Source organism: Bufo gargarizans, chromosome 1 (assembly GCF_014858855.1).
Source record: "Bufo gargarizans isolate SCDJY-AF-19 chromosome 1, ASM1485885v1, whole genome shotgun sequence".
Classification (NCBI taxonomy): Eukaryota; Metazoa; Chordata; class Amphibia; order Anura; family Bufonidae; genus Bufo; species Bufo gargarizans.
Window position 1 is genome coordinate 198,693,155 of NC_058080.1, and position 288,358 is coordinate 198,981,512.

Genomic DNA, 288,358 nt, shown 5'->3' on the forward strand with positions numbered 1-288,358 from the left:
ACTGTAAATGCAACGGGCGGCCTCCCCCTAGGGCCCTCTATATCTAAAACACGTCCCGGATGTAGGAATGCCGAGTGGTATAGTGTGACCTAAAATGTCTCTCTAAGGCCTCTTTCACACGGGCGTTGCGGGAAAAGGGGCGGGTGTGTTGCGGGAACATGCATGATTTTTCCGCGCGAGTGCAAAACATTGTAATGCGTTTTGCACGCGCGTGAGAAAAATCGGCATGTTTGGTACCCAAACCCGAACTTCTTCACAGAAGTTCGGGCTTGGGATCAGTGTTCTGTAGATTGTATTATTTTCCCTTATAACATGGTTATAAGGCAAAATAATAGCATTCTGAATACAGAATGCATAGTACAATAGCGCTGGAGGGGTTAAAAAAATAAATAAAAATAATTAAACTCACCTTAATCCACTTGATCAAGCAGCCCGGCTTCTCTTCTGTCTTCTTATTTGCTGTGTGCAGGAAAAGGACCTGTGGTGACGTCACTCCGGTCATTACATGGTCCGTCACATGATCTTTTACCATGGTGATGGATCATGTGATGACTGGAGTGACGTCACCACAGGTCCTTTTCCTGCACACAGCAAATAAGAAGACAGAAGAGATGAAGGCTGCGCCATCAAGTGGATTAGGGGAGCAAAATTATGTTTTTGTTTAACCACTCCAGCGCTATTGTACTATGCATTATGTATTCAGAATGCTATTATTTTCCATTATAACCATGTTATAAGGGAAAATAATAATGATCAGGTCTCCATCCCAATCGTCTCCTAGCAACCGTGCGTGAAAAATCGCACCACATCCGCACTTGCTTGCGGATGCTTGCGATTTTCACGCAGCCCCATTCACTTCTATGGGGCATGCGTTGCGTGAAAAACGCACAAAATAGAGCTTGCTGCGATTTTCACGCGACGCACAAGTGATGCGTGAAAATCATTGCTCATGTGAACAGCCCCATAGAAATGAATGGGTCCTGATTCAGTGCGGGTGCAATGTGTTTAACTCACGCATCACACCCGCGCGGAATACTCGCCCGTGTGAAAGGGGCCTATGTGTGTCACAGTGCTCCTAATTGGATATGGCTGGACCCCAGGCTTTGGCTCCGAAGCAATAAATAGGAGGAATAATTGAGGGATAAGAGAATAACTTGAGTCCAGACCTTGTATGTAGTTGAACAGCAGCTTTACTTAAATAAACGTTCATCAGAAACTTCTTCAAGCTTTGACTTGGTCCCAGCAGGCTTTAGTATTAAACTGGCAGGCTTATTCAATAACTCTGCTTGCTTTCTCTCTCTCTGCTGTACTGACAGGCTTGCTTAATATACTGTTACATATGTATGCTGTACTTGTCTCTTTGGTCTGACTTATGGTTATGCCAGGGGACTTTCCTCCTGGCTCCTGAGCTTAAGGTGCTCTGGCTGGTGTGGGCACGTCCATCAGAGACGTGCCCACTGCACACCTGTCCCCTAGCAGGGTGTAAGCTAGATTATACTAGAAACTGGTCCCCACCCGTCCTGCAGGAAGTGGGACTTTCACACCTCTCAACAAGGGGGGGGGGGGGGTTAGAATAGAATGGTAAGTTCCATTCTATCTAAGTATAGCTCTGCCGTGTTTGCTGCCACCTGCTGGTGTGAACATAACAGTTGCAAACAGATTAGAAATGCACATTGTGGAGGACCTGGAAAGACATACATAAGATGACATTATATTAGCCCATTAGAGATAGTGGTAACTAGTGATGGACTAACATCAGCCGGGACATTTTGTGAATGCGCTTGCACGGTCAAATGTTAGCGAGCCACACGTTCGCAGTGGGTCCCATTCACTTTAATGGCAGGTGAACCTGAAAAACCTTCAGGTCATATTTGCATTCACCATATACTTACTAGAAGTGCACAAATAGTCCTACAACATGGACAGTGACATACCAGAGGGAGATCAATGGCAACAAGTCCCACAAAAAATATGTATTTTAATCAGGGGTCATTTTTATGCGTCTTAAAGGGAAACTTTCAAAAAAGTGGATAACAATTTTACTGCAGGCCAGTGGAGTACAGTCCCCAAACATTAGGCATTCACCGGACAGAAAAAAACAAACAAGTGATTATGTGGCTGGAGGTACATTAGACGGTCAGCGGATAATAATTTTACTGCAGGCCAGTGGACTACAGGCCCCAAACATTAGGGATTCACTGGACAGAAAAGAACAAGTGATTATGTGGCTGAAGGTATATTAGACGGTCAGTGGATAACAATTTTACTGTAGGCCAATAGAGTACAGGCCCACAAACATTAGGCTCTTTCCGGACAGAAAAGAACAAGTGATTATGTGGCTGGAGGTATATAAGACGGTCACTGTTTAACAATTTTACTGTAGGCCAGTGGAGTACAGGCCCCAAAAATTAGGCATTCATCTGACAGAAAAGAACAAGTGATTATGAGGCTGGAGGTATATTAGACTGTCAGTGGATAACAATTTTACTGCAGGCCAGTGGAGTACAGGCCCCAAGAATTAGGCATTCACCTGACAGAAAAGGCTTTTTATGCCGCTGTATATACATACAGCCAGGTCCATAAATATTGGGACATAGACACAATTCTAACATTTTTGGCTCTATACACCACTACATGGGATTTAAAATGAAACAAACAAGATGTGCTTTAACTGCAGACTGTCAGCTTTAATTTGAGGTTATTTACATCCAAATCAGGTGAACGGTGTAGGAATTACAACAGTTTGCATATGTGCCTCCCACGTGTTAAGGAACCAAAAGTAATGGGACAGAATAATAATTATAAATCAAACTGTCACTTTTTAATACTTGGTTACAAATCATTTACAGTCAATTACAGCCTGAAGTCTGGAACACGTAGACATCGCCAGATGTTGGGTCTCATCCCTGGTGATGCTCTGCCAGGCCCCTACTGCAACTGTCTTCAGTTCCTGCTTGTTCTTGGGGCATTTTCCCTTCAGTTTTGTCTTCAGCAAGTGAAATGCATTCTCAATCGGATTCAGGTCAGGTGATTGACATGGCCATTGTATAACATTCCACTTCTTTCCCTTAAAAAAACTCTTTGGTTGCTTTTGCAGTATGCTTTAGGTCATTGTCCATCTGTGAAGCGTTGTCCAATGAGTTCTGAAGCATTTGGCTGAATATGAGCACATAATATTGCCCGAAACACTTCAGAATTCATCCTGCTGCTTTTGTCAGCAGTCACATCATCAATAAATACAAGAGAACCAGTTCCATTGGCAGCCATACATGCCCACGCCATGACACTACCACCACCATGCTTCACTGATGAGGTGGCATGCTTAGGATCATGAGCAGTTCCTTTCCTTCTCCATACTCTTCTCTTCCCATCACTCTATTACAAGTTGATCTTGGTCTCATCTGTCCATAGGATGTTGTTCCAGAACTGTGAAGGCTTTTTTAGATGTTGTTTGGCAAGCTGTAATCTGGCCTTCCTGTTTTTGAGGCTCACCAATGGTTTACATCTTGCGGTGAACCCTCTGTATTCACTCTGGTGAAAGCTTCTCTTGATTGTTGACTTTGACACACATACACTTACCTCCTGGAGAGTGTTCTTGATCTGGCCAACTGTTGTGAAGGGTGTTTTCTTCACCAGGGAAAGAATTCTTCAGTCATCCACCACAGTTGTTTTCCGTGGTCTTCCGGGTCTTTTGGTGTTGCTGAGCTCACCGGTGTGTTCCTTCTTTTTAAGAATGTTTTAAACAGTTGTTTTGACCACGCCTAATGTTTTTGCTATCTCTCTGATGGGTTTGTTTTGTATTTTCAGCCCAATAATGGCTTGCTTCACTGATAGTGACAGCTCTATGGATCTCATCTTGAGAGTTGACAGCAACAGATTCCAAATGCAACTAGCGCACTTTAAATTAACTCTGGACCTTTTATCTGCTCATTGTAATTGGGATAATGAGGGAATAACACACACCTGGCCATGGAACAGCTGAGATGCCAATTGTCCCATTACTTTTGGTTCCTTAACAAGTGGGAGGCACTTATGCGAACTGTTGTAATTCCTACACCGTTCACCTGATTTGGATGTAAATACCCTCAAATTAAAGCTGACAGTCTGCAGTTAAAGTATATCTTGTTCGTTTCATTTCAAATTCATTGTGGCAGTGTATAGAGCCAAAAATGTTACAATTGTGTCTATGTCCCAATATTTATGGACCTGACTGTAAGTCAAGGACCATTCTTTGTTTTGGTTCATGGCGGATATGTGTGGGCTGGCATAAGGAATTTCAATTACACGTGGTCAAGCATATCCAAGGTGGAGTTCCAGCACGTCAGGCTGTCACAAATCAGAAGTTTGACAGGCAGATGGTGTCAGCGCTGAGCAGCAGCAAGGCGAGCCATGGCCGTGTAAGATCTTCTAAAATGGCCAGATAATTTCTTGGCCTGCCGCAAGACGTCCTGGACCCCAGGGTATTTGACAATGAATCGCTGCACGACTAAGTTCAGGACGTGTGACATGCATGGTCATTTTGCCCTGTTTCAGCGAGCTCAGCAGATTGCCAATGTTGTCGCACACCACTTTACCAACTGTCAAATTGAGCTGGGTTAGCCACTGATCGGCCTGTGACCGCAGAGCTGAAAGCAATGCAGGACCAGTGTGACTCTAAAACTACATAAGATTTTCAGTGTTAAAAGTTCTATAGTCCTAAAAGTAGATAACAAAATCAAACACGTGAGTAAAAAATATTATACTTGATCAATTATTTATTGAGGAAATTGATCAACTATCACATGTTTGTGACTGGCAAAACTTTGTGAACCTTTAGGATTAGCAGATAATTTGAAAGTGAAGTTAGGTGTTTTCAATTAATGTGATAACAAGCTGGTGTGAGTTACCTGTTTTAGTAAAGAACAGGGATCTTTTAACATCTGCTCTTGACAACATGTTTGTGGAAGTGTACAAACAAAGAACATTTCTGAGGATCTCAGAAGAAGAGTTGTTGATGCTCATTAACATGAAAAGGTTACAAAATCATCACTAAAAGATTGGATCCCACCAATCTGCAGTCATATTGTGTCCAAGTGGAGTAAATTCAAGACCACTATTACCCTTCCCAGGAATGGTCAACCAACAAAGAGCATGCCAAGTGGAAGGTGTGCAATAGTAAGTGAGGGCATATGAAACCCAAGGTAACCTCTAAGTAACTAAATGCTTTTCTCATATTAGCTAATGTTCATGATTTCACCATCAGGATGACAACGAAAAACAAGGGTTTTCATGGCAGGACTGCAAGGAGAAAGCCACTGCTCTCAAAAAATGAACATTGCTGCCTGTATGCAGTTTGCTAAAAATCGCCTAGACAAGCCAAGGCTATTGGAACAGTTTGTGGATGAGAATAAAATAGAATGTGTTGGTTTATATGAGAAGTGTTATGTTTTAGAAGTGTTAAGCTTGGAGAAAGGAAAACACTACATTGCAGCATAAAAACCTCACCCTTTCTGTGTAGCACAGTGGTGGTACTATGATGGTTTGAACCTGTTTTGCTGCATCCCAGCCAGAACAGCTTGCCATCATTGATGGAAAAATTAATTTTGAACTATACCAGAAAATTCTAAAGGTAAATGTTGGGGGATCTGTCTATGAGCTGAAACTCAAGAGGGTCATGCAGCAAGACAGCAACCCTAAGTACATACAGTAAGCTGTTCTACCAAAGAATTGTTGAAAAAGAATACAAGTTCTGGAATGGGCAAGTCAAAATCCTGACCCTAATCCAACACTAATGCTGAAGCAAGCAGCTTATGGGAGGTAACCCTCTAACATAATTGAGATATTTTATACAGAGGAATGAGATAAAATTCCTCCAAGCCGATGTGTAAGACTAATTAGCAAAGGGGATCACACCAGTTACTGAAAGCAGAGGTTCATATACTTTTGACACTCAACACCTTGAAATTGGATTACTTTCCTCAATAAATAAATGACCAAGTCTAATATTTTTATTAATTTGCTTGTTATGGTTATCTACTTTTATGATGTGAGAATATTAGATGTAGTTTATGGTCAAGTTTATGCAGAAATGGAGACAATTCTGAATGATTCACAAACTGTACCCATATTTTGCAGATCTGCAGTTTGTGGACCAAAATACGGACATGGCCATGAATTGATTCTAGCAGTTTGTGATTCAGTCCGAACGTCTCAAAAGGTCCAGGCAAACCCGTGTTCAGAAAGAGAGAGCACTAAAGACATATCTTACTTGCTAGATGAACATTACATACAGGACTATACAGCACTACATTGTCTGTCAATACAAAAGTTTTTTACCTTATGTAATGACCATTTTCACTTTATGCATTGCTGTATAGGGTTGATTGAAGTGCTGAAAATGTGCTCTTAACTCAAATTTCTTAACTCATTGCGTTATCTTGAGACAAAAGCCATTGAAAAGCAATTGAAGGCATTTGCTTAACTCATTTAGTTTAGATAACAGGTCTCATAAATCATAAGTGTTAACTCTACTACATTCGTAAGTTATGGCTGTAGGAATTATGTAGTAGGTACTTAGTAGTTATCTCATTAGATAGTAAATAACTGAACAAGACTTTCTTTTTTTTAAAAGGAGGCTAAATTTTTAGCAAAAATATTTTTGAGGATTCGAGTTTCATGGTACAGTAATTTATATAAAAAGTTGTAACATTGTGTGGAAGACCTGTCCAAGTTCCTATCCCCATTTCATAGGGGAGAGCATTTAACAAGATTACAGGTCCTTCTAAAAAAATTAACATATTGTGATAAAGTTCATTATTTTCTGTAATGTACTGATAAACATTAGACTTTCATATATTTTAGATTCATTACACACCAACTGAAGTAGTTCAAGCCTTTTATTGTTTTAATATTGATGATTTCGGCATACAGCTCATGAAAACCCAAAATTCCTATCTAAAAAAATTAGCATATCATGAAAAGGTTCTCTAAACGAGCTATTAACCTAATCATCTGAATCAACTAATTAACTCTAAACACCTGCAAAAGATTCCTGAGGCTTTTAAAAACTCCCAGCCTGGTTCATTACTCAAAACCGCAATCATGGGTAAGACTGCCGACCTGACTGCTGTCCAGAAGGCCATCATTGACACCCTCAAGCAAGAGGGTAAGACACAGAAAGAAATTTCTGAACGAATAAGCTGTTCCCAGAGTGCTGTATCAAGGCACCTCAGTGGGAAGTCTGTGGGAAGGAAAAAGTGTGGCAGAAAACGCTGCACAACGAGAAGAGGTGACCGGACCCTGAGGAAGATTGTGGAGAAGGACCGATTCCAGACCAGTGCAGTGGACTGAGTCTGGAGTAGAAACATCCAGAGCCACCGTGTACAGGCGTGTGCAGGAAATGGGCTACAGGTGCCGCATTCCCCAGGTCAAGCCACTTTTGAACCAGAAGCGCCTGACCTGGGCTACAGAGAAGCAGCACTGGACTGTTGCTCAGTGGTCCAAAGTACTTTTTTCGGATGAAAGCAAATTTTGCATGTCATTCGGAAATCAAGGTGCCAGAGTCTGGAGGAAGACTGGGGAGAGGGAAATGCCAAAATGCCTGAAGTCCAGTGTCAAGTACCCACAGTCAGTGATGGTCTGGGGTGCCATGTCAGCTGCTGGTGTTGGTCTACTGTGTTTTATCAAGGGCAGGGTCAATGCAGCTAGCTATCAGGAGATTTTGGAGCACTTCATGCTTCCATCTGCTGAAAAGCTTTATGGAGATGAAGATTTCATTTTTCAGCACGACCTGGCACCTGCTCACAGTGCCAAAACCACTGGTAAATGGTTTACTGACCATGGTATTACTGTGCTCAATTGGCCTGCCAACTCTCCTGACCTGAACCCCATAGAGAATCTGTGGGATATTGGGAAGAGAAAGTTGAGAGACGCAAGACCCAACACTCTGGATGAGCTTAAGGCCGCTATCGAAGCATCCTGGGCCTCCATAACACCTCAGCAGTGCCACAGGCTGATTGCCTCCATGCCATGCCGCATTGAAGCAGTCATTTCTGCAAAAGGATTCCCGACCAAGTATTGAGTGCATAACTGAACATAATTATTTGAAGGTTGACTTTTTTTGTATTAAAAACACTTTTCTTTTATTGGTCGGATGAAATATGCTAATTTTTTGAGATAGGAAATTTGGGTTTTCATGAGCTGTATGCCAAAATCATCAATATTAAAACAATAAAAGGCTTGAACTACTTCAGTTGGTGTGTAATGAATCTAAAATATATGAAAGTCTAATGTTTATCAGTACATTACAGAAAATAATGAACTTTATCACAATATGCAATTTTTTTTAGAAGGACCTGTAGTTTCCATTAACTGCAGTGGGAGTTATGGAAACAGATGAGCACTGGCTGATTGGCCGTTTTCATTATTCCTACAGTGGATTATCCCAATTTCACCCATAAAAGACTAAGATAGAGCAACCCTTTTAAGATGTTTATATATTAAACTACAGCTACACTACGATAATCTTGCATAGTTTAAAATTAGAACTGTCCCAGACTGCCATCTTTAGATACCTCACTTTATTCTTTCTGGAATTCTGCCACCAGCCATTAGCTTCTATCAAGACTTTCTGCCTTCAACTACATTATGTTCATATAAAATTGATATACAGATATGCATCAGATGTTCAAGATGTGCAAATAATACATTCACAATGACTAAACTGAGCAAAGTGCTGCTTTTCAAATATGACTCTCCCAGGTCAAAGCCAAAGTCTGGCCAAACTGGTTGAGGAAACTGTTCTTGCCAAATCGTCTCTTATAGTACCAGGGAGGGAGTACCAGGGAGGGACCTTGGAAAAAAATCTCTTGCAGCTGGTAAAAATGAAGGGTTCCTTCAGCTATACCTGGACCTATTAGAACCTGCATGTACAGAAGTGTCTACATTTACCTTCGCTCATCTCTGGTTAGAGAGTCCAATTTCTCATAAAACAAATTCAACATAATATCAGTTTTTTGGGGGGGGCAACAGGTATATCACATCAGTTGCAATTGGTTATTCCAATAGAGTTTGTCCCTCTATATAGCTGCGGTATTGCAGCAGATCCGCACACAACTGCTGCACAATACAAATGCACTATAATATACTTTCTATGTTAGAAAGTATAAGTATATCACACCCCTCAGTATATCACCCCTATCAATAGCACACCTATACCAGTCCTTAAAAGGACTTTTGTGGCCCTATTAGCTAGTGTTTAGTGTCCCTAACAGTCTGTCCCTGCTCCACAAAGCAACTTCTCCCTACACTGGCAAAACACAGAATGTAAAATGGCTGCCAGATCGGGTTCTGTTATATGGTGGGGGTGTGTCCATGTGCTGAAATGTCTTGCTGTCCTATCCCACCTGATGGATGTGTCATGGGTTAAAGTTCAGCGCAATGCCAAAGAATATGGTGCATGTGAATATTGCCACATGTTCGGCACATCGCGAACAAGCAAAACAAATTCAACATAATATCACAACATGCTACTGAAACACTAGACAACTCACAACACAACCGCCGGGAAGCTGAACATTGGCATAGGATAGACATCTCTTGACACAATATTGCAATATCATGTTTGTTTGTTTTCTTTTGTCTTTTAAAAGCTAGTCCTCTCTTACTACACTTCTTGGGATACACTGAGCCAAGATTAAATAGAAGGAATAACACTTTCTATACTTTTGTGTGTGCATGTGCACTGTTTAAAGTGTAACATTACATTATTATTGTCCCCTAATAGCAGCCATGATCGGCACCCCCCTGCGCCTCATGGGGGATTGCATAGAGCCATGGAGGTTTACTAATTCAATGTTAGTACATCATAGATGGCCTTTCCCTGAAGTCGATTTCCTTTAGACCATATTCCATAATGATTTCAAAAAGGTTTACTTCCACGGCTCCTACCCCAGTACAAAAGCAATGAAAATATACAGTATTTTCTTCTTTTATGCTTGATAAAGTAGGATTCTGTGCTTCTATTAACCTCATTTCTAGCTGATACAGCTTTTGTTTATAAACCCAGACATTAAAATGCAATATAAATGCGTAGGCACAGACATGGGTAACATTCTCTCTTGTCAATTAAGAGCTCTGATCCAATCTATTCTTGTATATTCTCTGAAATTAAGAAGATTGTAATCCGTTGTAACCCTGTAACTGAAAGGGTTAAATTGTATTGGCCAACATTGTTTGTTCTTGCTAACTCAACTGGCATACGTAACAGTTTACATGTCCCGAGTAGCTGATCAACTCATTTAAAGATTACTGCCGCTATCGGAAAGAATGCTTTGCATTGCAAATGTGCCACTTTCCCTTTTAGCCTGTAATTATGCAGCTGATAATAAATGAGACCTCTCTGGTCATATGCTCCGCTTCATGTATTGATTCAGGACGATTCATGCTTATTTGTAAATGAACCTAATAACTGTGTGCCACACAACCATTTAAATAATTCTTTAGTAAGCCCCAGATAAGGCTGAACATGTACGTAGGGTTTAATGTGACATTCAAGCCACAAAAACAGATTTGCTAGGAAATGATATAGTTGACCTTTCCACAATCAGAAGAATATTAATGTCAGCAGTTCTTGATTCCAAGGGACAATCCCAGTTTATCAAGATTTCTCCAGGGAAAACTTTATGCCTGGTTTTCAATGCTGACTGACTGCTCAGTAGAGAAGCTCTATTGTTTCATAGAGTAAATGCCTTGCTGAAGTATATAATGAATATGAATATCTACTGATCTGGATCAATGATGATGAAGGCCACTAGGCAAAGATTATCCTATACCTGTGATGTCGAACCATTTAGAGGCCGAGTGCCCAAACTGCAACCCAAAACCCACTTATTTATTGTAAAGTACCTACACAGCCATTTAACCTGAATACTATAGTTCAATATAGTATATATTCCATGTACTTTATCATTTAGCTATTAAAGCCTGCCAACATTCAGTGCCCTGCCTGTGCTGTTCATAGTGCGCCCTGCGCTGATGAATGGCAGGAAAAGTCTAAGGCATATTGGTACACCATAGACTTTTTTCACAGTGCGGGTGCCCACAGAGAGGGCTCTGAGTGCCGCCTTTGGCACCCGTGCCATAGGTTCACCATCACTGTCCTATACCATACTGTGCTTGTTCTAGCTCCCTACATAAGCATCAGAATTTGGGTTCCCATTATTGTGCATTATTATTATATCCTGCCCTTCTTTGTTACATGTTGGCAGCTTATACAATACATTGGCAGCGGATGGCTGAAACTTCAATGTTTGTTGTTGGGAGTATCTATGAAGTTGTGGAGGGCGCACTGAATAGAGGAGCACACAAAGTGGTGAAGCATTCTGGACAATTACCTCTTAAATTATAAAACAAAGTTTTGAAAGTATATGCTTCGCTAGAAATGCAAAAATATGTTAGTTAAAGGGGTATTCCTATGCATTACAAAAGCCCTCACCTCACCTATTCTTACCTCACTGATTCTCTGTTGGTGCCATTCCAACTAGACCAAGTCCACTCTGCACTCTGTTCTCAACATGGAAGGAAACATCTAGGAATGCTGCTTAGTCAATCACTGGCTGAGGCGGGCATTTCTGGAGCCAGTGATTGATTGAGCAGCATTCTCAGCCATTTCCTGCAGTGTCAAAACTAGTGTTGGGCGCTAATATTCGAATTGCGAATATTGGCACTTCAAGAATTTGCAAACATTTAGAATATAGTGATATATTCGTAATTTAGAATGTTCTAGTTTTTTGGGGGGGATCAGTAACCTGCTTCTTGCTTGTGGGCCAATGAGAAGGCTGTAATGTGTTTGTCAGAGCTTAGCAACATCACTAGCAACCAATAGGAAAGTTTCCTACCCCTTACTATATAAGAACCTCCCCAGCAGGCATTTTCTATAGTTTTTTTTAAAAAAAAGTTCTGAGATAGAGACAGCAGTGTCATTGCTGTGCTCTGTGCTTCCACATTACAGTAGATTGATAGATAGTGGGAGATAGTCAGTGTAGGTTATATCCTGATATAGTGTAGCTGTTGCAATGCGGTGTGTCCATACATACATGCAGACCTGCTAAAATGCGAAATTTGCATCTTAGTGCCGATAAGCGCAATCACAAATATATTGGAGCGCTCTAACTGCATATAAAGCCATTTTTTAATGTTCTGCCATGCCAGCCATTTTATCCAGTCTCGGGAAACTTCTAGCAGCTTGGAAAATGTAGCAAAAGTGATGCACACCTGTATTTTGCGCGCATTATGTGAATATTAAATTGCCTATTTTTCACAATACAAAAGCTGGAAGTGGAGAGCAGCAGGGATGGGTACAGTTGGAACAGCAGTAGCAAGGAACCGGTTAGGTGAGTATAAGCTCCTTTATTTTTAATCCTTTGCTGTCTGTGGAACAGTTTTTATTTTGTGCTGGAATACTTCTTGAAGAACCTACACTATATCAATGTTAGACAAGATAGATGAGGTATAAACACTTTTTAAGGTACTCATACATCTTTAATAGCTGTAATAACCCTTATTCAGCTGACAGGTATTCCTCCTAACTCCACAATACATGTTTGATTTAGATGAGCATGCATGTGTTTTCTATAACAATTGAGAAGAAAGCTGCTGCTGGACACCTCCGGTGGCAGCTTATCTCCTGCCACAAAAGGATCTGTCATCATAAATAAATTTAAGTTGCCCAGTTCTATCCTCAAACCGAATTTTTCAAGAGTCGGAAGTCCTCATATATATTATCAGCTAACTATAGTTTAACATGTATGGATAGAGACCCTTGGAGATTTAGCATATAGAGGCAAATGCAGATATTATCAGCACTCTGGGTTCTTCAAGCAATGTGTCAGCGTTTGGATAAGTTATGTGAGTGCAAGGATAATTTGGTGGACTCCAAATAAAAGCATACTGAAAACAAGCTAACAAATTCATCACTGGAAAATAAAACTATAACAACTTCATTTATAACTTGTTAAGAACTCAAACTGGCAGGCATGGATGAGCTTTGAGCAAAGCTCTTGCTCATACCTAACTGGAATTTTTCTTAAAGGGATTCTGTCACCAGTTTTTGACCCCCACATTCAAAAATATGGTTATGTGCATGGTGCCCTTGTGATTCCTAATGTGGTCTTATAAGCTAAATCTGTAGGCTCATTTAGTGTAAAAAACGTTTTATCTAACCTGTCATTCATCAGATTAAGGTGCCCAGGAGGACGCTCATGTCTCCAAGATGCCGCTCGCCGCCGCAGTTCGTGCCCAGCTCCTCCTTTGCTTTCTGAAGCGATGCGCCCAGCTCCTCCTTTGCTTTCTGAAGCGATGTGCCCAGCTTCTCCTTTGCTTTCTGAAGCGATGTGCCCAGCTCCTCCTTTGCTTTCTGAAGCGATGTGCCCAGCTCCTCCTTTGCTTTCTGAAGCGATGTGCCCAGCTCCTCCTTTGCAGTCCTGCTCCAACTGTCTTCAATCTGCCCAAGGGGCGGCGTTTCACCTCTCTTGCGCCCAGTCAGCCTCCCCCAACTGCCGCTTTGAAGCGCCGCCCAGCTCATGAATATTCAGTTTGCTGGGCGGCTTCTGCGGTCACCGCTCTGAACAGTGCCCTGCGCATGCGCCGGATCTTGTGAAGTCGGGGACAGTAAGCGCCGCCCAGCAAAGTGAATATTGATGAGCTGGGCGCGCTTACTGTATCGGACTTCACAAGATCCGGCGCATGCGCCGGGCACTGTTCAGCGCAGCCTTCAGAGCGGGGACCGCAGAAGCCGCCCAGCAAACTGAATATTGATGAGCTGGGCGGCGCTTACTGTCCCCGACTTCACAAGATCCGGCGCATGCGCAGGGCACTGTTCAGCGCTTCAGAGCGGGGACCGCAGAAGCCGCCCAGCAAACTGAATATTCATGAGCTGGGCGGCGCTTCAAAGCGGCAGTTGGGGGAGGCTGGCTGGGCGCAAGAGAGGTGAAACGCCGCCCCTTGGGCAGATTGAAGACCGTTGGAGCAGGACTGCAAAGGAGGAGCTGGGCACATCGCTTCAGAAAGCAAAGGAGGAGCTGGGCACATCGCTTCAGAAAGCAAAGGAGGAGCTGGGCACGAACGGCGGCGGCGGGCGGCATCTTGGAGACATGAGCATCCCCCTGGGCACCTTAATCTGATGAATGACAGGTTAGATAAAACGTTTTTTACACTAAATGAGCCTACAGATTTAGCTTATAAGACCACATTAGGAATCACAAGGGCACCATGCACATAACTATATTTTTGAATGTGGGGGTCAAAAACTGGTGACAGAATCCCTTTAAATAAAGGTGTATAGTTTTATTCTGCCAGTGATGGATTCCAATTGTTTCTGCAGGGTTTTTAGTAACTTATCTATAGATTTGTTTCTACACTCATGACCCTCATAGTGAAAGCAGGATGGCATCCTTGTACCTAGTGTAGGCCACTGATTGACTTTACATCCCTTCAGCATTTATGGCTTGTAGACTCTACTGAAAATTTTACAATAAAAGTCACCAGTTTTAAGCTACGTTCCTTAATCCATTGGGATTCATGGCATTGATGGTGTCTGCCATTGTGATGAGCACACTCCTGATTAGACAATGCCATCATTGCCATGGAGCCCAATGGTTTAAGGAACCTAGCACTGGTGACTTCTAGAATGTGTCCCTGAAATGTATCCAAACCATTAAGGGAAATCTGATACAACCACACTGGATACAGGGTCCAATGTTCTATCTTGCAGTGTATGATTCAGTGTCACGTAGCATCACATAGACTTCAGCACTGAGATACTATTCTCCTTATTATATAATTCTGCAGGCAACTCTCTTTAATTACTTCATATAAAAAGAGCACCTCAATCCTTATCTAAGACAAGACACTGTACAGATTCAATGTTTGCTTTATATCTGATGAACTGATACACAGTATCACTAGTCAAAAAGACAAGTGTAGCAAAAAAGGGCTCAAATTAAAATGTGGAAATGGATCATTAACTAATGTGGTTCACTATAGTTGCTACCTACGTGAGATATATTTTCATGCTGAAAAACCTACATTCGGTGTCTCATATTCAAGTGGTAGGCGTGCGGTTCGAAAAGCATTTCAATGTGTAGGTGGAGGTTACTTATTTAGAGGAAGGGGTACACAGATAATTACAATCCTTTCATACAAGGTGCCACTTTTCTTTTTTTATTTCCCTGAGTGTTATTGCATAAACAAAAAACAATTAAAGCATCATTACAAAAAGCGCAAAGACACTGAAATATACCGATGATGACTTAAAAGCAGTGTAATCTACAAGCAGCGTTATCTAGAGCAGGAGAAGCTGAGCAGTTAGTTTTGTGGGAAAAGATTCAATAAAATGTCTGTTCTTTCTGAGCTCAAGATGGCTGATTTGTATGATGTGTATACATAGCATAGAGACTTAAATGTATAAATTACAAGTTTTGATTTGGATAGCACAGTTATACAGATGGCACTGATCCCATATAAATCAGTGAAAAAATGCCCATAGTAAAGTATATATAGAAGCCAAATGATGGATGTGTACATACACTCATAATAAGTAGGATTCAGCGAACTCGAACTGCAAAGTTCGGGTTCATACCGAACTTTGGGAGTTCGGGTACACGGACCCGAACCAGGACTTTTTCACTGAAGTTCAGGTTAGGTTTTCGGTTGATTTTATTATTTTCCATTATAACATGGTTATAACGGAAAATAATAGCATTCTTAAGACAGAATGTTAAATAAAATGGCCATTGAGGGGTTAAAAAAACCAAAAAAACTCACCACATCCATTTGATCGCTTGGAGAGTGCAGTGACGTCATCACCTTCACCTGCTGAATGAAGATAGAAGGACCTGCGGTGGCGTCACAGCACTCACCACGTGGTCCTTTTACAGTTCCTTTAATCCCTCACTGGCCATTTTATTTAGCATTCTGTTTTAAGAATTATATTATTTTCCAATATAACCATGTAGTAACGGAAAATAATAAAGTGAAGTTCGGGTCCCTATTGACTTTAATGGGATCTGGGTTTGGGTTCAAGTTCGGGTCAAGTTCGGGTCCAGAACCCGAACTTTGACCTAAGGTTGGGCTGAACCCAGCGAACCCAAACTTCCACGGGTTTGCTCATCCCTACTAATAAGGTCATAAATGTCTTAAAAGTAGGAAAATAAGGTCAGGTACTGCAGACATTTACTCTTATGATACAATATTGCAAAATCATGTTTCCACACACGGGTCTCCTCATCACACACATATTAGAACATTTTATGCCACAAGGAAAGGTAAGGAAGGATTATATGGCCTTTATTCAGCAATTTTGCAAGCATCAAAGGTTTAAGTTGCTTTTTTTTAAAACATGAAAATGATAAGTGTCATTAGCTGCACTTTGTTGTTCAATTCTTATTCATGCTACAACTTGATTAACTTTACCTGAAAATTTTTGGAACCATCTTGGCTTCTTGTCCCAGATGACAAACAGGTAGTAAGCAGGAACACCAGTCAAGGTAATGGCAAAACCGATACCTGTGTTTATGGGGTCTGAGTATAGTGATAAAGTGACCATAAACAAACAGGTAAAGGAAAATAATGCTGGTATAAAGATTGGCACCTGGAAAGAGCAATAATAAATATATAAATATAAAATTACCTGTGCATTGCCTTCTATATGCACAATTCCATTTATCATATATTAAAATATATTACCACTTATGTATGGGGCATAATAGGGGAGATTTATCAATCTGGTGTAAAGTAAAACTGGCATAGTTGCTCATAGCAACCAATCAAATTTCACCTTTCATTTTTGACAGCTCCTTTGGAAAATGAAAGGTGGAATCTGATTGGTTGTTTTGGGCAACTAAGCCAGTTCTACTTTACACCTGTTTGATAAATCTCCCAAACTGGGTCTCATTTATGATCCATCCACTTTTTCTTCTTTGTCAATACATGAGGCCATAAAAAATTTCCAGACTGGGGTGCCTAAGGCCCACCAGTAAAATTTATTCTGGGGGGACTACTGTACAACTACATGGAAATATTATCTGTCTTCCGTTTGCAAATCCCTGTACTAGCACACATTTATTTTCTGTAGTAGCACGCTGTCTAGCTTGTTCTGGACACCACATCTGTGCACATACAAGCTATCTCCACTACCCGATGCATTTATAATAATAAACTGGGTAGGTAAAGAGTCATGGACACACAGGCGGTTAAGATGTTGTACAGTTATTATCTGTATCTAGTTCAGTCTGCATACTGTGCCATGTGCCACTTGTGCAAGGGTTGGGGGGTTAGGAACCTGTCCTTTCTCAGGGGCCCAACAGGGGATTCACCTCTTCCCTTGTGGGAAAGTCCAAGCCTGTATAAAAATAGAGCTTTTGAGGCTTTCAAATTATGTTGACAATTGTATTCACATACTACTTTATCTCCACTCTCAACCATGTTATAAGCTTTTTTTTTATGGTCACGTCATAGGCAACTAAAAAGAATGAAAATCATGCCATTAACAAGCCCGAAAAGCACATAAAATAAAGTGTAGTGTGAGTTGGAAGCTAAAGCCAAGTAAATATAATTCAAAATAATTCTAGCATAAATAAGCATGGCTTCTGGTAAACTAAGGTGGCATGCTTTTGAAATATTAGCTGAGGGTATCATTATTCAAAAGCACGATTTGAAACACGGACATACCACAACAAAAACTTACAAGAGAATATGCTAATATGGTACTTTCAACCATCTTACGCTAGAACATTTTATGACCCAGCAACGGGCATAAATCATTAAAAAAATATAAAATATTCATAAATAAAGCCTACTGCTCCTTACTTATAAAGAAGTATAAAAAAAATATTCAGTTTATTTTAAAGTCAGAACCAAACACTCTATGATACAAAAACAAACTTTACAGAGCCGTTTCCTAAGAGCGGTTAGCCATGTTGTCTATGGCAGTTACAAATACAGAAGCTGTATATTAGTTGGTGATACACAATCGTCTTCAATAACCCCTGACACTGAAGGCTTCTGTGCGGCGTATCAAGATTAATGTCCGTCAGACACAGAGGTGAGTGTACCTTGAAAGGGCGATGCATCTCAGGTCGTTTGTATCGTAGATAAATGAGTCCAACAACAACCAGACCAATAAACAGCCACCTAGCAAAGCTGAGGAAATTCAGGAGGCTGTAGATATCCCCAGTGAACAGCATCACCATTGTTAGTGGATACTGCAAAAGAAGAGGTTATTTTTACAGAATCAATACGCTCTAGTAGAAAGATTATCCACATCCATGCATTTATAAAAATGTGTATCTAGAAATCAGCCTTGGCTGATAACCAGCATGTTCCCCTTTAGTTATTATCTTAGGATATCATTTACTGATTAACACAAAATGTGAACTTGCCTGGAAAAATCTGTTCTTGCCAAATTAAAGATGTGTTTCAATCAGCTTTCTCCATCTGTATTTGTAAGTCAAAACCCATATCTGGTCCAAAACATATGGAAAAAACTAGAATGGAAATACAGCTTTTTTTTCTCTTTCATGTTTTTAAAACAGTATATGGACCAAAATGCTATAGTGTGATAGTGGCCTTAGGCTGTGTTCAGACACTACAGATTATGGGGGTCATTTATCAAACTAGTGTACTGGCTTTGGAAAATAAAAGGATGAATCTGATTGGTTGCTATGGGCAGCTAAGTCAGTTCTACTTTACACCAGTTTGATCAATGACCCCCTATATGGGCAGATCTGTTCTTTTTTTTTTAATTAGAAGCATGCTGTTCACCTCTTAGGTTCTCCTTGTTTCTGGAAAACTGAATCTGTTTGTCTATGGCTACCAATAGATAACTAAATTATGTAAACATTACATTCATTGACACTGGGTCTTTCTACAACATGGCATAAAAGTGCTTACTTGCTGCCAAATAAAAAGGCTCTCAGAGAGTACTTTTGGGTAGTGTACCTTATGGTGAGAGAACACTAACTGCTAGACATGCCTTATTTGACATATCTGCCACCATACAATATAGTCTTGATAAAGAGCAGCATGTTATAGGGACAAAAATTAGCCCAAATGGAAAATTTGTATATTCTGAAGTTTGTCTAATATCAGTATAATAATAGCAAAGTTTGTCTAATATCAGCTAAAAAATAATACAGTGGACAAAAAGTTCTAAGAAGAGTGCTTCATCAACCCCCCTCCCCCCCATCCTTCTCCAGGCAACTTATGGACACCATGTATCTGGACTAGTACAGCAGACCTCCCCTATAATGCACCACTTGAACAGGACATATCTACTTTATATTCCCCCAAATTCCACTTATTCTGAAGAATAAAAGAGGAATTAAAATAGTATTTGCCAAATGTAAATCAATTTTATGTGAAGCTAATAGAGTCTGTGGTGGATTATGATATAACTAAAGACTTTTACAATGTGTTTCACAATTCATGGGGCTGAAAAGTTGATGTTCATTTTTTTCCAATTTGTTGTAACTAGTGGTTAGTAACAGGAAATAGTTAACAAGCAAGATGTCGTAGTTTTCATTAGCATCATACTCAAGGACTACTAAGGAGTATAACGATACTCCAGTAGCATCATACTCCAGTCCTACTGAGGAGGGGCAGCAGGATGATTATGATGGACCATCAATGCAATCCTATATTGTTCCTATAACTGTATTTCAGAATCAATCATTTTAAGATATAGAACTAAACCTAGAAGGGAAGCTTATTTATAGATGTAGCAGTGCTGAATTTGCTATTTAATGCTTTATGTGTGCACCTTGGCAAGTCTCAGTTCATTTTGGGGCTTACTTCTTAGGTCACATGTCTAATTGAAAACTATTGTCTGTTCTTAAGTCCAGATAGTAGAATTTTAGTAAAAAGACACAGAAAAACACACAATAGCTATAAAAAATGCTATGTATTTACAACGCTACTAAATGCTTGTGTGCATATATTAAATTGGGGAATTACATGTTATGGGACTTAGAAGAATTACTTGTGGTCGTATTGTAGACCACAGATTGCACATGATGCTATCATGATGATTTGTGTCAAAAGACAAGCCATCCACTAATGATTGCCTTCAAGATTTCATCCAATACATTAAGCTGATGTCGCAGAGCTGTTGTCAGTTGATCACCTACTGCTATGTTTGTGTCACATATTAGATGGGGAACATTTATGGATGGATTTTACGTTACTATTATAGCCTGTAATATATTCATCATTTGTTTGTTAGCCAATTTGTAAAAGTAACATATAGGTTAATGAAGGATCACAGGCTGGGCAGACATTAAGTTTTATCTATTTGATCAATAGCAAGCAGTGATCCAATCTAGTGCATTAGCCTGTCTGTGCTCGGGCAGAGATAGCCTTAAAACCTGACCTTTCCTGGTCCCAGAGTAGTGAAGATGAGAAGCACTCAGCTCTGGAAATAAAACCTGTCCAGATACTATAATAACAATGAAAGATGAGAAGCAATATATATATCTGTACACAGGCCAGCAGAGCCATGCAGCTGTTCATTCAGCACCACACCACTATGGAATCATGTTCATGATAGATCAACCATGGCAATTTCTTATATGGAAACCTGTAGACAGCTCAAAATGAAGAATTTTCCCAAATTAACCGATCTACAAAATACAGTCCAAAATCCTTGTCTTCCATGAAGGAGACATAGACAGACAGACAGGTAGATAGATAGATAGATAGATAGATAGATAGATAGATAGAAGCAGATAGATAGATAGAAGCAGATAGATAGATAGAAGCAGATAGATAGATAGAGCTAGATACTAGAATGATTGATATTAAAGAGATTAAAGATACATTTCTGGAAATATATTTATTAATAATGATCTTATTGTTCCACTCGTACAGTAAATGTGGCATGTCTCTACATACTCTGACAGTACTCCAGCACTATCAATAGGATCAGACTCAAAGAGACTATCAGCAAGGGGAACAGTAAGGGCTCATTCACACAACCGTATGAACGAGTTCTCATCTATTCTGCAATTTTGCATAATGGGTGCAGACCCATTCATTTAAATGGGCAAAAAATATAGAGCATGTCCTATTGTTGTCCGCAATCGCAGACAAGAGTAGGCATTTTCTATATAGCGCCGGCCATGTGCTTTCCACTATATACGGAGCACACACGGCCGGTATCCATGTTTTGCGGATCCACAATTTGCGGACCGCAAAACATGTCTCGTTCATGTGAATGAGCCCTAAAGGAGGATATACAGGTACAGATTCTCTGATTATCGGGAACGAATGCTTGTTCCCATCAATCTGCCCCTGTAAAGTTGCCATCAATCACCTGATCAAGTGAACAAGTGAAACGTTTGTTAATCAGGTGATCTTGTCATTTGTGCAGACACCTAAAGTATTGTTTCTGGACAGTAGGTCCTGCTGTCTAAACTGGGATCTGCTGCCCAGAAACAATGATTCTGTATGAGGATGAGGGATAGCAATAGCGTAAACAGTGTAAATCCAGTGTTTCTCCCCCACTGAATGAGCAGCACACTGTTGGGGAGGAATGCTTCCTTCGCGACAATCTGCTGCTCATTACACCATGTAAATGTAGCTTAACACTCAGTTGTCAAGTAATCCATATACCGGTATTTACAGGAAGCATAGCAGTGGAATGACAAGAAAAGATACTCCCATATTGTTATTTTATAAGGAAATATGAGTATTTGCTAAATCAGACAAGTCAAGGTGCAGACATATCCTCTGATTGCATAAACATAGGCATATGGGAAAGACATGCAAATAGTGTTTCCGCCGACAAACAGGGCAGATTCTGCTAATTTGCATGTCTTTTCCATATGCCCATGTTTATGTGAGTTTACATGACAAAACAGAATAGAAAGGTTATTGAATATAAATGTTAGGACGATTAGAAAACTAAACATTTTCATGCAGCCCTCCTAAGCAGTGAGAGAAGAGAGCTGGCATCCCCCCAAAAAATAAAAAATGACCATTTTTGTCACCCTAATGATAATGATCTAGGTGCACAGGTCCCCAAAGCCATCCAACAAAAGTCAAGCAACTTTGAGGCTCACTGGCTCTCAAGTCTGTGTGGATAGAGAGCTAGTTTTGAATGTCTCATAGTGCACAAGGCTGCCATTGTAAGGTATGCTGACTGGACCCGTCTCATGGATAGGTTGTTGGCTTGCACATACCCGGATTTTGGCATATAGCCTTTGTGTGATTGTTTGTTATAGGTAATAAAATTGTGCACATAATACATGCATATTACATTGGCGATTTTTGCAATCTCAAATTTGTGAATTTATGGAGAATATTCAGCTAAAAATTAGCAAAATATCATAAATTCTAATATTGCCTATAACGCTCATCACTAGTGGGAAGCTGTAAAAAAAAATTCAAAGGCGGTGGAATTGGAAGAAAAAATCTGCCACAGTTCAAGGGAAAAAAAAAAGAATTGCCCATTTAGATTTTTTCCTGTTATTGTATTCACCGTATGGGATAAATACATTTATATTTTAATAGGGAATTTGGGGATGTGGCAGTGCTAATGATATTTACATTATTTTTATTGGCTTTTTTATTAACAAATGACTTGGTCATAATTGATCACAGCATCTGAGACGCTAAGGCTGGGTTCACACCTGAGCGTATTCAATAAGCGCTTTTTATAGGCATTTTTATCAGGCGTTTTTGAGGTGTATTTTGGGGTGTTTTTGTATTTTGGAAACGCGCGTAGTACCCGCGTTTGTGTGATTAACCACAGAGGCATTCAATGAACCTGCTGTAAAACGCTCAGGTGTGAACTAAGCGTAAATGTCTGCGATTGGCATTATCGACAATCATAGACTTTAAGAGGACCTTTCATCAGTTTTGGCATAGGCTAATTATGCTGTTACCTTGTAGGGCAGACCCCACTGATGCCATGGGTGTTTTTTTTTCAACCCCCCCACTGTTCGTCTGCTGTGGTCCCCCGATATTTTAGTGCGCTGTATTGTAATGAGCTGTAACTTCGCAAGATTCCTTATCCCTGGCTGTGAGCGGTCTGCTCTGATTGGATCGCGCTCACAGCCAGGGAGAAGGAGACACCCACAGCAGAAGACTGTATCTCCACCCCGTTGCGAAGTTACAGCTCATTACAATACAGCGCGCCAAAATAACGGGGGACCACAGCGGACGAACGGGGTGGGGGAGGGTTTGAAAAACAAAAATATGGCATCAGTAGGGACCGCCCTGATGAAAGGTCCTTTTTAGTGTCTTTAATGGAAACAGCAGAAACCCAGCGGCTCCTGATCTGCTCCAGAATGGGCGCCACCTTTAAAGTGCTGACATCTGCCATACATGTATGGCAGGTGTCCTGAAGAGGTTAAATGGATATTGGTTGTTCAAACAAAATAAGGCAATCCTCACAACATGGACTTATATTAGGAGATATATATTAAATATGATATATTTGTAGTATATATGCAGAAGATACATAATTTTATTGTAGCTTATATATTAGGCTACTTTCACACTGCCGTTTCTGAGTCCGCTTGTGAGGTCCGTTCAGGGTTCTCACAAGCAGCCCAAAACTGATCAGTTCAGCCCCAATGCATTCTGAATGGATAACATGCGTTTGGTCTCCGTTCCGCTTTTGAGACGGACACTAAAATGCAGCTTGCAGCGTTTTGGTGCCCGCCTGACAATGCAGAGCCAAACGGACCCGTCCTGACGTACAATGTAAGTTAATGGGGACAGATCCGTTTTCACTGACGCAATATGGTGCAATTGAAAACAGATCCGTCCCCCATTGACTTTCAATGTTAGTCAAGACGGATCCGTTTTTGTTTTAATGAATAATGCAAACCGATCAGTTATGAACAGATACAAGCATTTGCATTATTGGTGCGGATCTGTCTGTGCAGATACAAGACGGGTCCGCACCGAACGCAGGTGTGAAAGTAGCCCAATATGTAAGGCAGTGCAGCTGTTTCAAATGTTGTTTGCTTTCAACAAAACACTTGTGCCTTTGACAACTCAAGGTCAAAACTATAACAATTTGGAGAACCAACACTGTCATTTTTCTAAACTGTTTTAAAACTACAGAAAAAGTCTAATCCACAGATTTTCTCATTTCAAGGTAGACTTATGGGTATATGTGCGTACGCTGCACACTCAATAGGCTTAGCTTGTCTCCTGATAGCATGTACTTCAGATGTGCCTTAATCCATCCTCAAGGAATGCATGAATTATTTCTTATATATGAAGCAGATTATTAAATGGTTATATGATTGTCACTCTGGATTTGACAGCGCTGTAATGTAGATCACACTTGTTATTTTTTAACACTTGAAGCAAAGCTGAATATAAATTCCATTGCTCTATAAAAGCACTCCTGGAGAGGAGATGGAGTGCTAACCCTTGTCCTACACAATCCTAGGTGGTATGATGTTGTCTTTGCAAACATTTACTGAATTTCATGATCTTTGTTGTGAAGTAAAATATGAGCTCAATTGTTTCTTCCATCATACTGAATTATTGTTATTACAATTTTTTTTTATTATTACTTTGCATTTTGCCTATCTTTGTTATCAAATGTGAAAATAGACTGTGCAAAAATAGACACGAGATGCAATACACATATTACCTAACGGGACCAGCATAAGTACATGGCCTTCTATATATCTTGCTACAGTAAATATTTATATATATATATTAATATTTTGTTATAGAGATGATCCTATAGGTATTCGAGTGCAAATGCTTTGGGCATCTTGTAGAAATGAGGGTTTTATTACTTGCATCATTTAAAGTGCCTTCATCGATTTTCTTTCTTAATAAACATTAAGAGTGATGTATAACAATCTGATATCTTCCTTTTTCTAATTTTCTGTACATAAGGCCCAAATATGGACCACAGGCAAAATACACACGAGATGTTCTTTGATGTCTATGGGAGAGTTTTCTAGATATACCTTGTGACCTGTGTCAAGGGAAGAGTGCAACTATCACCTATTATGAATGGTGAAATCCTGTGTGGAAAGAAATCTGGCATCAAAAATGTATAGCAACTAGAGTTGAGCGAACACCTGGATGTTCGGGTTCGAGAAGTTCGGCCGAACATCCCGGAAATGTTCGGGTTCGGGATCCGAACCCGATCCGAACTTCGTCCCGAACCCGAACCCCATTGAAGTCAATGGGGACCCGAACTTTTCGGCACTAAAACGGCTGTAAAACAGCCCAGGAAAGGGCTAGAGGGCTGCAAAAGGCAGCAACATGTAGGTAAATCCCCTGCAAACAAATGTGGATAGGGAAATTAATTAAAATAAAAATTAAATAAATAAAAATTAACCAAAATCAATTGGAGAGAGGTTCCATAGCAGAGAATCTGGCTTCCCGTCACCCACCACTGGAACAGTCCATTCTCAGATATTTAGGCCCCGGCACCCAGGCAGAGGAGAGAGGTCCCGTAACAGACAATCTGGCTTCATGTCAGCAGAGAATCAGTCTTCATGTCATAGCAGAGAATCAGGCTTCACGTCACCCACCACTGTAAGAGTCAATTTTCATAAATTTAGGCCCAGCACCCAGGCAGAGGAGAGAGGTCCCGTAACAGAGGATCTGGCTTCATGTCAGCAGAGAATCAGTCTGCATGTCATAGCAGAGAATCAGGCTTCACGTCAGCCACCACTGCAACAGTCCATTGTCATAAATTTAGGCCCAGCACCCAGGCAGAGGAGAGAGGTCCCGTAACAGAGGATCTGGCTTCATGTCAGCAGAGAATCAGTCTGCATGTCATAGCAGAGAATCAGGCTTCACGTCAGCCACCACTGCAACAGTCCATTGTCATAAATTTAGGCCCAGCACCCAGGCAGAGGAGAGAGGTCCCGTAACAGACAATCTGGCTTCATGTCAGCAGAGAATTAGTCTGCATGTCATAGCAGAGAATGAGGCTTCACGTCAGCCACCACTGCAACAGTCCATTGGCATATATTTAGGCCTAGCACACAGGCAGAGGAGAGAGGTCCCGTAACAGACAATCTGGCTTCATGTCAGCAGAGAATCAGTCTGCATGTCATAGCAGAGAATGAGGCTTCACGTCACCCACCACTGCAACAGTCCATTGGCATATATTTAGGCCTAGCACACAGGCAGAGCAGAGAGGTCCCGTAACAGACAATCTGGCTTCATGACAGCAGAGAATCAGTCTGCATGTCATAGCAGAGAATGAGGCTTCACGTCACCCACCACTGCAACAGTCCATTGGCATATATTTAGGCCTAGCACACAGGCAGAGCAGAGAGGTCCCGTAACAGACAATCTGGCTTCATGTCAGCAGAGAATCAGTCTGCATGTCATAGCAGAGAATGAGGCTTCACGTCACCCACCACTGCAACAGTCCATTGGCATATATTTAGGCCTAGCACACAGGCAGAGCAGAGAGGTCCCGTAACAGACAATCTGGCTTCATGACAGCAGAGAATCAGTCTGCATGTCATAGCAGAGAATGAGGCTTCACGTCACCCACCACTGCAACAGTCCATTGGCATATATTTAGGCCTAGCACACAGGCAGAGCAGAGAGGTCCCGTAACAGACAATCTGGCTTCATGTCAGCAGAGAATCAGTCTGCATGTCATAGCAGAGAATGAGGCTTCACGTCACCCACCACTGCAACAGTCCATTGGCATATATTTAGGCCTAGCACACAGGCAGAGCAGAGAGGTCCCGTAACAGACGATCTGGCTTCATGTCAGCAGAGAATCAGTCTGCATGTCATAGCAGAGAATGAGGCTTCACGTCACCCACCACTGCAACAGTCCATTGGCATATATTTAGGCCTAGCACACAGGCAGAGCAGAGAGGTCCCGTAACAGACAATCTGGCTTCATGTCAGCAGAGAATCAGTCTGCATGTCATAGCAGAGAATGAGGCTTCACGTCACCCACCACTGCAACAGTCCATTGGCATATATTTAGGCCCAGCACCCAGGCAGAGGAGAGAGGTCCCGTAACAGACAATCTGGCTTCATGTCAGCAGAGAATTAGTCTGCATGTCATAGCAGAGAATCAGGCTTCATGTCAGCCACCACTGCAACAGTCCATTGGCATATATTTAGGCCTAGCACACAGGCAGAGGAGAGGTTCATTCAACTTTGGGTAGCCTCGCAATATAATGGTAAAATGAAAATAAAAATAGGATTGAATGAGGAAGTGCCCTGGAGTCCAATAATATATGGTTATGGGGAGGTAGTTAATGTCTAATCTGGACAAGGGACGGACAGGTCCTGTGGGATCCATGCCTGGTTCATTTTTATGAACGTCAGCTTGTCCACATTGGCTGTAGACAGGCGGCTGCGTTTGTCTGTAATGACGCCCCCTGCCGTGCTGAATACACGTTCAGACAAAACGCTGGCTGCCGGGCAGGCCAGCACCTCCAAGGCATAAAAGGCTAGCTCTGGCCACGTGGACAATTTAGAGACCCAGAAGTTGAATGGGGCCGAACCATCAGTCAGTACGTGGAGGGGTGTGCACACGTACTGTTCCACCATGTTAGTGAAATGTTGCCTCCTGCTAACACGTTGCGTATCAGGTGGTGGTGCAGTTAGCTGTGGCGTGTTGACAAAAGTTTTCCACATCTCTGCCATGCTAACCCTGCCCTCAGAGGAGCTGGCCGTGACACAGCTGCCTTGGCGACCTCTTGCTCCTCCTCTGCCTTGGCCTTGGGCTTCCACTTGTTCCCCTGTGACATTTGGGAATGCTCTCAGTAGCGCGTCTACCAACGTGCGCTTGTACTCGCGCATCTTCCTATCACGCTCCAGTGCAGGAAGTAAGGTGGGCACATTGTCTTTGTAGCGTGGATCCAGCAGGGTGGCAACCCAGTAGTCCGCACAGGTTAAAATGTGGGCAACTCTGCTGTCGTTGCGCAGGCACTGCAGCATGTAGTCGCTCATGTGTGCCAGGCTGCCCAGGGGTAAGGACAAGCTGTCCTCTGTGGGAGGCGTATCGTCATCGTCCTGCCTTTCCCCCCAGCCACGCACCAGTGATGGACCCGAGCTGCGTTGGGTGCCACCCCGCTGTGACCATGCTTCATCCTCATCCTCCTCCACCTCCTCCTCATCCTCGTCCTCCTCGTCCTCCAGTAGTGGGCCCTGGCTGGCCACATTTGTACCTGGCCTCTGCTGTTGCCAAAAACCTCCCTCTGAGTCACTTCGAAGAGACTGGCCTGAAAGTGCTAAAAATGACCCCTCTTCCTCCTCCTCCTCCTCCTCCTCCTGGGCCACCTCCTCTTCCATCATCGCCCTAAGTGTTTTCTCAAGGAGACATAGAAGTGGTATTGTAACGCTGATAACGGTGTCATCGCCACTGGCCATGTTGGTGGAGTACTCGAAACAGCGCAACAGGGCACACAGGTCTCGCATGGAGGCCCAGTCATTGGTGGTGAAGTGGTGCTGTTCTGTAGTGCGACTGACCCGTGCGTGCTGCAGCTGAAACTCCACTATGGCCTGCTGCTGCTCGCACAGTCTGTCCAGCATGTGCAAGGTGGAGTTCCACCTGGTGGGCACGTCGCATATGAGGCGGTGAGCGGGAAGGCCGAAGTTACGCTGTAGCGCAGACAGGCGAGCAGCAGCAGGATGTGAACGCCGGAAGCGCGAACAGACGGCCCGCACTTTATGCAGCAGCTCTGACATGTAGGGGTAGTTGTGAATGAACTTCTGCACCACCAAATTCAGCACATGCGCCAAGCAAGGGATGTGCGTCAAATTGGCTAGTCCCAGACCTGCAACGAGATTTCGCCCATTATCACACACCACCAGGCCGGGCTTGAGGCTCACCGGCAGCAACCACTCGTCGGTCTGTTGTTCAATACCCCGCCACAACTCCTGTGCGGTGTGGGGCCTGTCCCCCAAACATATGAGTTTCAGAATGGCCTGCTGACGTTTACCCCGGGCTGTGCTGAAGTTGGTGGTGAAGGTGTGTGGCTGACTGGATGAGCAGGTGGAAGAAGAGGAGGAGGAAGCCGAGAAGGAGGAGGTGGCAACAGGAGGCAAAGAATGTTGCCCTGCGATCCTTGGCGGCGGAAGGACGTGCGCCAAACAGCTCTCCGCCTGGGACCCAGCTGCCACTACATTTACCCAGTGTGCAGTTAGGGAGATATAGCGTCCCTGGCCGTGCTTACTGGTCCACGTATCTGTGGTTAGGTGGACCTTGCTACAGATGGCGTTGCGCAGTGCACACTTGATTTTATCGGATACTTGGTTGTGCAGGGAAGGCACGGCTCTCTTGGAGAAGTAGTGCCGGCTGGGAACAACATACTGTGGGACAGCAAGCGACATGAGCTGTTTGAAGCTGTCTGTGTCCACCAGCCTAAATGACAGCATTTCATAGGCCAGTAGTTTAGAAATGCTGGCATTCAGGGCCAGGGATCGAGGATGGCTAGGTGGGAATTTACGCTTTCTATCAAATGTTTGTGAGATGGAGAGCTGAACGCTGGCGTGTGACATGGTTGAGACGCTTGGTGACGGAGGTGGTGGTGGTGGTGTTGGTGGTACATCCCCTGTTTGCTGGGCGGCAGGTGCCAACGTTCCTCCAGAGGCGGAGGAAGAGGCCGAGGCGGCAGCAGCAGAATAGGCCGAGGCGGCAGCAGCAGAAGAGGTAGCAGGGGGAGCCTGAGTGACTTCCTTGGTTTTAAGGTGTTTACTCCACTGCAGTTCATGCTTTGCATGCAGGTGCCTGGTCATGCAGGTTGTGCTCAGGTTCAGAACGTTAATGCCTCGCTTCAGGCTCTGATGGCACAGCGTGCAAACCACTCGGGTCTTGTCGTCAGCACATTGTTTGAAGAAGTGCCATGCCAGGGAACTCCTTGAAGCTGCCTTTGGGGTGCTCGGTCCCAGATGGCGGCGGTCAGTAGCAGGCGGAGTCTCTTGGCGGCGGGTGTTCTGCTTTTGCCCACTGCTCCCTCTTTTGCTACGCTGTTGGCTCGGTCTCACCACTGCCTCTTCCTCCGAACTGTGAAAGTCAGTGGCACGACCTTCATTCCATGTGGGGTCTAGGACCTCATCGTCCCCTGCATCGTCTTCCACCCAGTCTTGATCCCTGACCTCCTGTTCAGTCTGCACACTGCAGAAAGACGCAGCAGTTGGCACCTGTGTTTCGTCATCATCAGAGACATGCTGAGGTGGTATTCCCATGTCCTCATCATCAGGAAATATAAGTGGTTGTGCGTCAGTGCATTCTATGTCTTTCACCGCTGGGGAAGGGCTAGGTGGATGCCCTTGGGAAACCCTGCCAGCGGAGTCTTCAAACAGCATAAGAGACTGCTGCATAACTTGAGGCTGAGACAGTTTCCCTGGTATGCATGGGGGTGATGTGACAGACTGATGGGGTTGGTTTTCAGGCGCCATCTGTGCGCTTTCTGCAGAAGACTGGGTGGGAGATAATGTGAACGTGCTGGATCCACTGTCGGCCACCCAATTGACTAATGCCTGTACCTGCTCAGGCCTTACCATCCTTAGAACGGCATTGGGCCCCACCATATATCGCTGTAAATTCTGGCGGCTACTGGGACCTGAGGTAGTTGGTACACTAGGACGTGTGGATGTAGCAGAACGGCCACGTCCTCTCCCAGCACCAGAGGGTCCACTAACACCACCACGACCATGTCCACGTCCGCGTCCCTTACTAGATGTTTTTCTCATTGTTATGGTTCACCACAACAACAAATATATTATTTGGCCCAATGTATTGTATTCAAATTCAGCGGGATATAAATTTGAGGCCTAGTATTTAGGCGCTGGGTGACCGGTATGGATTTAGTGACAGAATTAGACTTGGAAATGCACAGAAGCGTGTGTGTGTGAAGTTATTCTGAATGACCCAATGTGCACCTTGAATATTATATACCCTTTTAGGGATAGATTTCAAATAGCTCTGATATAGCAGAAACCACTAAATTATGAAATTGTTAAATTGGGAATTGTATTTAAACCCAGAACAAAAAATGTGCTTTGACGGACACTAAATAACTTTCCCAGCCACAACAGGACAGCGTTAATGAGAGATTTAGCAGGATATAAATTTGAGGCCTAGTATTTAGGCGCTGGGTGACAGGTATGGGTTTAGTGACAGAATTAGACTTAGAAATACACAGTAGCGGGTGTGTGTGAAGTTATTCTGAATGACCCAATGTGCACCTTGAATATTATATACCCTTTTAGGGATAGATTTCAAATAGCTCTGATATAGCAGAAACCACTAAATTATGAAATTGCTAAATTGGGAATTGTATTTCAACCCAGAACAAAAAATGTGCTTTGACGGACACTAAATAACTTTCCCAGCCACAACAGGACAGCGTTAACGAGAGATTTAGCAGGATATAAATTTGAGGCCTAGTATTTAGGCGCTGGGTGACAGGTATGGGTTTAGTGACAGAATTAGACTTGGAAATACACAGTAGCGGGTGTGTGTGAAGTTATTCTGAATGACCCAATGTGCACCTTGAATATTATATACCCTTTTAGGGATAGATTTCAAATAGCTCTGATATAGCAGAAACCACTAAATTATGAAATTGTTAAATTGGGAATTGTATTTAAACCCAGAACAAAAAATGTGCTTTGACGGACACTAAATAACTTTCCCAGCCACAACAGGACAGCGTTAACGAGAGATTTAGCAGGATATAAATTTGAGGCCTAGTATTTAGGCGCTGGGTGACAGGTATGGGTTTAGTGACAGAATTAGACTTAGAAATACACAGTAGCGGGTGTGTGTGAAGTTATTCTGAATGACCCAATGTGCACCTTGAATATTATATACCCTTTTAGGGATAGATTTCAAATAGCTCTGATATAGCAGAAACCACTAAATTATGAAATTGCTAAATTGGGAATTGTATTTCAACCCAGAACAAAAAATGTGCTTTGACGGACACTAAATAACTTTCCCAGCCACAACAGGACAGCGTTAACGAGAGATTTAGCAGGATATAAATTTGAGGCCTAGTATTTAGGCGCTGGGTGACAGGTATGGGTTTAGTGACAGAATTAGACTTGGAAATACACAGTAGCGGGTGTGTGTGAAGTTATTCTGAATGACCCAATGTGCACCTTGAATATTATATACCCTTTTAGGGATAGATTTCAAATAGCTCTGATATAGCAGAAACCACTAAATTATGAAATTGCTAAATTGGGAATTGTATTTCAACCCAGAACAAAAAATGTGCTTTGACGGACACTAAATAACTTTCCCAGCCACAACAGGACAGCGGTAACGAGAGATTTAGCAGGATATAAATTTGAGGCCTAGTATTTAGGCGCTGGGTGACAGGTATGGGTTTAGTGACAGAATTAGACTTGGAAATACACAGTAGCGGGTGTGTGTGAAGTTATTCTGAATGACCCAATGTGCACCTTGAATATTATATACCCTTTTAGGGATAGATTTCAAATAGCTCTGATATAGCAGGAACCACTAAATTATGAAATTGCTAAATTGGGAATTGTATTTCAACCCAGAACAAAAAATGTGCTTTGACGGACACTAAATAACTTTCCCAGCCACAACAGGACAGCGGTAACGAGAGATTTAGCAGGATATAAATTTGAGGCCTAGTATTTAGGCGCTGGGTGACAGGTATGGGTTTAGTGACAGAATTAGACTTGGAAATACACAGTAGCGGGTGTGTGTGAAGTTATTCTGAATGACCCAATGTGCACCTTGAATATTATATACCCTTTTAGGGATAGATTTCAAATAGCTCTGATATAGCAGGAACCACTAAATTATGAAATTGCTAAATTGGGAATTGTACTTCAACCCAGAACAAAAAATGTGCTTTGACGGACACTAAATAACTTTCCCAGCCACAACAGGACAGCGGTAACGAGAGATTTAGCGGGATATAAATTTGAGGCCTAGTATTTAGGCGCTGGGTGACCGGTATGGATTTAGTGACAGAATTAGACTGGGATATGGCCAAAAAATAACCACACTATTGCTGGTTAAATGCACTTGGTGACGGGCGCAGCTTGCCCCTGATTTAGTATATGGCCAAAAAATGAACAGACTATTGCTGGTTAAATGCACTTGGTGTCACAGCTTGACGCACCACACTACTGAGGGTTAAATGCACTTGGTGTTGGGCGCAGCTTGCCCCTGATGTAGTATATGGCCAAAAAATGAACAGACTATTGCTGGTTAAATGCACTTGGTGTGACAGCTTCACCCTGATGTAGGCTTTAGCCAAAAAACAACCACACTATTGAGGGTTAAATGCACTTGGTCGCAGCTTGGATGCACTTGGTCGCAGCACCGCACAAGACACAAAATGGCCGCCGATCACCCCAGAAAAAAGTGACTGACAAACGGTCTGGGCAGCCTAAAAACAGTGAGTGAGCATTTGAATTTCAGCAGCTCAATGATGCACAGCTGCAGATCGATCGATTAATCAAGTGAAGTCCTTTGGAGGAGTTAATCTGCCTAATCTCGCCCTACTGTCGCATCCGCAACCTCTCCCTACGCTAATCAGAGCAGAGTGACGGGCGGCGCTATGTGACTCCAGCTTAAATAGAGGCTGGGTCACATGGTGCTCTGGCCAATCACAGCCATGCCAATAGTAGGCATGGCTGTGACGGCCTCTTGGGGCAAGTAGTATGACGCTTGTTGATTGGCTGCTTTGCAGCCTTTCAAAAAGCGCCAAGAAAGCGTCACAAAAGCGCCAAGAAAGCGACGAACACCGAACCCGAACCCGGACTTTTACGAAAATGTCCGGGTTCGGGTCCGTGTCACGGACACCGCAAAATTCGGTACGAACCCGAACTATACAGTTCGAGTTCGCTCATCCCTAATAGCAACACATCTCCTTTTTTTTCTAATCAGTTTTTATTTTCTGATTCCAGATTTAGTTTTTATTCTATTTTTCTGAAAGTTATTGTGGGAGCTGCCATCTTGCCTGAGCTGTTCTTAACAGCGTTTACAAAGCATTAAAAAAAATTGCTTTACGGCAGCCACATGGTCAGGAGGGGATTCACTGATTCCTATGGAAAAGTTTTCTAGACATGCTCTGTGCCCTGGGCAGAGGTCATTGTACATGGAAAGAATAGATGAGCTCTGACAATCAGCAATTGTAAATGGTGGATCCTGTCTTATCTATACACAGAGGTGATATCTCCTTGTTAGTGTTGGTTGAGCACCAAAGCGCTCGCGTGCTCTGGTAGAACACATCCCAATGCTTGGGTCCTCTACAGAGCACCCAAGCACAATGGAAGTCAACGGGAGAACCCGAGCATTAAACCAGGCACCCCCTGACCTGAAGAGGGGAGGGTGTCAGGACTTTAGTTCAGCCTGGATATAGCTATATATTGAGTAAGAGCAGGGACTCCTAATCCCTGCTCTTACTCAATATATAGCTATATCCATATATGGAGTCAATGCTAGATGACACCCCAGTGTATTTAAATCTTATTTAGCCTCTATTTCTGAAAAGTTTCTGGTGGGATTCAAACTCACAACTTTCTACATTACAGCCAAAAAACTTCACCACTACACTATAGAGCTGCATGACCAGTTATTTTAAAAATAGGAGAAATCTGCTGTACAGATGAAACTCTAAAAATTAAAATATTGTGCAAAAGTCCATTATTTCAGTAATGCAAAGGAAATAATTAAAAGGAATTGCATTAATGCAGCTGAAAATTAGAATTTTGTGAAAAGGTTCAATATTCTAGGCTCAAAGTGTCACACTCTAGTCAGATAATGAATCCATACCCCCTGAGAAAAGGATACCTTAAAATTGTGACTTTGGGGTTTCATAAACTGTAAGCCATAATCATCCAAATTATAACAAATAAAGGCTTGAAATATCTCGTTTTGCATGTAATGAGCCTATCTCATATATTAGTTTCACCTTTTAAGTTGCATTTCTGAAATAAATGAACTTTGCCCGATATTCTAATTTTTCGAGTTTCACCTGTATAGGAACACTTACTAGTAATAATATTCCTATACAGCAGAAGTCTCATATTTTTTATTTTATTTTTTTAAGTAACTAGTCATGCAGTTCTATAGTGTAGTGGTTAACATTCTGGGCTGTAATGTAGAAGGTTGTGAGTTTGAATCCCTTTAGAAATAGAGGCTAAATTTAATTTAAACATATATACGTTTTTAGCCATAATATAGTTACATATATTATTATATATTTATAATATATGTAAATACCGTATTTTTTGCTTTATAAGACGCACTTTTTTCCCCCAAAAGAGGGGGGGGGGTGACAGTGCATCTTATAAAATGATGGTTGACTTTTTTTTTTTACAGGGCTGACACTGATATATCGCTGGTCACTATGCTGCACAGCGTGGCCGGCGATACATCAGTTACAGTGCGGGGAGGGAGGAAGGGGCTGGAGGCAACTCACAGCGGGGCCCGGTGCAGTCACTGTATTACACCGGGCCCCGCGCACAGAAGTCTCTTTGTATGTAAAATCTTTCATTAATCCTGAATCAATCGCTCTCCTTTTGATAAACTAGCCTAATCGCCTGCATCAGTACTCACTATGAATGTAGTGTGCGGTCCCTCCAGCGCATGACTTCATCCTGCTCCTGCTTCATTAATGAAGTGGGAGGAGCGTGACTGACTGAGTGATGTCAGTCACACGTCGGCCGGACTGCACGCTGCACTCATAGTGAGTACTGATGCAGGCGATTAGGCTAGTTTATCAAAAGGAGAGCGATTGATTCAGGATTAATGAAACATTTTACATACAAAGAGACTTCTGTGCGCGGGGCCCGGTGTAATACAGTGACTGCACCAGGCCCCGCTTTGAGTTGCCTCCAGCCCCTCCTCCCTCCCAGCACTGTGACTGATGTATCGCCGGCCACACTGTGCAGCAAAGCGGCCGGCGATATATCAGTGTCAGCTAGTTTATCAAAAGGAGAGCGATTGATTCAGGATTAAAGAATAAAGTACTGTAATGCTGTAAAACATAGGGCCATGAGGGGGACCAGCATAAGATGCTATATGTGTGTCACCCACACATATAGCATCTTATGCTGGCCCCCTTCATTGCCCTATGTGTCACAACACACATCCCCCATAACAGTGCATCATTCATAGATCCCACCATAACAGTGCATCATCCACAGATTTCCCCCATAACAGTGTGTCATCCACAGATCCCCCATAACAGTGCATCATCCACAGAGCCCCATAACAGTGCGTCATCCACAGATCCCCCATAACAGTGCGTCATCCACAGATCCCCCATAACAGTGTGTCATCCACAGATCCCCCATAACAGTGTGTCATCCACAGATCCCCCATAACAGTGTGTCATCCACAGATCCCCAATAACAGTGTGTCATCCACAGATCCCCATAACAGTGAGTCATCCACAGATCCCCCATAACAGTGCGTCATCCACAGATCCCCCATAATAGTGCGTCATCCACAGAGCCCCATAACAGTGTAATTCCCAGACCATTAGTTCAAAATCCACCAAAAGCACACCTTTTGGTTCAAATTTTTCTTCTTATTTTCCTCCTCAAAAACCTAGGTGTGTCTTATAACCAGGTGCGTCTTATAAAGCGAAAAATATGGTATATTATGGCTAAAACATCAGTACTAGTTTCCAACATATTATGCATTCATATGTCAGAAGTATGATTATATGCAGTCGAGTCCATAAATATTGGGGCATTAACACAATTGTAACATTTTTGGCTCTATACACCACCCCAATGGATGTGAAATGAAACAAACAAGGTGTGCTTTAACTGCAGACTGTCAGCTTTAATTTTAGGGTATTTACATCCAAATCAGGTGAATGGTGTAGGAATTACAATAGTTTGCATATGTGCCTCCCACTTGTTAAGGGACCAAAAGTAATGGGACAATTAACTTCTCAACTGTTCCATGGCCCGTTGTGTTATTCCCTCATTATCCCAATTACAATGAGCAGATAAAAGGTCCAGAGTTCATTTCAAGTGTGATATTTGCATTTGGAATCTGTTGCTGTCAACTCAAGATGAGATCCAAAGAGTTGGCACTATCAGTGAAGCAAGCCATCATTAGGCTGAAAAAAAAAAAAACATCAGAGAGATAGCAACAACCTTAGGCGTGGCCAAAGGTGAGCTCAGCAACACCAAGAGACCTGGAAGACCACGAAAAACAACTGTGGTGGATGACTGAAGAATTCTTTCCCTGGTGAAGAAAACACCCTTCACAATAGTTGGCCAGATCAAGAACACTCTCCAGAAGGTAGGTGTATGTGTGTCAAAGTCAACAATCAAGAGAAGCCTTCACCAGAGTGAATACAGAGGGTTCACCACAAGATGTAAACCATTGGTGAGCCTCAAAAACAGGAAGGCCAGATTAGAGTTTGCCAAACAACATCTAAAAAAGCCTTCACAGTTCTGGAACAACATCCTATGGACAGATGAGACCAAGATCAACTTGTACCAGAGTGATGGGAAGAGAAGAGTATAAAGAATGAAAGGAACTGCTCATGATACTAAGCATACCACCTCATCAGTGAAGCATGGTGGTGGTAGTGTCATGGTGTGGGCATATATGGCTGCCAATGGAACTGGTTCTCTTGTATTTATTGATGATGTGACTGCTGACAAAAGCAGCAGGATGAATTCTGAAGTGTTTCTGGCAATATTATCTGCTCATATTCAGCCAAATGCTTCAGAACTCATTGGACGGCTCTTCACAGTGCAGATGGACAATGACCCAAAGCATACTGCAAAAGCAACCAAAGAGTTTTTTTAAGGGAAAGAAGTGGAATGTTATGCAATGGCCATGTCAATCACCTGACCTAAATGCGATTGAGCATACATTTCACTTGCTGAAGACAAAACTGAAGGGAAAATGCCCCAAGAACAAGCAGGAACTGAAGACAGTTGCAGTAGAGGCCTGGCAGAGCATCACCAGGGATGAAACCCAGCGTCTGGTGATGTCTATGCGTTCCAGACTTCAGGCTGTAATTGACTGCAAAGGATTTGCAACCAAGTATTAAAAAGTATAAGTTTGATTTATGATTATTATTCTGTCCCATTACTTTTGGTTCCTTAACAAGTGGGAGGCACATATGCAAACTGTTGTAATTCCTACACCGTTCACCTGATTTGGATGCAAATACCCTCAAATTAAAGCTGACAGTCTGCAGTTAAAGCACATCTTGTTTGTGTCATTTCAAATCCATTGTGGTGGTGTATAGAGCCAAAATTGTTAGAATTGTGTCGATGTCTCAATATTTACAGACCTGACTGTGTATGTATATATATATATATATATATATATATATATAGCAGAAAAGGAGATTTGGCGGCACCAGCTATTGGCTCAGGTGCTGGGTCCAAAGGAATATATATATATCATTACACAAAAAAAATATAAAATATATAAATTTTTGACGGGATTTGAACTCACAACCTTCGATGTTACAGCCCAGAAAGTTAACCACTACACTATAGAACTGCAAGTGCAGTTGTGGGGGAAAAAAAATTATATTTATGTTATATACTACTAGTAACTATTCCTATACTGCAGAAGTCTGAATTTTTATTTTAATTAACTGGCCATGTAGCTCTATTATGTAGTGGTTAACATTCTTGGCTGTAATGTAGAAGGTTGTGTAGCAGGCTGTCAGAAACTTTTCAGAAATATAGGCTAAATTAATTACACTGACTCGAGCACACGTAATATTCGGCCGAGCATGTTTGCCCAATAGTACTCATACTCATTCTTGATATTACTTTTAAACCTTTGCCCCTCTAATTTAAAACTATGTCCTCTTGTAGCAGTTTTTCTTCTTTTAAATATTCTCTCCTCTTTTACCTTTTTGATTCCCTTTATGCATTTAAAAGTTTCTATCATATCCCCTCTGTCTCGTCTTTCTTCCAAGCTATACATGTTAAGGTCCTTTAATCTTTCCTGGTAAGTTTTATCCTGCAATCCATGTACCAGTTTAGTAGCTCTTCTCTGAACTCTCTCCAAAGTATCAATATCCTTCTGGAGATATGGTCTCCAGTACTGAGCACAATACTCCAAATGAGGTCTCACTAGTACTCTGTAGAGCGGCATGAGCACCTCCCTCTTTATACTGTTAATGTCTCTCCCTATACACCCAAGCATTCTGCTAGCATTTAATGCTGCTCTATGACATTGTCTGCCTACCTTTAAGTCTTCTGAAATAATGACCCCTAAATCCCTTTCCTCAGATACTAAGGTTAGGACTGTATCACTAATTTTATATTCTGCTTTTGGGTTTTAATGCCCCAGGTGCATTATCTTACACTTATCAACTAGTTATTGGTCTAACATTGGTTTTTGCAGTGTTATTTGGCTAGGGGATACCGTCCATGGTAATCCTGCATTGGTAATGAGATGACTACTGAAAAGTGATTTCTGCAGAGCAGGAGGTGTGACATGGAAAATGAAAAATAACATCACCGAAAATTCAAAAATTGATTTTCTGATGGCCCATTCCATTTAACAGTCCTGCTATGTGCTGCCACATTAACCTATGCATTGCCTTTATTCTGTCATTCAATTGCATAAAACTCCTGGGATAGGGCAGAGAGCACTGATGTGTAGTGTTCTGGAAAGACCACTGATCAGTGATGGTTTCTTCTTTATTTTTTTGGATGGCAGCCGTTCATAAATGTTTATTGTAGTTACAGTTTAAATGAACTGCCAAACAATAACTGAATTTAAAGACGACAATGAAAATTCCCTTAAGAATCTGGATAGACTAAAATGATATTAAAAAGCACAATATGTTATTTGGATTTTTTCCCTCTCTTATCCTAACAATTACACAGCTATGCAAAATCGGATTGTTTATCAGACACTATTGTGAGTTGGGCTTACTTCTATTGAAATGCAGAAAGTGCAATACCAGCGTCTCAGAGCTGAAACCTGAAGCTCCTAATGTAAGGTTGTTTCTTATGTGCCATTACAGTTTACTCGTACAGTATGTCTCATTATGCAACTTCTACCTCTGCACTCCTATACATAAACATAGGCTGGCATGGAAAGGCCACTACTGTTTTGCCAAGAAATCTCAAGTAACAGCTGACCAGAGGAATATTCAGTGATATTGTCACATTTTTAGAAATTTACAAGAATCCTTATGGATATTGATGGCATATCCTCAGTATATGCCATCAATATCAGATTGGAAAAAATATAAAGGGTGGTCCCTTGAGGTGGTGCAGAAGCACCCCCCAGATAACTACTCGTTAATTAGAACTATGTGAAAATAAGGGGTAGTAACGTATTAAAACCTAACTTTTATTAGGATAATTAAAGATCCCTATGAGGGGAGGAAAACCCCTACCAGACAAACAAGACACACAACAATAGGTAACCTGTAGAACAGGTCGCCTGATGGTCAGGTCCACTTTCACGTCTCTGAATGTGGCAGAAGGTGGACAGTGTGACCTATAAACATAAAACAAAAAATGAGACCGTGGCCGTCTCCCATGGTCTATAAACATGCCATAAGGCGAAATAAGGGTGGGTCTTACCGGTGGTGATCGGGGGGACCAATAAGTTCAATACCCAGGAGAAGGTCAATTAATATCAGATTGGCAGGGAGTCTGACACCCATCAACCCCACTGATCAACTGTTACCTCATAGTCTGAGATGGGCACCAGAAATTCACCACTCCATCAAGCTGGGCTGCTCCTATTGAATTTAATGGAGGCAGTCATGTAGCTACCAGCTCTCCCCAATGCAGAATGGACAGATCTTTGTATGTTATGACACCGACTTCTGTCCCTGGGCCTACAAAGTATCAACTGATCGGTGGGGGTCCCAGTTGTTGGACCTCCTCCTGAGGATAGACCATCAATATCAAAATCCTTGACAAGCCCTTTAAAGGGAACCTCTCACTGGGATTTTGTGTATAGAGCTGAGGACATGGGTTGCTAGATGGCTGCTAGCACATCCGCAATACCCAGACTGCGGGCCATGATGTATTTTCTAAACCAGTGCATTTTAATTAATTGGCAAATTACTGATAATTTTGTTGTAACGAAGGAACTTATGTTATTGATAATGGAACAATTTTAGGGATAATTTATGAATATTTTATTCACAGATTCGGATGTTCTATATAATTCAATGCTCTTATTTTGCCATAAAATTTTTAAATTTACACTGCATGGTTTATTTTCCAGTTCTTCCTGCAAGCATATGTTTTTATATCTTGTCCTTTTTGCCTGTAAAACATACTTTTAACCACAGATTCAATTTACTGACTAGTCTTTTTCCATTATAAATGCGTACACTTGTTTGTGTCCTTCATTACAGTGGTGCCTCTGATGAGCCATTGCGAATTCTCAGACGATAGAGCTTTACTTCACTTCCAATTAAGCAAATTTAGGTTTTATTAGTCATACCTCTGTTTCAAAAGACTTCATGTCTAGGAAGGAGCCTGAAATAATCAGTCCCTTTCCATCCATACAATCCCAGGGAACACACACTAATAAGAAGTGATTTACTTTCCTGCCTCTGAGAGTTAAATACCAGGAGCAGATGCACAAATCTGCCAGTGAAACTGATAACAGCATGTTGCTGCATGGCCTTCAAATACAATAAAATAATGGAAAAACGCAAAAGTAATGTTACACTAATGATTTATCATTTTCTTCCTAAGAAATATGGACAAGTTTAGGTCTCCAGAGAACCAAGAAATACTGTTTAAAGGGACAATCAATAACTATTAATAACTCATTGTCGTCAAGCCAAATTAAACTGTATATTTTTAGCAAATTGCGTAAATCCAAGACTTAGAATTTTATACAGACTTTCAGTGGATGTTTCTGCTATTTGCAATTTTTATTTCATTGAATAAAATAAATTATTGGAAAATAAAATCATTTGAGATATTTGATATGTCTTGTTTGCAATGTTTTTAGAGCACCCAGAGAAAACTTAAAGGAACTTGGCAGATTTGTCATTTCTGGGGTAAATAGCTATAGCTACATCCATGTCTGAGGGGTGACTATTGCACCACTAAGTTTTTCCCAATTGCACCACTAAACCTTGCCCCATCAGCCAGTTTAGCTTCATCCCCCATCTAAACACTGCTCTTAGTTTAGCAGTGCAGTCTGAGAAGCTGAAAAGGACCCTCTTCACATCTGAGCCCCTGCACTGCTGAACCAGCTGCACTGGTGGTATGTCCATCCCTCTAGTCATTTCTTTCTGCCTACCTATGGAGGCCACCTCGGGGAACCCTGATCTCTGGGGTCCTAAACATTTGCCATGGTGGTAAAGTCTGCCACTGCACAGGGAGAACAAACAATCTCCATGCAGATATTGTCCTTGGTCAGATCTGAACCTTAGAGTTTCCCTCATAGTTCCAAAATTGTCAACTGAGTAATTTATAAAGTGAATGACAAGAATGCATTTACATATTTCCCTAAACTAAAGACTGCAACATACTGTACATGTATGGGGCATAAAACTTTAAGTAAAATTAAGGAGTTATGAGCTCTTTAAAATAATTTTCTACATCATCAATGAGTCCTAAAGGTCCCTTCAGATGGGACAATTCAGTAGGCAACTGTCGGAAAGAAAGCATTCTTTCACGCAACGCCTGCTCGTCAGTGCAGAGATCTACTCCACAGACTTGTTTCCCAGCATCAGAGACTGTTTAGGCTACTTTCACACTAGCGTTCGATCGGATCCGTTCTGAACGGATCCGATCATAATAATGCAGACGGAGGCTCCGTTCAGAACGGATCCGTCTGCATTATTTTAGCATATAACAGCTAAGTGTGAAAATAGCCTCGTACGGATCCGTCCAGACTTTCAATGTAAAGTCAATGGGGGACGGATCCGCCTGAAGATTGAGCCATATTGTGGCATCTTCAAACGGATCCGTCCCCATTGACTTACATTGTAAGTCTGGATGGATCCGCACGCCTCCGCACGGCCAGGCGGACACCCGAACGCTGCAAGCAGCGTTCAGCTGTCCGCCTGTCCGTGCGGAGGCGAGCGGAGCGGAGGCTGAACGCCGCCAGACTGATGCAGTCTGAGCGGATCCGCTCCATTCAGACTGCATCAGGGCTGGACGGCTGCGTTCGGGTCCGCTCGTGAGCCCCTTCAAACGGAGCTCACGAGCGGACCGACGAACACTAGTGTGAAAGTAGCCTTACACAGCACAATCTTCTGCCAGCAAATTGCGATTTAGGTGCCTACACAAATGGACCAATTACCCGATGAATGGCGGCACCTTTACACCACCAGATAATCGCAAGTGAGCGTTCCTAAGACCGCTTGTTAGAGATCATCTAGAGTGTTCTCTGTCCGTGTAAAGGGCCTTTAAATATAACTACTACTGTGCTGCTACACAGTTAAAATCTATATAGTTTAATTCATTGAACCATTCATATATTCTATATTTGGTTATATGCTCCCATCTAGTGTCCGTTTTTGGTAATGCACTTGTTTTTTCTTGTTCGTGATATCTGACTCATTTCATTTCCTTGCTCCACCCCTTCTTCTGTGTACTTCACTTCCTGTATCTTCATACTGCTCTAGACTATGTACAGGTACACATGTATTCTCATGTACGCTTATGAAAGCATCATCTTTTGACTGCACAATACCAGAATCCATCTGTTCTGCTGTACTCTTATCTGGCTTACAGAATAAAGCAACTTACACGTATAAACTCGTATCACACACTATAGGTAGGTTAGTGGTAGGTCCCATGCTACACTGAGATACCTCTTATATTTTCATCCACACATTATTTCATCTTGTGTAGGATGTTATTGTGGTATATGTGGTTTGCTGCCGGCATCCTCCATTGTATGCATTGTTGCTGGGGATTGCCATTAGCAACGGATCACATGTGGAGGATCCTCTCCCCCGGTTATAAATACGCTACAGTATTTGGTGTTTGAGCATTTCCTCCCAGTTAGGCCACTCAAGCAGAAAACTATCATAGGTGTTATAATATGAAATTGTCACATTGTAGGTGTAGATACTGTATATCATAGATGTCATAATGTCATCGGTGTCATATTACTGATTTTTTAGGTGTACAAGGTATAATATCGGAGGTATAAATCATAGTTGCGAATTCATAGATGTCATATCATAGGCATACACCTCATATCAGAGGTGAATATCATAAATATCATCTATATCATAGATGTCATGTCCCAGGAGCATATCACAGATGTTATAACATAGGTTTATATCACATATACATACATATACTGTATATAATATAGGCATAGCATAGGTGTGCAGTACCCCAAATCTGGGGTTATCTGAAATTATTGTTTTATTGTATATAGTTCTGAATTGTTATGTAGATCGAATGTTTTGGCCATAAATACCAGTAAAGAATATGGTTGGTAAATTGTTAGCAGAAACCACCCAACCTCTATGTAGGAGTGAGCTGGTTCCTATCCTGAGACACAGAGGAAAGGAAGCACACTGCAGAGCTCCTGCAGAACTAAAGTCAGTCTCAAGAAAATACTTGAGAAATCAGACAGCAGAGTGAACAGCTGAATACCTGCATAATAGACACTGCTGTATGGTAAGGGACTAGGGTTTAGTCACCCACACTACTACTAGGCCAGTTAAAACTCAAATCTAGACCTGATAGTGGATATCTACACCCACAAGTGTTAACTTGCAGCCATTCAACCTGCCTCTATACTCTTTTACTGGTGTCGGAAATTGCACTGCTGTTGAATGCACGAAAAGTTGTATGCTACATTTAGTAAAATGAGACTGTTATACGTTCACTGGCCTCATTCTTCAAACTACATTGTCACTGCACCGATTTCCAGGGAGCAATGGCTTGAAAGAGTATACCGTGACACAATACCTTATCAGGGCTACTACCATCACTCCCATCCACTGCACTGGCTCCCCAGGGGATCACTGTACATGTCATAATAGTTTACAGCATAGGTGTTATATGTAGCATAAGTGTATATCATAGCTACCAATTTTGGATTGGTGATACGCTGACAGCATTTTACCTGCTGAATACTGAGTCAGTAGCACAAATTTGGATAAATGACTCTGAGATGAGACATTTCTTCATGTGATCCGCTGATCTTTATGCTGTTCGCTTATAAATATGCTTTTTAGCATCCAGTAAACAGCACAAGCTAATGCACCACAAATCCATTTTGCAAACATTCCTATACTATGCATGAGAAATCCAGTCTACATACACTTATCATAAATATAAACGTGGAGAAGATGCAAAATGAATGTGAATATATTACCACTAATAAATGATCATGATTAAGAGTGCTACATCTAGAAACAGTCAAAGATGTTCTTAGCTTACCAAAACAATGACAGCTGGCAGAGGAGTATGCTTGTGTACATGAATCATAGAAAGGATCTCTGGAAGGTGACCTTCTCGAGAGGCTACATAGAACATTCTGATGGAAAAAACACAGACTTTACAAACAACTATACATTTGTTCAGCTGTTTGATATTTTCTGATAAAATATACTGCAAAGTTTATTTTACACTGAACATGAACTTTACATAATTTAACAATATTTAACATATAGATGGTGCAAGGTTAAAGGCTTGCTTACATGAAGCTATTGCTAAATATCTTTCTGTTAGGTGTTATGTGTAAATGTGCTTAAGGCTGCAACAGCAAAATCCACATGTGGATCACCTCGGTCATACCCTGGGCCATGTCTGCATGTAATTTGAAACAAATGGCAAATATAAGTATGGCCCGGAAAGTATAGGTACAATTTACAATGTACCTCAAAGCGTGCCTCCTAATCGATAGGTATCGTCAAGAACTTCAACTTTCTCTATTACTTTACTTACCTTTAGGTTGGGGCTACACGTTGTGAGACCGCAAGTTTCAGAAAAGTTGCTCAGTAAGTTTAGAGCAGTGATTTGTCTCTAAAAGTACAACCAAATCTCATAAACATTGCAGGTAAGGCTTCATTCAGCCTTTCCGTTCCCCTGCTCGGATTAGGAAAAGGCACATAACTGAGTCAAACGGAGCCTAATGACCACATAGACTATAATGGGGTCCATTATGTCTTTGTTCAGAAGATGATTTCGGAGCAGAGACAAAAGTTGTGCGTGCAGGACTTTTGTCTCCGCTTCAAAATCATCTTCTGAGCAGAAACATAACAGCCTCCATTATAGTCTATGGGGTCCTAAGGGCTCTGTTTGGCTCAGTTATGTGCCTTCTCCGTCCGTTCCGTTCTCCTGCTCCTAAATGGAGCAGTAGAACAGAAAGGCTTAACAGTGAGGTGAACGAAGCCTAAGGGTCCATTCACACGTCCGTAACTGTTTTGAGGTCAGCAAATTGCGGATCCACAAAACACGGACACAAACGCATTTTGTGGACCGCACATGGCCAGCACTATGATAGAAATGCCTTTTCTTGTCCGTGACTGCAGACAAGAATAATACATGTTCTATTTTTTTGCGGGGCCGCGGAGGGAAAGTCCGGATGTGGACAGCACACCGTGTGCGGTCAGCATCTTTTGCGGCTCCATTGAAAATGAATGGGTCCACACCCGTTTTGCAAATTTGCAGAATGGATGTGAACTCATTTTGCGGACGTGTGAATGGACCCTAAGCCACAGTCACATCAGACTTGCATTGTGGTCTATGAGACATGCGTCCTGCGATCAGAAGTCCAACAGTGTTGAGTTTTCTGTGATTGTTGTTTTGTCACTGGGACACTATTGACAATCATTCAATTCAATGTTGCACAACTTTCATGTTGCTTGACACGTCACTGAGCAGCCGCAGCCAAAGGGCAGCCATGCACATTGACAGCTATCTCTTCCGACTCCCCCATACACATACACGTTTAGCTTGGCCTCTCTTTCTGATACAAGACCCCAGATCCCCTGTACATCAATATATTTTGAAGATAAAATGCTGAATAACATAAAGCCACCTCTAGAGGGAGCATGCTGCATTTCAACATGCCAGCTTTTTACTAAACCCAAATGTTCTGATCTCAATCCAGACTGCAGAATAACATTTTTTTTTTATATATTTATTACCTTGAAACAGCAAAAACTCCACCATTCATTGAGCCAAAGCAAGACAATGCAACAAAAATGGGAACAGCCAGGGAGAAGTTTCCCAGGAGACGTTCAGCAAATGTCTGAAAAGAAATGAAACAAAGGAAGTTCACTTTAAAATACATTTATTCTACAAGTGTTTTTTTTTTTTTTTCTTCCCCAGAAAGATGTTTGACAAAGTGAATGTATTCTTTAGATGTGTGTCTATTGGGCCAATAACTATTTAAAATCTTCTTGGGTCAAACAGAAAGACCAACATGTTTTTTCCTCTCAATTATAACCACAATGCTCTGTCTAGTTAACTATATACTTGTCTACACTTAATATGGCAGAGCTGGAATATTTGGGGGATTTATTGAGTTGAGGTCATCTTGATTGTTTTTTCAGTGCAGAGCTAAGTTGTGATGGAAGAGCCATTTGAGAATGAATGCTTGGAAGTTTTTTTTTTTTTATGATATGCAACGTATCACTTTTTTGTACACCAAAAAATGTATTATTTGTATTTACTTTCTAACTGTTGAATTGTCAAAAGATTTTGAAATGTGGTTTCCCATACAATGAACCTACTATGTGGAGGAGGTTAATGAACTATAATCACTAGGCAATTTATTTAAATGAGTTCTATGTATCTCACTGGCTTTGTTTGTTGCTAAATAATTCTGTGTTTCTACATACAATTTAAAGGTCAAGTTTAATAAAATGAACTTACCGTAGCAGCAAAAATGCTGATTTTAAATTCAAATCTTTATATTTTTTTTCAAATCTGTTAGCTTTTTAATGACCAGTTCTGAAAGGGTGTCAATGACCTGAGCCATTATTTTTTATTTTTGCCTCTCTGCATTACAGCAGCCATAATTTTTTAAAAACATTTTTTATTCGCATGGCCGTCTGAGACTTTGTTCTATGTTTGAGAAACAGTATTATTTTTTAAATTGTTTTCTAATACCTATAAATTATGGTGTATACAAGCAAGCCATTTTTTTACTTAGTTTATGTTACACACCAAATTACCTGATAATTAAAATCTTCGGGTTATTACAGTTCTGTGAATACCTGATATGTGTATCTTTTTAATTTCATTTCATTTAATGTGTGCACAATAAAATGTATTTTACAGCAGATAATGGAGACATTTTTTTTTTCTAGTGGGGGGGGGGCGTGAAAATCGCAGCATGCTCCTCTTTGTGCATTTTCAACGCAACGCAGGCCCCATAGAAGTGAATAGGGCTGCGTGAAAATCGCAAGCATCCGCAAGCAAGTGCGGATGCAGTGAGATTTTCACGCACGGTTGCTAGGAGACGATCAGGATGGAGACCCGATCATTATTATTTTCCCTTATAACATGGTTATAAGGGAAAATAATAGCATTCTTAATACAGAATGCTTAGTAAAATAGGGCTGGAGGAGCCACGCAGCCCGGCTTGTCTTCTGTCTTTATCTTTGCTGTGCACAGGAAAAGGACTTGTGGTGATGTCACTACGCTCATCACATGGTCCGTCACATGATCCATCACCATGGTAAAAGATCATATGATGGACCATGTGATGAGCGCAGTGACGTAATCAAGGGTCCTATTCCTCAAGAAGAAGACAAGTGGATTAAGGTGAGTAAATTATTATTATTTTTTTAACCCCTCCAGCCCAATTTTACTAAGCATTCTGTATTAGGAATGCTACACAACACCTAACCCAAACCCAAACTTCTGTGAAGAAGTTCGGGTTTGGGTACCAAACATGCCAATTTTTCTCACGTGAGTGCAAAACCCATTGTAATGTTTTGCACTTGCGCTGAAAAATCTTGCATTTTCCCGCGACGCACCCCGCATCTTATCCAGGCCAAAAACATGACGCCCGTGTAAAGAGGCCTTAAGTGTTTTGAAATCCAACATTCCTGACCTTTAAATCCCGCAGCTGCTGTCAGGTGAGAGTCAGGAGGCCCCATACACATTAGGTAGTCAGCAGACATTACTATGCATGTTGATTACATTGTTTCATTTTTGCTTCCTACCACTGCAACTGCACTGGAGAGGACGAGTTCTTCTGCTGTAATGGCTGTATAGTAGGCCACATTGGTCAAGACGTATCCAACTGTTACGATCGCCATTGATATGCATATTTGCAAGAGGTATGTTTCTGGTGAAGAAAACACAATTATGGCATTAGATTATGACATTAATACAGTTCTAAATCTAACAGCTGGTATCACATATTTAGTACAAGTTAGAAAAGTATAATAATTAAACACTGAATTATTGGGGTTGTCCAACCTATTCTCATAGTAGGGCCATCACTAAATGATTGGCTGGGGTCTGACACCCCAGTCAGGCGCTAGAGCTACAGAGGACCATCAACACTGTAGTGGACAGCACTTGTAAGGCTACTTTCACACTAGCGGCAGGCCGGATCCGACAGGCTGTTCACCCTGTCGGATCCGTCCTGCCGCTATTTTGCCGTGCCGCTGGACCGCTGCTCTGTCCCCGTTGACTATAATGGGGACGGGGGCGTAGCTCCGGCGCAGCACGGCAGTTCGCGGTAAGAGGCTGTCGGACTAAAAAGTCCGATATGCAGTACTTTTAGTTTGGCGGCCTTTCGCCGTGCACTGCTGTGCTGCTCCGGAGCTCCGCCCAGTCCCCATTATAGTCAATGGGGATTGAGCGGCGGCCCGGTGGCATGGCGAAATAGCGGCAGGACGGATCCGACAGGGTGAACAGCCTGTCGGATCCAGCCTGCCGCTAATGTGAAAGTACCCTAACTGATACAATGCTGCACCATTGACTTCAATGGTAGGAGCGCTGTAGTAGTGAGCTCCTTCCTCTACAATGTTGACAGTGATATATAGCTCCAGTGGTGAATTACAGTGATAGAGCTACACCAAACATATGTGGGGTTGAGGGGTGTCAAGCACCTCCCAATCAGCTGGTGATGGCCTATCCTAAGGACAGGCAATTACTTGAAAAAGGCAGGACAACCTCTTTAACACTGTACCTGTTTATTTTAGCCCAAATGAAATTGCATTGCATTGCCTGTTTTATAAAGAGACAATTTCTTCTGAATGTGGTATTTTTTTATTCAACAGCCATAGAAAATGTACTTTTGTAGCAATAACCTCAGGGACATAAAAGCTCTCAATGGTAGAAGAAAGTCATCTTAGTTTACAAATTTGCTGCACAGGGAAGGGTTTATATGGAAAGTAATCTTGATGGACAAAATGACAGCTCCATAGTCCATATTGATAGACCAGGATAATACATGCAAACAGAGGAACATTGCATTGATAAATGTAATGTAAAAAGGCTGTGATCAGCCACACAACTGAGATAACATAGGGGAGTTGTGGTGGTGTAATTGTTTCCCCAGCCATCACCCTCTGTCTAGTCTGAAAAATAGTCTGAAAAAGAGAGTTAAGTGAAATTCTACAATGCTAAAAGTCCATACAGGGAGTCTAGAGAGTTAATTACTCTGTTTGGCTTAAAGGACTTTTAATACTGATGACCTATCCTCAGAATAGGTCATCAGTATGTGATTGGTGGGGGTCGGACTCCTGGCATTGGACTTCTGTCCATTAGATAGCAGCTGTGCTTGGTGTTACAGCTCAGACCCATTCACTGAGACTGAGTTGCGCTTAGGCTATGTGACCAATAATGGGATGTCACTGGCCAAGGAAGAAGCTGCAGTGCTGACAAAGAGCTTCATGACCTCTTCAAACAACAAACTGGAGGAGGTGTCGAGAGGACCCCCCTCCATTAAGATATTAATTACCTATTCTGAGGATAGGTCGTCAGTATTAAGCACTTAGCCAACCCACATTTTTATTTCTAAATTGAGGATAATATTATCTGGGTTTCACACCTATTAGTTTAGACTGATGGTGGCTATATACACCAGAGAAAAGTTGTCTAAATCCTCTGGGATCAACCAACGTCCTCATGAGTATGAAGCCCAGAAAGCAGATGGTGGGGTAACGAAGAATTGGGCATTTCAGATGTCCCCCCGCATCTGCACATGGGTTATTCAGCTTTTCTAATTAAAAACACAAGGAGGCTTGGCTACTTGAAATGTTCATGTATAAATATCAGAAAAATAGATTCAGCAAAATGAGCTTTTTGCCAATAAGTATCGAAGCATCATGGGCATCTTTACCTTTGTTATGATGGTGGATTCTTATGTGTTAGAACATAATGCAATGTCAAGGATGAAATATAGTGTCAAGTCATTTAGAACATTAAGATTTTGCAGTGGCTTTGTTTGTGATAAAGACCCTAGATGGTCTTCATTGACAAACCACAATCTTTGTATTTTGTTAAAATTATTGTTCATTGCTACTAGTGTTGAGCAAAGTGAAACATTCATAGTGGAATTTGGTCCAAAGTTTAAGAAAACTTTGATTCAGAGCAAATTTTTTCACGCTTAGTGGTTTTCCTAAAATGGCAGTTGCACTTGTTACAAAGAGAAAATAAGTATAGAGGAGACAAGCTCGAGAATGCAAGATCACCCATATTGTTGTGCAGCCAGCCAATCCGCAGATAGCTATCCCCTGAGGTGTCATAGCCCTATAAACCGCTCATCCTGCATGGTCTCCGTCAATTTCCTGTGAGCTGAGCATAGAGACGTGGCAAGCGCTCATGCGCTAGGGACAGTGTTGCTGCAAATGATTAATATAAAAATATTGGAGAAGGAGAGTGCAGGGAGACTGCAGGAAGAATGCAGGCAGAGTGCAGGGAGACTTATTCTGCATCAGTTTTATTTATTAATTCCTACATCGGCCATAAACTAAGATATGTAATTAAATACCAATAAGAAGGAATCCTTTATTATTCCACTTCCAGTGTGCCAATCAATACCATCCAGTCTGCTCCACTTAGAGAGGGGGCAGGTCTTAATAATGAACATCCTCATCGATTTGTTGGCTTTACTTCTTCCAAATCATTCATTACAGTCTCTATGTCCTAGGGAAATCAGTAAGATGCAGAGAAAGGAATTGGATGTTCCTGATGACATATTCTCCTCGATATTTGATGATATGGAAAAGGTGAAAAGGGTAGAATAGCAGATGGCAGAAGAAGGGCTCCCACCTGTAGGGAAGGAGAGCGCTGTGGTGGTTGGAGAAGTGGGTACAGCCACTGTTTAAAGGTGCATTAAAGGTGCCACATGGCCATTAACAATGAAGACCGACTATTTAGTGCAACCTTCATTATTAAAGACAGATGTAGGCCACGCGGTTCTTCACCGCAGCATAGCCGCAATCATACAGCAGCATTGCCGATCCATGTGGCCGTATCCTAAGGCAGATTAGACTGGGTATACCTAATTTATAGTGATTCATGACAAATTCATTTGTAACTAATCAGATCTCTTGTCGAACTTTGGGGAAGCTGCTGAATTAAATTTTTCTAAATTAATTGCTGCTATGCAACATTCTGACAGACAGCATTCTGTTTCCCTGTATTTCATTTTACTGCCCTGCTATCCATGTTTTCTACATTTGTTTTCCTGCAGTATAAGTCAACCTCTTATGTACAAGTTATTAAAATATTAAGGTCACAATCTTTTTATTTTTCGTGTGAATGTAATTAATATTCAGAAATGTAATAATGAACCAGTCAGTATCATCACTTTTAAGAGAACTAATTAGCTCAAATAAAGGGAGTCTGGTGAACCTTCAATAAAGGTAAATACTAGTGATGAGCGACAGGGGTCATATTCAAATTTGTGATATTTTGCGAATATTTTGTAGAATATTCTTAGAATATTCGCAAATTCCAATATTTGTTAGGAGTAGTGTTGATTGCGAATTTTCATAATGCAAATTTTTGTAATGCACATTTTTGGAATGAGAATTTTAGTAATGCAAATTTTCGTAATGAGAATCAATGAGATCATGAAAACTATATATCGTGAAAACTATAAAATTGCTATATATTCTTGTTTTACAATATTCCAAATATTCTAAAAAACATTCATTTTTTAGAATATTTGTTTTTTTTTTTTTTTTTAATCTGTACAGTTGTTCCACTTTGGCATACTCCAAATATGAATATGTATGAGGAAAAGTGATGGAAGTAGCTATTGCTCATCCCTGCACAGTGGAGGTGATTGCTGCATGTAAATACAATTATTTACAATTATCGGGAAGGAATGGTTCCTTTCCAATAATTGTTCACTCACCCGACATGTCTAAATGAGCCTTTTCTCTTTACTGCTATTTCTGGAAGAAGAAACAAAATCACCATGGGAACTCCTGGGGGTTAGAATATACCATCGGATCTGAGTTTTCACGATCTCTCTGAATCTCATTACAAAATTTGCATTACGAAAATTTGCATTATGAAAAATCTCATTACGAAAATTCGCAATCAACACTACTCCTAAATTCAAAGATATTGCAGCCTTCTCATTGGCCCACAAGCTAGAAGCAGGGAGTGATCATGTGTACTGATAAAAAAATTTTTTGAATATTCGAAATTACAAATATATATCACTATATTCTAAATATTCGCAAATTCTCGAAGTGCCGATATTCGCAATAAAAATTAGCAATTCGAATATTTGTGATCAACACTAGTAAATTTTGGTGATTTTGTTTCTTCTTCCAGAAATAGCAGTAAAGAGAAAAGACTAATTTAGACATGTCGGGTGAGTGGACAATTATTGGAAAGGAACCATTCCTTCCCGATAATTGTAAATAAATGTATGTACATGCAGCAATCACCTCCACTGTGCAGGGATGAGCAATAGCTACTTCCATCACTTTTCCTCATACATATTCATTGTTTGTGGGCAGCAGATCCTTGTTTACACAGCACAATCTACTGCCCATTTCACCTGATGAACGAGCATTTTGCATGTACATTGGGTGATCTGCAGTACATTTACATTGGCTGATCAGGAATGAGTGTCCATACTAATGTTCATTACCGATAATCGACCCTACAATTGCTCTGTATAAACCTGACTTTAGTCAAACATAGCTTTTTGACCCTTCAGAGACACTATTGGAAGTTGTAAAAAGTAATTCACCTGTCACTACCATGTATGCGTCAAATAATAGAGGCAGTTAAACCAGTTATCTAGTATAAAGACCTTACAATCATCTCTCCATATCTCAGCTTTCTGGACTCCTGAGAGTGTGACAGAAGGAGAAGTAGTGGGGTATTGAGATTAACTGCGGCAAAACCTTAATTTTTGTAGTGTGCCCAGGAAACGTAGGGTTGAGTTAACTGGTAAAAAAATTATCTTTTCGACCCATCAGAGACATACACACACACACAGATTCACCACAAGTTTAAAATCAGTGTCAGAACATTAGAACATGTTAAGGCTACATGCACACGGGCGTATGTGTTTTGCGGTCCGCAAATTCAGTATGTCATCCGTATTTTTTTGCGGATCCATTGTAACAAGAATAGGACATGCTCTATTTATTTATTTTTTGTGGGGCTACGGAACAGACATACTGATGCGGACAGCACACCATGTGCTGTCTGCATTTTTTGCGGACCCATTGAAATGAATAGGTCTGCATCCTATCCGCAAAAAAAAACGGAACGGACACGGAAACAAACAACGTTAGTGTGCATGAGGCCAAAGAGGAATGCTACATTAAGGAGCAAGTGAATGGTCAGTTCTTGAAATGAATGAGTTGGAAGCAGAAAATGTAAAAGCATAAGGATCTGGGTGACTGGGTAACAGGGGTCAAACTGTGATGGCTAGACAACTGGGTCAGATTTTCTCCATGTGATTCCATAAGAGAACTTCATAGGTATTGTAGGGCACACAGTGAAGGCAGGATTGAAGCGCTCACCATGAGGCATCCATACTACAAACAGACAAGACAATCATCAGATCCCCAACAGAACATGAAACCGTTCCAGTCTGCAGCAGTCCAGGTTTCTCATTTACGACATCATTGCAAACATTGTGGAAAGTGGCTGGCTGTCAATGGCAGAACACTTAATAGGCACCATGACACAAAATTTCCTTCTGCTAAATGTCTGGAAATGGTTCGGAGAGACAGGGGTGTTTAAAGAGATTCTGTCACCAGGTTTCACCCCCTCCAGATAAAAATATGGTTATGTTCAGGGAGCTTTAACCATTCCTAATGTGGTCTTATAAATGTAATCTGTAGGCTCATTTGCAAAAAATACGCTATTACTAACCTGTCAGTCATAAAATAAGGTGCCCAAGGGTATGTAAATGGCTCCAAGCTGCCGCCCTCACCTGCTGCCGTTCGTGCCCAGCGCCGCCTCATAATCTTCTGTGACGCCTCCTGCTCTCCCTCTGTAACATGTTGTGAAAGCCTCCTGCTCGCTCTCTCTCCCTCCCCCCTTCCCTCTGTAACATGCTGTGAAAGCCTCCTGCTCTCCCTCCTCCCCTCCTCCCTCTGTAACATCGATGTTACAGAGAGGAGGAGGGGGGGAGGAAGGGAGAGCAGGAGGCTTTCACAGCATGTTACAGAGGGAGGAGGGGGGAGGGGGAGAGAGAGCGAGCAGGAGGCTTTCACAACATGTTACAGAGGGAGAGCAGGAGGCGTCACAGAAGATTATGAGGCGGCGCTGGGCACGAACGGCAGCAGGTGAGGGCGGCAGCTTGGAGCCATTTACATACCCTTGGGCACCTTATTTTTATGACTGACAGGTTAGTAATAGCGTATTTTTTGCAAAATGAGCCTACAGATTACATTTATAAGACCACATTAGGAATGGTTAAAGCTCCCTGAACATAACCATATTTTTATCTGGAGGGGGTGAAACCTGGTGACAGAATCTCTTTAAACACCCCTGTCTCTCCGAACCATTTCCAGACATTTAGCAGAAGGAAATTTTGTGTCATGGTGCCTATTAAGTGTTCTGCCATTGACAGCCAGCCACTTTCCACAATGTTTGCAATGATGTCGTAAATGAGAAACCTGGACTGCTGCAGACTGGAACGGTTTCATGTTCTGTTGGGGATCTGATGATTGTCTTGTCTGTTTGTAGTATGGATGCCTCATGGTGAGCGCTTCAATCCTGCCTTCACTGTGTGCCCTACAATACCTATGAAGTTCTCTTATGGAATCACATGGAGAAAATCTGACCCAGTTGTCTAGCCATCACAGTTTGACCCCTGTTACCCAGTCACCCAGATCCTTATGCTTTTACATTTTTCTGCTTCCAACTCATTCATTTCAAGAACTGACCATTCACTTGCTCCTTAATGTAGCATTCCTCTTTGGCCTCATGCACACTAACGTTGTTTGTTTCCGTGTCCGTTCCGTTTTTTTTTGCGGATAGGATGCAGACCTATTCATTTCAATGGGTCCGCAAAAAATGCAGACAGCACATGGTGTGCTGTCCGCATCAGTATGTCTGTTCCGTAGCCCCACAAAAAATAAATAAATAGAGCATGTCCTATTCTTGTTACAATGGATCCGCAAAAAAATACGGATGACATACTGAATTTGCGGACCGCAAAACACATACGCCCGTGTGCATGTAGCCTTAACATGTTCTAATGTTCTGACACTGATTTTAAACTTGTGGTGAATCTGTGTGTGTGTATGTCTCTGATGGGTCGAAAAGATAATTTTTTTACCAGTTAACTCAACCCTACGTTTCCTGGGCACACTACAAAAAATTAAGGTTTTGCCGCAGTTAATCTCAATACCCACTACTTCTCCTTCTGTCACACTCTCAGGAGTCCAGAAAGCTGAGATATGGAGAGATGATTGTAAGGTCTTTATACTAGATAACTGGTTTAACTGCCTCTATTATTTGACGCATACATGGTAGTGACAGGTGAATTACTTTTTACAACTTCCAATAGTGTCTCTGAAGGGTCAAAAAGCTATGTTTGACTAAAGTCAGGTTTATACAGAGCAATTGTAGGGTCGATTATCGGTAATGAACATTAGTATGGACACTCATTCCTGATCAGCCAATGTAAATGTACTGCAGATCACCCAATGTACATGCAAAATGCTCGTTCATCAGGTGAAATGGGCAGTAGATTGTGCTGTGTAAACAAGGATCTGCTGCCCACAAACAATGAATATGTATGAGGAAAAGTGATGGAAGTAGCTATTGCTCATCCCTGCACAGTGGAGGTGATTGCTGCATGTACATACATTTATTTACAATTATCGGGAAGGAATGGTTCCTTTCCAATAATTGTCCACTCACCCGACATGTCTAAATTAGTCTTTTCTCTTTACTGCTATTTCTGGAAGAAGAAACAAAATCACCAAAATTTACTAGTGTTGATCACAAACATTCGAATTGCTAATTTTTATTGCGAATATCGGCACTTCGAGAATTTGCGAATATTTAGAATATAGTGATATATATTTGTAATTTCGAATATTCAAAAAATTTTTTTATCAGTACACATGATCACTCCCTGCTTCTAGCTTGTGGGCCAATGAGAAGGCTGCAATATCTTTGAATTTAGGAGTAGTGTTGATTGCGAATTTTCGTAATGAGATTTTTCATAATGCAAATTTTCGTAATGCAAATTTTGTAATGAGATTCAGAGAGATCGTGAAAACTCAGATCCGATGGTATATTCTAACCCCCAGGAGTTCCCATGGTGATTTTGTTTCTTCTTCCAGAAATAGCAGTAAAGAGAAAAGGCTCATTTAGACATGTCGGGTGAGTGAACAATTATTGGAAAGGAACCATTCCTTCCCGATAATTGTAAATAATTGTATTTACATGCAGCAATCACCTCCACTGTGCAGGGATGAGCAATAGCTACTTCCATCACTTTTCCTCATACATATTCATATTTGGAGTATGCCAAAGTGGAACAACTGTACAGATTAAAAAAAAAAAAAAAAGACAAATATTCTAAAAAATGAATGTTTTTTAGAATATTTGGAATATTGTAAAACAAGAATTATAGCAATTTTATAGTTTTCACGAATATATAGTTTTCATGATCTCATTGATTCTCATTACGAAAATTGCATTACTAAAATTCTCATTCCAAAAATGTGCATTACAAAAATTTGCATTATGAAAATTCGCAATCAACACTACTCCTAACAAATATTGGAATTTGCGAATATTCTAAGAATATTCTACAAAATATTCGCAAAATATCACAAATTTGAATATGACCCCTGTCGCTCATCACTAGTATTTACCTTTATTGAAGGTTCACCAGACTCCCTTTATTTGAGCTAATTAGTTCTCTTAAAAGTGATGATACTGACTGGTTCATTATTACATTTCTGAATAATTAATTACATTCACACGAAAAATAAAAAGATTGTGACCTTAATATTTTAATAACTTGTACATAATAAAGAGGTTGACTTATACTGCAGGAAAACAAAATGTAGAAAACATGGATAGCAGGGCAGTAAAATGAAATACAGGGAAACAGAATGCTGTCTGTCAGAATGTTGCATAGCAGCAATTAATTTAGAAAAATTTAATTCAGCAGCTTCCCCAAAGTTCGACAAGAGATCTGATTAGTTACAAATGAATTTGTCATGAATCACTATAAATTAGGTATACCCAGTCTAATCTGCCTTAGGATACGGCCACATGGATCGGCAATGCTGCTGTATGATTGCGGCTATGCTGCGGTGAAGAACCGCGTGGCCTACATCTGTCTTTAATAATGAAGGTTGCACTAAATAGTCGGTCTTCATTGTTAATGGCCATGTGGCACCTTTAATGCACCTTTAAACAGTGGCTGTACCCACTTCTCCAACCACCACAGCGCTCTCCTTCCCTACAGGTGGGAGCCCTTCTTCTGCCATCTGCTATTCTACCCTTTTTCACCTTTTCCATATCATCAAATATCGAGGAGAATATGTCATCAGGAACATTCCAATTCCTTTCTCTGCATCTTACTGATTTCCCTAGGACATAGAGACTGTAATGAATGATTTGGAAGAAGTAAAGCCAACAAATCGATGAGGATGTTCATTATTAAGACCTGCCCCCCTCTCTAAGTGGAGCAGACTGGATGGTATTGATTGGCACACTGGAAGTGGAATAATAAGGATTCCTTCTTATTGGTATTTAATTACATATCTTAGTTTATGGCCGATGTAGGAATTAATAAATAAAACTGATTGCAGAATAAGTCTCCCTGCACTCTGCCTGCATTCTTCCTGCAGTCTCCCTGCACTCTCCTTCTCCAATATTTTTATATTAATCATTTGCAGCAACACTGTCCCTAGCGCATGAGCGCTTGCCACTCTCTATGCTCAGCTCACAGGAAATTGACGAGACCATGCAGGATGAGCGGTTTATAGGGCTATGACACCTCAGGGGATAGCTATCTGCGGATTGGCTGGCTGCACAACAATATGGGTGATCTTGCATTCTCGAGCTTGTCTCCTCTATACTTATTTTCTCTTTGTAACAAGTGCAACTGCCATTTTAGGAAAACCACTAAGCTGTGAAAAAATTTGCTCTGAATCAAAGTTTTCTTAAACTTTGGACCAAATTCCACTATGAATGTTCACTTTGCTCACACTAGTAGCAATGAACAATAATTTTAACAAAATACAAAGATTGTGGTTTGTCAATGAAGACCATCTAGGGTCTTTATCACAAACAAAGCCACTGCAAAATCTTAATGTTCTAAATGACTTGACACTATATTTCATCCTTGACATTGCATTATGTTCTAACACATAAGAATCCACCATCATAACAAAGGTAAAGATGCCCATGATGCTTCGATACTTATTGGCAAAAAGCTCATTTTGCTGAATCTATTTTTTCTGATATTTATACATGAACATTTCAAGTAGCCAAGCCTCCTTGTGTTTTTAATTAGAAAAGCTGAATAACCCATGTGCAGATGCGGGGGGACATCTGAAATGCCCAATTCTTCGTTACCCCACCATCTGCTTTCTGGGCTTCATACTCATGAGGACGTTGGTTGATCCCAGAGGATTTAGACAACTTTTCTCTGGTGTATATAGCCACCATCAGTCTAAACTAATAGGTGTGAAACCCAGATAATATTATCCTCAATTTAGAATAAAAATGTGGGTTGGCTAAGTGCTTAATACTGACGACCTATCCTCAGAATAGGTAATTAATATCTTAATGGAGGGGGGTCCTCTCGACACCTCCTCCAGTTTGTTGTTTGAAGAGGTCATGAAGCTCTTTGTCAGCACTGCAGCTTCTTCCTTGGCCAGTGACATCCCATTATTGGTCACATAGCCTAAGCGCAACTCAGTCTCAGTGAATGGGTCTGAGCTGTAACACCAAGCACAGCTGCTATCTAATGGACAGAAGTCCAATGCCAGGAGTCCGACCCCCACCAATCACATACTGATGACCTATTCTGAGGATAGGTCATCAGTATTAAAAGTCCTTTAAGCCAAACAGAGTAATTAACTCTCTAGACTCCCTGTATGGACTTTTAGCATTGTAGAATTTCACTTAACTCTCTTTTTCAGACTATTTTCAGACTAGACAGAGGTGATGGCTGGGAAACAATTACACCACCACAACTCCCCTATGTTATCTCAGTTGTGTGGCTGATCACAGCCTTTTTTACATTACATTTATCAATGCAATGTTCCTCTGTTTGCATGTATTATCCTGGTCTATCAATATGACTATGGAGCTGTCATTTTGTCCATCAAGATTACTTTCCATATAAACCCTTCCCTGTGCAGCAAATTTGTAAACTAAGATGACTTTCTTCTACCATTGAGAGCTTTTATGTCCCTGAGGTTATTGCTACAAAAGTACATTTTCTATGGCTGTTGAATAAAAAAATACCACATTCAGAAGAAATTGTCTCTTTATAAAACAGGCAATGCAATGCAATTTCATTTGGGCTAAAATAAACAGGTACAGTGTTAAAGAGGTTGTCCTGCCTTTTTCAAGTAATTGCCTGTCCTTAGGATAGGCCATCACCAGCTGATTGGGAGGTGCTTGACACCCCTCAACCCCACATATGTTTGGTGTAGCTCTATCACTGTAATTCACCACTGGAGCTATATATCACTGTCAACATTGTAGAGGAAGGAGCTCACTACTACAGCGCTCCTACCATTGAAGTCAATGGGTGCAGCATTGTATCAGTTAGGGTACTTTCACATTAGCGGCAGGCTGGATCCGACAGGCTGTTCACCCTGTCGGATCCGTCCTGCCGCTATTTCGCCATGCCACCGGGCCGCCGCTCAATCCCCATTGACTATAATGGGGACTGGGCGGAGCTCCGGAGCAGCACAGCAGTGCACGGCGAAAGGCCGCCAAACTAAAAGTACTGCATATCGGACTTTTTAGTCCGACAGCCTCTTACCGCGAACTGCCGTGCTGCGCCGGAGCTACGCCCCCGTCCCCATTATAGTCAACGGGGACAGAGCAGCGGTCCAGCGGCACGGCAAAATAGCGGCAGGACGGATCCGACAGGGTGAACAGCCTGTCGGATCCGGCCTGCCGCTAGTGTGAAAGTAGCCTTACAAGTGCTGTCCACTACAGTGTTGATGGTCCTCTGTAGCTCTAGCGCTGACTGGGGTGTCAGACCCCAGCCAATCATTTAGTGATGGCCTACTATGAGAATAGGTTGGACAACCCCAATAATTCAGTGTTTAATTATTATACTTTTCTAACTTGTACTAAATATGTGATACCAGCTGTTAGATTTAGAACTGTATTAATGTCATAATCTAATGCCATAATTGTGTTTTCTTCACCAGAAACATACCTCTTGCAATATGCATATCAATGGCGATCGTAACAGTTGGATACGTCTTGACCAATGTGGCCTACTATACAGCCATTACAGCAGAAGAACTCGTCCTCTCCAGTGCAGTTGCAGTGGTAAGGAAGCAAAAATGAAACAATGTAATCAACATGCATAGTAATGTCTGCTGACTACCTAATGTGTATGGGGCCTCCTGACTCTCACCTGACAGCAGCTGCGGGATTTAAAGGTCAGGAATGTTGGATTTCAAAACACTTAAGGCCTCTTTTACACGGGCGTCATGTTTTTGGCCTGGATAAGATGCGGGTGCGTCGCGGGAAAATGCAAGATTTTTCAGCGCAAGTGCAAAACATTACAATGGGTTTTGCACTCACGTGAGAAAAATTGGCATGTTTGGTACCCAAACCCGAACTTCTTCACAGAAGTTTGGGTTTGGGTTAGGTGTTGTGTAGCATTCCTAATACAGAATGCTTAGTAAAATTGGGCTGGAGGGGTTAAAAAAATAATAATAATTTACTCACCTTAATCCACTTGTCTTCTTCTTTGAGGAATAGGACCCTTGATTACGTCACTGCGCTCATCACATGGTCCATCATATGATCTTTTACCATGGTGATGGATCATGTGACGGACCATGTGATGAGCGTAGTGACATCACCACAAGTCCTTTTCCTGTGCACAGCAAAGATAAAGACAGAAGACAAGCCGGGCTGCGTGGCTCCTCCAGCCCTATTTTACTAAGCATTCTGTATTAAGAATGCTATTATTTTCCCTTATAACCATGTTATAATGGAAAATAATAATGATCGGGTCTCCATCCTGATCGTCTCCTAGCAACCGTGCGTGAAAATCTCACTGCATCCGCACTTGCTTGCGGATGCTTGCGATTTTCACGCAGCCCTATTCACTTCTATGGGGCCTGCGTTGCGTTGAAAATGCACAAAGAGGAGCATGCTGCGATTTTCACGCCCCCCCCCCACTAGAAAAAAAAAATGTCTCCATTATCTGCTGTAAAATACATTTTATTGTGCACACATTAAATGAAATGAAATTAAAAAGATACACATATCAGGTATTCACAGAACTGTAATAACCCGAAGATTTTAATTATCAGGTAATTTGGTGTGTAACATAAACTAAGTAAAAAAATGGCTTGCTTGTATACACCATAATTTATAGGTATTAGAAAACAATTTAAAAAATAATACTGTTTCTCAAACATAGAACAAAGTCTCAGACGGCCATGCGAATAAAAAATGTTTTTAAAAATTATGGCTGCTGTAATGCAGAGAGGCAAAAATAAAAAAATAATGGCTCAGGTCATTGACACCCTTTCAGAACTGGTCATTAAAAAGCTAACAGATTTGAAAAAAATATAAAGATTTGAATTTAAAATCAGCATTTTTGCTGCTACGGTAAGTTCATTTTATTAAACTTGACCTTTAAATTGTATGTAGAAACACAGAATTATTTAGCAACAAACAAAGCCAATGAGATACATAGAACTCATTTAAATAAATTGCCTAGTGATTATAGTTCATTAACCTCCTCCACATAGTAGGTTCATTGTATGGGAAACCACATTTCAAAATCTTTTGACAATTCAACAGTTAGAAAGTAAATACAAATAATACATTTTTTGGTGTACAAAAAAGTGATACGTTGCATATCATAAAAAAAAAAAAACTTCCAAGCATTCATTCTCAAATGGCTCTTCCATCACAACTTAGCTCTGCACTGAAAAAACAATCAAGATGACCTCAACTCAATAAATCCCCCAAATATTCCAGCTCTGCCATATTAAGTGTAGACAAGTATATAGTTAACTAGACAGAGCATTGTGGTTATAATTGAGAGGAAAAAACATGTTGGTCTTTCTGTTTGACCCAAGAAGATTTTAAATAGTTATTGGCCCAATAGACACACATCTAAAGAATACATTCACTTTGTCAAACATCTTTCTGGGGAAGAAAAAAAAAAAAACACTTGTAGAATAAATGTATTTTAAAGTGAACTTCCTTTGTTTCATTTCTTTTCAGACATTTGCTGAACGTCTCCTGGGAAACTTCTCCCTGGCTGTTCCCATTTTTGTTGCATTGTCTTGCTTTGGCTCAATGAATGGTGGAGTTTTTGCTGTTTCAAGGTAATAAATATATAAAAAAAAATGTTATTCTGCAGTCTGGATTGAGATCAGAACATTTGGGTTTAGTAAAAAGCTGGCATGTTGAAATGCAGCATGCTCCCTCTAGAGGTGGCTTTATGTTATTCAGCATTTTATCTTCAAAATATATTGATGTACAGGGGATCTGGGGTCTTGTATCAGAAAGAGAGGCCAAGCTAAACGTGTATGTGTATGGGGGAGTCGGAAGAGATAGCTGTCAATGTGCATGGCTGCCCTTTGGCTGCGGCTGCTCAGTGACGTGTCAAGCAACATGAAAGTTGTGCAACATTGAATTGAATGATTGTCAATAGTGTCCCAGTGACAAAACAACAATCACAGAAAACTCAACACTGTTGGACTTCTGATCGCAGGACGCATGTCTCATAGACCACAATGCAAGTCTGATGTGACTGTGGCTTAGGGTCCATTCACACGTCCGCAAAATGAGTTCACATCCATTCTGCAAATTTGCAAAACGGGTGTGGACCCATTCATTTTCAATGGAGCCGCAAAAGATGCTGGCCGCACACGGTGTGCTGTCCACATCCGGACTTTCCCTCCGCGGCCCCGCAAAAAATAGAACATGTATTATTCTTGTCTGCAGTCACGGACAAGAAAAGGCATTTCTATCATAGTGCTGGCCATGTGCGGTCCACAAAATGCGTTTGTGTCCGTGTTTTGTGGATCCGCAATTTGCTGACCTCAAAACAGTTACGGACGTGTGAATGGACCCTTAGGCTTCGTTCACCTCACTGTTAAGCCTTTCTGTTCTACTGCTCCATTTAGGAGCAGGAGAACGGAACGGACGGAGAAGGCACATAACTGAGCCAAACAGAGCCCTTAGGACCCCATAGACTATAATGGAGGCTGTTATGTTTCTGCTCAGAAGATGATTTTGAAGCGGAGACAAAAGTCCTGCACGCACAACTTTTGTCTCTGCTCCGAAATCATCTTCTGAACAAAGACATAATGGACCCCATTATAGTCTATGTGGTCATTAGGCTCCGTTTGACTCAGTTATGTGCCTTTTCCTAATCCGAGCAGGGGAACGGAAAGGCTGAATGAAGCCTTACCTGCAATGTTTATGAGATTTGGTTGTACTTTTAGAGACAAATCACTGCTCTAAACTTACTGAGCAACTTTTCTGAAACTTGCGGTCTCACAACGTGTAGCCCCAACCTAAAGGTAAGTAAAGTAATAGAGAAAGTTGAAGTTCTTGACGATACCTATCGATTAGGAGGCACGCTTTGAGGTACATTGTAAATTGTACCTATACTTTCCGGGCCATACTTATATTTGCCATTTGTTTCAAATTACATGCAGACATGGCCCAGGGTATGACCGAGGTGATCCACATGTGGATTTTGCTGTTGCAGCCTTAAGCACATTTACACATAACACCTAACAGAAAGATATTTAGCAATAGCTTCATGTAAGCAAGCCTTTAACCTTGCACCATCTATATGTTAAATATTGTTAAATTATGTAAAGTTCATGTTCAGTGTAAAATAAACTTTGCAGTATATTTTATCAGAAAATATCAAACAGCTGAACAAATGTATAGTTGTTTGTAAAGTCTGTGTTTTTTCCATCAGAATGTTCTATGTAGCCTCTCGAGAAGGTCACCTTCCAGAGATCCTTTCTATGATTCATGTACACAAGCATACTCCTCTGCCAGCTGTCATTGTTTTGGTAAGCTAAGAACATCTTTGACTGTTTCTAGATGTAGCACTCTTAATCATGATCATTTATTAGTGGTAATATATTCACATTCATTTTACATTTTCTCCACGTTTATATTTATGATAAGTGTATGTAGACTGGATTTCTCATGCATAGTATAGGAATGTTTGCAAAATGGATTTGTGGTGCATTAGCTTGTGCTGTTTACTGGATGCTAAAAAGCATATTTATAAGCGAACAGCATAAAGATCAGCGGATCACATGAAGAAATGTCTCATCTCAGAGTCATTTATCCAAATTTGTGCTACTGACTCAGTATTCAGCAGGTAAAATGCTGTCAGCGTATCACCAATCCAAAATTGGTAGCTATGATATACACTTATGCTACATATAACACCTATGCTGTAAACTATTATGACATGTACAGTGATCCCCTGGGGAGCCAGTGCAGTGGATGGGAGTGATGGTAGTAGCCCTGATAAGGTATTGTGTCACGGTATACTCTTTCAAGCCATTGCTCCCTGGAAATCGGTGCAGTGACAATGTAGTTTGAAGAATGAGGCCAGTGAACGTATAACAGTCTCATTTTACTAAATGTAGCATACAACTTTTCGTGCATTCAACAGCAGTGCAATTTCCGACACCAGTAAAAGAGTATAGAGGCAGGTTGAATGGCTGCAAGTTAACACTTGTGGGTGTAGATATCCACTATCAGGTCTAGATTTGAGTTTTAACTGGCCTAGTAGTAGTGTGGGTGACTAAACCCTAGTCCCTTACCATACAGCAGTGTCTATTATGCAGGTATTCAGCTGTTCACTCTGCTGTCTGATTTCTCAAGTATTTTCTTGAGACTGACTTTAGTTCTGCAGGAGCTCTGCAGTGTGCTTCCTTTCCTCTGTGTCTCAGGATAGGAACCAGCTCACTCCTACATAGAGGTTGGGTGGTTTCTGCTAACAATTTACCAACCATATTCTTTACTGGTATTTACGGCCAAAACATTCGATCTACATAACAATTCAGAACTATATACAATAAAACAATAATTTCAGATAACCCAGATTTGGGGTACTGCACACCTATGCTATGCCTATATTATATACAGTATATGTATGTATATGTGATATAAACCTATGTTATAACATCTGTGATATGCTCCTGGGACATGACATCTATGATATAGATGATATTTATGATATTCACCTCTGATATGAGGTGTATGCCTATGATATGACATCTATGAATTCGCAACTATGATTTATACCTCCGATATTATACCTTGTACACCTAAAAAATCAGTAATATGACACCGATGACATTATGACATCTATGATATACAGTATCTACACCTACAATGTGACAATTTCATATTATAACACCTATGATAGTTTTCTGCTTGAGTGGCCTAACTGGGAGGAAATGCTCAAACACCAAATACTGTAGCGTATTTATAACCGGGGGAGAGGATCCTCCACATGTGATCCGTTGCTAATGGCAATCCCCAGCAACAATGCATACAATGGAGGATGCCGGCAGCAAACCACATATACCACAATAACATCCTACACAAGATGAAATAATGTGTGGATGAAAATATAAGAGGTATCTCAGTGTAGCATGGGACCTACCACTAACCTACCTATAGTGTGTGATACGAGTTTATACGTGTAAGTTGCTTTATTCTGTAAGCCAGATAAGAGTACAGCAGAACAGATGGATTCTGGTATTGTGCAGTCAAAAGATGATGCTTTCATAAGCGTACATGAGAATACATGTGTACCTGTACATAGTCTAGAGCAGTATGAAGATACAGGAAGTGAAGTACACAGAAGAAGGGGTGGAGCAAGGAAATGAAATGAGTCAGATATCACGAACAAGAAAAAACAAGTGCATTACCAAAAACGGACACTAGATGGGAGCATATAACCAAATATAGAATATATGAATGGTTCAATGAATTAAACTATATAGATTTTAACTGTGTAGCAGCACAGTAGTAGTTATATTTAAAGGCCCTTTACACGGACAGAGAACACTCTAGATGATCTCTAACAAGCGGTCTTAGGAACGCTCACTTGCGATTATCTGGTGGTGTAAAGGTGCCGCCATTCATCGGGTAATTGGTCCATTTGTGTAGGCACCTAAATCGTAATTTGCTGGCAGAAGATTGTGCTGTGTAAGGCTACTTTCACACTAGTGTTCGTCGGTCCGCTCGTGAGCTCCGTTTGAAGGGGCTCACGAGCGGACCCGAACGCAGCCGTCCAGCCCTGATGCAGTCTGAATGGAGCGGATCCGCTCAGACTGCATCAGTCTGGCGGCGTTCAGCCTCCGCTCCGCTCGCCTCCGCACGGACAGGCGGACAGCTGAACGCTGCTTGCAGCGTTCGGGTGTCCGCCTGGCCGTGCGGAGGCGTGCGGATCCATCCAGACTTACAATGTAAGTCAATGGGGACGGATCCGTTTGAAGATGCCACAATATGGCTCAATCTTCAGGCGGATCCGTCCCCCATTGACTTTACATTGAAAGTCTGGACGGATCCGTACGAGGCTATTTTCACACTTAGCTGTTATATGCTAAAATAATGCAGACGGATCCGTTCTGAACGGAGCCTCCGTCTGCATTATTATGATCGGATCCGTTCAGAACGGATCCGATCGAACGCTAGTGTGAAAGTAGCCTAAACAGTCTCTGATGCTGGGAAACAAGTCTGTGGAGTAGATCTCTGCACTGACGAGCAGGCGTTGCGTGAAAGAATGCTTTCTTTCCGACAGTTGCCTACTGAATTGTCCCATCTGAAGGGACCTTTAGGACTCATTGATGATGTAGAAAATTATTTTAAAGAGCTCATAACTCCTTAATTTTACTTAAAGTTTTATGCCCCATACATGTACAGTATGTTGCAGTCTTTAGTTTAGGGAAATATGTAAATGCATTCTTGTCATTCACTTTATAAATTACTCAGTTGACAATTTTGGAACTATGAGGGAAACTCTAAGGTTCAGATCTGACCAAGGACAATATCTGCATGGAGATTGTTTGTTCTCCCTGTGCAGTGGCAGACTTTACCACCATGGCAAATGTTTAGGACCCCAGAGATCAGGGTTCCCCGAGGTGGCCTCCATAGGTAGGCAGAAAGAAATGACTAGAGGGATGGACATACCACCAGTGCAGCTGGTTCAGCAGTGCAGGGGCTCAGATGTGAAGAGGGTCCTTTTCAGCTTCTCAGACTGCACTGCTAAACTAAGAGCAGTGTTTAGATGGGGGATGAAGCTAAACTGGCTGATGGGGCAAGGTTTAGTGGTGCAATTGGGAAAAACTTAGTGGTGCAATAGTCACCCCTCAGACATGGATGTAGCTATAGCTATTTACCCCAGAAATGACAAATCTGCCAAGTTCCTTTAAGTTTTCTCTGGGTGCTCTAAAAACATTGCAAACAAGACATATCAAATATCTCAAATGATTTTATTTTCCAATAATTTATTTTATTCAATGAAATAAAAATTGCAAATAGCAGAAACATCCACTGAAAGTCTGTATAAAATTCTAAGTCTTGGATTTACGCAATTTGCTAAAAATATACAGTTTAATTTGGCTTGACGACAATGAGTTATTAATAGTTATTGATTGTCCCTTTAAACAGTATTTCTTGGTTCTCTGGAGACCTAAACTTGTCCATATTTCTTAGGAAGAAAATGATAAATCATTAGTGTAACATTACTTTTGCGTTTTTCCATTATTTTATTGTATTTGAAGGCCATGCAGCAACATGCTGTTATCAGTTTCACTGGCAGATTTGTGCATCTGCTCCTGGTATTTAACTCTCAGAGGCAGGAAAGTAAATCACTTCTTATTAGTGTGTGTTCCCTGGGATTGTATGGATGGAAAGGGACTGATTATTTCAGGCTCCTTCCTAGACATGAAGTCTTTTGAAACAGAGGTATGACTAATAAAACCTAAATTTGCTTAATTGGAAGTGAAGTAAAGCTCTATCGTCTGAGAATTCGCAATGGCTCATCAGAGGCACCACTGTAATGAAGGACACAAACAAGTGTACGCATTTATAATGGAAAAAGACTAGTCAGTAAATTGAATCTGTGGTTAAAAGTATGTTTTACAGGCAAAAAGGACAAGATATAAAAACATATGCTTGCAGGAAGAACTGGAAAATAAACCATGCAGTGTAAATTTAAAAATTTTATGGCAAAATAAGAGCATTGAATTATATAGAACATCCGAATCTGTGAATAAAATATTCATAAATTATCCCTAAAATTGTTCCATTATCAATAACATAAGTTCCTTCGTTACAACAAAATTATCAGTAATTTGCCAATTAATTAAAATGCACTGGTTTAGAAAATACATCATGGCCCGCAGTCTGGGTATTGCGGATGTGCTAGCAGCCATCTAGCAACCCATGTCCTCAGCTCTATACACAAAATCCCAGTGAGAGGTTCCCTTTAAAGGGCTTGTCAAGGATTTTGATATTGATGGTCTATCCTCAGGAGGAGGTCCAACAACTGGGACCCCCACCGATCAGTTGATACTTTGTAGGCCCAGGGACAGAAGTCGGTGTCATAACATACAAAGATCTGTCCATTCTGCATTGGGGAGAGCTGGTAGCTACATGACTGCCTCCATTAAATTCAATAGGAGCAGCCCAGCTTGATGGAGTGGTGAATTTCTGGTGCCCATCTCAGACTATGAGGTAACAGTTGATCAGTGGGGTTGATGGGTGTCAGACTCCCTGCCAATCTGATATTGATTGACCTTCTCCTGGGTATTGAACTTATTGGTCCCCCCGATCACCACCGGTAAGACCCACCCTTATTTCGCCTTATGGCATGTTTATAGACCATGGGAGACGGCCACGGTCTCATTTTTTGTTTTATGTTTATAGGTCACACTGTCCACCTTCTGCCACATTCAGAGACGTGAAAGTGGACCTGACCATCAGGCGACCTGTTCTACAGGTTACCTATTGTTGTGTGTCTTGTTTGTCTGGTAGGGGTTTTCCTCCCCTCATAGGGATCTTTAATTATCCTAATAAAAGTTAGGTTTTAATACGTTACTACCCCTTATTTTCACATAGTTCTAATTAACGAGTAGTTATCTGGGGGGTGCTTCTGCACCACCTCAAGGGACCACCCTTTATATTTTTTCCAATCTGATATTGATGGCATATACTGAGGATATGCCATCAATATCCATAAGGATTCTTGTAAATTTCTAAAAATGTGACAATATCACTGAATATTCCTCTGGTCAGCTGTTACTTGAGATTTCTTGGCAAAACAGTAGTGGCCTTTCCATGCCAGCCTATGTTTATGTATAGGAGTGCAGAGGTAGAAGTTGCATAATGAGACATACTGTACGAGTAAACTGTAATGGCACATAAGAAACAACCTTACATTAGGAGCTTCAGGTTTCAGCTCTGAGACGCTGGTATTGCACTTTCTGCATTTCAATAGAAGTAAGCCCAACTCACAATAGTGTCTGATAAACAATCCGATTTTGCATAGCTGTGTAATTGTTAGGATAAGAGAGGGAAAAAAATCCAAATAACATATTGTGCTTTTTAATATCATTTTAGTCTATCCAGATTCTTAAGGGAATTTTCATTGTCGTCTTTAAATTCAGTTATTGTTTGGCAGTTCATTTAAACTGTAACTACAATAAACATTTATGAACGGCTGCCATCCAAAAAAATAAAGAAGAAACCATCACTGATCAGTGGTCTTTCCAGAACACTACACATCAGTGCTCTCTGCCCTATCCCAGGAGTTTTATGCAATTGAATGACAGAATAAAGGCAATGCATAGGTTAATGTGGCAGCACATAGCAGGACTGTTAAATGGAATGGGCCATCAGAAAATCAATTTTTGAATTTTCGGTGATGTTATTTTTCATTTTCCATGTCACACCTCCTGCTCTGCAGAAATCACTTTTCAGTAGTCATCTCATTACCAATGCAGGATTACCATGGACGGTATCCCCTAGCCAAATAACACTGCAAAAACCAATGTTAGACCAATAACTAGTTGATAAGTGTAAGATAATGCACCTGTGGCATTAAAACCCAAAAGCAGAATATAAAATTAGTGATACAGTCCTAACCTTAGTATCTGAGGAAAGGGATTTAGGGGTCATTATTTCAGAAGACTTAAAGGTAGGCAGACAATGTCATAGAGCAGCATTAAATGCTAGCAGAATGCTTGGGTGTATAGGGAGAGACATTAACAGTATAAAGAGGGAGGTGCTCATGCCGCTCTACAGAGCACTAGTGAGACCTCATTTGGAGTATTGTGCTCAGTACTGGAGACCATATCTCCAGAAGGATATTGATACTTTGGAGAGAGTTCAGAGAAGAGCTACTAAACTGGTACATGGATTGCAGGATAAAACTTACCAGGAAAGATTAAAGGACCTTAACATGTATAGCTTGGAAGAAAGACGAGACAGAGGGGATATGATAGAAACTTTTAAATGCATAAAGGGAATCAAAAAGGTAAAAGAGGAGAGAATATTTAAAAGAAGAAAAACTGCTACAAGAGGACATAGTTTTAAATTAGAGGGGCAAAGGTTTAAAAGTAATATCAAGAATGAGTATGAGTACTATTGGGCAAACATGCTCGGCCGAATATTACGTGTGCTCGAGTCAGTGTAATTAATTTAGCCTATATTTCTGAAAAGTTTCTGACAGCCTGCTACACAACCTTCTACATTACAGCCAAGAATGTTAACCACTACATAATAGAGCTACATGGCCAGTTAATTAAAATAAAAATTCAGACTTCTGCAGTATAGGAATAGTTACTAGTAGTATATAACATAAATATAATTTTTTTTCCCCCACAACTGCACTTGCAGTTCTATAGTGTAGTGGTTAACTTTCTGGGCTGTAACATCGAAGGTTGTGAGTTCAAATCCCGTCAAAAATTTATATATTTTATATTTTTTTTGTGTAATGATATATATATATATTCCTTTGGACCCAGCACCTGAGCCAATAGCTGGTGCCGCCAAATCTCCTTTTCTGCTATATATATATATATATATATATATATATACATACACAGTCAGGTCTGTAAATATTGAGACATCGACACAATTCTAACAATTTTGGCTCTATACACCACCACAATGGATTTGAAATGACACAAACAAGATGTGCTTTAACTGCAGACTGTCAGCTTTAATTTGAGGGTATTTGCATCCAAATCAGGTGAACGGTGTAGGAATTACAACAGTTTGCATATGTGCCTCCCACTTGTTAAGGAACCAAAAGTAATGGGACAGAATAATAATCATAAATCAAACTTATACTTTTTAATACTTGGTTGCAAATCCTTTGCAGTCAATTACAGCCTGAAGTCTGGAACGCATAGACATCACCAGACGCTGGGTTTCATCCCTGGTGATGCTCTGCCAGGCCTCTACTGCAACTGTCTTCAGTTCCTGCTTGTTCTTGGGGCATTTTCCCTTCAGTTTTGTCTTCAGCAAGTGAAATGTATGCTCAATCGCATTTAGGTCAGGTGATTGACATGGCCATTGCATAACATTCCACTTCTTTCCCTTAAAAAAACTCTTTGGTTGCTTTTGCAGTATGCTTTGGGTCATTGTCCATCTGCACTGTGAAGAGCCGTCCAATGAGTTCTGAAGCATTTGGCTGAATATGAGCAGATAATATTGCCAGAAACACTTCAGAATTCATCCTGCTGCTTTTGTCAGCAGTCACATCATCAATAAATACAAGAGAACCAGTTCCATTGGCAGCCATATATGCCCACACCATGACACTACCACCACCATGCTTCACTGATGAGGTGGTATGCTTAGTATCATGAGCAGTTCCTTTCATTCTTTATACTCTTCTCTTCCCATCACTCTGGTACAAGTTGATCTTGGTCTCATCTGTCCATAGGATGTTGTTCCAGAACTGTGAAGGCTTTTTTAGATGTTGTTTGGCAAACTCTAATCTGGCCTTCCTGTTTTTGAGGCTCACCAATGGTTTACATCTTGTGGTGAACCCTCTGTATTCACTCTGGTGAAGGCTTCTCTTGATTGTTGACTTTGACACACATACACCTACCTTCTGGAGAGTGTTCTTGATCTGGCCAACTATTGTGAAGGGTGTTTTCTTCACCAGGGAAAGAATTCTTCAGTCATCCACCACAGTTGTTTTTCGTGGTCTTCCAGGTCTCTTGGTGTTGCTGAGCTCACCTTTGGCCACGCCTAAGGTTGTTGCTATCTCTCTGATGTTTTTTTTTTTTTTCAGCCTAATGATGGCTTGCTTCACTGATAGTGCCAACTCTTTGGATCTCATCTTGAGTTGACAGCAACAGATTCCAAATGCAAATATCACACTTGAAATGAACTCTGGACCTTTTATCTGCTCATTGTAATTGGGATAATGAGGGAATAACACAACGGGCCATGGAACAGTTGAGAAGTTAATTGTCCCATTACTTTTGGTCCCTTAACAAGTGGGAGGCACATATGCAAACTATTGTAATTCCTACACCATTCACCTGATTTGGATGTAAATACCCTAAAATTAAAGCTGACAGTCTGCAGTTAAAGCACACCTTGTTTGTTTCATTTCACATCCATTGGGGTGGTGTATAGAGCCAAAAATGTTACAATTGTGTTAATGCCCCAATATTTATGGACTCGACTGCATATAATCATACTTCTGACATATGAATGCATAATATGTTGGAAACTAGTACTGATGTTTTAGCCATAATATACCATATTTTTCGCTTTATAAGACGCACCTGGTTATAAGACACACCTAGGTTTTTGAGGAGGAAAATAAGAAGAAAAATTTGAACCAAAAGGTGTGCTTTTGGTGGATTTTGAACTAATGGTCTGGGAATTACACTGTTATGGGGCTCTGTGGATGACGCACTATTATGGGGGATCTGTGGATGACGCACTGTTATGGGGGATCTGTGGATGACTCACTGTTATGGGGATCTGTGGATGACACACTGTTATGGGGATCTGTGGATGACACACTGTTATGGGGGATCTGTGGATGACACACTGTTATGGGGGATCTGTGGATGACACACTGTTATGGGGGATCTGTGGATGACGCACTGTTATGGGGGATCTGTGGATGACGCACTGTTATGGGGCTCTGTGGATGATGCACTGTTATGGGGGATCTGTGGATGACACACTGTTATGGGGGAAATCTGTGGATGATGCACTGTTATGGTGGGATCTATGAATGATGCACTGTTATGGGGGATGTGTGTTGTGACACATAGGGCAATGAAGGGGGCCAGCATAAGATGCTATATGTGTGGGTGACACACATATAGCATCTTATGCTGGTCCCCCTCATGGCCCTATGTTTTACAGCATTACAGTACTTTATTCTTTAATCCTGAATCAATCGCTCTCCTTTTGATAAACTAGCTGACACTGATATATCGCCGGCCGCTTTGCTGCACAGTGTGGCCGGCGATACATCAGTCACAGTGCTGGGAGGGAGGAGGGGCTGGAGGCAACTCAAAGCGGGGCCTGGTGCAGTCACTGTATTACACCGGGCCCCGCGCACAGAAGTCTCTTTGTATGTAAAATGTTTCATTAATCCTGAATCAATCGCTCTCCTTTTGATAAACTAGCCTAATCGCCTGCATCAGTACTCACTATGAGTGCAGCGTGCAGTCCGGCCGACGTGTGACTGACATCACTCAGTCAGTCACGCTCCTCCCACTTCATTAATGAAGCAGGAGCAGGATGAAGTCATGCGCTGGAGGGACCGCACACTACATTCATAGTGAGTACTGATGCAGGCGATTAGGCTAGTTTATCAAAAGGAGAGCGATTGATTCAGGATTAATGAAAGATTTTACATACAAAGAGACTTCTGTGCGCGGGGCCCGGTGTAATACAGTGACTGCACCGGGCCCCGCTGTGAGTTGCCTCCAGCCCCTTCCTCCCTCCCCGCACTGTAACTGATGTATCGCCGGCCACGCTGTGCAGCATAGTGACCAGCGATATATCAGTGTCAGCCCTGTAAAAAAAAAAAGTCAACCATCATTTTATAAGATGCACTGTCACCCCCCCCCCCCCTCTTTTGGGGGAAAAAAGTGCGTCTTATAAAGCAAAAAATACGGTATTTACATATATTATAAATATATAATAATATATGTAACTATATTATGGCTAAAACGTATATGTTTAAATTAAATTTAGCCTCTATTTCTAAAGGGATTCAAACTCACAACCTTCTACATTACAGCCCAGAATGTTAACCACTACACTATAGAACTGCATGACTAGTTACTTAAAAAAATAAAATAAAAAATATGAGACTTCTGCTGTATAGGAATATTATTACTAGTAAGTGTTCCTATACAGGTGAAACTCGAAAAATTAGAATATCGGGCAAAGTTCATTTATTTCAGAAATGCAACTTAAAAGGTGAAACTAATATATGAGATAGGCTCATTACATGCAAAACGAGATATTTCAAGCCTTTATTTGTTATAATTTGGATGATTATGGCTTACAGTTTATGAAACCCCAAAGTCACAATTTTAAGGTATCCTTTTCTCAGGGGGTATGGATTCATTATCTGACTAGAGTGTGACACTTTGAGCCTAGAATATTGAACCTTTTCACAAAATTCTAATTTTCAGCTGCATTAATGCAATTCCTTTTAATTATTTCCTTTGCATTACTGAAATAATGGACTTTTGCACAATATTTAATTTTTAGAGTTTCATCTGTACAGCAGATTTCTCCTATTTTTAAAATAACTGGTCATGCAGCTCTATAGTGTAGTGGTGAAGTTTTTTGGCTGTAATGTAGAAAGTTGTGAGTTTGAATCCCACCAGAAACTTTTCAGAAATAGAGGCTAAATAAGATTTAAATACACTGGGGTGTCATCTAGCATTGACTCCATATATGGATATAGCTATATATTGAGTAAGAGCAGGGATTAGGAGTCCCTGCTCTTACTCAATATATAGCTATATCCAGGCTGAACTAAAGTCCTGACACCCTCCCCTCTTCAGGTCAGGGGGTGCCTGGTTTAATGCTCGGGTTCTCCCGTTGACTTCCATTGTGCTTGGGTGCTCTGTAGAGGACCCAAGCATTGGGATGTGTTCTACCAGAGCACGCGAGCGCTTTGGTGCTCAACCAACACTAACAAGGAGATATCACCTCTGTGTATAGATAAGACAGGATCCACCATTTACAATTGCTGATTGTCAGAGCTCATCTATTCTTTCCATGTACAATGACCTCTGCCCAGGGCACAGAGCATGTCTAGAAAACTTTTCCATAGGAATCAGTGAATCCCCTCCTGACCATGTGGCTGCCGTAAAGCAATTTTTTTTAATGCTTTGTAAACGCTGTTAAGAACAGCTCAGGCAAGATGGCAGCTCCCACAATAACTTTCAGAAAAATAGAATAAAAACTAAATCTGGAATCAGAAAATAAAAACTGATTAGAAAAAAAAGGAGATGTGTTGCTATTAGGGATGAGCGAACTCGAACTGTATAGTTCGGGTTCGTACCGAATTTTGCGGTGTCCGTGACACGGACCCGAACCCGGACATTTTCGTAAAAGTCCGGGTTCGGGTTCGGTGTTCGTCGCTTTCTTGGCGCTTTTGTGACGCTTTCTTGGCGCTTTTTGAAAGGCTGCAAAGCAGCCAATCAACAAGCGTCATACTACTTGCCCCAAGAGGCCGTCACAGCCATGCCTACTATTGGCATGGCTGTGATTGGCCAGAGCACCATGTGACCCAGCCTCTATTTAAGCTGGAGTCACATAGCGCCGCCCGTCACTCTGCTCTGATTAGCGTAGGGAGAGGTTGCGGATGCGACAGTAGGGCGAGATTAGGCAGATTAACTCCTCCAAAGGACTTCACTTGATTAATCGATCGATCTGCAGCTGTGCATCATTGAGCTGCTGAAATTCAAATGCTCACTCACTGTTTTTAGGCTGCCCAGACCGTTTGTCAGTCACTTTTTTCTGGGGTGATCGGCGGCCATTTTGTGTCTTGTGCGGTGCTGCGACCAAGTGCATCCAAGCTGCGACCAAGTGCATTTAACCCTCAATGGTGTGGTTGTTTTTTGGCTAAAGCCTACATCAGGGTGAAGCTGTCACACCAAGTGCATTTAACCAGCAATAGTCTGTTCATTTTTTTGGCCATATACTAAATCAGGGGCAAGCTGCGCCTGTCACCAAGTGCATTTAACCCTCAATGGTGTGGTTGTTTTTTGGCTAAAGCCTACATCAGGGTGAAGCTGTCACACCAAGTGCATTTAACCAGCAATAGTCTGTTCATTTTTTGGCCATATACTACATCAGGGGCAAGCTGCGCCCAACACCAAGTGCATTTAACCCTCAGTAGTGTGGTGCGTCAAGCTGTGACACCAAGTGCATTTAACCAGCAATAGTCTGTTCATTTTTTGGCCATATACTAAATCAGGGGCAAGCTGCGCCCGTCACCAAGTGCATTTAACCAGCAATAGTGTGGTTATTTTTTGGCCATATCCCAGTCTAATTCTGTCACTAAATCCATACCGGTCACCCAGCGCCTAAATACTAGGCCTCAAATTTATATCCCGCTAAATCTCTCGTTACCGCTGTCCTGTTGTGGCTGGGAAAGTTATTTAGTGTCCGTCAAAGCACATTTTTTGTTCTGGGTTGAAGTACAATTCCCAATTTAGCAATTTCATAATTTAGTGGTTCCTGCTATATCAGAGCTATTTGAAATCTATCCCTAAAAGGGTATATAATATTCAAGGTGCACATTGGGTCATTCAGAATAACTTCACACACACCCGCTACTGTGTATTTCCAAGTCTAATTCTGTCACTAAACCCATACCTGTCACCCAGCGCCTAAATACTAGGCCTCAAATTTATATCCTGCTAAATCTCTCGTTACCGCTGTCCTGTTGTGGCTGGGAAAGTTATTTAGTGTCCGTCAAAGCACATTTTTTGTTCTGGGTTGAAATACAATTCCCAATTTAGCAATTTCATAATTTAGTGGTTCCTGCTATATCAGAGCTATTTGAAATCTATCCCTAAAAGGGTATATAATATTCAAGGTGCACATTGGGTCATTCAGAATAACTTCACACACACCCGCTACTGTGTATTTCCAAGTCTAATTCTGTCACTAAACCCATACCTGTCACCCAGCGCCTAAATACTAGGCCTCAAATTTATATCCTGCTAAATCTCTCGTTACCGCTGTCCTGTTGTGGCTGGGAAAGTTATTTAGTGTCCGTCAAAGCACATTTTTTGTTCTGGGTTGAAATACAATTCCCAATTTAGCAATTTCATAATTTAGTGGTTTCTGCTATATCAGAGCTATTTGAAATCTATCCCTAAAAGGGTATATAATATTCAAGGTGCACATTGGGTCATTCAGAATAACTTCACACACACCCGCTACTGTGTATTTCTAAGTCTAATTCTGTCACTAAACCCATACCTGTCACCCAGCGCCTAAATACTAGGCCTCAAATTTATATCCTGCTAAATCTCTCGTTAACGCTGTCCTGTTGTGGCTGGGAAAGTTATTTAGTGTCCGTCAAAGCACATTTTTTGTTCTGGGTTTAAATACAATTCCCAATTTAACAATTTCATAATTTAGTGGTTTCTGCTATATCAGAGCTATTTGAAATCTATCCCTAAAAGGGTATATAATATTCAAGGTGCACATTGGGTCATTCAGAATAACTTCACACACACCCGCTACTGTGTATTTCCAAGTCTAATTCTGTCACTAAACCCATACCTGTCACCCAGCGCCTAAATACTAGGCCTCAAATTTATACCCTGCTAAATCTCTCGTTACCGCTGTCCTGTTGTGGCTGGGAAAGTTATTTAGTGTCCGTCAAAGCACATTTTTTGTTCTGGGTTGAAATACAATTCCCAATTTAGCAATTTCATAATTTAGTGGTTTCTGCTATATCAGAGCTATTTGAAATCTATCCCTAAAAGGGTATATAATATTCAAGGTGCACATTGGGTCATTCAGAATAACTTCACACACACCCGCTACTTTGTATTTCTAAGTCTAATTCTGTCACTAAACCCATACCTGTCACCCAGCGCCTAAATACTAGGCCTCAAATTTATATCCTGCTAAATCTCTCGTTAACGCTGTCCTGTTGTGGCTGGGAAAGTTATTTAGTGTCCGTCAAAGCACATTTTTTGTTCTGGGTTTAAATACAATTCCCAATTTAACAATTTCATAATTTAGTGGTTTCTGCTATATCAGAGCTATTTGAAATCTATCCCTAAAAGGGTATATAATATTCAAGGTGCACATTGGGTCATTCAGAATAACTTCACACACACCCGCTACTGTGTATTTCCAAGTCTAATTCTGTCACTAAACCCATACCTGTCACCCAGCGCCTAAATACTAGGCCTCAAATTTATATCCTGCTAAATCTCTCGTTAACGCTGTCCTGTTGTGGCTGGGAAAGTTATTTAGTGTCCGTCAAAGCACATTTTTTGTTCTGGGTTGAAATACAATTCCCAATTTAGCAATTTCATAATTTAGTGGTTTCTGCTATATCAGAGCTATTTGAAATCTATCCCTAAAAGGGTATATAATATTCAAGGTGCACATTGGGTCATTCAGAATAACTTCACACACACCCGCTACTTTGTATTTCTAAGTCTAATTCTGTCACTAAACCCATACCTGTCACCCAGCGCCTAAATACTAGGCCTCAAATTTATATCCTGCTAAATCTCTCGTTAACGCTGTCCTGTTGTGGCTGGGAAAGTTATTTAGTGTCCGTCAAAGCACATTTTTTGTTCTGGGTTTAAATACAATTCCCAATTTAACAATTTCATAATTTAGTGGTTTCTGCTATATCAGAGCTATTTGAAATCTATCCCTAAAAGGGTATATAATATTCAAGGTGCACATTGGGTCATTCAGAATAACTTCACACACACCCGCTACTGTGTATTTCCAAGTCTAATTCTGTCACTAAACCCATACCTGTCACCCAGCGCCTAAATACTAGGCCTCAAATTTATATCCTGCTAAATCTCTCGTTAACGCTGTCCTGTTGTGGCTGGGAAAGTTATTTAGTGTCCGTCAAAGCACATTTTTTGTTCTGGGTTGAAATACAATTCCCAATTTAGCAATTTCATAATTTAGTGGTTTCTGCTATATCAGAGCTATTTGAAATCTATCCCTAAAAGGGTATATAATATTCAAGGTGCACATTGGGTCATTCAGAATAACTTCACACACACCCGCTACTGTGTATTTCTAAGTCTAATTCTGTCACTAAACCCATACCTGTCACCCAGCGCCTAAATACTAGGCCTCAAATTTATATCCTGCTAAATCTCTCGTTAACGCTGTCCTGTTGTGGCTGGGAAAGTTATTTAGTGTCCGTCAAAGCACATTTTTTGTTCTGGGTTTAAATACAATTCCCAATTTAACAATTTCATAATTTAGTGGTTTCTGCTATATCAGAGCTATTTGAAATCTATCCCTAAAAGGGTATATAATATTCAAGGTGCACATTGGGTCATTCAGAATAACTTCACACACACCCGCTACTGTGTATTTCCAAGTCTAATTCTGTCACTAAACCCATACCTGTCACCCAGCGCCTAAATACTAGGCCTCAAATTTATATCCTGCTAAATCTCTCGTTAACGCTGTCCTGTTGTGGCTGGGAAAGTTATTTAGTGTCCGTCAAAGCACATTTTTTGTTCTGGGTTGAAATACAATTCCCAATTTAGCAATTTCATAATTTAGTGGTTTCTGCTATATCAGAGCTATTTGAAATCTATCCCTAAAAGGGTATATAATATTCAAGGTGCACATTGGGTCATTCAGAATAACTTCACACACACCCGCTACTGTGTATTTCTAAGTCTAATTCTGTCACTAAACCCATACCTGTCACCCAGCGCCTAAATACTAGGCCTCAAATTTATATCCTGCTAAATCTCTCGTTAACGCTGTCCTGTTGTGGCTGGGAAAGTTATTTAGTGTCCGTCAAAGCACATTTTTTGTTCTGGGTTTAAATACAATTCCCAATTTAACAATTTCATAATTTAGTGGTTTCTGCTATATCAGAGCTATTTGAAATCTATCCCTAAAAGGGTATATAATATTCAAGGTGCACATTGGGTCATTCAGAATAACTTCACACACACCCGCTACTGTGTATTTCCAAGTCTAATTCTGTCACTAAACCCATACCTGTCACCCAGCGCCTAAATACTAGGCCTCAAATTTATATCCTGCTAAATCTCTCGTTAACGCTGTCCTGTTGTGGCTGGGAAAGTTATTTAGTGTCCGTCAAAGCACATTTTTTGTTCTGGGTTGAAATACAATTCCCAATTTAGCAATTTCATAATTTAGTGGTTTCTGCTATATCAGAGCTATTTGAAATCTATCCCTAAAAGGGTATATAATATTCAAGGTGCACATTGGGTCATTCAGAATAACTTCACACACACCCGCTACTGTGTATTTCTAAGTCTAATTCTGTCACTAAACCCATACCTGTCACCCAGCGCCTAAATACTAGGCCTCAAATTTATATCCTGCTAAATCTCTCGTTAACGCTGTCCTGTTGTGGCTGGGAAAGTTATTTAGTGTCCGTCAAAGCACATTTTTTGTTCTGGGTTTAAATACAATTCCCAATTTAACAATTTCATAATTTAGTGGTTTCTGCTATATCAGAGCTATTTGAAATCTATCCCTAAAAGGGTATATAATATTCAAGGTGCACATTGGGTCATTCAGAATAACTTCACACACACCCGCTACTGTGTATTTCCAAGTCTAATTCTGTCACTAAACCCATACCTGTCACCCAGCGCCTAAATACTAGGCCTCAAATTTATATCCTGCTAAATCTCTCGTTAACGCTGTCCTGTTGTGGCTGGGAAAGTTATTTAGTGTCCGTCAAAGCACATTTTTTGTTCTGGGTTTAAATACAATTCCCAATTTAACAATTTCATAATTTAGTGGTTTCTGCTATATCAGAGCTATTTGAAATCTATCCCTAAAAGGGTATATAATATTCAAGGTGCACATTGGGTCATTCAGAATAACTTCACACACACACGCTTCTGTGCATTTCCAAGTCTAATTCTGTCACTAAATCCATACCGGTCACCCAGCGCCTAAATACTAGGCCTCAAATTTATATCCCGCTGAATTTGAATACAATACATTGGGCCAAATAATATATTTGTTGTTGTGGTGAACCATAACAATGAGAAAAACATCTAGTAAGGGACGCGGACGTGGACATGGTCGTGGTGGTGTTAGTGGACCCACTGGTGCTGGGAGAGGACGTGGCCGTTCTGCCACATCCACACGTCCTAGTGTACCAACTACCTCAGGTCCCAGTAGCCGCCAGAATTTACAGCGATATATGGTGGGGCCCAATGCCGTTCTAAGGATGGTAAGGCCTGAGCAGGTACAGGCATTAGTCAATTGGGTGGCCGACAGTGGATCCAGCACGTTCACATTATCTCCCACCCAGTCTTCTGCAGAAAGCGCACAGATGGCGCCTGAAAACCAACCCCATCAGTCTGTCACATCACCCCCATGCATACCAGGGAAACTGTCTCAGCCTCAAGTTATGCAGCAGTCTCTTATGCTGTTTGAAGACTCCGCTGGCAGGGTTTCCCAAGGGCATCCACCTAGCCCTTCCCCAGCGGTGAAAGACATAGAATGCACTGACGCACAACCACTTATGTTTCCTGATGATGAGGACATGGGAATACCACCTCAGCATGTCTCTGATGATGACGAAACACAGGTGCCAACTGCTGCGTCTTTCTGCAGTGTGCAGACTGAACAGGAGGTCAGGGATCAAGACTGGGTGGAAGACGATGCAGGGGACGATGAGGTCCTAGACCCCACATGGAATGAAGGTCGTGCCACTGACTTTCACAGTTCGGAGGAAGAGGCAGTGGTGAGACCGAGCCAACAGCGTAGCAAAAGAGGGAGCAGTGGGCAAAAGCAGAACACCCGCCGCCAAGAGACTACGCCTGCTACTGACCGCCGCCATCTGGGACCGAGCACCCCAAAGGCAGCTTCAAGGAGTTCCCTGGCATGGCACTTCTTCAAACAATGTGCTGACGACAAGACCCGAGTGGTTTGCACGCTGTGCCATCAGAGCCTGAAGCGAGGCATTAACGTTCTGAACCTGAGCACAACCTGCATGACCAGGCACCTGCATGCAAAGCATGAACTGCAGTGGAGTAAACACCTTAAAACCAAGGAAGTGACTCAGGCTCCCCCTGCTACCTCTTCTGCTGCTGCCGCCTCGGCCTATTCTGCTGCTGCCGCCTCGGCCTCTTCCTCCGCCTCTGGAGGAACGTTGGCACCTGCCGCCCAGCAAACAGGGGATGTACCACCAACACCACCACCACCACCTCCGTCACCAAGCGTCTCAACCATGTCACACGCCAGCGTTCAGCTCTCCATCTCACAAACATTTGATAGAAAGCGTAAATTCCCACCTAGCCACCCTCGATCCCTGGCCCTGAATGCCAGCATTTCTAAACTACTGGCCTATGAAATGCTGTCATTTAGGCTGGTGGACACAGACAGCTTCAAACAGCTCATGTCGCTTGCTGTCCCACAGTATGTTGTTCCCAGCCGGCACTACTTCTCCAAGAGAGCCGTGCCTTCCCTGCACAACCAAGTATCCGATAAAATCAAGTGTGCACTGCGCAACGCCATCTGTAGCAAGGTCCACCTAACCACAGATACGTGGACCAGTAAGCACGGCCAGGGACGCTATATCTCCCTAACTGCACACTGGGTAAATGTAGTGGCAGCTGGGTCCCAGGCGGAGAGCTGTTTGGCGCACGTCCTTCCGCCGCCAAGGATCGCAGGGCAACATTCTTTGCCTCCTGTTGCCACCTCCTCCTTCTCGGCTTCCTCCTCCTCTTCTTCCACCTGCTCATCCAGTCAGCCACACACCTTCACCACCAACTTCAGCACAGCCCGGGGTAAACGTCAGCAGGCCATTCTGAAACTCATATGTTTGGGGGACAGGCCCCACACCGCACAGGAGTTGTGGCGGGGTATTGAACAACAGACCGACGAGTGGTTGCTGCCGGTGAGCCTCAAGCCCGGCCTGGTGGTGTGTGATAATGGGCGAAATCTCGTTGCAGCTCTGGGACTAGCCAATTTGACGCACATCCCTTGCTTGGCGCATGTGCTGAATTTGGTGGTGCAGAAGTTCATTCACAACTACCCCGACATGTCAGAGCTGCTGCATAAAGTGCGGGCCGTCTGTTCGCGCTTCCGGCGTTCACATCCTGCTGCTGCTCGCCTGTCTGCGCTACAGCGTAACTTCGGCCTTCCCGCTCACCGCCTCATATGCGACGTGCCCACCAGGTGGAACTCCACCTTGCACATGCTGGACAGACTGTGCGAGCAGCAGCAGGCCATAGTGGAGTTTCAGCTGCAGCACGCACGGGTCAGTCGCACTACAGAACAGCACCACTTCACCACCAATGACTGGGCCTCCATGCGAGACCTGTGTGCCCTGTTGCGCTGTTTCGAGTACTCCACCAACATGGCCAGTGGCGATGACACCGTTATCAGCGTTACAATACCACTTCTATGTCTCCTTGAGAAAACACTTAGGGCGATGATGGAAGAGGAGGTGGCCCAGGAGGAGGAGGAGGAGGAAGAGGGGTCATTTTTAGCACTTTCAGGCCAGTCTCTTCGAAGTGACTCAGAGGGAGGTTTTTGGCAACAGCAGAGGCCAGGTACAAATGTGGCCAGCCAGGGCCCACTACTGGAGGACGAGGAGGACGAGGATGAGGAGGAGGTGGAGGAGGATGAGGATGAAGCATGGTCACAGCGGGGTGGCACCCAACGCAGCTCGGGTCCATCACTGGTGCGTGGCTGGGGGGAAAGGCAGGACGATGACGATACGCCTCCCACAGAGGACAGCTTGTCCTTACCCCTGGGCAGCCTGGCACACATGAGCGACTACATGCTGCAGTGCCTGCGCAACGACAGCAGAGTTGCCCACATTTTAACCTGTGCGGACTACTGGGTTGCCACCCTGCTGGATCCACGCTACAAAGACAATGTGCCCACCTTACTTCCTGCACTGGAGCGTGATAGGAAGATGCGCGAGTACAAGCGCACGTTGGTAGACGCGCTACTGAGAGCATTCCCAAATGTCACAGGGGAACAAGTGGAAGCCCAAGGCCAAGGCAGAGGAGGAGCAAGAGGTCGCCAAGGCAGCTGTGTCACGGCCAGCTCCTCTGAGGGCAGGGTTAGCATGGCAGAGATGTGGAAAACTTTTGTCAACACGCCACAGCTAACTGCACCACCACCTGATACGCAACGTGTTAGCAGGAGGCAACATTTCACTAACATGGTGGAACAGTACGTGTGCACACCCCTCCACGTACTGACTGATGGTTCGGCCCTATTCAACTTCTGGGTCTCTAAATTGTCCACGTGGCCAGAGCTAGCCTTTTATGCCTTGGAGGTGCTGGCCTGCCCGGCAGCCAGCGTTTTGTCTGAACGTGTATTCAGCACGGCAGGGGGCGTCATTACAGACAAACGCAGCCGCCTGTCTACAGCCAATGTGGACAAGCTGACGTTCATAAAAATGAACCAGGCATGGATCCCACAGGACCTGTCGGTCCCTTGTCCAGATTAGACATTAACTACCTCCCCATAACCATATATTATTGGACTCCAGGGCACTTCCTCATTCAATCCTATTTTTATTTTCATTTTACCATTATATTGCGAGGCTACCCAAAGTTGAATGAACCTCTCCTCTGCCTGTGTGCTAGGCCTAAATATATGCCAATGGACTGTTGCAGTGGTGGCTGACATGAAGCCTGATTCTCTGCTATGACATGCAGACTAATTCTCTGCTGACATGAAGCCAGATTGTCTGTTACGGGACCTCTCTCCTCTGCCTGGGTGCTGGGCCTAAATATATGCCAATGGACTGTTGCAGTGGTGGGTGACGTGAAGCCTCATTCTCTGCTATGACATGCAGACTGATTCTCTGCTGACATGAAGCCAGATTGTCTGTTACGGGACCTCTCTGCTCTGCCTGTGTGCTAGGCCTAAATATATGCCAATGGACTGTTGCAGTGGTGGGTGACGTGAAGCCTCATTCTCTGCTATGACATGCAGACTGATTCTCTGCTGACATGAAGCCAGATCGTCTGTTACGGGACCTCTCTGCTCTGCCTGTGTGCTAGGCCTAAATATATGCCAATGGACTGTTGCAGTGGTGGGTGACGTGAAGCCTCATTCTCTGCTATGACATGCAGACTGATTCTCTGCTGACATGAAGCCAGATTGTCTGTTACGGGACCTCTCTGCTCTGCCTGTGTGCTAGGCCTAAATATATGCCAATGGACTGTTGCAGTGGTGGGTGACGTGAAGCCTCATTCTCTGCTATGACATGCAGACTGATTCTCTGCTGTCATGAAGCCAGATTGTCTGTTACGGGACCTCTCTGCTCTGCCTGTGTGCTAGGCCTAAATATATGCCAATGGACTGTTGCAGTGGTGGGTGACGTGAAGCCTCATTCTCTGCTATGACATGCAGACTGATTCTCTGCTGACATGAAGCCAGATTGTCTGTTACGGGACCTCTCTGCTCTGCCTGTGTGCTAGGCCTAAATATATGCCAATGGACTGTTGCAGTGGTGGGTGACGTGAAGCCTCATTCTCTGCTATGACATGCAGACTGATTCTCTGCTGTCATGAAGCCAGATTGTCTGTTACGGGACCTCTCTGCTCTGCCTGTGTGCTAGGCCTAAATATATGCCAATGGACTGTTGCAGTGGTGGGTGACGTGAAGCCTCATTCTCTGCTATGACATGCAGACTGATTCTCTGCTGACATGAAGCCAGATTGTCTGTTACGGGACCTCTCTCCTCTGCCTGTGTGCTAGGCCTAAATATATGCCAATGGACTGTTGCAGTGGTGGCTGACGTGAAGCCTCATTCTCTGCTATGACATGCAGACTAATTCTCTGCTGACATGAAGCCAGATTGTCTGTTACGGGACCTCTCTCCTCTGCCTGGGTGCTGGGCCTAAATTTATGACAATGGACTGTTGCAGTGGTGGCTGACGTGAAGCCTGATTCTCTGCTATGACATGCAGACTGATTCTCTGCTGACATGAAGCCAGATCCTCTGTTACGGGACCTCTCTCCTCTGCCTGGGTGCTGGGCCTAAATTTATGACAATGGACTGTTGCAGTGGTGGCTGACGTGAAGCCTGATTCTCTGCTATGACATGCAGACTGATTCTCTGCTGACATGAAGCCAGATCCTCTGTTACGGGACCTCTCTCCTCTGCCTGGGTGCTGGGCCTAAATTTATGAAAATGGACTCTTACAGTGGTGGGTGACGTGAAGCCTGATTCTCTGCTATGACATGAAGACTGATTCTCTGCTGACATGAAGCCAGATTGTCTGTTACGGGACCTCTCTCCTCTGCCTGGGTGCCGGGGCCTAAATATCTGAGAATGGACTGTTCCAGTGGTGGGTGACGGGAAGCCAGATTCTCTGCTATGGAACCTCTCTCCAATTGATTTTGGTTAATTTTTATTTATTTAATTTTTATTTAATTAATTTCCCTATCCACATTTGTTTGCAGGGGATTTACCTACATGTTGCTGCCTTTTGCAGCCCTCTAGCCCTTTCCTGGGCTGTTTTACAGCCGTTTTAGTGCCGAAAAGTTCGGGTCCCCATTGACTTCAATGGGGTTCGGGTTCGGGACGAAGTTCGGATCGGGTTCGGATCCCGAACCCGAACATTTCCGGGATGTTCGGCCGAACTTCTCGAACCCGAACATCCAGGTGTTCGCTCAACTCTAGTTGCTATACATTTTTGATGCCAGATTTCTTTCCACACAGGATTTCACCATTCATAATAGGTGATAGTTGCACTCTTCCCTTGACACAGGTCACAAGGTATATCTAGAAAACTCTCCCATAGACATCAAAGAACATCTCGTGTGTATTTTGCCTGTGGTCCATATTTGGGCCTTATGTACAGAAAATTAGAAAAAGGAAGATATCAGATTGTTATACATCACTCTTAATGTTTATTAAGAAAGAAAATCGATGAAGGCACTTTAAATGATGCAAGTAATAAAACCCTCATTTCTACAAGATGCCCAAAGCATTTGCACTCGAATACCTATAGGATCATCTCTATAACAAAATATTAATATATATATATAAATATTTACTGTAGCAAGATATATAGAAGGCCATGTACTTATGCTGGTCCCGTTAGGTAATATGTGTATTGCATCTCGTGTCTATTTTTGCACAGTCTATTTTCACATTTGATAACAAAGATAGGCAAAATGCAAAGTAATAATAAAAAAAAATTGTAATAACAATAATTCAGTATGATGGAAGAAACAATTGAGCTCATATTTTACTTCACAACAAAGATCATGAAATTCAGTAAATGTTTGCAAAGACAACATCATACCACCTAGGATTGTGTAGGACAAGGGTTAGCACTCCATCTCCTCTCCAGGAGTGCTTTTATGGAGCAATGGAATTTATATTCAGCTTTGCTTCAAGTGTTAAAAAATAACAAGTGTGATCTACATTACAGCGCTGTCAAATCCAGAGTGACAATCATATAACCATTTAATAATCTGCTTCATATATAAGAAATAATTCATGCATTCCTTGAGGATGGATTAAGGCACATCTGAAGTACATGCTATCAGGAGACAAGCTAAGCCTATTGAGTGTGCAGCGTACGCACATATACCCATAAGTCTACCTTGAAATGAGAAAATCTGTGGATTAGACTTTTTCTGTAGTTTTAAAACAGTTTAGAAAAATGACAGTGTTGGTTCTCCAAATTGTTATAGTTTTGACCTTGAGTTGTCAAAGGCACAAGTGTTTTGTTGAAAGCAAACAACATTTGAAACAGCTGCACTGCCTTACATATTGGGCTACTTTCACACCTGCGTTCGGTGCGGACCCGTCTTGTATCTGCACAGACAGATCCGCACCAATAATGCAAATGCTTGTATCTGTTCATAACTGATCGGTTTGCATTATTCATTAAAACAAAAACGGATCCGTCTTGACTAACATTGAAAGTCAATGGGGGACGGATCTGTTTTCAATTGCACCATATTGCGTCAGTGAAAACGGATCTGTCCCCATTAACTTACATTGTACGTCAGGACGGGTCCGTTTGGCTCTGCATTGTCAGGCGGGCACCAAAACGCTGCAAGCTGCATTTTAGTGTCCGTCTCAAAAGCGGAACGGAGACCAAACGCATGTTATCCATTCAGAATGCATTGGGGCTGAACTGATCAGTTTTGGGCTGCTTGTGAGAACCCTGAACGGACCTCACAAGCGGACTCAGAAACGGCAGTGTGAAAGTAGCCTAATATATAAGCTACAATAAAATTATGTATCTTCTGCATATATACTACAAATATATCATATTTAATATATATCTCCTAATATAAGTCCATGTTGTGAGGATTGCCTTATTTTGTTTGAACAACCAATATCCATTTAACCTCTTCAGGACACCTGCCATACATGTATGGCAGATGTCAGCACTTTAAAGGTGGCGCCCATTCTGGAGCAGATCAGGAGCCGCTGGGTTTCTGCTGTTTCCATTAAAGACACTAAAAAGGACCTTTCATCAGGGCGGTCCCTACTGATGCCATATTTTTGTTTTTCAAACCCTCCCCCACCCCGTTCGTCCGCTGTGGTCCCCCGTTATTTTGGCGCGCTGTATTGTAATGAGCTGTAACTTCGCAACGGGGTGGAGATACAGTCTTCTGCTGTGGGTGTCTCCTTCTCCCTGGCTGTGAGCGCGATCCAATCAGAGCAGACCGCTCACAGCCAGGGATAAGGAATCTTGCGAAGTTACAGCTCATTACAATACAGCGCACTAAAATATCGGGGGACCACAGCAGACGAACAGTGGGGGGGTTGAAAAAAAAACACCCATGGCATCAGTGGGGTCTGCCCTACAAGGTAACAGCATAATTAGCCTATGCCAAAACTGATGAAAGGTCCTCTTAAAGTCTATGATTGTCGATAATGCCAATCGCAGACATTTACGCTTAGTTCACACCTGAGCGTTTTACAGCAGGTTCATTGAATGCCTCTGTGGTTAATCACACAAACGCGGGTACTACGCGCGTTTCCAAAATACAAAAACACCCCAAAATACACCTCAAAAACGCCTGATAAAAATGCCTATAAAAAGCGCTTATTGAATACGCTCAGGTGTGAACCCAGCCTTAGCGTCTCAGATGCTGTGATCAATTATGACCAAGTCATTTGTTAATAAAAAAGCCAATAAAAATAATGTAAATATCATTAGCACTGCCACATCCCCAAATTCCCTATTAAAATATAAATGTATTTATCCCATACGGTGAATACAATAACAGGAAAAAATCTAAATGGGCAATTCTTTTTTTTTTCCCTTGAACTGTGGCAGATTTTTTCTTCCAATTCCACCGCCTTTGAATTTTTTTTTACAGCTTCCCACTAGTGATGAGCGTTATAGGCAATATTAGAATTTATGATATTTTGCTAATTTTTAGCTGAATATTCTCCATAAATTCACAAATTTGAGATTGCAAAAATCGCCAATGTAATATGCATGTATTATGTGCACAATTTTATTACCTATAACAAACAATCACACAAAGGCTATATGCCAAAATCCGGGTATGTGCAAGCCAACAACCTATCCATGAGACGGGTCCAGTCAGCATACCTTACAATGGCAGCCTTGTGCACTATGAGACATTCAAAACTAGCTCTCTATCCACACAGACTTGAGAGCCAGTGAGCCTCAAAGTTGCTTGACTTTTGTTGGATGGCTTTGGGGACCTGTGCACCTAGATCATTATCATTAGGGTGACAAAAATGGTCATTTTTTATTTTTTGGGGGGATGCCAGCTCTCTTCTCTCACTGCTTAGGAGGGCTGCATGAAAATGTTTAGTTTTCTAATCGTCCTAACATTTATATTCAATAACCTTTCTATTCTGTTTTGTCATGTAAACTCACATAAACATGGGCATATGGAAAAGACATGCAAATTAGCAGAATCTGCCCTGTTTGTCGGCGGAAACACTATTTGCATGTCTTTCCCATATGCCTATGTTTATGCAATCAGAGGATATGTCTGCACCTTGACTTGTCTGATTTAGCAAATACTCATATTTCCTTATAAAATAACAATATGGGAGTATCTTTTCTTGTCATTCCACTGCTATGCTTCCTGTAAATACCGGTATATGGATTACTTGACAACTGAGTGTTAAGCTACATTTACATGGTGTAATGAGCAGCAGATTGTCGCGAAGGAAGCATTCCTCCCCAACAGTGTGCTGCTCATTCAGTGGGGGAGAAACACTGGATTTACACTGTTTACGCTATTGCTATCCCTCATCCTCATACAGAATCATTGTTTCTGGGCAGCAGATCCCAGTTTAGACAGCAGGACCTACTGTCCAGAAACAATACTTTAGGTGTCTGCACAAATGACAAGATCACCTGATTAACAAACGTTTCACTTGTTCACTTGATCAGGTGATTGATGGCAACTTTACAGGGGCAGATTGATGGGAACAAGCATTCGTTCCCGATAATCAGAGAATCTGTACCTGTATATCCTCCTTTAGGGCTCATTCACATGAACGAGACATGTTTTGCGGTCCGCAAATTGTGGATCCGCAAAACATGGATACCGGCCGTGTGTGCTCCGTATATAGTGGAAAGCACATGGCCGGCGCTATATAGAAAATGCCTACTCTTGTCTGCGATTGCGGACAACAATAGGACATGCTCTATATTTTTTGCCCATTTAAATGAATGGGTCTGCACCCATTATGCAAAATTGCAGAATAGATGAGAACTCGTTCATACGGTTGTGTGAATGAGCCCTTACTGTTCCCCTTGCTGATAGTCTCTTTGAGTCTGATCCTATTGATAGTGCTGGAGTACTGTCAGAGTATGTAGAGACATGCCACATTTACTGTACGAGTGGAACAATAAGATCATTATTAATAAATATATTTCCAGAAATGTATCTTTAATCTCTTTAATATCAATCATTCTAGTATCTAGCTCTATCTATCTATCTATCTATCTATCTATCTGCTTCTATCTATCTATCTATCTGCTTCTATCTATCTATCTATCTGCTTCTATCTATCTATCTATCTAATCTATCTATCTCTTATCTATCTACCTGTCTGTCTGTCTATGTCTCCTTCATGGAAGACAAGAATTTTGGACTGTATTTTGTAGATCGGTTAATTTGGGAAAATTCTTCATTTTGAGCTGTCTACAGGTTTCCATATAAGAAATTGCCATGGTTGATCTATCATGAACATGATTCCATAGTGGTGCGGTGCTGAATGAACAGCTGCATGGCTCTGCTGGCCTGTGTACAGATATATATATTGCTTCTCATCTTTCATTGTTATTATAGTATCTGGACAGGTTTTATTTCCAGAGCTGAGTGCTTCTCATCTTCACTACTCTGGGACCAGGAAAGGTCAGGTTTTAAGGCTATCTCTGCCCGAGCACAGACAGGCTAATGCACTAGATTGGATCACTGCTTGCTATTGATCAAATAGATAAAACTTAATGTCTGCCCAGCCTGTGATCCTTCATTAACCTATATGTTACTTTTACAAATTGGCTAACAAACAAATGATGAATATATTACAGGCTATAAATAGTAACGTAAAATCCATCCATAAATGTTCCCCATCTAATATGTGACACAAACATAGCAGTAGGTGATCAACTGACAACAGCTCTGCGACATCAGCTTAATGTATTGGATGAAATCTTGAAGGCAATCATTAGTGGATGGCTTGTCTTTTGACACAAATCATCATGATAGCATCATGTGCAATCTGTGGTCTACAATACGACCACAAGTAATTCTTCTAAGTCCCATAACATGTAATTCCCCAATTTAATATATGCACACAAGCATTTAGTAGCGTTGTAAATACATAGCATTTTTTATAGCTATTGTGTGTTTTTCTGTGTCTTTTTACTAAAATTCTACTATCTGGACTTAAGAACAGACAATAGTTTTCAATTAGACATGTGACCTAAGAAGTAAGCCCCAAAATGAACTGAGACTTGCCAAGGTGCACACATAAAGCATTAAATAGCAAATTCAGCACTGCTACATCTATAAATAAGCTTCCCTTCTAGGTTTAGTTCTATATCTTAAAATGATTGATTCTGAAATACAGTTATAGGAACAATATAGGATTGCATTGATGGTCCATCATAATCATCCTGCTGCCCCTCCTCAGTAGGACTGGAGTATGATGCTACTGGAGTATCGTTATACTCCTTAGTAGTCCTTGAGTATGATGCTAATGAAAACTACGACATCTTGCTTGTTAACTATTTCCTGTTACTAACCACTAGTTACAACAAATTGGAAAAAAATGAACATCAACTTTTCAGCCCCATGAATTGTGAAACACATTGTAAAAGTCTTTAGTTATATCATAATCCACCACAGACTCTATTAGCTTCACATAAAATTGATTTACATTTGGCAAATACTATTTTAATTCCTCTTTTATTCTTCAGAATAAGTGGAATTTGGGGGAATATAAAGTAGATATGTCCTGTTCAAGTGGTGCATTATAGGGGAGGTCTGCTGTACTAGTCCAGATACATGGTGTCCATAAGTTGCCTGGAGAAGGATGGGGGGGAGGGGGGTTGATGAAGCACTCTTCTTAGAACTTTTTGTCCACTGTATTATTTTTTAGCTGATATTAGACAAACTTTGCTATTATTATACTGATATTAGACAAACTTCAGAATATACAAATTTTCCATTTGGGCTAATTTTTGTCCCTATAACATGCTGCTCTTTATCAAGACTATATTGTATGGTGGCAGATATGTCAAATAAGGCATGTCTAGCAGTTAGTGTTCTCTCACCATAAGGTACACTACCCAAAAGTACTCTCTGAGAGCCTTTTTATTTGGCAGCAAGTAAGCACTTTTATGCCATGTTGTAGAAAGACCCAGTGTCAATGAATGTAATGTTTACATAATTTAGTTATCTATTGGTAGCCATAGACAAACAGATTCAGTTTTCCAGAAACAAGGAGAACCTAAGAGGTGAACAGCATGCTTCTAATTAAAAAAAAAAAGAACAGATCTGCCCATATAGGGGGTCATTGATCAAACTGGTGTAAAGTAGAACTGACTTAGCTGCCCATAGCAACCAATCAGATTCATCCTTTTATTTTCCAAAGCCAGTACACTAGTTTGATAAATGACCCCCATAATCTGTAGTGTCTGAACACAGCCTAAGGCCACTATCACACGATAGCATTTTGGTCCATATACTGTTTTAAAAACATGAAAGAGAAAAAAAAGCTGTATTTCCATTCTAGTTTTTTCTATATGTTTTGGACCAGATATGGGTTTTGACTTACAAATACAGATGGAGAAAGCTGATTGAAACACATCTTTAATTTGGCAAGAACAGATTTTTCCAGGCAAGTTCACATTTTGTGTTAATCAGTAAATGATATCCTAAGATAATAACTAAAGGGGAACATGCTGGTTATCAGCCAAGGCTGATTTCTAGATACACATTTTTATAAATGCATGGATGTGGATAATCTTTCTACTAGAGCGTATTGATTCTGTAAAAATAACCTCTTCTTTTGCAGTATCCACTAACAATGGTGATGCTGTTCACTGGGGATATCTACAGCCTCCTGAATTTCCTCAGCTTTGCTAGGTGGCTGTTTATTGGTCTGGTTGTTGTTGGACTCATTTATCTACGATACAAACGACCTGAGATGCATCGCCCTTTCAAGGTACACTCACCTCTGTGTCTGACGGACATTAATCTTGATACGCCGCACAGAAGCCTTCAGTGTCAGGGGTTATTGAAGACGATTGTGTATCACCAACTAATATACAGCTTCTGTATTTGTAACTGCCATAGACAACATGGCTAACCGCTCTTAGGAAACGGCTCTGTAAAGTTTGTTTTTGTATCATAGAGTGTTTGGTTCTGACTTTAAAATAAACTGAATATTTTTTTTATACTTCTTTATAAGTAAGGAGCAGTAGGCTTTATTTATGAATATTTTATATTTTTTTAATGATTTATGCCCGTTGCTGGGTCATAAAATGTTCTAGCGTAAGATGGTTGAAAGTACCATATTAGCATATTCTCTTGTAAGTTTTTGTTGTGGTATGTCCGTGTTTCAAATCGTGCTTTTGAATAATGATACCCTCAGCTAATATTTCAAAAGCATGCCACCTTAGTTTACCAGAAGCCATGCTTATTTATGCTAGAATTATTTTGAATTATATTTACTTGGCTTTAGCTTCCAACTCACACTACACTTTATTTTATGTGCTTTTCGGGCTTGTTAATGGCATGATTTTCATTCTTTTTAGTTGCCTATGACGTGACCATAAAAAAAAAAGCTTATAACATGGTTGAGAGTGGAGATAAAGTAGTATGTGAATACAATTGTCAACATAATTTGAAAGCCTCAAAAGCTCTATTTTTATACAGGCTTGGACTTTCCCACAAGGGAAGAGGTGAATCCCCTGTTGGGCCCCTGAGAAAGGACAGGTTCCTAACCCCCCAACCCTTGCACAAGTGGCACATGGCACAGTATGCAGACTGAACTAGATACAGATAATAACTGTACAACATCTTAACCGCCTGTGTGTCCATGACTCTTTACCTACCCAGTTTATTATTATAAATGCATCGGGTAGTGGAGATAGCTTGTATGTGCACAGATGTGGTGTCCAGAACAAGCTAGACAGCGTGCTACTACAGAAAATAAATGTGTGCTAGTACAGGGATTTGCAAACGGAAGACAGATAATATTTCCATGTAGTTGTACAGTAGTCCCCCCAGAATAAATTTTACTGGTGGGCCTTAGGCACCCCAGTCTGGAAATTTTTTATGGCCTCATGTATTGACAAAGAAGAAAAAGTGGATGGATCATAAATGAGACCCAGTTTGGGAGATTTATCAAACAGGTGTAAAGTAGAACTGGCTTAGTTGCCCAAAACAACCAATCAGATTCCACCTTTCATTTTCCAAAGGAGCTGTCAAAAATGAAAGGTGAAATTTGATTGGTTGCTATGAGCAACTATGCCAGTTTTACTTTACACCAGATTGATAAATCTCCCCTATTATGCCCCATACATAAGTGGTAATATATTTTAATATATGATAAATGGAATTGTGCATATAGAAGGCAATGCACAGGTAATTTTATATTTATATATTTATTATTGCTCTTTCCAGGTGCCAATCTTTATACCAGCATTATTTTCCTTTACCTGTTTGTTTATGGTCACTTTATCACTATACTCAGACCCCATAAACACAGGTATCGGTTTTGCCATTACCTTGACTGGTGTTCCTGCTTACTACCTGTTTGTCATCTGGGACAAGAAGCCAAGATGGTTCCAAAAATTTTCAGGTAAAGTTAATCAAGTTGTAGCATGAATAAGAATTGAACAACAAAGTGCAGCTAATGACACTTATCATTTTCATGTTTTAAAAAAAAGCAACTTAAACCTTTGATGCTTGCAAAATTGCTGAATAAAGGCCATATAATCCTTCCTTACCTTTCCTTGTGGCATAAAATGTTCTAATATGTGTGTGATGAGGAGACCCGTGTGTGGAAACATGATTTTGCAATATTGTATCATAAGAGTAAATGTCTGCAGTACCTGACCTTATTTTCCTACTTTTAAGACATTTATGACCTTATTAGTAGGGATGAGCAAACCCGTGGAAGTTTGGGTTCGCTGGGTTCAGCCCAACCTTAGGTCAAAGTTCGGGTTCTGGACCCGAACTTGACCCGAACTTGAACCCAAACCCAGATCCCATTAAAGTCAATAGGGACCCGAACTTCACTTTATTATTTTCCGTTACTACATGGTTATATTGGAAAATAATATAATTCTTAAAACAGAATGCTAAATAAAATGGCCAGTGAGGGATTAAAGGAACTGTAAAAGGACCACGTGGTGAGTGCTGTGACGCCACCGCAGGTCCTTCTATCTTCATTCAGCAGGTGAAGGTGATGACGTCACTGCACTCTCCAAGCGATCAAATGGATGTGGTGAGTTTTTTTGGTTTTTTTAACCCCTCAATGGCCATTTTATTTAACATTCTGTCTTAAGAATGCTATTATTTTCCGTTATAACCATGTTATAATGGAAAATAATAAAATCAACCGAAAACCTAACCTGAACTTCAGTGAAAAAGTCCTGGTTCGGGTCCGTGTACCCGAACTCCCAAAGTTCGGTATGAACCCGAACTTTGCAGTTCGAGTTCGCTGAATCCTACTTATTATGAGTGTATGTACACATCCATCATTTGGCTTCTATATATACTTTACTATGGGCATTTTTTCACTGATTTATATGGGATCAGTGCCATCTGTATAACTGTGCTATCCAAATCAAAACTTGTAATTTATACATTTAAGTCTCTATGCTATGTATACACATCATACAAATCAGCCATCTTGAGCTCAGAAAGAACAGACATTTTATTGAATCTTTTCCCACAAAACTAACTGCTCAGCTTCTCCTGCTCTAGATAACGCTGCTTGTAGATTACACTGCTTTTAAGTCATCATCGGTATATTTCAGTGTCTTTGCGCTTTTTGTAATGATGCTTTAATTGTTTTTTGTTTATGCAATAACACTCAGGGAAATAAAAAAAGAAAAGTGGCACCTTGTATGAAAGGATTGTAATTATCTGTGTACCCCTTCCTCTAAATAAGTAACCTCCACCTACACATTGAAATGCTTTTCGAACCGCACGCCTACCACTTGAATATGAGACACCGAATGTAGGTTTTTCAGCATGAAAATATATCTCACGTAGGTAGCAACTATAGTGAACCACATTAGTTAATGATCCATTTCCACATTTTAATTTGAGCCCTTTTTTGCTACACTTGTCTTTTTGACTAGTGATACTGTGTATCAGTTCATCAGATATAAAGCAAACATTGAATCTGTACAGTGTCTTGTCTTAGATAAGGATTGAGGTGCTCTTTTTATATGAAGTAATTAAAGAGAGTTGCCTGCAGAATTATATAATAAGGAGAATAGTATCTCAGTGCTGAAGTCTATGTGATGCTACGTGACACTGAATCATACACTGCAAGATAGAACATTGGACCCTGTATCCAGTGTGGTTGTATCAGATTTCCCTTAATGGTTTGGATACATTTCAGGGACACATTCTAGAAGTCACCAGTGCTAGGTTCCTTAAACCATTGGGCTCCATGGCAATGATGGCATTGTCTAATCAGGAGTGTGCTCATCACAATGGCAGACACCATCAATGCCATGAATCCCAATGGATTAAGGAACGTAGCTTAAAACTGGTGACTTTTATTGTAAAATTTTCAGTAGAGTCTACAAGCCATAAATGCTGAAGGGATGTAAAGTCAATCAGTGGCCTACACTAGGTACAAGGATGCCATCCTGCTTTCACTATGAGGGTCATGAGTGTAGAAACAAATCTATAGATAAGTTACTAAAAACCCTGCAGAAACAATTGGAATCCATCACTGGCAGAATAAAACTATACACCTTTATTTAAAGGGATTCTGTCACCAGTTTTTGACCCCCACATTCAAAAATATAGTTATGTGCATGGTGCCCTTGTGATTCCTAATGTGGTCTTATAAGCTAAATCTGTAGGCTCATTTACTGTAAAAAACGTTTTATCTAACCTGTCATTCATCAGATTAAGGTGCCCAGGGGGATGCTCATGTCTCCAAGATGCCGCCCGCCGCCGCCGTTCGTGCCCAGCTCCTCCTTTGCTTTCTGAAGCGATGTGCCCAGCTCCTCCTTTGCTTTCTGAAGCGATGTGCCCAGCTCCTCCTTTGCAGTCCTGCTCCAACGGTCTTCAATCTGCCCAAGGGGCGGCGTTTCACCTCTCTTGCGCCCAGCCAGCCTCCCCCAACTGCCGCTTTGAAGCGCCGCCCAGCTCATGAATATTCAGTTTGCTGGGCGGCTTCTGCGGTCCCCGCTCTGAAGCGCTGAACAGTGCCCTGCGCATGCGCCGGATCTTGTGAAGTCGGGGACAGTAAGCGCCGCCCAGCTCATCAATATTCAGTTTGCTGGGCGGCTTCTGCGGTCCCCGCTCTGAAGGCTGCGCTGAACAGTGCCCGGCGCATGCGCCGGATCTTGTGAAGTCCGATACAGTAAGCGCGCCCAGCTCATCAATATTCACTTTGCTGGGCGGCGCTTACTGTCCCCGACTTCACAAGATCCGGCGCATGCGCAGGGCACTGTTCAGAGCGGTGACCGCAGAAGCCGCCCAGCAAACTGAATATTCATGAGCTGGGCGGCGCTTCAAAGCGGCAGTTGGGGGAGGCTGACTGGGCGCAAGAGAGGTGAAACGCCGCCCCTTGGGCAGATTGAAGACCGTTGGAGCAGGACTGCAAAGGAGGAGCTGGGCACATCGCTTCAGAAAGCAAAGGAGGAGCTGGGCACATCGCTTCAGAAAGCAAAGGAGGAGCTGGGCACATCGCTTCAGAAAGCAAAGGAGAAGCTGGGCACATCGCTTCAGAAAGCAAAGGAGGAGCTGGGCACGAACTGCGGCGGCGAGCGGCATCTTGGAGACATGAGCGTCCTCCTGGGCACCTTAATCTGATGAATGACAGGTTAGATAAAAGGTTTTTTACACTAAATGAGCCTACAGATTTAGCTTATAAGACCACATTAGGAATCACAAGGGCACCATGCACATAACCATATTTTTGAATGTGGGGGTCAAAAACTGGTGACAGAATCCCTTTAAGAAAAATTCCAGTTAGGTATGAGCAAGAGCTTTGCTCAAAGCTCATCCATGCCTGCCAGTTTGAGTTCTTAACAAGTTATAAATGAAGTTGTTATAGTTTTATTTTCCAGTGATGAATTTGTTAGCTTGTTTTCAGTATGCTTTTATTTGGAGTCCACCAAATTATCCTTGCACTCACATAACTTATCCAAACGCTGACACATTGCTTGAAGAACCCAGAGTGCTGATAATATCTGCATTTGCCTCTATATGCTAAATCTCCAAGGGTCTCTATCCATACATGTTAAACTATAGTTAGCTGATAATATATATGAGGACTTCCGACTCTTGAAAAATTCGGTTTGAGGATAGAACTGGGCAACTTAAATTTATTTATGATGACAGATCCTTTTGTGGCAGGAGATAAGCTGCCACCGGAGGTGTCCAGCAGCAGCTTTCTTCTCAATTGTTATAGAAAACACATGCATGCTCATCTAAATCAAACATGTATTGTGGAGTTAGGAGGAATACCTGTCAGCTGAATAAGGGTTATTACAGCTATTAAAGATGTATGAGTACCTTAAAAAGTGTTTACACCTCATCTATCTTGTCTAACATTGATATAGTGTAGGTTCTTCAAGAAGTATTCCAGCACAAAATAAAAACTGTTCCACAGACAGCAAAGGATTAAAAATAAAGGAGCTTATACTCACCTAACCGGTTCCTTGCTACTGCTGTTCCAACTGTACCCATCCCTGCTGCTCTCCACTTCCAGCTTTTGTATTGTGAAAAATAGGCAATTTAATATTCACATAATGCGCGCAAAATACAGGTGTGCATCACTTTTGCTACATTTTCCAAGCTGCTAGAAGTTTCCCGAGACTGGATAAAATGGCTGGCATGGCAGAACATTAAAAAATGGCTTTATATGCAGTTAGAGCGCTCCAATATATTTGTGATTGCGCTTATCGGCACTAAGATGCAAATTTCGCATTTTAGCAAGTCTGCATGTATGTATGGACACACCGCATTGCAACAGCTACACTATATCAGGATATAACCTACACTGACTATCTCCCACTATCTATCAATCTACTGTAATGTGGAAAGCACAGAGCACAGCAATGACACTGCTGTCTCTATCTCAGAACTTTTTTTAAAAAAAACTATAGAAAATGCCTGCTGGGGAGGTTCTTATATAGTAAGGGGTAGGAAACTTTCCTATTGGTTGCTAGTGATGTTGCTAAGCTCTGACAAACACATTACAGCCTTCTCATTGGCCCACAAGCAAGAAGCAGGTTACTGATCCCCCCCAAAAAACTAGAACATTCTAAATTACGAATATATATCACTATATTCTAAATGTTTGCAAATTCTTGAAGTGCCAATATTCGCAATTCGAATATTAGCGCCCAACACTAGTTTTGACACTGCAGGAAATGGCTGAGAATGCTGCTCAATCAATCACTGGCTCCAGAAATGCCCGCCTCAGCCAGTGATTGACTAAGCAGCATTCCTAGATGTTTCCTTCCATGTTGAGAACAGAGTGCAGAGTGGACTTGGTCTAGTTGGAATGGCACCAACAGAGAATCAGTGAGGTAAGAATAGGTGAGGTGAGGGCTTTTGTAATGCATAGGAATACCCCTTTAACTAACATATTTTTGCATTTCTAGCGAAGCATATACTTTCAAAACTTTGTTTTATAATTTAAGAGGTAATTGTCCAGAATGCTTCACCACTTTGTGTGCTCCTCTATTCAGTGCGCCCTCCACAACTTCATAGATACTCCCAACAACAAACATTGAAGTTTCAGCCATCCGCTGCCAATGTATTGTATAAGCTGCCAACATGTAACAAAGAAGGGCAGGATATAATAATAATGCACAATAATGGGAACCCAAATTCTGATGCTTATGTAGGGAGCTAGAACAAGCACAGTATGGTATAGGACAGTGATGGTGAACCTATGGCACGGGTGCCAAAGGCGGCACTCAGAGCCCTCTCTGTGGGCACCCGCACTGTGAAAAAAGTCTATGGTGTACCAATATGCCTTAGACTTTTCCTGCCATTCATCAGCGCAGGGCGCACTATGAACAGCACAGGCAGGGCACTGAATGTTGGCAGGCTTTAATAGCTAAATGATAAAGTACATGGAATATATACTATATTGAACTATAGTATTCAGGTTAAATGGCTGTGTAGGTACTTTACAATAAATAAGTGGGTTTTGGGTTGCAGTTTGGGCACTCGGCCTCTAAATGGTTCGACATCACAGGTATAGGATAATCTTTGCCTAGTGGCCTTCATCATCATTGATCCAGATCAGTAGATATTCATATTCATTATATACTTCAGCAAGGCATTTACTCTATGAAACAATAGAGCTTCTCTACTGAGCAGTCAGTCAGCATTGAAAACCAGGCATAAAGTTTTCCCTGGAGAAATCTTGATAAACTGGGATTGTCCCTTGGAATCAAGAACTGCTGACATTAATATTCTTCTGATTGTGGAAAGGTCAACTATATCATTTCCTAGCAAATCTGTTTTTGTGGCTTGAATGTCACATTAAACCCTACGTACATGTTCAGCCTTATCTGGGGCTTACTAAAGAATTATTTAAATGGTTGTGTGGCACACAGTTATTAGGTTCATTTACAAATAAGCATGAATCGTCCTAAATCAATACATGAAGCGGAGCATATGACCAGAGAGGTCTCATTTATTATCAGCTGCATAATTACAGGCTAAAAGGGAAAGTGGCACATTTGCAATGCAAAGCATTCTTTCCGATAGCGGCAGTAATCTTTAAATGAGTTGATCAGCTACTCGGGACATGTAAACTGTTACGTATCCCAGTTGAGTTAGCAAGAACAAACAATGTTGGCCAATACAATTTAACCCTTTCAGTTACAGGGTTACAACGGATTACAATCTTCTTAATTTCAGAGAATATACAAGAATAGATTGGATCAGAGCTCTTAATTGACAAGAGAGAATGTTACCCATGTCTGTGCCTACGCATTTATATTGCATTTTAATGTCTGGGTTTATAAACAAAAGCTGTATCAGCTAGAAATGAGGTTAATAGAAGCACAGAATCCTACTTTATCAAGCATAAAAGAAGAAAATACTGTATATTTTCATTGCTTTTGTACTGGGGTAGGAGCCGTAGAAGTAAACCTTTTTGAAATCATTATGGAATATGGTCTAAAGGAAATCGACTTCAGGGAAAGGCCATCTATGATGTACTAACATTGAATTAGTAAACCTCCATGGCTCTATGCAATCCCCCATGAGGCGCAGGGGGGTGCCGATCATGGCTGCTATTAGGGGACAATAATAATGTAATGTTACACTTTAAACAGTGCACATGCACACACAAAAGTATAGAAAGTGTTATTCCTTCTATTTAATCTTGGCTCAGTGTATCCCAAGAAGTGTAGTAAGAGAGGACTAGCTTTTAAAAGACAAAAGAAAACAAACAAACATGATATTGCAATATTGTGTCAAGAGATGTCTATCCTATGCCAATGTTCAGCTTCCCGGCGGTTGTGTTGTGAGTTGTCTAGTGTTTCAGTAGCATGTTGTGATATTATGTTGAATTTGTTTTGCTTGTTCGCGATGTGCCGAACATGTGGCAATATTCACATGCACCATATTCTTTGGCATTGCGCTGAACTTTAACCCATGACACATCCATCAGGTGGGATAGGACAGCAAGACATTTCAGCACATGGACACACCCCCACCATATAACAGAACCCGATCTGGCAGCCATTTTACATTCTGTGTTTTGCCAGTGTAGGGAGAAGTTGCTTTGTGGAGCAGGGACAGACTGTTAGGGACACTAAACACTAGCTAATAGGGCCACAAAAGTCCTTTTAAGGACTGGTATAGGTGTGCTATTGATAGGGGTGATATACTGAGGGGTGTGATATACTTATACTTTCTAACATAGAAAGTATATTATAGTGCATTTGTATTGTGCAGCAGTTGTGTGCGGATCTGCTGCAATACCGCAGCTATATAGAGGGACAAACTCTATTGGAATAACCAATTGCAACTGATGTGATATACCTGTTGCCCCCCCCAAAAAACTGATATTATGTTGAATTTGTTTTATGAGAAATTGGACTCTCTAACCAGAGATGAGCGAAGGTAAATGTAGACACTTCTGTACATGCAGGTTCTAATAGGTCCAGGTATAGCTGAAGGAACCCTTCATTTTTACCAGCTGCAAGAGATTTTTTTCCAAGGTCCCTCCCTGGTACTCCCTCCCTGGTACTATAAGAGACGATTTGGCAAGAACAGTTTCCTCAACCAGTTTGGCCAGACTTTGGCTTTGACCTGGGAGAGTCATATTTGAAAAGCAGCACTTTGCTCAGTTTAGTCATTGTGAATGTATTATTTGCACATCTTGAACATCTGATGCATATCTGTATATCAATTTTATATGAACATAATGTAGTTGAAGGCAGAAAGTCTTGATAGAAGCTAATGGCTGGTGGCAGAATTCCAGAAAGAATAAAGTGAGGTATCTAAAGATGGCAGTCTGGGACAGTTCTAATTTTAAACTATGCAAGATTATCGTAGTGTAGCTGTAGTTTAATATATAAACATCTTAAAAGGGTTGCTCTATCTTAGTCTTTTATGGGTGAAATTGGGATAATCCACTGTAGGAATAATGAAAACGGCCAATCAGCCAGTGCTCATCTGTTTCCATAACTCCCACTGCAGTTAATGGAAACTACAGGTCCTTCTAAAAAAAAATTGCATATTGTGATAAAGTTCATTATTTTCTGTAATGTACTGATAAACATTAGACTTTCATATATTTTAGATTCATTACACACCAACTGAAGTAGTTCAAGCCTTTTATTGTTTTAATATTGATGATTTTGGCATACAGCTCATGAAAACCCAAATTTCCTATCTCAAAAAATTAGCATATTTCATCCGACCAATAAAAGAAAAGTGTTTTTAATACAAAAAAAGTCAACCTTCAAATAATTATGTTCAGTTATGCACTCAATACTTGGTCGGGAATCCTTTTGCAGAAATGACTGCTTCAATGCGGCATGGCATGGAGGCAATCAGCCTGTGGCACTGCTGAGGTGTTATGGAGGCCCAGGATGCTTCGATAGCGGCCTTAAGCTCATCCAGAGTGTTGGGTCTTGCGTCTCTCAACTTTCTCTTCCTAATATCCCACAGATTCTCTATGGGGTTCAGGTCAGGAGAGTTGGCAGGCCAATTGAGCACAGTAATACCATGGTCAGTAAACCATTTACCAGTGGTTTTGGCACTGTGAGCAGGTGCCAGGTCGTGCTGAAAAATGAAATCTTCATCTCCATAAAGCTTTTCAGCAGATGGAAGCATGAAGTGCTCCAAAATCTCCTGATAGCTAGCTGCATTGACCCTGCCCTTGATAAAACACAGTAGACCAACACCAGCAGCTGACATGGCACCCCAGACCATCACTGACTGTGGGTACTTGACACTGGACTTCAGGCATTTTGGCATTTCCCTCTCCCCAGTCTTCCTCCAGACTCTGGCACCTTGATTTCCGAATGACATGCAAAATTTGCTTTCATCCGAAAAAAGTACTTTGGACCACTGAGCAACAGTCCAGTGCTGCTTCTCTGTAGCCCAGGTCAGGCGCTTCTGGTTCAAAAGTGGCTTGACCTGGGGAATGCGGCACCTGTAGCCCATTTCCTGCACACGCCTGTACACGGTGGCTCTGGATGTTTCTACTCCAGACTCAGTCCACTGCACTGGTCTGGAATCGGTCCTTCTCCACAATCTTCCTCAGGGTCCGGTCACCTCTTCTCGTTGTGCAGCGTTTTCTGCCACACTTTTTCCTTCCCACAGACTTCCCACTGAGGTGCCTTGATACAGCACTCTGGGAACAGCTTATTCGTTCAGAAATTTCTTTCTGTGTCTTACCCTCTTGCTTGAGGGTGTCAATGATGGCCTTCTGGACAGCAGTCAGGTCGGCAGTCTTACCCATGATTGCGGTTTTGAGTAATGAACCAGGCTGGGAGTTTTTAAAAGCCTCAGGAATCTTTTGCAGGTGTTTAGAGTTAATTAGTTGATTCAGATGATTAGGTTAATAGCTCGTTTAGAGAACCTTTTCATGATATGCTAATTTTTTTAGATAGGAATTTTGGGTTTTCATGAGCTGTATGCCGAAATCATCAATATTAAAACAATAAAAGGCTTGAACTACTTCAGTTGGTGTGTAATGAATCTAAAATATATGAAAGTCTAATGTTTATCAGTACATTACAGAAAATAATGAACTTTATCACAATATGTTAATTTTTTTAGAAGGACCTGTAATCTTGTTAAATGCTCTCCCCTATGAAATGGGGATAGGAACTTGGACAGGTCTTCCACACAATGTTACAACTTTTTATATAAATTACTGTACCATGAAACTCGAATCCTCAAAAATATTTTTGCTAAAAATTTAGCCTCCTTTTAAAAAAAAGAAAGTCTTGTTCAGTTATTTACTATCTAATGAGATAACTACTAAGTACCTACTACATAATTCCTACAGCCATAACTTACGAATGTAGTAGAGTTAACACTTATGATTTATGAGACCTGTTATCTAAACTAAATGAGTTAAGCAAATGCCTTCAATTGCTTTTCAATGGCTTTTGTCTCAAGATAACGCAATGAGTTAAGAAATTTGAGTTAAGAGCACATTTTCAGCACTTCAATCAACCCTATACAGCAATGCATAAAGTGAAAATGGTCATTACATAAGGTAAAAAACTTTTGTATTGACAGACAATGTAGTGCTGTATAGTCCTGTATGTAATGTTCATCTAGCAAGTAAGATATGTCTTTAGTGCTCTCTCTTTCTGAACACGGGTTTGCCTGGACCTTTTGAGACGTTCGGACTGAATCACAAACTGCTAGAATCAATTCATGGCCATGTCCGTATTTTGGTCCACAAACTGCATATCTGCAAAATATGGGTACAGTTTGTGAATCATTCAGAATTGTCTCCATTTCTGCATAAACTTGACCATAAACTACATCTAATATTCTCACATCATAAAAGTAGATAACCATAACAAGCAAATTAATAAAAATATTAGACTTGGTCATTTATTTATTGAGGAAAGTAATCCAATTTCAAGGTGTTGAGTGTCAAAAGTATATGAACCTCTGCTTTCAGTAACTGGTGTGATCCCCTTTGCTAATTAGTCTTACACATCGGCTTGGAGGAATTTTATCTCATTCCTCTGTATAAAATATCTCAATTATGTTAGAGGGTTACCTCCCATAAGCTGCTTGCTTCAGCATTAGTGTTGGATTAGGGTCAGGATTTTGACTTGCCCATTCCAGAACTTGTATTCTTTTTCAACAATTCTTTGGTAGAACAGCTTACTGTATGTACTTAGGGTTGCTGTCTTGCTGCATGACCCTCTTGAGTTTCAGCTCATAGACAGATCCCCCAACATTTACCTTTAGAATTTTCTGGTATAGTTCAAAATTAATTTTTCCATCAATGATGGCAAGCTGTTCTGGCTGGGATGCAGCAAAACAGGTTCAAACCATCATAGTACCACCACTGTGCTACACAGAAAGGGTGAGGTTTTTATGCTGCAATGTAGTGTTTTCCTTTCTCCAAGCTTAACACTTCTAAAACATAACACTTCTCATATAAACCAACACATTCTATTTTATTCTCATCCACAAACTGTTCCAATAGCCTTGGCTTGTCTAGGCGATTTTTAGCAAACTGCATACAGGCAGCAATGTTCATTTTTTGAGAGCAGTGGCTTTCTCCTTGCAGTCCTGCCATGAAAACCCTTGTTTTTCGTTGTCATCCTGATGGTGAAATCATGAACATTAGCTAATATGAGAAAAGCATTTAGTTACTTAGAGGTTACCTTGGGTTTCATATGCCCTCACTTACTATTGCACACCTTCCACTTGGCATGCTCTTTGTTGGTTGACCATTCCTGGGAAGGGTAATAGTGGTCTTGAATTTACTCCACTTGGACACAATATGACTGCAGATTGGTGGGATCCAATCTTTTAGTGATGATTTTGTAACCTTTTCATGTTAATGAGCATCAACAACTCTTCTTCTGAGATCCTCAGAAATGTTCTTTGTTTGTACACTTCCACAAACATGTTGTCAAGAGCAGATGTTAAAAGATCCCTGTTCTTTACTAAAACAGGTAACTCACACCAGCTTGTTATCACATTAATTGAAAACACCTAACTTCACTTTCAAATTATCTGCTAATCCTAAAGGTTCACAAAGTTTTGCCAGTCACAAACATGTGATAGTTGATCAATTTCCTCAATAAATAATTGATCAAGTATAATATTTTTTACTCACGTGTTTGATTTTGTTATCTTCTTTTAGGACTATAGAACTTTTAACACTGAAAATCTTATGTAGTTTTAGAGTCACACTGGTCCTGCATTGCTTTCAGCTCTGCGGTCACAGGCCGATCAGTGGCTAACCCAGCTCAATTTGACAGTTGGTAAAGTGGTGTGCGACAACATTGGCAATCTGCTGAGCTCGCTGAAACAGGGCAAAATGACCATGCATGTCACACGTCCTGAACTTAGTCGTGCAGCGATTCATTGTCAAATACCCTGGGGTCCAGGACGTCTTGCGGCAGGCCAAGAAATTATCTGGCCATTTTAGAAGATCTTACACGGCCATGGCTCGCCTTGCTGCTGCTCAGCGCTGACACCATCTGCCTGTCAAACTTCTGATTTGTGACAGCCTGACGTGCTGGAACTCCACCTTGGATATGCTTGACCACGTGTAATTGAAATTCCTTATGCCAGCCCACACATATCCGCCATGAACCAAAACAAAGAATGGTCCTTGACTTACAGTCAGGTCCATAAATATTGGGACATAGACACAATTGTAACATTTTTGGCTCTATACACTGCCACAATGAATTTGAAATGAAACGAACAAGATATACTTTAACTGCAGACTGTCAGCTTTAATTTGAGGGTATTTACATCCAAATCAGGTGAACGGTGTAGGAATTACAACAGTTCGCATAAGTGCCTCCCACTTGTTAAGGAACCAAAAGTAATGGGACAATTGGCATCTCAGCTGTTCCATGGCCAGGTGTGTGTTATTCCCTCATTATCCCAATTACAATGAGCAGATAAAAGGTCCAGAGTTAATTTAAAGTGCGCTAGTTGCATTTGGAATCTGTTGCTGTCAACTCTCAAGATGAGATCCATAGAGCTGTCACTATCAGTGAAGCAAGCCATTATTGGGCTGAAAATACAAAACAAACCCATCAGAGAGATAGCAAAAACATTAGGCGTGGTCAAAACAACTGTTTAAAACATTCTTAAAAAGAAGGAACACACCGGTGAGCTCAGCAACACCAAAAGACCCGGAAGACCACGGAAAACAACTGTGGTGGATGACTGAAGAATTCTTTCCCTGGTGAAGAAAACACCCTTCACAACAGTTGGCCAGATCAAGAACACTCTCCAGGAGGTAAGTGTATGTGTGTCAAAGTCAACAATCAAGAGAAGCTTTCACCAGAGTGAATACAGAGGGTTCACCGCAAGATGTAAACCATTGGTGAGCCTCAAAAACAGGAAGGCCAGATTACAGCTTGCCAAACAACATCTAAAAAAGCCTTCACAGTTCTGGAACAACATCCTATGGACAGATGAGACCAAGATCAACTTGTAATAGAGTGATGGGAAGAGAAGAGTATGGAGAAGGAAAGGAACTGCTCATGATCCTAAGCATGCCACCTCATCAGTGAAGCATGGTGGTGGTAGTGTCATGGCGTGGGCATGTATGGCTGCCAATGGAACTGGTTCTCTTGTATTTATTGATGATGTGACTGCTGACAAAAGCAGCAGGATGAATTCTGAAGTGTTTCGGGCAATATTATGTGCTCATATTCAGCCAAATGCTTCAGAACTCATTGGACAACGCTTCACAGATGGACAATGACCTAAAGCATACTGCAAAAGCAACCAAAGAGTTTTTTTAAGGGAAAGAAGTGGAATGTTATACAATGGCCATGTCAATCACCTGACCTGAATCCGATTGAGAATGCATTTCACTTGCTGAAGACAAAACTGAAGGGAAAATGCCCCAAGAACAAGCAGGAACTGAAGACAGTTGCAGTAGGGGCCTGGCAGAGCATCACCAGGGATGAGACCCAACATCTGGCGATGTCTACGTGTTCCAGACTTCAGGCTGTAATTGACTGTAAATGATTTGTAACCAAGTATTAAAAAGTGACAGTTTGATTTATAATTATTATTCTGTCCCATTACTTTTGGTTCCTTAACACGTGGGAGGCACATATGCAAACTGTTGTAATTCCTACACCGTTCACCTGATTTGGATGTAAATAACCTCAAATTAAAGCTGACAGTCTGCAGTTAAAGCACATCTTGTTTGTTTCATTTTAAATCCCATGTAGTGGTGTATAGAGCCAAAAATGTTAGAATTGTGTCTATGTCCCAATATTTATGGACCTGGCTGTATGTATATACAGCGGCATAAAAAGCCTTTTCTGTCAGGTGAATGCCTAATTCTTGGGGCCTGTACTCCACTGGCCTGCAGTAAAATTGTTATCCACTGACAGTCTAATATACCTCCAGCCTCATAATCACTTGTTCTTTTCTGTCAGATGAATGCCTAATTTTTGGGGCCTGTACTCCACTGGCCTACAGTAAAATTGTTAAACAGTGACCGTCTTATATACCTCCAGCCACATAATCACTTGTTCTTTTCTGTCCGGAAAGAGCCTAATGTTTGTGGGCCTGTACTCTATTGGCCTACAGTAAAATTGTTATCCACTGACCGTCTAATATACCTTCAGCCACATAATCACTTGTTCTTTTCTGTCCAGTGAATCCCTAATGTTTGGGGCCTGTAGTCCACTGGCCTGCAGTAAAATTATTATCCGCTGACCGTCTAATGTACCTCCAGCCACATAATCACTTGTTTGTTTTTTTCTGTCCGGTGAATGCCTAATGTTTGGGGACTGTACTCCACTGGCCTGCAGTAAAATTGTTATCCACTTTTTTGAAAGTTTCCCTTTAAGACGCATAAAAATGACCCCTGATTAAAATACATATTTTTTGTGGGACTTGTTGCCATTGATCTCCCTCTGGTATGTCACTGTCCATGTTGTAGGACTATTTGTGCACTTCTAGTAAGTATATGGTGAATGCAAATATGACCTGAAGGTTTTTCAGGTTCACCTGCCATTAAAGTGAATGGGACCCACTGCGAACGTGTGGCTCGCTAACATTTGACCGTGCAAGCGCATTCACAAAATGTCCCGGCTGATGTTAGTCCATCACTAGTTACCACTATCTCTAATGGGCTAATATAATGTCATCTTATGTATGTCTTTCCAGGTCCTCCACAATGTGCATTTCTAATCTGTTTGCAACTGTTATGTTCACACCAGCAGGTGGCAGCAAACACGGCAGAGCTATACTTAGATAGAATGGAACTTACCATTCTATTCTAACCCCCCCCCCCCCCCTTGTTGAGAGGTGTGAAAGTCCCACTTCCTGCAGGACGGGTGGGGACTAGTGATGAGCGGGAGGTGCCATATTCGATTTCGCGATATTTCGCGAATATTCGAATGAATATTCGTGTTATATTCGTCGAAATCGAATATTCGTAATTATTCCAATTATCGCGAATAATATACGATTTTTTTTTTCGCGTATTGCGATTATTTATCTTGATAGTATAAGGCAACGTTCCTATGCTAATTGACTATGGCTAGGCTAATATGTGTATTTTACGAAATTTCGTGATTTGCTCTAACTTCGTCTCTTAGAATATTACGAATATTCTAAAAGACGAAGTTAGAGCAATATTACGAAATTTCGTAAAATACACATATAGATTGTAATTTAGCTAATATACTGCTATAATCCCTTTTTTTGCCTCTAATTTTTTTTTTGCCTCTTCTGAACTTAAGTTTTGTAAAATATGTACACTATTAAAAAATAATACTATAGCAGTATATTAGCTTAAATACAATCTATGTGTATTTTACGAAATTTCGTAATATTGCTCTAACTTCGTCTTTTAGAATATTCGTAATATTCTAAAAGACGAAGTTAGAGCAATATTAAGAACATTTGCAAAAGCCGAAATTGCGATGCGAGTAATATAATACGAAATAATCGCATGAAGATTTCAACTTAGCACTGCTATATTCCATATTCTAGCCTAATATGGAATATAGCTGTGCTAAGTTAGCACTGCTCTATTCCACACTAGGCTAGAATATGGAATATAGCAGTGCTAAGTTGAAATCTTCATGCGATTATTTCGTGTTATATTACTCGCATCGCAACTTGCGAAATTTGCAAATGTTCTTAATATTGCTCTAACTTCGTCTTTTAGAATATTACGAATATTCTAAAAGACGAAGTTAGAGCAATATTACGAAATTTCTAAAAGACGAAGTTAGAGCAATATTACGAAATTTCGTAAAATACACATAGATTGTATTTAAGCTAATATACTGCTATAGTAATATTTTTTAACAGTGTACATATTTTACAAAACTTAAGTTCAGAAGAGGCAAAAAAAATTAGAGGAAAAAAAAAGGGATTATAGCACTATATAAGCTAAATTACAATCTATATGTGTATTTTACGAAATTTCGTAATATTGCTCTAACTTCGTCTTTTAGAATATTCGTAATATTCTAAAAGACGAAGTTAGAGCAATATTAAGAACATTTGCAAATTTCGCAAGTTGCGATGCGAGTAATATAACACGAAATAATCGCATGAAGATTTCAACTTAGCACTGCTATATTCCATATTCTAGCCTAGTGTGGAATAGAGCAGTGCTAACTTAGCACAGCTATATTCCATATTAGGCTAGAATATGGAATATAGCAGTGCTAAGTTGAAATCTTCATGCGATTATTTCGTATTATATTACTCGCATCGCAACTTGCGAAATTTCGTAAAATACACATATAGATTAGATTGTAATTTAGCTAATATGGAATATAGCAGTAAGTTGAAAACGCCACTGACTGGAGCAGCCAGGAAGCCAGGAATCCAAAGGACAGGTAAGAACAACTTTAGAGAAGTGGGAAAGAAAAAAAATATTATAATAAAAAAAAAAATACGAATATTCGAATTCGCGAATATATAGAACGATATTCTAAATATTCGCGAAATCTCGAAATTGCGATATTCGAGAAAAAAATTCGTAATTCGAATATTCGCGCTCAACACTAGTGGGGACCAGTTTCTAGTATAATCTAGCTTACACCCTGCTAGGGGACAGGTGTGCAGTGGGCACGTCTCTGATGGACGTGCCCACACCAGCCAGAGCACCTTAAGCTCAGGAGCCAGGAGGAAAGTCCCCTGGCATAACCATAAGTCAGACCAAAGAGACAAGTACAGCATACATATGTAACAGTATATTAAGCAAGCCTGTCAGTACAGCAGAGAGAGAGAAAGCAAGCAGAGTTATTGAATAAGCCTGCCAGTTTAATACTAAAGCCTGCTGGGACCAAGTCAAAGCTTGAAGAAGTTTCTGATGAACGTTTATTTAAGTAAAGCTGCTGTTCAACTACATACAAGGTCTGGACTCAAGTTATTCTCTTATCCCTCAATTATTCCTCCTATTTATTGCTTCGGAGCCAAAGCCTGGGGTCCAGCCATATCCAATTAGGAGCACTGTGACACACATAGGCCCCTTTCACACGGGCGAGTATTCCGCGCGGGTGTGATGCGTGAGTTAAACACATTGCACCCGCACTGAATCAGGACCCATTCATTTCTATGGGGCTGTTCACATGAGCAATGATTTTCACGCATCACTTGTGCGTCGCGTGAAAATCGCAGCAAGCTCTATTTTGTGCGTTTTTCACGCAACGCATGCCCCATAGAAGTGAATGGGGCTGCGTGAAAATCGCAAGCATCCGCAAGCAAGTGCGGATGTGGTGCGATTTTTCACGCACGGTTGCTAGGAGACGATTGGGATGGAGACCTGATCATTATTATTTTCCCTTATAACATGGTTATAATGGAAAATAATAGCATTCTGAATACATAATGCATAGTACAATAGCGCTGGAGTGGTTAAACAAAAACATAATTTTGCTCCCCTAATCCACTTGATGGCGCAGCCTTCATCTCTTCTGTCTTCTTATTTGCTGTGTGCAGGAAAAGGACCTGTGGTGACGTCACTCCAGTCATCACATGATCCATCACCATGGTAAAAGATCATGTGACGGACCATGTAATGACCGGAGTGACGTCACCACAGGTCCTTTTCCTGCACACAGCAAATAAGAAGACAGAAGAGAAGCCGGGCTGCTTGATCAAGTGGATTAAGGTGAGTTTAATTATTTTTATTTATTTTTTTAACCCCTCCAGCGCTATTGTACTATGCATTCTGTATTCAGAATGCTATTATTTTGCCTTATAACCATGTTATAAGGGAAAATAATACAATCTACAGAACACTGATCCCAAGCCCGAACTTCTGTGAAGAAGTTCGGGTTTGGGTACCAAACATGCCGATTTTTCTCACGCGCGTGCAAAACGCATTACAATGTTTTGCACTCGCGCGGAAAAATCATGCATGTTCCCGCAACACACCCGCCCCTTTTCCCGCAACGCCCGTGTGAAAGAGGCCTTAGAGAGACATTTTAGGTCACACTATACCACTCGGCATTCCTACATCCGGGACGTGTTTTAGATATAGAGGGCCCTAGGGGGAGGCCGCCCGTTGCATTTACAGTGCTTGATATTTGAATGCACATGCTTTTAGACACAGACACAAATTTGTATTGCCAATTTACACCGTATAAAGGATTGAAATAATATTTGACTTAGCATGTCTCCAAGTGGCACATTTAGGGAAAAGTTTTGCTTCGTATCTTAAATCTGCAGTCATTTCTTTGCCATAAACATCATCACAAAGTATCATTAAATATGATTTTAACAACCACTGCAGTCCAAAGCTACGCTGGCACCGGCGATTAACTATAATTAAAACTCATCTAATTAAAATATGTTTTTCTAGCAAGCTGTTCGTTTTATACAGGTCAGAATGCTTTTGAACCCTCTCAGCGAGGGAGGATGGGGCACCTTAAAAGAACAGCTTGCATCTTTTAAGACACTCACTAGCTAAAGTTTTTTTTTTCCTTGCTATTTAATACGCACAAAGTCACAGCCAAAATATGCAGTGTTCCTCAATTCTGCAGCACGTAACACAATGTTCTGCTCATGACTCAGAATTAAATACCAGCAAACACTTAATGTATGCAAAGGAAACCTTGTGTGCCTTGTGTATGTGCTGTATTATGCACTTATCTATATGTGCTCTTCTTGAGTGCAGCTGAGCAGCTCGTATTATGTTTCTCTTCAAAGGCTTGTTCACACAAATATAATAGCTCTATGGGTTCTGCATCATTGACAGAACAGGAGAAGCCTGAGCTAAAAAAAAGAAGAGAACTGTTTGCATCCAATTCACCCAAATGTTATACAGAGATACCATCTATCTAGTTCTTATATGATTTCTTCTTAACACATTGGGGGAGTGTCACGTACCAGGGACCAGACCGGCCCACCTCGTCACGTGACAAGGGTTGCCCAAGCCCTTCAGGCGGATTCACCTCGTGCCCTCTCACTCTATTACGTCCTATGCTGGGCCATAACTTGAGCATAAATTGCCACCTGAAGCCTGCAAGCACACCCACGCACTAACACAAAACTTTCACTGCCACAACCTGTCAGTTCTATGGTCGACAGGACACCCCTGAGTGTTCCACTCGCAAGCAGACACACACACACAATAGATAGTAAGACTGCACACACACTCTTCATGGACATAATAGGTTCTTAAGCTTGCAAGACAAACAATCAAACTTTTAGGTTTAATGTATAAAAATAGACAGTACTTGGTTACAAAAAATGATTAATAAGAGACATACATAAATGGCAAACAATTGTAAAATAAAAAGGAGAAAACAAAGAAAGTTCTAATACTTAACATTTGTGTGGTAAAAGTCCTTTCTTTCCAGGAGATTTGGGCAGAGTAATGGTGCACAAACCAATTTGATTGGATCTCCCACTTTGTGGCATTCAAATATCCCAAGAATCAAATTTTTACGCCTTTCCTCCAGGGGCAGGCCTAAGGGGGATTTTCCCTCCCACCTCTGACCCAGCCCCTCTGGGCCGAGCTTCATTACCCATGCCGCCAGCCCAAGCCTAGGGAACAGGTAAGAAAATATCAAAAAGATAGTTTCCCAGTTGTCCTGGTAAAGATACAGATCCCAGACCTTCTTCATAACCCATATCTCATTGTTCCTAGTCCTATGATATCAAACGAGACATGTCCAGGACGCTCAGAAGATGAGATCCTTATTTTAAGAAGATGAAGGCGAGTTGATATGCCATGTCTGGTGTCCATGTGATGCCCCCATCATACTAGATATGATGAGCTGGGTTTTGGAGATGTAAGCCCCATCCAAGTTATGAAGGATTACAACTTAATGTTCATTCTTTTGTATGAAGCCCCCATGCTGACACACGGCGCCGGAGAGTCTGCTGTCCCTTGTCCTGAGTGTGACCAGCAAACGGGCCCATCCTGGTTAGCATCTCTGTTTTCACAGGTATGAGGCCGACTTCTCGGCACTATATGCAGCCTTAAACCAATTCATCAATGGCTGCTGGCCTGGCAATACAAATACATAAATACATACTGTATATGAATGTGAATCACACTGGACTATGTTACACTATGACATATAAAAACATATAATATCACAGCAAACATTATAACTAGGAATAAGGCGGTCCTTATTCCTGACAGGGAGATTTATCAAAGCTGGTGCAAAGGTAAACTGGCTTAGTTGAACAAAGCAACCAATCAGATTCCACCTTTCATTTTTCAGAAAATTAAAATATCAATCTGATCAACAAAGTCAATTTTCCTTTGCACCACTTTTGATAAAAAAAAAAAAAAAAACCTATGTTAAGACATAGCACAGCTTGTCATTTCACACTCGTTGCTGTCATGAATCCCAAATTTCTACCAGTCAGAAACCTCTGAGGACATTAAAATTGTAGCATTAGCAAGGAGCATGAATACATGAATGGGATTCGACAAGATTGAACCAAAGCAGGGGCATTGCTAGGATCTCAAAAGATTGAACAACTGCATCCCCTTCCCCTGCAAACACTAGGACTGAAGACATTTTACTGTACTTGCTATATAGCAGCACATACCTCTTACATCAAGGGCCTCCCAGGTGACGTCTCCTCTCATGTAGAACTTCTCTGTCATCATCTTCTCGATTCGGTCCAGACAACTTCTCTCAGCCGCCTCGTCTCTGCAGAGTGTGACGTACAGACATCTCGGTGTCACAGGTAGAGTCACAGGAATCAAGATAAAGCGGAGGTGCACCCCCTGAGCTGCCACCCGGTCCCCTGTCCCTGCCTACTTGCACCACCAGACCTAGGTGACAGAGCACAACTGGGCGACAGTCCCTAACCTACTAAGTGCAAGCAGAGAGAAAGAGACAGCAGGGAAGAGGACAGCCACTGAGAAGTTACAATAAGGGGACAAGAGGTAGAACAAAAACTGAAGGTGAGGCGGGTCAACTAGCCGAGGTCAGTCCAGGAGGTCACGTCAGAACAAGGGAAGAGGCAAAGACAAATCCGTAAACAAGCCAAGGTCAAAATCCGAGAGGTAGCGTCAAGGTACAGGGATGCAGGCAGAAGAGGTGTCAAGAGGCGGATCGAGGTTCAATTTCAGAGGTAGCTTAATAACAATAAAGTACACAGCCTATAGGACAAAAATCACAGGCAACCTGTAGCCAGCAGGCCGCCTGTATTTATAGTGGGGAGTGAGGGTCATGTGGCATGGCCAGCATCACATGACTGACAGACAGACAAGTCAAGCACCGAGTGATCAGCTCGGCGCTCAAGGCAGACCTAGGAGCAGGAAGCCTCCCAGCTAGCAAAGCCACCCTGGGAACGAGGCCAAACACAGATCCTCACTCCCGAAGCTAAGCAGCAGGTCTGTGGCTGATGGGAGACCGAGTGCGCCTTCGGCACCCCGTTACACTTAGCTTCCTCACTTTTCTGTACCCCCAAATACTATCCTGAAGAAAAATGAGTCCCCCCCATAGTAACAGTACTCCTCATAGTCCCACAAATAGTAATTCCCTTCTAGAATGCACTCAGTAGTAATACTGCCTCCTACTGGACCCAACAGTGATAATGCTCCACAAGAGTGCCTCCGTTAGTAGAAGAGCCCTCCAGTATAAATAATTCACTCACAGAGCCCCCAGTTGAAATAAGGCCCCCTATTAGTCCCCCAGTGGTAAAAAAAAGCTCTCTACAGACCCCTCAATAGTAATAAGGCCCCATAGTGCTCCTAGTAGAAATAATGCAGATCCCTCCTTTAGAGCCCAGTAGTAATAAGAACGCCTAATGTCCCCTGGATTTAAAATGCCCCCACAGTGCCCCCAGTATTTATACTGCCCCCTACTGTTATAATGCTCGCCCTGAAGCACCCCAAGTATTTATAATGCCCCCTGCAGTGCCCCTTGTAGTTATATCACCTTCTACTATTATAATGCTCGCCCTGAAGCGCCCCAATATTTATAATGCCACCTGCATTGCCCCCTGGAGTTATATTGCTCCGTTTAGTGTCCTCAGAAATAATAATTCCTCAGCTTCTCTGCCATACAGTCCCATGTAAATAACACTATTTCCATCCCTCTGCCATAGAGTCCCATAAAAATACCATCACACCATCTCTCCAGCCCCCTCCAATATGCAGTCCTATGTAAATAACATCCCTCTATATGTACATCCCCCTCCAAAATACAGTCCCATGTAAATAGCATCACACCATCTCTCCTGCCCCTTCCAACATATAGTCCTATGTAAATAACATCACTCCCTCCCCCAGACACCTTCAACATACAGTCCCATGTAAATAAAATCACCCCCTCCCCTGCCACCTCCAACATGCAGTCCCATGTAAATAACATTACCCCTTAACATTCAATCCCATATAAATAATATCACTTTCAAATTTCAGTCCCATGTAATTATCATCACTCCACCTCACTTTCCCATGTAAATAACTTCCCTCCCTTCAGCCCTAACATACAGTCCCAGTTAAATAACTACAACTCCCAACATTGCTCTGATCTCACCTCAGCCTCTTACCAGGGCTTCTCTTCACTGCTGAGCCTTCCTCTCCTGCACTGGTGACATGATGGTGACATCATCCCAGGTCCTTTTCTGCTACTGCATTTAGAACTGATCACATGACCTGTGAGGTGATCACAGGTCCTTCAGCTCCTTCAGTGCATTAGATTCAATTGTATTGCCATCCTGAGGATGGTAATACAGTTATATCTAATAGGCAGGCAGTACATTCGGTGCCTGGGACAAAACATTAGGGGCACAGGCCCCAAATGTTTTGACCTAGCAACGCCCCTGGACCAAAGTATGTTCATGTTTAGTACTTTTGAACCCCTCCTCTATATATATCTATAGTACCCTTTAAACACTAGTTCATATATGGAATTATTCTAAGTGCAAAGGTAAAATGTCATTGTAGCAGATGCTGATTAGCTCTTCTATGTGTGGACACCTTGCTTCAGAGCAGGATGTCTATGTGATGTGTTGAAGTCACTAGTGTTGAGACAAGGGAAGCATTCGAAGCGAAATTCGGTCCGAAGTTTAGAAAAACTTTGATTTGCAACAAGGCCAAATTTCCTTGCGCTTCATAGTAATGAATTAGTTTTTCCTAAAATGGTGGCTGCATGTGCTACAAAGTGAAAGTAAGAAGCTCGGGAATGTGAGATTACCCATAATGCAGCCAGGCAATCTACAAGTAGCCATCCCCTGTAATATCCCACCAGGTCTCTACCATTGTCCTGTGAGCTGAGCACAGGGAGAGACGTGTTAATAGGACAATATTGGAGAGGGAGAGTGCAGGAATAGTGCAGGGAGGGTGCATCACTGTGTGCATTACTATGCACTGCACTGACATTCAGAATTAACCCATCATTTTAGTGATACAGATAGTGTACCTCAGTATTAAATACAGGTGTCATATATCGCCAGTGTCGGACTGGGGTGCCTAGGGCCCACCAGTAAAATTCTAATATTACCTGGTCACACAGCAGCAAGATGCTACCAGATGATTGAATGTGCTGGTCCTTGCAGCAACTTTGAGAAGGTAGGTCCTGGGGAAAATAGGATACTGGCTAGCTTTCCTCTATACCTAGAAGTCACCTCAGCTCTGATCGTGTCTATAGTTAGAGATGAGCAAATCAAAGATGACGAAGTGGAATTCAATTTGAATTTGAGGAAAAATTGATTCACACCAAACCCGAATTTCCTCATGCTACATGGTTACGAATCACATTTTTTCCTAAAATGGCTGCTGCCGTGTTAGGACATGAAGCAAGGAACTCTGGGAATGAGGGATCACCCACAATGCCATGCTTGCAGCCAATCGGCAGACAGCCAGCCCTGTGATGTCACAGCCCAATAAATAAGCCATTTTTACAGTGTACTTAGTGCAGAGAGATGTCAGCAGGCGCTAGGGACATTGGTAGAAAAGACTTTAAAACCTTTATTTTGCTGTATAGAAGTTCAGGGAAAGGATAGGGAGGAATCATTCCACCGTATTGAAGCAGAACAGCCCTTTCTGGCATGCATTAGTGACAAAAAATATATATTATTTGCCGTTCAGCGTGCAGTTATATGTTCTAAAGCCCTTTTGGGCGTGTATTAGTGGCAAAAAAATATATATTTGCCGTTCAGCGGTGTAGTTATATGTTCTAAAGCCTTTTGTGGCGTGTATAAGTGGAAAAAAATTATGGCCTATTTACCATTCAGCAGTGCAGTTATATGTTCTAAAGCCTTTTGTGGCGTGTATAAGTGGAAAAAAATTATGGCCTATTTACCATTCAGCAGTGCAGTTATATGTTCTAAAGCCTTTTGTGGAGTGTATAAGTAGAAAAAAGTAAGGGCCTATTTGCCATTCAAGGGTGCAGTTATATGTTCTAAAGCCCTTTTTTGCATGTATTAGTGGAAAAAATCTATATATTATTTGCCTTTCAGCAGTGCAGTTATACTGTATGTTCTAAAGCCTTTTTTAGCGTATGTTAGTGGCAAAAAAATATATATAAATTTGCCGTTCAGCGGTGCAGTTATATATTCTAAAGCCCTTTTTGTTGTGAATTAGTGACAATATATATATATATATATATATATATATATATATGGAAAGTAAAAAGGCCTTACTAGACATTGTGTGGTGAAGGGAGAAAATTACAGACTTTTTTGTGGTGTTTTAATTACCTTTTTATTTATTTATTTGACCTAATAATATGTCAGATAGAGAAGTGCCAGGCCCTGCACAGGGGAGTGGCAGAGGTTTAAATGTTTCTGGCGCAGGCACAGGTCGCAGCAGAGTAAAGGGGCATGGCAGCAGGAGTCGCAGCAAGAGGCCTGAGCTCTTGGTGTCATCCTGCAGTCGTGTCTTGAACAGCAACCAAGCTGTTCTTGAATGGTTGATTCGGTCATCCACTTTGTCCCAAGTGACATCAGACACCCCCAACCAAGAGTCGGTTGGTTCGTCAAACACAACCCTTTGCTGGCATGGCCCGGAAGCAGGCCCTGTGCCCTCACCTGTCCTCAACCTGCCTCTGTCCGTTTCTGTTCCCTCAGCCAGATAAGTATTATACAGCTCCACTAAAAAGCAAGGACGAGCTACTAGAGGACAGTCAGCAGCTAATGGCCAGCCAAGATGTGGAGGGGACATCCGCCACTTCCTATGAAAGTAGTGATGAGTAGAGTGGCGTGGGAGCTGGTGTTGCGATTGGTCAGGCTCCTTACTCAGAGACCATTGAGGAGGACATCAGTGACGTGAAGACAGTACTCAATGATGATGATGTAGCTGATCGTACTTGGGAGCCGGGTGAATTAGGGGCTTCATCATCATCGGAAGAAGAGGGTGGAAGCTTACCCGTGAGGCAGCGGTGGACCCAGCAAGTCGCTAGCATGGGCAGGAGTCAGCAGGGTGGCAGCAGTGGGCAAGCACTTGGTTTCAGCCAGGAAAGGCTCCACCACCTCACCTGAAGTGAGTTGTCTGTCCTTCCCATCATCTGTTTGTCCTAATGCTCCTGCTCCTCATGAGTCATTCCGTCAGAAATCGATCACAGAAGCGATTAACAAGAGACAAAAGTATGCGTGCACTCATCCAACGGCGCAGAAGCTGAATGTGCTTCTGGCCAAGTTGCTGGTGCTGCAGTCCCTCCCTTTCCATGTAGTTGACTCTGCAAGGTGGAGAGTCTCAACCAGACATTTTTTCAAAAAAGCTGTACCAGCCCTGCACCCGTTTATTGAGCAGAAGATGGGCCAGTCTTTGGGCCGCTCAGTGTCTTTAGAGTTCACGGCAGTGCTGACGTACGGAGATGTAACTGTGGTCAAGGACAATATATGTCATTCACAGTCCACTGGGTAAATGTGTTTTTTTTCCTGGCACACCAGAAACTTGGCCAGGTAATGGCAATGTCACATCCAAGTTGTAATGCTGGGATTTCTGCACCAATTTCTTCCTCTGCCTACTCATCCTCCACCTTGTCCTCACCCTCCTCTCTAGGCTCAGTTCACAGTGGTCCTCCAGAATATCACCTATGCAAAGCTAGGCAGTTCTGCACCTAGTCAGTTTTGGCGAACAGATTCACACCGAGGAGGAACTGTTTGGCGACATCTATAAAGAAATCAAAAACACTGGCTGTCTCTTCGCCAACTGAAGAATAGGAACCATGGTTACTGATAATAGGAAGAAAATTTTGTCTGTGCTTTGTCAGGAAAGGCTGAGCCATGCACCATGCATGGTGCACGTCTGAACCGCATGAGCTATTAAAAATGTCCAGGAAATTGTGCATGCACTTTAGCAACTCTTACTGTGCAAAATATGCCCTCCTTGAGCTAAAAAGCTCTCCACCTGATATGCAACGTTTCCACCTGTTGGAACACCACTCCATATGTTAAACCACCTGTATGAGCAGAGGTAGGCGGTCAACGATTTCTTAATGCTGCAGACGGAAAGGTTTACTCCCTGGTGTAAATTCCATATTAGCCAGTGACAGCTAAAGCTTGACAAGTGCCATTTGCTCAGGCAACTCTATTTGTCAGTTGGCAGAACTACGGTATAATTGATGTCATTCCACTCCTTCATATCCTGGAGGGGATGCTAAGAAATCTGATTGGCAAGGGGACAGAAGACGTGGTGCCTATATATCACCACCTCAGCCCTAAGGAGGATGAACTAGCACAGGAGGAGGATGAGGATGAGGGTGAGGGCACAAATGTTAGGAATTTTATACAGAACTGGGTGGTTTATTTGCCCATGCAACAGGAGAGGAGCAGGAGGAGCAAGAGGAGTTGGGGGTCGACTGCGAAGGTGACCCCGACAGACCATGGCAATATGCAGTACAGATGGAGGCAGGGAGTTGACTACTGGCTATCCCCATTGTTAGACTCTCGCTAGTCAGTTGATCGTAGGCAGCGATCAACTGACTCTTGCTAGTAAGTTGATCACTGCCTACGAGCACCATTGCCCATCCTCAAAAAGGTCAGACTGGGAAGACCCTCTGCACTCACGCTCCACTGCGGGGGTGGGGTGGGGGTGGGCAGCCACCGCTCCATAAGAAGCAACTTGAGTCTGGAGTCTTTGATAAGCAGTTTTCTTCAGCTACCTTTTGAAGCAGCAGCAGCAGTGGGACATGCAGCAGAACCTTAGCCAGCAGGTGGTGGCCTACTTGGACTGCCCCCTGTTACCCATGATTCAAGATCCCCTGGACTGCTGGGCATGCAAACTTGAAGTGTGGCTGCAAGTGGCCGACTTTGCATGGGCATGCTTTTCTGCCTGGCCAGTAGTGTGGCATTTGAGCGAGTGTTCAGTGCAATGGGGAGCATATTTACCCCTAAAACTCACCTTTCCCCCCAAATTATTGAGAGACTAACCTTCATAAAGATGAGTTAGGGGTAGATCAACCTGGATTTCCAGATGTCGGTGCCTGATGCAACAGAATAGATCATTCTGCCACTAATGATGATACTGTAGTGTGCTGCCACACCGGAATATAGTGCAAAATGGGTTTTTACTTCTGGGCATTCTGATGCTGCCACCCACCTGATGCCACCCACCCTCTGCCTCTACTGACATTCCTACAATAGGGCTTCATAAAGTACTGATATGTACATGTTGCATTTTACCAAGGCTATGCATGCCACTGGCCCTTGCTATCACACCACTCTTTTTGGGTTCTGGTACCACTGTGATCTGCCACCATCTTGTACCATATGCCACTTCTGCTTCCTCCCCTACCACTCTGTCAAGGGGCCACTATTGTCACTGTTACTGCCACTGCTGCCACCCTCCTAATTCTGTCATGGGGCCACTATTGTAACTGTTACTGCCATTGCTGCTGTTGCCACCCTCCCCATCTTGTCATAGGGCCACAAGTGTCACTGTTACTGCCACTGTGGCTGCCACCCTTCCCACTCTATCAGGGGGCCACTGTCTGTAGTTCAGCAGTCTCCTATGCCCTGCCTGCAGTCTCCCTGCAATCTCCCTGCCGATTAAGTTCCAAGCCTTCATACTAAGATTGAGCCACCAAGTGGGAAAAATATGATTGAACAGATTGGCCTCTGTCTGATTTATCTTGATTTGTAACACTATTATTTGGAACACAAAAGTTTTCAAAACTTCACTCATCTCTAGAAATCACCATGGCAACCTCAGAGCAAGCAAAATATCTACAGTACTATAGAGATCAAGAAAAGTATTTAAAAAACTGACCAGGTCTATAACAGAATATGTTTTTTTTGTTTTTTTTCTGTAAAAAATCCATTAAAATCTATTTCATCTTGCTTTTTTGTTTTGTTTTTTCCTTTTTTTTAATTCAGTGTAGAACTCCATTAAAGTGGTTAGCATTAGAAATAGGATTATAGGATATATGAAAGGTATACAGATTTTATTGGGGAGGTCCAGCAAAGTAATACAGTCCATGAAAAAAACCAGTATGTGTTTCATCTGTGAAGATGTCCGTGTGTAGTCTGTGTGTCTGTTTTGTGCTCTTCATGTATCATACGTATTCCACAGACACTGCTTAGCTTAAAGTTAATTTCCAGAGCATATCATATTAGTGGTTAGTGAAAGATGGACAAAACACGTATGCAACATGCCATATGTGTTGTGTCTGTGTTTTTTCACGGACCAATAGACTTTAATGGGTGTGTTAGTTGAGCATCATGGTCCAAAGTAGTGCATGATTTTTTCCCCAGAACAACAGTAAGTAAATAAAAACTGATGTGTGAAAAGAAACATTTAAATCAACGGGTACATATGCTGTCTGTGGAAAATATGAATAGTACTTGTCAGTGAGAAACGGAAATGTGAACGAGGCCTAAGGCTAGGGCTACACAACGACATGTGTTGCATGACATTTTGTCGCACCATTGTTGCGCAATAATTTTTATAATGATAGTCTATGGTGTTGCACTGCAACATGTGACATGCTGCGACTGCGAAAAGACAGTAGCAAAATATCCATCCAAGATGATTTTTTCTGCGACTGGCACGTCGCAGTCGCAGTATGTCGCATGTCTCAGTGCGATACTATAAACTATCATTATAAAAATTGTTCTGCGACATTGGTGCGACAGTGTTTCGCGACACATGTTGCAGTGTAGTTGTGCCCTATGTGTCGTGCAACTTATTGTTGTGCGACACATGTCGTCGTGTAGCCCTAACCTAATACTACAGTCGTGGCCAAAAGTTTTGAGAATTACATAAATATTGGAAATTGGAAAAGTTGCTGCTTAAGTTTTTATAATAGCAATTTGCATATACTCCAGAATGTTATGAAGAGTGATCAGATGAATTGCATAGTCCTTCTTTGCCATGAAAATTAACTTAATCCCAAAAAACCTTTCCACTGCATTTCATTGCTGTCATTAAAGGACCTGCTGAGATCCTTTCAGTAATCGTCTTGTTAACTCAGGTGAGAATGTTGACGAGCACAAGGCTAGAGATAATTATGTCAGGCTGATTGGGTTAAAATGGACAGACTTGACCTGTTAAAAGGAGGGTGATGCTTGAAATCATTGTTCTTCCATTGTGAACCATGGTGACCTGCAAAGAAACGCGTGCAGCCATCATTGCATTGCATAAAAATGGCTTCGCAGGCAAGGATATTGTGGCTACTAAGATTGCACCTCAATCAACAATTTATAGGATCATCAAGAACTTCAAGGAAAGAGGTTCAATTCTTGTTAAGAAGGCTTCAGGGCATCCAAGAAAGTCCAACAAGCACCAGGATCGTCTCCTAAAGAGGATTCAGCTGTGGGATCGGAGTGCCACCAGTGCAGAGCTTGCTCAGGAATGGCAGCAGGCAGGTGTGAGTGCATCTGCACGCACAGTGAGGTGAAGACTTTTGGAAGATGGCCTGGTGTCAAGAAGGACAGCAAAGAAGCCACTTCTCTCCAAAAAAAACATCAGGGACAGTTTGATCTTCTGCAGAAAATATGGTGAATGGACTGCTGAGGACTGGGGCAAAGTCATATTCTCCAATGAACCCTCTTTACGATTGTTTGGGGCATCAGGAAAAAGGCTTGTCCGGAGAAGAAAGGGTGAGCGCTACCATCAGTCCTGTGTCATGCCAACAGTAAAGCATCCTGAGACCATTCATGTGTGGGGTTGCTTCTCATCCAAGGGAGTGGGCTCACTCACAATTTAGCCCCAAAACACATCCATGAATAAAGAATGGTACCAAAACATCCTCCAACAGCAACTTCTTCCAACAATCCAACAACAGTTTGGTGAAGAACAATGCATTTTCCAGCACGATGGAGCACCGTGCCATAAGGCAAAAGTGATAACTAAGTGGCTCAGGGACCAAAACATTGACATTTTGGGTCCATGGCCTGGAAACTCCCCAGATCTTAATCCTATTTAGAACTGGTGGTCAATCCTCAAGAGGCGGGTGGACAAACAAAATCCCACTAATTCTGACAAACTCCAAGAAGTGATTATGAAAGAATGGGTTGCTATCAGTCAGGAATTGGCCCAGAAGTTGATTGAGAGCATGCCCAGTCGAATTGCAGAGGTCAGGAAAAAGAAGGGCCAACACTGCAAATACTGACTCTTTGCATAAATGTCATGTAATTGTCGATAAAAACATATCAAATGCGTGTAATTATATTTCACTACATCACAGAAACAACTGAAGCAAAGATCTAAAAGCAGTTTAGCAGCAAACTTTGACACAAATATTAGTTTTCACATTCTCAAAACATTTGGCCACAACTGTACATAATTGTTTCCACTGAAGGAGCCATCTACAGCCAGACATATTTTCCCATTGCTATAACAACTGAATGGGGGTTTCAGCTGCCGATTCAGTGGGTCCAGTGTTAAGAAAAGGGTTGATCAGATAGCATTTCTGTGAAATGAAATACAAATGGAGGCCATTTATCCTAAGAATAGATATCCATCTTTAATTATGAATGGCGCTCATATGCATGTTAGTAAGCATTAAATCCCTAGAGTATTGTTGTATTTCCCATGGCCACCAAAATCCCAGTATAATAGAATGCATCTTTTTGCATTACTTTTTATTTTCTTTGCATTGTCCTGCTTGCTAATTCCAGGCTTCTCTAGTCTTTGGACATATTTCTTTCATTGATTTTCCTTTTTTCATTGTATGTGGTTAATCCTCACCTTCTAACGATGCAAATCGTGGCACTATCTGACTTAAAATGTAATTTCCTGCAGGATTGCCCTGATCAGCACTACTGGAGTTTAAAAATAATAACCTGCTCTATCACGCTGTCACGTCTGTGCTTAATACCCTGACTCTTTTATCCACTTGTAGCCGAATATTAAAATAATTGTAGTGCAGGTATCTCTGGGGGATCATGGAAAGTCTGCCGCGCTGAACTATGTTTCTCGACATCTGTCTTGGTAAACACTGGATCTTGTACAATTAGATGGAAATGTTTTTTTCTGTCATTGGCCTTTATCACTGTGATTTGTATTAAATATGTTATTATCTCTTTATCTGTTTCATTCAAAGCATATTTATGCTGTACTATATGCAGATTGGTTTTATATATATATATATATATATATATATATATATTTATTTTATTTTTTTAAATCATATAGTGCTGCAAAATCATCCGACTCCCTAAAAATGCTGAAGATTTGTCTGAATTAGAAAGGTGCAGCTTATACACATTATTCCAACCAGTATTTTAATGCAAAAGAAGTAAATTCTTAAAGAAAATGTTCAAACTCTCAATTCATTATTTAGATGAAAAATTCCATGAATAATGCAACTTGTGTAAAGTTGACCATACAATTAGATGCATTTTGGCCAAATCTTCTAATTTTGTCAGGATCAGCTGACCATCAAAAGTGTATGAGGGTCTACCAACTCCCCCCAATGACAAATGTAGGGGTACATGGATTTCAACATGGCCCATCAACGAGCATCGGGCCAATAGTGAGCTCATGCGTATAGCCAGTTTCAATGGGGACCTGTCAGCATGAAAATGCAAATTAATCTACAGGCAGCATGTTATAGAGCAGGAGTAATTTATACATTTAAATCTCTGCGCTATGTATAGACATGCACTCAGTGAATGCTGGCAATCACTGATAATAACCAAATTGGCCGTCCTAAGCTCAGAAAGAGCAGAGATTTAAATTACACATCTAACTGAATCTTTCCCACAATATTATATATTAATCTCCTGTATATAGTTTTATGGGAAGGGGTTCAGTACAAGTTGTACAGTATATCCATTTATGTTCCTGCTTATTCTGGACTTTGAAGAGAAGGAGGCGGTCCTATCAGTGATTGACAGTTATCTCTGTATGCACAGTCATAGAGGGAAGGCTGTCAATCGCTGATAGAACCGACTCCTTGTCTTCAAAGCCCAGAATGAGCAGTAATGTAATTGTAAAAATGACAATTACTTTTCCCATAAAACTATATATCAATCTGATCCGCTCCTCCTGCTCTATGACCTGCTGCCTGCAGCTCAGATACCATGTTCAATGTGACAGGTCTCCTATAACACCTGTGATGCAAAAGATCTAAGTTAACACAGTTTAAATATATTGCTACAACAACTGGCTTTACAACTGGTCTCGACCTGTGACCAATTTTCTAGATATTTTTCTAGATAAAATTCAAGTATCGTTCAAGTAATTCAAGCATCATTGCTTATAGTAGAAATCTGGAGGGAAACAAAGAGTAATGGACATTTGTAGGAAAGTTTTGATAAACCAGGACAACCCCTGTCTTCACGCCCTATTAGGGCATAAAACTGTCATGAAGAGAAATCTGTTCATGCCCCACAAATAAATGTTTAGGAACGCAGTGGTATTTAATTTGTCAGACTAAGGCTTTCTACACATGACTATCCATTTTGCAGTTCACAAATTGCAGCTGCGCAAAATATGAATGTGGTCCATGTGCATCCAACAATTTTTGCAGGACCCACTGTAAAAAAGCCTATTCTTGTCTGCCAAATAAACAAGAATAGGAAAGGTGCTATAGTTTGCTGCCCAGCAAATAATTTTTTTTGCTGACCCATAGAAATAAATGAATCTGCGTGCAATCCGTCAAAAATGCTGTTCGGACAAAGACCACAAATGTGGTCATGTGCTTCAGGCTTGAGGCTGTCCCTATAATACATGGATGGTCAGTCTTTGAGTGGCTGCATGTAATGCTACTTTTTGTCTATAATGGGCACTGCAAGGGAATTGGGCAGTCCAAGTCCACTTCTTCCATTAAAGGGGTTTTCTGAGACTTAAATACTGATGACCTGTCCTCTGGATAGGTCATAAGTATCCGAATGGTGGAGGTCTGACCCCTTCCAGTCAGCTGTTAGAGAAGGAACCGACCGCGGCTTTCTCGCAGCTTTTCCTAGGCCAAGTGATGAAACGTTCATCGGTCACATGGCCTAGGCACAGCTCAGCCCTATAGGAGTAAATGGGTCTCAGTTCGATGTCAAGCATAGCTGCTATACAATGTGGAGCGTAGTGCTTGGTAAGCTGAGAGCAGGTGGAGGCCCTCACAGGAGCAAAGGTGCCTTCTCAAACAGCTGATCGGTGGTGGTCCCGGGTGTTGGACCCCCACCGATCAGATACTAGAAGTATTCAAGTCTTAGAAAACCCTTTTCACATGAACTAATTGCTGTGAGTCTGACCCACACCATTCAGCAGATTGTCGCTTTTCCATTAATGTCTGTTATGGTTGTCTTTAATGAGACATCTTTAAACTTCATTTAAAATAATAAGCCACAATTTTAATGTACTTTTTTCTAGTAACTTGGCAGTTTAAAGACAGTATAGAGACTTTATGAGGGATTTTAGATGCCTGTGGTACTGTTAAGTGGTTCACATACATAAGAACACATATTCCCAGATAATACTGCACGTCTCATTATGTTTAAACCTGTTTTTTTTTTAATTAAGTAAAGCAACTTTTAACCGGTTGCTATGGTTATTAATAGACTGGTATGTAAATGAGATTTAAGATGATTTTCTAGCTGTGCTGAAATTTCTATAATTCTCTTATAGCAAGTCTTGATGAAATACATGTACAGCACGGTCTAGAGTTACTATTGATGCCAAATGATTTGGTGCAATTCATAAACTGAAGATTCTGGAAGCAATCTTAGCAGTAGATACTAGAGATGAGCAAAGTTTTGAAAAATGTGATTCGGCAGCTTCGCCGAACTTTGTGAAGAAATTCAATTTTGTAGCGAATTACTCCGTCACAAGTTACTTTCAATTGTATGGAGCAGGCGCAACGATGGGAAACGGTGACTGTGCCGCTCCATCATTTAACCCCTGTGGAGAGGTTTTCAGCCACTAATTTAGGAAAAAGTGATTTGTTAACATGAAGTGCGAGGAAATTCGTATTTGTGGCAAATCAAATTTTTCCTTAAATTTCGGATCATATTCCATTTCTGATGGTTTGGTTCGCTCAATACTAGTTGATACCTTATTCGGTATCAGAAGTCTAAAAGTACAGTACACATGCTGCTGATTTTAGCTTCCTTTGTATATACGTTCATTACAGTGCTATGGGCTATGGTGCCTGGCTCTCTGGTTGAAAGCTAAAAAAAAATTCTGCCTTAATCCAGCTGCAAACTTGAGATTTGTACCACTAGATGGCAGTATTGAATCAGTTTTCTTTAGCTTTTACGTGACAAAATGACTTGTTTTTAAAGGCACTTAGAACATTTTATCTGATGCTTATACTCTTATGTATCTACTTCTGGTAATAGATAACTGTATAATGTATTTATTAGATAAATATAGGATTGCTTAAACCATCTTTATATGTATTTCATAATACTGCAAATGAGAAATTTGAATAATCAGGAAAACATATAAAGAAATGTCTATCTATCTATCTATCTATCTATCTATCTATCTATCTATCGATCTATCTATCTATCTATCTATCTACCTATCTACCTATCTATCTATCTATCTATCTATCTATCTATCTATCATCGGTCTGTATTTGTGTCTCTCTCTGTCTGTCTATCTATCTATCTGTTTATCTATCTGTCTGTCTATCTATCATCGTTCTGTATTTGTGTCTCTCTCTGTCTATCTATCTATCTATCTATCTATCTGTCTATCGTCACTTAAATACAGTCATAAGAATAAACTGAAAATAAATCTGCTTTGTTGCATAAAGTAACACTGCCATAATACTATAAATGTTGCAGATGTAGCAGTTGCACCCAGGCTCTGGTTACTAAGTGGGCTGAAGATCTGTCCAACCCAAGACAACCATATTAAAAATAGCACATGGTGGTGATCAGGTTACATTTTTTGCTCTACGGGTCAGAACGTTAGAGTTACACCTCTGAAAAAAGAGATTATGAGGGTCAATTAAGCTGTACTAGACTATTCGTCTATATTAGGCGTATTTCAGATGCAGATTGTGGCGCAAGTTGCACCGCAATATGCGACTTCTCACTCTAGGTCTGAAAAATTGGGCATGTGGTGGGCGGGAAAGGGAACGGGCTTGCAGGCCTTTCTCATTATTTTCTATGCCTGATTGAGGTGTAGAAAAAAGTTTAAATGTAAGATATCTGGGAAGCTGTCTTATATTTGGAACTGGTGCAGGATACGCCGAGGTTATGTAGAGGTGGACTTCGGCGGAACTTCGGTGTAACCACCGCCAGATTAGGACTTTATTGACACCAGAGTCTAAAACACTGGTCTTAATAAATGTGTCCCTGTATATTTAAAAAAAATATGTGATGACGTTTTCATTAGTAAACCATAGAAAGCCCCTAATGTGATTAACAGAGTATTAATCGGTAAATGAAGTACTGTAATTGACCACTTCAGACATTGTTGATCTCATCCTTCTTATATGTAGGATCTGCCTTATCTAACATCTCTCTAGGACTATCTTGTGCTATATCACTAGAGTTCCGGAGATTACAGATGAAGTTAGAGGCTTTGTACTGTCATTTCATAGCAACAAAAAAAAAAAATTCCTGAGAATGGTTTAAGTAATAAAAGATTTCCTTCTAGATGGATATGTGACCACTTCAGCCAGTCATAACTAACTTTTGAAACCATCCATAGATAACCACTATACAACATACCCTAGAAAAACTTGCCATCCAGTTACTTGGAAGAGGAAATGATAAGTATTGATTGTGTCTCTCACAATCAGCATTTCACCCTTTCATCCAGTGCAGACATTGCCATAGTTTTTGTGAAATGTTCATAGATGTGTTGACGTATGTGCAACATGGTGGTTTTGCAATCAATACCGTATTAATATCACAGGCAGCTAGTAAGAAAATGATTAACACAACTCTCAGGTTCCTTCTGTCTTCTGCTGGTGAGAGGTTGGAATCTGACGCACAGGACACAGAGTATTGACCAATCCCGTGTTGTGTTAACATTTCGAGGTAGCACAGGGATTGTTTTACAATGCAGAAAATGTTTTTTTGGCAATCTTTAATCACCTAAGGTCCAGTATTGTCATTCAGGCCCATGTCTATGGATGGTGTTGAAAAAGACTGTCTCCCCCTAGCTTTCCTACAGTTCACACAGTGGGTTAGCACCATAGGTTTAATTATTTTATAACTTATGTTGTGATATCCATTGAGTGTCTGCCTTGTCCATGTCTCTTCTTAGATGTGTAAGAATTCAGTTGACGCAAACCTTGCCATTGCTGTAGAACATGTTATCAGTATCGATTAATATTATAGATATTATTTTACAAACTTGTAGGAACCAGCTTTTAAAACCCATGCCACAACAAGTTGGAAGTCTAATACTTGTCAGTGATATCATGCAGCATAGTCACCATGTATGACTGCTTTGAAGCTCTGTAAGTAAAGGAACCCACATCCACCTTCAATGACAAATAATATTTACTCCCACTTTCTATTAGATTGCATTCTATGGACTCAATAAGGAGCTGTATGATGAAGACAACCATTGTCCATATACTCTATTAGGGGATATGGACATCCTAGTGAGTGGCTCCCCCTCTGAGTTAAAGAGGTTATGCCATGACTGATGTTAAAAATGGAATCAGACATAACATAGTATATGACAATACATTTCTAACAAAGTTAGAACCAGCCCTGTACCTCACATGAAAACAGAGGCCTCCCTATTAATTTCTCCAATTTTTCTGCTAGATTTATTTCAGGTGACATCCTTTCTCAGGAGGCGTGTCCTTCCTCAGGATGTGTGTCCTTTATACTGCAGCAATTTCCCTCTAGCTGCCTTGGCTTTTAACAGAAGGGCTGGTGACAGTTAAAGATTTAAAGTGAGCATGTGCAACCACCTCAATTAGTGTAACAGCAGTTGCTGTACGCCGCTGTTTCCCAGCTTACCGCCGTGGTTTTTGGCGCTGTGCTCAGTGCTGATCCTTCCATCCACCGCTGCAGTTCTGGACTCTGTCGCTGTACATGCTGTGGTGCTGAGGATTCCATTCCACAGGTTCCACTCAGCCCTGGCCACAGTATGCTTGCTGATGGTTTCTTGTTACACTGCAATAAGGGGAGGCGCGCATCACTCCCTGGGCTGCATGGGTTGGGTCATGTGACCTCGCTGACCAACCCAGGCTCTCCTGCAGGTACTAAAGTGACTCTTCCCAGATGCCTCAATGTCAAGGTCCTTGTGTCTGGTAAGCTCCTGATACTCACACGTGCTCCTCACTTATACCTTGTTCCTGGATTCTGCTACTCATCTGATCCCTGTCTGCTCGTCTTGACTCTCCTGTTGCCGACTCAGATTGCCTGACCTGTTCCTGTGCTGCCTGCCCTGACCTTTTGCCTGGCTGACTACGCCTCTGCCTCATCCTTCGGTCCTGCACTGTTGCTCCTGGTAACGATTCCGCCTGCCTGACTTTTTCAGCATCCTCCTGACCTATTTCTCAGCCTCTACACAGACTTCCCATCTTGCCACACCTTTCTTAGTGCCACCCTGCTGCTTTCCCTATTATTGTGACTGCTCTCTCCCAAATGCTGTACTCTAGAAATAATGGTGTCATAACTATGATTAACCCAAAAATAATAGTGCCAATGAGTTAACATCCCAGATGGGTGGTAATAGTTCTCAACATAGTAACGTTCCTTTGTGTCCTACAGAACAGTAGCCCCTCAGTGGCATTAACACTGAAATAGTGTCCTTCACTGTGCCACCATTATAGGTATAAGTGGGCCCTTACTGCCCCTTTACAGCCTCACACTTAATGAAATAATGGCCTCGGTGCATGTCACACTGTAATAGTGCCTCCAACTAAGCACCCATTAAGTGTCCTCTAATATGTGAAATAGCCCCCTGAGAGGCCTCAACACAATAGTAGTGCCCCCTTAGTACACCCCACAGTGATAGTGTCTCTAAGTAAGCCCTACCACAGCTACAATGCACTATAGAACTTGCAGTAAAAGTTCATCATAGCACTCACCTTAGTAATAGTTGCATCTAGGTAAGCCCCAACACAGTAAAGTCACATCCCTTACATTGTAATTAGAGATGAGCAAATTTTTCAAAATTGGTTTGATCCGAATATATTAGCGGCGAATTTCATTAAAAACTGCTATTTCCTGGCTGCTAAGAGCCTTTATAGTGGTGTAGAACACTGTGCCTTGTAGTAACACGCATAGGGAGTCATCATTGGTAGTGAAATAATACTGAGTCCGTATGACATGAAGATGACAGGTGTCGCTCTTAGAATCACTGCACACTTCACTTATTTGGGCAGTCACGGGGCCAAAACGGACTAAATAACTCAAGTATGAACTCAGCATTACAGGTCGATGTTAGTGGCAAGGAGAAGCGCACTCCTTTTACACCGTTGCCAGCTGATTCCACATAAATATCTATAGAACCTGTTCTATTAAACGCTTATACAAGTAGAGTCCCCCCCCCATAGGGAGGAGACGGTGTCAGCAGTAAGCTTGTGTTGATGTCACTGATTATTTGCCCTTCCTTTCATTCAGAGCAATAACCCAAAAAAACTGTGTAGCATATGCCTTCACTCGGTCAGCCTTTGCTCAATAATCTATCAGTATTGCTAATGCCCCAAAAAACAGGACTGGATCTAAAACAGAGATGACACATGAATGGAATATTTGCATGTCTTCTGTGTTTTGTACCCACTCCAGCTTTTGGCTACCAAATCATAAGCCAATTCTGATCCTTACAGATGCTACACAGAAAGGATCCGTGGTGAGTCTCATTTTTCCTTACTTACGACAGATCGGGGGACAAGCATGAGGAGACAACAGAATGGCCCAATGACTGGAGGTTGTGGCAGCATCAGGAGGTCACATAGTGGCACAATGACAGGGTCTGGAGGTGGTGGCAGCATGAGGAGACCACAGAGTGGCTCAATGAGGTGTGGAGGTGGCAGCATCATCAGTAGCATTATCAGGAGAAGGCCACCGAGTGGCACAGTGACAGAGTCTGGAGTTTGCAGCAGTATGAGGAGGCCACCGAGTGGCACAATGACAGAGTCTGGAGGTGGTGGCAGCAGCAGCATCAGTAGGAGGCCACCGAACGGCACAATGACAGAGTCTGGAGGTGGCAGCAGTATGAGGAGGCCACCGAGTAGCACAATGACAGAGTTTGGAGGTGGTGGCAGCAGCAGGATCAGTAGGATGCCACAGAGTGGCACAATGACAGAGTGTGGAGGTGGCAGTGTCAGCAGCATCAGGAGGAGGCCACAAGGTGGTACAATGACCAAGTGTGGAGGTGGTGGCAGCATCAGGAGACCACAGAGTGGCAAGGTGACATAGTGTGGAGGTGGCAGCAGCAGCAGCAGCAGCATCAGGAGAAGGCCACCGAGTGGCACAATGACAGAGTTTGGAGGTGGTGGCAGCAGCAGGATCAGTAGGATGCCACAGAGTGGCACAATGACAGAGTGTGGAGGTGGCAGTGTCAGCAGCATCAGGAGGAGGCCACAAGGTGGTACAATGACCAAGTGTGGAGGTGGTGGCAGCATCAGGAGACCACAGAGTGGCAAGGTGACATAGTGTGGAGGTGACAGCAGCATTAGGAGGCCACAGTGTGGCAAGGTGACATAGTGTGGAGGTGGCAGCAGCATGAGGAGGCCACAGAGTGGCACATCGACGAGAGATTGTGGGGGTGGCAGCAGCATGAGAAGGTCACAGAGTGGCCGCTACGTCTATTCATTTATAGGGAATATGGAAAAGAACAGAAGGTTAAAATTTCTCAACTTTATAAAGTGTTGCTTAACCCCTTAGTGACCACCCATACGTGTTTTTACTGACATAAACAAAGGGGGTTTTAGCTAAACGGATGGCTTTACTCAATCATTACATGTACATAAAATGGTGCATTAAAAACTGTAACTTGTCCTGCAAAAAATAAGACCTCATACAAGTACATTTAAAAAAAAAAAAAAAAAAAAGTTCTAGCTCTTGGAATGCAATTTTTAAAAATGTGCTTGGTCACTAAGGTTAAAACACGATTTAATAATATACGTCCTCCGGCACAAAAGGCTTGGCAAATTGATTGGCCTTGAATTTCCCTCGAAGATTGGGAATTACTATATTGGCAAATTTAAGTTTACTTTCTTATATTTTTAATCAAGTTTTGGTTCAATTTAATATTCTAGATTTTATCAATTTAATAATAAAAATTAAGTGTTGCCTAAGATAGGAGAGAATACGCCAGTCTTCTGTTTATTCAATGACGTGGTTACAATGGAGAAAGCATTCCAAAAAACAATTTCTCTCCACCTGGAGACGAATCCTGACAAGATTGATGCAAGTGCGGTATCGGCTGCTCATCGACCCAGATACTTCTGGGGGAACCTGCCTGGCATGAACAGGCCTCTAGTAGCTACAGACAATGAGAGGTCAAAGCGGCAAGATAGCTTTGAGCCCGGAAGAGTCGCAAAGTTCATGAAGATACGTTATTAAAGATTTTACAGCATATAACCGCAGCGCTGACTACTGAATAAATTTAGTTTTTCGACGGAAATACGTCAATAAAGATTTTACTGCATATAACCGCAGGGCTGAACGCTGAATATATTATTTTTTTCGACTGAAATACTTCACTAAAGGTTTTGACACATATAACTGCAACAGAGAATGCTGAATATATATTTTTTTCTACCAAAATACGTCACTAAAGGTTTTACCACTAACTGCAAAAGTGAACGCTGAATATATTTTGTTATTGTACTGAAATAATAATAACTGCAGAAGTGAAATGCGTATATATTTTTCTTTTTGTACTGAAAAAGGCCAGTAATTGCTTTTAGCAGAAATAATTGCACAAGTGAAGTGCGTATTTGTTTTTTTTTTTGTACTGAAATAGGACACTGAACGCTTTCACCATATATAACTGCAGAAATGAAATGGGTATATAGTTTTCCTTTTTGCACTGAAATAGGCCACTAAACGCTTTCAAGACATATAACCGCTGCCGACAAGAACTGAGAATATATTTTTCTTTTTGTACTGAAATAGGCCACTAAACGCATTCAAGACATATAACCGCCGCTGACGTGAACTGAGAATATATTTTTATTTTTGTACTGAAATACAAAATAACACATATAACCACCGCACTGACTGACTGCTATCGCTGCTACTTCTGTGAACCCCTGCACCACTACTTCCCGGGTAGGTAGACTGCTACGAAGCAGGTGGTCTACCCCGGGCATGTTTGGCTCCCAACCTCCCACTGCTGCCACCATGCTGACTCCTAGCCATGCTTTCAACGCATATAACTGCCAACGTGAATATATTTTTTCATTTTGTACTGAAATAGGCCAGTAAATGCTTTCAGCAAAAATAAATGCACCAGTGAAGTGCGTATATATTTTTATTTGGCATTATCATGATTTATAATGCTATGTGCCTCCGCTTGACCTTATTTCTACAAAATCATACTGACAGCTTTATGTCACTATGATTCTGTGGAAAAAAGGCCATTCAGAGACACATAGTATTATAAATCATGATAATGCTGTGCGCTCCTGCAAGTCCAGAGCGGAGTATCACACTCACACGTGGAGCGTGATTCCCGCTATGGACTCGCTCGTGTGAAACAGCCCTAAAAAGGCCGCCGCATTTATAGGGCTGTGTCATCACAGGGCTGGTTGGCTGCTGATTGGCTGCATGCATGGCATTATGGGTCAGCCCACCTTCCCAGAGTTCCTTGCCCCATGTCCTCACACATGTAGCCGCCATTGTAGCTGCCATTTTAGGAAAAAAAATGTGATTCATTACCATAAAGCACAAGGAAATTCACATTAGTTTTTCCTGAAATTCGGATTCTTTGTCTGATTCAATTTGCTCATCTCTAATAGTAATAATGACCCTCTGAAAACCCCAACACACTTAAAATAGCCTCCAAAATAATACCTTGAATGCAAATCTAACCCTGTGCCCACAAAAAAAGGAAAGACTGACCCCTCCGACCTTTGGATTGCACTGTAATCGGCATAGTGTATGTATTATTGGGGATCTCACTGCATTTTGCTGACCTTAACCAAAATGTCAGCACCATGTTGGCTGTAAACATGAAGCAGTCTTTGGGATACGAGAATAAATGGTAGCAACTCTTCACTGTCATGGTATTCACATCCTGATGAAATTTTAAAGTGGCAAGACACAGGGTGCTTTGTATAAGAGCACCCTGCCATCCAAAGAAAAGTGCTGGGGCATTGTCCTGGCAGGATGACTCCCTGCTTGAAATAGTATGCAGATAGGTAGTAATTTCCTTCAGCCTTGGATGAAAGAGGTTGATTTAAAGGGGTCGTCTGGGTTCAGAGCTGAACCCGGACATAACCCAATCTTCACCCCTCCAGCCCCTCTAACACGAGCATCGGAGCATTTAATACTCCAATGCTTTCCCTTGCCCTGCGCTGGATTTCACAGGGCAAGGGCTTGTTTGTTTATATTTTCACACTGCTAAGCAGAGGCTTCCTCCTAGCAGTGTTGCCGGTGATGTCACTGGCACTGATGGGCGGGCTTTAGCGCTGCCCTAGCCGTTTTACAGGCTAGGGCAGTGCTAAATCCCTCCCATTAGTGTTGGTGATGTCACCGAGCTTACTGCTAGGTTGAAGCCTCCACCTAGCTTACCTTATGAAGAGACCAGTTCATCATGAAAAGCTTTTGTCCTGCGCAATTCAGAGCAGGGAAAAGGAGAGCATCTGTGCTTCGATGCTCATATCAGCCTGTTGCCTGGGTGAAAATGGGGATATGTTGGGGTTCAGAGCTGAACCCTTTTAAGTTTAGAGTAGATGTTAGCGTGGGACAGGATGGCCAAATGAATGGTGATGCAAAGTGTTGCCAATGAATGAATGAGTTTGCGAGGCTATTGTCTTTCTTTTTAGGTTTCTTTGTGTGGTCCTCTTATTCTTGTTTTGTACTTCCAACATACATTTCAATTCAAGCAGCAAGTACACATTTTAAAAAGCTGTTGTGATCAATATTGCATTAGATTACTATATTTTACGACACTACAACTTCCTGAAAATTGTTATTATCCTCTGGAACATGTTTGCGATGCAGCTGTTGTTGAGGGTTTATTTTTCAATAAATTTCAAGTACTTAAGTACAGTTTACCATCTCCTCCAAAGTAATAAAGCATGTTCTTAGAAAAACTGTATCTATAGCGCATTATAGTTTTCCTCTGAAGCAATGAATGAAAAATGCTCTTTACTGCAGTGCCGAGTTCACTTAAGTTGATACTCTTAAGGTCTAGAGGACAATACATTCCCTCTATTGCAGTGTTCTGGCATTCCTGACGTCCTTTACAAACTAATTGAACCAAACAGAACTGTGATAAATGCGCCGTTCTAATTGATTCAGTGCACTTGTCTTTTTTTTTCATAGACAAAACCATGGCCCTAGATTCATTAGTATAGTCTACTGTACCGCACAAAGATTTGATGGCTTTATTTACATCACTCTCACCCACGAGACCTAGGACATTAGCAGTATAACAAGCGTGAGGTCTTGTACGTAAATGTACTTTGTCCATTATGTTCAGAATTCATTTATAAATTCGATTAAATGAGTTTTCCTGCTAGTACAATATTTATGACTTATCCTCAGGATAAGTCATCAGTATCTGATCGTTGTGGGTCTAACTCCCAGCCCCCCCAAGATAAGCTGTCTTAAGGGGATGGGGCACTCGGGAGAGCATAACAAGCACAACAACAAGCACCAGACTGTAAATTGTAAAGTAACTGTGTTTTGTACTACAGTCCAGGACTTTTCACTGGAATGGGACTGTGCTGCACGTAGGCCATGTGACAGATGCATGCAACATCATTGGCCTAGGAAGAGGCTGCAACACTTACTTTTTCTACCCGGAATCAAACCCAACTGATTTGATAATGATGACCTACCCTGATGATAGTTCATCAATATTGTTATCCCAAAAAAAACCTTTAACCACTTTATGATGCAGCGATTTTGCATTTTAGAGGTTTTTTTTTTTGCTCCATGCCTTCCTGGAGCCATAACTTTTTTATTTTTCTGTTCACATATGAGGGCTTTTTTTTTTTTGTGGGACAAGTTGCACTTTATAATGCCATCAGTTAATATTGCATACAATGTAGTGGAAAACTGGAAAGCAATATGTAATGTTTTTCTTGCATTTTAATAGTAGGGGTGTTTTTGCATGCGGTTATGCCCAAAGGGTTGATTTTCTTTATTTATTAAGCATTTTGATTTAGATTTTTGGTAAAGGGGGTGATTAGAATTTTTATATATTTTTTTAATTTTTTTTGTTTATTTTTTATTTATTTTTAGGTCTCCCAAGTGGAGCACAATATGCAATCATAAGATTTTAATTTATATAGATTAATGGAATTTTCTCCAATTGACAATGGCATCTAAGGGGTTAAATGTCTGCGATCAGCATTACCACCAATTGTGGTCATTAGTTACGGGTGTCTGCTGTATAAAACAGCTATAGTGCTTGCTCTGCTCCATAGAATCATTTCAAATACATTTCCTCAGCTATGTGGTAATATACTATCTTTTTAGCTGCTTCTCTTAGTATTAAAGGGGGTTGTGTCCCAAAACATATTCTACATGTTTCAAACCAGCACCTGGACCTGAATACTTTTATAATTGCATGTAATTAAACAGTATAGCCAGTGAGCTATTTAATAATATGTATCTGTATAGTACCATGAGCCGTTTACTTTCCTTATTTTGTTTTGTACGTCATGCTCAGTTTAAATCTTCAACTGCCATTAGCCATATGTTCTGTTAGAAGCTGTGGCTGTTACAAGGAGAGAGCTGCAGCAGAAGGGACACATTCTCCGAGCTGCCAGAAGATAATCTAGTTGAGCAATTGGAAGAGTGAATGAGGTGATCTCTGGATTTATGTGAGCTATAGGGCTGCTCCTGGCTTTGTTAGAAAGGTGTTGCCATGTTCTATATGATGTTTAATTATTTTTTAAATCAATCATGGTATAACCCCTTTAAGTAGCACCCTGATGTGATACAGTATATCTGTAAGTACCAACAAATAAGGAAGCCATGCAAAATAGGTGAAAAATTATAAGTGGCTCATTTATTTACCCATCATGCAAAGTTTCAGCCCAGCTCAGAGGCCTTTCTCAAGCAGTAGATCTAAATTTGATGCACAGGACATAACTGTGAAGTTAATATTAAATCCCCATATGAGACATTTTTACACATACCCTCAAATGAGATAAATGAGCAAAACGCAATTACTCCCTTCAGTTTCATAGTTTCAGTCTTAAATGACTGTGAGATGTTATGCTGATGAGTGGGTGGATGGTATTGTCTTTTTTTTAATAATATTTTATTACACCTTAGAAGAAGAGAATTCTAATTGATCGTATAAATAGACTGAATATTTCAATAAGCTACTGTACATATATATCTAAAACTATACTTATAGGCATCTAATGCTTCTAATTAGAATCACTTCCAACTCCACAGTTTTTTTTAAGAACAGATCATAACCTAAGCCGATATTGTTTTGTATGTAAATTATTCACGCTCTTTTAACCCTATACATATATTCTTCAAACCCAGAAGTGAGCCAGTTAAATAAAATATAGAAAAAGCTGCAGTGGTTGCAGTGGGCATAAGTTGGCCACTTATAAACAAAGACAGGGGACACCAGAGCATCTATCCTGGATCGGAGGGGTATTAAAAAGGAGAGTTGCATGTTTTTATTTATTTATATTTTATTGTATTTAACTTATTTTTTTAGAAACTGGACAATTCCTTTAATACTTTATAGCTTTCTCATGTGGAATGGCTTGATACTGCACTCCTAAAAGAAACTGGGATTGGACAGTTTGTTATTGTGCAGGCCATCTTTAACTTACCCATGTAATTGCAATATAATTTTGATATCATTTAGTCATATTATGTCTATTTGACTATGAACATATGGCATCTATAACACTGGATGATCTCTAGGGGTGGTAAGCGCCATTATAGAAATATAATGTCTTGGATCACATCGTGCTAGTGACTTTGAGAGTTGAGGTTCAATGTATAAAGTCAGTGAGTCAATCAAAAGAACATGCAATATCTGTACTTCTTCTTTGGTTAACCTTAGAGCAGCAGTCTTGAGGGCTACCGGGAGTGCAGGTCAAATACATCAATGCTGGCAATGTCAGCTGGACTTGTCAAACAGATAACATTTTAAGACTAAAAATTGTTTGAAGCTGAGTAAAAAGTGATTTAAAAGAACCATACTAAGTATCTACATATATGTGAAAGCAGAAATTTCCAGCAGTCTTTCAATATTTAATACAATGCAGATGGAGGACTGGAAATCTGTGGGGTGCAAGGTCAGGTCATCCTAAGGTTGAGTATGAGTGTCATATGATCCTCCAGCTTGCATGGCCATCTGAAATCTTGTACCCCGACAAAATGATGACAAATAACATGATGTATTACTCACTTATAGTGTAATATCAAGCTTTGGTGTTTGTGCTACTTCATTGTCTTCTAATATTCTATGAACCAATCATACGGACGGTATATGATAGAAAGGTGTCAGAAATAGGTCCTAGTAGAGCCAATAGTATTCATCTTGAAGATTCCTTTCTTTTTACTTTTTAATTCTTCACATGTTTTTGTCTTTTACTTTTCTGCTGAACCCATATTCCTGCTCCAGTTTATCCATGGCTTTTAGCAAAATCTATGCATCGTTTCTTCTTATGTAGAAGCATTTATCATTATGTTAATGTTCTAATCTAACGTCTAGGCCTTTAAGTCTAATACATTTTCGGAAACTTCCTCTTAGCATCAATCTTTGATTTTTCTATTTCACTTGTAGTCATTTTGCAGTGAGACCATTAATTTGACCTTCCATGTTATTGGGATAAAGCATGATGGGGATGTGAATGTCATAGAGAGATGCCATGTAAAATAAAAATGCATTATGTATATTGTATTATGACAGGTAAAAGCTTTACCAGATGATGAATACTGATGGATAAATCCTCAGAGAAACTCCTCCTTCAATATCCTCTACTTACCAATATTATTTCTCTTCTTTTGCAGATAGGGTCAACACAACGCTGCAGATACTTCTGGAGGTTGTGCCAGCTGAAAAAAATGTTTCCTGAACAAAGAATATGCTGGAAGACGTCATGTGTAGCTCCACAAGTTGTTGTCATGGTGCCTTAATATTAAGTAGTAGGAGACAGTCGGGGACCAATCACTGCTTCTATAATAGTTTTTCATTAAGGATAACAGAGCTGCTATTTTATTTATTCCACTGTACTTTTTTTTATTAAATTGTTAATATCTAGAAACCTGCATTTGTCTAGTCTAAAAGCATACACATTTATAAATTCTCTGCCATTCAGTATGCCCCCACTTATTTGCACACATAATAAGAACATATGTCTCCAGATGAAGGGAAATGATACCGTGCACCTGTCACCTGGCACTGCCATCCTTCACTTGTCACTGATTTCTCTTTGGATTTTTTCCTAATTTGACAGCTAATTTTTGACAGTTAACTTGTTGCACACATTATGACTAGAGATGAGCAAAGTTTAGTTTAGGAAAATTCGATTCGTCTGCTTCACCAAATTTTACAAAAATATTTTACTTCGCCACAAAGTGCATTTTTAAAGTAGCGGGTGCGATGACAGGAATCTGCGATAGCGACGGTCCCCATCATTGTACCCCTTAGATGCCGCATTCATAGATAATAATAATAATAATAATAAATACAGTGTAAAATTAACATTAAAAAAATTAAACCATACTTACCACTTCAATTGGCTTGCGACGGGCCTGCCGCCGCCATCTTGCTCAAAGATCTTGCTTGAAATCTCGCACGGCCTGAGATGACGTCATCACGCCAGCCGGATTGTTGAAATCATACGTCACCATGCACAGAATTTTGGCAGAGATCTTCAATCAAGATGGCAGAGGCTGGCCTGTCGCAAACAAAAGGAGGAGGTATGATTTTTTTAATTAATTTTTTTACACTATTTTAGGTTAAATCGATTTGTTACCACGAAGCACGAGAAAATTCTGCATCGCAGCGAACCGAATTTATCCTGAAAATTCGGCTCAAATTCCACTTTGTTGGATTCGATTCGCTCATCTCTAATTATGACATACAGTACAGATGCAGCCACGTTAGGTTATCCTAAAGAGATCCTGGCACCACAAAATGCCATGCAATCTGCAGGCAGCAGGTTATAGAGCAAGAGGAGCTGAGCAGATATATTTTTATGGGAAAAAACTTGCAATTTATTTGTTTAAATATCTCCTCTTTCTGATTTCACTGTTGAGGAGAGATGTGTTATCAGCGACAGCTATCTCTTTATAGACATTTACACAGAGGATGTTATCAATCACTGATAACAACTGCCCACACGGATAATTAAATAAAAAAGAGGTGAGATATAAATGGATACGCAGGAGTCCACCTAAGGCCTCATGCACACAACCGTTTTTCGGGTCCGTATCCGAGCTGCAGTTTTTGCGGCTCGGGTGCGGACCCATTCACTTCAATGGGGCCACAAAAGATGCAGACAGCACTCCATGTGCTGTCCGCATCTGTTGCTCCGTTCCGCTTTGCGGACAAGAATAAGCATGTTTACAATGGGCCGCCTGTTCCATTCTGCAAATTGCGGAAGGCACATTGGCAGCTTCCGTTTTTTTGCAGATCCGCGGTTTGCGGACTGCAAAAAATGGCACGGTCGTGTGCATGAGGCCTAACCTTTCTGCTGCCTGAAGAAAAATGACGCCCCAACCTAAAAAAAAAAAAAAAAAAGCTGCAAGATTTTAGACTTTGCAATTCAAAGGGTAAAACCTATGGCTAAACTTGAAACTTGGGGACAACTCCGTGGCAAAAACCAATCTAGAACATTCAGATTTGGCTACAAAAAAATCAACTTTGTGTATGAACTTTTGTGGTTGCTAGTGAAGGGGTTAAGAGTCTATGGAAGGGTATGACTCAAGTACCCGATGTCCAGCGGTTACTCACCTCTCAGGTTCCAACACATTCTGCTGTTCCACTAACACTCAGAGTGACAGTGTGTATTTGTGATAAATGTAAGCCTGTCCCTGACTGTCACTCAGGGACAGGCTTACACTTGTCACAAATACACACATACACAGCATATACACACATATACAGCATATATATACAGCATATATACACAAATGCAGTGTAGAACACATACATAACATATACATGCAGCATCTACACACACATATACACACAAACACCAACAGTCATTATTTTGCACTAGGCTGACCCCAATGCGCAGAATGTTAACATATAGTTAACATATGTATATACATGTCCCAAACATTGCTAATTTATGCAAAAGTAGTGCACATGACTCCATTATCACACTCCAGAGTAAATATAGACCCAGATCCCCAAATTCTGTTCAGACAAAAAACCCAGAGTAAATACAGATGTCAGACCCCAAAGTACACTAAAATAAATATAGACCCTAGTCTATTGCTGACAACTTATGTATTGTACTACATTGTACAGTTGGTACTGTGTAGTGTCCATATATACAGAATAATAGCAGATGAGGATTACACCCAGTATACAGGACAAGAGAAGTGGTACTGTGCAGTGTCCATATATACTGAATACGAGCAGATGATGAGAATTACCCCGAGTATACAAGACAAGAGAAGTGGTACTGTGCAGTGTCCTGATATACAGAATAAGAGCAGATACTGAGAATTACACCCAGTGTACAAGACAAGAGAAGTGGTACTGTGCAGTGTCCATATATACAGAATAAGAGCAGATACTGAGAATTACACCCAGTATACAGGACAGGAGAAGTGGTACTGTGCAGTGTCCATATATACAGAATAAGAGCAGATACTGAGAATTACACCCAGTGTACAAGACAAGAGAAGTGGTACTGTGCAGTGTCCATATATACAGAATAAGAGCAGATACTGAGAATTATACCCAGTGTACAAGACAAGAGAAGTGGTACTGTGCAGTGTCCATATATACAGGATAAGAGCAGATACTGAGAATTATACCCAGTATACAGGACAAGAGAAATGGTACTGTGCAGTGTCCATATATACAGAATAAGAGCAGATACTGAGAATTACACCCAGTATACAGGACAAGAGAAGTGGTACTGTGCAGTGTCCATATATACTGAATAAGAGCAGATGATGCAGATTACACCCAGTACATAAGACAAGATAAGTGGTACTGTGCAGTGTCTATATACAGAATAATATCAGATACTTAGGCCCCTTTAACACGAGCAAGTTGTAAGGGGTTGTCTTACTTCAGCAAATGGCATTTATTAGGCAAGGGAAGTTAATACAAAGCACTTACTAATGTCATTATCTATATTGCTTCCTTCGCTGGCTAGATCCATTTTCCATAATTCCATTTCCTGCAATCCATCGGTAGTGTTCGTGTTTCCACACTGGTTTATGTGTGCTCCCACAGTCCTGGCCACTAAATAGGACAGTGCTTTTTCCTATAGTATGCAAGTACGACCACTACTAATGGATTGCAGGGTGGGCATAACCATGGAAATGAGCAGTGTATAATGTGATGGAAAAATGAATCAAGCCAGCAAAGGAAGCAATATGGACAATCACAACACATTAGTAAATGGCTTGTATTAACTTCTTCATACATAATGATTGCTATTTGCTGAACTGAGAACACCCCTTTAAAGCTTGTATCAGCTAGACATACTGTAATTCTAGGAAAATGACTGCACAGTTCGTTTATAGAGTAATGGTAATGTGATGTTCGCTACAGGTCTCTGATACCCTGTGCTGCTCGGTGTGCTGGGCATGGCCAGGGCAATCAGCCAGTGAATGCCCCCCTTCCTTTTAGTCATCACTACCTTTAAACTACATAGTGTATTGTTGTTGTGTAATACATGGTAGTCTGTAAATTGCATGGGACTCTCCATTATCAGTTGAAGGACACTGCAGTTAAAGGCTATGTACACGTTTGGGGCAATATTTTTATGACCACATTTTATTCATTTTGGGCAAAAAAAAATTATTTTTTCAATTGGTCTTTAGTAAAAATATTGAGCTGTTTTGTCACAAAGGGTTAATTGTTTTTCTAGCTGTGTGACTGGCACTAGAGAAAAACAAGACTGCACAGGGGTTAAACATTTTTAATAAAGACCAATTAAAAAAATATATTTTAGCTCAAAATGAGTATAATGCAATAATAATTTAAAAAAAATGCCCCAGGGGTTGTACATGGCCTTTAAAAATCTAAAGGGGTTTTTCAAGTTTTTCATACCAATGACCTATCCTGAGGATATGTTATCATTATCAAACACTCTGACAAACCCCTTAAGTATCATACTTACATCTGAAATTAATAGGTATTCGTTGACATCAGTGGTCGGACATTGACAGATGAAAGCTGTGCTTATGCCGATTTACAGTGGTGGTTCACACCTGAGGGACAAAACTCTGCTTCTTTGAAATGCCCTAATAGGGAGTTATACAAGGTTTTACCAAGCATATGCCAGTGCCGCCAGGAAGATGCTCATAATTTCAGTTATTACATTTTTTATAAGTATTCTATTATTTGTACATAATTGACAATGCAACTCTTCAACGATATACACTGTAAACATTCTGTAACATGTTGATAGTTGCCTTAAATCATACCTGTTAATATCATCCACTGTATTTTCTCACATTGAGAACTGCTATTCCTATTACAAAAAAAACTAAATATGGTTCTATTAAAAAAAAAAAAAAAAAGCATTTACCTGGAACAACAATAAATATTCTATTACACAAAGAAATTGTCTATCATTCTTCAAAGCATTTCTATTTTATGAGGATTACTGGTTTGTGTTATAGCCAAGGCCGGAAATAGGTAGTTTCAGGCACAAAAGAAAGGTTACTTCTCAGTTTGACAGGGCGAAGGACATACACGAAGATGGAAGAAAAACTAAAATAAAAAAAGGTCCAAAATTTTTATGTGCCATTGTATCAATGTAACAGTTGATTTTAAAGCCTGATTTACCAAGTGCAGCTCAAGAGGACATGTCTGTCGTTATAACTACTTGCATTCCCCATGTACTAACAATTCTGGAGCATCTATCCTTATCACTCTGGGTTGTACCATTACTTTATTATTCCTGCTAGAAGTTATGAATGAATCAGGCCTCATGCACATGACAGTATCTATTTTACAGTCCTCAAAATACAGATCTGCAAAATACACATGATGTCCGTGTGACATTTTGCGGTCAAGAACAGGATATGTCCTATTTTTTGCATAACAAACATATGGCAAAGCACATGGATCATCTATCTGACACTATCCGACCAGTGCTAACAGTGTCAGACTGTGGAAGGACATCCCCCAACTGGTAACATCCAGGGGTCAAGTCCAGGAAAAAAAAAGGGTGGGAACTCACCCAAGATCCACTGCCACCCGACCCCCCCAGGCACAAATCAGCACAATTGTATGAAATCAAATCTATCATTAAAAAATTATTTTAAAAAAAAACTTAAATTATCTAACAATTAGTCTCATATAGGAGTCTCCAGTCCAGTGGATGTGACACAGCTATCAGTTATTTTAACCCCTTAACCCCTTAAGGACACATGACGTATCGGTACGGCATGTTTCCCGAGTCCTTAAGGACACATGACGTACCGGTACGTCATGTGTTGTTCCGATCACTGCCGTGCGGCCGGCTGTGATCGGAACAAGGTGCCTGCTCAAATCATTGAGCAGGCACCTCGGCTAAATGCGCGGGGGGGTCCCGTGACCCCCCCATGTCCGCGATCGCAACAAACCGCAGGTCAATTCAGACCTGCGGTTTGTTGCGCTTTCTGCAGTTTCTGATCGCTGCGGTCCCTGACCGCGGCGATCAGAAACTTTAGTGTGGCGAAAATATATATTTATCACCCCCCCCTGCACCTCTGAATGATTTTAGCCCGGTGGGAGGTGCAGGGGGGGTGTTGCGGGCGGTGGGGGCGGTGCGGGAGGCGGGCGGTGCGGCAGGCGGGATCGCGATCCCCCGCCCGCCTCCTATTGTGTAATCGTTGGTGTACAGTGGGTATACCAGGGTGCCAGCACATTGCTGGCACCCTGGTATAAACGGCTGACATCGGTGATGCGATGTCAGCCGTTTAACCCTTTCCATACAGCGGTCCGTACGGACCGCTGTATGGAAAAAGTTAACAGTAAGAGGGAGCTCCCTCCCTCTCCGATCGGGGGGCTGCAGTGCATTTGCAGCCCCCCGATGGAGAGGGAGAGAGCCCCCAGACAGCCCCCCAGAGCCCCGTCCTTACCCTTCCCCGTCTGCGCAGTTCTGACCATAACTGAGCAGACGGGGAAGGTTCCCATGGCAACAGGACGCCTGCTCAGGCGTCCTGCTGTCCATGGTGCTGAACAGATCTGTGCTGAAAGCATAGATCTGTTCAGTGTAAGTAAAATACAGTACAGAGCCCTATATAGAGTACAGTACTGTATTATACAGACATCAGACCCACGGGATCTTCAAGAACCAAGTGGGTCTGGGTCAAAAAAAAAGTGAAAAAAAGGTAAAAATCAAAAAACACATTTATCACTGATTAAAAATTAAAAAAATAAAATTCCCTACACATGTTTGGTATCGCCGCGTCCGTAACGACCTGATCTATAAAACGGTCATGTTACTTTACCCGAACGGTGAACGCCATAAAAATAAAAAATAAAAAACTATGATGAAATTGAAATTTTGTCCACCTTACTTCCCAAAAAAAGGTAATAAAAGTGATCAAAAAAGTCGCATGTACGCCAAAATTGTAACAATCAAACCGTCATCTCATCCCGAAAAAAATGAGACCCTACTTAAGATAATCGCCCAAAAACTGAAAAAACTATGGCTCTTAGACTATGGAAACACTAAAACATCATTTTTTTTGTTTCAAAAATGAAATCATTGTGTAAAACTTACATAAATAAAAAAAAGTATACATATTAGGTATCGCCGCGTCCGTATCGACCGGCTCTATAAAAATATCACATGACCTAACCCCTCAGGTGACCACCGTAAAAAAATAAAAATAAAAACGGTGTAAAAAAAGCCATTTTTTGTCATCTTACGTCACAAAAAGTGTAATAGCAAGCGATCAAAAAGTCATATGCACCCCAAAATAGTGCCAATCAAACCGTCATCTCATCCCGCAAAAAATGAGACCCTATTTAAGATAATCACCCAAAAACTGAAAAAACAATGGCTCTTAGACTATGGAGACACTAAAACATTCTTTTTGTTTTAAAAATGAAATCATTGTGTAAAACGTACATAAATAAAAAAAATTGTATACATATTAGGTATCGCCGCGTCCGTGACAACCTGCTCTATAAAATTACCACATGATCTAACCTGTCAGATGAATGTTGTAAATAAAAAAAATAAAAAACGCTGCCAAAAAAGCTATTTCTTGTTACCTTGCCGCACAAAAAGTGTAATATAGAGCAACCAAAAATCATATGTACCCTAAACTAGTACCAACAAAACTGCCACCCTATCCCGTAGTTTCTAAAATGGGGTAACTTTTTTGGAGTTTCTACTCTAGGGGTGCATCAGGGGGGCTTCAAATGGGACATGGTGTAAAAAAAAACAGTCCAGCAAAACCTGCCTTCCAAAAACCGTATGGCATTCCTTTCCTTCTGCGCCCTGCCGTGTGCCCGTACAGCGGTTTACGACCACATATGGGGTGTTTCTGTAAACTACAGAATCAGGGCCATAAATAATGAGTTTTGTTTGGCTGTTAACCCTTGCTTTGTAACTGGAAAAAAAAAATTAAAATGGAAAATCTGCCAAAAAAGTGAAATTTTTAAATTGTATCTCTATTTTCCATTAAATCTTGTGCAACACCTAAAGGGTTAACAAAGTTTGTAAAATCCGTTTTGAATACCTTGAGGGGTGTAGTTTCTTAGATGGGGTCACTTTTATGGAGTTTATAATCTGGGGGTGCATCAGGGGGCTTCAAATGGGACTTGGTGTCAAAAAACCGGTCCATAAAAATCAGCCTTCCAAAAAACAAACGGCGCACCTTTCCCTCTACGCCCCGCTGTGTGGCCGTACAGTAGTTTACGGCCACATATGGGGTGTTTCTGTAAACAGCAGAGTCAGGGCAATAAAGATACAGTCTTGTTTGGCTGTTAACCCTTGCTTTGTTAGTGGAAAAAATGGGTTAAAATGGAAAATTAGGCAAAAAAATGAAATTCTCAAATTTCATCGCCATTTGCCAATAACTCTTGTGCAACACCTAAAGGGTTAACGACGTATGTAAAATCAGTTTTGAATACCTTGAGGGGTGTAGTTTCTTAGATGGGGTCACTTTTAGGGAGTTTCTCCTCTAGGGGTGCATCAGGGGGCTTCAAATGGGACATGGTGTAAATAAACCAGTCCATAAAAATCAGCCTTCCAAAAACCAAACGGCGCTCCTTTCACTCTACACCCCGCTGTGTGGCCGTACAGTAGTTTACGGCCACATATTGGGTGTTTCTGTAAACGGCAGAGTCAGGGCAATAAAGATACTGTCTTGTTTGGCTGTTAACCCTTGCTTTGTTAGTGGAAAAAATGGGTTAAAATGAAAAATTAGACAAAAAAATAAAATTCTCAAATTTCCTCCCCATTTGCCAATAACTCTTGTGCAACACCTAAAGGGTTAACAACGTATTCAAAATCAGTTTTGAATACCTTGAGGGGTGTAGTTTCTTAGATGGGGTCATTTTTGGGTGGTTTCTATTATGTAAGCCTCGCAAAGTGACTTGAGACCTGAACTGGTCCCTAAAAATTGAGTTTTTGTAAATTTCTGAAAAATTTCAAGATTTGCTTCTAAACTTCTAAGCCTTATAACATCCCCAAAAAATAAAATATCATTCCCAAAATAATTCAAACATGAAGTAGACATATGGGGAATGTAAAGTCATCCAATTTTTTGGGGGTATTACTATGTATTACAGAAGTAGAGAAACTGGAACTTTGAAATTTGCAAATTTTTCCAAATTTTTGTTAAATTTGATATTTTTTGGTGCAAAAAATATAATTTTTTTGACTTCATTTTACCAGTGTCATGAAGTACAATATGTGACGAAAAAACAATCTCAGAATGGCCTGGATAAGTCAAAGCGTTTTAAAGTTATCAGCACTTAAAGTGACTCTGGTCAGATTTGCAAAAAATGGCCTGGTCCTTAAGGTGAAATAGGGCTGTGTCCTTAAGGGGTTAAGGACACATGACGGAAATATTCTATCATTATTCCCTTTTATTCCAGAAGTTGTGTCCTTAATTACATATGGTTTTTGATTCTGTTTGCAACCCTTTAGTGACTTTTTAACCCCTTAAGGACTGAGCCAAATGTACACGTTGTGATCAAAACAAAACGTAAACAAAAACTGGAATTTGCACTATATGTCTGTTCAGGGGTAATTCGTCTCTTTCATAGTCTAAGCTCCCCTTATATATAATTTACTTACAGTTCTGAAGACTCAGGGGTGCACAGACTTGGCCTCAGGGGTGCTGACAGGCTTGGCCTCAGGGTGCTGGCAGGCTTGGCCTCAGGGGTACTGGCAGGCTTGGCCTCAGGGTGCTGGTAGGCTTGGCCTCAGGGTGCTGGCAGGCTTGGCCGGGCAGAAGGAGTGTGGGAGACTGTGAGGATTTTTTTCTCCAAGCTGCTCTGGATCAGTGCTCTGGGCTCAAAGTGGGCACCGCTCTGTAGTTCAGGAAGGAGACTGGGGCCCATCCTAGTGTTGCAGTGCCTCCGCATGATGTCACAGCGCGCAGCTTACGCAAAGGACAGGTCGGGTGGAGGAGCAAGCAAGTACCGTATTTTTCGCCCTATAAGAGGCACCGGCCCATAAGACGCACCTAGGTTTTAGAGGGGGACAATAAGAAAAAAATATTTTTCATTACACCTCAGGTCAGACCACCAATCAGACCCCCAATGTTAATTAGACCTCAGCTAACAGCCCCAATAAGATCCCCAAAGTTAATAAGACCCCAATAAGACCTCAGATCATACCTCAGCTCAGAACCCAATATGAATGACCCCAATCAGACCTCAGATAAGAGCCCCATGCCTCATAGCAGCTCCAGTAGCCTCGTAGCAGCCCCCAGTAGCCTCATAGCAGCCCCCAGTAGCCTTATGGCAGCCCCCATTAGCATTATAGCAGACCCCAGTAGCATTATAGCAACCACTAGTAGCCATATATCAGCCCCCAGTAGCCTCATAGCATCCCCCAGTAGCCTCATAGCAGCCCCCAGTAGCCTCTCACCAGCCCCCAGTGCCTCTCACCATGCCCCCAATGCCTCTTACCAGCCCCCAGTGCCTCTCCATCAGCCCACAGTGCTTCTCACCAACCCCTAGTGCCTCTTCATCAGTCCCCAGTGCCTCTCACCTGCCCCCAGTACCTCTCCATTAGCCCCCAGTGCCTTTGGTGTAAATCGTGAGAGGGGCATATTTGGAGACATTGACTTCACAAGATATAGAGCAACAAAGTTTACTTTGAAATTTTAAATTTCAACACTGCGTAATTCAGCCCATACAGCATAAGGAGGCGTACAGTCACCCATAAATTTCTCAAAAAAAGCCGGTGTCACGAAAAGAATTTCACCACTAAGTAATTTGGTCCATACCACAAAAGGAGGTGTACATTCACCCATACATTTTCAGAAAAAAAGCCAGTGTCACATAAAGATTTTCACCACTAAGTACTTTAGACCATGCTGCAAAAGGAGGTGTTCATTCACCCATACATATTTATTTTTAAAAGCAAGTGTCACATAAAGAATTTCACCGCTAAGTACGTCAGTCTATACCGCAAAATGAGGTGTACATGCACCCATACATTTTCTGGAAAAAAAAGCCAGTGTCCCATAAAGAATTTCACCACAAAGTAAGTAGTTCCATACCACTAAAGGAGGTGTATGGTACATTCACCCATACAGTTTGCTAAAAAAACATTGTCACATAAAAATTGCTTTACCACATATAACTGCACCGCTGAACGGCAAGTAGGCCCTTAATTGAGAGGGGTCGCACATGGCTTGCATACACTACATGCCTCCAACATATTATTGGATCTCTACATGAAAATAATGTATTTACTGTAAATCACGAGAGGGGTATTGTTGGAGACATTGACTCCATAAGCGATACAGAACAGCAGAGTTCAGCCATCTCTATTTTCTTCCTGCTCTTTACTGCTCCTGAATTAAAATTAGGGCAACCAGCTTCAGCTTCCTCTGATGTGTATGCCTACGGAGTCCTTTTGTTATGGCTTTGCACAGGGAGCAAGATTGTTATGCACAATTCTGATGGAACTCCTGATCTTGATAAACTGGACTTGGACTCCAAAGCAGAGGTTGTCCTGTCAGGTCTTGTGTGCTGTGGAGATCGAATGCAGACGGAGCAGATAAAAACACATGAATGTTTACAACTTAGCTAAGCTGCTTGTTTTAATTGTGAATAGATGGCAATGGCAAAGTCTGCTGGTGTGTTGTCATCAGCGTCTTCATTATGTTTACTGCAGGATCCAAGACAACATAATTCGGTCCATACCGCAAAAGGAGGTATACAGTCACCCATCAATTTTACTGAAGAAAATATGGTTGAAATATTTTTTTTTACCAATCACAGGATAATGGAATTTGGTTCATACAGAAGAAAATCTACTATCAGCCATCAATTTTCCCAAAAAAAGCTTGTTTTACATAAAATATTTCACCAATATATAATGTGGTCCATACCGCAAAAAGGAGGTGTACAATCACCCATCAATTTTACCAAAGAAAATATAAAGAAGAAAGTCTACTATCAGCCATCAATTTTCCCCAAAATAGCCTGTTTCACAAAAAGTCACCAATACGTAATTAGGTCCATACTGCGAAAAGTGTTTTACCACATAACTGCACCGCTGAACGGCAAATAGACAATATTTTTTTCTATCTTTACACAAAAGACTTTTCAAGAGATAAGTACAACGATGAAAGGCAAATATATTTGTATTTTGCCAGTAATGCACGGCAAAGTGGGATGCACAATATGTCACTGCACTGCTAAATGGCAAATGGGCCCAGATTTTTTGCTATTGTTACACAAAAGGCTTTTCAAGAGATAAGTGCAACGATGAAAGGCAAATATATTTGTATTTCACCAGTAATACACGGCAAACTGGGCTGTAAAATATGTCACTGCACCGCTGAGTGGCAAATATATTTTTCCTTTTTACACTGTTACACACAATATATTTTACTTTTGCCACTAATACACGACAAAAAAGGGCTGTAATTTTCACACTTCACCACACAACGGCTAATAAGCTCTTTTTCCCACTAATACAAGCCAAAAAATGCTTTAGAACATATGACTGCACCGCACTAGGGCAAATAAAATGTAGAAATGTTTCCTTGTAATAACCCTTATTAATGCCTGTATCAAACAGCACTTGCACCCTAATAAGAACGGTTTGATGGAATTACAGATCTGTATGATGGCAATTTGGATCCCCAGTCAGAGCTGCAAGGTTTAATAGGATTGATTCCTTGTAAATGTTTTTTTTTTTTACACAATTAAGTTTTTTTTCTAGCACTGTTCCTAGCGCCTGCAGACGTCTCTCCCTGCACTAAGTACACTGGTAAATGGCAGAATCTAAGATGGCTGCCATATTTATAGGGCTGTGACATCACAGGGCTGGCTGGCTGCTGATTGGCTGCATGCATGTCACTCTGGGTGATCCCTCCTTCCCAGAGTTCTTTGCTCCATGTCCTAACACGTGCAGCAGCCATTTTAGGAAAAAATGTGATTCATTACCACGAAGCGCAAGGAAATTTGCATTCGGTGCAAATCAAATTTTTCCGGAAATTTGGATCAAATTCCACTTAGCTTCGATTCACTCATCTCTAATACAGACCTTTGAGTTTTCATTAGCTGTAAGCCATAATCATCACCATTAAAAGAAATAAACACTTGATATAGATCACTCTGTGTGTAATGAATCTATATAATGAGTTTCACTTTTTGAATTGAATTACTGACATAAATTAACTTTTTGATGATATTGTAATTTACTAAGATGCACCTGTATACTTAAGTCGTTGAAGAGCCCTTTCAGTAGCACCTCTCTACACAAGTCACTAACCATTATCCTCAGGGTATGTCATCAATATCAGATTGGCAGCGGACCGACTCCCAACAGACTACCCCCCCTGAAGCGGACCGACTCCCAACAGACTACCACACCCCCCCCCCCCCCCCGATCAGCTGTTTGAACCAGTAGTGGCACTCATGCAAGCACTGCTTCCGCTTCAAAATGATATGTGTGTGATCTCTCTTAGTGTAAGCACGACTGCTCATCTCATTCAGTTGAAATTGATGAACAGTTGCACTAATCTTTTTGCTGCATTTACTTCATAATTAGATCTAAAATTTGAAGCAGCATTAAGACTCAATAAGTTCTAGTTGTGCATTGGAATGATAGCCATTGAACCAAGATCATGCTATAAGTGCTATATAATAGATACCGCCACCCTTATTTTCCAAAGCTTTGTGATAACTTTGTGAGAGTATACATCTTAGGAATTTCCTCGCCTTCTGTTGTAGCCATGAAACCTTTAAAAATTGGGTTCACGAGTGCTTCACCTTTAGCTGAACAAGTCTGTGTTTTCTTGACTTTAAGCGTACTATCTAGATCTTTTCTCCATGTGCACTTTGACCAAGGTTTAGAAAATGATAAATGTCAAAGAGATTTAGGAAATGCTCCCACCGAGTAGAGAAGAATGAACTGCTGTTGCACTGGTCCTGTTGTCGATGTGCTTGAATAGTACAGTGTGTTCAGAGGCCGGGAAAGCATTTTTAGTTTGTAAAACTGTTTGCGTATGAGCCAGAGGCACAAATAGAGGTAAAAATGGATATCAACATTTAGCAAATGTAGATGAACCTGAACTAAACCTGCACACTAAAAACACACAAAATATGAGATCGAGCCAGCCAGCTAATGTTTTATTTACAGCTATTCCGAAGAACCATATATCCCATAATAAAAATATAAGAAAAGTTTACGGCCATACAATCAGGTTTCTGCCTGCAGTTCTGGAAGCCAAAACCAGGAGAGAATTCGAAAAAAAGGAGAAGTTTTATCTGTCATTTATATTTTCTCTCCTTTTATGATTCAGTTCTGACTTTGGTTTCCAAAACTGCATGCAATTTTCTATTGTCAGTCTTACGCTGGGTTCAGACCTGAGCGTTCTGAAAGGAGCGCTCTGTATGCGCGATTGTACCGGCGTTTGCAATCGCGCATACAGAGACAAGCGAACGCCCATTGTCACGCGTTCCCGGAAGTCTATGTACGGGAACGCGCGACAAGACGCCCCAAAGAAGCTCATGTACTTCTTGGGGCGTCGGGTGTTTTACAGCACGATCGTACGCGCTGTAAAACGCCCAGGTGAGAACCATTCCCATAGGGAATCATTGGTTCTTGCCTGTTGAGCGTTTTACAGCGCGTAGGAACGCGCTGTAAAACGCTCAGGTCTGAACCCAGCCTTAGGGTACTTTCACACTTGTGGCAGAGGATTCCAGCAGGCAGTTCCGTTGCTCCTGACGCAGACGTATGCCATTTGTCAGACACATCCGGATGCGGATCCGGCACTAATACATTTCGATGGAAAATAATGCCGGATCCGGCATTCCGGCAAGTGTTCAGGATTTTTGGCCGGAGAGAAAACTGCAGCATGCTGCCAAAAAACGTAAGTCCCTCTTACTGATGCATCCTGAAGCATACTAAATGTAATTCTCTCCATTCAGAATGCATTAGGATAAGGCCTCATGCACATGGCTGTGCCGTTTTTTGCAGGTCCACAAAAAAACAGAAGCCGTCCGTGTTGCCTTCGGCAATTTGCGGAACGGAACGGGCGCTGGCAATATAAATGCCTATTTTTGGCCGCAAAGCACGGACAAGAATAGGACATAAGCAGGGCCGCGGAACGGAGCCACGGATGTAGACAGCATACAGAGTGCTGTCCGCATCTTTTGCGGCCCCATTGAAGTGAATGGCCGGGCTCGGTTGCGGACCCAAACAACGGTCGTGTGCATGAGGCCTAAAACTGATCCTTTTTTTTCCAGTCTAGAGCCCCCAGGACGGAACTCAATACCGGAAAAGAAAACTGCTAGTGTGAATGTACCCTTACAGAGGAATAGTGCAAACCACACAACAATCATTTCTTCTTCATATCTTTTATCTGCAAATAGATAGCAAATACCTACAAATATCCAGAGAATAATACAGAATATGTCACCACTCCTTGAAAGTTGTATCCAGTGACTCTGCTGAACTGGAACTAGTCCATGAAGATGCTGCAACTAAGGATCTAAGGATCCGTGGCATACATTTAATGAAGGCAGACCACACAACAATTTGGGGGTCTCGGGGCAGGGGGTGAGGCCCAGCACTGAACTTCTTTTTGCAACAAGAAAGCACTGCATTTTCATATTTTCATGCAGCGTCCACTAGGGGGAGCTCAGTTCAAAGAGATTATTTCAGCTTCCATTCCAGTGAATGATAACTGTAGAAATTGCTGTCCACTGAGCCCCCCTTAGTGGTGGCTGGAGACAGATAACCAGGAAAGAGAAGGGAAGCAGGAAATGTATCCATGTATTTTTATTAGTTTCTGTTGTAAATACATTGAGAAAGATGGTGTTCACAATAAGTGCCTTATTTATGAAGCACCTCTTTCACTTTTTCTGACATAGAAGTTGGATAAAGTGGGTGTGGTGGAGGGCGAATTTATTATTAATTTGAAAATTTGTCAGGCCACAAGATCATTTTGTGTGATTTACTGTTAGTCAGAAAATCCACTTGTGGTAAAAGATAATGTAATGTTTCCATGTTATGGTCTACACAAGCTACCTCCACATTTATGAAAAATATGAACATTTAGAAATGACAAAAATAATTCACATTGTTTAAAGGGGTTATTCAGGAAAATATATTTATGATCTCACATGGTTAAATGGCCTAGACACAGCTCAGTCCCATCCCATATATTGGGATGGAGCTGCAATACTAAGAATAGCTGCTTTCAAATGGACAGACCTGTGCTTGGTAAGCAGCGAGGAGGCCGCAGCCCTCACTGAAGCCCCACAATCTCATCAAACTTCTGACCGGCCAAAGTGCTAGGAGTTGGTCCCCGCCAATCTCATATCCTAAGCATAGGCCATCAATATGTATATCCTAGAGAAACTTATGATATCTGTAGTGTTACACAGGACTGCGTGGACCATCTACTACATTATCAGTACTCAGAGAGAGCATAAATTATGTAGTAGATGTTCCGTGCAGTCTTATGTAACACAACACAACACAGTGATAGCTCTTTGAGTACAGATAATGTAGTAGTTGCTCCCTGCAGTTTTATGTAAAACACCAAATAACACAGTTAAAATCCTATAGATACAGGAAACATAGTAGATGGTACCTGCAGTCCCATGTAACATCACAGGCTGGACCGAATTTAGAGTTCATACTGCCTTAGGCACTTTTGTGCCAAGTTAACCCCCTCCCTATTGATTCCCATACAATTTAGATAGCTGATGTGTAGTGTCCCACATATGTATGTATGGTCCACTCAAAATTGTTATATATTGTATGATGTCATTTTTTACTATTCCTTTGTCTATGCTGCTGAATGCATATTACCACTAGAGGTCACCATCACACCATTTATATAGTGCAGCCACAGGAAGTTAGAGGGAATTTAGGAGTTGGGAGTTAGGAGGAAGAGGAGACAGGCCAGAGAACCAATTTAGCTCAACCTTTAAGTCCAAGATTAGGTATATCTTATCCTACACTGTAGATTACCCTTCCAGGGTATAAAGTGGATTATCACTTTGAGGACCGTAAGCTTTTAAAATACTGATTCAGAGAGTTTGCCTGCCATGAGGGAGATTGCAGTTGGGTTGCTGGATTACTGAACTATAGACTATTGGCAAAGGAAGATAACTTCCATTTATCAGGTTTTAGTCAGCTTTGCATTAGGTGGAGAGTTTCTAAGCTACAGGCTGCCCACCATAACCAAGGACTGAAAGGCCATCTGTCAGAATACTTACTTACAGAGGATCTAAACTACTATTGAAAGGCTGAGTGACAAAAGCAAGATCAGGAACCAAGTACAAGTAAGAACATCACCTCTACTAAAGTGAGCTGGTGCTAACCTCTACACTTCACCTCAAGGGGCATGCTAATTTAGATTTGCAGCTTTACCCTTTTTGCCATCCGTATGCAAGACAAAGTGATGATATTGGATGCCTTACTACATCTGACAAGTAAAGTTCCTGTTTGGTTTAACTACTGCCTCATTCTTCATTCTTCTGCTCCATCTCTTAATTGCACCTTACAGTGCTGGCGTCACAAACTGGAACACAGGGGCCCAGCCACCAAAGCACCTTAAGCATACCTACTACCATCAAGGACACCTCAACTTCCATCTGACTGGTGTTCCCTGCAATAGAGAGTGCCCCAGAGGATTTAGTGCTGTCTTCCTCATCACTGAACGCCGACCTGGGGAGCCACAAAACCGTGAGTACGACTATTACCCCTATCAGCCGAACATGCACTCACATACTGCCCCTGCGGTCCAGGCCGCCGCAGATGGTCAAATGCTCCCCAGGCTGTAGCTATACCACACAATTTCCCCATATGTCAGATATAAACAAGCTCCTCCTGTATTATAGTGACCAGATACAGGAGAAGCACACTCTGGTGCACTGTCTGTATCTGGTCACTATACTGCAGGAGGAGTAGACTCTGGTGTATTGCCTGTTTCTCTTGTTTTACTGTGACCAGATACAAACCATGCACCAGAGTCTGCTTCTCTTGTGTTAGAGTGGCCAGACACAGGTCACCTAGGTTATAGTAGATCTCCTGCATATTGTGCATATATAGTAGTATATTATATGCTATTATATTTACTATATGCAGGCTATCTACTACAGTAGAACCGACAATACATTCTCAACCAGTGAGAAAACCATATGTGAGAATTAACTCAATGAATCCGAAAGACAAAAACACATATGCAAAAGTAGTATATTTTATTAAATAGTCACATAAGGACAACAATAAAGACAATGATGGATAAAATTGATGAACAAAATTAGCAGTAATGAAATGGCACTGTGGACCAGCGCAACACCAAGGTTCCAGATGGTAAATTTATCCCCCAAGCGTACGTCCACTCTTGGTCTAATTAAGCCTAATGGCTAAAATATCTGAGATAAACCATCTCATAAACCAGACCATAGAGTGGCGTCAGCTTAAAAACATAAGTAACACCATGCTAGCCTCATTCTAAGCATGGATGGGTACAGTGTGCAGCAGGGTAATCAACACCAAGTGGTATAATAAATCACAATTTGCACCTAGCACCCAGATACGCAACCAGCATGAGAACATACATAAATGTATCAATGGTAACATTCAAAGGGGAACCAACCTGGAAACCTGAGTGAGCGCACCCCTGACGCGCGTTTCGCACAGCTTCCTCAAAAAAGGGGCGTGAGATAGGAAATTTGGGTTTTCATGAGCTGTATGCCAAAATCATCAATATTAAAACAATAAAAGGCTTGAACTACTTCAGTTGTGTGTAATGAATCTAAAATATATGAAAGTCTAATGTTTATCAGTACATTACAGAAAATAATGAACTTTATCACAATATGCTAATTTTTTTAGAAGGACCTGTATATAATACTATATATGCATTATCTGCAGGAGATCTACCATATACACATTATATATAGCAGATCTTCATATAGTGCATATATCATGGTATATAGCAGTATATGTAGTATATCTGATCTCCTGCACATATACTACTATATGTGCATTATATGCAGAAGATCTACTATATATACAGTATATATAGTAGATCACCTGCATAACACCACTTTTTGTCTGCTACTGGGCACAAACCATTTGTCCTGTACTAAATCAAGTGTGTGGATTACAAATCCGAAATCAGAATTGTTGTAATTGTAACACGTCACAAAATGTTGCTATACAGGGAGTGCAGAATTATTAGGCAAGTTGTATTTTTGAGGATTAATTTTATTATTGAACAACAACCATGTTCTCAATGAACCCAAAAAACTCATTAATATCAAAGCTGAATATTTTTGGAAGTAGTTTTTAGTTTGTTTTTAGTTTTAGCTATTTTAGGGGGATATCTGTGTGTGCAGGTGACTATTACTGTACATAATTATTAGGCAACTTAACAAAAAACAAATATATACCCATTTCAATTATTTATTTTTACCAGTGAAACCAATATAACATCTCAACATTCACAAATATACATTTCTGACATTCAAAAACAAAACAAAAACAAATCAGTGACCAATATAGTCACCTTTCTTTGCAAGGACACTCAAAAGCCTGCCATCCATGGATTCTGTCAGTGTTTGGATCTGTTCACCATCAACATTGCGTGCAGCAGCAACCACAGCCTCCCAGACACTGTTCAGAGAGGTGTACTGTTTTCCCTCCTTGTAAATCTCACATTTGATGATGGACCACAGGTTCTCAATGGGGTTCAGATCAGGTGAACAAGGAGGCCATGTCATTAGATTTTCTTCTTTTATACCCTTTCTTGCCAGCCACGTTGTGGAGTACTTGGACGCGTGTGATGAAGCATTGTCCTGCATGAAAATCATGTTTTTCTTGAAGGATGCAGACTTCTTCCTGTACCACTGCTTGAAGAAGGTGTCTTCCAGAAACTGGCAGTAGGACTGGGAGTTCAGCTTAACTCCATCCTCAACCCAAAAAGGCCCCACAAGCTCATCTTTGATGATACCAGCCCAAACCAGTACTCCACCTCCACCTTGCTGGAGCTCTCTGCCCTTTACCAATCCAGCCATCTGGCCCATCAAGACTCACTCTCATTTCATCAGTCCATAAATCCTTTGAAAAATCAGTCTTGAGATATTTCTTGGCCCAGTCTTGATGTTTCAGCTTGTGTGTCTTGTTCAGTGGTGGTCATCTTTCAGCCTTTCTTACCTTGGCCATGTCTCTGAGTATTGCACACCTTGTGCTTTTGGGCACTCCAGTGATGTTGCAGCTCTGAAAAATGGCCAAACTGGTGGCAAGTGGCATCTTGGCAGCTGCACGCTTGACTTTTCTCAGTTCATGGGCAGTTATTTTGCGCCTTGGTTTTTCCACACGCTTCTTGCGACCCTGTTGACTATTTTGAATGAAAGGCTTGATTGTTCGATGATCACGCTTCAGAAGCTTTGCAATTTTAAGAGTGCTGCATCCCTCTGCAAGATATCTCACTATTTTTGACTTTTCTGAGCCTGTCAAGTCCTTCTTTTGACCCATTTTGCCAAAGGAAAGGAAGTTGCTTAATAATTATGCACACCTGATATAGGGTGTTGATGTCATTAGACCACACCCCTTCTCATTACAGAGATGCACATTACCTAATATGCTTAATTGGTAGTAGGCTTTCGAGCCTATACAGCTTGGAGTAAGACAACATGCATAAAGAGGATGATGTGGTCAAAAAACTCATTTGCCTAATAATTCTGCACGTAGTGTACATAAGTATGCCTAAATAAATTAAGCACTTGGAAAGCATTGACTCATTTTGAACAGAATGAGTTTTACTCCAACAATTACCTGATCTGCATCCAAGCTTGTGTAGTAAGCAGGGTATGAAAATGTAATCGAATAACAAAATTTCAAAAAGTCTTGTTTTTCAGTTTAAAAGTCTTACTTGTCCAAGGCCCATTACTGTAAAAAGTGCTTCAGGCACCTGCTTTTGTGTTTGTAAACGGTCATATTTTCCCGTTGCAAACACCAGCAGTAGTCCCCCATCATGTTGGGATTCCAGCGGCCTTGATACCTGTTCTCCATTGTATAAATATCTTCATGGAACCGCTCTCCATGTTCGTCACTTACATGTCCCAAATTGGGTGGGAAAAAGTCCAGATGGGAATGTAAAATAAAGCACTTTCAATGACATTCGGCAGCCAAGTTGTTCATATTCTGTAAGCATGTTGTCTACTAATTCAGCATAGTTTGCAGCTCGTCTGTTCCCAAGGACGTTCTGCACTACTATCACAAATGCATCCCAAGCTGCAAGACGCACTCGCTCTGTACAGATTCTTGCGCTGATCATAAGTAGTGTATTTGCCACATATGTAGCAGAAATTGTCTGGATCTTTAACACATTTGCGTTTATCCATCTTAAGTTTCAAAACTGATAGCACTATAACAGATCACTTTATCAAAATCTGTCCAGCTTGCCTTATATACTTAACGCTGATATCAGCCTGAGTGCGTCTGAACAGGTCAGGTCCTGTCCATTGGAATATCTCCAATATAATGCATTAATATTATAACTGAATAGGCTTTGCATTTATAACTTAACCCTTTAAGGACCTCCGCTGTACATGTACGGCTGAAGTCCGGTCCCAAACATGGCGCCCGCTCGCACCTGCAGCGGGCGCCATAGCTGCCGGGTTTCTGCTATTTTAAATAGCAGAGACCCCTCTGCACATGTATGCGATCAGCTATAAGGCTGATTGCATACATTTTCCCTTTCAGATGCAATCATCAAATGTGACCATGTAATCTGCGCAGTCCAGAAGCAGAAGTCAGTGTTCCCCGGCTGAGATCGGGGAATCTATTACATTGATCTAATAGGCTGAAGCCTCAAGCAGGCTTCGGTGCCTATTAGATTAATATACCAATACAGGCCACTAGGTGGCAGCATTGTATTGGTATAGTGCAAATGAAGTGTTCAATGGTCTCTATATAAATATCAATGAACACAATAGGCAATTCAATTTGATTGCCAGTTATTGTCACCCATGGTGACTTAAAAAAAGAAAAAAATTTTTTTTTTGCAAATATATATATAAAAAAGTTCAAATCACCCCCCTTTCCTTAAAATAAAAATACTTAAACAATAAAAAAAGCAAGCATCATGGGCGTGAGAAAATGCCCATACTATTAAAATATAACAATATTAATGGCATATGGCAACTGGCGTAACGGGAAAAAAAATAAAACAGCCAATTTGCCATTTTTTGTCACTTCAACTACCCAATATATTTTTTATAAAAAGTGATCAAAAAGTCACACACACTTGTAATTGGTATCACTGAAAAGAACATATTGTCCAGCAAAAAAATGATCCATCACACAGCCTCCTATGGTTAACATAATGTCATCATATGTATTTATTCCAGGTTCAATTACTGTGCATTTCCTATTTTGCAACTATTATGTGCAAGTGTTATGTACCTGGTTTACCAGAAGATGGCAGCATTAATGGCAGAGCTATTTTACCTAGAATGGAATGCTCCTGCCCATTCTAGCTCTCTCTCCAGAGTTCAGTTAGTTAGTGGCAGAATAGAGTACCCCCTCTTAGGGGAAGTCTGTGTCCAAGCCAGCAGAGCACCTTCAGCTCTGCTGGATCAGGAGGCCCAAACAAAGAGCCTGAAAATCCAGCAAGAAAGTTCCCTGGACAAAGACAAAGCTACAGACCAGATTGCAAAGTGAAGTACAGCAGATTCCCATTTATTCTTGAGAGCAACAGATGTAGCAGAGCCGATTGTGTTTTACTGCAAGAATTTATGCCAAAGCCTGCTAGTAACCAAGACAAAGTTGGAAGATTGTTTCCTGATGAGAGTTTATGCAAGGTCTGGACTCAATTTACTTCTTCATCCCCTTTACCAACAAACCTCTTTTCATTGCTGCAGAGCCAATGCCTAGGGTCCAGCGTATCCAGGTAGGAGGGCTGTGACACGTGCAACACCATTAAGGGACATTTAGGCCACCCTACACCACTCTGGAATTCCTACCCTGGGTACAACCTTATCACTAAAAGGGGCCCTGTGCCCTTGTTGTTTCATTGCAACTGGCATCACGACAAAACAACAATTACTCTCTTTTTTAACTCTTAAATGGCCATGGGGGAGGTGCCCTCTGCACAAATAGCCCCGTCATAGTTTTGTACAACGTAGCAACCACCCATTAATTTGTGCCAGCCATGTTTTGTAGTTCCAGTCCATGTTTTCCTCACTTACTCCTAAGTGCTATCAGGTCCCTGCAGCCTCTTTCTTCTTCACTGCTTCCTACTTTCTTGTAGTCCCTTCATCTTCAGTTTCCCCTTCTCCTGTGGCCACTCCTGAAGGTTCTTTTTGGTAACTGCTTCTTCATCTTGGATTCAGACACTAAAGCCATCAAGAGGAGGCACCCTGGGGCAAGCTTTAAATCTTCACTCTTACTTACCAACTGCTGACAGGGGAACAGTCAGTGGAGGAGCTGCCAGACTGGAGCAGAGCTGAACGCTGGCTTCGCCTACAGCTCCTGGTTGTGTATTCAGCAGAAGTATGTCAGAATATGATGAATCCACTCTTCATAAGATTCCAACGTTCTCCTGCAGCATACATGGGCAAGAGCTGAAGGCAGAGCAAGTGTTCAGTGTCGCTCTGGTCTATCATTATCTATAGCTGCAGCATATTAAACAGCAGTGTGTGGTCCACTGCAGCCCACCGGAAATCTGCCTGGTAGGCCAGATTCCCATTCTGGGCACTATTTTTGGTAACCTACCTTACCTGATCTCATAAATCCTGTAAATCCTTTACTTACAATTGATTTCTGAATTTTTCTGAATATCAAATATCCTGTCCATCAAACTAGCAACTCAAACATGGAGAGAGAGAGAGAGAAATTGCAAGCAATGGTTTCACAATATGGGGAACAGATAAGAAAAATTATAACATAGTGGGGATGAATTCAAGTGGATAGTGGTTAGTACCAGTCCAACGCATTTGACTTGCTGGTTTCCCCAGGAAAAGATGTCCTTGTGGAAGCTAGTGGTGAAATGTGTTGGAAGGGTACTAACCAAAGTGGTCGCTAAGGTATTTATATTTATTCTTAGCCACTTGGATTCATCTTCACTATATTGTAGTTATTTTCCATATCTGTCCCATGTATATGTGAAACTCTTGCATGTTTACTTTATTATGTGTATTGGAATAATTGTTACTTTTGATATTTTATTTTATATAATTGATGCTTTCCAACAATTGCTGCTATTACCCCCTCCCTTCTTTAGTATATGTCATCTCACCTATTTTTAGTCTTTTGTACTTTTATGATGATGATTCAAATAAAGCATTAATGATTATTGCATATTTTGTTGTTCTCCCCTGCTTTTTCTCTTTATGTAATTTATTATTTTTGAGGCACATGTAGAGCATAATTATAGTTATGCCCACGGTTTAGGTTAATCACTTATCTTAATCTTGTACAAAAAACTGAGAAAAAGAAAATACTGAAATCATAGTATTAGTCACAATGTCTTGAATAATTGTCACAAATAACCAGTCTTTAAGTATTTAGGTGCATACTAAAGATGGGAGAAGTTTCGAAAATTCGATTTAGACGCTTCAAATTTTTTCAGGAAATTTGGTTTGTTATGAATTAATCTCTCACAAAACTGCAGACATAAAGCCTCTCTGTTCTCGTTACATTAAGGCAGGTAAATTCCTTGACCGGCAAGAATTTAGACACTCATGTTTAGCACTTCAACCAAAATATAGTTCAGTGACAGAAGCTACAAGGCTAGAAAAATTGACACTTGGTCGCCTAATCCCTAAACATGCTATTTCCCTGTTATATAAGACTTTACAATCCATGAACAGTGGAGGTACTCCTGTTTATATGAGTAATTTGGAAAAATATATAGACCGGACCTTCAATGAAGTGGAGATTGCTCAAATCCATTTGAAATCCAAGAACACGCCTATAAAACCATGACTATGTAGTATGATGACCTTAGTAATCTATGCCGCATTGGGAATAACCGGGACGGAGGCTTGCTGGAGGTGCTTAAAGGGCAATAGGCTCTTTGGGCCATATTTTGGGGTCTTGTCCACTTATACGTAATTATTGGAACCAGATTTAAAGTAAATTTGTGGTACCTCCATCCAGCTTTCTTCTAATTCAGTATTACTCTGGCTACCTTCAACTAATTGGACTCCAGCATCATCTGACCTAGTTTAAGATGCTAGATTATTAATCCCTTTTAGTTGGCTAAAAACTGATCCTGCTTCTATAGCTCAATGGTACTCAAAGGTGGACCAACTCTGCCTAATCGAGGATCTAACTGGTTGGGCGAACATAATACACTGCCAGTCCTGTTCTCTCCCCCCTACACCCCCCCCCCCCCACCCTCATGTAAAGCTTATCGATTCATGGCTTATGTACCTCTCTCTTTCGGTATGTGTTGTTATTATTATTGAAAAACTACTAATAAAAAGATATTTGTAAAACAAAACAACTTTAAATTGAATTCCACTTTGGATGCTTCGATTCGCTCATCACTAGTGCAATCACAACAATCTTAATAAAAAATCCTGCACTCAACTTGCATTAAATAAAGCATAAGCATCATAGTGTTCACATGAAAGTCTTCACCGGACGTAATTCCACAGTATAGGTAATGGTTCATTTTGCAAATAAAGATTTTCCACAAGCTAAAAACCTTTTGCATAGTGTATACCTAGAAATAAACAGAAAGTACAGTGGGATGCGAAAGTTTGGGCAACCTTGTTAATCGTCATGATTTTCCTGTATAAATCGTTGGTTGTTACGATAAAAAATGTCAGTTAAATATATCATATACGAGACACACGCAGTGATATTTGAGAAGTGAAATGAAGTTTATTGGATTTTCAGAAAGTGTGCTATAATTGTTTAAACAAAATTAGGCAGGTGCATAATTTTGGGCACTGTTGTCATTTTATTGATTCCGAAACCTTTAGAACTAATTATTGGAACTCAAATTGGCTTGGTAAGCTCAGTGACCCCTGACCTACATACACAGGTGAATCCAATTATGAGAAAGAGTATTTAAGGGGGTCAATTGTAAGTTTCCCTCTTCTTTTGATTTTCTCTGAAGAGTAGCAACATGGGGGTTCCAAAACAACTCTCAAATGACCCAAAGACAAAGATTGTTCACCATCATGGTCTAGGGGAAGGATACAGAAAGCTGTCTCAGAGATTTCAGCTGTCTGTTTCCACAGTTAGGAGCATATTGAGGAAATGGAAGACCACAGGCTCAGTTCAAGTTAAGGCTCGAAGTGGCAGACCAAGAAAAATCTCGGATAGACAGAAGCGACGAATGGTGAGAACAGTCAGAGTCAACCCACAGACCAGCACCAAAGACCTACAACATCATCTTGCTGCAGATGGAGTCACTGTGCATCGTTCAACCATTCGGCGCACTTTACACAAGGAGATGCTGTATGCGAGAGTGATGAAGAGGAAGCCTTTTCTCCGCCCACAGCTCAAAAAGTGCCGCTTGAGGTGGGCTAAAGCACATTTGGACAAGCCAGCTTCATTTTGGAATAAGGTTCTGTAGACTGATGAAACTAAAATTGAGTTATTTGGCCATACCAAGGGGCGTTATGCATAGAGCAAAAAGAACACAGCATTCCAAGAAAAACACCTGCTACCTACAGTAAAATATGGTGGTGGTTCCATCATGCTGTGGGGCTGTGTGGCCAGTGCAGGGACTGGGAATCTTGTCAAAGTTGAGGGACGCATGGATTCCACTCAGTATCAGCAGATTCTGGAGACCAATGTCCAGGAATCAGTGACAAAGCTGAAGCTGTGCCGGGGCTGGATCTTTCAACAAGACAACAACCCTAAACACTGCTCAAAATCCACTAAGGCATTTATGCAGAGGAACAAGTACAACGTTCTGGAATGGCCATCTCAGTCCCCAGACCTGAATATAATTGAAAATCTGTGGTGTGACTTAAAGACAGCTGTCCATGCTCGGAAGCCATCAAACCTGAATGAACTAAAAATGTTTTGTAAAGAGGAATGGTCCAAAATACCTTCAACCAGAATCCAGACTCTCATTGGAACCTACAGAAAGCGTTTAGAGGCTGTAATTTCTGCAAAAGGAGGCTCTACTAAATATTGATTTAATTTATTTTTTGTGGTGCCCAAATTTATGCACCTGCCTAATTTTGTTTAAACAATTATAGCACACTTTCTGTAAATCCAATAAACTTCATTTCACTTCTCAAATATAACTGTGTGTGTCTCCTAAATGATATATTTAACTGACATTTTTTATTGTAGCAACCAACGATTTATACAGGAAAATCATGACGATTAACAAGGTTGCCCAAACTTTCGCCTCCCACTGTATGTCAAGATACTCCTTCCCGTCCGATTTTTTTTTGCTAATTCCAGCTAAATGCCTTATATCTGAACTCACGATTAAAATAGAAACTACTGTGGTCATTTATCAAACTGGCTTAGTTGCCCATAGCAACCAATCTGATTTCAATTGTAATTTTCGACAGCTCCTTTGGAAAATAAAGGGTTGAATCTGATTGGTTGCTATGGGCAACTAAGCCAGTTCTACATTACACCAGTTTTATAAATTACCAAATAAACTTTTGGCAATTTTTTTCACTATTTGGAGTTTTTTTATGTGGGTAAATAGAGTTGAACGATGAAGTGAAATATCAAGAAAGAACAAAATCTACAGTCTGCAATGCTGGCAATTTCCCATAGCTGTGGGAGGTGAATAACACTAGAGAAATTCCTATGAAGCTTCTATTTTTTTCCGACGGTTGAGTGCGGCATTTGCTACTAATACTGATCTTAATAGTTTAGCCTACCTAAAAATCATCAACCATTCAAGAATTGGGTCAATTGTTGAATGGTTGAGCGGGCTATTATTACATTTACACTAATGTACACCAGCAACTGAAATATTAGACTTCAGTTTACTTACAATAGGCATCCACAAAGCAGAATTGTAGTCAGAGAAATAAACATGTTGGGAATAACCTGCATAAAACAGACATAGAAACTAGTACAATCACTTATGTGTAGGAAATCAGGTTTGCAGAAACTGAACAAGCAGGGATTCTTGGAGATTTCATGTCTCTAGTCTGCAGAACTGTAAGTTGAGCTCTACTATAATAAAGGCGGTAGTTTAGAATACGTATACGGTAAGTAATGCAATATATTTACAACTTCACTCAACTTATTACCTTAACTTACATCTACTGTATATATAAATGATAAAATTGAGTACAAAGGTGGACATACTTCTTTTTATAGCTAATTACCTCATTTCCTTCACTCCCGCTAGCATACATTAGTGTCTGAATACAACATAGAAACCATTCTTCAAACATCACAAATCTCTTGATGTTCTTGTAAAAGGGGCAAACTTACTGCCTCCACACTAAATTTATGATTCCCAGTTGAATTGTTCTTTGGAGCAGCTATTACATTTGGCAAAATCTAAACCCTAACGTAAAGCTCTCTATAATACATTAATGAGGATCTACAGAAGAAATTCATCTACTGTTTCTCTGCACGAGGAGGCTTTTTTGTTGGAAAGAAAGTCCTTTTTACATTTTATTGACAAAAGGGTATTAAATAAGATAATCGTCAAGCACAGTTATCCCTGAACTCATTCAGAGGTCTAGGTCAGCCAAAGTTTTCTCAAACTTAGATCTGTTAGAATAATCCTCTTAACATTAAGGGAGGGGATGAATGGAAAATGTCCTTTAGAACCTAGTATGGGCATTTTTAATAAACTGTAAAGCCATTAGATCTCTAAACTGCACTGTCTAGAGTTCAGCACTTTGTGAAGGTGTCTTTAGAGATACCCTTGATGTTTTTCCTGTAGCATGCCTTTGCACATTTGCTGCCAGATGTGGTACTCTAATACATAAAACAATTAGGCTTTTGCCCAATGAGTCCACATGTAAACTGCACCATAGAAGCTGGATTGTGCTTAATGTCTTTAAAGTCATGGACACTCCATAGGAGGGCACCAATGCTTCAATGCAAACAGATCTGGATGGCCATAGAGGGTGAAAAATGAACAATAACAGTTTCTCTCCAGCCGGAGAGAGACACAATGCTTCTTGTTAAAACGGCCGTAGTGACTTTCCCTCTTACTGACATTGATCTGAGGGTTGTTTACATCAACCTGCTGCAAAAACATCTTTTTGCACACTAAGACTAGCCCTCTCAGACTGCTGTAGTCTCTGGAAGTCTCAGGCCTCTTTCACACAGGCGTTGCGTGTGAGGGCCGGATAGGATGCGGGTGCATCTCAGAAAAAAGGGCGGTTTTAAGCAAGGGTGCAAAGCGTTTCAATGCGTTTTGCATGCGCATGAGAAGAATCGGCATGTTTTGTACCCAGACCCGAACTCGGACTTCTTCACAGAAGTTCGGGTTTGGGTTAGGTATTGTGTAGATTTTATTATTTTCCCTTATAACATGTAATACGGCACCCTCAACTGCAGAGTAAGGAGCGGTACTTACAATAAATTTTGATTGCTGGAAGCAATGCAGATAAAGCAGGTAATGAGGGCCAGCACTGCCAATACAGAATGCTTGGTAAAATAGGGATGGAAAGTTTAAAAAAATAATAACCATTTAACTCACCTCATCCACTTGTTCACGCAGCCCGGCTTCTCTTCTTTCTTCTTCTTTGATGACCTGGGAGGAAAAGGACCTTTGGTGACGTCACCGCGCTCATCACATGGTCCGTCACATGATCCATCACCTCTCGCATTGCACCTGTGCGGAAAACTCGCCCGTGTGAAAGAGGCCTTAGGCTTATCTCCACCTATATAAATCTTGACACAGCATCCTTAAACCACAGTAATAGTATTTTGGGACCACTCAGACATATGAAGACTGGGCATTGCAGAAAGTGCTAATGAGAACAGTATTATAAGCATGTGGTTAATTTAGGAATGTTGCATAGGGTATCTAGAGAGCGACTCAGGGAGGCTAATACCATCATTGTCACCTCCCATACAGTAGCGCATGACCTGCTGTGGGTAAGAGCTGAGCTGGAAAATCGCTCTCATTGTAGCATTGTGCAATTCAGGCACAACACACAATGCTTATCAGACATGTAATTCGGCACCCTCAACTGCAGAGTAAGGAGCGGGACTTGCAATAAATTTTGATTGCTGGAAGCAATGCAGATAAAAGAAGTAATGAGGGCCAGCACTGCCAATGGTAGAAGAGTCAATCTTTATTGTATGGAGTAATATAATTAAAGATAAAATAAGGCAATACATTTTAATGTGTATACCTGTAAGATAAATATTTTGCATTAGATACCTAAGACCTGTACCTGCTGTTTGCATTTCTACTGTAACTCCCATCATCTGCTAAGTAAAGTGAAAGACAATTTATTCTAACTAAACAAGCCTGGTCATTGACTCCACCATCTGCTGGCCCCATCAGCTTGCTCCCATGCCCTGCACACTACTATTAATTCACCTATCGTCATGAGAATCCCAGCCATCACTAGGCAGGAGCCTCCAAAAGCCCAGAGTGTGCCCCAAGGGAAGAAAGAGTGCACCCTTTGCAGTCCCACATATGTGTGTAAATGGGACACTTCAAACATCTTAATGTATATACATGTGTTTATTTGCATTTTTATAATATTCTCTATTATGTGGCTGGCAATTTCATTTACATACATTCACCCCTATGTGGTGCTGGCACCACATAGTATATATAGTGGGGTGGTGTCTAGCTTAGAGTAGAGTATAGGAGAATGTAGAGAGGGAAAATGTTAGTTAGTAGTGTGAAAGGAGAAGCAAGTTCATGGAGGAGAGAGACAGGCTAAAGTTACCATGTAGCTGTGTTCCTTTCCTCTGGGCCCTGATCAAGCCTGGATAACTACAGAAACCAAGCACCAGACAGTAAGTCTATACACCAAGATGCAGAGAGACTAGTGAGGGTAACAGCTAACTATAGCTTATGGACCTCATCAGCACAAGTGACCAGGAGTAGGTTTCCGAGTAACATAATACATAAGGCCAAAAAAAGACATTTGTCCATCCAGTTCGGCCTGTCATCCTGCAAGTTGATCCCGAGGAAGGCAAAAAAAAAACAAAAAAAACCTGTGAGGTAGAAGCCAATTTTCCCCACTTTAGGGGAATAAAAAATTCCTTCCCGACTCCAATCAGGCAATCAGAATAACTCCCTGGATCAACGACCCCTCTCTAGTAGCTATAGCCTGTAATATTATTACACTCCAGAAATACATCCAGGCCCCTCATGAATTCCTTTATTGTACTCACCATCACCACCTCCTCAGGCAGAGAGTTCCATAGTCTCACTGCTCTTACCGTAAAGAATCCTCTTCTATGTTTGTGTACAAACCTTCTTTCCACCAGACGCAGAGGATGTCCCCTCGTCACAGTCACAGTCCTGGGGATAAATAGATGATGGGATAGATTCTCTGTACTGACCCCTGATATATTTATACATAGTAATTAGATCTCCCCTCAGGCGTCTTTTTTCTAAAGTGAATAACCCTAATATTGCTAATCTTTCAGGGTACTGTAGTTGCCCTATTCCAGTTATTACTTTAGTTGCCCTCTTCTGGACCCTCTCCAGCTCTGCTATGTCTGCCTTGTTTACAGGAGCCCAGAACTGTACACAATACTCTATGTGTGGTCTGACTAGCGATTTGTAAAGTGGTAGGACTATGTTCTTATCATGGGCATTTATGCCCCTTTTGATGCAACCTATTATCTTATTGGCCTTGGCAGCAGCTGCCTGACACTGTTTTTTTGCAGCTTAGTTTTCTGTTTATTAATATTCCTAGATTCTTTTCCATGTCAGTGTTACCGAATATTTTACCATTTAGTATGTACGGGTGACTTGCATTATTCCTTCCCATGTGCATAACTTTACATTTGTCAGTGTTAAACCTCATCTGCCACTTATCTGCCCAAGACTGCAATCTATCCAGATCCATCTGTAGTAGTATACTGTCACTGAGCCAGTTACTTACCCACATACAGACATTTTCTCCCAGTCCAGGCATTATCATTTTATATACTAACCTTTTATATGGTACAGTGTCAAATGCTTTGGAGAAGTCCAGATATACGGCATCCAAGTCTAGAACTCACCTCCTCAGAGAAACTGATTAAATTAGTTTGACATGACCGATCCCTCACAAAGCCATGCTGATATGGTGTTAATTGCTTATTTCCGTTGAGATGCTATAAGATAGCATCTCTTAGAAAACCTTCAAACTGTTTACCCACAACAGATGTGAAACTTACCGGCCTATAGTTTCCAGGCTCTGTTTTTGGACCCATTCCCTGTCAGTATAGAGTCCGCAAATATCAGAAATAAGTGTCTGGCTATGACATTACTTAATTCCTTTAGGATACGGGGGTGTATGCCATCCGGTCCTGGCGATTTGTCTATTATAATCTTTTTAGGTCGCTGATGTACTTCTTCCTGGGTCAGACAGGACACTTTTAATGTGGAATTTTTTTTTACATTCTGCATGTCATCTGACAGTTTATTTTCCTCAGTGAATACATTGGAGAAAAAAATATTTAACAGCTTTGCTTTCTCCTCGTCGCTCTCTGCGACTCCACCCTCATTACTCTTTAAAGGGCCGACACCTTCAGATTTATACTTATTAACATATATATATATATATATATATATATAATTGAAGAACATTTTAGGGTTAGTTTTTCTCTCTTTGGCAATTAATCTCTCGGTCTGTAGTTTGGCCGCTTTTATTTCTTATTACATGTTCCATTTTTTTCCTTACAGTTTTTCAGTGCTTCCGTGCCACCTCCTGTTTTAGTGATTTATATGCTTTCTTTTTGTCATTTATTGCTTTCTTTACAGTTCAATTTATCCACATTGGTTCCTTTTTGTTGCTTAACCTTTTATTCCCATACGGTATGTACCTCTCACAATAAGATTTTAGGATGCTTTTAAAGATATCCCATTTTGTGGCTGTATTTTTATTTTTGAGGACTTTGTCCCAGTTAGTTAGGCCTATGGCCTCTCTTAGTTGGCTAAATTTAGCTTTTTTGAAGTTTGGTATTTTTGTTCCTCCCTGTAGAAACGCTCTTTTGAATGATAATTGGAAGGTTATTACTTTATAGGCACTATTTCCCAGGTGTCCCCCAACCTGCACGTCTGTTGTTCTGTCAGGCCTATTGGTTAATACTAAGTCCAGTATGGCAGTCCATCTAGTCGGGTCCTGAACCAGTTGGGAGAGGTAATTGTCTTTGGTTATTGCCAAGAACCTGTTTTCTTTATGAGATATACAAGTTTCAGTTTCCCAGTCTACATCTGGGTAGTTGAAGTCCCCCATAATAACCACCTCATTATGATTTGCCGCCTTGTCTATCTCGTTTAGTAGTAGATTTTCTGTGGACTCTGGTATATTAGGTGGTTTATAGTAAATTCCTATTAGTAATTTATTATTGTTTTTAGCTCCATGTATCTCTACCCACAGTGACTCCACATGTTATGTCCCTCACTTATATCTTCACGGAGTGTGGGCTTTAGACAAGACTTCACATAAAGGCGAACCCCTCCCCCTCTCCGGTTTTGACGATCCTTTCTAAACAAACTGTAACCTTGTACATTAACTGCCCAATCATAGCTATCATCCAGCCATGTCTCAGTTATTCCCACTGTGTCATAGTTCTCCTCACACATCACTCATTCCAGCTCCCCAGTTTTATTAGTCAGGCTTCTGGCATTAGTATACATACATTTGAGAGGTTTATGTATATTTTTTACCCTACACCTTTCCTTCTGAACTGTTCTAGTACCTCTTTCCATTGCTCCCCCAGTCCTACTACCTTGCCTCCGGTTTCTATGTGCACTATCTTCCCCTCCTATAATGTAATTTCCCTCCCCCCCGTCCCTAGTTTAAACACTCCTCCAACCTTCTAGCCATCTTTCTCCCCAACACAGCTGCCCCTTCCCCATTAAGGTGCAGCCCGTCCCTACGATAGAGCCTGTAGACAATAGAGAAGTCAGCCCAGTTCTCCAGGAACCCAAACCCCTCCTTCCTACACCAGTTCTTGAGCCACTTGTTACCCTCCCTAATCTCCCGCTGCCTTTCTTGTGTGGCCCGTGGTACAGGCACTATTTCGGAAAATACTACCTTTGAGGTCCTTGCCCTAAGCTTTTAAACTAAATCCCTGAAATCATTTTTAAGGACTCTCCACCTACCTCTAACTTTGTCATTGGTTCCGATATGGACCATTACCGCTGGATCTTCTCCAGCCCCTCCCAGTAATCTGTCAACCTGATCCGCGATGTGTCGAACTCTAGCACAAGGAAGACAGCACACTGTTCGGCGATCACGGTCTTTGTGACAGATTGCCCTATCGGTTCCCCTAATAATGGAGTCTCCCACTACCAGCACCTGTCTGGCCTGCCCTGCTCTCCTGGTTCCCTGCTTACTGGAGCTGACATTCCCCTGACTGGCAGAGGAAGTGTCTGGCTGCAGCAGTGCTGTCCCTGGACTGACATCCCCCTCACCTGCCAAACGTGCAAACTTGTTGGGGTGTGTCAGATCAGGGCTAGCCTCCCTGGCTCTCTTCCCTCTACCCCACTTTCTAATTGTTACCCAGCTAGCTACCTCACTTTCCTCAGCCTCCTCTCTGTCACCCCCCTCATCTACCCCAAAGGGTGCTTGCTCGGTGAGAAGCAAACTCTTTTGCAAATTGTCAATGCCTCTCAGTGTTGCAACTTGCCCATTTAGAGACTCGATTAGCGATTCCAAACGGGTAATTTGCTCACATCTTGAACAAAGATATACACCCTTGAACGGCAGTTCCAGGACTGCATACATCATGCAAGATGTGCAATGGACTGCGTTGTCAATTGTGCAACACATACTAAATGGGGATTACAACAGTAAAAAAGTAAAACAGTAAATATGATTTAGAATTAGACCCTGTCTGCTGTAGTTGAAGGACTACCTAGAATTAAGCCAACAACACACAAGGAAATTATATCCAACCTTAGTTTCCTGCTCCTTCTCTTAAACTCCTTTTCTTTAACTCCACTTAATAAGAAGCCCACTTAGTACAGAAACCCCCAGGAAGAGCAAGCTCTGGGAGAGTTCTGTGGTTCAATTTATAGCACCTGGTTGCCCAGGCCACTCCCCTTAATCCTGAAGAGAAAAAGAAATGGGCTTAAATGGCAATACACAGCAGAGAAAAAATAAAATAAAAAATTAAATAGCAATACTAAAATGCAAAAAAGTGTCTTTATCACTAACTAAACCTTCCGGGTAGTAGTGAAAGCCAAAAACCTTTCTAGAAGAGTTTCCTGCCAAATAATGAAGCAGATATGTTTGTCTGCCATGGGGAACGCCCTTAAAGGATAACTCCTAAATAAATAGTTAATAGCATCTTTAGTGCCAGAGTGCTGTAAAGAGTGAATTTAGGATTACCACCAGGATCCTTGCCTGTAAAGTATCAGCATTTGAAGAATCCCTCCATTGACAACTGCCACTACCTGATAATAGTATTGCCAGTGAACTTATTATTTGTTCTATACAAAAATCTTTCCATTGATGAACTGTACCAATTGTCCAGAGACTATTGATTCTTCAGTAAATGTTCAACTGGTTTACAACAACCAACTCCTCATTTTTATGGTTCAATAAGATTCCAACTCCTCATTTTTAATACCACTCTCAACATTTGCGCCTGACGGTGCCGGCGTCATGAACCAGGGACCCAGCCGCAAAAGCACCTTTCACCCATTGTCATCAAGGGCACCTCAACTTCCATCTGGCTAGTGTTCCCTGTAACCGAGAGTGCCCCAGAGGATTTTGTGCTGTCTTCCCATCCACTGTACGCCAGCTCAGACAGGCATCTGCTAACCGTGAGTACATGAACTATCGCACCCATCAGCCCACCATGAGCCTCACGTGTTTTTCCCTGTGGTTTGATATGCTACACCTTTTGTCACTGCATGGCCCTAGTGAGCACCAGAGAGAAGGCTGCCACCATGGCTATAACTACCAACACCAGTGCCACTACCACCATTCCTGTTCTCTGCTTTACACTCTTCTCGGGTTTAGTGCACAAACGCAGCTCTAATGTTCATATATTATAACTCAACTCTGCTCTTCTGTTTCCTGGATCAGATCACGTTGAATCTTAGTCATGTTTTCTGGATCTTGCTACTCAAGCTGCTCTAACACTGTCCTCTCTCATTGGACAGTGTCAGAGCAGGGAAAGATCAAACTAAATGGTCAATGGGCATCTACGACCAACAGAGCATACTATTAGTTTAATTTGCATATCAGAGATGGAATAATGGCAACAATAGTAGTAGGGGAATGGAGCAACTCTTGGAAAAAATAAAAGTGGCTATCATGCCAGGAGAACCAGATAAACAAGGGTACCGTAATATAGTATGTCACACATTTTTTGTGGTAACAGGCAAAAGTGGAAGCACATGTGTCCAGTATAGATGGAGGACGGACACTGAATAATTTCAGACATTTCCCATAAACATGTAAGTTGAGTTGCTTTTGATGTTGCAATAAATGAAAATGACCATTTTCCAAGTTAAGACTAAACAAAGATATCAGCTGCAATAAGGAGTATGCAATATCCAATGCAATATGCATGCATTATGTTATATACAGTTTATCTACAGATTATTTTTCATGCAAGTGGTTGCCTATATCTTAGTCTATTAAATCAAGAAACTATAGTGCCTTGAATAGTCTAGTTAATTACTCCCAAACAAGGTCACTGCAGATGACTTTGCATCTAATTTTCCTATAAAGAACATTTGGCAGCCGCTCTATAGCAGATGGAGGCTTACTTTCTCAAATATTGATATCTGTGTTTACTATGCTGACAGCCACAGTATAGTGACTTAGCAATTTGTCATGAAGTGATAGTAGTGATATGTGCTTCGATCAACAATCATACTGCTCGTCTAAAAAGACAAATATGGAAATAGAATGTCTCTAGTGATCAGAGTATGACATTCAACCCGCTAACCGTGCCAACCAAACACTTTGCAAGGTGATCTAATTCTACAAGAAATATTTGATACACGTTGTAGTAAATGTACCACCATTATCTAAGTCTAGTAAATGGGAAATTTACCATAAGCATAATCTGATGTTTTCTCAGAAAGACTGAAATATAACCTGTTACAAGTATGCACATTTCAGATCCCTTCTTAAAGGAGTTACTTACCTGCTTCCCAGTACTGACTCCCTGTTCCTTCTCCTCCAGGCCTGAGATGCTCCACTGAGCTCCATCACTGTAGGGGCGGACTGGGAACTGAAAGTGGCCATAGAAAAAAAGGTAAAAGTGGCCCCATATTGTAGGTGGCTCCAAATTGACAGAAGGCAGAAGTAGGAAGACCATCAAAACATTAGTGCAGGGCAATATACTGCTCCAGCTACACCAAATATCACAGTGCAGCAGAAAATACTGCCACCTGTGCCACAGTATTCAACAGTATCCCTGTCCTGAGGATGTCGATAAAGTTGAATTCAGGAGAGCAGCTGTGGCTTCTGGCCAGGTGAGTAGCAGAGAATCAGATAATTATGAACCTGGCTGGCAGCCATGAGAAGAGTTTGAGTAGCCCTCCTAGGCATTGGCCCACCGGGAAATTTCCCTATAGGGTCTATAGCCAATCCGCCCCTAACTCACTGTAAACATCCGGTTTGACATGGCTGCATGCAGCCAATCACTGGCCACAGCGGTGACCCACTCCCCTTGCGTTGTGACAAATGATCTCTGCTGCGGGCAGTTATTGGCTGCAGTGATGTCAAACCAGCAGTTTTCAAAGAGTGAGCCCAGCTGTCGTGGAAGGTGTACAGAAACTAGAAGACACGAAATGAAGATCCGACTGACTGGATCCAAAACTAAGAAACCAGAGGGTAAGCCCTGTAACAGACCTGGCTCTCTCCCTTACTGCTCAGCCTATGCAAAAATCTCTATGGTAGAAGATTGCATATCCTCGTTCCTCGACTGTATGACACCTGAACACCCTATAATAGTGAGGGGACACGACCACCGGCTCCCTACACTTAATACGGAGGGAGTCAGGGTCACCTAGGATCTGTCACAGACGGTGTACAGGAAACAAGGCAAAGCAACATGCATAAATGACTCGCTGGATCCAAAAACTAAGGAACCAAGGGGAGACCCCTGCAGAAGACCTGGCACTTTCCCTGGCTGCTCAGCCTATGCAAAGATCAGAATGGTGGAAGTTTGCATATCCACGTACCTTGACTATATAACCCCTGAGCACCCTACAATAGTGAGGGGACACGACCACTGGCTCCCTACACAAGATACGGAGGGAGTCAGGGTCACCTGGGATCCAGCAAACAGAAAATAACAGATAAATGTTCAACACTTAGCTTTTGTAGCAGACAGGAGAACAAGATCAGCATGCACACACACTCCAGGAAGAAGTATAACCCGCCCAGAAAAGCATTCTGGGGAGGAATTTAAAGGGAAGCAATTAGTCCAACACATGACAGCTGAGAGAGGCTAACGAGATGAGGAACTGAATACCACAACAAAGAAAGTCAAGGAGGAGGTTCTGAAAGGCCTCTGTCAGAGCTTCTCAGCTGTCTGGTTGTGACAGTACCCCTCCCTCTACGAGTGGACTCCGGACACTCAGAACCCACCTTCTCAGGATGGGACCTATGGAAAGCCCTGATGAGACGAGAGGCCTTAATGTCCGTCCCTGGGACCCACATCCTCTCCTCAGGACCATACCCCTCCCAATGAACAAGGTACTGAAAAGAACCGCGGACAAGACGAGAATCCACAATCCTAGAGACCTGAAATTCAAGATTCCCATCAACCATAATCGGAGGAGGAGGCAAAGGCGAGGGTACAATGGGTTGAACATAAGGTTTCAATAAGGACTTATGAAAAACATTATGGATCTTCCAAGTCTGAGGAAGATCAAGACGGTATGCAACAGAATTGATGACAGACAGGATTTTGTAAGGCCCAATAAACCTAGGACCCAACTTCCAGGAGGGAACCTTCAATTTGATATTCTTGGTAGACAACCACACCAGATCACCAACATTCAGGTCCGGACCAAGCACACGTCTCTTATCTGCCACACGCTTATATCTCTCACTCATGCTCTTTAGATTATCCTGAATCTTTTGCCAAATAGATGACAAAGACGAGGAGAATCTGTCCTCATCAGGTAAACCAGAAGACCCCTCTCCCGAGAAAGTCCTAAACTGCGGATGAAACCCATATGCACCAAAAAATGGTGACTTATCAGAGGACTCCTGACGACGATTATTTTTTACTTCAAATTGTTTTTTATTGTTTCTTAGCGATATTGAATATATACTGAAATTCAATAAAAGAGTCGCATTGACAATGTCTTAGATACAACAGCATGCTTAAGTGACAATCATTACATCTGATACAATGATATTAATAACATCAGTAGATCGTTTCATCAGGCATAACATAACACAACTGTGGGGGATGAACATCCTCCAGAGGGGATGGGATGGGGAGGGGGAAAGATGGGGGTGAGGAAAGTCCAAGGGGAAGAGGGTAAAGGTACAGTAGAGGCACGATAGAACTTCGTGTCCCAGTTATATTTCTAGGCATGGTATATCTCCTTATCACAATTATGTCACTAACTGAACTATTTCTATAGACCTTGTCATAACCTTCAGGGGGTACCATCTTAGTCAGTAAATCCCCTAAACTCCTTCCACGGCCTCCATATATCTGCAAAACGTTGGGGTGTCCTGGAATCCCAGTGAGCTAACTGTTCCATTCTATAAATTTGGTCACACTTCAGATACCAATGTTGCATAGATGGGGGTTCGGGTTTCTTCCAATATACCGCCACAAGAATACGTGCAGCAGCTAGTAATATTTTACACAAGATGTTATTCTCCTTCAATCTTTTACCAGCTACTTCTCCTAGTAAACTAAAAAGACATAACTTGGGCGACGCCCGGACTGGTACTCTACTTATACGGGATAAATCCCCACAGATCATTTGCCAATAAGTTTGTATTTTAGTACATGACCACCAAATATGACTCTGAGTCCCGACATCATGATCACATCTCCAGCAAATGGGGCTAACCTCTGGGAACATAGCATGTAAACGTTGTGGTGTATAATACCAATGCGTAAGAACTTTGTAGCTGTTTTCCTGCAGCTTTACACACCGAGATACTTTTCCTGGAGCTAATAAAACCCTCGGCAATTCCCCTTTATCAAACTTTATAGCTAGTTCCTCCTCCCATTTATCAATGAATCTACATCTAGCCGTAATAGTGAAGGAATTAATTGAAGTGTATAACTGTGAGATCTTCTTTTTAGGTTCCAGTTTTTGCAAGGCCATTTTTTCAAATTTCGTATGTTGCGTGCCCCATATTGGAGCTCTAGTCAATTTTTTGAACACTTGATAACAGTGTGCTATTTGGAACATAGTACAATGTTTCAGGGCAGGATGTGACTCCAACTCTGACAATGATGGTAAATCAGTATCTGGGCACAAGGATAATATCGGCGTCGTATTATTCTTAACTTCCTCCTTGACCGTGTTCCAGAAACATAGACTGGACTGACACATAACATCCCTCACTTGCATAAGTAAAGCATAGTTAGGCATCAGTTTTGGTAACATGTTCAAACTACACCACCGTATTATTGTGTTCTTAGTGATCGAACTATGTGTTTTCAATATTTTATTAACCTTAATCAGATCAAGGAAGAGTAAGGAGCGTAACGGAATGTTCGACATCTCTTCCTCCACCCTAATGTCCAGACGCCCTGGAGTAGGGCGTAGCCAATCCAGGCCCCTGGTACAAAGAATAGCTTTATGATAAGTGTATACATCTGGTATTCCCATACCACCGTTCGTAGGGTGCCGGATCACATAAGCTGAGGGTATCCTCGCTTTCTTTCCTCCCCACAAAAACTGGAGAAAAATCTTCTGGACTTTTTGAAAGAAAGCTAAGGGGATAGAGATCGGCAAGGCTTGTAGATAGTATAGTACTTTTGGGAGAAGTATCGTTTTTATCAGGGATTTTCGGCCGAACCAAGAGACAAACGGGATATCCCAACTACCAATTAGTTCTTCTAGTTGTTTAGGAATAGGTAGAAAATTCTCACCATATAGTCGGTCAAATTCAGGGGTAAGTTCTACTCCTAGGAACGTTATCTTCTTTGACGTCCATTGAAAGGACGTAGTAGTTTGCAAAATAGACTGTTCCGTTGCTGGTAAGGATACATTTAAAACTGTCGACTTCGAAAAGTTAACAGAGAAGTTAGAAATTTCATGAAATTGACCTAGGACGTGCATAATCACTGGGAACGCATCCTTTGGATTTGTGACTATAAGGAGAACGTCATCCGCAAATGCAGCTGTTGAGTGAATTGTCTTCCCTACAGTCATCCCATGTATCTCTGTATTCTGCCGAAATGCCTGTAGTAAGGTTTCTATTGTCAGTATAAACAACAGAGGAGACAAGGGGCAACCTTGCCGTGTACCATTTGTTATTGTAAAAGCGGGGGAGAGAGTGCCGTTCACCAGGACCCTTGCTGTTGGATGGTTGTACATTGCCATAACTCCATCAATGAATGATTGAGGTATGCCAAATCTGGCCAATGACATGGACATGAATTGCCAATCCACTCTGTCAAACGCCTTTTCGGCATCCATACTAAGCAAAACCAGAGGCGAAAACGTACGTTTTGCTAATTGCATAAGGTGTATTACTCTAATAATATTGTTTTTACCTTCCCTGCCCGGCACAAACCCTACCTGTTCAGGGGAAATTAGATCTGGTAAGAACTTCTTTAGCCTATTTGCTAACATTTTTGCGTAAAGTTTAAGATCATTATTCAGTAATGATATAGGCCTGTAATTCGCGCATAATGAATGATCTTTCTTTGGTTTAGGAATAATGGAAATCTGTGCTTGCAACATGTCGCTGTTGAAGGCACCTCTCTCCCTAGCTTCATTACAAGATTTCAAAAAAAAGGGGAGTAAAATTTCCTTGAATGTGGCATAATAAAAGACTGAAAAGCCGTCTGGCCCTGGACTTTTATGCAATGGGGACCCTTTTAGCGCAGTCTGTAATTCAAGTAATGAGAAAGGTGCACTTAAAGATGTTGCTTGCTCTTTGCTTATGACCGGTAGGTCAAGGTTATCTAACCAGCGTTTGGTAGCTAATTTTAAATATTGTTCCCTAGGAGGGGATAAGGTACCTCTGAGATTGTACAATTGGCTATAGAAATCACAGAACTGCTGAGCAATAAGGTTAGTTTTTCGCACTACCGTGGAACTAGGTGACTTAATACTCGATATGTATGAGGATACTCTCCTTTTCTTAATCTGGGACAGGAGCACTTTGGTAGCTTTATTCCCATGGGCATAATACTTATATTTCGTAGAAAGGAACAGCTTTGCTGTGCTGGCATTTAACAAATTCCTCATTTCCGAGCGGACATCCTCCAACTGCGCCAAAACACTATCTTGTTGGGCCTGCCTGTGTCGCCTCTCTAGCCGTTCAATCTTCCTATTTAATTCTTCTATTCTCTTTTGTTTCTGCTTTTTTGTAAAAGCACCCAAAGCGATCAAGTGACCCCTCATGACCGGCTTATGAGCCTCCCACAAAGTCATGGAAGACATGTCACCTGTGTCATTCAGCCGGAAATATTCTTGTAAAAGTTGAGATAGCTTCGGAATATTGGAGCCATTAAGTAAAGTTTCATTGAGCCGCCAACGAAATTCTGATCTTGGCATATTAGGTATCACCAAAGACAGGAACACCGGCGCATGATCCGATAAAAGGATAGATCCAATACTCGAGGCTATACAGAATTGGAGAGATTGCACCTTAACAAAAATATAGTCTAACCTCTGATAAGATTTGTGGGGCGCTGAGTAGAAAGAGTAGTCTCTATCCGTTGGATGCAGACTCCGCCATACATCTACAAAACCTTTCAGAGCTAGTGCAGTATTAATTCTTTGAAGGGCAATATTGGAAAGGGCAGATGATCGCGTGGAAGAATCTAGTCTAGGTATCAATGTGAGATTAAAATCTCCATTTAGAACTACAATGCCCTCTTCAAAACTGTCCAAAACAGCCAAAGCTTCTAAAAGCCACGGAACCTGAGAAACATTTGGGGCATAGATATTTCCAAACGTGTATACTTGTGGGCCTATTGTTCCTTTAACGTAAATATATCTTCCTTCCCCGTCTGATAACGTGGAAGTATGCACAAACGGCGTATTTTTGTGGAACGCTATGCTCACACCTCTGGTTGCAGCGCCTGGCGACGCGCTGTGAAACCATTGATTATAAAGCATATGCGACACTCTAGGGACGTGATTTGTTCTAAAGTGCGTCTCCTGCAAACATGCAACTTGCACTTTGCTTTTATGTAAAAAATGACAAACTTGACTCCGTTTTTGAGGAGCATTGAGCCCCTTCACGTTGTACGAGCAGATACGTATATTAGCCATAGTTGGAGTGTATAGAACCATATATCCTAAATATCACCATGCCTTTCAAAACGTATAAGAGGGAGGGGAGGGGTGGATGGAAAGACAAGGAGAGAGGGAGAGGGAAAAAATAACAAGTGATCCATTTCAATGGATCCGAATAAGTGAGCACATCAGATATACAAATCATTAGTAACATACCTGTTAAACCTTAATAAGGGTAACTAACCCTTTAACTCGGGGAGGGGAGCTACTCATAGGGGCCGGGTAACCTCCCGAGCCAGCTAATATGGGTTGACCCATAATAAGCCTGGGAAACACATAATGTAGTAACACCTACTAACCACTAGATGTCACTATATTACCAGGAAGGGGCACTGCAAGGGAAATCTAGCATAACTTAAAAATGCGAAAAATTAACCCCTCATGGCGTAGCTGGGGGCCTGAAATATGAAAGCTAACCATGTCAACATGTGGAGAAGATGGACAAGCATAGAAGAAAACTTGAGAGTCCACCAATATAGAAACAAAACAAGACATTAGGTACTCGACCCATCTTGTGATCTTCAGTGGTCTGGCACTCCATCAGCAATCAATTCGGATCTGGACACAGCAGTATTTTGACGTCGCTTATCCTTATATCTCCTAGGAGAGGTCGTTTGCCACGATTCAAACGATGGCATGGATGGTAAAGATGCGATATTCTGAGCGGTGCACCAATCTGGAATGTCCAGTTTAGAGATGCCGAGAACTTCACAAACTCTAGGTAAGTCCGCATGTGATCTGATCACTTGTTTCCTGTTAGGCGTGTTGATCAGAAGCCCGAATGGGTGCAGCCACCGGTAAGATATTTTCTTCTGATTCAGGATCTCCAAGAGAGGTTTTAACTGCCTCCGTTTCCCAAGCGTCATCGGAGATAAGTCCTGAAACAGGGCCACAGATGACCCTTCAATCTCTGCCGACCGATTCGCCCTTGCTGCGAACATAAGTTGCTCTTTAATTCGGAAATTCACAAGGCGGCATATAACGTCCCTTGGCGGTTCTTGCGGTTTAGGTACTGGCCTGAGCGCTCTATGCACCCTATCCATTTCAAAACTTTCAGCTGGCAGGTCAGGGAGAATACACATAAAGAAACGCTGTACCTCTTGCTCTAGCGATTCAGTGGTAATGGATTCCGGAACACCCTTCATGCGAATATTATTGCGCCGCGCTCTGTTATCCTGGTCTTCCACCAGTGAGTAAAGATAATTTACATGCGCTTGAGCGTTATCCAGATTGCCAGCAACTCGGCCATGGAAGTCCAGTGAAGCCTGTTGCGATGTCTCTAGATCGTCCATCCGGACATTCAGCTGATGCATGTCCCTTTTAATATCTGCTAGGTCGCTGCGTATGGGCTCCAGCGCTTCTGCTAGCAATGACTTCATAAAGCCTCTGGACAAAGGTAAGTCTGCTTGTGATGAGAAGTCCTCTCTCTCACTATCGTCTTCTGCTTCAGAATCTCCGTCTGTACCAGCCGGGATAGAGGCCTGTCTGGCGGCGGCCATCTTGGGCTCAAAACGTGTCCCGGATTTTTTTATAAATTTGTCCAAATCACCTTGGCTCAGGGCCTGTTTCGACTTCCCTGGAGTCTCCTTGGACTTGTCTCTAACGGTTTTCCCCATTTTGAAGTAATAAAGATGCTTTTTATGGCTCGGATGTACCCGGATTGCAGCAGAGCTCTCTACAACGCCTGCATCCGGCTCTGCTGCTAGGCTCCCCTGACGACGATTATTTAAAGCAAACTCAGCAAGGGACAAAAAAGAACACCAATCCTCTTGATTCTCCGCCACAAAACAGCGCAGATATGTCTCCAGATTCTGATTGACGCGCTCTGTCTGGCCATTCGACTGCGGGTGGAAAGCAGAAGAGAATGACAACCGAACCCCCAAGCGAGAACAGAAAGCCTTCCAGAATCTGGAAACAAACTGCGTGCCCCTATCAGAGACTATGTCTGAAGGAATACCGTGCAATTTGACAATGTGATCAATAAATGCCTGCGCCAGCGTCTTAGCATTGGGCAAACCCGGAAAAGGGATGAAATGCACCATTTTGCTAAAACGGTCCACCACCACCAGAATCACAGTCTTCCCCGAGGAACGAGGCAGGTCCGTTATGAAGTCCATGGACAGATGTGTCCAAGGACGGGAAGGAATGGGTAAGGGAAGGAGAGGACCTGATGGCCGTGAATGAGGGACTTTGGCACGAGCGCAAGTCTCGCAGGCTGCCACAAAACCCTCAACCGACTTACGAAGCGCAGGCCACCAGAATCTCCGAGCGATGAGATCCAGTGTGGCTCTTACCCCCGGGTGCCCAGCAAGGACCGTATCGTGGTGTTCTTTAAAAATCTTGTGTCTTAAAGCGAGAGGCACAAACAACCTCCCAGGAGGACAAAGATCAGGAGCCTCTGACTGGGCTGCCTGCACCTCTGCCTCCAATTCAGGAAAAAGAGCAGAGACCACCACACCTTCAGCCAAAATGGGACCCGGGTCTTCAAAATTCCCGCCTCCCGGAAAACAACGTGACAGGGCATCTGCCTTCACATTCTTAACTCCAGGGCGGAACGTGACAACAAAATTAAACCTAGAAAAGAACAAAGACCATCTGGCCTGTCTCGGGTTCAGACGCTTGGCTGACTCCAAGTAGGCCAGATTTTTATGGTCAGTAAATACGGTAATAGGGTGTCTGGCTCCCTCTAGCCAATGCCGCCATTCCTCAAAAGCCAACTTGATGGCCAACAATTCCCTATCTCCCACATCGTAATTTCTCTCTGCGGAGGAGAGTTTTCTTGAGAAAAAGGCACACGGTCGCCAATTGGCAGGAGAGGAACCCTGAGACAAGACCGCCCCCACACCCACCTCAGAAGCATCAACCTCAACTATGAAGGGTAAAGAAACATCAGGTTGCACTAAGATGGGAGCGGAAGCAAAACTCTCCTTGATATCAGAAAAAGCCTTACGCGCCTCTACTGACCAAGAAGAAAAATCTACCCCCTTTCTGCTCATATCAGTGAGTGGTTTAACAATAGAAGAATAGTTCAAAATGAACTTCCTGTAATAATTGGCAAAGCCCAAAAAACGCATCAGCGCCTTCTGATTCTCAGGAAGCTCCCACTCAAGCACAGCGCGGACCTTCTCGGGGTCCATGCGAAAACCAGAAGCGGAGAGAAGAAACCCCAGAAATTGAATTTCTGGAACCGCAAACACACATTTTTCCAGTTTCGCATATAATTTATTCTCCCGCAGGATGAGCAAGACCTGACGTAAATGTTCCTTATGAGTTTTGAAATCAGGAGAAAAAATCTAAATGTCATCCAAATACACCAATACAAATTTTCCCATCAAATGATAAAAAATGCTGTTCACGAAATGCTGAAAAACGGCTGGGGCATTCATCAAACCAAAAGGCATAACCAAATTTTCAAAATGGAACTCAGGGGTATTGAAGGCTGTCTTCCATTTGTCCCCTTCTCTGACCCTGACCAGGTTGTATGCCCCTCTTAGATCTAATTTGGAAAAGACTTTAGCCCCAACAACCTGGTTAAACAGGTCCGGGATCAGAGGAAGCGGATAAGGGTCACGAATTGTGATACTGTTCAGCTCCCTGAAATCCAGACAAGGTCTTAAAGAACCATCTTTTTTCTTAACAAAGAAAAAACCAGCGGCAACAGGTGACTTTGAGGGTCGTATGTGTCCTTTTCTCAGACTCTCAGAGATATAAGCACGCATAGCGATCCTCTCAGGTTGGGAAAGATTGTATAAACGAGATTTAGGCAGCTTGGCGTCTGGGATGAGATTAATAGGGCAATCGTACTCCCTGTGCGGGGGCAAATCCTGCACTCCACTCTCAGAGAAGACATCCAAAAATTCAGAGAGAAAAGATGGTACAGTCTTAGTAGCAACCTCAGAAACAAATGTCATGAGGCAATTCTCTCTGCAAAAGTCACTCCAACCATTTATTTGCCTCGCTTGCCAATCAATGGTGGGGTTATGTTTAGTGAGCCAGGGCAGCCCCAACACCAGAGGGGTAGGCAAACCGCTAAGGATGAAACATGACACATCCTCAACATGAGCATCACTCACAATTAAACGGATATTGTGAACTATGTCCTTTAATTATTTCTGAGAAAGTGGAGCGGAATCAATAGCAAAAACAGGAATATCCTTTCCCAAAGTGCGCACCAGGAAACCATGAGTTATCGCAAATTGATTATCAATGAGATTGACCGCTGCTCCACTATCCACAAAAATCTCAAAAAAAAATGTTCTTGCTCTCTAGCGCCACCCTAGCCGGCAGGACAAAATGGGAACTACAAGCAAATGGAAAACCTTCAATTTCCGCCTCAACCCTGCTAATAGTAACAGACGGAACATTTTTAAAAGATTTTTTCCTGTTTGTTTCTTTATTACTCCCAGAAAACTGCCTGAATCTCCTAGAGGGACAAATATTTGCCAAATGATTTATACCTCCACAACAAAAACAAACCCTCCCATGCGAGCTGAATCTTCTATTGTCAGAAGCAATCAACCCCAGCTGCATGGGCTCCTGCTCAGAAGGGGCTGACGGCGACTGAGACCCCTGCGCACAGAATGGGACCGCTGCACTGTCCTGGGACTGAGTATGACAGGAAGGGGACATCTCTCCTCTCTCTCTAAGACGCCTGTCAATACGAACGGCCTGAGACATAGTAGAGTCCAAAGAAATAGGCCTCTCATGAAAGGCAAATGCATCTTTCAATCCCTCTGAAAGACCATGGCAAAATTTACTTCGGAGTGCAGCATCATTCCAACCAGTATCAACTGCCCATCTCCGAAATTCTGAGCAGTATATTTCTGCGGATTGTTTACCCTGGCATAATAGACGTATTATCTAGCCAGAGCAATACGATCCGGATCATCATATATCTGACCCAGGGCTAAAAAGAATTCATCCACTGAACGGAGAGGCCGTGCCCCCTCCAGCAGCGAAAAGGCCCAGGACTGAGCGTTACCTCTGAGCAGCGATATAATGATCCCCACCCTCCGTTCCTCATCACCAGAGGAATGGGGAAGAAGGCGAAAATGGAGTTTGCAAGCCTCTCTAAAACGCACAAAATTCTCACTACCCCCGGAGAACGTATCCGGGAGCGAGATCTTAGGCTCAGAACAAACTCCATGAACGCAAGCTGAACCGATCACTTGAAGCTGAGAAAAAGTCTTACGGAGATCAGCTACCTCCAATGAAAGACCCTGGAAGCGTTCAGCCAAAAGTGAAACCGGATCCATGCTTGAGACGGTTTTGGCGGCTTATAATGTCACGGACGGTGTACAGGAAACAAGGCAAAGCAACATGCATAAATGACTCGCTGGATCCAAAAACTAAGGAACCAAGGGGAGACCCCTGCAGAAGACCTGGCACTTTCCCTGGCTGCTCAGCCTATGCAAAGATCCGAATGGTGGAAGTTTGCATATCCACGTACCTTGACTATATAACCCCTGAGCACCCTACAATAGTGAGGGGACACGACCACCGGCTCCCTACACAAGATACGGAGGGAGTCAGGGTCACCTGGGATCCAGCAAACAGAAAATAACAGATAAATGTTCAACACTTAGCTTTTGTAGCAGACAGGAGAACAAGATCAGCATGCACACACACTCCAGGAAGAAGTATAAGCCGCCCAGAAAAGCATTCTGGGGAGGAATTTAAAGGGAAGCAATTAGTCCAACACATGACAGCTGAGAGAGGCTAACGAGATGAGGAACTGAATACCACAACAAAGAAAGTCAAGGAGGAGGTTCTGAAAGGCCTCTGTCAGAGCTTCTCAGCTGTCTGGTTGTGACAGGATCCAGCAAACAGGAAAACAGAAATGAATGAACAAACTTATCTGTAGAAGACTCAGTAGTAGCATCCAGCATGCACACACTCCAGGAAGTTGTATAAACCGCAAAGTGATGCAGTATGGGAAGGGATTTAAAGGGATGCAATCAGTGCAACTACATGACAGCTGAGAGAGGCTAACAAGATGAGAAAACGAAAGCAAAACAAAAGGAACCTCAAGGAGGAGGTTCTGAAGAACATCTGTCAGAGCTTCTCAGATGTCTGGTGGTGACACCAGCAAAGCATCACAGGCCTATAGGAGAAGTAGCGGGGATCCAGTGCCAGGAAGCAGGTAAATAAGTCTCCTTTACAGAGCCAGCTAAGTGGGAAGGTTTGTTAAACCCCCCCCCCCCTATTCTTACACAATCCCTTTAAGGACTGAACAGTGTACATGTTTGTTATATGAGCCTGAGTTTTATACCTACACCATTGTACGACATATGGTGGAGATTTAAGCTGTCTGTACAAGTGATGTGCACCTGTGGGTGTGATACTCAGCTACCCCCTGTTTTATTGTTTCTGGTGGTCATATGATATTGGTGTCACACTCTAGTGTGGGAGGGAAAACCCCAGACCGAACATAGGAGGGAAATTGAAAAGGAAATAAGGTCTGAAAACTAGGGAAGGTTAATGGACACCCATTAAATCCCAATCAAAATCCTGACTGACTACCAGTCTAAACAGACCCCAAAGGTAGGTGAGTTTATACACCAGAATACCTAAAGTCCTATCTAACCATAAAGGACCCTGGTACTAATTACAGGAATTAAATATCATGTTCCTCCAAAAGGAGGGATGACAGGGAGTCTCCCCAAGGCCTAATACAAAACAACAAAGAAATGCAACACACAAAAGCCAAAATACAAAGGGAAAGGTAACACTTAACTTCAAAGAAGCTATGGCAGCACCACAAACTCAGCAGACATCCAAACGCCAGCTACCCACAGGTCCAACTGAAGCTATAAACCACACAGCATTGTGAGAGAGACAACTATAAATAGGGAAAGTTAAATGACCGCAATAGCAAAACCTGGAGGTTATGGGTGCGGCCTGTACCAGAAACAACACAGACACCTATTGATCCACAAGGTAAACATGTCAAACCAAACCACGTGTTGCCAGTCTCAAAGATCAAAGATCTCCTGCCACTCACTGTCATGGAGATGTCCGTATGGTATGTCCGTGACAGTACCCCCCTTCTAAAAGTGACCTCCGGGCACCCGGGACTGACCTTATCCAGATGAGACCTGTGAAAAGCTTTCACCAAACGACTGGCATTCATGTCAGATGCCGGTACCCACATCCTCTCCTCAGGGCCATAACCATTCCAGTAAACAAGATACTGAAGAGATATACGGAGAGCTTGAGAGTCAATTATTTTGGCGATCTGGAATTCCAAACTACCGCCCACCATGAGAGAAGCGAGTGGCAAGAAAGACTGCTCCAAAGGTTCATGAAGAAATGAAGAAGGTCACAGCAGTCTAATAGCTTCCATGTTCAGTGTTCTTTATTACACCAAAGTAACAGCAGCAACGTTTCGACAATACAGTCTTTATAAAGCTACATAAAAGTTTACAAGTGACTCACACTACATTTTATAGGGGTATGTATCCATACCAATTAATTAGTGGGTGTGCTCCAGAAAACAAACCCTCCCCCTTTACAGGTACAAACAATCATGTAATACAATATCCATAATCAATTAAAATAACATTAACAACCACAGTGTATAATGACATAAGGCATACCAAGTGTTCGTACGAAGACTCCCATGCTGCCATGAGTCCGTGGTGGTCGGCGTCTTCCGCATGTAACTGCGGTTGCGCGAGTGTCCAAACGAGATTCACATGGATCACATGTCCGGCACAGCGGTCACATGATCGGTGACGTCCTCAATGGTCTCATGACAAGTGACGCAACTAAGCGTCCGGTCAGTGTCATGGTAACCACAGGTCCTGCAAAAATAATCCATCATACTGCATGGACCTCTTCAGCTAGTGATAAATTCGATACGTTTATCTAAATGTTCGGACGCCGATCACCACGGGTACAATGCCAGACTGGTAAAATTAACTAATCAAAGTATAATTTCGTTCAACAGCGATGGAGGAACCATTCCATGCAGGGTATCAAAAACAACTCAATCTTATTAGCATTATGGTTAAGTTCCCCACTGGGTACACGTATAGCGGAAATGTGTAGCACCATATGATGATCTTAAGAAAAACCCTTTTATAAAACCTAGGGGCTGCTCCAAAAATGCAAACATGCAAACAACATGTTCTCAAGAGGGATTATTCCAAAATGGCATATAGGGTGAGATCCTGTGTATTTCACGGTATTAGGTAGCCAATCACCTACCCCCCACAAGTGAATACCTGAGGGATATACCGATGTGACACACCTAAAAAAGAATAATAAATAAACTTGGACTGGGAATACTAGGGCCACAACCATCGCTGCCCTCAATCAAAGGGAGGCCACAGATGTCAGCCCTTGCCTGGTCTGGGCCCAACTACGTAGTAGAAGACCCCTACCCAGTTTATCCCATTGTATCCTGTGGGTATAGAATAGTCTTATCATACTTTGTATGAATAACACCCCGTGCCATTAAGCCTCAATTTAATCCGCATATATAGAGCAGCTCCCCAGGTATAGGGTCAAGGATTAGCAAATCCGCCCATTATATATGTAGTCCACATCCGCAACGTATATCCAATCTGTGGAATCCAAACCTAACATACAATCAATATGATGACATAATCATCCTGCTAGTCGGTTCCTGGGTCACTGTTTCCGAAAAATGTGGTCCATCCTTCGCCCAAACCTCACATGGCAGCCTTATCTGTTAGTGATCAAAGAAAGAAAAAGAAGATTTATTAATAATCACAATACAATATCGGGTACTTCCACTTAATGTATATAAAATAAATAAACCCCAATTGCACATCCCACATAGCGACTTAAAAGAGGGAGCCCACCATGAACTCCCGAATTGAGCCCCTTTGGCTCAATAGTGTCCAGTTCAAAGATCCATCTGAGTTCCAGTCGTTTCAATAGTTGTTCCTGGTCACCACCTCTCTGTAGTGAGGGAACGCCATCGATGACTCTGAACCTCAACTGCGCAACATTGTGTCTGCATCTATAAAAGTGTTCTGGAACCGGGAGTTCACCTTCCAAATTTTCTGACTGATTCTCCATCTTTGTAAATAATTTCCGGATGGAATACCTGTGCTGGTTAATCCTCAATTTGCAGGCCTGAGTGGTCTCACCCACATAGATGAGACCACACGGGCACTGCAATGTATAGATTACATAATCAGAGGAACATGTGTAAAAACCCTTGATCTCATATTTCTTTCCAGTGTGAGGATGAAAGAAAGTTTGACCCTTCAGTACATTATTGCAGTTGCAGCAATTGGACACAGGGATAGCAACCCTTTCTGGAGATGCGTGACGGGTCAGGCCTCTGCAGAAAGGAGTGTACTAACTCTTCCCCCAAATTTTTGGACCTCCTATAGGACATAAGCGGTGGTGTCTGAAACTCCACAATGTCTGGAAAAGAGCATGTTAGGATCTGCCAATTACATCTGAGCATACCTGCTATTTGTTTACTTAAAACTTGCACCGAATGTTAACCGTTGTAGTTTATTGAGAAATTCAGTCGTATCCCTCACATATGATTTAGCCCCTGTAGCAGAGGTCCTCAACAGTTTGTCGATGAACACGGCTGCAGGGGCAAAGACCGAATCGATATTGAACACAGTATCCTAACCTTGACTGACTTGGGGTTACATGTTAAGAGTGATTTCCAACCCCCTGTGTATCATAAAGCAATAGATACCTTTGTGTCCTTGGTCCGGTCGGATATCACCAGAATGAGACAACAAACTAAATATGGGGTGAGTTCCAACCTGACCAATGAGGAAAGATCTGCATTGAGCTCCCTTAGTCGGCGCAAAGAACTTACGATCAAAGCAGCCGACAAGGGAGGGGCAATAGTAGTGATGAATACTACCAAGTATGTTGCTGAAATAGAAAAACAGCTACAAGACACAAAAGTCTATAGGCAAGTTGATGGGGATCCAAAATTTGGTGTGATGAAAAAAATACAAATTTTGGTAGATAATGCTTATGCCAACAATATCATTGATGCAAAACTCCACAGTTATTTGATACAGAAACACCCAGTTACACCCACCCTTTATGTCTTGCCAAAGATACATAAAGACCTGTGCAACCCGCCCGGACGTCCCATAGTGGCGGGAATAGATTCGGTCTTTGCCCCTGCAGCCGTGTTCATCGACAAATTGTTGAGGACCTCTGCTACAGGGGCTAAATCATATGTAAGGGACACGACTGATTTTCTCAATAAACTCCAACAATTAACATTTAGTGCGAGTGATAGACTGGTGTCCTTTGATGTCACCAGCCTATACACTTGCATCGAACATGAAAAGGGCTTAGAGGCCATTCAGTGGGCCTTGCGACACACTGATTATCCTGCTGAACTATGTGAGTTTGTCAGTTCATTGTTGGAGATCTTATTGACATGTAACTATTTCAGTTTTGAAGACAGGTTCTATATCCAAAATCGCGGGACCACCATGGGGTCAAATATGGCCCCGACATATGCCAACATTTATATGGCATATGTTTGAGGAGTCGTCTGTATACCCATCCACCCTTTTCCAATTTGTGGCTGGGTGGATGAGGTATATAGATGACATCTTCCTCATATGGACAGGGACGGACGCGGATTTACAGGAGTTTCATGATTATCTTAACAGCATCCATACGCCATTGAAGTTCACTAGAGTGGACTCGACACACTCTTTACAATTCTTAGACACATCAATATATGTGACTGAGAGGGGTCTTCAAACAGACATTTTTGTAAAACCAACAGACCGAAACAATATGTTGCGTTTTGACAGTGCCCATCCTAAAAATATGTTGAGTTCTCTCCCATATAGCCAACTTCTTAGGGTGAGATGTATCATCTCGGATGAAGGTATTGTAGACAATAGATTGCAGGCAATAAGTTCTAAATTTGTAGCCAGGCAATACCCAAGAAAGTTGGTTAAGAGACATCTTGACAAAGTGAGACAGCAGACACGGGCACATCTGCTGACTACGACCAGCACAAAGTCTGAGAATAGGAGGTTACCTTTTGTGTCTACCCATTCAGTTCTGAGTAAACAAATAGCGGGTACGCTCAGACGCAATTGGCAGATCCTAACACGCTCTTTTCCGGACATTGTGGAGTTTCAGACACCACCGCTCATGTCCTATAGGAGGTCCAAAAATTTGGGGGACGAGTTAGTACACTCCTTCCTGCAGAGGCCTGATACGTCACGCATCTCCAGAAAGAGTTGCTATCCCTGCCTCAATTGCTGCAATTGCAATAATGTATTGAAGGGTCAAACTTTCTTTCATCCTCGCACTGGAAAGAAATATGAGATCAATGGTTTTTACACATGTTCCTCTGATTATGTAATCTATACATTGCAGTGCCCGTGTGGTCCCATCTATGTGGGTGAGACCACACAGGCCTGCAAATTGAGGATTAACCAGCACAGGTATTCCATCCGGAAACTATTTACAAAGATGGAGAATCAGTCTGAAAATTTGGAAGGTGAACTCCCGGTCCCAGAACACTTTTATAGATGCAGACATAACGTTGCGCAGTTGAGGTTCAGAGTCATCGATGGTGTTCCCTCACTACAGAGAGGTGGTGATCGGGAACGACTATTGAAACGACTGGAACTCAGATGGATCTTTGAACTGGACAGTATTGAGCCAAAGGGGCTCAATCGGGAGTTCAAGGTGGGCTCCCTCTTTTAAGTCGCTATATGGGATGTGTTATTGGGGTTTATTTTATTTTATATATATTAAGTGGAAGTACCCGATATTGAATCGTGATTATTAATAAATTTTCTTTCTCTTTTTTTTCTTTGATCACTAACAGATAAGGCTGCCATGTGAGGTTTGGGCGAAGGATGGACAACATTTTTCGGAAACAGTGACCAGGAACCGACTAGCAGGATGATTATGTCATCATATTGATTGTATGTTAGGTTTGGATTCCACAGATTGGATATACGTTGCGGATGTGGACTACATATATAATGGACGGATTTGCTAATCCTTGACCCTATACCTGGGGAGCTGCTCTATATATGTGGATTACATTGAGGCTTAATGGCACGGGGTGTTATTCATACAAAGTATGATAAGACTATTCTATACCCACAGGATACAATGGGGATAAGCGGGGTAGGGGTCTTCTACTACGTAGTTGGGCCCAGACCAGGCAAGGGCTGACATCTGTGGCCTCCCTTTGATTGAGGGCGACGATGGTTGTGGCCCTAGTATTTCCAGTCCAAGTTTATTTATTATTATTATTTAGGTGTGTCACATCGGTATATCCCTCAGGTATTCACTTGTGGGGGGTAGGTGATTGGCTACCTAATACCGTGAAATACACAGGATCTCACCCTATATGCCATTTTGGAATAATCCCTCTTGAGAACATGTTGTTTGCATGTTTGCATTTTTGGAGCAGCCCCTAGGTTTTATAAAAGGGTTTTTCTTAAGATCATCATATGGTGCTACACATTTCCGCTATACGTGTACCCAGTGGGGAACTTAACCATAATGCTAATAAGATTGAGTTGTTTTTGATACCCTGCAGGGAATGGTTTCTCCGTCGCTGTTGAACGAAATTATACTTTGATTAGTTAATTTTACCAGTCTGGCATTGTACCCGTGGTGATCGGCGTCCGAACATTTAGATAAACGTAATGAATTTAGCACTAGTTGAAGAGGTCCATGCAGTATGATGGATTATTTTTGCAGGGCCTGTGGTTACCATGACACTGACCGGACGCTTAATTACGTCACTTGTCATGAGACCATTGAGGACGTCACCGATCATGTGACCGCTGTGCCGGACATGTGATCCATGTGAATCTCGTTTGGACACTCGCGCAACCGCAGTTACATGCGGAAGACGCCGACCACCACGGACTCATGGCAGCATGGGAGTCTTCGTACGAACACTTGGTATGCCTTATGTCATTATACACTGTGGTTATTAATGTTATTTTAATTGATTATGGATATTGTATTACATGATTGTTTGTACCTGTAAAGGGGGAGGGTTTGTTTTCTGGAGCACACCCACTAATTGATTGGTATGGATACATACCCCTATAAAATGTAGTGTGAGTCACTTGTAAACTTTTATGTAGCTTGATAAAGACTGTATTGTCGAAACGTTGCTGCTGTTACTTTGGTGTAATAAAGAACACTGAACATGGAAGCTATTAGAGTGCCGTGACCTTCTTAATTTCTTCATGGTAATTTTGGGGGTCTCTGAGGCCGAAACCTGACGCCACGAGCACCGCCGCAAGCTTTTTGAGTTGATTCAAGTAAGTGGTGCTGTCCTACCATATATATTCTTCTGCTCCAAAGGTTCAGCATATCTCTTCAAAAAAGATTTGTAAAACACATTATGTATTTTAAGAACCTGAGGAAGTTCAAGACGAAAAGCTACAGGACTACTAATGGCCGTGATTATATTATCACCTACGCTTAGGTTCGGACCTATCATACGTTTCCTGTCAGCCACACGTTAATACTTATTGCCCATAATTAGAGTTGAGCGAACACCTGGATGTTCGGGTTCGAGAAGTTCGGCCGAACATCCCGGAAATGTTCGGGTTCGGGATCCGAACCCGATCCGAACTTCGTCCCGAACCCGAACCCCATTGAAGTCAATGGGGACCCGAACTTTTCGGCACTAAAAAGGCTGTAAAACAGCCCAGGAAAGAGCTAGAGGGCTGCAAAAGGCAGCAACATGTAGGTAAATCCCCTGCAAACAAATGTGGATAGGGAAATGAATTAAAATAAAAATTAAATAAATAAAAATTAACCAAAATCAATTGGAGAGAGGTTCCATAGCAGAGAATCTGGCTTCCCGTCACCCACCACTGGAACAGTCCATTCTCAGATATTTAGGCCCCGGCACCCAGGCAGAGGAGAGAGGTCCCGTAACAGAGAATCTGTCTTCATGTCAGCAGAGAATTAGTCTGCATGTCATAGCAGAGAATGAGGCTTCACGTCAGCCACCACTGCAACAGTCCATTGGCATATATTTAGGCCCAGCACACACACAGGCAGAGGAGAGAGGTCCCGTAACAGACAATCTGGCTTCATGTCAGCAGAGAATCAGTCTGCATGTCATAGCAGAGAATCAGGCTTCACGTCAGCCACCACTGCAACAGTCCATTGGCATATATTTAGGCCCAGCACACACACAGGCAGAGGAGAGAGGTCCCGTAACAGAGAATCTGGCTTCATGTCAGCAGAGAATCAGTCTGCATGTCATAGCAGAGAATGAGGCTTCACGTCACCCACCACTGCAACAGTCCATTGGCATATATTTAGGCCTAGCACACAGGCAGAGCAGAGAGGTCCCGTAACAGACAATCTGGCTTCATGTCAGCAGAGAATCAGTCTGCATGTCATAGCAGAGAATGAGGCTTCACGTCAGCCACCACTGCAACAGTCCATTGGCATATATTTAGGCCTAGCACACAGGCAGAGCAGAGAGGTCCCGTAACAGACAATCTGGCTTCATGTCAGCAGAGAATCAGTCTGCATGTCATAGCAGAGAATCAGGCTTCACGTCAGCCACCACTGCAACAGTCCATTGTCATAAATTTAGGCCCAGCACCCAGGCAGAGGAGAGAGGTCCCGTAACAGACAATCTGGCTTCATGTCAGCAGAGAATTAGTCTGCATGTCATAGCAGAGAATCAGGCTTCATGTCAGCCACCACTGCAACAGTCCATTGGCATATATTTAGGCCCAGCACCCAGGCAGAGGAGGGAGGTCCCGTAACAGAGAATCTGTCTTCATGTCAGCAGAGAATCAGTCTGCATGTCATAGCAGAGAATGAGGCTTCACGTCAGCCACCACTGCAACAGTCCATTGGCATATATTTAGGCCTAGCACACAGGCAGAGGAGAGGTTCATTCAACTTTGGGTAGCCTCGCAATATAATGGTAAAATGAAAATAAAAATAGGATTGAATGAGGAAGTGCCCTGGAGTCCAATAATATATGGTTATGGGGAGGTAGTTAATGTCTAATCTGGACAAGGGACGGACAGGTCCTGTGGGATCCATGCCTGGTTCATTTTTATGAACGTCAGCTTGTCCACATTGGCTGTAGACAGGCGGCTGCGTTTGTCTGTAATGACGCCCCCTGCCGTGCTGAATACACGTTCAGACAAAACGCTGGCTGCCGGGCAGGCCAGCACCTCCAAGGCATAAAAGGCTAGCTCTGGCCACGTGGACAATTTAGAGACCCAGAAGTTGAATGGGGCCGAACCATCAGTCAGTACGTGGAGGGGTGTGCACACGTACTGTTCCACCATGTTAGTGAAATGTTGCCTCCTGCTAACACGTTGCGTATCAGGTGGTGGTGCAGTTAGCTGTGGCGTGTTGACAAAAGTTTTCCACATCTCTGCCATGCTAACCCTGCCCTCAGAGGAGCTGGCCGTGACACAGCTGCCTTGGCGACCTCTTGCTCCTCCTCTGCCTTGGCCTTGGGCTTCCACTTGTTCCCCTGTGACATTTGGGAATGCTCTCAGTAGCGCGTCTACCAACGTGCGCTTGTACTCGCGCATCTTCCTATCACGCTCCAGTGCAGGAAGTAAGGTGGGCACATTGTCTTTGTAGCGTGGATCCAGCAGGGTGGCAACCCAGTAGTCCGCACAGGTTAAAATGTGGGCAACTCTGCTGTCGTTGCGCAGGCATTGCAGCATGTAGTCGCTCATGTGTGCCAGGCTGCCCAGGGGTAAGGACAAGCTGTCCTCTGTGGGAGGCGTATCGTCATCGTCCTGCCTTTCCCCCCAGCCACGCACCAGTGATGGACCCGAGCTGCGTTGGGTGCCACCCCGCTGTGACCATGCTTCATCCTCATCCTCCTCCACCTCCTCCTCATCCTCGTCCTCCTCATCCTCCAGTAGTGGGCCCTGGCTGGCCACATTTGTACCTGGCCTCTGCTGTTGCCAAAAACCTCCCTCTGAGTCACTTCGAAGAGACTGGCCTGAAAGTGCTAAAAATGACCCCTCTTCCTCCTCCTCCTCCTCCTCCTCCTCCTGGGCCACCTCCTCTTCCATCATCGCCCTAAGTGTTTTCTCAAGGAGACATAGAAGTGGTATTGTAACGCTGATAACGGTGTCATCGCAACTGGCCATGTTGGTGGAGTACTCGAAACAGCGCAACAGGGCACACAGGTCTCGCATGGAGGCCCAGTCATTGGTGGTGAAGTGGTGCTGTTCTGTAGTGCGACTGACCCGTGCGTGCTGCAGCTGAAACTCCACTATGGCCTGCTGCTGCTCGCACAGTCTGTCCAGCATGTGCAAGGTGGAGTTCCACCTGGTGGGCACGTCGCATATGAGGCGGTGAGCGGGAAGGCCGAAGTTACGCTGTAGCGCAGACAGGCGAGCAGCAGCAGGATGTGAACGCCGGAAGCGCGAACAGACGGCCCGCACTTTATGCAGCAGCTCTGACATGTCGGGGTAGTTGTGAATGAACTTCTGCACCACCAAATTCAGCACATGTGCCAAGAAAGGGATGTGCGTCAAATTGGCTAGTCCCAGAGCTGCAACGAGATTTCGCCCATTATCACACACCACCAGGCCGGGCTTGAGGCTCACCGGCAGCAACCACTCGTCGGTCTGTTGTTCTATACCCCGCCACAACTCCTGTGCGGTGTGGGGCCTGTCCCCCAAACATATGAGTTTCAGAATGGCCTGCTGACGTTTACCCCGGGCTGTGCTGAAGTTGGTGGTGAAGGTGTGTGGCTGACTGGATGAGCAGGTGGAAGAAGAGGAGGAGGAAGCCGAGAAGGAGGAGGTGGCAACAGGAGGCAAAGAATGTTGCCCTGCGATCCTTGGCGGCGGAAGGACGTGCGCCAAACAGCTCTCCGCCTGGGGCCCAGCTGCCACTACATTTACCCAGTGTGCAGTTAGGGAGATATAGCGTCCCTGGCCGTGCTTACTGGTCCACGTATCTGTGGTTAGGTGGACCTTGCCACAGATGGCGTTGCGCAGTGCACACTTGATTTTATCGGATACTTGGTTGTGCAGGGAAGGCACGGCTCTCTTGGAGAAGTAGTGCCGGCTGGGAACAACATACTGTGGGACAGCAAGCGACATGAGCTGTTTGAAGCTGTCTGTGTCCACCAGCCTAAATGACAGCATTTCATAGGCCAGTAGTTTAGAAATGCTGGCATTCAGGGCCAGGGATCGAGGGTGGCTAGGTGGGAATTTACGCTTTCTATCAAATGTTTGTGAGATGGAGAGCTGAACGCTGGCGTGTGACATGGTTGAGACGCTTGGTGACGGAGGTGGTGGTGGTGGTGTTGGTGGTACATCCCCTGTTTGCTGGGCGGCAGGTGCCAACGTTCCTCCAGAGGCGGAGGAAGAGGCCGAGGCGGCAGCAGCAGAATAGGCCGAGGCGGCAGCAGCAGAAGAGGTAGCAGGGGGAGCCTGAGTGACTTCCTTGGTTTTAAGGTGTTTACTCCACTGCAGTTCATGCTTTGCATGCAGGTGCCTGGTCATGCAGGTTGTGCTCAGGTTCAGAACGTTAATGCCTCGCTTCAGGCTCTGATGGCACAGCGTGCAAACCACTCGGGTCTTGTCGTCAGCACATTGTTTGAAGAAGTGCCATGCCAGGGAACTCCTTGAAGCTGCCTTTGGGGTGCTCGGTCCCAGATGGCGGCGGTCAGTAGCAGGCGGAGTCTCTTGGCGGCGGGTGTTCTGCTTTTGCCCACTGCTCCCTCTTTTGCTACGCTGTTGGCTCGGTCTCACCACTGCCTCTTCCTCCGAACTGTGAAAGTCAGTGGCACGACCTTCATTCCATGTGGGGTCTAGGACCTCATCGTCCCCTGCATCGTCTTCCACCCAGTCTTGATCCCTGACCTCCTGTTCAGTCTGCACACTGCAGAAAGACGCAGCAGTTGGCACCTGTGTTTCGTCATCATCAGAGACATGCTGAGGTGGTATTCCCATGTCCTCATCATCAGGAAACATAAGTGGTTGTGCGTCAGTGCATTCTATGTCTTTCACCGCTGGGGAAGGGCTAGGTGGATGCCCTTGGGAAACCCTGCCAGCGGAGTCTTCAAACAGCATAAGAGACTGCTGCATAACTTGAGGCTGAGACAGTTTCCCTGGTATGCATGGGGGTGATGTGACAGACTGATGGGGTTGGTTTTCAGGCGCCATCTGTGCGCTTTCTGCAGAAGACTGGGTGGGAGATAATGTGAACGTGCTGGATCCACTGTCGGCCACCCAATTGACTAATGCCTGTACCTGCTCAGGCCTTACCATCCTTAGAACGGCATTGGGCCCCACCATATATCGCTGTAAATTCTGGCGGCTACTGGGACCTGAGGTAGTTGGTACACTAGGACGTGTGGATGTGGCAGAACGGCCACGTCCTCTCCCAGCACCAGAGGGTCCACTAACACCACCACGACCATGTCCACGTCCGCGTCCCTTACTAGATGTTTTTCTCATTGTTATGGTTCACCACAACAACAAATATATTATTTGGCCCAATGTATTGTATTCAAATTCAGCGGGATATAAATTTGAGGCCTAGTATTTAGGCGCTGGGTGACCGGTATGGATTTAGTGACAGAATTAGACTTGGAAATGCACAGAAGCGTGTGTGTGAAGTTATTCTGAATGACCCTATGTGCACCTTCAATATGATCTACCCTTTTAGGGATAGATTTCAAATAGCTCTGATATAGCAGAAACGACTAAATTATGAAATTGCTAAATTGGGAATTGTATTTCAACCCAGAACAAAAAATGTGCTTTGACGGACACTAAATAACTTTCCCAGCCACAACAGGACAGCGGTAACGAGAGATTTAGCGGGATATAAATTTGAGGCCTAGTATTTAGGCGCTGGGTGACAGGTATGGGTTTAGTGACAGAATTAGATTTGGAAATGCACAGTAGCGGGTGTGTGAAGTTATTCTGAATGACCCTATGTGCACCTTGAATATTATATACCCTTTTAGGGATAGATTTCAAATAGCTCTGATATAGCAGAAACCACTAAATTATGAAATTGCTAAATTGGGAATTGTATTTCAACCCAGAACAAGAAATGTGCTTGAACGGACACTAAATAACTCGCCCAGCTACAGCACTAGGGACAGATTTAGCGGGATATAAATTTGAGGCCTAGTATTTAGGCGCTGGGTGACAGGTATGGGTTTAGTGCCAGAATTAGACTTGGAAATACACAGTAGCGGGTGTGTGTGAAGTTATTCTGAATGACCCAATGTGCACCTTGAATATTATATACCCTTTTAGGGATAGATTTCAAATAGCTCTGATATAGCAGAAACCACTAAATTATGAAATTGCTAAATTGGGAATTGTATTTCAACCCAGAACAAGAAATGTGCTTGAACGGACACTAAATAACTCGCCCAGCTACAGCACTAAGGACAGATTTAGCGGGATATAAATTTGAGGCCTAGTATTTAGGCGCTGGGTGACAGGTATGGGTTTAGTGCCAGAATTAGACTTGGAAATACACAGTAGCGGGTGTGTGTGAAGTTATTCTGAATGACCCAATGTGCACCTTGAATATTATATACCCTTTTAGGGATAGATTTCAAATAGCTCTGATATAGCAGAAACCACTAAATTATGAAATTGCTAAATTGGGAATTGTATTTCAACCCAGAACAAGAAATGTGCTTGAACGGACACTAAATAACTCGCCCAGCTACAGCACTAGGGACAGATTTAGCTGGATATAAATTTGAGGCCTAGTATTTAGGCGCTGGGTGACAGGTATGGGTTTAGTGCCAGAATTAGACTTGGAAATACACAGTAGCGGGTGTGTGTGAAGTTATTCTGAATGACCCAATGTGCACCTTGAATATTATATGCCCTTTTAGGGATAGATTTCAAATAGCTCTGATATAGCAGAAACCACTAAATTATGAAATTGCTAAATTGGGAATTGTATTTCAACCCAGAACAAGAAATGTGCTTGAACGGACACTAAATAACTCGCCCAGCTACAGCACTAGGGACAGATTTAGCTGGATATAAATTTGAGGCCTAGTATTTAGGCGCTGGGTGACAGGTATGGGTTTAGTGCCAGAATTAGACTTGGAAATACACAGAAGCGTGTGTGTGAAGTTATTCTGAATGACCCAATGTGCACCTTGAATATTATATACCCTTTTAGGGATAGATTTCAAATAGCTCTGATATAGCAGAAACCACTAAATTATGAAATTGCTAAATTGGGAATTGTATTTCAACCCAGAACAAGAAATGTGCTTGAACGGACACTAAATAACTCGCCCAGCTACAGCACTAAGGACAGATTTAGCGGGATATAAATTTGAGGCCTAGTATTTAGGCGCTGGGTGACAGGTATGGGTTTAGTGCCAGAATTAGACTTGGAAATACACAGTAGCGGGTGTGTGTGAAGTTATTCTGAATGACCCAATGTGCACCTTGAATATTATATACCCTTTTAGGGATAGATTTCAAATAGCTCTGATATAGCAGAAACCACTAAATTATGAAATTGCTAAATTGGGAATTGTATTTCAACCCAGAACAAGAAATGTGCTTGAACGGACACTAAATAACTCGCCCAGCTACAGCACTAGGGACAGATTTAGCTGGATATAAATTTGAGGCCTAGTATTTAGGCGCTGGGTGACAGGTATGGGTTTAGTGCCAGAATTAGACTTGGAAATACACAGTAGCGGGTGTGTGTGAAGTTATTCTGAATGACCCAATGTGCACCTTGAATATTATATACCCTTTTAGGGATAGATTTCAAATAGCTCTGATATAGCAGAAACCACTAAATTATGAAATTGCTAAATTGGGAATTGTATTTCAACCCAGAACAAGAAATGTGCTTGAACGGACACTAAATAACTCGCCCAGCTACAGCACTAAGGACAGATTTAGCGGGATATAAATTTGAGGCCTAGTATTTAGGCGCTGGGTGACAGGTATGGGTTTAGTGCCAGAATTAGACTTGGAAATACACAGTAGCGGGTGTGTGTGAAGTTATTCTGAATGACCCAATGTGCACCTTGAATATTATATACCCTTTTAGGGATAGATTTCAAATAGCTCTGATATAGCAGAAACCACTAAATTATGAAATTGCTAAATTGGGAATTGTATTTCAACCCAGAACAAGAAATGTGCTTGAACGGACACTAAATAACTCGCCCAGCTACAGCACTAAGGACAGATTTAGCGGGATATAAATTTGAGGCCTAGTATTTAGGCGCTGGGTGACAGGTATGGGTTTAGTGCCAGAATTAGACTTGGAAATACACAGTAGCGGGTGTGTGTGAAGTTATTCTGAATGACCCAATGTGCACCTTGAATATTATATACCCTTTTAGGGATAGATTTCAAATAGCTCTGATATAGCAGAAACCACTAAATTATGAAATTGCTAAATTGGGAATTGTATTTCAACCCAGAACAAGAAATGTGCTTGAACGGACACTAAATAACTCGCCCAGCTACAGCACTAGGGACAGATTTAGCTGGATATAAATTTGAGGCCTAGTATTTAGGCGCTGGGTGACAGGTATGGGTTTAGTGCCAGAATTAGACTTGGAAATACACAGTAGCGGGTGTGTGTGAAGTTATTCTGAATGACCCAATGTGCACCTTGAATATTATATACCCTTTTAGGGATAGATTTCAAATAGCTCTGATATAGCAGAAACCACTAAATTATGAAATTGCTAAATTGGGAATTGTATTTCAACCCAGAACAAGAAATGTGCTTGAACGGACACTAAATAACTCGCCCAGCTACAGCACTAAGGACAGATTTAGCGGGATATAAATTTGAGGCCTAGTATTTAGGCGCTGGGTGACAGGTATGGGTTTAGTGCCAGAATTAGACTTGGAAATACACAGTAGCGGGTGTGTGTGAAGTTATTCTGAATGACCCAATGTGCACCTTGAATATTATATACCCTTTTAGGGATAGATTTCAAATAGCTCTGATATAGCAGAAACCACTAAATTATGAAATTGCTAAATTGGGAATTGTATTTCAACCCAGAACAAGAAATGTGCTTGAACGGACACTAAATAACTCGCCCAGCTACAGCACTAAGGACAGATTTAGCGGGATATAAATTTGAGGCCTAGTATTTAGGCGCTGGGTGACCGGTATGGATTTAGTGACAGAATTAGACTGGGATATGGCCAAAAAATAAACAGACTATTGCTGGTTAAATGCACTTGGTGTGACAGCTTCACCCTGATGTAGGCTTTAGCCAAAAAACAACCACACCATTGAGGGTTAAATGCACTTGGTGACAGGCGCAGCTTGCCCCTGATTTAGTATATGGCCAAAAAATGAACAGACTATTGCTGGTTAAATGCACTTGGTGTGACAGCTTCACCCTGATGTAGGCTTTAGCCAAAAAACAACCACACCATTGAGGGTTAAATGCACTTGGTGACAGGCGCAGCTTGCCCCTGATTTTGTATATGGCCAAAAAATGAACAGACTATTGCTGGTTAAATGCACTTGGTGTGACAGCTTCACCCTGATGTAGGCTTTAGCCAAAAAACAACCACACCATTGAGGGTTAAATGCACTTGGTGACAGGCGCAGCTTGCCCCTGATTTTGTATATGGCCAAAAAATGAACAGACTATTGCTGGTTAAATGCACTTGGTGTGACAGCTTCACCCTGATGTAGGCTTTAGCCAAAAAACAACCACACCATTGAGGGTTAAATGCACTTGGTCGCAGCTTGTGCTGGCGCACCACAAGACACAAAATGGCCGCCGATCACCCCAGAAAAATGTGACTGACAAACGGTCTGGGCAGCCTAAAAACAGTGAGCAATTGAGGATCAGCAGCTCAATGATCCACAGCTGCAGATCGATCAGTTAATCAAGTCCTTTGGAGGAGTTAATCTGCCTAATCTCGCCCTACTGTCGCAGCCGCAACCTCTCCCTACGCTAATCAGAGCAGAGTGACGGGCGGCGCTATGTGACTCCAGCTTAAATAGAGGCTGGGTCACATGGTGCTCTGGCCAATCACAGCCATGCCAATAGTAGGCATGGCTGTGATGGCCTCTTGGGGCAAGTAGTATGACGCTTGTTGATTGGCTGCTTTGCAGCCTTTCAAAAAGCGCCAAGAAAGCGTCACAAAAGCGCGAAGAAAGCGACGAACACCGAACCCGAACCCGGACTTTTACGAAAATGTCCGGGTTCGGGTCCGTGTCACGGACACCCCAAAATTCGGTACGAACCCGAACTATACAGTTCGAGTTCGCTCATCCCTACCCATAATCATCAAGTTATTTTTAATTTTCCACCATATAGATGATACTGATGACGAAAACTGTTCCTTCTCAGGAATACCAGAAGTATCTGAACCAGAAAAAGTGCAAAACTGCGGGTGAAACCCATGTGCCCCAATAAACGGTGACTTACCAGTGGACTCCTGGCTACGATTATGGAAAACTGCTATGATTATGGCAAACTCTGCCAAATTGAGTCCCACGATACGAAACTACGGCAGAGGGAATACCATGGAGTTTCACAATGTTATCAGCAAACACTTAAGCAAGTGTTTTAGTATTAGGTAGGCAAGACAACGCTATAAAGTGCACTGTTTTACCGCCAAACAACCACTGCCAAAATAATTGTCTTTCCTAATGAATTAGACAGAGCAGTGATAAAATCCATAGATAAATGAGCCCATGGTCTGGATGGGATATGCAACGGAAGTAGGGATCCGGAAGGCCGAGTATGTGTCACCTTAGCACATGCACAGAGACTACAGGCTAGCACAATGTCCTAAACACACTTATGCAACCCCAGCCACCAGAATCTACGAGAGATGAGGACGGCAGTAGATCTGATGCCAGGGTGGCCCGTAAGCACCGTACAGTGATGTTCCTCAAACATCTTGCAACGCAATTCCGATGGCACAAACAATTTCCCGGGGGGAAAGAATCAGGTGCTTCTCCCTGGGCCTCTAACACCTTTACGTCAGGGTATAGGGCGGATATCACCACCCCTTTTGATAGAACAGGACTTGGATTTTCAAAATCACCACCTCTAGGAAAACCACGTGACAAGGCATCTGCCTTGACAGTCTTGACCCCAGGAAGAAAAGTGACAATGAAATTGAATCTGGTGAGAAACAAAGACCATCTGGCCTGCCTCAGGTTCAGTTTAGCTGGCTCCAGGTAAGCCAGGTTTTTGTGATCTGTGAACACCGCAATCGGATTAATCGCACCTTCCAACCAATAACGCCATTCCTTGAAAGCCAACTTTATAGCCAGTAACTCTCTGTTACTCACATCATAATTTCTCTCTGTGGAAGAGAGTTTTTTAGAGAAAGAGGCACATGGAAGCCATTTACCAAGTGACGGGTCCTGTGATAAAACTACTCCTACTCCCACCTTGGACGCGTCCACTTCCACAATGAAAGGTTGCGATACATTCAGCTGCACCAATACAGGGGCAGAAGAGAAGAATTCCTTAAACACAGAAAAAGCTTGTAATGCCGAATCAGACCACACTGAGACATCCAGTCCTTTCTTAGTCATGTCAGTTAAGGGTTTCACCACTGTCGAATAGTTCTGAATACATTTTTTGATAATAATTGGTGAACCACAAAAACCTTCAGATTTTCGGGTCGATCCTAGTACAATATGGCACAGACTTTCTCCAGATCCATTCGAAAACCCGAAGACGACAGCAAGTATCCCAAAAATTGCACCTTGTATACAGTAAAAACACACTTTATTATCCCTTAGAATCCACAACACCTGTCTAACATAATCCTGATGTATCTCCACGTCTGGAGAATAAATTAATATGTTATCCAAATACACGACTACAAATCTCCCCACCAGGTGATGAAAAATGTTATTTACAAAATGCTGGAAAACCTCAGGAGCATTGATCAACCCAAAAGGCATCACCAGATTCTCAAAGTGACCCTCAGGAGTATTAAAAACCGTCTTCCATTCATCCCCTTCCTTGATCCTGACCAGATTATATGCCACCTTAAGTCCAACTTGGAGAACACTTTGGCACCAACAATCAGGAATCAAAGGAAGGGGGGTTAGGATCACAGACAGTAATCAGATTGAGTTCACGGAAATCCAGACATGGACAAAAACTTTGCCACTGGAGAATTGTAAGGTCTTATGTGTCCTTTAGCCAAACTCTCGGTAATATACTCTCTCATGGCCAGTCTTGCAGGTCCAGAAAGGTTATACAACCTAGATTTGGGCAACGTAGCGCCGGGAATAAGGTTGATAGGACAATAATATTCCCTATGTGGAGGTAAATCCTGGCATCCACTCTCAGAAAATACATCGGCAAAATCAGATATAAATGAAGGCAATGTCTTAGTAGTTAAAACAGAAAAATATGTATTAAAACAATTGTCAACGCAATAATCACCCCAATCTAGAATCTGTCTAGCTTGCCAATCAATGGTTGGATTGTGCTTGTTCAACCACGGTAAACCCAAAACCACCGGAGCAGGGAAACCCTCCAATGCAAAACACGAGATAAATTCCTGATGAAAGTCACCCATTTTTAATCTGATATCATGCACCACTTGCGATAAACACTTCTGAGTTAGAGGTGCAAAATCAATAGCAAAAATTGAAATATTTTTCTTTAATGCACTCAGTAACACCTTGTGCATACAGAGGAACTGAGCATCAATCACCCTTGCCCCACTGTTGATAAACACCTCAATTCCTCTTTACTGCCACCTCAGCAGTCAGGAGAAAACAGGTACTACCAGTCAAAGACAAATGCACATTTTCTGACTCTCCTCTCACCCCTCCAAGAGTCAGATGGGAATTAAACGTCTTTTTTTTTAAGCTGAATGTATGGACATACTCCGATAAAATGTCCCTCCTGTACGCAGAAAAAAACCACTCCCTTCTTACGACCAATAAGCTCCCCCTAACTGCATAGGTTTGTCTCCAGACCTACACTCATCAGTATCCGTAGCCCACCTCCTAAACTCAGAGCAATAAATCTTAGCAGGACGATCTCCCTGACGAAGGCAACACAGATTGGTTTCGGCCAGGGATGTCCAATCCAGATTGTCATAGGTAAGACAACATTTTTTACCACACCGGGTGACACCATCCCTAGCAATGCCACTGGTACTACTGACAGAAATGAGCCATCCTGTTCCCTCAAAAGGAAGGATGAACGGGAGTCTCCCTAAGGCTAATACAAAACAACAAAGAAATGCAACACACAGAAAAGCCAAAATACAATCCAAAGGTCCAACTGAAGCTATAAACCGCACAGCATTGTGGGAGAGACAACTATAAATAGAGAAAGATAAATGACCACAATAGCAACACCTGGAGGTTAAGGGTGCGGCCAATACCCAAAACAACACAGACGCCTATTGATCCACAAGGTAAACATGTCAAACCAAACCACGTGTTGCCAGTCTCAAAGATCTCCTGCCTCGGTACGTCCATGACAATTGGTGCAAGAAAACAGCTATAGGTGTAACTTGACCTAGCACATCTCAAATGGAACAAAATTGTCAGCATAATAGGGGTAATTTTTCCTGTAACTGGGGCTTCGATGGTGCTCCTATGGAACATGGGGCAGTCAACCAAACATTTAACTCTAATGCTTCCAAAGTTAATCAAAATTATTGTAGTTGTGTTATGTACCAAAGTAGTACCTATTTCAGAATGAGGAACTAATTTTAATGCTCTCTTTTAAGTAATATTAAACTACTAAACATTATACAATAACCGATATCAAGTAAACACAACCTCCGTATTGAAAATAGTAAAATGTCTTTATTAAATATGACAAAAACATACGTATAAAACAAACTGTGAAAATTAGCAGCCTGCAGCCAGTTTGTGTTTTTGTCATATTTAATAAAGACATTTTACTATTTTCAATACGGAGGTTGTGTTTACTTGTTATCGGTTATGGTGATTCAGTATTTAAAATGCCTCTGTTCATCAGATATTAGTATCCAAATTTTTGTTCTTTGGTGCTTTAAACATTATACAAGTACATTTGTGAAAAACTGAATATTTGGAATCTTGCACATTTTAAATCTCAATATATCCAATATTTTGTGCTGATTAATTTCTTAAAATTAAAAGTATTTTATACAGTAAATACCGTATACATTATATGTTATGATTAATGCTCTGTTTTCCCATTCAAGATCTAAAATCTGTGCATGATCTAATTATTATTCTCTGCAGTAACCACTAGGTGGAGTATAAGAACTTGATGGAATGTAGTGCATACTGTTGTATTTTCAGTTAAAGAAGACGTGTCACCACAAAATGTAATGCAATCTGCAGGCAGCATGTTATTGAACAGGATGAGCTGAACAGATTGATATATATTTTTGTGGGAAATGGTTCAGTAAAACTTGTAATTGATATCTCTGCTATTTCTGACTACAGTTGTACATATGGAAGGTGTCATCAGTGATAGCATTCACTTTTTAAGTGTATATACAGAGATAAAGCTATTTTTAAAAGTATGGCAATGCCTTACAGTATGTCTTTTTTAATGTAGACGGAGAGTGTTTTCAAAAACTTTTGTGATATATTTTGTTGGACAATTTAACAAACTTTTATTTAAAAACATCCTATAAAGCATTCCTTTAGCAACTCTCTAACTGCAGATGGCTAATAAAATTCTGCCTTCTGAGAATGCTGAATATCGATAACTGCAAGATGGAGAGGCAGCTTTCCACAAGGTGGGGCCACAAGGCTTTTTGAAAGCCTTACGGAAAGAGGGTCGCACGGTCAGAGTCGGGAGGACTTCTGGGCCACCAAGGGTGCTGGTGTGGTCACAGACTGGAGGCTGCTGGACCATATATGGTTGAGGAAGTCAGATCTAATCCAGTGTGTGAACGGTGCTCTATAGGTGAGGTAGAGACAACACGTGTATTAGGTAGAGCCCAGATGGGCAGGTTTTCATTTTCAATGGTCATGTTTGTGATGGTGCTGAAGTGCCAAAATAAAGCACTTTTTGAACTTGAACCCCATTGTCAGAGGAGACGTCTGTGATTGTGACCCCCTGAGAGAGAGTGATCCTTTACAATTGGTGGAGAATGCAGGCACTGTCCATGAAAAAAGGGCAACAGCAGGTTGCTAAGGGCATTTGTCCATGCTAAAAGGGCACAATGTTGTTGCTAGGGGGAAAAGGAAGTTAAAAGGCAAAGTGTCACTAGGGGCGACAGTATGACAAAAGAGCATGTGCTGCTAAAGGTTGTATTGGAGAAATTTAAAGGGCGGAAGCCCAAAGTCTGGATAAAGCTGCAAATTTGGACACTTTTGCTGTGTTGCAAGGAAATCTTGCAGTGATTTAAAGGGCCAGAAGCCCAAGTGAGACTGACCTGTGGAGAAAAAGAAAAAATTGGGGTCACTATGAAATTTTATGTGGAAGTTGCTGCGGCTTGGTGGAGCCCATCATGAACAACAAAGTATTGCTGGGAGTGTTGCCAACTGGAGGACTGTGCAATGGAGGATCGTTTGATCAGGAGATCTGACAAAACATGCAATAGATTCTGTGAGTTGGTGATTGGGGAAATCCCACTGGGGGTCATTCTAGATTTCCACCAACAAGTGTCTTGGGTTATGCCCGACATTCTGGACTTTCTGAAAAGGGGGCCAGAGACAGATACCACTGTGTCTCTGACCTTTGTAACAGACTATGGCTCTGTACAGTGGGAGCTCTTGAAATGTGAGACCATGGAGGTAGAACTCATACTGGGCAGAGACTTTCCATTGTTTTGGAGTGGAGAAAATGCTTCAAATTGTGCGGTTGGAGAATCTGAAGAAAAGTCTTCAGCAGAGTGTGTGACTCGTCAGCTTGAGAAGGAAGACTGGATTCAAGACCAAGGTGTTTCTCATGGCAAAGACTGCACTGAGGAGCCTGCATGTCATTGTGTGACAAGGAACCAAAGGCTAGAGGTTCCTAACATCCAGGAGAAGGATGATGACTGCTGTGGAGATGTGCGTATAGCACTTGGGAGCGCCGAACCCGTGACGTCTGTGCGTAAGAGCAGCCCTGTTATGGTGTGTGTGACGGAAAATGTGGTAGTGAGCAAGGATATGGAGGTTGCGCATGTGGCTGACCAGTGCTATACTATTTCTGAAGCCGTGAACTGTGGTGTGAGCCAAGCCAGCGGCAGTCGCTATGTGCTGAGCCGGGTAGGTGTTAAGACACTGGGACTAGAGACTGCTACAAAAGTGTGTGGCATTGTGGTAAATGGCAGTCCAGTCCAAGCATTGTTGGACAAAAGAAGACAAAAATCTAGGTGTGCTGGACATACATGGGGATAGCAAGTACTATCCTGTGGCTCTCACTGAGTGTGAGACTCCAGTGGGAACTGGGACTTATGAACTTGTTACAAAAAGGCTCATGAATGATGTAATGTTGGGCCGTGATTTCCCCTTGTTCTGGGAATTGTGGGGAAGTGGAGACACTTCTGCAGAAATTGACAAAACTCCTGTAGAACCTGTACCTAGAATAAGCTCCCCCTTCTGGTAAATATGTATGTGATTTGACAATGCTGATTGATAATGTTGGTAGCACACATCTGAGGGAACCCACTGTGGTAAATGTGCAGCTAAGTATGGCAGTGCTAGAAGGTGTACCACACGAGCCAGATTCAGATAAACAGTTTCCACAGTGTTCTATGGATTATGAGCTACGTGACATACGAGGTGAACCGGGCCGATGAAGGAGTGCCTGGATGGGTTGATGACGTGAACCAGATTGAGTACCGGAAGGACCAGGAATCATTGGTCGCCACACATAGTGAGACTGGGAATGTGTTGCAACCAAGCAGAAGAGGTGGTTCACAGCCTGAAGTCGGCTCTAGGTAAACAGCCAGTCAGTCACCTGAACAGAAGGCTAACTCCCATAAAATACTGGTTGTGGGATACAAAACTGATTTTTGTGACAAACCGAGCTCTGCTGGCTTGGGTGTGGCAGAATAAAGGGAAAAGTGGGACACTGGCCACATCTTCCAGAGGATGCGGTGCAATGTGGAAAAATGCTAAGATCTCCAGTCTGAAGAAGGGGGGGGGGGGGGGGGGGCATGGGAATACAGGGAGTGCAGAATTATTAGGCAAGTTGTATTTTTGAGGATTAATTTTATTATTGAACAACAACCATGCTCTCAATGAACCCAAAAAACTCATTAATATCAAAGCTGAATATTTTTGGAAGTCGTTTTTAGTTTGTTTTTAGTTTTAGCTATTTTAGGGGGATATCTGTGTGTGCAGGTGACTATTACTGTACATAATTATTAGGCAACTTAACAAAAAACAAATATATACCCATTTCAATTATTTATTTTTACAAGTGAAACCAATATAACATCTCAACATTCACAAATATACATTTCTGACATTCAAAAACAAAACAAAAACAAATCAGTGACCAATATAGCCACCTTTCTTTGCAAGGACACTCAAAAGCCTGCCATCCATGGATTCTGTCAGTGTTTTGATCTGTTCACCATCAACATTGCAGTGCAGCAGCAACCACAGCCTCCCAGACACTGTTCAGAGAGGTGTACTGTTTTCCCTCCTTGTAAATCTCACATTTAATGATGGACCACAGGTTCTCAATGGGGTACAGATCAGGTGAACAAGGAGGCCATGTCATTAGATTTTCTTATTTTATACCCTTTCTTGCCAGCCACGTTGTGGAGTACTTGGACGCGTGTGATGGAGCATTGTCCTGCATGAAAATCATGTTTTTCTTACCTTGCAGACTTCTTCCTGTACCACTGCTTGAAGAAGGTGTCTTCCAGAAACTGGCAGTAGGACTGGGAGTTGAGCTTGACTCCATCCTCAACCCGAAAAGGCCCCACAAGCTCATCTTTGATGATACCAGCCCAAACCAGTACTCCACCTCCACCTTGCTGGCGTCTGAGTCGGACTGGAGCTCTCTGCCCTTTACCAATCCAGCCATCTGGCCCATCAAGACTCACTCTCATTTCATCAGTCCATAAAACCTTAGAAAAATCAGTCTTGAGATATTTCTTGGCCCAGTCTTGACGTTTCAGCTTGTGTGTCTTGTTCAGTGGTGGTCGTCTTTCAGCCTTTCTTACCTTGGCCATGTCTCTGAGTATTGCACACCTTGTGCTTTTGGGCACTCCAGTGATGTTGCAGCTCTGAAATATGGCCAAACTAGTGGCAAGTGGCATCTTGGCAGCTGCACGCTTGACTTTTCTCAGTTCATGGGCAGTTATTTTGCGCCTTGGTTTTTCCACACGCTTCTTGCGACCCTGTTGACTATTTTGAATGAAACGCTTGATTGTTCGATGATCACGCTTCAGAAGCTTTGCAATTTTAAGAGTGCTGCATCCCTCTGCAAGATATCTCACTATTTTTGACTTTTCTGAGCCTGTCAAGTCCTTCTTTTGACCCATTTTGCCAAAGGAAATAAAGTTGCCTAATAATTATGCACACCTGATATAGGGTGTTGATGTCATTAGACCACACCCCTTCTCATTACAGAGATGCACATCACCTAATATGCTTAATTGGTAGTAGGCTTTCGAGCCTATACAGCTTGGAGTAAGACAACATGCATAAAGAGGATGATGTGGTCAAAATACTCATTTGCCTAATAATTCTGCACGTAGTGTATGTGGTGATGTGTACAGTATAAGTGCTGGGAGGCATGTATATCCCACCGAGATACCTCAGTTGGGTGAGATAACTGTAATCCAGAAAGCTGCAGTTGTTTCAGAAAAGTGTAGTTTGCTGAGACAGTTTTGTCTAGATGTTGTTCTGGGCTGGATTTCATGTGGACTGGGGGATAGGTTTGGTAGTGGGATCTGCCAATCCACACCCTTCCACTACATATATTGTCTTTTGCTGGAGGTGATCGCATGTGAGGCCTGCTGCTGTAATCAAGAAGTCATAAAACAACCCTCTGTGTATGACTTGGAGGAAGAAAGGCTGAGGAAGCCTGAGAGGCTCTGTGTAGTCTCAGCCAGGAGGGCTGAGGGGCCACGAGGCTTTGTAAAGCCGGAAGTTTTGGGGGACGGACCCAGCGACTTCTACAGAAAGAGGGTCGCACGGTAAGAGTTGGGAGGACTTCTGAACCATCTCCCCCCAAGGGTGCTGGTGTGGTCACAGCCTAGAGGCTGCTGGACTGTATATGGCTGAGAAAGCCGGATCTAATCCTGTGTGTGAACGGCGCTCTATAGGTGAGGTAGAAACAACACTATTAGGTAGAGTCCAGATGGGCAGGGGTTTATTTTCGATGTTTATGTGTGTGATGGTGCTGAAGTGCCAAAATAAAGCATTTTTGGCATCTTTGAACCCCATAGTCAGAGCATACGTCTGTGATTGTGACCCCCTGAGAGAGAGCGATCCCTTACTATAATATATATATATATATATATATATATACCGTATTTTTCACCCCAAAAGTGTGTGGGGGGGAATGCTCCTGCGTCTTATGGGGCGAATATTAATGAGCACTTCCATTATGGAAGCGCTCATTAGTACCGGAGGACCAGGAAGCGGTGAAGGCTCTGTACTGACCACTTCCTGGTCCTCGGCTGTCGGCTGTGCTGTGGCTGCGCACACCGTGAGAGCGCTCTGTGACCTCACGCTGTGCACGCCGGTTCACAGCACAGCCGACAGCAGGAGGAAGAGAGAGTCCGGGCAGCGAGGAAAGGCCGTATTCAGGAGCAGGAGAGGTAAGTAGTTTACTTATTTTTATTAAACATGAGGCTGGGGGCTGATCTGAGACAATGGGGGCTGCTGGGTGGCTAACATGACAGGCAATGGGGGCCAGAATGAGAGGCAATGGGGGCTATAGAGGGCTGATGTGAGGCTATGGGGGCTGCTGGGGGCCAATATGAGAGGCAATGGGGCTACAGAGGGCTGATATGAGGCAATGGGGGCTGCTGGGGGCCATTATGAGAGGCAATAGGGGATACTGAGCATTGACATGAGGCAATGGGGGCTGCTGGGGGCCAATATGAGAGGCAATGGGGACTACTGAGGGCTTATATGAGGCAATGGGGGCTAATATTAGAGGCAGTGGGGGCTTCTGGAGGCTGATATGAGGTCTGATTGGGGTCATTCATATTGGGGTCTGAGCTGAGGTCTGATTGTGGGTCTGATCTTAGGTTTTGTTGGGGTCTATTAAAATTGGGGGTCTGATTAGGGCTGTTAGCTTAGGTCTGATCTGAGGTTAAATGACAAATATTTTTTTCTTTTTTGTACTTATTGACCTAGGTGCGTCTTATGGGCCGGTGCATCTTATAGGGTGAAAAATACGGGTATATATATATAGCGATTAGAGATGAGAAAATTTTATATTTTGAAATTCGTTCACGCTTTGTTTGGTGGCAAAAGCAGAATTAGTAACAATCGTCCATCCAGTTCGGCCTGTTATTCTGCAAGTTGATCCAGAGGAAGGCAAAAAAATAAAAAAAATGCGAGGTATAAGCCAATTTTCCCCACTTAAGGGGAAAAAAAAGATTTCCTGACTCCAATCAGGCAATCAGACTAACTCCCTGAATCAACAACCCATCTCTTCGAGCTATAGCCTGTAATGTTATTACACTCCAGAAATACATCTAGAACTCTTTTAGAGCACTCACCATCACCACCTCCTCAGGCAGAGAGTTCCATAGTCTCACTGCTCTTACCGTAGAGAAATCTCTTCTATGTTTGTGTACAAACCTTCTTTCCCCCAGACACAGAGGATGTCCCCTCGTCACAGTCCTGGGGATAAATAGCTGATGGGATAGATCTCTGTACTGACCCCTAATACATTTATACATAGTTATCCCCTCAGTTGTTTTTTTTCTAAAGTGAATAACCCTAATTTTGATAATCTTTCAGGGTAATGTAGTCCCCCATTCCAATTATTACTTTAGTTGCCCTCCTCTGTACCCTCTCCAGCTCTGCTATGTCAGCCTTGTTCACAGGAGCCCAGAACTGTACACAGTACTCTGTGTGTGATCTGACTAGTGATTTGTAAAATGGCAGGACTATGTTCTCATTAGTGATGAGCGGCATAGACAATATTCAAATTTGCGATATTTTGTGAATTTTTTGCTGAATAGTCCCCACAAATTCGAGAATTTGTGATCTCCATTATTTACCTGATTGCACTATATTCAAAATATTCGCAAATTCTCGAAGTGGCGATATTCACGATAAAAATTCGTAATTTGAATATTCACGCTCAACACTAGTTCTCATCACGGGCATCTATGCCACTTTTGATGCAACCCATTATCTTATTGGCCTTGGCAGCAGCTGCCTGACACTGGATTCTACAGCTTAGTTTGATATTCACTAAAATTCCCAGGTCCTTTTCCATGTCAGTGTTACCGAGTGTTTTACCATTTAGTATGTACAGGTGACTTCCCATGTGCATAACCTTACATTTGTCAGTGTTAAACCTCATCTGCCACTTATCTGCCCAAGCCTCTAATCTATCCAGATCCCTCTGTAGCAGTATACTGTCCTCTTCAGTGTTAATTACTTTAAACAGCTTAGTGTCATCTGCAAAAATTGATATTTTACTATGCAAGCCTTCTACAAGATCATTAATAAATATATTGAAGAGAATAGGGCCCAATACTGAACCCTGAGGTACTCCACTGGTGACAGTGACCCAATCTCAGTGTGTACCATTAAAAACCACCCTCTGTTTTCTATTACTGAGCCAGTTACTTACCCACATACAGACATTTTCTCCCAGTCCAAGCATTCTCATTTTATATACTAACCTTTCATGCGGTACAGTGTCAAATGCTGGATATACGACATCCATTGATTTGCTGCTGTCAAGTCTAGAATTTACCACCTCATAGAAACTGATTAAATTAGTTTGACATGACCGATCCCTCATGAAGCCATGCTGATATGGCGTTATTTGCTTATTTTTATTGAGGTACTCCAAGATAGCATCTCTTAGAAAACCTTAAAACAGTTTACCCACTACAGATGTTAAACTTACCGGCCTATAGTTTTCGGGCTCTGTTTTTGGACCCTTTTTGAATATTGGCACCACATTTGCTATGTGCCAATCCTGTGGAACACTCCCTGTCAGTATAGAGTCCTTAAATATCAGAAATACGGGTCTGGCTATGACATGGCTTAATTCTCTTAGTATACGGGGGGGGGGGGGGGGTGCCATCTGGTACTGGCGATTTGTCCTTTTTTTTTTTTTTTTTCAAGACACTGTTGTACTTCTTCCTGGGTCAGACATTGTGTTATAGATTCTGTTACCACAGACCATAACGCAATTTTATTACGGAATGCATAACGTAATGCCTTTAGAGGCATTCCGTTATTCATTTCGTCATAATAGAAGTCTATGGGCTGAAAAACGGATCTGTCCCATTTCCGTTATGCAGGGGAGTCCTTTCCTGCATAACGGAAACAGGACGGATCCGTTATGCAGGCCATAGACTTCTATTTTGACGGAATGCCTCTAAATGCATTCCGTTATGCATTCCGTCATAGAATTGCGTTATGGTTAATGGTCCGTGGTATCGGAATCCATAACACAATTTTGCTTTTACCACCAAACAAAGCGTGAATGAATTTCATAACATGAAATTCGCTCATCTCTTATTGCGATGTACTAAAATCTATCTTTCTAGTGCCACACAAATTAACTATCTAATCCAGATTAATTGGGAAAATAGAGGAGAACAGGGCTATCAGTGGTGAGCACTGATAGTAGTGTTAGATGTAGGGAGGCAGTGGATAGGGAAAGAAGAGTCTGCATGTTTCTGATGTCTGTATTTCGTGGACAGGCTGGTATTCCTCAATAAAGTATATTGCAATTAAATAAAATCACTTTATTAAACATAAAAAAATTAATAAATAGCAGGTACACTTTAACAAATTAGGTTGTCCTCCACTAAACCACTGCATTATTCTGCTAGTTAATAACTTTAGCTCTTTATAAGCTATGAGTTATTACATTATTGATAAAAACAAAGTTATAATCATGTGCATGCTATGCTATCACCTTCAAATAGTTATCTGGACGTTGCTGTTTCTGTGAATATTCACACAGTACAGGGTGCAATCTATATGAAAAATAAGATGGGATGTCCAGCTTCCAAAAAAAGACGTTGTTCTTTATTCCAAAAATGACACAGGATAAAAACAATCCAACACGGCAAGCAGGTCTACATGTTTCGGATGCTCTAATACTGATCCTTATTCATGACATTGACATGAATGAGGATTGTTGGATTGTTTTTATCCTGTGTCATTTTTGGAATAAAGAACAACGTCTTTTTTTGGAAGCTGGACATCCCGTCTTATTTTTCATATAGCTTGCAACTGGTGCCCTTTCCAAGCACAGTCCGTGCTTCCATCGCAAGACTGACCAGGTGAGCGCTGCCTACAGAACTTTCATACCTTTGTGCCTACAGGGTGCAATCACACCAATAGTGGTTTGATTGACATCACATAAAGCATCCTACATCATTATACGCCATGCTAAAATCTGTTGAATTTGTGTTCCTGATTATGTGCAGCGACGCACAGTCTACTTCCCTCCTCTGCACCTGGTCACTGTGCATGCAACGAGAATCATGAGACTGAGTGAAAGAGATTCAGTATATGCGTAGTGTGTAACATGAAAGGGGACAGGATCCCTGATGAACTTTGACGAACCCAAAGGAGTCATAATTTTTTTTGCTAGTGCCACTTGCAAACTATTTCTGACTTTTTGATGACACTTTACTGTCACACAAGAATTGATACATTCGGGGGCGGAGCCAGCGCCGGTCTGTGATGGCCGCTTGTTTCTGAGCTCTGCTTTACAGACCGTCTAATGCACTAGCTATCTTCAGCATACCGCTTGAAAAATGGTCAAAATCGGAAACCCTAAAGCCGGGGAGCACCCCAGTACCAACAAAAGTCAAGTGGCAGGAGGAGATATGGACAAATTCCTGAAGAAAGCGGCCGCTTCATATGTGGCCCGTGATTCTAAAATGGCGCCCGCTCAGTCTCAGAAAGCAAGATCGGGGGAGGAGAGCGACGGTGAAGAACCGCAAGGTAAGGGGGCCCTCCCGATTACCAGACATTACCTAAAGAACACTCTGGGTAAAGCCCTCGAACCCCTCCTGAGCGAGTTTGCCGCCATGCGCCAGGATATGCGCCACATAGGGGACAGAGTCGAGGCCCTTGAGAATCAGCAGGCCCAGATAATGGATCACCAGAGGGCCACCTCGAACTCACTCCAGAAGTGTGGGTCTTACCTGAACCAGATGCAGAGCGCCCTAGAAGACCAAGAGAATAGAGGCCGCAGAAACAACTTGCGCATAAGAGGGATCCCTGAGGCTGTGCTTCCTGGTGACATCCCGGCTGCAGTTATCTCCCTCTGCTCCTCACTCCTGGGCCCTGAATTCGCTCTAGAGATTGTGCTTGAAAGGGCACACAGGGCACTGCGTCCTAAACCCAAAGCGGAGGAACCCCCAAGAGACGTTATTTGTAAGTTCTTAAACTTTCAAGTGAAATCTGCTGTTCAAGAAGCTGCTAGAAACAGACAAGATATACTATTTGAAGGCTCACAAATCTATCAGGATTTGGCTCCCTCCACCTTGAGGAAACGCAAATTTCTTAAGCCGCTAACGGAATGGCTAAGGGCGAACAGGATCCTTTATAAATGGAACTTTCCCTTTGGACTTTCCTTTCTTCAAGGAGGTCGTCGCATGAATATCACCACTTTTGCCGACTTAGAGGCGGTTTACGATCATCTACAAATTCCGCCCATGCAGATCAAAAATTGGGATTTATTCCAAGATCTCGGTGCTCTTCCTGAAGTTCCTGCGGTGGAGGCCTTCACCTTACAACATACTCCAAAGAATCACAAAGCGGGGAAGAGAAGTCGGCAGTTAACACCTAAGAGACTGTCTCAAGATTATTCATATGATCTCTTCTGTCACAGGTCTCCTACACAGAGGCATTATATTTTCTTTTCCTTTTTCTTTTTCTGGACTCACTGGGATATATCCAGATAATTTGCTTCTTCCTCATATGGGACTCTCGCAATAGTTTGCATAGTTAGCTCTATTTTCTGCTAGTAGATCCAGGACTGAGTCCAGCTTACTAGAATATTGCCTCTGTAACTAATAAGTCATATTTCTTATGTCTGACTCCCTCCCCCCCTCCCCCTTTACTTTTACTTTCCCTTCTTAATTTTCCTGAGGAGGTTTGGGCCAGTTCCTCCTGTCCGTTGAATTCCCGATGATAGCTTAGACTAACATAAGGTCATTCCCAAGCTGCAATTTTATGTGCAGAACGGTTTGTTAACGGTCTTTGACCAATATTTCCCCCATGCTTTACACTAGTGGGTCACCCCACAGACCAGGTTTTTTCATGGTTTTCTGTTTTGTTTTTACCTTTTCCCCTTTCCCTTTGTTCAGTTCTAGGTACCCGACACACAATTATCTGAATCCCCTGAGGGACAATCAAGACCTGAAGGATCCGGCTTCTCTCTTGGATGGGGTAGCGTCACCCAAAATCGTGAGTGTCCTCTCCTGGAGGACTAGCACACCTTGCACCATCCCAATCACAATAACCCTTGCCCATGGCTGACATTCACGTAGCTTCTTACAATGTAAAGGGCTTCAATTCACCCTCCAAAAGAAGTCAGATCTTTACTATCCTACGTAGAGAGGGCTCGGATGTGCTACTTCTCCAGGAGACGCATTTCAGGTTTAATCATTATCCCAATTTAGAATTTTCTCACTACCCACTCTGGTTCCATTGTGGGGGGTGCTCTGCTTCGTCCGGGGGAGTGAGTATAGGATTCAAGAGGAAAGTGCCTTTCAAATACATTAACCATATACAGGACCCTGAGGGTAGATTTATCATGCTTAAAGGGAATATAGGGATCCAGAAATATACCTTTATAAACCTATACACCCCCAACACCAAACAGGCTGGTTGGCTTTCATCCATATCCCCAATTATCACGTCTTTCAAGGAAGGTATTGTAATACTGGGTGGGGATCTTAATATAGCTCTGAATCCCCAAATAGATTCATCAGCAAGGAAAATGTCCCACTCAAAAAGCTCCTTAAAGCTCATTAAGAACACTCTCTGGGATCTCCACTTAATAGACGTATGGCGCACCCATAACCCTAGCACTCTAGACTATACCTTTTATTCCCATGTTCACAATAATTATCACCGCATAGACTACCTTTTTATTTCAAAAGAACACCTTCAGTTATGCCCAATGGCCAAAATTGGGTCCATACATCTGTCTGACCATGCCCCAATTTTTATAAAGGTATCCTCCCCTACTCGCAAACCAAAGAACTTTAATTGGAGACTAAATGAATTTATCCTTGGGAACCCAGATTCTATAAAGAAAATTGCGTCACTACTGGATGAATACTTTAACTTAAACTCTCTACCAGAACTCTCGCCCCAAACCACTTGGGATGCTCATAAACCCTTTATCAGAGGCGAGTTCATCAGCCTAGGTTCACATCTAAAGAAAATTAGGGAAAGTAACATTAATAATCTCCTCTCCAAGATTAACAAATTAGAATCTACTCATAAGAGTACCTCCTCTGAATCCCAACTTCAAGAGCTCTCCAAAGCAAGAGCTGAATTAAAAGCTCTACTAAACAACAATTCAGCTAAATACTACCTCAACTCCCAATACAAGTTTTTCGCACACGGGGATAAGGCCACTAAATTTCTCATGAATAGAATAAAATCTAGAAGAGCAGACAATTACATTCACCAACTGTCCTCTCCTAAGGGGGAGCCAATATTTGCTTCCTTCAGGATTGCCAAACAATTTAGGGACTTCTATGAAGCTCTATACAACCTCCCTTCCACCGTACCTCCAACATCTCACTCCACATTAGTGGATGCGTTTCTTAAATCAACGACCTGCCCAACATTATCAGTAGACCAAAAGCAATCGCTTGAAGCCTCATTTACCATGGATGAAATTTCTTTTGCTCTGGCCCAAATGCCCCAGGGGAAAAGTCCGGGTCCAGACGGTTTGCCTGCATTCTATTATAAAGCATTCAAAAAACAGCTCCTGCCGCATCTACTCATGGTCTGCAACCAGTCCCTACAGGGTGTCCCCTTATCTAGGGACATGGCATCTGCTCATATAGCCTTGATTCCAAAGGAGGGGAAGGACTCCAAGCAATGTGCAAACTATAGGCCAATTTCTCTCCTGAATATTGACCTTAAAATACTTGCGAAATTACTGGCCAATCGCCTGGCAGTCCTTCTCCCTCTGCTGGTACATATGGATCAGGTGGGCTTCGTACGTAATAGGGAAGGTAGAGATAACACCACTAGAGTCATCAACGCTCTTTGTTATGCCAGACATACCTCTACTCCTCTTTTACTTCTTAGCACTGACGCTGAAAAAGCGTTTGACCGCATAAATTGGAATTACCTACGACATGTTCTAACCTTCTTCGGCCTACCTGATCCATATATCAAGGCTGTATTTGCTATGTATAACCAGGCTACCGCCCGAGTAATGGTCAACGGTGAACTATCCTCTCCCTTTCAAATCCAAAATGGAACTCGTCAAGGTTGCCCCCTGTCCCCCCTATTATTCATTCTGGTCATGGAGCCCCTTCTATCCAGGCTTAGAATGGATACTGAGATCAAAGGTCTATTCCTAGGGGGTAGGACTCACAAGATTGCGGCATTTGCAGACGATGTCATGATTATGACATCCAACCCTAAAACCTCCCTCCCCTTAATCCAGGAACATTTAAAGAACTACAGTGTAGTTTCAGATTTTAAGATCAACGAGAGCAAATCCACCATCATTTGCACAGGAATTTCACCACAACTCAAGCTCTCTTTAATGAAAGATTCTCATTTCAATTGGTCCTCTCCAACCATTACCTACCTAGGGGTGAAACTTAGCCCTACCATTTCGGATCTATTCACACTCAATTACGTCCCTTTAAAAGCCGCTTTATTCCTAGCCCTTGAAAAACTCACTAAAGCTGCACCAACCCTATCTTGGTTTGGAAGGAAAAACATCCTCTCTGCTCTTATTATCCCCCGTCTCACATACCTCCAACAAGTGCTCCCAATTCCCATCCCAAAGTCCTATTACTCCGCCCTGAAACAGAGATTCAGAATGTTCATATGGAATGGCAGGAGAGCGAGAATATCCTACTCATTCTTATCTAGATCACGTGCGTCAGGTGGTATAGGACTCCCAGACCCTGAACTTTATGGGAAGGCTATCCTTATGTCGCGAATCATTGATTGGCTGAGAAACACTGATAGCAAGTCCTGGGTGGCCATGGAACAGAGCATTATTGGTCTACCAACTCGAGCCCTATGTTTGGGTCATCACACACCTCCCCAAATTAACCTGCAACCCTTCCCAATCATCAAGGCCACAGTTGAAGCTTGGAAATGGTGGAATCTTTCTCACTGCTCAACTCCCTTCCCATCCCCTCTGGTTACAATTAGTGACATTCTCTGTCCATCCTCGGGTGGGCCTAGAAGTTCCTCCTCTAAATTAATCGGTTCCTCCTCTATGCCAATATCCCTCCTCCTGGAACCCCAGGGCTTAGCTCCAGCAAATAATACCATTAAAACTCTTCTCAACCCACAACCATGTGACTTCAATCTCATCCCACTTATCAAATCATTTGTTAATAAAAACAACATGAATAGTGAACTCCTCCGTCCCCTTACATGGTTTGAGGCTTTAATAACTAACCCCAGTCCCCCTAAAAAACCTATCTCTCTTATATATAACAAACTAAGATCTCCCCCCTTAATTATTAAGCCTGCTTTCATTCGTTCTTGGGAACTGGAAACTGGTGTGGATCTCCCTCTTCAAACTCTACCTACACTATTTGAAACCCCACACAAGTCTTCTAGATGTGTTAGAGCACAGGAGAATGGATACAAAATTCTCTCACAATGGTACATCACCCCGATTAAGTCCTCACATTTCACCAGATCTACATCTATTATATGCTGGAGATGTCAAAGGGAGAAAGGTACTTTCTTACATATTTGGTGGTTGTGCTCTGGTATCAACTAATGGTGGGCGGAAATCTTCCAGATCAGTAACCTAATTTGCTCCTCAAATATAGCCCTTTCCCCCTATGGTGCCCTGCTCTCTTTTCTCAATGACAAAATGTCACCTCCCCCCACATTCCTCTTCAAGCAGCTCTTATTGGCAGCCCGTCTCCTGGTTCCTAAACATTGGCTACGAACTAGCTTACCCTCATTGGAGCAAGGGAGACTTAAAGTAGATCAAATCTACAGTTTTGAGGAAATGGCCTCCTGGGAGTCACGGTCGCACCCAATATTCTTGAAAAAGTGGGCCCCCTGGACAAAATACAGATTTCTCCAGCATTAGTCTACCTAACACCAACCCATAGCCACATTATCGATCCTGTTCTGTACGTTTTGCGAGTATTGCCAACAATTTAGATACAACACATACAAATTGAGAGTGGGTATGTGGTCACTATTATGTGTTTGATCATAATGTGTCTCTCTTTAGCTAAATCGACATTATCTCTGAGTAGCAATACCTGGAACCTGTCCTGTACGCACTAGCCTACAGTCTACAAATCATATTTGTGGAGTTCCTCTTTCAATTTTCTGTAAGGGTTTCTATCTTAAGTACAACATTGCACTTCTATGATAATGTGTATGGTACCGATTTACACCACTGTTGGTGTACTGTTACAATGTATATTTTCCTGAGAGTAAAATAAAAACTGAAAAAACTGAAAAAAAAAAAAAAGAATTGATAAATTCTCCCCACAGTTCATTGTCATCAGAAAGTTTGTGCCTCCTTCATACTGACCATGGTTATGGCTGAATGAACTTTTGGTTTCAAGCCACACTACTCTACATACACATAGCCTTAAATGGGTTATCCAATGTCTTCAACAGCCCCCCCATGTGCGGGGCCCCTCACAAGTAATATACTTACCCCGCTCCCTGCGTCGCTCCTGTTCCCTGCACCGCCACTGCTGCTTCTCCCTGTACACAGATGAAAACATCCGGTGTTGGGCAACCAATGGCAGGTGGGGACAAGCCTCCCTAGCATGGCGGGTGAACCTAGGGAGGCTCGTCCCTGCCTGCCTTTGGCTGACCGCCCCCCCCCCCCGCCCCCCCACACCGGATGTTTTCATCTGTGTACAGGGAAAAGCTGCAGCAGGAGGGGAGCAGGGGGAAGTATATTATCTGTGAGGGGCCCGGCACATGGGGGGGGGGGGATGTTGGAGACATTGGATAAACCCTTTAATATATATACTGCATTTTTGAGGGTTTGTTTTTCTTCCCTTTTTCTAATGGAAGGTGAATAAGATCCAAGCATATATTAATTGTCTAGATATTGGAAAATCATCTTGCTTTCTGTATATACCACAAGCAACACTGTAGCAGAGATATGGCATGGCAAGTCTGTGCAGAACAATAATAATGCAGCGTCTCTTCCACTTCTGACACTTTTTTTGGCAGGCATCATGCAACTGGTTATTTTTCAGTTTACAAAAGCACTTCTCAGATAAAAGTGTTGATTAAGGATACACAGTGACTCAATTTATCAAAACATATTGAAAGTTTAGTTTAAACATTCCCTTCACATCAAAAGCACTATTTTATTTTCATAAATGGTGCATATGATGAATAAGCTACAGATTCAATTTATTATCTATCTATCTACAAAAAACAACACATCCATGCATATGACCGTTGTTTTGGTCCACATCCGAGCCGCAGTTTTTGTGGCTTAGATGCCGACCCATTCACTTCAATGGGGCCGCAAAAGATGCGGACAGCACTCCGCGTGCTGTCCGCATCCGTTGATCCGTTCCGTGGTCCGCAAAAAACAATATAACCTGTCTTATTCTTATCCATTTTGCGGACAAGAATCGGCAGTTATATCAATGGCTGGCCATGTTGTTTTGCAAATTGCAGAAACGCACACGGACGCCATCTGTGTTTTGCGTATCCGCAATTTGCGGACCGCAAAACACACAACGGTCGTGTGCATGAGACCATATAGAAGTGTCGGATTGCTGGAAACCTCTGTATGCAGTTATGTCTCAAGCAGATATAAATGGTAAATGATTGCAGGTTTGATCTAATTAGACACTGAGTCTTGCGTTAACAGGGTGTAAAAGTGTTTCCCCTGCTGCCAAATAAAAAGGCTAGTTTTACTCTTGATTAGAAATAGTTGACTACTAGAAATTTTACCTAGTTGACAGACCTTAAGAAGGGGGACATCATTGGGCTGAGGGCCTCAAGATGGTCATTTTGATTACATTTGGTATCACGGTACCCAGTACATGTCCGATCATTGGCAGCCATCCACTTTTGCCTTCACTTGCCATGGTGTCGTGAAGAAGAAACCCTGACTGCTATAGACTGGAACTGTATCATATCATTACTGCTGTGAAGCAGTACCCTGCCCCAACTACTAGTGTGATGATCCATGGAATCATCGCATATGATAGTCGGTCATTCCTAGTAGTGATATGAGAGACTGTAACAGCTCAGCAATATGTGCAGGACATCCTGAGGCCACATGTATTGTCTCTCATAGCAGGGCTGCCTGCTGGCATTTTTCAGCAGTATAATGCTTGCCCACACACAACAAGAATTTCCTAGGAATATTTCTGCCAGTTTGCAGCAATTTCTTGGCCTGTCCGATCACCAGATGTATCGCTAATTGAGCATTAATGGCTAGCTAGGAAGCCACCTTGGGCAACCTACTGTATGACTGTGCAGGATCTGCAGTCCCAGCTGAAACATCTGTGGGCAAATGTGCCACAGGATACCATAGGGAACTTTACTTCCTCCATGCCCAGCCATATTTCATCTTGTATCCGGGCTAAAGGCAACCCAACAGGGTACTAGAACCTCCTTTAAATTGTTCAGTTTTCCCCAATAAACCTATTATCAATGAGTATGTACATAGATGTTGTGTACTATTTGGAAAGCTGCACGTAATGCACTGCAAGTCTGCAATCGCAAAAATCCTGTATTGCCTGCAAAAATATTTTAAAAAATCAAGCTTCTTTAGTTAATTAGTGTTTTATACACATATTTCCAGCACCTCCAGCAGCATACATTTTGCTAGATGGACTGCACAATTTTGCTACTGATTAAAACTGTGCAGTTCAACGCATTATAATGGATTAATAAAACATTTTAATTCAACGCATTGTACTGCCTTAGTATAACAGTTTCATTCACTGCATTGTACTGCTTCGGTATAACAGTTTCTTTTACTGCATTGTACTGCGTTAGTATAACAGTGTAAATTCAGTGCATTGTACTGTGTTAGTACAACAGATTAAATTCAATGATTGTACTGCATTCAAAGAACAGTTTCAATTTTATAGCATTGTACTGCATTACCATAACTGCTTCATTCAACACATTGTACTGCATTAGAATAAATTTAAATTCAGTGCATTGCACTGCATTAGTATAACAGTTTAAATTTACCACATTATATTGTGTTAGTATAACAGCTTGAATTTACCACATTTTACAGTGATAATATAACAGTTTCATTTAACATATTGAACTGCATTTATGTCAAGTCTAAAATAAAAAGGAGGAAATTGTGATGGGGGTGAATGAGACCACAATGACATATAGTCTGAAAAAACTGTGAGGGAGTTGGGGTTGAGAACTATGATCATGATTGTGTGTTGGACAGGACCTGGGTGCTGGATTGGGGTGCTGAGGAGGAGTTGACCTCAGAGGAGAAGGGTGGTGGCTACGAAGCAGAGGCCACGTACTGCAAAAACTTATCAAAAAACTGCTAGGGCCAGATTTGCTTCTATTGTGGTCAGCTCGGTAACTAGTGATGCTGCTTACACTGTGGATGCAGGCTCAAAACATGCCAGACCTAGGCCAAGCTTGACTGCTGCTAGTTCTATGCAAGTATCTCCCGTATGGCAGTTTCTCTTCTCAGTGCTGGAAGACAAAAGCACTGCTGTATGGAAGATATGCAGGATGAAAATAAGCCATGGGCTTTCAAACACAAACATGGGCATCACTGCACTATTACAGCACAAGAAGTGGCATCACCAGATACAGTGGGAAAATAGAACTGGCCAGTAATTGGAACAATACTGTCCTTCTCCTGATCTTCTTTGTGGCAGCCAGGCCGCATCCGCCTGCAGTACGGTGTCCTTGTCATCATCATCATCATCAGTAACTGCCTCTTCCGCTCAGAATACTCCTACTTCCAAGCTACGTCATGAGTCATCGATAAAGGAATGTGTGGCCAGGAAACATTACGTGCCCATAAATTATTAGTTCCTGTCATACCACTTAGTGCTGTGATGGCTAATGTCCGGCACTCCAGCTGTGGTAAAACTACGACTCCCAAGATGTAAACTTGCTTTTCTGTTCTCAGAACTCCATAGAAATGAATAGAACACGCTGGGAGATTTAGTTTCACCACGGCTGGAGTGCCGGATGTTAGCCATCACAGCGACTAAGTGGATTCCGCTGCCTTTGTGTAACTGATGGCATGTGCTCAGTCTCACTGGAAGTTACAGACAGTAATGGTCTCTTTATAAAACAGGGTCCCTAAGGTCTACCAGAAGAAAATTTGGAACTGAGCTTGGAAAAATAACCACCAGACTATTAAACCTTATAGATGATAAGTCCTGAATATGCAATTACAAAAATTACTTAACAAAGAAACTGCATATGTCTCATATACACAGAGAGTAGGCCCTCAGAATAATTTCCTTGTTAGGTCCAAGGAACCTCAGTTGAACGCTACCTAACCATCATTATTTTGCCCAAAAAAAGCTACCCCTGCCTTGTTTTATCACGTGATGGATAATGTGGGCCCCTTCTTGTAATTATCACTATGCGGCAAGGTGCTCATCAGTGTCGACACCTGGAGCAGCTGTTACGGCAGGGAGAACACGTCTTTCAAAGCCAACTGGGTCAATATTTTGTGTGGCAGCGGTGATGCAGCACCACAGCAACAAGGCCAGGTCCTCTTGACAACTCCACATTTGTTTTGGTTCATAACCCCCACAATGCACATCCTTCCATTCCTAACAGAAACAGGACAGAATGTTGCTTCCAATCCTTCTCCCTCCTATCATATGTGGAAACTGAGGCATTGCCATGCTAGAGCTGATGATGAGCCTAGGCGAGAGAAGTGAATCAGTTGCTGAACTGCATAAAGCATCAAATATCCATCTGGCCATCTCCCTGCCAACTGCAATAGGACAAAGCGGTCGGCGACAATAACAGGAACATCATTGCTGCTCTGCATTTGGGGGAAATCATACATGCTCCCTGTATGGGGTATGTGATAAGTTTTGTGGTACAACTCTTTTTGAAAAAGTACTGTGGTTTGCAGAAGGTACTGGCCATGTCTAGGAGACTGTCAAAACATTTCAGCCATTCTTATGTGGCAAGGAGCTGCCTCCTGGAATTGCTGCAACAGAATTGATAACCATTGCAGCATCTGTACAAGCAGTGTAAAGTGGTGAATGTAAAATGGTCATCATGCACCAGACTACCACAGCAGGGATTATGTGTTGTTTTTAGGTGTGGTAGCTCATCAGAGACACCTGCCACATATTCAGGCCCTTTGAAGAGGCTACCAGCTTTGTTAGTAGTGCAGCAAATGGGCTGCAGGGGGGTGGGTGAGTGTGGGTGGCCTGATGGGTGTATTAGTTGGTACTCATGGTTTCCTGAAGAGCTCCCTTGGCTGTGACAGGAAAAAAGGCACCAGATTCCTTCAGGGCACACTCTGTTGTTGAGGGGTGACTGGGTATGTCTACATTCTAGATACAGGCGTGTCTGAGTTTTGCTCAGTAGTAGAGGGAAATAAAGAGAGAAAAAGGGGGCGCACAACAGGGTAGTATGTTCGACAAAATGTATGTAATCAGCAATTGATGAGAATGGAGGCTCACCTTAGATAGTTGTGCTAAAAATAGGCACAACCCTATTGTAGACTTTACCGAAAAAGACCTTTGGTCACCATGTATGCAGCCGCAGAGGTAGTATCTTTGAAATGGGATGCCAAATCCCACAAAGAGATGCTTACGGAAAGGAAGATTCTGCTTCGGCGCAAAAAAGCACTAGCATGGTCTATCCATGAAGAATCAAATGATTTTTATTTTCACAGATGAACATATATACATAAAGTAACAATCAATTTCGGGGAATCTAAGGACCCCTTTATCAGGTTACAAGATCTATAATGTAAACAGTATACATGTGGGTTTTAACCCCTTCAGAACCCTGCCATTTTTCACCTTAGGACCAGGCTATTTTTTACAAATCTGACCTGTCACTTTATGTGGTGATAACTGTAAAGCAATTTTACTTATCCAAGACATTCTAAGACTGTTTTCTCATCACATATTGTACTTCATGACAGTGGTAAATTTGAGTCAAAATATTTCATTTATATTTATAAATAAAATACCAAATTTACCAGAAATTTGGAAAAGTTTGCAATTTTCAAAATTTCAATTTCTATGCTTTAAAACAGATAGTGATACCTCCTAAAATAGTTATTACTTAACATTTCCCATATGTCTCCTTCATGTTTGGATCATTTTGTAAAAGGATGTTTTTTTTTTTTTGTTTGTTTTTTGGATGTTATAAGGCTTAGAAGTTTAGAAGCAAATATAAAAAAAATTCTGAAAGTTTACAAAACCCACTATTTAAGGACCAGTTCAGGTCTGAAGTCACTTTGTGGGGCTTACATAATAGAAACCACCCATAACTGGCCCCATTTTAGAAACTACACCCCTCAAGGTAATCAAACATGATTTTAAAAACTTTGTTAACCCTTTAGGTGTTCCACAAAAATTAAAGGAAAATGTAGATGACATTTCAGAATTTCACTTTTTTGGCAGATTAACCATTTTAATCCATTTTTTAAAAATAACAAAACAAGGGTTAACAGCCAAACAAGACTCAGTATTTATTACCCTGATTCTGAAGTTTGCAGAAACACTCAATATGTGGTCGTAAACTACTGTATGGGCACACGGCAGGGCGCAAAAGGAAAGAAACTCCATATGGTTTTTGGAGGGCAGATTTCACTGGGATAATTTTACAAACCGAATTCCAAAATAGTTGGGACACTAAACAAATTGTGAATAAAAACTGAATGCAATGATGTGGAGATGGCAACTGTCAATATTTTATTTGTAATACAACGTAGATGACAGATCAAACGTTTAATCTGAGTAAATGTATCATTTTAAAGGAAAAATACGTGATTCAAATTTTCACGGTGTCAACAAATCCCCAAAAAGTAGCAATAAGAGGCTGGAAAAAGTAAATTTGAGCATAACAAAGAGCTGGAAGACCAATTAACACTAATTAGGTCAATTGGCAACATGATTGGGTATAAAAAGAGCTTCTCAGAGTGGCAGTGTCTCTCAGAAGCCAAGATGGGTAGAGGATCACCAATTCCCACAATGTTGTGCAGAAAGATAGTGGAGCAATATCAGAAAGGTGTTACCCAGCGAAAAATTGCAAAGACATTGCATCTATCATCATCAACTGTGCATAACCTCATCCGAAGATTCAGAGAATCTGGAACAATCTCTGTACGTAAGGGTCAAGGCCGTAAAACCATACTAGATGCCCGTGATCTGCGGGCCCTTAAACTCCACTGCACCACAAACAGGAATGCTACTGTAAAGGAAATCACAGAATGGGCTCAGGAATACTTCCAGAAACCATTGTCAGTGAACACAATCCACCGTGCCATCCGCCGTTGCCAGCTGAAACTCTACAGTGCAAAGAAGAAGCCATTTCTAAGCAAGATCCACAAGCTCAGGCATTTTCACTGGGCCAGGGATCATTTAAAATGGAGTGTGGCAAAATGGAAGACTGTTCTGTGGTCAGACGAGTCACGATTCAAAGTTCTTTTTGGAAATCTGGGATGCCATGTAATCCGGACCAAAGAGGACAAGGACAACCCAAGTTGTTATCAATGCTCAGTTCAGAAGCCTGCATCTCTGATGGTATGGGGTTGCATGAGTGCATGTGGCATGGGCAGCTTGCATGTCTGGAAAGGCACCGTCAATGCAGAAAAATATATTCAGGTTCTAGAACAACATATGCATCCATCCAGATGTCATCTCTTTCAGGGAAGACCCTGCATTTTTCAACAAGATAATGCCAGACCACATTCTGCATCAATCACAACATCATGGCTGCGTAGGAGAAGGATCCGGGTACTGAAATGGCCAATCTGCAGTCCATATCTTTCACCTATAGAGAACATTTGGCGCATCATAAAGAGGAAGGTGCAACAAAGAAGGCCCAAGACGATTGAACAGTTAGAGGCCTGTATTAGACAAGAATGGGAGAGCATTCCTATTTCTAAACTTGAGAAACTGGTCTCCTTGGTCCCCAGACGTCTGTTGAGTGTTGTAAGAAGAAGGGGAGATTCCACACAGTGGTGAAAATGGCCTTGTCCCAACTTTTTGGGGATTTGTTGACACCATGAAACTTCTAATTCAACATATGTTTCCTTTAAAATTGTACATTTTCTCAGTTTAAACTTTTGTTCCGTGATTTATGTTCTATTCTGAATAAAATATTAGAAGTTGGCACCTCCACATCATTGCATTCAGTTTTTATTCACGATTTGTATAGTGTCCCAACTTTTTGGGAATCCGGTTTGTACGTTGCCATGTCACATTTGAAGACAGGTGCACCCCTAGGGTAGAAACTCCCCAAAATGACCCAATTTTTGAAACTACGGGATAAGGTGGCAGTTTTTAGGGTACGTATGATTTTTGATTGCTCTATATTACACTTTTTGTGAGGCAAGGTAACAAAAAATTGCTGTTTTAGCACCATATTTTTTTTGTTGTTATTTACAATGTTCATCTGACAGGTTAGATCATGATGTATTTTTATAGAGCAGGTTGTTACGGACATGACAATACCAAATATGACAACTATTTTGTTTTTTTGTTTAAGTTTTACATAATAAAGCAATTTTTGAAAAAAAAAAGACTTTTAAGTGTTTCCATATTCTGAAAGCCTTAGTTTTTATTTATTTGTGGGCGATTGTCTTAGGTAGGGTATCATTTTTGCGGGATGAGATTACGATTTGATTGGCACTATTCTGGGGTGCATATGACTTTTTGATCGCTTGCTATTACACTTTTTGTGATGTAAGGTGACACCGTTTTTATTTTATTTTTTACCGTATTCACCTGAGGGGTTTAGTCATGTGGTATTTTTCTAGAGCAGGTTGTTACGGATGCGGAGATACCTAATATGTCTATTTTGTTTTTTTACATTTAGCACAATAAAAGCATTTTCGAAACAAAAAAATAATGTTTTAGTGTCTCCATAGTATGAGAGCCATAGTTTTATTTTTATTTTTTGGGTGATTGTTTTAGGTAGGGGCTCATTTTTTGCGGGATGAGGTGATGGTTAGATTGGTACTATAATGGGGGGCATACGCTTTTTTGATCGCTTAATGTTGCACTTTTAGTGATGTAAGGTGACAAAAAGTTTTTTTAGCAGTTTTTATTTTATTTTTTTTGATGGTGTTCACCTGAGGGGTTAGGTCATGTGGTATTTTTTATAGAGCCAGTTGATATGGACCTAATATGTCTACTTTTCTTTTTTTCCCTATTTAAAAAAAAAATAGGCATTACTTTATTTTGGGAAAGGACACTTTTTTTTACTTGAAACTTAATTTTTTTTGTAAAGCTTTCTTTTTTTTTACTTTTTTTGTTTTACTTTATTTTTTGTCCCACTCTGGGACTTCATTCTTTAGGGGTCTGATCCCCTTTACAATGCATTACAGTACTTCTGTATTGTAATGCATTGGCACCAAGTGTATTACCAGTGTAATACATTTACAGCCTTCATGCCTGTGAGTTACAAGGGGCTAGATCTCACAGGCTGTCAAGGAAGGCAGACACAGCATTTCTTGAAGCAAGACCTGGAAGTGCTGCATTCTGACAGCCCTCTGTGATGCTGGTAACATGTCTGCCATTTTGTGTTTGTACCGGGGGTCTAAGTATGTTTCCACCCAGTACTGGTCCTTGCCCTTTATGCTTATTATACAGGGGTCCCTCTTCAAACACTGGAGCATTTGCACTAAACTGGAAGCGGTGGAGTGGCCTGGCTCCTGCTTATCGTCCAGGATTATGTTGTCTTCGGTCTCCTTCCCCCAGCCATGGACAACACCAGGGATCCCAGAAAAGTTTAAAGCATGCTATTCTTGCTCCTCCTCCTCCTCCTCTGCCCCGGCACCACCCTCCTCTGACTCCTGTTCAGACTCCTGTTGACTTGTCTCAGATGGAATATCACCCCTGGGAATTCATCCAGCATTGCGACTTCCTCATCTTCCTTCTCCTGCTTCTCGACAGCTTGATCAATGACACAAAGTAATGCACAATCCAGAAAGAAGGCGTAAGGTACGATATCACTGATGTCGCCCTGGCCCAGTTTGGTGATCTCATCAAATGGCTGCAGAAGTTTGCATGCGTCTCGCATGAGCAGCCACTGGCGCGGTAAAAAAAAAAACAAGCTCCCCAGAGTCTGTCCTGCCGCAGAATTCGTACAGGTAGTCGTTAACAGCAAGTTTCTGCTGGAGCCAACTATAAAGCATATGCAAGGTGGAGTTCCCGAGCGTCGGGCAGTCACAAATCAGACGTCTGACGGGCAGGTGGTGTTGCCGCTGAATGTCAGCAATGTGAGCCATGGGCGTGTAATATCTTCTAAAATGGCCAGAGATTTTCCGTCCTGCTGCAAGATGTCCTGGACCCTGGGGTATTTGGCAACGAATCGCTGCATTACTAAGTTCAGGACGCTTGCCATGAACTGCACGTGTGCCATTTTGCCCTGTTTCAGCGTGCTCAGCAGATTGGCACCATCGCACTATTCCAACTGTCAAATTGAGCGGGGTTAGCCACTGATCGGCCTGTGACTGCAAAGCTGAAAGGAGTGCAGGACCAGTGTGGCTCTTGGCTTCCAGGCACAACAACCGCAGCACAGCATGGCAACTGTTCACCTTGTACTTCAAATAGGTTCTGGAGAGCTTGTGGGGCGCAGCGGAAGAGGCAGTAGCAGTGGAAAAGGAGGAGTCAGTCAAGGAAGAAAAGGAGGATGAAGTAGGAAGAGAAGAAGAGGCAGGCCTGCATGCAATCTGTGGAGCTAACACCAAATTCACACGGGTGCAACAGGTTGCATGCTTGACAGCCGTCAGTGGGTTCACCCAGTGGGCAGTAAAAGTTATGTACCTTCCCTGCCTGTGTTTGCTAGACCACGTGTCTATGTTTAGATGTATTTTGGCACCAACACTGTGTGCCAGAGATACATTTACTTGCCACTGAACGTGGTCATATAGCTCATGGATGCCCTTCTGGCAGAAATATTTCCTTTCAGGGATCTTCCATTGCTGTGTGCAATGGCCACAAATTTTCTAAAAGCCTCTGAGTCCACCAGTTTATATGGCAGTAGTTGGCAGGCTAGCAGTTCCGACAAGCCGGCAGTCAGCCGTTGGGCAAGAGGGTTATCCAGCGTCATCCTCTTTTTATGCTCGAACATTTGGGCCACAGAATCCTGCCTTTTTCCAGATGAACGGGACAACGGCACGGTGAAAGGTGGAGTTGAGGACAAATGGGAGGAGAGAGGAGAAGGAGAAGAGGCAGGACGTGGAGCACCAGGAGTGTGGCTTTGTGGGTTCTGACAGTGTTGTTCCCACTGGGCTCGGTGATGGGAGGCCAGGTGCCTTCTTAAGGCGGTCTTCCCTAGGTGAAGACCGCCTTCACCACCACTTCACCACCACTGACATTAGAGATCTCACATTAGGCAGCAACAGCAGGGACCAGCCTCCTTGGGCTGATCTAAGTACTTTCGTTAGACTGCTGAGTGGCGACCATTGATACCTCCTCTTTCTGATCCGATGCCAAGAATGGCTGCACGTCAGTAAGGTCTTAGAATAAATGGGAAAATAATTCCTCTGAATCGAGCGGAGATGATATGGTGGTGGTGTCTTTGGGGGTGCACACAGCAGAGAGTGAAGCAGGGTGCAAATAGAGAGGATGAGGAGGGTACAGAAGCGGAAGGCTGAGTGAGCCACTCAACCAACTCTTGTGCATCCTTTGATGTAAATGCATGCACCTTCTGCAACTTCCCACTTAGGCTCCAGCTTGGTTCACCTGCCCGACCTCTACCACCCCTGCGGAATGGCTTGCCTCTTCCTCTGCCTGTCATTTTCAAATGCTGTGGTCAACGCTGGGTTTACAGAGGGAGGGGCTTACTCCCACAGTAAGACGCTGACAGTTAAATTCAGTACAATACATAATGTATTGTACTGAATTGATTCAGGGATCAAACAACCATCTCTACAAAAATATCACATGGCCAAACCCCTCAGGTGAACACCATAAAAAATTTAAAATAAAAACTGTAAAAAAAATGCAATTTTTTTGTCACCATACAGCACAAAAAGTGTAATTCCAAGCAATCAAAAAGACATATGTACCCCAATATAGTACCAATCAAACCGTCATCTTTTCACACAAAAAAATGAGCCCCTACATAAGACAATATCCAAAATGCTAAAAAAATATGGCTTTTAGAAAATAGTGGCACTAAAACATGATTTATTTTCTTCAAAAATGCTTTTATAGTGTAAAACTGAAATACATTTTAAAAAGTAGACAAATTAGGTATCACCGTATCCGTAAAAAACCTGCTTTATAAAAATATCACATTATCCACCCCCTCAGTTGAACGCTGTTAAAAAAATAAAACTGTGCCAAAATAGCCAGTTTTTGGTCACCTTGCCCCCCAAAAAGTGTCATATTGAATGAAAAAAATCATGTGTACCCAAAAATTGTACCAATTAAAATGTCGACTCTTTCTGCAAAAAAGAGCCCCTGCACAAGACGATCGGCAGAAACATAAAATAAATGTAGCTTTCAAAAAATAAACCAAAAACATTTTTATTTTCAAAAATGCTTTATTATGAAAAAACTAAATAGCAAAACAATACACATATTTCGTATTGTCACGTTTGTATCAACCTGCTCTACAAAAGCAACACATGATCTATCCTGTCAGGAGAACTCTGCAAAATAAGAAAAAAATAAAAACTGTGCTACAACAGCCTGTTTTTTGCTACCTTGCCTCACATAAAGCATAATATCGAGCAATCAAAAATCATATGTACCCCAAAATAGTACCAATAGAACTGTCACCTCATCCCATAGTTTACAAAATGGGGTCACTTTTTGGGAGTTTCTACTCTAGGGGGGATTAAGGGGGTCTTCAAATGTGACATGGCAACTTAAAAATATCCCAGTGAAATCTGCCCTCCAAAATCTATATGGCGCTCCACTCCCTCTGCACCCTGCCGTGTACCCATATATCAGTTTACGACCACATATGGGGTGTTTCTGTAAACTGCAAAATCAAGGTAATAAATATTGAGTTTTCTTTGGCTGTTAAACCTTGCTGTATTACAGGGATAGATTAAATAGATTAAAATGGAAAATCTGCAAAAAAAGTGAAAATTAGAAATTTCACCTCCATTTTCCTTTCATTCTAGTGGAACACCTAAAGGGTTAACAAAGTTTGTAATATCAGTTTTGAATAACTTTAAGGGTGTGGTTTCTAAAATAGGGTCATTTATGGGTGGTTTCTACTATGTACGCCCCACAAAGTGACTTCATAACTGAACTGGTCCTTAAAAAGTGGGTTTTGGAAATTTTGTTAAAAATGGTAAGAATTGCTTCTAAAATTCTAAGGCCTCTGGCAGACGAGCGTGTCCGAATTAGGTCTGGGTGTGTTGCGTCTGCGATCAGGGAAAATAGTGCGAGTAGGTACGCAATTGCAGTGCAATGCATTTTGCACGCAAGTGATAAAAAGCTGATTATGGTACCCAGAGCCAAACCCAGACTGAAGTTCGGGTTTGGGATCGGTGTTCTGTATATTTTATTATTTTCCATTATAACATGTTTCTAATAGAAAATAATAGCATTCTTTAATTCAGAATGCTAAGTAAAAGGTCCATTGTGGGGCTAAAAAAATGGTAACTCATCTCATCTACTTGATTGCGGAGTCGGGCTGGTCTTCTTTCTTCTTCTTCTTGCAGGACCTGGTTGGAAAAAGACCTTCGGTGACGCTCACTGCTGAATTAAAGAATGCTATTATTTTCCATTATAACCATATTATATTTTTTTTGCGGTTCTACGGAACGGACATAAGGATGCGGATAGCACACGGTGTGATGTCGGCATTTTTTGCGGACCCATTGAAATGAATGGGTCTGCATCCTATCCGCAAAAAATAACGGAACAGGATCGGAAACAAAATACGTTTGTGTACATGAGGCCTAAAACAGAGCTTTTTGAATGCAGCTTTCAGTAAGGCCTCATGCACACGACAGTATTTTTTCACGGTCCGCAAAAACGGGGTCCGTAGGTCCGTGATCCGTGACCGTTTTTTCATCCGTGGGTCTTCCTTGATTTTTGGAGGATCCACGGACATGAAAAAAATGTTGTTTTGGTGTCCGCCTGGCCGTGCGGAGCCAAATGGATCCATCCTGAATTACAATGCAAGTCAATGGGGACGGATTCCGTTTGACGTTGACACAATATGGTGCCATTTCAAACGGATCACACTGTGCCACCAATGTTATCATTACAATGGAGGGAGGGAGGGGGGGGCGCACTGGCCACCAATGAAATTTAAACTGGGGAGGGAGGGGGGTCTGCCCCCTGCTGCCTGGCAGCCCCGAATCTCTTACAGGGGGCTATAATAGCACAATTAACCCCTTCAGGTGCAGCACCTGAGGGGTTAATTGTACGGATGACGGCCCCCTGTAAGAGATCGGGTGCTGCCAGGCAGCAGGGGGCAGTCATGTACACAGTTCGTTGTATATTCTAACTAGTAGCATCCCCATCACCATGGGAACACCTCTGTGTTAGAATATACTGTCGGATCTGAGTTTTCACGAAGTGAAAACTCAGCTATGAAAAAGCTTTTATGCAGACGGATCTTCGGATCCGTCTGTATGAAAGTAACCTACGGCCACGGATCACGGACACGGATGCCAATCTTGTGTGCATCCGTGTTCTTTCACGGACCCATTGACTTGAATGGGTCCGTGAACCGCTTGTCCGTCAAAAAAATAGGACAGGTCATATTTTTTGGACGGACAGGATACACGGATCACGGTCTCGGCTGCAAAACGGTGCATTTTCCGATTTTTCCACGGACCATTGATAGTCAATGGGTCCGCGAAAAAAAAACGGAAAACGGCACAACGGCCACGGATGCACACAACGGTCGTGTGCATGAGGCCTAATTCATATATTCAATAGAAAGGTAGTTTGTGGTGAGTAAAACTCTGTTCACATCTTGTTTTGAGGTACACTTTGGAAGGATCTATTGATGTATGAGTCCAATAGAACAGTGCAATGTTTTAAACTGTATAGGCTTTTAGTGTCATACAGAACCCTCTTTTGGCATACACTGGCTGCATTGTGGTCTATTGACTTGTCAGAGGAGGTCTACTTGGGGGATTACTTACATCGCAAACAGCATCTTTGGCATGTAGAAAAAGGTCACGTGGACAAGGTTTGCTATGCTATATATTACTTTATATATGGCTGACAATTTTTGACATTATTTTGTGGAGTATAATGGCTGGCAATATACTGTGTGAGTGGAGCATCAAAGCGTTTCTTTGCTCCAATGCTCCCCTTGACTGCATTGTGCAGTGCAAGGTCTGTTTGTTTACTGCCCTTTACTGTTGTTAATTCTAGGTCAGCGTTATAGACCACCCATCTGTGCCAGTGTGCCACCGGGCTCACTGCTAGGTGCAAGTCTCCGTCTTGCATAGTAATGTGAAGCCCGAGAAGTCACAGTCAATAAACAAACAGACTTTATGATACGCAATGCAGCGCAAGGGGGAGCATCGGAGAAAGGAAATGCTCTGATGCTTCATTCATATATAGTAAAAGAATAAAGAATAGCTTATATCCAAGTTCAGTCCTGAACCAAGAGAACCCCTTTAAAAGGATGGCTTTCAAATGGGCTTAAAGACAAACTCTATACATATGCCCTAAGAGGGCTGTGGGGATTCGCTCTGGAAGTTAGGACTAGCGGATACAGTATAGAGGCAAAGTACACAGTTCTTGAATCAAACAGCGGTGTTTATTCACACATTGGTGTATAACAAAATGCAGATAAGGTGTATCACAAAACACAGGTGGCTTAGTGTTTGTTCACACACAAGGAAAGTCCATAAACAATAAAATTCACCTTTTCTCCTGGGTGTTAATTCACATCCTGTTAGCAGTTCAGCCTCATCAAGTCCATAGGCGGCCTGTTCACCTTTAGAGGGGCCTGAGTCCTCCAGCCTGGCTCAACCCTCAAATCCCAGCACAGCCCTCAGTTCACAGCACACAGACTCCTGAGCTCCACTGTCAGAGGGAGGTAAATCCACCACACCTGGCAGTACTGGCTGGTTTTTAGGCCTGGCAAAACCTGGCCTGGAACATGGGAAGTAGTCACCCACCCAGTACTTTGACTACTCCCAGTAAGATCTGTGTCGGATCAGCTATGACAGACATGCTAAATCTCAAGGTGTCAATTAGCAATAGCTGCTGCTGAGACATAAAATATTGGCTCTTACTTCACCGAGGCCAGGAACCTCAGTGACGTGACACTATACCTTCCATCCATGATTATTCCAGGTACCTTCTTACATACCCCCTCTTTGTTCAACCCTGAAGGAGTGAACACATTCCATACAATACACCAGGGACAGGACATCCTGTGTTTCCCTGCAAACGGCCTGCCCTGTGTTCCAAGGAGTAGTGTTGAGCACGAATATTCAACATTTTTATCGCAAATATCGCCAATTTGAGAATTTGCTAATATTTTGAATATAGTGCTATATATTCGTTATATATCGAATGTTCAGCATTTTTTCCATCTGAACACATGATTCCTCCCTGACACATCTGACTCATGTGGTTTGGCAGGTGGGGCAAGACTTACAAAAGTCATCTACCTCTCTAAAGACACTGGGCCAGTAAAACCATTGTAGTATCCACTTCCTGTGTCTTCTGCAGTCCCATATGACCCCCACGAACATGTTGGTGGGCTAACTCTAACATGAGTTTTCGATAGACCCTGGGCACCACCAACTGTTCAGCAGGTTCACCCTGCAGCTGGTTTACCCGATATAGCATATTCTTTTGGACTACTAAACAAGGAAACATTGACTTGGCCCCAGGTTGCTGAGATACACCATCAAGTATTACCTCATTCTCCCAGTCCCAGGATAGGGTTGGGTCTTGGCGTTGGGCTGAAATTCTCCCCGGAGACATTGAGGTCTGCCAACCCAGGACCCGGTGGCAACTCCTCCACATCTCCCACCATTACCCTACATGGGGTTGTCTCCCTCTCTTCCACCAAAGTGGCGGTCACCCCTACTGCTGGCCCTTTGGCCTCAGGTTCCCAGGGTTCTGGCCGTCCCCCTGGACAAGGCCAATCTCCTGGGCTTATTCCTGTCTCAGGGGTATCCTTAACTCTCACAACCAGCCATAAGGCAGGCAAACCTGGAAAGTCTCTCGCTATTATGAGTTCATAGTGGATATTTGTGGGTCAACCTGCCGGCCACCTTGGATAGAGACACCAGCACGGTGGGGTAGTCTTTCAAGTCTCTATGAATGCACATCACCCCAACTTTCCGGCAAGTATACTCAGCAGACCGCACCAGGGTAGCCCTTACCAGGGTCAGCAAGCTCCCTGAGTCCAGCAGTGCCTCTGCTTGAGTGTCTCCCACTTCCACCTGGCACAAGTGGTCTAGAGCCTCCGGGGTACCTGTGGCACACAGTTTCCTAGCATATAGCGATTGCTGTTAACCACAATTAGTGTCCATGGGCTCAACCCGATGAGGACACTCAGCCCTGGTGTGGCCAGGTTCCTGACACCGCCAGCAGATTTACTGGGTCCGGCCCATAGGGGAAACCTCCCGGGGGAACTTTCATTGGCTCATACTGGTGGGCCTGGGGTGGGGAGTTCTGGAGTTTGTCTGCCCTCCTCACAAAAGAACCCCCCTTGAGATTCTTGGTGGTGTGACACAGTGAGGGGAATGGTCTGGGAAAACAGGTATTTTCCTCCCAGCGTGTGCTGCTTGACTGATCTGCAGCCAGGTGGGGTCAAATTCCAGACAGAATTTTGGCAGCACCTGGCTGTCCTTAAATAGGCAGCTGGGCTCAGAAGCAGGATCTCTGTGTTGGGATCTGAGGCTTGGTGCCAGGTTAAAGGGCTGAGACCCATGGGCCGAGGAAACAGGCCCCCTAAAGCCTGCCGTAGACTGCTGGAAGCATACCTGACATCAAGGTGACTTGTCTTATATGAACTTTCCAATTTGTGTGAAGTAACACCAAGATGTACATTCCATTGTGTGTGAAGTAAACACCAAGACTTCAAAGTAACGCATTGTTTTGTGCATTTGCCTCGTGTGAACTAAAGTTTTGCATTAAGAACTTTCCTTTTGCCTCTGTACTGCGTCTGCTTTCCATATCTACCAGAGTGAAACCCCACAATTGGTGGAGGATGCGTGCAAGCGCAGTGAGGCAGGCGTGATTGCCGAAGTATTGTTGTCTTTCATTTTTTTTCCGGGCACGGTTGAATGTCTTGCATTAAACCCGTTAAATTTCAACCCGTGACCTCGACAAAATGGAGGCCATAATGAAAGCTCTTGTGGAGGCTAACCAGCAGCAGCGAGAAACAAACCTGCAACAATGGGAGGCTAACAGGCAGCAGCAAGAAACAAACCAGCTGCTGTTACAAGACGTGATTGCTATAAAGACGGCAGGAACATCCCAAAGCGTTCATGATGTCTGGAAAGTGGTCCATGCGGTGATCCCCAAGATGACACCCTTAGATGACGTCGAAACCTACCTGGCGATGTATGAGAAGGTGGAAACTTCCCCGAGACCAGTGGGCTGAGGTCGTCGCTCCGTTCCTGGCATCCGATTCTAAGCGGGTGTATTTTGAATTGCCGGGCGATCAAGTGACCGACTACCAGAAAGTAAAGGGAGAGATTCTGGCAAGACTGAGGGTGAATGTGTTGGTGTGGACCCAGCGGGTACATCAGTGGGGGTTTAACCCGGATGAGCCTGTAAAACCCCAGTATCATGATTTTTTTCACCTCTTGCAAAAGTGGCTACAGCCTGATGTGCTGAGTCCCACAGCTATGCTGGATAGACTATTAGCTGATATGTTCTGGAGGGCTTTGCACTAGATCAGCCAGATGTCTCCTGGCAATGCCCTGGAGATAGTGGACCTGTAGGAACGAAGGGCCAGCAGTAGGGGTGACCGCCACTTCGGTGAAAGAGGGGTAGACAATCTCGCTGAGTGTAATGGTGGGAGACGTGGAGGACTTGCCACCGGGTCCTGAGTTGGCAGACCTCAACATCTCCGGGGAAAATTTCAGTACAGCACAACACTAGGACCCAACCCTATCCCGAGCCTGGGAGAATGTGGTAATAATTGATGGTGAACCACAACAACCTGGGGCCAAATCGATGTTTCCCCGTTTTGTGGTTCATCAGAATATGCTGCATCGGGTAAACTAGCTGCGGGGTAAACATATTGAACAGTTGGAGGTGCCCCAGGCTTATCACAAACTCATGTTAGAGTTAGCCCACCAACATGTTCTCGGGGGTCATCTGGGAATGCAGAAAACACAGGACCGGATATTACAACGGTTTTACTGGCCCAGTGTGTTTAGAGAGGTGGACAAATTTTGCAAGTCTTGCCCGACCTGCCAAACAACTAGCCCCCAGCACCTTTCCCACAGTCCCTTAGTACCTCTCCCGATCATCGAGGTACCGTTTGAGCGAATCGCTATGGACCTCATAGGTTCAGTACCGAAGTCTGCTCGAGGACAGCAACACATCTTTGTCGTCCTACATTACGCCACTCGGTATCCAGAGGCGGTGCCACTGCGACATACATTGGCCAAACTTAAAGAGGTTCTGACTGACCAGGGGACCCCTTTAATGTCCAAGGTAATGAGGGAACTCTGTATGTTGCTTCAAATCAAACAGCTACAGACGTACGTTTATCATCTGCAAACTGACGCCCTGGTAAAAAGGTTTAACCAAACATTAAAAAAACGTGTTAAAAAGAGTGGTGTCTAAGGATGGGAAAAACTGGAACCTCCTTCTGCCCTATTTTATGTAGTGCGAGAGGTGCCCCAGGCCTCTACTGGGTTCTCGCCCTTTGAACTGATATATGGCAGACATCCTCGTGGTCTGTTGGACATAGCCAAAGAGGCGTGGGGGCAACAACCCACCCCATATAAAAGTATTATTGAATACGTCACCCAGATGCAGGAATGTATGGAAACAGAGTTGCCTCTTGTAAGAGAGCATATGGGGGCAGCGCAGTGAGCTCAAAGTCGGGTCTATAATCGGCAGGCTCAGGTCTGGATCTTTAACCCTGGAGATCGGGTTTTGGTTCTGGTACCGACCGTGGACAGTAAGTTTCTGGCTTAGGTGGCAGAGACCCTATGAAGTAATCGAAAAAGTTGGAGAGGTAAACTACAAGGTACACCAGCCAGGGTGGCAAAAGCCGGAGCAGGTGTACCATGTGAATTTACTCAAACCTTGGAAAGATAAGGAGACAGGAACTGACTACAGGCCGCAGCCGAGTTTTCTAGGGGAAGAGGTTCCGGCCCCTCGGTCTGATGCAAAGGAAGCTGTTGCCACAGTGAAGATTGCTGACAGCCTTTCCTCTAAACAGACTAAGGAGGCAAGGGAGTTTGTCAGCAGGAACACGGATGTGTTCTCAGACCTCCCTGAACGCACTTCCACAATTCAGCATGACATTGTCACTGTACCTCAGGCAAAAGTCCAGTTAAAACCATACCGGGTCCCAGAGGCTCGGCGACAAGTCATCTCGGAGGAAGAGCAGCTAATGCTGCAACTAGACATTATTGAGGAGTCTAAAAGTGAGTGAGCCAGTCCTAATGTTTTAATTTCCAAACCGGACAGGACGTTACGGTTCTGTAACAATTTTCGTAAACTAAACGAGATTTCCAAATTTGATGCTTATCCCATGTCCCGGGTGGATGAGCTTATCGAGAGGTTATGACAAGCCTGGTATTTTTCTGTTTTGGAACTCACCAAAGGGTACAGGCAGGTACCCTTGACGGAGGCTGCCAAAGAGAAAACTTCCTTCATCACACCAGAGGGGCTGTACCAATATAAGGTGTTACTCTTTGGTCTGCATGGCACCCCTGCCACTTTTCAATGACTTATGGACATTGTGCTTCGTCCACATCGTCAGTACGCTTCGGCTTACCTGGACAATATTGTCATCCACAGTACCGCCTGGGAAAGTCAACTACCCTAAGTGCAGGCCGCATTGGACTCCCTTTCGAAGGCTGGACTAACCGCTAACCCAAAACAATGTGCAATAGGGTTAAAGGAGACTAAATACCTGGGGTATGTCATTGGGCTTGGAGTCATCAAACTCGAAGTGAACAAAATAGAGGCTATACGGAATTGGCCCTGACCTGTCACTACTAGGCAAGTAAAGTCATTCTTGGGAATGTGGGCTATTACATGAGGTTTGTCCCCCACTTGGCTACAGTGGCCGCACCATTGACAAGGTTCTTGAAGGGACGCAAGTCAGTGAAGGTTCGCTGGGATGATCAGGCGGAAGAGGCTTTATCCGCTTTGAAGTCGGCCCTGTGCGGGTCCCCGGTTTTGGTGACGCCTGACTTCAAAAAGGAATTTATAGTACATACCGATGCCTCCAAAGAAGGCTTCGGTGCTGTACTGTCTCAGAAAGGGCATCCCGTTGTCTACCTCAGTTGTAAGCTCACCCCAGCCGAGACCATAGCAGTATAGTGGAGAGAGACTGCCTGGCTATCAAGTGGGCACTCGAGTCTCTCCTTTATTATTTGTTGGGGAGAAAATTCCACCTGGTAACCGACCACTCCCCTCTAAAGAGAATGAGCCAGGCCAAAGACAGAAATTTTCCCTACAGAACTTTACATTTACAGTGGAACACAGGGCAGGCCGGTTGCAGGGAAACGCAAATGCCCTGTCCCGAGTACATTGCCTAGCAAGTGTTCACCCCCTCAGAGTTGAACAAAGGAGGTGGGGTATGTGACACAGTGAGGGGAATGGTCAGCAAAAACAGGTATTTTCCTCCCAGCGTGTCCTGATTGGCTGATTTGCAGCCAGGTGGGGTCAAATACCAGACTGGATTTTAATTGCCGGTCTGGGTTTTTGGCAGCACCTGGCTGTCCCTAAATTGGCGGCTGGGCTCAGCAGCAGGATTTCTGTGTTGGAATCTGAAGCCTGGTGGAGGAATGAGACCTGTGGGCCGAGGATTTCGCGAATATTTAGAATATAGTGCTATATATTCGTTATATCGAATATTCAGCATTTTTTTCCATCTGAACACATGATTCCTCTCTGCTTCTTGCTTGTGGGCCAATGAGAAGGAAACAATGTCAAGTTCACAACAATACTTAGTGCACCAATCAGTAATTTGTAGCCAGACCTGCTAAAATGTGAAGTTGCACGTAGTGCGATAAAATATTCTAATCACTGCCGATTAGTGAAATCGCTAATATATTGGAGCACTTTACTCTATCTGCATATAAAGCTATTCTAATGTTCTGCTGTGCCAACCATTTTCTCCAGTGTCAGTAAACTTACACCAGCTTGAAAAATGTAGCCAAAGTGACCCACACCTGTATTTCGCGTTACAAGTTTAGATTACGCTATTTTTACATTGCCGATTTATCGCATTCAATAAAATAACTTCGAATTCTCAAAATTCACGAATATATGACGAATATTCTATAAAATGTTAGCGAAATATTGCAAATTCGAATATAGCCCCTGTTGCTCATCACTAGAAACAAGCCCCCTAAAGCCTGCAGTGGACTGCTGGAGTCAGAACTGACATCAAGGTGACTTATATGAACGTTCCAATTTGTGTGAAGTAACACCAAGATGTACTTTCTATTGTGTGTGAAGTAAAAACCAAGACTGCAAAGTAACGCATTGTTTTGTGCATTTGCCTCAAGTGTGAATAAAACACTGAAGTTTTGCATTAAGAACTTGTCTTTTGCCTCTGTCCGCTTACCCTATCTACCAGAGCGAAACCCCATAGTGGCCTCATAGCGTTCCACCAGGTCCACCATTTCCAGGAGATACCTGGCCAATCCAGTGCTGGAGAGGGGGTGGCAGCGCCCTCCAGAATATGTCAGCCAATAGTCTATCCAGCATAGCCATGGGACTCAGTACATCAGGCTGTAGCTACTTTTGCAAAAGGTGGAGTAAGTCATAATACTGGGGTCTCGCGGGCTCAGCCGGCTTAAACTCCCACTGATGTACCCGCTGGGCCTGGACCAACACATTCACCCCCAGTCTTGCCAAAATTTCAACCTTTACTTTCGGGTAGTCGGCCGCTTGATCGTCCGGAAAGTCAAAAGACACCCACTGGGACTGTGATGCCAGGAAAGTAGAGACGACCTCAGCCCACTGGTCTCTGGGCAGCTTTTCCCTGGTGGCCACATTCTCGTACATCGTTAGGTAGGTTTCAATGTCGTCTGCAGGTGTCATCTTAGGGATCGCTGCACGGACTGCCTTCCAGGCATCGTGGACTTTTGGGGTTGCCCCTGCTGTCTGCAAAGCCATCATGTGCTGTAGCAGCAGCTGGTTGGTCTCTTGCTGCTGCAAATTAGCCTCCATGAGGGCCTTCACAAAACCCTCCATTTTGTCGTGGGGCACGGGTCAAAATACAGCTGGTTTGATGTACGACATACAACTGTGCGAAAAATGCAAACCCAAAAATACAGGTCCTTCTAAAAAAATTAGCATATTGTGATAAAGTTCATTATTTTCTGTAATGTACTGATAAACATTAGACTTTAATATATTTTAGATTCATTACACACAACTGAAGTAGTTCAAGCCTTTTATTGTTTTAATATTGATGATTTTGGCATACAGCTCATGAAAACCCAAAATTCCTATCTAAAAAAATTAGCATATTTCATCCGACCAATAAAAGAAAAGTGTTTTTAATACAAAAAAAGTCAACCTTCAAATAATTATGTTCAGTTATGCACTCAATACTTGGTCGGGAATCCTTTTGCAGAAATGACTGCTTCAATGCAGCGTGGCATGGAGGCAATCAGCCTGTGGCACTGCTGAGGTGTTATGGAGGCCCAGCATGCTTCGATAGTGGCCTTAAGCTCATCCAGAGTATTGGGTCTTGCGTCTCTAAACTTTCTCTTCCCAATATCCCACAGATTCTCTATGGGGTTCAGGTCAGGAGAGTTGGCAGGCCAATTGAGCACAGTAATACCATGGTCAGTAAACCATTTACCAATGGTTTTGGCACTGTGAGCAGGTGCCAGGTCGTGCTGAAAAAAGAAAATCTTCATCTCCATAAAGCTTTTCAGCAGATGGAAGCATGAAGTGCTCCAAAATCTCCTGATAGCTAGCTGCATTGACCCTGCCTTTGATAAAACACAGTGGACCAACACCAGCAGCTGACATGGCACCCCAGACCATCACTGACTGTGGGTACTTGACACTGGACTTCAGGCATTTTGGCATTTCCCTCTCCCCAGTCTTCCTCCAGACTCTGGCACCTTGATTTCCGAATGACATGCAAAATTTGCTTTCATCCGAAAAAAAGTACTTTGGACCACTGAGCAACAGTCCAGTGCTGCTTCTCTGTAGCCCAGGTCAGGCGTTTCTGCCGCTGTTTCTGGTTCAAAAGTGGCTTGACCTGGGGAATGCGGCACCTGTAGCCCATTTCCTGCACACGCCTGTAAACGGTGGCTCTGGATGTTTCTACTCCAGACTCAGTCAACTGCTTCCGCAGGTCCCCTAAGGTCTGAAATCGGTCCTTCTCCACAATCTTCCTCAGGGTCCGGTCACCTCTTCTCGTTGTGCAGCGTTTTCTGCCACACTTTTTCCTTCCCACAGACTTCCCACTTAGGTGCCTTGATACAGCACTCTGGGAACAGCCTATTCATTCAGAAATTTCTTTCTGTGTCTTACCCTCTTGCTTGAGGGTGTCAATGATGGCCTTCTGGACAGCAGTCAGGTCGGCAGTCTTACCGATGACTGCGGTTTTGAGTAATGAACCAGGCTGGGAGTTTTTAAAAGCCTCAGGAATCTTTTGCAGTTAATTAGTTGATTCAGATGATTAGGTTAATAGCTCGTTTAGAGAACCTTTTCATGATATGCTAATTTTTTTAGATAGGAATTTGGGGTTTTCATGAGCTGTATGCCAAAATCATCAATATTAAAACAATAAAAGGCTTGAACTACTTCAGTTGTGTGTAATAAATCTAAAATATATGAAAGTCTAATGTTTATCAGTACATTACAGAAAATAATGAACTTTATCACAATATGCTAATTTTTTTAGAAGGACCTGTATATCGGTGTTCACGCCAGCCTCACTGAGCTTGCACGCATTCTCTACCAATTGTGTGGATTCGCTCTGGTAGTTAGGACTAGCGGATGCAGTATAGAGGCAAAGTACACAGTTCTTGAATCAAACAGCGGTGTTTATTCACACATTGGTGTATAACAAAATGCAGATAAGGTGTATCACAAAACGCAGATGGCTTGGTGTTTGTTCACACACAAGGAAAGTCCATAAACAATAAAAGTCACCTTTTATGCTGGGTGTTAATTCACACCCTGTTAGCAGTTCAGCCTTATCAAGTCCATAGGTGGCATGTTCACCTTTAGAGGGGCCTGAGTCCTCCAGCACGGCTCAAACCTCAAATCCCAGCACAGCTCTCAGTTCACAGCACACAGATTCCTGAGCTCCACTGTCAGAGGGAGGTAAATCCACCACATCTGGCAGTGCTAGCTTGTTTTTATGCCTTGGAAAACCCGGCCTGGAACATGGGGAGTAGTCACCCACCCATCACTTTGACTACTCCCAGTAAGAACCGTCCCGGATCAGCTATGACAGCCATGCTAAATCTCAAGGTGTCAATTAGCAAAAGCTGCTGCTGAGACATAAAATACCGGTTCTTACTTCACCGAGGCCAGAAACCTCAGTGACACATACCTTACATCCACAATGATTCCAGGTACCTTCTTGCAGGGCATATCGGCATTATAGCAGGGATATCCCGTATTTGGGGCCCTTATTTGTAAGCCAGAACAGTTAGCTGCTCTGGCAGACTGTATAGATCCTCTATGGACAGACATTTGTCTGAATGGCTAAAATGTAATAACTACATTTACCCAGTAGCAGCTGTGATGGCTCCATTCGGTAAGTGGTTGTCTCTAATGACACAACCCATTTGAGATTACAAACTTAAAGGGGTTCTCCGGGCTTAACCTTTTTTTTTCTTATAAAAATCTAACCTGTGGAGGAAAGATTAATGATCACATACTTACCTTCCACAGTGCAGCTGTTCCTGAGATCTGCTCCCAGTCACTTGGTCCCCTCAGATGGCTTTTCTTTGCTTCTGGACGAAGTCCATCTTCTTATCTTCCTGTTTTCACTTCCTTTCTCCAGAAGGAGACTGATCGTCACTCGTGACGTCACCGCCTCCTGCTGGAGAAAGCGGTGGCCGGCACGCTTCAAAGCGCACTAGTCTGAATGCTAGTGTGCATGTGCAGGACCGCGGCTGCTCTCTGTATCGTACAGGCTTTTAGGTGAAGTCTGCACTGACTGACTCCTGCACAGCGCTATGTAAGCGCTGTGCAGGAGTGACAGCGTAGCAAACAGCCACAGAGGCTGATCACTGTGCTGTGGATCTCACTGGGGACACTGACTGGCACATGGGGGGGCGGCACTGTGGAATTGTGGATGGCACTCTGGGGCAATTAGGATGGCATATGAAGGAGGGTGTGGGGGCCCCTTCCCCCTTCCTTCTCTTGGGGAATTTTATTATGGAAAATACAGTTTTTTTACTTTTTTTTTAAAACTTTTTTTTGTCCCACTTGGGGACTTCAACTTCTGGGGGTCTGATCCCCTCTTCAATGCATTACAATACATTGTGTATTGTAAATCCCTTTTCACACGAGTGAGAATTCTGCGCGGGTGCAATGCGTGATGCAAACGCATTGTGCCAGTGCGGAATCTGGACCCATTCATTTAAATGGGTCTGTGTACATGAGCAGTGATATTCACGCATCCCTTTTGCATTGCGTGAAAATCGCAGCATGTTCTATATTCTGCGATTCTGGCCTCATAGAAGTGAGGATTTGTGAAAATCGCATTTGCAAGTAAGTGCTAAGAGATGTTGTTTGTAAACATTCAGTTTTTTATCACACGTGCAAAACGCAGTAAATTACATTTCACCCGCGCAATAAAAATTTAACAACTGAGCGCGATCGCAAATAAAACTTAATAGCTTTGTTTATGAAATCCGGACACGCTCGTCTGCAAGGGGCCTAATGCATTGCATGTCAGCCTAAGGGCTGGATCTCACAGGTTTCCATAGAAGGCAAGCCCCGATGCCTATAGAAGGCATCGGGCTGCCTTCTCTGCCATCGGGTCCCCGTCACTGCAGCATGAGGACCCGATGGGGAAGCGGCATACAGGGGGTTAATACACCGGCATCGGTGGTTTCATCGATGCCGGCGTATGTATCAGGGATCCAGCTGTCAGTGAATGCCGGACCCCTGCCGCTGATCGGGCAGGCGTAGCACCTGCACCCACCCGGTCAGCCCTCCGTACATGTACGGCGCTGGTATTTAAGTCACATCCACCAGCGCCGCACAAAAAGTGACATAAGCATCCCTCTATTCAAAATCAATACCAGGCATATGGGACCTGGATCCCTGAGTAATGTATGTCAGTTATACTTTGTTAACACCTGCTTTCATATTCAAATGTATGGGGCATTGATAATTTGTGCCCAGTGTATTCACATCTCAGAGAAGACAGATCAATCTGTCAAACCGCAGTTGTCCTGCAGATCCGTGTTATATGCAAACACCTGCTGTTTCAGCCTCGGCCTGAGTATCAACAGATGACTGATGGCAACTAGATGAGCCCGGGATTCAGCTCCTATTATCGTTCATGCCATATCTCATCTGTAAACACATAAATGTATAGATCCTGCTAAGCTGGTTGCTGAGATATATTAGTTAGGACACTGTCACGCTCTACATGTTTCACCACTCAGTTGTTAGTGGATCTTCAGGAGCGTAGTAGTAAGCAATAGGCAAATTTCCCTAGCCTAAAACAATACTGATAGGCTAAGTTCCCACTTAAATTTTTTTGCTCAGTTATTTCCATCAGTTACTATGAGACTGTCACGGACGGTGTACAGGAAACAAGTCAAAGCAACATGCATATATGACTCACTGGATCCAAAGCTAAGGAACCAAAAGGGAGACCCCTGCACAAGACCTGAGACTTTCCCTGGCTGCTCAGCCTATGCAAAGATCCCAGAGGTGGATGGTTGCATATCCACGTACCTCGACTATATAACCCCTGAACACCCTACAATAGTGAGGGGACATGACCACCGGCTCCCTACACCAGACACGGAGGGAGTCAGGGTCACCTGGGATCCAGCAAACAGAAAATAACAGATAAATGTTCAGCACTTAACTTTGTAGCAGACTGGAAAACAAGATCAGCATGCACACACACTCCAGGAAGTAGTATAAGCCGCCCAGTAATGCATTATGGGGAGGAATTTAAAGGGAAGCAATCAGTCCAACTACATGACAGCTGAGAGAGGCTAACAAGATGAGGAACTGAACATCACAACAAAGAACACTCAAGGAGGAGGTTCTGAAAGGCTTCTGTCAGAGCTTCTCAGCTGTCTAGTTGAGACAGTACCCCTTCCTCTACGAGTGGACTCCGGACACTCAGAGCCCACCTTCTCAGGATGGGACCTATGGAAAGCCCTGATGAGACGAGAGGCCTTAATGTCCGTCACTGGGACCCACATCCTCTCCTCAGGACCATAACCCTCCCAATGAACAAGGTACTGAAGAGAACCACGGACAAGACGAGAATCCACAATTCTAGAGACCTGAAATTCAAGATTCCCATCAACCATAATCTGAGGAGGAGGCAAAGGCGAGGGTACAATGGGTTGAACATAAGGTTTCAATAAGGACTTATGAAAAACTTTATGGATCTTCCAAGTCTAAGGAAGATCAAGACGGTAGGCAACAGGATTGATGGCAGACAGGATTTTGTAAGGCCCAATAAACCTAGGACCCAACTTCCAGGAGGGAACCTTCAATTTGATATTCTTGGTAGACAACCACACCAGATCACCAACATTCAGGTCCGGACCAAGCACACGTCTCTTATCTGCCACACGCTTATATCTCTCACTCATGCTCTTTAGATTATCCTGAATCTTTTGCCAAATAGATGACAAAGACGAGGAGAATCTGTTCTCATCAGGTAAACCAGAAGACCCCTCTCCCGAGAAAGTCCCAAACTGCGGATGAAACCCATATGCACCAAAAAATGGTGACTTATCAGAGGACTCCTGACGACGATTATTTAAAGCAAACTCAGCAAGGGACAAAAAAGAACACCAATCCTCTTGATTCTCCGCCACAAAACAGCGCAGATATGTCTCCAGATTCTGATTGACGCGCTCTGTCTGGCCATTCGACTGCGGGTGGAAAGCAGAAGAGAATGACAACCGAACCCCCAAGCGAGAACAGAAAGCCTTCCAGAATCTGGAAACAAACTGCGTGCCCCTATCAGAGACTATGTCTGAAGGAATACCGTGCAATTTGACAATGTGATCAATAAATGCCTGCGCCAGCGTCTTAGCATTGGGCAAACCAGGAAAAGGGATGAAATGCACCATTTTGCTAAAATGGTCCACCACCACCAGAATCACAGTCTTCCCTGAGGAACGAGGCAGGTCCGTTATAAAGTCCATGGACAGATGTGTCCAAGGACGGGAAGGAATGGGTAAGGGAAGGAGAGGACCTGATGGCCGTGAATGAGGGACTTTGGCACAAGCGCAAGTCTCGCAGGCTGCCACAAAACCCTCAACCGACTTACGAAGCGCCGGCCACCAGAATCTCCGAGCGATGAGATCCAGTGTGGCTCTTGCCCCCGGGTGCCCAGCAAGAACCGTATCGTGGTGTTCCTTAAAAATCTTGTGTCTTAAAGCGAGAGGCACAAACAACCTCCCAGGAGGACAAAGATCAGGAGCCTCTGACTGGGCTGCCTGCACCTCTGCCTCCAATTCAGAAAAAAGAGCAGAGACCACCACACCTTCAGCCAAAATGGGACCCGGGCCTTCAAAATTCCCGCCTCCCGGAAAACAACATGACAGGGCATCTGCCTTCACAAAGACCATCTGGCCTGTCTCGGGTTCAGACGCTTGGCTGACTCCAAGTAGGCCAGATTTTTATGGTCAGTAAATACGGTAATAGGGTGTCTGGCTCCCTCTAGCCAATGGCGCCATTCCTCAAAAGCCAACTTGATGGCCAACAATTCCCTATCTCCCACATCGTAATTTCTCTCTGTGGAGGAGAGTTTTTTCGAGAAAAAGGCACACGGTCGCCATTTGGCAGGAGAGGAACCCTGAGACAAGACTGCCCCCACACCCACCTCAGAAGCATCAACCTCAACTATGAAGGGTAAAGAAATATCAGGTTGCACCAAGATGGGAGCGGAAGCAAAACTCTCCTTGATATTAGAAAAAGCCTTACGCGCCTCTACTGACCAAGAAGAAAAATCTACCCCCTTTCTGGTCATATCAGTGAGTGGTTTAACAATAGAAGAATAATTCAAAATAAACTTCCTGTAATAATTGGCAAAGACCAAAAAACGCATCAGCGCCTTCTGATTCTCAGGAAGCTCCCACTCAAGCACAGCGCGGACCTTCTCAGGGTCCATGCGAAAACCAGAAGCGGAGAGAAGAAACCCCAGAAATTGAATTTTTGGAACCGCAAACACACATTTTTCCAGTTTCGCATATAATTTATTCTCCCGCAGGATGAGCAAGACCTGACGTAAATGTTCCTTATGAGTTTTGAAATCAGGAGAAAAAATCTAAATGTCATCCAAATACACTAATACAAATTTTCCCATCAAATAATAAAAAATGTTGTTCACGAAATGCTGAAAAACGGCTGGGGCATTCATCAAACCAAAAGGCATAATCAAATTCTCAAAATGGCCCTCAGGGGTATTGAAGGCCGTCTTCCATTCGTCTCCTTCTCTGACCCTGACCAGGTTGTATGCCCCTCTTAGATCTAATTTGGAAAAGACTTTAGCCCCAACAACCTGGTTAAACAGGTCCGGGATCAGAGGAAGCGGATAAGGGTCACGAATAGTGATACTGTTCAGCTCACTGAAGTCCAGACAAGGTCTTAAAGAACCATCTTTTTTCTTAACAAAGAAAAAACCAGCGGCAACAGGTGACTTCGAGGGTCATATGTGTCCTTTTCTCAGACTCTCAGAGATATAAGCACGCATAGCGATCGTCTCAGGTTGGGAAAGATTGTATAAACGAGATTTAGGCAGTTTGGCGCCTGGGATGAGATTAAAAGGGCAATCGTACTCCCTGTGCGGGGGCAAATCCTGAACTCCACTCTCAGAGAAGACATCCGAAAATTCAGAGAGAAAAGATGGTACAGTCTTAGTAGCAACCTCAGAAACAGATGTCGTGAGGCAATTCTCTCTGCAAAAGTCACTCCAACCATTTATTTGCCTTGCTTGCCAATCAATGGTGGGGTTATGTTTAGTGAGCCAGGGTAGCCCCAACACTATAGCAGTAGGCAAACCGCTAAGGACGAAACATGACACGTCCTCAACATGAGCATCACTCACAATTAAACGGATATTGTGAACTATGCCCTTTAATGATTTCTGAGAAAGTGGAGCGGAATCAATAGCAAAAACAGGAATATCCTTTCCCGAAGTGCGCACCTGGAAACCATGAGTTATTGCAAATTGATTAACAATGAGATGGAGAGCTGCTCCACTATCCACAAAAATCTCACAGAAAATGTTATTGCTCTCTAGCGCCACCCTAGCCGGCAGGACAAAACGGGAACCACAAGCAAACGGAAAACCTTCAATTTCCGCCTCAAGCCTGCCAATTGTAACAGACGGAACATTTTTAAAAGATTTTTTCCTGTTTGTTTCTTTATTACTCCCAGAAAACTGCCTGAATCTCCTAGAGGGACAAACATTAGCCAAATGATTTATACCTCCACGACAAAAACAAACCCTCCCATGCTAGCTGAATCTTCTATTGTCAAAAGCAATCAACCCCAGCTGCATGGGCTCCTGCTCAGCAGGGGCTGACAGCGACCGAGACCCCTGCACACAGAATGAGACCGCTGCACTGTCCTGGGACTGAGTATGACAGGAAGGGGAGATCTCCCCTCTCTCTCTAAGACGCCTGTCAATACGAACGGCCTGAGACATAGCAGAGTCCAAAGAAATAAGCCTCTCATGAAAGGCAAATGCATCTTTCAATCCCTCTGAAAGACCATGGCAAAATTGACTTCGGAGTGCAGCATCATTCCAACCAGTATCAGCTGCCCATCTCCGAAATTCTGAGCAGTATATTTCTGCGGATTGTTTACCCTGGCATAATAGACGTAGTCTAGACTCAGCCAGAGCAATACGATCCGGATCATCATATATCTGACCCAGGGCTAAAAAGAATTCATCCACTGAACGGAGAGGCCGTGCCCCCTCCGGCAGCGAAAAGGCCCAAGACTGAGCGTTACCCCTGAGCAGCGATATAATGATCCCCACCCTCAGTTCCTCATCACCAGAGGAATGGGGAAGAAGGCAAAAATGGAGTTTGCAAGCCTCTCTAAAACGCACAAAATTCTCACTACCCCCGGAGAACGTATCCGGGAGCGAGATCTTAGGCTCAGAACAAACTCCATGAACGCAAGCTGAACCGGTCACTTGAAGCTGAGAAAAAGTCTTACGGAGATCAGCTACCTCCAATGAAAGACCCTGGAAGCGTTCAGCCAAAAGTGAAACCGGATCCATGCTTGAGACGGTTTTGGCGGCTTATAATGTCACGGACGGTGTACAGGAAACAAGACAAAGCAACATGCATATATGACTCACTGGATCTAAAGCTAAGGAACCAAAAGGGAGACCCCTGCCCAAGACCTGAGACTTTCCCTGGCTGCTCAGCCTATGCAAAGATCCCAGAGGTGGATGGTTGCATATCCACGTACCTTGACTATATAACCCCTGAACACCCTACAATAGTGAGGGGACACGACCACCGGCTCCCTACACCAGACACGGAGGGAGTCAGGGTCACCTGGGATCCAGCAAACAGAAAATAACAGATAAATGTTCAGCACTTAACTTTGTAGCAGACTGGAAAACAAGATCAGCATGCACACACACTCCAGGAAGTAGTATAAGCCGCCCAGTAATGCATTATGGGGAGGAATTTAAAGGGAAGCAATCAGTCCAACTACATGACAGCTGAGAGAGGCTAACGAGATGAGGAACTGAATATCACAACAAAGAACACTCAAGGAGGAGGTTCTGAAAGGCTTCTGTCAGAGCTTCTCAGCTGTCTGGTTGTGACAGAGACAAAGCCAGGTGCGGGTCAAAAACGCAGAACAGGTGTATATTTTTCTATTTTACCTGATCTCTGAGTAGGCTTCACTACAGGTTTTTGCTCACAATAAGGCCTGTTTCACACGGGCGTCGCAATTTTTTTTGCCAGCGAGTGGGGTGAGTTTTGTATGTGATTGCGTTGCGTTCTTCAGAGTGCAATGCATTTTGTACACACATGAGAAAAAACTGAATGTGGTACCCAGACCCAAATCCGGACTTCTTCACTGAAGTTTGGAACTATTGAGCATGTACAGTGGATATAAAAGGTCTACACACGCCTGTTAAAATGTCAGGTTTGTAAAAAAATGAGACAAAGAAAAATAATTTCAGATTAATGTGACCTATAAACTCAATTGAAAAACAAAATGAAATCTTTTAGGTGGAGAGAAGAAAACAAAAAAAAAAAAACTAAAATAATGTGGTTGCATAAGTGTGCACACCCTCTTATAACTGGGGATGTAGCTGTGTTCAGAACTAAAGGGGTTGGCCACTATATAAGTACTTTCCACTATATCACTATATCGGGGATCAAACGCGCTCTTAATTTTCTTCCCGCTCCGAACTCTGGCAGGAATAAGCCGGTTGTAGAGCCAGACTCGGAGCAGGGAGCGTGCCAGTGGCAGGGGCAGACTAGGCATGCACTGCTCTTATTTTATAAAGTATATTTGGAAACTCTTTTTTACCCTACCTTCCACTATTTAGTAGAAAGTACTTATATAGTGGCCAACCCCTTTAAGCAATCACATTTAAAATCACTGTTAAATAGGAGTCAGCATACACCTGCCATCAATTAAAGTGTCTCTGATTAACCCCAAATAAAGTTCAGCTGCTCTAGTTGGTCTTTCCTGAAATTTTCTTAGTCGCATCCCACATCAAAAGCCATGGTCCACAGAGAGCTTCCAAAGCATCAAAGGCATATCATTGATAAAAGGTATCAGTCAGGAGAAGGGTACAAAAGAATTTCCAAGGCATTAGATATACCATGGAACACAGTGAAGACAGTCATCATCAAGTGGAGAAATATGGCACAACAGTGACATTACCAAGAACTGGATGTCCCTCCAAAATTGATGAAAAGACGAGAAAAAAACTGGTCTGGGAGGCTGCCAAGAGGCCTACAGCAACATTAAAGGAGCTGCAGGAATATCTGACAAGTACTGGCTGTGTGGTACAATTCCAAAAGATATGTTTGGCGCAAAAACAACACTGCACATCACCAAAAGAACACCATACCCACAGTGAAGCATGGTGGTGGCAGCATCATGCTTTGGGGCTGTTTTTCTTCAGCTGGAACTGGGGCCTTAGTTAAGCTAGAGGGAATTATGAACAGTTTCAAATACCAGTCAATATTGGCACAAAACCTTCAGGCTTCTGCTAGAAAGCTGAACATGAAGGGGAACTTCATCTTTCAGCATGACAATGACCCAAAGCATACATCCAAATCTACAAAGGAATGGCTTCACCAGAAGAAGATTAAATTTAAAAAATTTAAAAATAGAAAATGTCCAAGTTTCAATTTCTCTACTTCTATAATACATAGTAATATCTCCAAAAATAGTTTTATTACTTTACATTCCCCATATGTCTACTTCATGTTTGGATCATTTTGGGAATTATATTTTATTTCTTGGGGATGTTACAAGGCTTAGAAGTTTAGAAGCAAATCTTGAAATTTTTTAGAAATTTTCAAAAACCCAATTTTTAGGGACCAGTTCAGGTCTGAAGTCACTTTGCGAGGCTTACATAATAAAAACCACCCAAAAAATAACCCCATTCTATAAACTACACCCCTCAAAGTATTCAAAACTGATTTTACAAACATCGTTAACCGTTTAGGCGTTCCACAAGAATTAATGGAAAATAGAGATACAATTTCAAAATTTCACTTTTTTGGCAGATTTTCCATTTTAATAATTTTTTTCCAGTTACAAAGCAAGGGTTAACAGCCAAACCAAACTCAATATTTATGGCCCTGATTCTGTAGTTCACAGAAACACCCCATATGTGGTTGTAAACTACTGTACGGGCACACGGCAGGGCGCAGAAGGAAATGAATGCCATATGGTTTTTGGAAGATAGATTTTGCTGGACTGTTTTTTTTTACGCCATGTCCCATTTAAAGCCCCCCTGATGCACCCCTAGAGTAGAAACTCAAAAAAGTGGCCCCATTTTAGAAACTACGGGATAGGGTGGCAGTATTGTTGGTACTAGTTTAGAGTACATATGATTTTTGGTTGAACTATATTACACTTTTTGTGAGGCAAGATAACAAGAAATAGCTGTTTTGGCACCGTTTGTATTTTTTGCTATTTACAACATTCATCTGACAGGTTAGATTATGTGATATTTTTATAGACCAGGTTGTCACGGATGTTGCAATACCTAATATGTATGCTTTTTTTTATTATGTAAGTTTTACACAATGATTTCTTTTTTGAAGCAAAAAAATAAATCATGTTTTAGTGTTTCCATAGTCAGAGAGCCATCATTTTTTCAGTTTTTGGGCGATTACCTTGGGTAGGGTATGATTTTTGTGGAATGAGATGACGGTTTTATTGGCACTATTTTGGGGTGCGTGTGACTTTTTGATCGCTTGCTATTACACTTTTTGTGATGTAAGGTGACAAAAAATGGTTTGTTTAGCACAGTTTTTATTTAAAAAAATTTACGGTGTTCATCTGAGGGGTTATGTAATGAAATATTTTTAGAGAGCCGGTCAATATGGACGCGGCAATACCTAATATGTATACTTTTTATTTATGTAAGTTTTACACAATAACAGCTTTTTTAAATCAAGAAATTCTGAGCCATATTTTTATTTTATTTTTTTGGGCGATTGTCTCAGGTAGGGGCTCATTTTTGCCGGATGAGGTGATGGTTAGATTGTTCCTATTTTGGTGGGCAAACGCCTTTTTGATCGCTTGCTGTTGTACTTTGTGTGATGTTATTTTTTACGGTGTTTATCTGAGGGGTTAGGTCATGTGATATATTTATAGAGCCGGTCGATATGGATGCGGCGATACCTAATATGTATACTTTTTTTTCCCCTATTTTTTACCAATTTTTTTTTTTACTTTATTTGGGGAAAATGACGTTTTTGTTTATTATTACAAACCGGATTCCAAAAAAGTTGGGACACTATACAAATCGTGAATAAAAACTGAATGCAATGATGTGGAGGTGCCAACTTCTAATATTTTATTCAGAATAGAACATAAATCACGGAACAAAAGTTTAAACTGAGAAAATATACCATTTTAAGGGAAAAATATGTTGAATCAGAATTTCATTGTGTCAACAAATCCCCAAAAAGTTGGGACAAGGCCATTTTCACCACTGTGTGGCATCTCCCCTTCTTCTTACAACACTCAACAGACGTCTGGGGACCGAGGAGACCGGTTTCTCAAGTTTAGAAATAGGAATGCTCTCCCATTCTTGTCTAATACAAGCCTCTAACTGTTCAATCATCTTGGGCCTTCTTTGTTGCACCTTCCTCTTTATGATGCGCCAAATGTTCTCTATAGGTGAAAGATCTGGACTTCAAACTGGCCATTTCAGTACCAGGATCCTTCTCCTACGCAGCCATGATGTTGTGATTGAAGCAGAATGTGGTCTGGCATTATCTTGTTGAAAAATGCAGGGTCTTCCCTGAAAGAGATGACGTCTGGATGGGAGTATATGTTGTTCTAGAACCTGAATATATTTTTCTGCATTGACGGTGCCTTTCCAGACATGCAAGCTGCCCATGCCACACGCACTCATGCCACCCCATACCATCAGAGATGCAGGCTTCTGAACTGAGCGTTGATAACAACTTGGGTTGTCCTTGTCCTCTTTGGTCCGGATGACATGGCGTCCCAGATTTCCAAAAAGAACTTCGAATCGTGACTCGTCTGACCACAGAACAGTCTTCCTTGACCCTTCCTTGACGTGATTTCCTTTACAGCAGCATTCCTGTTTGTGGTGCAGTGGAGTTTAAGGGCCCGGAGATCACGGGCATCCAGTATGGTTTTACGGCCTTGACCCTTACGCACAGAGATTGTTCCAGATTCTCTGAATCTTCGGATGATGTTATGCACAGTTGATGATGATAGATGCAAAGTCTTCGCAATTTTTCGCTGGGTAACACCTTTCTGATATTACTCCACTATCTTTCTGCGCAACATTGTGGGAATTGGTGATCCTCTACCCATCTTGGCTTCTGAGAGACACTGCCACTCTGAGAAGCTCTTTTTATACCCAATCATGTTGCCAATTGACCTAATTAGTGTTAATTGGTCTTCCAGCTCTTTGTTATGCTCAAATTTACTTTTTCCAGCCTCTTATTGCTACTTGGCCCAACTTTTTGGGATTTGTTGACACCGTGAAAATTTGAATCAACACATTTTTCCTTTAAAATTATACATTTACTCGGATTAAACGTTTGATCTGTCATCTACGTTCTATTACAAATAAAATATTGACATTTGCCATCTCCATATTATTGCATTCAGTTTTTATTCACAATTTGTTTAGTGTCCCAACTTTTTGGGAATCCGGTTTGTACTTAACTTAATTTTTTCAACTTTTTTTTCACTTTATTTTTTGGATCTCACAGGCTCTTTACCGGAAGGCAGCACGATGCCTTCCTTAGACATCGCACTGCTTTCCATGCCATCGGTTCCCCCCCCACAGCCGTATGGGGGCCCGATAGCACCGCCCGCCGCCGCCACCACAACCGCAGGTAAAAGCCGCAAACCGCAGGTCTGAATTGACCTGCGGTTTGCGGTGATCGCCGATACGGGGGGTCGCATGACACCCCCGACGTTGTGACAGGCTGAATGATTTCTGCGGGCATCCTGCTCCTATTAACCCCCGCCGCGCCGCAATGTAGTTTTAAACTTAGGACGTACCTGTATGTCTTGAGTCCTTAAGGAAGGATGGGAAAAAGGATCATGTGTGATCACTAATCCAGCTAGTGGAAAGAGATCCCAGGGATTCTGTTGACATCATATTCAAAAAGCATACAAAAGTTATTAAACAAAGGCTACATGCACACAACCGTATGTGTTTTGCGGTCCGCAAATTGCGGATCCGCAAAAAAATTGTGACATTCCGTATGGCATCTGTTTTTTGGAGGATCCGTTTTTTTTGCGGATTCATTGTAATAATGCCTACCCTTGTCCTCAAACTATAAAAAAATAGTACATGCACTATTTTTTTTGCGGGGCAACGGAACGGACATACTCATATGGACAGCACATGGTGTGCTGTCTGCGTTTTTTACGGACCCATTAAAATGAATGGGTCCGCATCCTATCTGCAAAAGAACGGAACGGACACGGAAACAAAACAACATTCATGTGATTAATAATAGAAAAAATGCGATAAAGACCACACAAATACAAACCGGATTCCAAAAAAGTTGGGACACTATACAAATCGTGAATAAAATGTTACCATGTTTTTATTGAACACACCGTGTAAACATTCACAGTGCAGGTGGAAAAAGTATGTGAACCCTTGGATTTAATAATTGGTTGAACCTCCTTTGGGAGCAATAACTTCAACCAAACGTTTCCTGTAGTTGCAGATCAGACGCGCACAGCGGTCAGGATTAATTCTTGACCATTCCTCTTTACAGAACTGTTTCAGTTCAGCAATATTCTTGGGATGTCTGGTGTGAATTGCTTTCTTGAGGTCATGCCACAGCATCTCAATCGGGATGAGGTCAGGACTCTGACTGGGCCACTCCAGAAGGCGTATTTTCTTCTGTTTAAGCCATTCTGTTGTTGATTTACTTCTATGCTTTGGGTTGTTGTCCTGTTGCAACACCCATGTTCGGTTGAGCTTCAGCTGGTAGACAGATAGCCTTAAGTTATCCTTCAAAATGTCTTGATAAACTTGTGATAAATTTTTCCTTCGACGATAGCAATCCGTCCAGGCCCTGACGCAGCAAAGCAGCCCCAAACCATGATGCCCCCACCACCATACTTCACAGTTGGGATAAGATTTTGATGTTGCTGTGCCTCTTTTTCTCCACACATAGTGTTGTGTGCTTCTTCCAAACAACTCAACTTTGGTTTCATCTGTCGACAGAATACTTTGCCAGTACTGCTGTGGAACATCCAGGTGCTCTTGTGCAAACTGTAAACGTGCAGCAATGTTTTTTTGGGACAGCAGTGGCTTCCTCTGTGGTATCCTCCCATGAAATCCATTCTTGTTTAGTGTTTTACGTATGGTAGATTCGCTAACAGGGATGTTAGCATATGTCAGAGACTTTTGTAAGTCTTTAGCTGACAGTCTAGGATTCTTCTTCACCTCATTGAGCAGTCTGCCTCTGCTCTTGCAGTCATCTTTACAGGATGGCCACTCCTAGGGAGAGTAGCAGCAGTGCTGAACTTTCTCCATTTATAGACAATTTGTCTTACCGTGGACTGATGAACAGCAAGGCTTTTGGAGATACTTTGATAACCCTTTCCAGCTTCATGCAAGTCAACAATTCTTAATCGTAGGTCTTCTGAGAGCTCTTTTGTGCAAGGCATCATTCACATCAGTCAATGCTTCCAGTGAAAAGCAAACCCAGAACAGTTTTTTTTTATAGGCCAGGGCAGCTGTAACCAACACCTCCAATCTCTTCTCATTGATTGGACTCCAGTTGGCTGACACCTCACTCCAATTAGCTCTTGGAGATGTCATTAGTCTAGGGGTTCACATACTTTTTCCACCTGCACTGTGAATGTTTACATGGTGTGTTCAATAAAAACATGGTAACATTTAATTCTTTGTGTGTTATTAGTTTAAGCACACTTTGATTGTCTATTGTTGTGACTTAGATGAAGATCAGATCACATTTTATGACCAATTTGTGCAGAAATCCATATCATTCCAAAGGGTTCACATACTTTTTCTTGCAATTTGTATTTTAACCATTTATTTTTATTTTTTAGCAGGAATGTAAATATTTTAGCATGAATGTAAATAGTCTGGGGACCACCCTATATCCATCTTTTAATAGATCATACAGGGTGTCATCTTCAAACAAAATTGAAATGCTATCAGAGACGGCCTGTTTGATGAGGTTGAATTGTTTGCTGTAGGTGAGTACTAGAGTCGGTATTCTTTTATTGCTAATATTATTGTTATTGTTGCTTTTTTTACTATACTGCATGTTTATTTATTTTTATTTTTAAAGAGGAGATCCTTGCGGTTTTTGTTACGAGCTTTTATTTCTGCTCTAGTTATCATCCATAATGGATATCCTCTAATTGACAGGCGTGCAGCAATATTGCTGCATTCAGTAGTATATGAGAAATGTTGTCACTACAATTTCTTCTTGCTCTGATGTATTCCCCCTACAGGAATGGCTTTAATAGTATGGATCGGGTGGTGGCTATCAGCTCTGAGAATTGTGTTCCCCGCAGTGGATTTGCCGAAAGTGGCAGTATGTAAAATCTGTTTGGGGACACCTGTTAAGGTTGAATCCAAAAAAATAATGGAAGACTTTGATGCAAACTGACAAAACTTAGATTATAGAGATTGTCACTTAAATAATCAATGAAGGAGGGTATGGCAGGCACATCACCACTCCAGATGATGAGCAAATTTGTTTGAAATGCTTTGACTTTAAGATGGATATTACTGGATGTTGTTGAATTGCTGCCTGAATTTTACCACTGCAATAAAGCACAGCTTTATATTTTCCCGGTGCTGGATTTATTTATTAGTCAAGCATCTCAAGGTCTTACCTTTTCCGTGCACCAGGAACTCATTGTAACAGAATGATACAGCAGGTGAGCTGGACTTTGTTTACCTACATATATTCTCTGGGCAAATCTTGCTAAGTCAAAATGTGCCATGCTGATAGACTCATACCCAAAAAGACTGAGTGCTGTAATAAAATCAAAAGGTAATTCAACAAAGTATATGTTTAAGGGTGTGCACACTAATATGCAACCATATTATTTTATCTTGAAAATTTTCTTCCCTTTACCTAAAATATTTCAGTTTATTTTTCAATTGAGTTTGACAGTTTATAGGTCACATTAAAGGTGGAAAAAGTTCTGAAATGATTTATCTTTGTCTCATTTTTTTTACATCACAGAAACCATTTTAACAGGGGTGTGTAGACTTTTTATATCCACTGTATTATATGACCAGAGGAGTTCAACCCTATTGCTTGCATAGAAATGCCCCATGTTTTAATATATGCACCAATACATATTTTTATTTTTAATTGACTATTCAGGCAATGACCTAGTTTTCATACACAGATAGAAACAATTCAGATTTCTAGATGAATACCTAAATTGTTTCCATCCAGGGGCATAGCTTTAGGGGGTGCAGAGGTAGCAGTCGCTACCGGGCCCAGGAGCCTGAGGGGCCCCAAAGACCCTTGTACCACATAAGAAGACACCTGTTTTATAGAAAGTGCATGTTGGTCAAGTTACACCTCTGGCTGGAGGGAAGGGGTTAGGTCAATAATTTGGCATGATGGGGGGTGCAGTTTCAATTTTTGCCTCAGGCAGCAAGAAGGCAATGTGCTTCCCTGCCCCTGGCCACAAAGCACTGAGCCTTTAGCTACGTCCCTGTTTCCATCTATGCATCAAAACCGGTTAGTAGATCTAAGGCAACCCCTAGGTGCCCACCAGAGCCTGCTGAAAGGCCTGTTGGACTGCTAGGCATCCAGGTTACATCTGCAGAGTAAAGGTGGATTTAGACTGCTCGATTTTTGGGCAGATTATCAGGAACAAACGTTCCTGCGAAAGCTCGTTCCGGACAATCTGCCCATCTAAATGTGTCGCTGATCTCCTGATGAACAAGCAATCGCAATAGCGATCTCTCATCCTTATACAGTGAAGGAGATCGCTGCCTGTAAATACAGAGGTCTACTTTACTGAACAAGCAGCCTACTGTTGGAAGTGAACGCTTCTTTCCCGACAATCGGTTGTAACATTGTGCGATGTAAACCCACCTTAAGGCTGCAGGGGTAGCAGAAGAGTAAAACAAGCTACAGTCTGAGCCAAGAGAATTAATAGAAGCTAAAAAAACAGGCAAGAGATAAAGCCAGAAATAAGCTAAGGAGTTAGGCACCTTTGACACGAGCGAGTTTTCCGCGCGGGTGCAATGCGTGATGCGAACGCATTGCGCCCGGACTGAATCCGGCCCCAGTTCATTTCAATGGGTCTGTGTACATGAGCGTTGGTTTTCACGCATCACTTGTGCGTTAAGTGAAAATCCTAGCATGTTCTATATGCGCTGGCCCCATAAAAGTGAATGGGGCTGTGTGAAAATCGCATCACATCCACAAGCGAATGCGGATGAGATGTGTTTTTCATGGATGGTTGCTAAGAGAAATTGTTTGTAAACCTTCAGGTTATAATCACACGCGTGAAAAACAGCTGTGTGATTAAAACTGCACAACTGAATGCGATTGCAAACAAAACTGAATGAACTTGCTTGCAAAATCACCCTTTTTTCACTGAACGCATCTGGACCTAATCCGCTCAAGCTCATCTGCAAGGGGCCTTACAGCTAGAAGAAACAGCCTAGACAGTGCAAAATGGGTTAATCCAAAATCTAGCAGAGGACAAAACACAAGAAGGTTCAACAGAAATGTTCAGGCTGATCAAGTTTTCTCTACTGCTCTAAATTAATAGTAAACCCAAGTGTTTTACGTGCATGGAAGAAAATAACTGCGACACACACACTGGGGTCAAAGCAAATTCTCATTTATTACAGGAAGTGAAGCAGGTTAAATAGACATCAGAGGGGCATCCTCCTGAGGCATGCGACATTGTTACATTGGCTAAAATATAAAAATAAGAAAAGAGATAACACTTGGCCTCTGTGGTATGTGAACTATGTAAATATCTATCTGTAGGCACCATCTTGTAATGGACTCTTCTCTAACAGCAAAAAATCATATATGACGTATTAGTAAATAATGATGACCACATCTCTATCAGCCCCTCTTGGACCTCATTCTTTCCCTAATGAAAGCCTAGAACATCTGTCCCGATGCTCAGAATCTTCTTTGCCAGCTTCCATGACAACCTACCCTAGTGTATAGCCTCCCATGACACTGGACTTAGCATGGGGAAGTCAGATGTCAGTCCCTATGGTTGATGATCTTCACTTGGTGTTATAAGCAGGGGGGGACCAACAGAACTAAGTGGACTTTGTTTCCCATCCTCATGGAGGTCTCCCATCCTCATGGAGTTCTCCCATGAGTATCTCCGGGGTAGCCTCAGCTACGACTTTGAACAAAAATCTCCTAATGCAGGATATAGCACAATAAACAACGCAAACAGCAGAATTAAAAATAAATTCAGGAATAGGAAGTAAGCACATTCAGGGCATTCAAGATCTGGCCATTGTTTATTGTGAACATAAGAATTATTAATGCTGAGAATCCCTAGCAATACTATCAATGGAGGCCTGGGCTAGAAGTATCAGACTGTAACAACTTTGTTCTTCTTTTTGCACTTTTCCCCAACCCAGAAACCCATTTTTATTATCTCAATTAGAATCCATATTCTTTTAGTCAGGATCAACAGTCACACAAGGAGGAACAAGAAACATCTAGTTACAGAGAATTACTTATAATAGATATAATGGATGTACAACACATTAATTAATTAGGAAAATTCATGAGGCGAATGAACGTGTTTCTAAAATTACCTTTAATTAGACTTAGAGGTAACAGGGCAAATACCCTAGTAATAAACAAAAGAAAGAAGAAAAAAAGGCTCTTGCCTAAAAAAAACAAATAAGTAACTGGTTTTGTAGCAGGGCTGATGCAGGAAACAATAGGTTAAACTGGGGTGGCAAGATTGAGCACCAGGGTAGAAATGTCTATCCCTATTATTTGCTCTAAATTCTAGTCTCTGCCCAGGGAAGCCCCCTGATGGTAGAGGCCTCCTGTCCCTGTACCTAAAGCCTGACTGAGCCCTATTAAAACCCTACATTCGTGTACGTATCCGATATGCACATATTCCCATGGGTCTCAGGTACTCCATACCTGCATACAACTTCGGCCATAATCTTTTTTTGCTGTGGTCTTAGCTACTGGGTATGCTTCTGGCCATCCTGAGCTATGTACTAAATCACACACAACAGTTTCTGACTGGTGTGTCACTCCATGGGTTGCCTGTGCCATCGTGAATTAGAAGGACCTGGGAAGGCAGAGTTTACCTTGGAACTGTTAGGCCTTCCTCATTTGCAGTCCCCCTTTTTATATCCACTGGTCCCTTTCCTCCTTCCCCGTTTGGTTCTGTAAGGTCTTAAGAACTTCCAGCGAGACAGGAGTCATTTCAGGGTCCTGAGCTGTGTCTACTAAGGCAGGGGTCTGCCTAGGCAATTTGTCAGCCATTGTTGCTGCCTGATCTGCCTTGGATGTTCCCTTTGCCTCCTTTAAATCTGTTTTACAGTGACCTTTGTTTTTATCACTGCCACTCAAGTTTGTGAAATGAGGGCTTCTACAAGAAACCTCACTGCTTCCCCATTTTGATGGGTTTACCTGAAGCGGTCAGGAAGTCTCTGGCTTTCCAAATGGCCTATGCCTATCATGGGCTATACCTGGAATCAGCTGAATAAATATTGGCTGCTTTTTTCCTCTGCATATCTGCAAACTATCTCCAGAGCCCTTAGCTCTGCTTCTTGGGCAGACATGTGTGGTGGTAAGGGCTATGCTTTTTATTGTCATGCTTAATCACCACTCGCCAACCTGTGTGGTACCTGCAATCCTGGCCATACCTCGATCCATAGACAAAGAGCACATGATCTGGATTATCTAATAGCTGATTTACCAAATCTGCAAACAGTCATGAGCCTCTTCCTCTGGATCTGGAAGTCTGGAAGCAAAGTTTAAGTGCCCTAACTCTTCCCTCCCCCATTGCTGCAGAGGCAAAATGTGTGGCTGGTTCCAAAATATTACATCTTTGGACATTTCAGGCGTCATATGAATACTCTTTGTCAATGAAAACACATTACATTAATCAAATAAAGTGGATGATCATACATCAACACAATAATATCCCTGATAGGCACAATATTTTGATGAATAGATTGATAAAAAAGTTACAATAACTGGAATTCTGTGATAGAGAAACAAGTATATAAAGATAATATTATCTAGAATGGTCTGATATATTAATAATTAGGACAAATAATCAACACAAATCCATGATAGTACTTAAAACACTTGATCTGTAAGCTTCAGGAAATAAGTTTGTGATATGTCATGATCGTCTGTAACAGTGTCAATTGTGAGAAGCCAAGAAAGGAATACAGTCTAGAAGGAAAGTCCATGACATGATCCTGTGTGTAAGTAGTAGGTTTAAAAATTGACACAATAAACATTTGGTTGGGATCAGTTATTAACTGTTAATTTAGTAACTTTTTGGTGCACTAAAACACATATATACCATTAAGAAACACACATTTGTGTACTAGTCGCTGTCTCTCTCTTGCCTTTTTGAGAAATTTGGACTGAATTCCTGAAATTTAGACTGAATTCATGAAACAAAGCCACCAGGGCGACCAATAATATCGGGAATAGGAAGTTTAACCTCCTATCTAATAAAATATGTGGACACCATCCTACAGAAATACGCTCAGAAACTACCAGCCCACTTGAAAGATACACAACACATTTTACAAATACTTGAGACCATAAAATGGAAACCATTTACCCTAATGGCCGACTCCACGCGGATCTGTTCCTCTGGTTACGATTCATTGATGATATTGTTTTTATATGGCGGGGCGGTGAGAAATCTTTGCAAGATTTTTTATTGGAAATAAATAAAAATGAATTTTATCTACAGTTAATGCCCACCTTTAGTACTGAAGAAGTGCATTTTTTAGACCTAACCATAAAGATTCAAAACGGACAGATATTGACACAAACATGCTCAAAACCAACGGAGAGTAACAGTTTATCTCCTTAAGCGGCTGCCATCTGTCAATATGGCTCACAGGAGCCAGTACGGAGCCAGTACATTAGGTTGAGAAGAAACTGTACTACAATGGAACAATTTGAAATCGAAGCAAAGAATCTTCATAGTAAGTTTGAATAGAAAGGCTATAACATCACTGATCTAGAAATAATAAAATAAGACGTCGGGCGAATAGAAAGACAGACCTTCCTACAGAATAAAATAACCAGTACCAAAAAAGAGGATAATGAGGATCCCGCTTTTGTAATCCCCATAATAACCCAATACTGCGAAAAATAATTTCTTTTTTTTTTTTATTATAAAAAATCACTGGGACATTATAAAACAGACCGCAAAATAAAGAAAAAAATACCAAAAAGCATTAAAAAAAAAACAGAATACAAGGATAGTTTTTGTTTCAATGTAAAACATGCAAATCCTGTCAAATTTCTAAACAAAGAAAACCGATTAAGGAAATAAAAAGTGGACAAAAAAAACATACAATAAGCAACTATCTTACTTGTCAATCTAGGGGGGTAATCTATTATATTCAATGTCCATGTGAAAAAATATATATGTGGGTAGGACAAAATGCTTATTACAAACAAGAATTAGCGAACATATAAGAAACATTAATAAAACATTTGAGGGCCACCCACTATCAAACCACTTTAGAGAGAAACATGATGGTAAATATAGGGGTTCTATATTCGGCAGGATTGAGCAAATAAAACACGAACTAAGAGGACGAGATTATATTAAATTAATGTGAATTGATTATAGAGACTATACAGGAAAAGTGGGATTTTGCGTAACACAAGCATTGAAAAAGAAAAGGGGAGAATATGTTAATGTGAAGCGTTATTAATATCAAACATTGGTCTGGTATCAGTCTTCTGTGGAAATAGATCCATTACCATGGGAACAACTACACTTCAAACTCCGAAATGAGAACCCACTGCCATCCCTGACGAAGGAATACATCTATTCCGAAACGCGTCGGAGGCTTGGTGGACTGAGGCTTACTTTGATTAACATTCACAACCCGACTTTCTTTGTCTCTCTACACCTCCTCCTCTATATACTTGCCTCTTGCAGGAAGACTTCTGTCTGTTCTGTAATCTTTCAGCCACCCTATATCTCCCTCCATGCTTTTTCTTACTACTACTCTCAGTTTACCATCGGGGGGGGGGGGGGTTTGCAGTGTTTGAAAACAGGCATATGGCTAGAGAAATGACTTGGAGGTCATTTATTATATATATATATATATATATATATATATATATATATACACAATACAAATTATCAAGATGTACAGTAATTATAAAAATAATAATCAAGGAAAGTATAGTCCCATAAACAAAAAAGGAGAAAAGAAAGAAAATACTTATTTTCCGCAGAAGAGATGTCTGTTGGTGAAATAGTCCGCTGCAGGAATAAAGTCCAAGAAACCTTTGTCCAGTGTAATAATCCGAATATGCCTACAGCCCACAGGTTCTCTGGCTGAGGCCCTCTTCAGGTGTTGTTAAAAGTGGAGAACTCCTTTAGCAGATACTAGGTCTTTGTTATAAAGGGTCCCAGAATCAAGGTGGGGAATTGAGAGTCCGCCTGCGGGGGCAGGCTGTATTCCTGAGGTGAATGTCAGTTCTGAAATATGGCAGGTGCCATATCGCGAGATGTCTCCGCTTTACACAAGTAACAAGCACATATTCACATTCCACACAAAATATGGAGTCCAGGGATACCAAATATTACTATTATAACTGGTTCTATGATGGGGTAACACCATAACTTTACCTGGGCACCTCTTAGAGTTATGTTTGTCCTATGTAAACGTCCAGTGAATTCTGAGTGACATGATGATGTAATTTTTACGTCCGTAAGATGCATGGTCTCTCTTAAAAAGGTAAAAATCATATCTGATTCATATGTCAATCTGGGAACCTTGGTGCCGGTCTTTCTGACTCAAGCTATCTTACAAACCCCTTATGGCAGCAACACCAAATGGCTCCCCCCAGGTGCAGTCTTCACACCTAGCTGTGATATCTCTGCAGAAAGGGAAGTTCTTTTGTCAACCTAAGGAAGCCAGCTGTAATTGCGTTATCTGCTGGGCATCTATTGACTGGCTTGAACAAAAGGACTATTTTGTTCTCTGGGTACACAGGAGGAGACGCTCTGCGTAATCAAATTGTAGGTTCTGGGGCCTAGGGAAATCAATACTGTTTAATAGATTTACTGATCACTAAGGGAGAATAATATTGATAATATTGGGAGGACAGTTCAATATTCTCGCGGATCATCCGTGACAATAATGTTGCTCCTTTTTGGCCTAAAACCAGAACACACACCCCTCACTGTGTGATGATATCTTTCATTCTTGACTTAACTCTTAATTTGGCCTCATCATCACATCAGTAGAGCTGATTTTCCTCACAGTAAACTTGGCTACGTGACCTTCCTCTACTAGTCAGTTTTCTAGTTGGCAACACACAAGGTCAGATTCCCGATCCACACAGACATAACATTCAATGTCGAACATACATATAAAGCACTTTCTCATACTTTTATACACACAAGTCTTTGAACTTATTAACAAATAACATACAAATAACATACATACATGCTCCATACCTCACATACATTGCCTTTTGATTATCTCTTAGCAGTGTAGACAGTGTTCACACTATCACACATTCCAATGTCATGACGTCACTCCCCCTGTGCAGCTACGACCCCCTCTCTCTCCAACTATATTCACAGGGCAACAGATACACGCACAGTGTGTTACACACAGATATACAGACAGACAAGACACAATACTTCCTCAGCGCTGCAGCTGCATTGCATCATCACTCAACTTTCCACAATGCTTCACATGCTTACTTCCATGCGCTCAATTCTCCATTTAAAATCACATCCTGTAATCTTCAACTTCTTCACATCCATGATCCTTTATAACATACACACAATATGTCTTTCTGAATCTTTCCCAGACTAGCTTCCTCGGAGCTTCCTCCCTAAATCGGGGTGCCACAGTACTAGTACTCCTAGGGTTAAGATTCCCATGGATTTACTCACTTCACACACACAACCAAGACAGAAGCAGGCACCTTCACAGTCCCAAGCAGAGCTCACCCCTTCAGTATGTACACTAGGGCTCCTATGTCTGGGCCGCCAGCCGGGACTAAACCACCTGCCACCTCCTAAGGGGAGATCACTTAAGATGCCCCAGTCCAGGTCCAGCAGATATTTACTGTAGTCCCCTATGGGCTACTCCATCTACCACCTCTTAAGAGTAGATCTGTAAAGATGCCCCAGTTCAGGTCCTGCTGAAATCAACTGTAGACCCCCCCCCCCCCCTGCCAGGAGAGTTCTCTTGCTCTGCTTAACTGTTAACTGTGAAGGTGCCTGCATTTTCTTACCTTTTCTCTGAGGCTGCAGTCCTCCTCAAGCTTGGTCTACCGTGCTTTGGGAACCCCAAACTTCGGCTACTGTCGTCACTTCTCCTGAGCCCCACATTGGGTGCCAACTGTGGAAGGTGCCCTTAATCAGGGCTGATCACATTTGCTCTACTGCTCAAAATTAATAGTAACCCAAGGGTTTTACGTGCACGGAAGAAAATAACTGTGACACACACACTGGGGTCAAAGCAAATTTATTACAGGAAGTGAAGCAGGTTATATAGACATTAGAGGGGCATTCCCCCTGAGGCATGTGGCATTGCTACATTGGCTGAAATATGAAAATAAGAAAAGAGATAACACTTGGCATCTGCCCAGTGTGCAATGTTTTACTAACTGTGGTATGTGAACTATGTAAATATCTAACTGTACGCTCAATCTTGTAATGGAGTCTTCACTAGCAGTAAAAAAGCATATATGACGTAGCATGGAGACGTGTTCTTTTTGGTAGGGTGGAACCTTCATGCTCTGGAGAAGATGAGGTGTGGTCTGAGAGCTGGAGTATATGGGAGCTTTCTTAGCTGAATCAAAGAATGATGACCACATCTCTATCAGTTCTGAACACACACAAAAAACTGCAGCCCAGACAAAATCACAGGCAAAGACAACAGTTAGTACTAGACTTAAATCCACCAAGCCTAGTTCTGGGATTGTACGCTAAGCAAGGAACTTGATTGGCTCGGCATTAAGGCTCACAGATAGGTTTTATTGTGTGTGCTTGGCTGGTCAGTATGGCAACCCTCTTGGAGCAATCATGCACAAGATTGTGGCTGGACAGCTCCTGACACTGTCCTGTTGTGCAGTTTCCAATTTCTCTTGGGCCTATGTGGGAACATCTTTTTCTATATCCGGAGATGCCCATCTACAAATCTGGCATATTCTTGGTCCTCAAGGTCTGCAACCTTTGCATTAGATATTTTTCCCAGGAGCTTTGGAGTGCCATTACCTTCCTCTACAATTTCATTTGCAAAACTTCAGAGAAAAATGTTAAGATGGTTATACTTTTATATGATCCCAGGATCAGAATAAGAATAATTATCCTAAGACTCTGGACATTGTCCAACCCAGAGTACAAAGTGTGAATATCCTAAACCACATTCAGAAATAAGTATGGAAGAGATAGTGGTTATCAATACCCTATGAATCTAGATACAGTACACCTTTCGGGTCATTTGTCAAACTGGTGTAAAGTAGAACTGGCTAAGTTGCCCATAGCAACCAATCAGATTCCACCTTTCATTTTGGACAGCTTCTTTGGAAAATGAAAGGAGGAATCTTATTGGTTGCTATGGATAAATAAGCCAGTTCTACTGTACATCAGTTTTATAAATAACCCCCATTGTTTTCATCTGAATAGGTTGTGATGGACATCCTTTTAAAATGTCCAATCTCCTTTCAAGATTGGGTAAGGGGTATCTAACCACTCACCATTCACACTATACAATTTTTTTCCCTTATCTATGTGTTTATTCCTTCTTTCCTGATTTAAGATGCTTATGTGTTCTTGTGTTTCTATCTTCAAAAAATAAAGAAATAAATATATACAGTATATATTACTCTAGACAAATAATGAGGCAGCACTTCCAGCTTTCAGTGAACGGGTGAAGACCCCAAATTTTAATCCAAGCAACGTTTCGGCCTGCTCAATGAGGCCTTTATCAAGCTACATAACAGTGCATATGACAGGGTATATATACCCACACTTCAATACAAATCAATTACAATAAATGGTTACACATGTCTTCAATCAGGTCACATGATCTCTGACTATATCATCACATGACATTAGTGTATGTTGAACATTAAAAAATATACTCCTACTGGAGCATACAAATATACAAAAGTGTTCATAATAAAATAAAAAAAAACGTGTGAACAGATATATTTGTGTGCATCTATCATATAAATAGAATCCGTGTCCATTTCATGTATGGCTACATCAAGTGAACGCTGTGCAAAAGTGCTAGGTGCATATAGAGTTAAAATCATCTGTTATTATTACAGCTGTACCTTATTACACGTTAAAAGCAGGAAGGAGCTCACCACATATGGACACTACCAAACAGCCAAAGTTGGCGTCCCCTCGTCGGCGGTGCGCATGCGCCGGGCAAGACCTCTCTGGCCACGCCCCCGACGTTGCCGCGCACACACGTGATGACTCCATGGACCGCAGCGTCCTCCATTGGAGCGCACCGTAGGAGCAACAGCAGCGAGGGGAGGGAGGCCAGGTCATGTGACTTGGCATCAGACGCACCACAGGCGGGGCGTGTTTAGTAACCATAGAAATGTAAACTGTGTTTAGACAGGCGGACGATCGCACCGTCGCCAGGGCGTCTACATGTGCACAAAGTCCAAAATAGAAGTGCACCTTAGGGTACCTGGAGAGGGCCAATGGGGAAGGAAATCAAACTCAGCCATTAGCCTAACGTGATTGCATCGTCCCCAGTGGCCATCACCATTATCCCTTCATAGTGTGTTGTTATAATGGGACACACCCCTCCCATCTACCTACACATAAAACAATGATGTGTATATCGTACCACCAGCTCCAGGGTGTGTAGCTAGTGAAATAACATACATCATCTCTACATATTAGACCGCTATAAAACATATTAGACCGCTATAAAAATGTTAAGATGGTTATACTTTTATATGATCCCAGGATCAGAATAAGAATAATTATCCTAAGACTCTGGACATTGTCCAACCCAGAGTACAAAGTGTGAATGTCCTAAACCACATTCAGAAATGAGTATGGAAGAGATAGTGGTTATCAATACCCTATGAACCTAGATACAGTACACCTTTCGGGTCATTTGTCAAACTGGTGTAAAGTAGAACTGGCTTAGTTGCCCATAGCAACCAATCAGATTCCACCTTTCATTTTGGACAGCTTCTTTGGAAAATGAAAGGAGGAATCTTATTGGTTGCTATGGATAAATAAGCCAGTTCTACTGTACATCAGTTTTATAAATAACCCCCATTGTTTTCATCTGAATAGGTTGTGATGGACATCCTTTTAAAATGTCCAATCTCCTTTCAAGATTGGGTTAGGGGTATCTAACCACTCACCATTCACACTATACAATTTTTTCCCCTTATCTATGTGTTTATTCCTTCTTTCCTGATTTAAGATGCTTATGTGTTCTTGTGTTTCTATCTTCAAAAAATAAAGAAATAAATATATACAGTATATATTACATATAATACATATAAAAAGTCTACACACCCCTGTCAGGTTTCTGTGATGTAAAAATTTTTTTGACAAAGATAAACTATTTCAGAACTTTTTCCACCTTTAATGTGACCTATAAACTGTACAACTCAATTGAAAAACAAACTGAAATCTTTTAGGTAGAGGGAAGAAAAAATATAAAAATAAAATAATATGGTTGCCTAAGTGTGCACACCCTCAAACTAATACTTTGTTGAAGCACCTTTTGATTTTATTACAGCACTCAGTCTTTTTGGGTATGAGTCTATCACCATGGCACATTTTGACTTGGCAAGATTTGCCCACTCTTCTTTGCAAAAACACTCCAAATCTGTAAGATTGCGAGGGCATCTCCTGTGCACAGCCCTCTTCAGATTACCCCACAGATTTTCAATCGGATTCAGGTCTGGGCTCTGGCTGGGCCATTCCAAAACTTTAATCTTCTTCTGGTGAAGCCATTTCTTTGTTGATTTGGATGTTCTTTAGGTCATTGTCATGCTGAAAGATGAAGTTCCTGAAATTGACTGGTATTTGGAACTGTTCAGAATTCCCTCTAGCCTAACTAAGGCCTCAGTTCCAGCTGAAGAAAAACAGCTCCAAAGCATGATGCTTCCACAACCATGCCTCACTGTGGGTATGGTGTTCTTTTAGTGATGTGCAGTATTGTTTTTGTGCCAATGGGTATGGTGTTCTTTTAGTTATGTGCAGTATTTTTTTTGTGCCAAACATATCTTTTGGAATTATGGCCAAAAAGTTCAACCTTGGTTTCATCAGACCATAATACCTTTTCCCACATGCTTTTGGGAGACTTCAGATGTGTTTTTGAAAAATGTAGCCTTGCTTAGATGTTGTTCTTTGTAAGAAAGGGCTTTCGTCTTGCCACTCTACCCCATAGCCCAGACATATGAAAAATACCGGAGATTGTTGTCACATGTCCCACACAGCCAGTACTTGCCAGATATTCCTGCAGCTCCTTTAATGTTGCTGTAGGCCTCTTGGTAGCCTCCCAGACCAGTTTTCTTCTCGTCTTTTCATCAATTTTGGAGAGACGTGCAGTTCTTGGTAATCTCACTGTTGTGCCATATTTTCTCCACTTGATGATTACTGTCTTCACTATGTTCCATGGTATATCTAATGCCTTGGAAATTCTTTTGTACCCTTCTCCTGACTGATGCCTTTTAACAATGAGATCCCTCTGATGTTTTGGAAGCTCTCTGTGGACCATGGCTTTTGCTGTGGGATGCGACTAAGAAAATTTCAGGAAAGACCAACTAGAGCAGCTGAACTTTATTTGGGGTTAATCAGAGGCACTTTAAATGATGGCATGTGTATGCTGACTCCTATTTAACATGATTTTGAATGCGATTGCTTAATTCTGAACACAGTTACATCACCAGTTATAAGAGGGTGTACACACTTATTCAACCACATTATTTATTTATTTTTTTCTTCCCTCCACCTAAAATATTTCAATTTTAACAGGGGTGTGGAGACTTTTTATATCCACTGTATACAGTATATCCCAAGCAGATACCTCAGCTGGGTGAGATAACTGAAATCCAGAAAGCTGCAGTGGTTTCAGCAAAGTGTAGTTTGCTGAGACAGTTTTGTTTTGATGTTTTCAGCAAAGTGTAGTTTGATGAGACAGTTTTGTTTAGAAGTTGTTCTAGGCTGGATTTCATGTGGACTGGGGGATAGATTTGGTAATGGGATCTGTCAATCCACACCCTTCCACTACATGCATTGTCTTTTGCCGGAGGTGATTGCAGATGAGGCCTGCTGCTGTAATCAAGAAGCGATAAAACAACCCTCTGTGTATGACTTGAAGAAAGGTTGAGGAAGCCTGAGGCTGAGGGGAGCCTGAGAGGCTCTGTGTGGTCTCAGCCAGAAGGGATCAGGGGTAGGGATGAGCGAACTCGAACTGTATAGTTCGGGTTCGTACCGAATTTTGGGGTGTCCGTGACACGGACCCGAACCCGGACATTTTCGTAAAAGTCCGGGTTCGGGTTCGGTGTTCGTCGCTTTCTTGGCGCTTTTGTGACGCTTTCTTGGCGCTTTTTGAAAGGCTGCAAAGCAGCCAATCAACAAGCGTCATACTACTTGCCCCAAGAGGCCATCACAGCCATGCCTACTATTGGCATGGCTGTGATTGGCCAGAGCACCATGTGACCCAGCCTCTATTTAAGCTGGAGTCACATAGCGCCGCCCGTCACTCTGCTCTGATTAGCGTAGGGAGAGGTTGCGGCTGCGACAGTAGGGCGAGATTAGGCAGATTAACTCCTCCAAAGGACTTGATTAACTGATCGATCTGCAGCTGTGGATCATTGAGCTGCTGATCCTCAATTGCTCACTGTTTTTAGGCTGCCCAGACCGTTTGTCAGTCACATTTTTCTGGGGTGATCGGCGGCCATTTTGTGTCTTGTGGTGCGCCAGCACAAGCTGCGACCAAGTGCATTTAACCCTCAATGGTGTGGTTGTTTTTTGGCTAAAGCCTACATCAGGGTGAAGCTGTCACACCAAGTGCATTTAACCAGCAATAGTCTGTTCATTTTTTGGCCATATACAAAATCAGTGGCAAGCTGCGCCTGTCACCAAGTGCATTTAACCCTCAATGGTGTGGTTGTTTTTTGGCTAAAGCCTACATCAGGGTGAAGCTGTCACACCAAGTGCATTTAACCAGCAATAGTCTGTTCATTTTTTGGCCATATACAAAATCAGGGGCAAGCTGCGCCTGTCACCAAGTGCATTTAACCCTCAATGGTGTGGTTGTTTTTTGGCTAAAGCCTACATCAGGGTGAAGCTGTCACACCAAGTGCATTTAACCAGCAATAGTCTGTTCATTTTTTGGCCATATACAAAATCAGGGGCAAGCTGCGCCTGTCACCAAGTGCATTTAACCCTCAATGGTGTGGTTGTTTTTTGGCTAAAGCCTACATCAGGGTGAAGCTGTCACACCAAGTGCATTTAACCAGCAATAGTCTGTTCATTTTTTGGCCATATACAAAATCAGGGGCAAGCTGCGCCTGTCACCAAGTGCATTTAACCCTCAATGGTGTGGTTGTTTTCTGGCTAAAGCCTACATCAGGGTGAAGCTGTCACACCAAGTGCATTTAACCAGCAATAGTCTGTTTATTTTTTGGCCATATACTACATCAGGGGCAAGCTGCGCCCGTCACCAAGTGCATTTAACCCTCAGTAGTGTGGTTGGTCAAGCTGTGACACCAAGTGCATTTAACCAGCAATAGTCTGTTCATTTTTTGGCCATATACTACATCAGGGGCAAGCTGCGCCCGTCACCAAGTGCATTTAACCAGCAATAGTGTGGTTATTTTTTGGCCATATCCCAGTCTAATTCTGTCACTAAATCCATACCGGTCACCCAGCGCCTAAATACTAGGCCTCAAATTTATATCCCGCTAAATCTCTCGTTACCGCTGTCCTGTTGTAGCTGGGAAAGTTATTTAGTGTCCGTCAAAGCACATTTTTTGTTCTGGGTTGAAGTACAATTCCCAATTTAGCAATTTCATAATTTAGTGGTTTCTGCTATATCAGAGCTATTTGAAATCTATCCCTAAAAGGGTATATAATATTCAAGGTGCACATTGGGTCATTCAGAATAACTTCACACACACCCGCTACTGTGTATTTTCAAGTCTAATTCTGTCACTAAACCCATACCTGTCACCCAGCGCCTAAATACTAGGCCTCAAATTTATATCCTGCTAAATCTCTCGTTACCGCTGTCCTGTTGTAGCTGGGAAAGTTATTTAGTGTCCGTCAAAGCACATTTTTTGTTCTGGGTTGAAGTACAATTCCCAATTTAGCAATTTCATAATTTAGTGGTTTCTGCTATATCAGAGCTATTTGAAATCTATCCCTAAAAGGGTATATAATATTCAAGGTGCACATTGGGTCATTCAGAATAACTTCACACACACCCGCTACTGTGTATTTTCAAGTCTAATTCTGTCACTAAACCCATACCTGTCACCCAGCGCCTAAATACTAGGCCTCAAATTTATATCCTGCTAAATCTCTCGTTACCGCTGTCCTGTTGTAGCTGGGAAAGTTATTTAGTGTCCGTCAAAGCACATTTTTTCTTCTGGGTTGAAATACAATTCCCAATTTAGCAATTTCATAATTTAGTGGTTTCTGCTATATCAGAGCTATTTGAAATCTATCCCTAAAAGGGTAGATCATATTGAAGGTGCACATAGGGTCATTCAGAATAACTTCACACACACCCGCTACTGTGTATTTCCAAGTCTAATTCTGTCACTAAACCCATACCTGTCACCCAGCGCCTAAATACTAGGCCTCAAATTTATATCCCGCTAAATCTCTCGTTACCGCTGTCCTGTTGTAGCTGGGAAAGTTATTTAGTGTCCGTCAAAGCACATTTTTTGTTCTGGGTTGAAGTACAATTCCCAATTTAGCAATTTCATAATTTAGTGGTTTCTGCTATATCAGAGCTATTTGAAATCTATCCCTAAAAGGGTATATAATATTCAAGGTGCACATTGGGTCATTCAGAATAACTTCACACACACCCGCTACTGTGTATTTCCAAGTCTAATTCTGTCACTAAACCCATACCTGTCACCCAGCGCCTAAATACTAGGCCTCAAATTTATATCCTGCTAAATCTCTCGTTACCGCTGTACTGTTGTTGCTTGGAAAGATATTTAGTGTCCGTCAAAGCACATTTTTTGTTCTGGGTTGAAGTACAATTCCCAATTTAGCAATTTCATAATTTAGTGGTTTCTGCTATATCAGAGCTATTTGAAATCTATCCCTAAAAGGGTATATAATATTCAAGGTGCACATTGGGTCATTCAGAATAACTTCACACACACCCGCTACTGTGTATTTTCAAGTCTAATTCTGTCACTAAACCCATACCTGTCACCCAGCGCCTAAATACTAGGCCTCAAATTTATATCCTGCTAAATCTCTCGTTACCGCTGTACTGTTGTTGCTGGGCAAGATATTTAGTGTCCGTCAAAGCACATTTTTTGTTCTGGGTTGAAGTACAATTCCCAATTTAGCAATTTCATAATTTAGTGGTTTCTGCTATATCAGAGCTATTTGAAATCTATCCCTAAAAGGGTATATAATATTCAAGGTGCACATTGGGTCATTCAGAATAACTTCACACACACCCGCTACTGTGTATTTCCAAGTCT

The 288,358-nt window shown here is 42.2% G+C and overlaps 2 protein-coding genes and 1 long non-coding RNA gene across 3 annotated transcripts; 2 read left to right on the forward strand and 1 right to left on the reverse strand.

The window, feature by feature from the left end:
- Positions 1-16,423: 16,423 nt before the first annotated feature.
- On the reverse strand, positions 16,424-57,241 carry LOC122925792 (cystine/glutamate transporter-like). Its single transcript, XM_044277150.1, has 6 exons — positions 57,235-57,241; positions 49,086-49,210; positions 47,058-47,161; positions 45,346-45,442; positions 18,090-18,239; positions 16,424-16,627 (listed from the first exon to the last, which is right to left on the reverse strand). Exons 1-6 carry the CDS (start codon positions 57,239-57,241, stop codon positions 16,424-16,426), a joined length of 687 nt encoding a protein of 228 aa, XP_044133085.1.
- Positions 57,242-57,637: 396 nt separating this feature from the next.
- On the forward strand, positions 57,638-146,095 carry LOC122925800 (cystine/glutamate transporter-like). Its single transcript, XM_044277160.1, has 7 exons — positions 57,638-57,702; positions 61,737-61,860; positions 63,784-63,887; positions 65,501-65,597; positions 95,321-95,470; positions 96,934-97,111; positions 144,604-146,095. Exons 1-7 carry the CDS (start codon positions 57,638-57,640, stop codon positions 144,666-144,668), a joined length of 783 nt encoding a protein of 260 aa, XP_044133095.1. The 3' UTR covers positions 144,669-146,095.
- Positions 146,096-188,319: 42,224 nt separating this feature from the next.
- On the forward strand, positions 188,320-189,558 carry LOC122944620. The gene is made up of 3 exons (XR_006391041.1): positions 188,320-188,472; positions 188,579-188,695; positions 189,309-189,558. It is a non-coding gene; the product is annotated as an uncharacterized LOC122944620 (long non-coding RNA).
- Positions 189,559-288,358: the final 98,800 nt, after the last annotated feature.

Coding starts and splice junctions, on each gene's coding strand:
- LOC122925792 (XM_044277150.1), bottom strand. Junction 47,162..49,085: donor TCTCCAGTGCAGTTGCAGTG/GTAGGAAGCAAA, acceptor ATTTCTTTTCAG/ACATTTGCTGAACGTCTCCT. Junction 16,628..18,089: donor AGATGCATCGCCCTTTCAAG/GTACACTCACCT, acceptor TGCTCTTTCCAG/GTGCCAATCTTTATACCAGC.
- LOC122925800 (XM_044277160.1), top strand. CDS start 57,638: ATGGTGATTTTGTTTCTTCTTCCAGAAATAGCAGTAAAGAGAAAAGGC. Junction 61,861..63,783: donor TCTCCAGTGCAGTTGCAGTG/GTAAGGAAGCAA, acceptor ATTTCTTTTCAG/ACATTTGCTGAACGTCTCCT. Junction 95,471..96,933: donor AGATGCATCGCCCTTTCAAG/GTACACTCACCT, acceptor TGCTCTTTCCAG/GTGCCAATCTTTATACCAGC.